At 39.6% G+C, this 288,358-nt stretch overlaps 1 protein-coding gene and 1 non-coding gene across 2 annotated transcripts; both read right to left on the bottom strand.

The window, feature by feature from the left end:
* Nucleotides 1–7,337: 7,337 nt before the first annotated feature.
* On the bottom strand, nt 7,338–7,548 carry LOC126014952 (small nucleolar RNA U3). Its single transcript, XR_007497878.1, has one exon. It is a non-coding gene; the product is annotated as a small nucleolar RNA U3 (small nucleolar RNA).
* A 34,642-nt stretch (nt 7,549–42,190) lies between these two features.
* Nucleotides 42,191–168,206, bottom strand: ST8SIA6 (ST8 alpha-N-acetyl-neuraminide alpha-2,8-sialyltransferase 6). The gene is made up of 8 exons (XM_049777802.1): nt 168,071–168,206; nt 167,417–167,515; nt 96,016–96,105; nt 77,025–77,111; nt 54,587–54,731; nt 49,350–49,462; nt 45,726–45,818; nt 42,191–43,726 (listed from the first exon to the last, which is right to left on the bottom strand). The coding sequence occupies exons 1-8, from the start codon at nt 168,169–168,171 to the stop codon at nt 43,258–43,260; spliced, it is 1,197 nt and encodes a 398-aa protein (XP_049633759.1). The 5' UTR covers nt 168,172–168,206; the 3' UTR covers nt 42,191–43,257.
* Nucleotides 168,207–288,358: the final 120,152 nt, after the last annotated feature.

Raw genomic sequence — 288,358 nt, forward strand, 5'->3', positions numbered from 1 at the left:
ATGAGGTACATCTAATAAAAACTTTAAAGTTTATGGAGGACATAAATGAAAACAGAATAAACCAAAGGCACATATCTGAAGATGTAAAAGGGACCTGAGCAATATATATTGCACAGCGGGAAGGATGCTTGCCTTGCATGTGACCAATCTCATACGATCCCTTAAACCCCAAAATGACAACTAATTCTCTGAGCACAGACCCAAGAGTAACCCCTGAACATGCCAGTTTGCCCCACTAATAAAAAATAAAGTTAAAAAATGTAAAAAATGTAGCTTATCAAATAATAAATTTGTAAGTGTAATTTTCATAGAAATATGCTTCTTTCTACTTTTTTTTTTCTTTTTTCTTTTTGCTTTTGAACCACTCCCTGTGGTGATCAGGGCTGACTACTGGCTCTGTGCTCAGAGACCACTCCTACTGGGGCTCAAGGGATCATATGGAATGCTGGGGATGGAATCTGGGTTCACCATCTGTTATATTATTGCTCCAGTCTAGAATATACCATTTTTATTGAGAAATTTAGGTAAGTGGTTTGAAGTTGTTTTTTTGTTTTTTTGTTTTTGTTTTTTTTTGGTTTTTGGTTTTTGGGCCACACCCGGCATTGCTCAGGGGTTACTCCTGGCTGTCTGCTCAGAAATAGCTCCTGGCAGGCACAGGGGATCATATGGGACACCGGGATTTGAACCAACCACCTTTGGTCCTAGATCGGCTGCTTGCAAGACAAACGCCGCTGTGCTATCTCTCCGGGCCCAAGTGGTTTGAAGTTTATGTGAAAAAACAAGTGTATGAAACTAATCAAATGTATTTCATTTTGTTTTTTGTTTGTTTGTTTTTTATCATACCTGGTAGTGCTTTAGTGCTTATTCCTGTCTCTGATCTCAGGAATCACTCCTGGCGCTGCCCAAGGGTCATTATGGAGTGTCAACTATTGAACTTAGTGGGCTGTGTGCAAGGCAAGTGAATTGCTCTCTTTACTATCTCTCTGGTCCCTAATTATTGGATTACTGATTCTACTTTAATAAATATTCATAATTCACCCTAGGCTGTGATCTGGTTATAAGATTAATGGATTTCCCCTACTTGGTATTCCTCCTCCACCTTGGGGTATGACTTGGTTCTTGTGAGTAAAAGCATGGGTTTAAAGAAGAAGCTGCTCATTTTTTGGTCTTCCTCCACTTTCCTTCTTAGGAGCCGAAAGCTTGTGTGGTGGGATTCCTGGCCTGAGTGTTGGAATTCCTGAGCCCATTCTTGTACCCTTTCACTGTGTGGATTATTTCCTGTGTTGACAATTGCTTCCAGAGCTGTGACTCACCAGATCCTAGTTTTGGAGTCTGGGGTTTTGATCATACCTAGTCAAAAATATTTTGAGGGACTGGAGTGGTGGCGCAAGTGGTAGGGCATTTGCCTTGAACACGCTAACCTAAGAGTTCGATCCCCTGGCTTTTCATATGGTCCCCCAAGCCAGGAGCGATTTCTGAGCGCATAGCCAGGAGTAACCCCTGAGCATCTTCACTGGATTTGGCCCAAAAAGCAAAAAAAAAAAAAAAAAAAAGAAAAGAAAAAAAAAATGAAAAAGACATGGAGGTGGGAGCTGAGACACATGGTTGGTATCTGTTTATTTCTGTTCTGTGCTCAGGAGTGACCCCTGGTGGTGTTCAGGAATGACCCCTTAGTGGTGCTCAGGAGACGATATTTAGTGTCAAGAAAGAAATAAGATTGGCTGTATAGTAAGGCAAGTGCTTCAACCCTTTACGATCTCTCTGGACCAAAAGGCATTCTTCTCAGATGTATTTTCACTGATTAGATAACTGTACCAGTGATGCAAAAAAATATCCCAGATATGCATCTCACTAAATTGTCTTTATAGGAATTTGCTATGACATCACAATTTTCTAGATTAATAGTGCTGCCCAAACTATCTATCTTTAATATTGACCACGTGTCAATTCTGGATCTGTTGAGAATCAGTGTCCTTTCTCGGAGCAGTGGAGAATAAATAAACCTGAGGGAGCACTTTCTAGATTCTTTTGACTAAAGACTGAGTTTGTGTAGGCTATTGAGAAGTGGAGAGAAAATGACCTTTTCCTATCTCTATAATACCAGCTCTGGTTTTCATATTTATGCTAGCACTAGCTTGTACCACTTCTGGTTTCCTCTCTCTTGAGGAACTGAATTGCTATCAAGAAAACAGAACCGGGCCCGGAGAGATAGCACAGCGGTGTTTGCCTTGCAAGCAGCCGATCCAGGACCAAAGGTGGTTGGTTCGAATCCTGGTGTCCCATATGGTCCCCCGTGCCTGCCAGGAGCTATTTCTGAGCAGACAGCCAGGAGTAACCCCTAAGCACTGCCGGGTGTGACCCAAAAACCAAAAAAAAAAAAAAAAAGAAAACAGAACCACAAATGATTGCGATTATTCTGTCTATTCCTCTCCTTCTGACTCAGTTTGCTCAGCATAACAATTTCTATATACATTCATGTATATGCAGAGACAATAGAGATTACGACCAAGAAGACAAGTCCATGGTAGGAAGCTTGCCACAAATAGTGGGGGAGTTAAGGCAGAGAAGGCAGTGAAGGCAGAGAAAGGATCAATATGACAAATATATTTGGAAATGATCAGTTTGGACAAGAACTGGGTACTGAAAGGAGATAAAGTAATATGCATGATACCCTTTCAGTAACAGTATTGTAAACTACAGTGCATAAAATAAAAAAAATAAGAGGGTGGGGGGAAATGTCTGTTCCAGAGGCAGGCAGGGGAAAAAACAGGGAGGGAAACTGGGGACATTGGTGGTGGAAAATGTGCACTGGTGAAGGGTGTTGGACATATATGACTGAAATTTAATCATAAATAACTTTGTAACTGTGGGAAAAAGTAACAATTATGAACAACCTGTAATCATGGCATTTAAATAAAATAATTAAAAATAAAAATAAACAGACACATAAAATTCCTAGGAGACAATGTATATGACTCTTTCAGGCTATGCTCTCCCAGATACAGACTCTGAGGCCAGAATTGAAGTGCAAAAGACATATTTGGGGTAGTGGAAAAGTGTGGCAGAGAAGTCAAAGTTGAATATGTAAGTAAATCACTACTGTTGGAAAATGGTGCTTAATATAACTGGGAACTCTGGTAAACGATAAGGGCATCCAAAATGGTGTCGACCTTTCAATAGATGAGAGAGCCCCATCTGGCAAAGAAGAGGACCTGACCCGGAAGTACTATTTTCCAGGGGCAGATAATCCTGGAACCAAAGAAAAACCTTCTTTCAAAGAAATGTATGTTTTGACAGCCAGAAGCTCACAGGGCATTTGCAGGAAAAGTTGAGTGAGGAGAAGAAGTAGGACACCAATATTTTTGGAAATAGTTATTACACACAGAATATGCTCAATTTCTGAGCAGTTAGGAAATTGCTCATAAAATACCAATGACTATCACCTGTGACTTTGGTGATTATAAAGAAGCTACTAGAAAATGCTTTCTAAAACTTTGTACTACACTATGAAATATTAAGATCTTTAAAAGGGCAACATATCCATTAAGATTATTGGCAATTCAAGCTGGAGATACATTATTTACTTACATCTTTTTATTTTGGGGGGCCACACCCAGAGGTGCTCATGGGTTACTTCTGGCTCTGCATTCAGAAATCACTCCTGCCTTCGGAGACCATATGGGATACCGGATCGAAACCATGTCCGTCCTGGGTCAGCTGCGTGCAAGGTAAAAGCCCTACCTCTGTGCTACCACTCAGGTCCCTGGAGATACATTATTACAAGGGTAAGAGGCTTGCTTTGCATCTGGCTGGTACTAGTTTATTCTCTTCCACCCCACAGGGTCACCTGAGCACTGCTAGGGGGTTACTGTTGAGTACAGAGCCAGGAATAGCCCCTGAGCTCTGCTGCATGTTGCTCAAATATTCACCCCCAGCACCACGGAAAATTATTTGTCAGAAATTTCAATTGGAAACAATCTAGTAGGATCTACACTCAGAGAATAATTATGCAATATTCTATTCAGAATGGTTTTTATGCAATATTATAATGGCTTTAAAAAAGTCAATAGGAAAACGATGATGAAAGAAATACTAATGCCACTATGTCATATACATTATATAATTGTTTAAATAGTTTTTGATTTGATTTTTCTCACTGTATTATTGAGAAAATGAAGATAATAGAGTATGTCATGATTTTCCACCTTAGTCAAATTAGTCATTATATCTGCATATTTGTTTGTGTTTATACAAAATCAAATGGACAGGAAGTGACACAGCAGCTTGTCACACTAGTTACCTCGTCTGTGGGAGAGAAAGGGCAATTTTGGTATTTAGAAGAGAAAAAGGGTCACAGGAGCTGTCTATGATCGCAATAATGTGAATGACACTTATATAGTGTTTTGTGTGTGTGTGTATGTGTGTGTGTGTGTGTTTGTATCAGGAGAGATAGGAAAAAAACCTTCAACAAAATGCTGTGGGTTGATCAATAAAATATTTTTTAAGTCTCTCTTCATATAGTTTTATTACTGATATGAACTGGCATACATTAAATAATTAAAGACTTTATGAAATAAAAATAGATAAGCATCTATGTATCTCTCCAAGACCATGCAGTAATTTGACTTCTTTCGCTAAGCCAGACATTTTCTACCAATACTAATTCTAGGACATGTTTATTAGATGGAGCTGAATGAAAGTCCCCCAGGGTCCTAGATATGTAAAAAAAACATTGAAATAATAAAGTCAAATGACCTGATCGTTTGCATAGCAATCTTCAGTCTTCCCTGTTTTTCAGAATAGGGCACTACAAAACATATTTCTTGATCTTATTAAATCGCAATTTCCCCTCCATTGTTCTTTATGGGAAAGTTAGGGGTGCACTCAGAAATCCTAGCATCCCCTTGCTCCTTTGGAGGGAATTCTGAGAGGCAAGAGAAACAGACTGATGAGTTCAACATGACAGAGATAAATCCCAGCCTGGCAATCGACCATTTTCCAGATTGAGATTCGTGTAACATTTTTCTTTCCTTTGTCATTTGGCTGCCCCTAGTGATTTCTGTAACTTCCCAACTCTGCCACTGCTTTTTCTGTGGTCCAAGGAGGGAAGTGCGAAAGTGGATAACAGTGACTTTTGCTAGAATAGTTGATGGGAAGGAGACCATGTGGATCTAAATCTCACTGATGAATTTTGCTCCAAGTGATGTGGTAATAAAGGAAGTGACAGAACAGTCTTTTGTGAGTGACATGAATTTTCATTACTGGACACCACCTCTGCGTGATTTTTTTTCAATGTACCCAACTCATCAGTTTTACTCCTGGCTCCCTCCTAAAGAGGCCCAGGCCAAAGGGTCCCCTCTTTCCATTGTCTTTTCTAATTTCGATGAATAAACCAATGCATCCATCTTTACTGAGTCATCAAGTACTTCAGCTTCAAATATCAGTCCAGAGAAGCAGATATTAAGAGTGAACTAGACATTCAGGAGATTCATCAGGAGACTGATCAGGGCTGACTGCAGTACATGAGAAGGAGAGGAGGTAGCAGGAAGAAGAGAAATGTTAGGAGGACTTTTGGTCATGGAGCATCTCTGAGAAAGCTGCAAAACGGTCTGTGAGGAGTTCTAGAGTCTGTCTATTAGCCCTGTGCTGAACATCAAGGAGAAATAGCTTAGCTCTCTCATTCCAGTCCTGTTAGAAATGGAGGTTTTATGGCCTTGGTAGATCTTGAAGCTGAATAGAACACACTACAATGCACCCCAGAGATCTTCCAGAAGGGAGACCTATGGGAAGATCCAAACATTTATCTTTGCTCTTTCTCACCAGTCTTTGGGGAAAGGCACCAATCCACTGTGCTCAGGGCTTATTCCTAGGTCAGAGTTCACCTCTAGTGGTGCTCAGGGGACCACCTGCAGTACCAAGGATTGAAACTGGGTCAGCTGCTTGCAAAGCAAGTGCCCTATCCACTGTCCTTTCTCTCTGGCCCCTTCTACTTCCAGTTTTTATTAGTACAATCTATTTTTGTGCACCATTTCCCTAACTAGTATATTAGAAGCTTGAGCCTCAGATCTACCCAGATTTAGTCTTGAAGTATTGGAGATTGTGCAAAGCTGTGAAATGTTTGCAGGGACCTAGAGACTCATAATACAAAAGAAGCCCTGGATAATTTATTTCTGCAGTCATAATCATTTCTTTAAGACACAGAGCCTCCTGGTGAAGCCAAGTTTCCCTTGGCGGGTGCAATCATTCTGCTGATTGCCCTTGGCATCTTTTGAGTGTATTGTCCTGACAGCTCTCTCTTATTTACTGGGGAATTAAGTTTTCTACTGCTTCCTAAATACTTTGCCTTCTTTGACAGTGCCACAAGGCAAAGCTAGTGTTGGAATCGGTTGCAGCAGTGGGTACTGACTCTCATAATGCAGTGTTCCATCCATCCCTGGGCAGGAATGCCAGCACTTTGACACACTCTCTCCAAACTCAACAGGAGCTTGCCAGCAGTTTAAGTTGGAGGCATAGTTAGTATAGACTGTAAAAGGCACTAAATAACTTTCTAATCGACAGCAATCAAATGCAACAATTCCTTTCATGTACTTGTTATGTGCATAGAATAAATGGGCAAATGTGGGTTGCAGAGGATGCAGAGATGAGATGGTTTTTCATCTCAACAATTGTCTTTGTTTGTTTTGGGGCTACACCTGGTGGTGCTCATGAGTTGGTCCTGGTGGCCTTGGGGATACCAGGATCAAACTTGGGTAGGCTGTATGCAAGGCAAGGGCCCTACTCATAGGACTATTGCTCCGGTTCCCTTCTCAATGATTCTTCAGAAAAGTAGCAGGGCAGTACTTTTGGGACATGAACTTTGTTCTTTCTTTCGTTCAGAATTTAAATTTCCTTAAAATATCCTATTGAAGTGACACTTATTTATAACATTGTATAGCATAGTTCTATAGTATCATAGCTTGATGTTATGCTATATTATAATAGACATCCAAGGGGCCAGTGAGGTGGCGCTAGAGGTAAGGTGTCTGTCTTGCAAGCGCTAGCTAAGGAAGGACCACAGTTCAATCCCCCGGGGTCCCGTATGGTCCCCCCAAGCCAGGGGCAATTTCTGAGCATTTAGCCAGGAGTAACCCCTGAGCATCAAACGGGTGTGGCCCAAAACAAACAAAAATAATGGACATCCAAAATCTAGTTCCCATTCCCCATAATATAGCTGCCACCTTTTGCCCATTTTGGTGTTCCAGGGATCAAATTCAAGGTTTTACTCATGTTAAGCATGAGCTCTCTCCTGGGATAATATCCCTATTCAACTGTATCTTTTTTTTTTTTTGTTTATCGAAACCACTCAAACTGCATCCTCTCCCTCTACCCCTTCCAAAGGAAGGGAAGAACTATCATCAATGGCAAAAGGCAGCCGCAGAAGCGACACCTAGCGACACCTTCACGCTCAGGAGAGGACGCTCTGACTCCTCATGGCTCCGGGTGCTCTACACGATCAGAGAAACTTCTCTAGTAACATACTATAGAAATGATCCCTGAAAGTATAGTCTTTCAGCTGTATCTTTTTGACTCACTCTTTTTTCCGCCTTCCATTTGAGTACTATTCTGTAGTCAAAATCCAAGTGTTCACTTCTGTTTTGCACTTATAGCTACATTATATCTATAAAAATCATTTATATTTCACAAGAGTGAAAAATATAGTAATTGTCTTTCTCGGACTTATTTTATATACCATTAGTATTAACATAGTGGAGCACTAGTAGTCCTATTAGTAATATTACTATTTACTAAGTAGTGTGGACTTTAAGTACATTCATACTGTCAATAATAGCAGAATCTGGGATGGAAAGAGAATCAAAGGGTAGGGTGTGTGCCTTGCATGTGGCTGTCTGTGCTTGATCCCTGACATTCCATTTCCTGAGCAATACCAGGAGTAATCCCTGAGTATAGAGCCCGGAGTAATCTCTGAATACCACCAGGTATGGCCCTAACATTAAAACACACAGACAAAAATTGGCAGAATATTGCATTTCTGATAGCTTAGTATTCCCTTGTCTATAGAGACCTCGTCTAACCATTCTTACCTCTTCCTTTATTGGCACTTCTAAATCTTCACTATGGAAAATAATGCTGCAATGATTATAGGATGCAGGTATCCTGTTCTTTTACTTGTGCGTCAAGAGCCACTTGTTTACCCTGAAAACTGCATGGAAAGAAAGAGAAGATATGATGATTACTTTTTATTTTTTATAATGCAACATAAAATCTCTCTCAGGCTAGAAGCAGTATTACTATTTGGCCAGGGCTAGAATCAGTTAAATCACAGACTGTGGCTTGCATGCATTCAAACTTACATTTATGTTAGACTAAAAGAATGACTTCCTCCGAGTTACTCTAATTCTAAATGGTAGGAGTGCCAAAGGCTTAATGTCAACCCTGAAAAGGGAGGGGTAGAGAACTTTTCAGTGTTATTTAACGTTTAAATAAATTTGTTCTTTTTTCCTTCCATTTCCCTTTTTTGGTTGGCAGCGTCTAAGTACCTCATGATGCTTGGCTGCAGTGCTCAAGCATTTGGTTGGGGTGCTTGCTCTCTGGGGGTTGCACACTTGGTTTCAGGGTTCATAGGCTTGATTGAGCTCCATTCAAAATCTCACATTTCACTGACCCAAATTGGGGGGTGGGGACGGGACCACAAATTTCTCCACACCTGTATATGTGACTCTCCCCATTTCCCCGTTCAAATTCTAGGCAGGCTTGAAATGTGTTGTTATGTTTTGGGGGGTTTTGTTTTTAGCACCTGGCAGTGCTAAAGAGTTACTCATGGATCTGTGCTCAGAAATTACTCTTGGCAGGCTCATATAGGATGCTGGGGATCAAACCCAGGTCAGCTGCATGCAAAGCAAATGCTTTACTTGCTATGCTATTGCTCTGGCCCCGGTTTAAATATTTTTAATGATTGGAGTCGGTGAGATAGCATAGAGGTAGGGCATTTGCCTTGCATGCAGAAGGAGAGTGGGCCGAATTGTGGCATCCCATGTGGTCCTGCCAAGAGCGATTGATGAGCTTAGAGACAGGAGTAACCCCTGAGCATTGCCGGGTGTGACCTGGCAACAAAACAAAACAAAGAAAAAAACCACAAAAATATTTTTAATGTGTATACAGTAAGAATTTCAGGAACTCAGCCTGGTAAATAATAAAATCTTTATAATCCAAAAATCTAGTAAGTGATAGAAAACTCTCCTCTATGAAATTTTACCTGCCCCCACCCCTAAATGTAAAGTTTCCCCTACCTTGAGGTCTGGAGAATTTCATTTTTCTGATGGAACTTAAAGGAGGATTAGGGCTTGAGCCAACCCAAGCATGAAACCTTTGGAATACTGAAACTGTTGATTACTGATTCCCTGTCCCAACCCCATGGGCCAATTTTGTATGCATGCTTTTAATGTCCACGAGTTCCAGGAAGATGAGCTTCCAAGGAGCAGAACACATTTTGAAGCTTGTTGGCAATGGTTTGTGTACAACATAAAAGACCTTTATTGGAGGTAGAACCAATTATGCATGGCCATCATGCATGGTCTGCCTTCTCCTGGACATCTCTGTGTCTCTATATACCCACACCTCTTCCCTCACTCGAGCTTCTCTCCAATTGCCACTTGAGCCCTGCAATTCCATTAATCCTTCATTTCTGTTGAAGAGCAAACCTGATTTAGCCACAATATATGTTATTAAAGATAGTGCTGATTATGAAACTTCAGCTTCTGGATAACTCTTGTTGGCTAAAAAAAAATCCTTTAAGAATATATGACTGTGCTCCCTTTCCTCATCTTTCAAATATTTGTTTTGCACCTTGTGAATGAAGTCAAATAACATATTGAAGCGAATCTCTCGATAGCAAGATTGAGCTGAAGACCTATGTGGCCTGAAATATTATCATTTCACCTCCTGTTCCTGGGTCTGATTGAAATAAGCTTTGGAGATTGCAGCGCAGTCCCTAGAGGGCCCTACAGGCTAGTAAATCCAGATCACAAAGCCATTGTATGTATGAATTCGTGCTGATTTTATGGGACAGCCTGTTTCCATTTAGACAGGTTCAAGCACCATAAGCGCAGAATTACTTTTCTCCTTCTTGTAAGATTAAAAGTGGAACCATTTTGGAACAGAATACCATCCCCTGATATTCTCCTGATGATTTTCATTTTTATTCCAGCACCATAAGATCTTGGTTTCCCATGACAGTCGCCACTTGTCTCTCCCTTCTCTGCCTTATGGAACAGACATATCACCAGCAAGTGAAAAGCTGAAGGAAAGGTTCAAAACCCTCCAAAAATGTTTCAAAACCTTTTGAGAAGGGTTTAAAAACCAGACTACAGCACCAACCCACACCAGCCTCCAGATAAGAAGTATCGGCTGTCATCTCGCGAGAAAAGTTATCAACTCAGCAACTCTCACATTCCCACATGCTGATGCGTTAAATACTTTATGAGCATATGGATTTACTAGGTGAATAAATTAATAAAAAGGGCTTTTAGGTTTTATTTCTTTAATGTGCAGTAGAGTCAGAAAAAATTCTAAAGACAACTAGTTCATTAAGGTACAATGTGATGGAATTTCAGGAGTTTAGCGTCACCCTCCTATCTCCAGATGGTACATGCCACCCCAGGACCCAAAATAAACAGTCAAACCCTCAACCATAGCCTCCTCCCCAATCCTCTTCCCATTAGAATTTAGCACATGTCTCCATATTTCTAGGGGTTAGTTTTATTTTGTGTGCTTTGTTTCAATGATATCTATTCCTCATCTGAATGATTCTATCTGGCCATCATCTTTCTCTTCCTTATTTATTTTGCTTAATATCACCTCAATATCTATCTTGTCAGAACAGGCATGATCTCATCCCTTTTAATAGCTGACTAGTAGTTCCTTGGCTATGCATATAGATCTTGGGTAGATGGATTCTATACTATTGTAATGTGGGTGCTTTTCTATAAAGAGAGATAGATGCACAAATGCCTTTCATATTAGTCTTTTTGCCTTTCACATTAGTCTTTTTTTCACTCCAGAAGATAAATGCCTAGTCATTGCATCACTGGACACTTGGACCTTCCTTATTTCTCTTTTGAGGGAATTTCATACTGTTCTTCATAGAGGCTGCACTGATTTATATTCCCCCAGTTGAGCACCAAGTTTCCTTTTTCTCTCAATCCCTCAGCACTTTTTTTTTTACAGTTACCTATGCTTCTCATCAGCTACCCATGGCCCATCTTTCTGTTTTGTATAGTTTGGGTGTAATACAAATATCTAAATAGTCCTTGTCAGAATAATAGCTCCCTGCCTGTGTTAGGTGATGTCATTTGGTCCTGTAGAAGTAGGTATGTGTATGCATATACTGATGGCCTTCTAAAATACATGTGTGTAATTCTTTTTTTTTTTTTTTTTTTTTTTTTTTTTTTTTTTTTTTTTTTTGGTTTTTGGGCCACACCCTGTGACGCTCAGGGGTTACTCCTGGCTATGCGCTCAGAAGTTGCTCCTGGCTTCTTGGGGGACCATATGGGACGTCGGGGGATCGAACCGCGGTCCGTCCTAGGTTAGCGCAGGCAAGGCAGGCACCTTACCTCCAGCGCCACCGCCCGGCCCCGTAATTCTTTTTTTTTATTTAAACAACTTTATTACATACATGTTTGTGTTTGGGATTCAGTCCTAAAGAATACCACCCATCACCAGTGCAACATTTCCATCACCAATGTCCCCACCTAACCCCCACCTGTACTCTAGACAAGCTTTCTATTTCCCTCGAACATTCTCCTAATTAGGATAGTTCAAAACGTAGTTATTTCTCTAACTAAACTCATTCCTGTTTGTGGTGAGCTTCATGAGGTAAGCTGTAACTTCCAGCTCTTTTCTCTTTTGTGTCTGAAAGTTATTATTGCAAGAATGTCTTTTATTTTTCTTAAAACCCATAGATGAGTGAGACCATTCTGCATCTCTCTCTCTCTCTCTGACCTATGTCACTCAGTATAATAGATTCCATGTACATCCATGTATAGGAAAATTTCATGACTTCATCTCTCCTGACAGCTGCATAATATTCCATTGTGTATATGTACCACAGTTTTTTTAGCCATTAGTCTGTTGAAGGGTATCTTGGCTGTTTCCAGAGTCTTGCTATGGTAAATAGTGCTTCAATGAATATAGGTGTAAGGAAGGGATTTTTGTATTGTATTTTTGTGTTCCTAGGGTATATTCCTAGGAGTGGTATAGCTGAGTCGTATGGGAGCTCCATTTCCAGTTTTTGGAGGAATCTCCATATTGCTTTCCATAAAGGTTGAACTAGACGGCATTCCCACCAGCAGTGGATAAGAGTTCCTTTCTCTCCACATCCCTGCCAACACTGCTTGTTCTCATTCTTTGTGGAGCCTCACCACTTGTGGCCTATCATTTTTCATATAGACCATTCTTTAAGCTCAATGTAGTTTTGATGTGATGTGCATAACCCTACTAATAAATGATGATGAGTGTTTTGTCCTATGTTTGTAGACCACTTGTGTGTCTTATTAGAGAAGTGTCTCTTCAGGCCTTTTTTCTATTTAAAAAAAATTAGTCACCATGAATTACAAAGTTATTCATAGTTGAGTTTCACATATACAATGTTTTAATACCCATTCCTTAACCGGTGTTCGTTTCCCTTCACCAGTGCTCTCAGTTTCCCTCCTGCTCCCCAGCCTGCCTCTGTGGTATGCACTTCTTCTTTTTCCTTCTAGGTACTGTGTTTTGCAATCCATTCACTGAAAGGATATCACGTATATCACTTGACCTCTTTTCTGCACCCAGTCCTCATCCAGAGGGACCCCTTTTCTCTATTATTATTGAAGTGATCCCTTCTCTGAACTATCTTCACTCCCCAGCAGTGGGAAGATTCTTCCTAAGGACCTGGTATTCTGCTCTTTTGTTTCTATTGCCTTTGGCTTTATTTCTTCCCTTACTATGCTTTATATCCTGCATATGTATGAGATCATTCTGTCTGTCCCTCTCCCTCTGACTCATTTCACTCAGCATGATACTTTCTAGATCCATTCATATAGCAGCAAATTCCATGACTTCATCTTTTCTTATAGTCTAATAGAGTTTCATTGTGTATTTATCCAGTCATTTGTTATTTTTTGGTAAAAACTTTGATAATTATTATAACTATGATGATGACAACCATGAGTTTTTATTAAGATTTATATGTATCAATTTAATTTGATATTTCTTTCTGTATTGTTGTGGTGTTTCAATTACCCTTTTTACATCCTCTCTCAAACTGAGGTTGAAAGCCTCTAGAAGGACTCCGCCCATTTTCAGCGTATTTGACTTCTTTTTTTTTCTTATTTTGTACCCCAATCTATTGCTTTTCTTTCTTTCAAACAAAACCACATACCTCGATTTATCTAGCTCCGCTTCTTAAATAGAGGTGGGAACAAGGGAGGGTACCAGGACCAAACAGATATATGATCACTAATAGTAAGCTAGACAAAGAGGGGACCACCAACTCTAGCAGCCCAGGGGGGTGATGGTGGGGTATATGGGTTGCAGGAAGGGAATTGGGATGGGGGGAGGACATAGTTGGTGATGGGTATTCCCCTGATTCAATGTTAATATGTACCTAAAATACTATTGTGAAAGATATGTAAGCCATTATGATAAAAAATTTGTGTTTTAATCGGAAATGTTCTTTGACTTACATATATTATTATATTATATTAATTATATGCAATGTTATGTTACTATATTATGTTATGTTAGTTCACCTCAATATGTTCATCAATTTTGTCTCTTGAATAAATTCTTACAATACAAAAAAAGATTTATATGTATCAGAGAGATAGCACGGAGGTAAGGTGTTTGCCTTGCATGCAGAAGGACGGTGGTTCAAATCCCGGCATCCTATATGGTCCCCCGAGCCTAACAGGAGTGATTTCTGAGCATAGAGCCAGGAGTAACCCCTGAGCGCAGCTGGGTATGACCCAAAAACCAAAATAAAAAAAAATAAATAAAAAAAGAAAGATTTATATGCATCAGACTCAGGGAGTGGGAGCAGAAACAGTGATTGGAAGAAATGAAAGGTAAGCTGAACAACCACACTGAATGCTGTGGCCTTTGGAGTCACTCAGATGTAAACTGAAATCCTATTGATTCTCCATGTGGTAGTTTAGCTAAACAATTAACCTTTCAACATCTCATTGCTTAATTACCTTTGCCATGTCCTTATATTTAGAATGGTAGTTATAGTAATATATATTTCTGAAGGGACCTCCTCTACTGTGGTAGGTGGTTGACCAAGTGAGGGAATGAAAGGTAGAATCTGATGGGAAGAGCTTGGCCTGGTTTTGAGCCCCAAGGGGGGTATGAAGAGTCAACCTCTGGAGTGTCTAGAAAAAGGGGTTTGAGCAAAGCAAATGAGGAGAATCTATGGCGCAATGTTTCTACTACGCACATGTCACTGGCCAGATTTACTGGAATTATATTTAATTAACCTATGAATTAATTTTTTTTTTTTTTTTTTTTTTTGGTTTTTGGGTCACACCCGGCGGTGCTCAGGGATTACTCCTGGCTGTCTGCTCAGAAATAGCTCCTGGCAGGCACGGGGGACCATATGGGACACCGGGATTCGAACCAACCACCTTTGGTCCTGGATCGGCTGCTTGCAAGGCAAACGCCATTGTGCTATCTCTCCGGGCCCACCTATGAATTAATTTACTGTCATTATTTGGTAAAACTGCAGTGCCTGTGAAGAGAAAAATGTATATTTCAGAGGCATCCCTTTTCATAAACATTAGATTCTGATCCTATCACATTTTTTTTTTGCAGGAGAGTTCTATTTATTTCTTTAATTTAAAATAAAGCAATGCACAATTTGGTACATCATTAAAAAATAAAATATCAAAATAGGCATCATTCTAGGAATACATTTAATCATCTACATAGTTCATACTAGGTTCAACTTTAGAGTCGGTTTAAAATCCCACATTCTTATCAATTAGCTAAACATGTTAAGTAAATATGGAATTGAAAATATTTTGTCAACATATATATAAAATAAATATGCAATTGAAGATTATTTCCAGGAGATTATTTGATAGCTGGCTCTTACTTCAAATAAGTCAGTGGAGATCCCAGAAATCATTAGTCTGTATATTAGCAAATAAAAAAAAAAGACATTAAAAACTATAGACAGCAAGTCCCCATTGAAAAAAACAAGAGATGACTTGGCCTAAGTGCAAAATACACTAAACAAAGCAAAGAAGATTGCACTGGTTTTAATCTAAAAACTATGCCACTTATTTATATAACCCCTCTGTTTCATATCCATCATTCTTGAATACAAATTTGAGAACAATTCTTCTTGTTCTACATTATAATTAAATCATACAGGTAATTCATGACATATAAAAGACTTTTTTCAAAATCAAAAGTTAAGAAAAATGCTACGAATCTAAAATTCTAGAAATATATTACTTAAGAAGTTCATAAAACTTATAGGATAATCAAAAGTTTTAATGATATATTTGATCTAAATTTTAAATAAAATCTTCCCTTTAAAAACTGCAATGAATTTTAGAAAGTTTTATTGTAAATGGACAGAGATTTCAGGAAATTTAAGCTTTAGTATGAGGTTTTTCAATGTTTTTCAGCAAACTAAAAGAATTTTAAATTTAAAAGATGCATTTATATAACAGTCCTTTCCATATATAAAGTTCCTTTCTCCTTTACTTTCCAATAAAATTTTCTGCCTTCTAAAAATGCATTGCCTATCAATTATTTTTGAGATGCTTTCTGCCTGTGAACTGGACTTGTATTTTTCCTAATACTTATCTCTGAATTTCTGAGATTTTCTCCCAGATATTCACACTTAAATTAATGAGGAACTACAGCTGCCTTTCTTGAAACCAGGCAAACTGGACATAGGCATTTGATCCAAACTTTAGGGAGACCACAGAAGTGTTTGTGCATAAACAAAGTAAAGATGGAATGTTTCTAAATACCCAAAGGATACCAGAGACAGTGCAGTCCAGGAACAGTCTGCTATTAGATGGTACTTAGAACCTGACATCTAGAATTCTCCTTGGCTACCCTCAGAACTCCGAAATTTGGGTTTGCTTCCATCTTGGATCTTTGTTAAATCATCTCAAGCACTGTATTTCCAACCCCAGGTGGACAGGCTGAAGGTTTGTTATCCTTAATAAACAAAGCCAATCAGGATAAATTCATGGAGTTTGCTTCTCAGTTCATGGCCTCTCTGAACGCCAATTTACTAGTTATTAAACTAGTAAATACTCACCAGTGCTGTAGGCGGCTTCTGTCCTACAGCCATCAGTGAGATTTCGGTGAATCCACTTTAGGGAGAGTGGGTTGCACGAACGGCAAAATATGAATCATAAAATAAATGAAACCACACAGAGAATGTGGTTCAACACGTTTCTGGCAGGAGGGTGACAAGTTTAATTTTTTGAGCAGGGGAATTTATAGGGGTAAAATTAGCCACAGGTGAAGAGTAATTGTAATCACAAAGCCTAATATAACAATAACAATACCTAAGCTATGGGTGTGACTAAAAATTCTAATTTACAAGAGAGAAGGTCACAATTTCTTGCAAGCTTACTTTAAATGCAAAAATCAGGATTAGGAGGAAGTAGGAAATATCTAGAAACTTGGTCTTGCTAGGTCTATTGTTTTAGAGATTAAATGAAGGGAGGTACTAAATCCCCAAGAATGAGCTTCCCTATTTCTAAAGGAGGATTAGTAGTTAAAATCGGTTTTCAGGTTACGCCCTTGATTACCAGAAACTGCAGTTGCAAAGAGAAAAATTGTCTTTGCTTTTAGTGCTGACTATATCTAGAAAAGGGGGGTACTCAAATAAATTTTGGTGCTGGAATTTCTGAGCCAAATTATTTGATAGAGACCATTATTTCGCCTGATATAGACAAAGGAGAGATAGTCAAATACTGACTGAAAATGTAATGCCAGGCCTCTCTTTGGAAATTCCACAACCATCCACGCAGGGGAAAAAGGTGTCCACAGCGGGCCTTTTGAGGAACCCCATGGGAGTTAAATTAGTTCTACCCACAAGGAAAATCTGAGGATACATCTGGTAGGCTGAGCCCCCCTAAAAGCTTAGGTATGCCCTGGCACACCAGAACTGGGAAGGTCCAGTGATATCCAGGTGGACTTTTATATATAAAAGGGATAGGTGAAAAGGAAAGAGGAAGTTGGCGAACTACCTTTTGGGGGGTGAAGTCAGAATGGAGGCTGTTATTCAAAAATATATTTATGTATCAACTTTTCTATGTAAGGGCACCTTCCCCTCTGCCCAAGGGAAAGAGCCAGTTTATTTTATTTATTTTTTGTTTTTTTTTTTGGGGGGGGGGTCACACCTGGCAGTGCTCAGGGGTTACTCCTGGCTTTATGCTCAGAAATCACTCCTGGCAGACTCGGGGGACCATATGGGATGCCAGGATTTGAACCACCGTTCTTCTGCGTCTAAGGCAAACATCTTACCACTGTGCTATCTCTCCGGCCCCTTTATTTTATTTTCAATAGAGAAGACAACTCCAGTCTGAATGTCATTGTTTACTGCACCCAATTCCCTGATAACTTCATTAGCTGGCTCTTTCTTGATTATTTCCAATATTCTCTGTATCAGCTTTATAGAGGAAAGCAATAAAAAACATAGTGAAGTTACTCAGATTTGCAGGCATTCTCCAAACATTTAGAAGGTATATATGTTTAATAATAGAGTCCTCCTTACTCATAGTTTAGAAAAAATTAACAGGTCAGAAGGATGACTCACTGGAATGAGTTATATTTTTCTGGGGGTGTCTCAGATTTGTCCTCTATCACCACATGCACCTGTGAACATTGATGGTGTTCAAAGAAAACGAGCAAGATGATCTCCCAACTGCATTTGCTAAATGGTAGACACTTATCTCATTGTTCTTTGAATTAAATGGAAATACAATTATAACACAAATCTCAGCTATTTTAATATATATATATATATATATATATTCAGTATAGTGAAAAACAGAAAATGGTGAGTGAATGCAATTGTTATAATTATGTTAAGGCATTCTCCTAGTAACCCTAACATGAAATTTCTAGAAGATTAGTTAGCAGATCATAGATTTCTTATTTTGGGAGATAATGTGTGGCATGTTATTATATGTCAATGTGCATACATTATGTAGTATATATGTATGTGTAGAGGAAGATTAGTCATCTAGTAAATTCAGATTACTAATGTAATCAGGACATTTGAATATCATCTAATGAAGAGTACATTAAATTTTATTACTTGTTTATTCTATTTATGCAGTCACTAAATAAACTAGAATTTACATTTATAGATGATAAAAGTTTTAATGAAACTAAAGGAGTTAACATAGTATGTAACACTCAAAAATCAAGGTGTTTGGAGATGATTTTTGGTTTCCTTACTCACTTCTGAAGTCTCAGTCCAGGACTTGCCCCATAATTCCAGTCAACAAAGGTATAGGCTCCCTCTAGTCCCTTATATCTCTGTCTCAAACCAGCTAATTCTTGCTTGAGCTCAGCTATTTTTGGTAAAATTTTGTTAAATGTAAGTGATAGCAGCTAAGTAACATTCCTTATGATATGATGTCCAAATTCTTGAAGAACGATAGCAGGGCCCTATTGAGAAGGTTGCTTTCCTCCATAGGCTTTGTTCTCTAATCTCTATCCCTTAACTGAAGTTTCTGGCTTGAGTTTCCCTCTTTTGGGAATAGACATGTTCTATATGTGGAGAAAACGTATATCTAAAAGAGCTGATTTGTAGATACTGTCAGTGGATCATGCAAAGTGTTTCCTCTTCTTGTACATAAATGGTGTTTTTCACCTTTTTGTAAGGCATGGAAACTATGCCAATGACCTTCAAGGAGAAGGGTTGGGTTCCATATTTAAATCAGACTATTAAAAAACATTCTAATCTATCTTCCATTTTTGTTCACTTTTGGTTGTTTGTTTCTGGGCTACATCTGGTAATGCTCAGGGCTTACTCCTGGCTCTCCACTCAGTAATTATTCCTGATGGTACTTGGGGTACCATATGAGATGCTGGGAATTGATACCAGGTTGGTTGTGTGAGAGGTAAACACCTCACTCGTTGTACTAGCTCTCTTTTATTCACATTCTAGTGTTAAGTACAAATGTGTTGAAGAGTCACAAAATGAAGACAAATTGGAATTTTAGCATTGCTGTTTAGAGGTTAGCTTCTTAGAAATTAGAAATATCTAACATTGGGACTAGAGTGATAGCACAGTGGGTCGGGCATTTACCTTGCATCCTGTGGATCCAGGTTCAATCCCCATCACCCATTATGGTTTCCCAAATCTTTCAGGAGTAATTTCTGAGTGGAGCGTCAGGAATAACCCCAGAGAAACTCCGGGTGTGGCCCCCATAAAAAGAAAAGAAAATGGAAAAAGAAATACCTAGCATTGTCATTAAAAAATTAGAAATAAAGAAAAGGAAAAAAAGCACAAAACAATCATTTTTCTACATATTTATTTATCGATTGATTGATTTTTTTTGACATCTTTATTTTGGTGTAGAGATTGAAGTTGATGTCTCCAATACTATTTTATTTTATCTTATCTTTCTCTTTCTTTTTGCACTCAAGCATGATTTGATTTCAGAACCGAGACTATTGTGTGGTGCTTGTCTTTATTGCTGTAGTGCTCACTGGTTATTTAATTTGATATTTCTTTCTGTATTGCTGTGGTGTTTCAATTACCTTTTTCACATCCTCTCTCAAACTGAGGTTGGAAGCCTCTGACTCAGGCAGTGGTCCTCAAACTATGTCCCGTGGGCCACATATTGTATTTATTCCCATTTTGTTTCTTCACTTCTAAATAAGATATATGCAGTGTGCATAGAAATTTGTTCATCATTTTTGTTTTTACTATAATCTGGCCCTCCAACAGTCTGAAGGACAGTGAACTGGCCCCCTGTTTAAAAAGTTTGAGGACCCCTGCGAGGGACACCGCCCATTTTCAGCGTATTTGACTTCTTTTTTTCCTCTTATTTTGTACCCCAATCTATTGCTTTTCTTTCCTTCAAACAAAACCACATACCTCGATTTATCTAGCTCTGCCTCTTAAATAGAGGGGAAAACAAGGGAGGGTTCCACGACCAAACAGATATATGATCACTAATAGTAAGCCAGACAAAGAGGGGTCCACCTACTCTAGCAGCCCGGGGGGTGATGGTGGGATATATGGGTTGTAGAAAGGGAACTGGGATGGGGGGAGGACATATTTGGTGATGGGTATTCCCCTGATTCAATGTTAATATGTACCTAAAATACTACTGTGAAAGATATGTAAACCATTATGAAAAATAATTGCTTTTTAATCAGAAACTTTCTTTACTTACATGTATTATTATATTATATTAATTTATTATATGTTATGTTACTATAATATGTTATGTTAATTTACCTCATTATGTTAATCAATTTTGTCTCTTGAATAAATTCTTTTTTTTTTTTTTTTTTTTTTTTTAGTTTTTGGGTCACACCCGGCAGCGCTCAGGGGTTCCTCCTGGCTGTCTGCTCAGAAATAGCCCCTGGCAGGCACGGGGGACCATATGGGACACCGGGATTCGAACCAACCACCTTTGGTCCTCGATTGGCTGCTTGCAAGGCAAACGCCGCTGCGCTATCTCTCCGGGCCCCTGAATAAATTCTTATAATAAAAAAATTAGAAATAAACACCAATATTGTTTGAGCCATTACAATTTTGATCCTTGCTGACTAAGCTCAAAAGCCTTCTCCTAGATTATGTATTTAATATTTCCAATTCATTTTAACTTTTGATACAATTTTCTGATAAAAGTAATAGTACTGTTTATCAGAATTTTTCCAAAATGCAGTGCAAGAAAGTAGTGCACTTTACCTAGCAATACTCTTCGATGGAAAACAGATGGTGAACTAAATCAAATACTTTTTATTAAATTTACATCAATAAAAGCACAAGAATAGGTTCAGCCTACCTTTATTATTAAGAAACATAAATATTAGAATATCAATAATAGGTACAAAGTTTTAGAAAATGACCAATAAAGAATGAAGTGCAACTTTATATATCTTTAAAGAATATTTAAGCACAGAGTTACTGAAATATACTACCAGTATCATGAATTTAGCTTCTTTCAAATATTAATCACCATTTAAAAAAAGTCATTTGAATTTATTTTTAAAGCCAGTCACCATGAATTAAGTTTGAAAAATAACAAGTATAGATTTCTAATACCTATGGGAAGCTGTTCTTATAGAGTCCATTACACTGTTACAAAAATAATACAGGAGAACTCCATGGTGCCTACTTAAAATTCCTCTACTCGGAAATAAAAAATAAAAGGCAATCATTTCTACACCATGCAAGAAAAATCTACAGACACTTGGCAGTGTTCTCTTTCTTGGCTAACTGCAATGTGAATGTAATAATAGAGAAGTCTCTTTAAATAGATCAGACTAGTTTGATTTCATTAAAAACCTCATTTGCGCACTATTAGCTTCTAGGATATTCTCACTGATGCATCTATGGTCCAAAATCTTTTTTCTTTCTCTTAAAAATATTTTATTGCTATTGAAGTAACATGATTACAATAGTGTTAATGGAGTTCATGCTTTTAACGTACAAAGTTATTTCATCTCGAACCACCAACAAACTACCAATGACCCTTCATCACTGTCCTTTTCTTAGAAAACATTTTATTTTAGACACTGATCTAAAATACTGCTAATAATGGGTTTTTCTTTCACAATGTTCCAATATTACACCCTGGCCCCTTTCTTAAACCACACTCTCACCTCTACACTCCACACTCCTCCCCTGCCATGGTGAGCTTGATTCTGTAAACCAATGCTCAGGTTTTGTTGGTTTTGATAACCTGTTATTCCCTTTCTATGTTTCTTTTATCCCACCTAGGAAAAAGGTCACTGTATAGCTGTCCCTTTCCTGACTAATTTCACTCAGAATAACATCCTCATTTGGAAGAAATCAGCATCTCTTTTGGTTTCGTCTTTTTGGTTTCATCTCTTTTCTTTATTTTGGAATAAACAAAATGCTCAGGGGTTACTGGCAGTGCTGAGTTACTCAGAGCTTTGAACTCAGGAATTATGCCTGGCAAAGCTTGGGGGACCATATGGGATATGGGATGCTAAGAATCAAACCTGGGTTGGGCACATGCAAGGCAAGCACCTTTTCTATTGTACTGTCTCTTCATCCCCAAACTCATCTTTTCTTATAGTGGAGTGATGTCCCATTGTGTATATGCACACAATTCTCTGTTATTTAACACTTGGGTCTTTTCCAAATTTGGGCCATATTTGTCCAGTTGTCACTAGACACTGCCTACTCTCTTGTTCTGTGGACTACCTGGCAGTGCCTGGGAGATGGTATAGTGCCACTGATCAAATCCAAGGCCCTGCGTATGTCAGAAATAGGAACCAGAACTTTTTTAAAACATATTTTTTATTTAAGTAACATGATTATAGTTGGGTTACAGTCACAAACAAAACACCCCCCTTCACCAGTGTAACATCCCTTCCTCTTAATGCCCCCTCCCCTTTCCCATCCGCTGTCTGTATTCGAGACAGGCATTCTATTACAGTTATTTGTTTTTAAGTTCAGTAAATTGTTTTTGTTTTTCTTAAAGAATAAAAGTTAAAAAAATAGTAAAGGTGTGACAGTGGCAATTGCTGTTGTTTGCATAGGCCCAGAAAAATATGAAAAAACTGGAAAAATTTTTTGACCTGATTACAAGAAGGCCCCACTCCCAAAGTTTATTGGCATAAGACCGTCTCTGGGCTCCAGGCATACCAGTCTGTCCAACCCGAGTCATTCTCCATGGTACCGACGAAACTTCTTCACACTTTAACTATTGTTGGTATCAGGTTCTTATATTTAAAGATTCTGGATTCTATGCATTTCTTTCATCAAAGTCAGGCTGATTGGAGCATCCTCTAGTTTCAGCACACCATTAGATGCGGAGCAATCTGCCCTGCAAATAGGCTGTTGCTGTTTCGTCTGGGTGTTGAGAACATTCTTTGGAGTAAGTCAATGCCAGAGCAGTGGTAGGTCTTCCCTGGTAGAGGTTTGGATTCTGGTAATGTTATAGACAATTGTGGTTGTTTCCATAGATGGTATCCATTGTTCAGGTGTGTGTGGGCGATGCCCATTCTTCTGAGGCCTAAGCCAAATCATTATGCCAATGTTCAGGATATAAGGCCTAACTGAATTACCAAATTTGTGTTCCCATCTCTATTAGATAAGAACTTGTTTGCAAATGTATTATTTTCCTATTTTAATGTGCTTATGCAAAAGAGAAAAAATGCCACGAGATATTGTTGGTGCATCTGAGGGCCGACAAATAAAGTCCAACATTCCCTGTAACTTGGGAACCAGAACTTTTTAATACCCCAACCCTCCTTTGTTTAATTTATTTTTCTACCACAGGAGAGATCTCTGATTTTTTTGCTTAATACTTTCCCCTCTATCTCCTTCCAAGTTGTACCAAAAGACAAGAGAGTGTTTTTTCTTATAGTTGGGCAGTAACCCATGTATGGTTATTTAGCACAGTCTTTTATTCATTCATTTGTCATTGGGAATTGAGATGTTTCCAGATTTTAGTTATTGTGAATGATGTTGAAATGAATGTAAATTGCATTCATATATCTTTTGGGGATTAGATAGGTTGCTAGGGCCATACCTGATGTTCTCGGAATTTACTCCTGGGTTTGTGTTCAAGAGTGAATTCTGGAAGTATGTAGGAGATCATATGTGGCATGAGGGACAGAAGTAGGGCTGGTCATATTCAAGGCAAGTGTCTATCTAGCCCCCGAAATTCTATTTTCAATTTTTTCTTCCTGGGGTGCCACAGATTAGACTCAAGGCCTCACACTGCTGAGCTTTTGTGTTTCACATTTCTGAATGCTATTTGAAAGTCAGGTAATAAGAACTAGGCTGCATATGTTGATTCTGCACATATTTTGCACTGTGCATGGCTCTGTGAATCTTCCCTACCTGTGGGCAGGTACTGCTAAATCTAGCTGAACAATTCCAGGGGGAGCTGTTCCTATATTGGTTTGGGTAAATGGGGCCTTATGGAGCCATGTGAGCATAGCTTCCAAAGCCCTAAGAGGTGATTTTGACTTGTTTTCATTTTAGAGATAGGGAAACAGGGTCAGAAAGGGAGAAGAGAGTTTAAGAAGCAGGACAAACTATCTGAACAGGAGGAACCAAATCAGTTTACTCTGAAAAGGCCAATAACACTCATATTGATAATAAGTATTAGTTAATAAGTAATTGAAAATAAAAAAGCTAATTTGTAAAGAGTCTATATACCCTCCCTATTTCTTAAAGTCATTGAACTTTAAGCTCATAACAGCCTGTCCTCACCAACCAGCAAGCAAACTGAGGTACTAGCCTCCTTTTGGGATTCAATGGCTCTTCTGGCATTTTACTCTAGTCAATCACTGATTTCTATTGAGATTCTTTAACATGCAGGCCCTTTCTCAGGATTAATCTGAGTTCCTTAAGGGCAAGCTTTCCACTCCTTTATGTCGAGCTATTGGCACCTAACAGACATTTTATTAATATTTTGAGAATGAAGGAAAGGCATATTGGTTTTCTTATAAAAATTTCTGACATTGCTTTTCAATTCATCTCTGGGCAGGACCCAAAGCTCAATACATTTCGAAAGCTAGGCTGATAGAAAGGCCAGGGAGGAACATGCTGTTCTGAGTGGTCCCCCAACAATGCTTAAAGGGCTGAGGCCACTCTTGGCAACACTCAGAGGAACCCTGAGGGTCAGGCAGGTGCTTTGATCTAGCAGAATTGGGAGCTGCCAAAGACACAGCCATCGGCATTGGAGGTATGGCTTGTGGTTAGGTGTTAAGTTCATGGCGTGGCAAATCCCAAGCATGTATTCCAGTTCCAAGTTCTTCTGAGAACATATAATTTAACTATCAAAGACATCTCTCTTGAAGGGCTCATCTTTGCCATGAAGTTCTCAGATTGAGCTACAGGTGGCTATTTGGCAAAAAATCAATATTTTATCCCAAGACAGTGTTAACAGGTGGGGAATAAAAACAGACCTCATCTATAGTTTTATTTAGTTTCAATCATTCATTCATTCTCTCAAGTTGGAACTAGTTTGAGCTCTTAGATTGTTCATGGTTTGGGGGCCAAGCAATGCTTAGAAATTACTCTTGGCTAGGTGCTCAGGAATTAACTCTTTTGATGGTTCTCAGAGGGACATATGAAGTGTCAAATATTGAACCCAGTTTGGCCATGTGCAAGGCAAGCACCCTACATGCTATACTATTGCTCTTGCCCGAGTTTTTTTTTTTTTTTTTTTTTGGTTTTTGGGTCACACCTGGCAGTGCTCAGGGGTTACTTACTCCTGGCTCTACACTCAGAAATCGCTCCTGGCAGGCACTGAGGACCATATGGGATACTGGGATTCGAACCAACGACCTTCTGCATGCAAATGCTTTACCTCCATGCTATCTCTCCGGCCCCTGCTCTTGCCCAAGTTTTTACAGTTTGATGTTGAAGGCAAAACCAAAATTACATATAGTTTTTAGTCATTTCCTTCCAGTAGTTTTAAAGGAAACTTGAAAAAAATAAGCTATATTTAAAATTATTCCAAGTGCTATTTTGCTTCTAAAATCTCCTTTGGGGAAGTGTTTCTGTAGTGATGGTGGTGAAGGCTCTTCTTCTGGACAAAATACTTTCTACTGGTTTGTCGATTTGGGGAAGTGAAGAAAGAAACAGAGAAATGAGGTTAGTGACCCCCAGACCATGTTCTGACTCTTCTGACAACTTCAGACTGCTAAGCAAAGGAAGGGAGAGTAGTGCCTATAAATCCAGTGGGTCTGAGAGTGTGGAGATATTGGCAACTTACAAAACGTGGCAGCTTTGAACGTGGAGACTGTAAATATAGTGGAAATCAAATTAGCATCATACAGTCTCAGGGATCTGTCTTCTATGAACAGGCTGAAGACAGAAAGATGCTGTGTTAGCATCCAAAATGTCAGTCTCTGATTGGCCAAAGATAATAAACCTATCAGAGGTGGCAAGAGTGGGCCATCATCTCCCCAAATGTCACAAGTTACATCCCTGTGCATGATCTGACCAAGGAGAAATTTACCTGAAGAAGAGTGAGTGAAGCAAGGAGTGAAGCAAGGAGGGGACTGGGGTTTAGGTCTAGCTTTGGGGTCTCATCAGGCAATGGCATCCATTTTGAGTAATGGCAAAGGGTTAGTAGAGGGGACTCTCAGCCACACAGCCTGATGATGTCATCAAGATTTGAATTCCATAGTTCCAACATTGTGAAGAAGTAAGGACATTATTCTGTATTCAGAATTCCCTGTTCTGGGAAATACTTAAAGTGGGGTTCAGCAGTGATCTGCAGAGAAGCAAGTGAAAACAGGAAATCATCAACTTCTCCACCTTTAGTCACATCTCTTGGAAAGCCTATTACCCAAGGAGATATGTCTCATCTTCAGACACAGAGAGTCAGGTTTCTGAGGTGAGATTTTATTTGATTTGATTCTTTGCAGTCCATTTATTGAAAGATATTATGGAAGGATCATTTCTTGTCTCCACCTGCTTCTCAAATTCTGAATTTTCATCCTGAGGTCATGAAAGGTGTTATAATAGTATTAATATCCAAAAACAATAGAGTCAAGGGCCAGAGGGACTACTTCATGGTAGGAAGCTTTCCACAGAGAGCACAGGGAGTGTAGTTTGTCAGAGAAGGGACTTCTATGACAATGAGAGCTGGAAATGATCACTCTACACAAGACCTAGATGCTGAGAGGAGACAAAGTGATGTAATTTCCTGTCAGTGGCAATATTGTAAACTACAATATCTAAAAGGAAAATAAAAAAGAAAATGTCTGCCGCAGAGGTAGGCAGGAGGGAGGGCAGGGGGTGGATGGAGAGAAACTGGGGACATTGATAGTGGGAAATGTATACTGGTGAACAGTATGGGAAACTCATCATGAATAACTTTGTGATTGAGTTTCTCACTTAAAGGATTTATGTATCAAAAAAAAAATAAAACAAAACATCAAAGGAAAATGACCCAGAATTTTGGTCAGAAGTTTCACACTGTATTTATTGACAACCCAACATCACACTAGCTGAGTATAGAACGGCCAAGACCAAAAAAATCCCACACTTTTTTTCAGGAAAACAAACAACGCATGGACTCAAAGTTTAAATATATAAATAACAGTCACATTCTTTATCTGCATTGCAGAAATCACCTTGCTTATTGCCTAATGAGAAAATTTGCTCCCAGAAACTCATTACAAATTAAATTGTGCTTGTGTAAGGGAATGACCTCACCGAAGCATCAAGTTGATGAAGGCTCAAGGGTCATGATAGCCCGGAAATCAATAGCTGATTATACAGGAAGTGATCAATAGAGACTTACTATACAAAAAAAGGAATATTAATAAAAAATATTAAAATTCCCCAACTCATCCAGTAATTCAGTGATTCTCAAGCTTTTATGATCATGACCCTGTCAGCAGTTAGTCATTTAGTCTCCATGCTATGTTCCCCAATTATTGTAATTTTCTACCTGTTAGAACTCTCAAAACATCAGAGGGTCCCACAAAAAGACCATATAGTCATATGGCCACCATATGGTGAGAAAGCTGATGTAAAGCAAATTACTTGTAATTTTTGAAATCTCAACATTTTCATTGAGAATACTGATACCAGTCTCCAAAAATTCAGTGAAATAGTCATTCAGAAAAGTTACTGGCAAGTAAGCAGGGGTTATTGTTTACTTATATTTGACTGCAATTTTTTTTGTGTTGGTCACTTTGGTTTTTTTTGGGGGGAGGGGTCACACTCATAGCTCTGCGCTCAGAAGTCGCTTGTGGTAGGCTCGGGGACCATATGGATGTGGGGATTCAAACCGGGGTCTGTCCTGTGTTGGCTGCGTGCAAGAAGAACTTATTAAACTTTCTGACAATGACTTAATGACCTCCTTGTGAGTTACAGTAGTTTACACAAATTTTATTATTGCAATACTACTTTCTTTCTTTTGTTTTTAATTATTTTGTTAAATAATTTTAGTTATTTTTCCTGGAAACAAATGTATTATGCTCAACTATGTCAACTATGTGCTACATATTCTTTAAAAAGTAATTTATATTAAAAGAAAAAAGAAATGGACATTTTTGCAGGTTTTTTTTTTTTTTTGCATAAAACAGACCAAAAAGGAAAAAGAAAATATTAAGGAAAGAAATGTTTCTTTCAGTACTCCTAGTTGCAGTAAAAATGTTATGATTATTTTTGACATTTATAGTCAAGGAAGTAACTTGCTTTTGTCACTCTGTCACAAGGGTGGGGAAAATAAATCAACAGAGAAAATAAGTATCAACACCTCCCTAGGAATAAACTGACACCAATGTTAGAATTAGACCAGTGCTGTTTTTCACACTTTGTATCATTTTTTTCTAGCCCTCATGAGATCTATAATTACTCTATCAAAATCAATGTCTAATTTTAATTCTACTAGAAATATTTGGACAAGACGATAATGAAAATGCAAAGATTGTTGAAATGGTAAACCATTTCACCATTAAACACTGACTGTATTAATCTATGAAGATCTCTGTGGGGCAGGAATCTCTTTCTTCGTATTCACATGGATTCCACAGATCGTGTCTTGGCTGAGGAGAAGAAAAGAGAGTAAATTTATTCATACTCTCCACAGAGAGCTGGTATTCAAGTGGGCCAGAGAGATACAGAAATTCTCTTCCCAGTCTTCTAATCATGTACTTTTGCAAGAGAGCTGCACATCGGGAAAACCGAATCCATTCATTGTGAGTCCAACAAGTACTTGTCAGGGACCAGAAAGCTAGTACAAGGTTAGCAAGGCACTTGGTTGACTCCAATTTGACGATTCCCTGAGCACAGCTAGGAGTAAGCAAAGAGGCAGAAGTAAGTCCTAAGCAGTACTGTGAGTCTCCTCCAAACAAACAAAACCTGAAAAGTACTTGTAAGGTAATTCCCTCTCCAACGTGAACTGGAATCACTGTGATAGCTCTAAGAGGTTTAAAGGGCACATCTCTGGCGAAGAGCTTGCACGAGTCAAACTTGAAATTCTGAAAAGCTACAAGGTAGAGAAACCTTCTGAATCCTGCTGATAAAATGCTAATATCCAAGAACTTGGCTTGCCATTATGCTCGGACACATTTGTGAATAAAAGTGGATAAACAATGCCACTCCAATTCAGCCAACTAGGACATGATTTTAGTGACAATTTGCATAAACTGTTTGCACAATTTGCATAAACTGTTGGTTTCATGATAGGAAATGGGAGTGTTTTCTTTAGGGATGTTTCTTTAGGGGATCAGCCATTTCATTCCACGGGGACTGGAACTACTACTATGTTGCTGTTAATATACAGGGAACTGCATCATGTTTGGAATAATATGAGAAAATGCCAAATTGAGCTTTTTCCTCTGGGAAGGCATCAGTATTGCATATTTTAGACAAAACTGTAAAAATATTACCATGTAAACCCAATGATGAGTCAGCTTGGAAACTATCCTATATGATAAAAATTCTTACTAGCGATTTCTTAGATTTTACACATGAGCAAACATTTTATTTTATATATATACATATATATTTTTATATATATACATATATATATTTGTGCTAAGGCATTCTCACAAGTAAATCAAACAAGAGTTTCAAGTCCTACATATTGTATTTTGATGAAAACAGAAGTGTCCAAAATGAAAACTTTAAAGGTGTCATTTATATAAGGTGCTTCTGAAGGGAATGCATTTAAAGTCTAATAGTGGATTTTGTGGAAAAATTTAAACTGTGCTCTAGCATATTTTGGTAGGATGGCAGAATAAACTTGAGGCCTGGAAAAATGGACCAAGGAGTCTGGAATCAGAACTACTTGGTATCAAACTGTTGTCCAATCATTTAGTAAACTCAGTAGATACAGAGAAAACTTGTAGCAAAAATGGTTAGATGCCCATTCTACATCTTTTTTTTTCTTTTCTTCTCCCCAACAGAAACCTAAATTTGTTTAGGAACACATTCTTTGTTCCACATTCTCCCACAGCCATGTATCTTAGGAAAAAGATAATTATATTTTTTTCATAGAATCCATAGTATCTCTGTAGTATCATGGTATCCATGGTATTGCATGACATCTCTTTGTCAATGATTGGTTCAGAAATGTACAGATGGCCCATTTGAATCAATGGTTAAAAAATTGGAATATTTGATGACATAGTTCAAGAAACTGTCCCCACTCTTCTCCCTTCCTTGCCCTCCTCTCCTCCATCTCCTCTCTTCTTTCCTCCCTGTCATCTCCTTCATCGCCTCCTCTCCTCTCCTTTTCTCTGCCCCCTTTTCTTATCTCTCCCCTCTTTTCTCCTCTCTTTTCCCTTCCATTTCTTTCTGCTCTTCTTCCCTCTCCTCCCATCTCCACCTCTCTACTTGGACAGATGTCCAGATAGATCTATGCTGCTTTTGCTTGACCAATCTTTTGACTAATCTTAGAATGAATTCCACACACCAAAATTAGTTGGAAAAGACCCCTCCCTGCAGGCAAATGAAGCTAAGGCCAAAGTTCTCAAGTCATTTTGTTTCTGGACTTTGGTACTGTAGGTCAAGAATGGTGAACAGCTTAAATCAGTTGGATAGACCATCTGGATATTTACAGCTGATAACACACTTGCCTTGGTTTATCATTTACACAAATCAGACTGATTGCTACATTGCAATCAAGCAAGAGCTCATGACAAGACATCTAAGGGAATTCTCAGCATTTAGCATAATTCAAGCTTTCAAAAATGATACCAGGATAAAGGGGCCAATGGCCTGGCTCACAGAATATGTGCTGGGAACTTGGTTAACAATGAACTTTGACAAATCTTTAACAATTTTCATTTCTGATTGTTCACATTTCCATATCAGATAAGACTGATAATATTAGTCTCCAAAGAACACACTGTAATAGCTGAGGTAAGAATTTTTAATCTCCTTGAGGTTCTTAAAAGACTAGGAATAGAATAATAACACATATTTTATTGCATCTCTCACACACATATACATAACATAAAGCAAAAAATCAGACTCAGAAATGAATTTGTCTCATTGAATGATCATTTCAAAAACAGTTCAAGAGAATACAGCATATTGTAAACTTCCAAAATCAATTAACTTTAAGAATAGTGTATTAAAAACTTAAAGTATAAATTTAAGTCATAACTCCTTAATTGAGAGAAGCTAAAATTGGAAATTTGTAAAAGGAACTTATCAAAAGTAAAAATTAAAACCTCAGTTATTAAAACTCCAATTATTCAGTGGTACTAGAACAAAAGGAAACTCTCAGGCCAATAAAACTGAAGGCACAGAAGCAAAACCTCCAAGGAGTATGGATAGTTAAATTTACAACAAATAACTTAAGTACATTAAGAGAAAGAAAAAAAAATTCTTGGTGCTGGGTCACTCAATAACTTTAGAGATGGGGAAGGAAGGAAGGAGGAAGGAAAGAAGGAAATAAGAAAGGGAAGGTAGGTGAGGAAGAAGGAAAAAAGGGAGGGAGGGAAAGGAAAAAAGAAAATTAGAGAAAGCAAGCCAGAAAAAATAAACGAAATTAAAAACTTGAACTTCTATCCCATATTATATACAATAGTTCATTCAAAATAAATTAAAGGTCTCGATATTAGACCTAAAGCCATAAAATACATCAAAAATATAGGCAGAATTCTCCATGATTTAATTTCAGAGTCAACCGATTCAACTCAATAAATAGATAACAAAAGCAAAACAAGAAAGCACATCAAAACAAAAAGCTTCTGCTGTATAAAATAAATATAATTAGTTAAAATGAAAAGACATCCAACTACATGGAAAAATATATCTAGCAAAGGGCTAAAATATATAAAGCAAGATAAAGGTAAGTTAAAACAAGTTATATGGGCCTGGAGAGATAGCACAGCGGCGTTTGCCTTGCAAGCAGCTAATCCAGGACCAAAGGTGGTTGGTTCGAATCCCGGTGTCCCATATGGTTCCCCATGCCTGCCAGAAGCTATTTCTGAGCAGACAGCCAGGAGTGACCCCTGAGCACTGCCAGGTGTGGCCCAAAACCAAAAAAAAAAAAAAGTTATATATAGCATTCACAAAATTCAACTGCAACACCACCACCACCAACAACAACAACAGCAAAACATCAAAAAGCAAGGAGAGAAGCTGAACAAATATTTCCTCAAAGGAAGTGAAGATATTCTCCATGTTTTGTATGAATTAATATTATTAAAATGTTTGTATTACCAAAGTCAATATACAAATTCAATACCTACTAAAATTCCAGTGACTTTTTTTCACAAAAATAAAAAATAATAAAGTATTTCGTGTGGAAGTTCTTTTTTAATTAATAAAATTTAAACTGAATCACCATGAGATATATAAAGCTGTCCATGATTGAGTTTCATTCATACCATGTTCCAAAACCTGTTTCTTAACCAATGCACATTTCTTATCACCAATTTTGCCAGTTTTTCTCCCTCTTCTCACCCCATCTCTTTTTCCCATACTTTTCCTTTTTCTGTCTCTCTCTGTTTCTTTATCTCTCTGTCTCTATATTTGTCTCACTCTTTTCATTTTTTGTGGCCAAAAGACACATTAAAAACTAAAATAACATCTATCATGACAATGTTAATGAGTGAGAGAAGTAGAATGCCTGCCTCGAATACAGGCCTGGGGTAGGGGAGGTGGGAGAAGGGGGGCATTGGTGGTGGAAGTGTTGCACTGGTGAAAGGGGTGTTCTTTTTATGACTGAAACCCAACTACAAACATGTTTGTAATCATGGGGATCTTGCCTTGCATGCAGCCAGCTTGAGTTTGTTCTCTAGCATCCCCTTTGAGCTCAAGGCCCTGAACACTACTGAATGTGACTCAAAGACAAATATTAATAAATAAAATATAGAAAAAAATGTTATTTAAAATAAAAGCTCCAGTGCTGGGTATGGGGAGAAAGGGACTTTTATTCACTCTTAATGGTAGCATAGACTGATTCAGCTTTTATAAGAAAGTGATTTGAGCATTTTCATAAAACTGGTAATTGATTTCCCAAATAAACCAGTAATAGCACTCCTGGGAATATACCTTAGGAATCCAAAAACACCATGTGGAAACTTCATCTGCACTCCTATGTTCATTACAGCACTATTATCAATAGCAGAATCTGGAAACAGTCCAAGTTTTGAAGAACAAGTGAAACTATGGTATATCTACACAATGGAATGCTATGCAGTTGTTAGGAAAAATGAAATTAAGAAAATAGCTTGATTGCATCCATATCATAGATAGATGTGAAGAGTACTGTTTTGAGGAAAACCAATCATAAGTTTATCCATATGTGTAAATCTAAAAGATGGTGATGTGTCAAAGCAATTTTAGGAACAAAACAATATAAAAAAGTGACCTAATTGACAATTAGACACTGTGCTCAACATCAGAAAACTCATATTTAATTCACATCGAAAGAATATTTTCTGAATCATAAAAATAAGATCTCAAAAATGTTATTGCTTTTAGGCCACACCTGATGATTGTACTCAAGGCTTACTCCTGGCTCAGGGATCAATCCTGGTGAATCTTGGAGGACCATATAGGGTGTAAGAACTAAGCCCCAGAGCAAGAACCTTATTTTCTGTATTATCTCTCCAGTTTTATCAACAAATTAAAAAATTTAGGGGAACTTGGGCCACACCTGGTTATGCTCAGGCTGACTCCTGGATCTGTGATGAGAGATCAGGTTGGTGTTCATGGACCCTATGTGGTGCCCAGGATTGAACTAGGGTCAGCTATGAGCAAGGCAAGCAATTAATCCCAGTAATATTTCTCTGAATGAATTTTAGTGAATTCCAAAGCATACAAATCATGTTTCTGATAACACTGAATTAATTTTAAAAAGTCTATAAAACATAATTTAAATAATTTAATGTAGCTGGAAACTACATTATGCACTTCTTTCTAAATAACCACTGGAACAAGGAAGACATTATAAGGCAACTAGGAAGTTCTTTGAATGAATATAAAAACATGCCAGATAAAAATTTGTAGGCAGCAACTAGCCTGTTAGAAGAAATGTTATAGCAATAAATTCCTAGGTTAAAATAAAGAGATCTCAAATCAATTACCCAAGCAACTTGAAAAATGTAAGCAAAATTAAATAAAAGGAAAAAGAAAATAATGAAAATCAGAAAAATATTGAAGAGATTCAAAAGCTTAGTTTTTTTTTTAGATGACTAATAAAATTGATAAACCTCTAGTCAGACAGCTGAGGGAAAAAGAGAAAACATAAATCATCACTGTAAGACAGGAGACAGAGGCCATCAATGCACAAAGGATGAGGGAGTTTTATGAGAAACTATGACAATAAATTCTACAACTTTGATAAAGAGGATAAATTCTCTGAAAGACACAAACTACCAATCTTACTCAAAAAGAAAGAAAGAACCGGGAGGTTTCCTTACCTGTTATAGAAAAGTTATTGAGCCTTTTCTTTATCTTTCCCACAAGGAAAATTGTAGAGTCAGATAGTTTCACTTGCAAATTTTACAAAACTTACAAAGAAGAAATAATATTAGTTTTAGACCAATTCCTCAGAACAGCCATGGACAAGACTTTGTAAAAGAAGAAGACGTCTCACATTATAAGCTCTGGCCTTAAAAAGTTACATTAGTTAAGATGACATGGTATTGGCATAAAGATAAGAAACAAAGCTAGGGGCCCAGAGAGATAGCACAGCGGCGTTTGCCTTGCAAGCAGCCGATCCAGGACCAAAGGTGGTTGGTTCGAATCCTGATGTCCCATATGGTCCCCCGTGCCTGCCAGGAGCTATTTCTGAGCAGACAGCCAGGAGTCACCCCTGAGCACCACCGGGTGTGGCCCAAAAACCAAAAAAAAAAAAAAAAAAAAGAAACAAAGCTAGGAGAGCATCCAGGACACACACAAAAATAAACTGAAATCTAAATTCATTAATTTTAGCCGAGGTATCTGAGAAATGCTATAGGGAAATATCTTTAATAACTTTTATTTCTACCATTTCTACATGTGAATTACAAATTTTGACCCTAACCTTACATTATAAACAGACTTAAAATAATTAAAAATGACTAATAGAAATACATTTTATAAAACAAACTATATAATATATATATATTTATAAACTCTTTTAGAAGAAAACATAAAAAATATTCAGACCTTGGATAAGGTAAAAAAGAATTTAAGTTTAATACAAAAAGCATAATCTCATAAACAAATGTCAATAAGTCAACCTAACAAAATTAAAAAAAAATGCTCCTTGGAGCTGGAGTGATAGTACCATGAGTAGGGCATTTGCCTTGCATGCTGCTGACCCAGGTTTGATCCCATATGGTCCCTAGAGCCCCCCAGGAGTGATTCCTGAGTGTAAAGCCAGATTAATTCCTGTTCACTGCAGGGTTTTTCTCCCAGACCCCAACAAAACATAAAAGAATCCTTGCTACTCAGAAGACAATATTAGGAAATAAAATAGTTGCAAAAAAAAAATAAAATAAATAAAATAGTTGCACAAAACAGTTGCAAAACATTATCTGATAGAAGATTTGAGTCTAGAAAAATGATGTCTTATAACTCAATCACAAAAATGGTTAAAAAGTTTTAATATACTCTTTACCAAAAGATATATAGAAGGTAGATAAATGCATAAATGTATATAACTAATAAAAATGGAAATTAAAAAAAAAAGACTTATCCTAAATTTGATCAAGGCTGATAGCAACCACAATTGGTATATAATACAGACATGAAATTAAAATACTACTTTGCTTTGGAAAAATTTGGTCATTTCAGGGAGCAGGCATGCCTGTAGTGCTCAGGGGCTACTCCTGGCTCTGCACTCAAGAATTACTTCTGGGAACCAGAGTGGTAGCACAGTGGATGGGGTGTTTGTTTAGCACATGACCTTCCTAGTTTTGATTCCTGGCATCTCTTATGTTCCCTTGAGCCTTCCAGAACTGATTTTTGAGTGCAGAGCCAGGAGCAACCCTTGGGTGTGATTCAAAAAACAAACAAACAAAAATTATTTCTGGCAGTTCTTGGGGACTATATAGAATAATGGGGATTAAACATGGGTCAGCTACATACAAGGCAAATATCATACCCACTGTACTAGCTCTTACATCTACCATGTCACACAGCCATTTCAATTCTAGATATTTGCCCCAAGGTCATGTAAATATATATTCAAAGTCTTCTATTTAAGTGTTCATAATATTGGAGACAAGGCTGAGCAACATCGCAGTGGTTTTTATATGCTTGCTTTGCAATGGCTGACCCAGGTTTAATTCCTAGAACCCCAAAACATAACCAGACCATCGCCAGAGTGATCCCTTTAAGCAGAACCTGGAGTAAACTCTGAGCACCATCGGATGTGGCTCTCAAACAAAAACAAACCAAAAAGCTGAAGACAAGTATAGCTCAACAGGTGAACACATGATGCAACGTTTATCCAACATAATATGAGAGAAAATAAGGGACTAAACTATTGACATACTGGCACGCAATGCTAATAGTATGCTGCATTAAAAAGAGTAAAGGTGGGGGTCGGGAAGGTGGCACTAGAGGTGTTTGCCTTGCAAGCGCTAGCGTAGGAAGGACCGCGGTTCGATCCCCCGGTGTCCCATATGGTCCCCCAAGCCAGGGGTAATTTCTGAGTGCATAGCCAGGAGTAACCCCTGAGCGTCAAACGGGTGTGCCCCCCCCAAAAAAAAGAGTAAAGGTGAACATTATTTATGAAGATGAATTTGTACACATGACATTAGAGTTAGATTTGAGCCTGGTTCAAAGTTGGCTTTACTCTGACATGTTACATATGTTACCAAATAGAGTCACAGCTTTTGCATTTGTTTGCTCTGTGATGAACAGAATATTGTATCAGATTAACTATATATGTGTCAAAGATTTCCTGTATTGAGCCTGGTAACAAATATAACATACTCAACTTAGTACTTGGTACTGTTTATTTCCTTAGAAGCATTTTTTTCTGTTCATTTACACTGACTCTCCATCTCCCATGAAATACCTTTCCTTTTAGCACTAATATTTTTCTACCAGGGATGCTTGTCCTTTCCCTCTTGACACAAAACAGAAAATTTGCTCCCCTGTTGTTTTAAAATTTTTACTCTTTTTTAACTAAGATGTGATATTCATTCTGTCCTGATTTTTTTTTGTCTTCAATTGAATTCATCGAGCTATTGGTTCATGACATACTCAGTAGCCATTGTGTCTGCCAGTAGCTTTTTCATGATTATTTATTAATTTTCTCCTTTTATTTCTCTATCTTCTCTTATGTGGGTAATTTTCTAATGTTGGATATTTCTTTGTCTGTACACATCTGTGCATATATATACACATATATACTTGTATATCCCTTCATGTATTTAAATGATAGTACGCTACAGCTCTTATGTTTTCCTTTCAACTGCATTTTTTAAAATTTTTTATTTTTAATTATGAGAACAATGATGCAAAGAGGACAAGGTAAAGTTACAGTGAAAGAACAATCGCCCATAAACAGAGTTCTCAGAAGAAATCCCCTTGCTGACGCCTAAATATTGAACTTACAGTCAAAAAAACATTAAGAAAAATAAGGCAGAACCCATGTATAATTACTTTGTCCACAAGTCCCCAGATTGTAGTACATTATAACATTTCTTAGCAGTACACAAAGCAACCTAAAGCCATGAGATTTATGTGATTCCTTAACTTTGAAGGCATAGTATCAACTGCATTTTATGGACCTATTCTATATGTTCTATAGGTATCCACTAATTTGCTTCAAACAATAGTTTTCCATATTGTGTGCTCATGAAGGTTAATTTATTGACTGACTCTTTAGAGATGATTAGCATGTGATCGATCTCTTGATAACACAAAAAGCAGCAAAATAAATATCTTAATAGGTCTCTTTCTGTAGATTTATATAAAATATTCTCTAGGGCATATATTCAGGTGAGACTATAATTCATTTTACTAACTCAGCACTAACAGACTGCTGTCTAAAATGGAGTCAGCCCCGTCTTCCATTAGCTGTTAGAATCAATAACCATATTAATGTTTTTCAATAGGCAACTAATTTTAATTTTCATCTTCGACACTGATAAGTTTAACTATCACTTCCTATTCCCATCGGTTACTGAACTGTGCCCTTTGCAAAAGACATTCTTACCTTAGGCTCATTTTATATGGAGCTTCCAGTTTTTCTTTTGATTTTCAGTTCCTAGGAAATGTCATTAATTTTACTTAGCCAAGAGCCATTCCACCTGTCACGAGCCTATTAACTTCATTTAAGATGTTAGTCATTGGCTGGAAACTCTTCATTTTAGTATACTGCAGCTATCATTTCTCAGATCAATTATAAATATTTTGAGTCATGTTTCATAAGTACAGTTTCACATCTCTATTTTTCTCTATTACTTTTATAATTTACTTTTTCATCCAATTTTATTCTATCTGGAGTTTAACTTTTTATACAGTGAGATAAAGGAAGTTCTTTCCATATTATAAGCAAGCGTTCCAATAATAGTTTCTCTTTACTCTGCAATGGAAGTGATGCCTTGTTATCTGCTATCACTCACATTTCTTGATAAGGGGAGGTAGGCAAAATGGGTACTCTAGCCCATCTATCTTCGGCAGATTCATGGTGATTATGGATGAGAGAGACAGCCTCTGGAAGTCACATGCAAAAAAAAAAATCTAAATTCACCTTGCATTTCTAAATGGATTTTTCTGGATCAAGCAAAGAGAAAGTTGTAATAGACCCAGTGCTTCAAATAACTTATTTGAATACTGCAATGGATTCAGTGTTTAAGAGTATACCAATTCTTTTTTTTTGAGAAAAAAATATCTTGAATAAAATAATGATAGTGCCTCATAACTACACTTCCCAATAATTATTTAGAATGGGAAACGTTCACCAAATTTCCCAAAGCTTCCTGAATTTCTTGGAATGATTTAGAATCCTTGACATGATATATTACTTAACTGGTAAATTTTTTGTATTCACGGGAAAAAAAATCTAGCCCCCAAAGCTCTGATTTATGGCTTAATTTAGTATGCTATCCATAGGAAGTCCTTAAAAATTGTCCTTGGCTAGTTACCTATCCTTGGCTGAAAGCTCACAGATTTACTGGGTTGCAATTTACATGCAGAAGGAAATCTTCGTGAAAGTCATAGACCATTTGCCTTTGCCTTTTGTTAGGAGAAAAAAACATTGGAGTCTTCCAGGGCTGCAATACTGTGTGAAACTTAACTCTGCACTGTCCACAGAGCCCTTACTGGGCACTATGATTTATATGGGTGATTATTTCTCTCCTATCCTTGGAACAGGATGGAAAATATTCAGGATGGAAAATGGTATTTTGTTATTTGGCTATAATACTAAACGCAACAAGGAAAAGAGAATCAAGCAAGCCAGTATTTCTCTTAGAAACTGGTGCTATGTAGTACTATGAACTGAGTATTTTAACTAAAGATTTCATGCTGTGTATTAAAGGATCAGAACTCAGATGGGATATTTCCAATGCCCACCAACATACCTTGACGTTTAAGAGCAGAAACCCAAATCCAGCCCATCTGACCATGAAGCTCTTTACCTTCAGAGATTTCAGGGAAACTAGCAGGGTCAGACTTGGGAGTGAGAAATCTACAAATCTACAAGATGAAGTTCATAGTTTTTCTTAGTGTTTTAATATTGGTGAAGAACTTGTAGTGATCCCTATTAGAGGAAGAGAAGATCTGTGATTGAGTTTAAAAATCACATATCTTCTGTAGTAGAATGCTCATACTCTACTCTGTTTTAGAAAGGTCTGAGAAATTCTGTTTGGGAAGGAAAGATGTTATTGACACAGCACAGTGGAACATGTGAAAAGTCCCACTCTAGTGGGAGGGGAGGAAATGCTAGGATCTGAGGGAGGCACAATGCCATTTCCTCCTCAAATTCTACAACACACAAACATCATGAAGAGTGCAGGGATTCAGAAAGACAGAACAGGGGCCAAAGCCTTGCCCATATACACATTGGGCTGGTGCTTCAAACACTGCCAGAAGTGACCCTTGAGAACTGCTTGGTGTAGAACAAAACAAAACCAAAAAATTTGCAGGCTGTTGTGAAACCATCTTAGTGGTACCATGAGTCACTAGGGGTCAGTTTGGGAAGGAGCGACAAAGAGCTCAAGAATTCTTTGGAGCAGACTTGTGTCTTGAGGATTTTGCTAGGATTACTGTAAAAATACCAACTTGCTTTTCAGATAGCGACACAAACATTAAGCATGGATGAAGCTTCCACTGTGTTCCTGTGGGAACGTCTACAATTTTCTCCACAATGTTTCTCTGCTGAACTTGACTGGAACATGATAAACCTCAGGCTAACAGCTCTCTGGTCCTCAGATGATCCTGGATGTTTCTGTGTTCCCTAGTGGTGACACTGAAGATTCTGTCTACATAGTGCAGAGTATACATTTTAAATCAGAATACAAATTATATGGAAAAAAAACACACAAGCTCTAATAAAATCATTTTATTCAAATAAATTATAGTCTCCAGATTGTACAGGTAAAAGTTTATTTCTATATGTTCTATCGCTTTCACTTATCAGTGACATATTTCCAATATCATTAAAAAAGGTATTTACCCCTACTTGCCAGAAAACATTTTACCCACTATAAAATACAAGTGCTCTGATTTCGTTTTAGTAATAAGCCATTGCTAGTAACAAGATAGACATCATCAATATGGGTAGCAGAAATTTTACAAAATGATCAAATCCATTAAAAGCAGTAGAAAACAGCTAGTTAACATGACCCCAAAATATAGATAATAAATGAGTTGGACTTAATGTCGCTAAAGGCATGTTCCTTTAGGAACATATTTATTTATATATCAACTCCTAATCAGTTTATGGAGTTAAGAAGTTTCATTTGCTATAAAAGGAACAATCAAATATTAACTAAGAATAGCACCACAAATGTCAATTACAATCAAATCAAAGATGTACTTTATCAAAATAAGCATTTTACAGCAGAGTTCTTAACAAGTGAACACATACTGAAATAATCATCTGGCTAATAATCAGAAGAAACTTATAATTAATTCAGCATTTTGCCCAGTCTGCTTCACGACTATTTGATCTTCTTGGGATGATACAAAGATAAGCTGAAAAGTATGCACGTAATTATTTAAGTCAAATGACTTTGTTCAAATGACCTGTCTTTTTTTTTTTTTTGGTTTTTGGGCCACACCCGGTGACGCTCAGGGGTTACTCCTGGCTATGTGCTCAGAAGTTGCTCCTGGCTTGGGGGACCATATGGGACACCGGGGGATCGAACTGCGGTCCGTCCAAGGCTAGCGCAGGCAAGGCAGGCACCTTACCTTTAGCGCCACCGCCCGGCCCCTAAATGACCTGTCTTGACCATTGTTGTAGTGTCCGAGTGTAAGGGAATGGCTTCAAATACCAGTATTTAATAGTTTACTTAGACTTTAGTTCTAAGGTATTTAAATTACAGCTCTTCTCATTTAAATATACACCTTTTCTTACGAGAATTGATTGTGTGCTTTAATCAACTAAGTCAATTATACAAATGTGGGCCCAAGACCCCCTCTCCCACCTGCCTTCTATACCCTGTCTTCATGTGGCAGTTCACTGGGGTATAAAGAACATAGTTTACTCTCAAACATCCTGTTAGTGAAAAATGGGAAACAAGAGGACACTATTTGCCTCGTCATATTATTAGCAAAATCTAGAAGCATTTTCACACGGTAAAACTTAACCATTTTCTAGCCTTCGTTTAGAAATCACTTTTTGCATGAACTATATTCCATCAAGAATAGGATTAATTATGGAGCCTCGATTCTTCATCACTTTTGGGCTGGAGTGATAGCACAACAGGTGGGGCGTTTCCTTGCACATGGCTGACCCAAATTGAATCCCTAATTGCTTGTCCTCTGAGACTATCAGGAGTAATTCCTGACTTCAGAGCCAGGAGTAATCTCTGAGCACTACCAAGATGGCCCCCAAACAGACAAACCAAAATTCTTCATCACATTATTCATAACATTTGCAATGGCACTCAACATATCATATTTTATAAATCTTTCCTTCTGTGTACCAACTCATTTTTACCTCTCTTTCTGGGTCTGGCATGAAGTAAGTGCTCAATCATATTTTTCAAATAAATTCCAAAGAGTGAGCCCCCAAACAAATGAAACTTAGGTATTAAAAATATTCATGTCCTTGAGGTAAATACTCACTGGGAGAGAAAAGACCTAATGAGGCAGGAAGTTAACATAAACTCTACAGAGTGGTTTTAAAATATAGATAAAAGAAGAAAAGAATTGGCCCAAAATCCAAATATTATAGGAGCTAATATCACAAATAAACATAATCAGAAGTGGACATGTTACCATATACAATTATTTCATTATTTAAAATCAAGGAGTTCTTAAATGAAGTACATAATTTTTAATTTGCATTTTTTTAAGAAAGGAAGGGAGAGAATGATATTACTGATTACAGGCCTGCCAGAGAAAAAGCCCTAGTGAATATTGATAATTCAACTCTTTTCTGGAGAAAGGGTCTCCAAGATATATACCTACTCTTATCAGTCTGAAGAGAGGTGGGACTAAATGTGAATAATATCAAAACAGATCAGAGCAATAGCACAATGTGTAGGGCATTTTTACCTGGTACACGGTCTACCTAGGTTCAAACTCCAGCATCCCCTCTTGTCCCCTGAGTCTGCCAGGAGTGATTTCTGAGCACAGAGCCAGGAATAACTCCTGAGTGCTGCTGAGTGTGGCCCCCGAACAAAAATAAATCAAAACAAATTTTGAGTCCCTACCTCAAGCCATACATTTCATCAAGCTTTTCCATAGAAACCCTCATTTTACTCACGTTAGTGAGTGAGGTGTCACAGTCCCTATTTTAGAGGTAATTAAACTTACAGTCAGAATAATTGAGTATGTGACTCAAGCTACAGATTCAGTGTAGAGACTTGATCAAGTCGAGTTTTGGGGATCTCCAGAATGGCCCATGTTTACAAACAGTGTTAGTCACCAATGACATGGCATTACAAGTATTCCCATCTAAAACACTTTGCTTAGGCAACTTCACATTTGTTAAGTTGTAACTTGAGGATTCCTTTCAGGTGAAGCTGGAGAATCTGGTTATATTCTTTGGGCATCTCGTGGACGCCTCGTTTAGGTAGTTTGTTGTCATAGTAGTGATGGCTAACAACATTGTCTTCTAAAGTCTTAGAGAAAGGCCAAAATCCATATAGTTTTACATTCTCACACAGTTCTAAGGCCACACTGGTGATCATTAAACCAGTAGACAGGCGATATTCCATCAGACCTTTAGTTCTCCAGAAAAGGGCAAGATTTTTCAGGTATTTGGGATGGAAGAAAACCACCTTTGATTTGGCCTTGAACGATTTCACAGTTTCATACACTCTAAAAGAAGAGCCGGTGTTAGCCCTGAAGGAGAAGGCTGGCAGAAGAAGAAATGCATCTCCATAGCTGGCAATGTCCTTCAGAAATAATTCTCTCTTTTCCTTTAAGTTCCCATATCTGTAAAATTAAAAAAAAATTGTAATAATAACAAGCATGATGAAAGTTGCAGTTTGAGTGGTAGCACGTGTCTGAATTTAGCACTGACAACATAGTTAATAGAGACAATGAGCTTATCAGTTAAAAATCTCCAAGTGAACTCATGTAAATTAAGGGTTGAATCTTCACTTATCTTTCTTGGTATCTTCAAGTTTTCATTTCTATCTTTTCTCCAAGATAATAGCCCAAGATAGCCAAGATAAGAACTGGACAAATGTTTCTATTATTTTATCTTCCAACTTGGTCATTTTTTCCTAAGGTTGCTTTTCTAGGTCATCTGTGCAAGGCTTTTTTTGGGGCCCACACCTGGTGACGCTCAGGGGTTACTCCTAGCTCTGTACTCTGTCCTGGATTGGGGCCGGTGAGGTGGCGCTAGAGGTAAGGTGTCTGCCTTGCAAGCGCTAGCCAAGGAAGGACTGCGGTTTGATCCCCCGGCGTCCCATATGGTCCCCCCAAGCCAGGGGCAATTTCTGAGTGCTTAGCCAGGAGTAACCCCTGAGCATCAAACGGGTGTGGCCCGAAAAACCAAAAAAAAAAAAAAAAAAAGGAAAAGAAATCACTCCAGGCTTGGGGGAACCATCTGGGATGCTGGTGGATCAAACCATGATCCATCCTAGGTCAGCCACTCGCAAGGCAAATGCTCCCGCTCCAAGGTTGCTTTTGTTTGTTTGTTTGTATTGTTTGTATATCTGGGGACCATATGGGATACCGGGATTCAAACCACTGACCTTCTGTATGCAAGGCAAACGCCTTACCTCCATGCTATCTTTCCGGCTCCCAAGGTTGCTTTTTGATGATAAAATACTTACACATTTGTAAAAAAATGTTTTCTTAATAGGAAACTCTTAAAGTACTCATACTTTATATATATAAATATATAAACTTTTATATATATATAAACTTATATATATTTGTGGGGCTGAGAGGTGCAGAGGGCTCCACAGTCATACTGAGAGCCTCTAGGAGTGGTGCTGGAGATCATGAAATTCAGGAATTAATCTAGGAGTATCATAAACACAAAAAAATATACCACCCCTTTGACTTATCCCCCTGGCCAATGAGCTGAAAGATATGCCTTGATTTGTTTGCATTTGTAAATTTCTTTTGGAAAACAAAATATCTTTAAATACATATCTGTAAATAAATAATATCTGTTAATATATACATAAATTTCTTTCATGTATTATAATAACTCTATATATCAATTCAAATAATGACTCAATAAAAAACTTCTTACAAGTATAATGATGTATATATAGAAAATAAGCTTTAAGTGAGAAATATTATCCATTCTTGCAAAATACAGGAGAACTATTGAAGGGGCATATTCCATTAGTGGTAATTATTAGTTACTTGATGAAAACTATGGAGTCAAACTATGAAATTTTTCTTTTCCAACCAAAATTTTGTTTTAGTTACAGCATGAAAAGGAAAAGTAGAAATTGCTTTTAATAATAAACTATGCAAGATGAAAATGTAGTTTTTCCAGGTTCTCTTAAGGCTTATTCTCTCAAGCTTTCAAACAGACTAAAAATGTACTTCTAAGAAAAAAGAGCAATGTTAAGATTGCGAAAAATATTTAAAAAATTAACTTCACTAGTATTAAAACTAATGAAGAACAATTAATATAGAACATTCTATGTCTAACAAAGCTTGATTATGAACAACTTTGTAAATCCTGGGCCTTAATGTAAAAAACAATGTAAGAACTAAATAGTTCTAAATGGATGAGCAGCTCTTAGCTTATGGCCTTAGGAATATACCTGATGATACCAGTAATGCATATCAGCCTTAAAATAGTCAAAAATGTCTAATGCAGTCTTACCTATTTCCTTAAAGTCAATTCTACTTGCAAGTCAAGTCTCAGCAACCAGAATGATGTTCAGGTTGAGAAACTTGTTAAGTGAGACTGGGGAGGGAAGTAATGTTCTAAGTGGCTGTATAATTTTGAGGTACTTACTTTAGCTTTATGATACTGGGATTGATGGTCACCAGATTAGTTTTACTGCCAACATCTTTACTAACATTCCCTGTGATGGGAGGGAGATTACACCTGAAAATTGGAAGAGAAAATCTTTTCAAAATAAATATTGTTAAAGAATAAGTTTATACATATACCTATAATCATAGGTTATCAAAAGGATCTCATTACTGCCCATAACAAATCTACTTCCTAGAACATTCTCCTATTTTTATTTTTGTTGTTGTTTTGTTTTGCTTTGGAGCCACAAAACATTTTTTGTTGTTGTTTTGTTTTGTTTTAGTGATGTTCATGGATTACTCCTGTCTATGCACTCAGAAATCGCTCCTGGCTTGGGGGACCATATGCGATGCTGGGGATCAAATCGAGGTCTGTCCTGAGTCAGCCACGTGCAAGGCAAATGCCCTACCACTGTGCTATCACTTCGGCCCCCATTCTCCCATTCTTTTGAAGAATCAAAGATTATTTCCGAAACGTTACCATAAGAAACACTTCGAGGGAAATATTGGGTGTTGATACAGAAAGTCATTCATGGGGCCAGAGAGATATCATGGAGGTAAGGCATTTGCCTTTCATGCAGAAGGATGGTGGTTCGAATACTGGCATCCCATATGGTTCCCCAGCCTGCCAGGGGCGATTTCTGAGCATAGAGCCAGGAGTAACCCCTGAGCGCTGTCGGGTGTGACCCAAAAACAAAAAACAAAAAACAAAAGTCATTCATAAGCTATTTTTATTCCTACACTCTTATAATCTTTGGGGGAAAAAACATTTGACTTGTAGAATAAAAATAAAAATATTCCAAGAGTTGGGTGAGGCCACCCCAGACACCATGTTTATAACCCCTCAGGCTGATGGGTCTGCTGAAGTAGGGTAGTGATGGAGAAATAATACAACATACAGTCAGAAAAGATATTCATTGGAGTCAGCTCACTTTATTCCTCCTGGCATTCCTCTGCCATAGTCAGTCTCTGCCATGTGCTGCCTGTCTCATGTGCTTTCTTTCTCGAGCTGAAGTAAGCACTTTTTCTTTATTACCCAGAACTCCACCCACAAGGGTGGGGGAATGTCCTGTAATCCAGGTAGGCTTTTACATACTGTTTCCTAAACTATGCACATGTATAGCCCAAATAACCAAAGCTTAGTCAAGAAATTAATGTTTATGGCATCAACCCTATCTAACCTTCATTGAAACCTAAGTTGGGAAGGATAAAATCAAAAGGGTTTCCAGTGTCAGAAAAATACCTGCATCAGCAAATGTGGAGTCTAGAAACATATGCATTTACATTTATATTATAAATGAAGTAGCTGTTCGAATCTTTTTTTTTTTTTTCAGAATAAGTTTGTTCTAGTTCCTATATCTGCCCCAAGGAACACTGGATGTAGGCATAAAACTCACCACAGATGTTCTGAGAATTTTAAGTCCATAAAAAGTCGATTAGAAGAAGAACTATTTATCATCATTATGGCCTTTTTGGACTGAGTACTTTAACAAAATGGCTAAATCATTCAGGTATTGAGCATTTTAAATAAATTATGAGGAACACATCCAGTAATTGTTGGACTGCAGACCTGTCCTTCTGTTATTACCTTCAGCATACAATTTAAGACAAAATTTAAGAGCGCTGTGCTACTCATTCAAAATTGTGATTCTTTTTTATTTGCCATAAAGGGCAGGCTTAAATCGATAAGGATCAAAGGACCTTCTCTGATGGATTAAATTAGTGCCCCTAAAATCGAAAGAAACGGATTTCAACTGGCTTTGTCCAAAAGGTGCATTTCAATGGAAATCCATCCTCAAAAGAGTAAGTCACCTTTCCAGCACATTGTCAAAGCTGAAGCTCTGCACCTTGTTTTGTTAGTAAAGTATACAGAGAAACAACTTTGATTTCGATTTTTTTTATCCAGCTAGCTTGTAATGGAGACTATTTTAAAAGACCAGAATTTAGAAATTGCATTTCGCTCTCTTTCTCTCAATCTTCCTCCTTCCTTCCTCTTCCTTCCTTCTTCCTTCCCTTCTTCCTTCCTCCTTCCTTCTTCCCTTCTTCCTCCCTTTCTCCTTCCCTCCTTCCTTCCTTCTTCCTTCCCTTCTACCCTCCCTCCCTTCTTCCTCTCTTTCTTCCTTCTTTCTCTCTTTCTTTCTTTCTTTCTTTCTTTCTTTCTTTCTTTCTTTCTTTCTTTCTTTCTTTCTTTCTTTCTTTCTTTCTTTCTTTCTTTCTTTCTTTCTTTCTTTCTTTCTTTCTTTCTCTTTCTTTCTTTCTCTTTCTTTCTTTCTTTCTTTCTTTCTTTCTTTCTTTCTTTCTTTCTTTCTTTCTTTCTTTATTTCTTTCTTTCTTTCTTTCTTTCTTTCTTTCTTTCTTTCTTTCTTTCTTCCTTCCTTTCCTTTCCTTCCTTTCCTTTCCTTCCTTTCCTTCCTTTCCTTCCTTTCCTTCCTTTCCTTCCTTTCCTTCCTTTCCTTCCTTTCCTTCCTTTCCTTCCTTCCCTTCCTTCCCTTCCTTCCCTTCCTTCCCTTCCTTCCCTTCCTTCCCTTCCCTCCCTTCCCTCCCTTCCCTCCCTTCCCTCCCTTCCCTCCCTTCCCTCCCTTCCCTCCCTTCCCTCCCTTCCCTCCCTTCCCTCCCTCCCTTCCTTCCTTCCTTCCTTCCTTCCTTCCTTCCTTCCTTCCTTCCTTCCTTCCTTCCTTCCTTCCTCTTTATTTCCCTCCCTCCCTCCCTCCCTCCCTCCCTCCCTCCCTTCGTTCCTTCCTTCCTTCAGAACTAAATAAAGTGTTGGTGCATGTCCTAACTTAACATTTTTCTAAGTTTGAACTGACCACTAATAGTGCTAGAATAGCCTAAAAAAGAAAAACAAAAAAGGTGGAAGAGGAGGGATCCAAAAAGGCTGTGACAAGTCCTGTAGAGCTGACCCATTTCCACCACTATTTCATGCCGAGTGTCTGAATAGAAAGTGACCACAACACAGTTTTGGAGCCTCTGCTATAGTGTCAGAATTCTGAGAAAATTGTGGTCCAAGTTAACATTGCTGGATCATCTAGTGAGATTGTTTGCAGATTTAAACAACATAGTTCCAAGGTCAACACTGACAACATTATACATTCTTTTTGAAACATCCATGCAGGGCTAGGGATGTCACTGAGGAAGAGAGCACAAGCTTGCACTAATAAAGACATTGATTTTGATCCTTAGCACCACCCAAATAAACAAAAAAAAATATCCAACTGATCGCTGGTTTAAAAAGAAATAAGTTTGGGGCTGGAGTAATAATACAGTGTATAGGGCATTTGCCTTGTGCATGGTTGATGAGAGTTCAATCCCCAGAATTTCACATGGCCCACTGGGCCTACCAGGAGTGTTTCCTGAGCATACAATCAGCAGTTACCCCTGAGCACTGCTGGGTGTGACTCCAAAACAAACAAAAATAAATCAAATAAATAAAAAGAAATGAGTTTGGACCAAGGATGTAACTCAGAGATAGAGAGCATTTTCCTTACATGTGTGAGGTCTTGAGTTTACTCCCCATACCACACCTACACACACACACACACACACACACACACACACACACACACACACACACACACACACATGCAATCAGCTGGACTGTTCTTACCGAAACACGAAGTCAGACTTATCAATTTCAGCTCCACAGAGAGACTGATTAAGAATGCCTGCATTTCCAACCACCGCACACTGTTTGTAAGGGGAATCAATGAAAGGCTGTGACTATCAGAAAAAAAATAAAGGGGTAAATTACCATTAAAAAAATAAAAACGTTACTGTTAAAATCACAATGGTCATCAGCTTAATGCAGGCAACTTAGTGATTTTATGAGCAAAGGAAAGAAAAGGAAGCAGAAATATCAGCACCATTGCCAGCGGATCCCCACCGAAGACCTGTAATAAAAATTCCCAGAAACTGCTTCATTGCTCTAGAGTGAAAGACACAATCTATCCTATGCCATGTAAAATAATAACACAAAATATAACCTGGATATAACATGGAACAGAATGTATTTATGTCACACAATGAAATAAATAAAATGAAGACAGGCAAAGTCCTAGCCATGCCTTTCCAACAAACAAGCACATTTTCAGAAAAAGAGAAAAAATAAAGCAATTAGGAAGTAACATTAAATCCTTTATTCTTGGGCATAAAATTAATAGCTAATTTAGCACAAGTTTCTCCTGGCTCGTAAACAGTCCGCCTTCCAGGCACAGTGGTGGGAAGAGATTTATACCTACCATCTCCGCAAATGACTAGCCAGAGGGCTTCAAGGAGGCCCATAGACTCCACTGATATTTTTGAAATAAATTTCTAAGGTCTGTGTCTCTTATTTTCCCCCAAACTTACCTCCCCATAAAATGTTGGGGCTGGGCAACTGATGTGGATTAGTGAAAGAAGTTGCTGCATATAATCCAGGTGGAGGAAAAGTTGGTAAGAACAATTTTTATCAGAATCTTGCAAAAAAAGGGGTCATTGGGTCTTTACTGCAAAGGATCAAAGACCCCGGGATTTCTTGTGTCCTGGTTTATAAACCCTTTCTTGGATGTGGAAACCCTTAACTCTAGGAAACCATCTTTGTGATTTGGACCTGGGAAAGTGACTTAGGCCTGGGAATGGGATTTAGGTTTGGGTTTTGCACTGAAAAGTCCTCAATTTGCTGAGTTGATGCAAGTTAGCATTGAGGTTTGCCTGTGAGCACCAAAACAGATTGAGCCACCGAAGGGGGAACCTGCAGGGCTTTGTCTCCCCACTGTGTTTTTTGTCTCCTACTGGGTCACCTTCTGGTGCCCACTTTCTGCTTTTGCCCTGGGAATACAAAATCTGCTGAACAATGATTTTCCGTGAATGCATCCCCCAAATCTTAGAATGAAGCTAGTTAGTACTCCTACAAAAATGCACCTTTCGATTGAAACCCTTTTGGCTGGAAATTTTGGTTGCCTTTATGGAAAGCGCTATGGAGGCTCCTCCAAAAACTGGAAATTGAGCTCCCATATGATCCAGCTATACCACTCCTAGGGATATACCCTAGGAACATAAAAATACAATACAAAAATCCCTTCCTCACACCTATATTCGTTGCAGTACTATTTACAATAGCCTGACTCTGGAAACAGCCAAGATGCCCTTCAACAGATGAATGGCTAAAGAAACTGTGGTACATATACACAATGGGATATTATGCAGCCGTCAGGAGAGATGAAGTCATGACATTTTCCTATACATGGATGTACATGGAATCTATTATGCTGAGTGAAATAAGTCAGAGGGAGAGAGAAAAATGCAGAATAATCTCACTCATCTATGGATTTTAAGAAAAATAAAAGACATTTTTTGCAGTAATTCTCAGAGACAAAAGAGAGGAGGGCTGGAAGGTCCAGCTCACTACATGAAGCTCACCACAAAGAGTGATGAGTGTTGTTAGAGAAATAGCTACATTGAGAACTATCACAACAATGTGAATGAACGAGGGAAGTAGAAGCCTGTCTAGAGTACAGGCGGGGTGAGGTGGGGAGGAGGGAGATCTGTGACATTGGTGATAGGAATGTTGCACTGGTGAAGGGTGGTGTTCTTTGCATGACTGAAACCCAACTACAATCATATTTGTAATCAAACTGTTTAAATAAAAAAATATAAAAAGAACATAAACCTCATGTTTTATCATTAAAATGACTAAAAAAATAGAAAGCAAGTTATTATTTTTTCTTTCTTTCTCAGGAGGAATAGAGAGGCTTAAGGAAGCTGCTGGGGCACTGGCTCAGACACCACCACAGGGTTCTTCATTTTCTTCATTTATCCCTAAATTTTAGGTATAGATTATCAAGGACTGAGAGTGTTCACTGCTCTTGGTCTATTTCATCTTTCACTGCAGACCTAACACCTGCCCTCCATGAAGTGACTTTCTATGACTGGTAGCCTGATGGCCCTTACTGGTCAAATCCCTTTCTGGACAGGGTAAGAAACCTCCTTTGCACAAGCTAGTAGGAGCTAATTGGGGGGAATATTCAGAATTGAAGAACTAGTTGTCAAGCCATTAGTCTATTAAATTGGCCACAGTGGCAGGTGAAAATTACGCCATAGAAATTAGCACAGAGAACTTTGCTGCAAAACTTCTACATTTATCTCTAAAAATCACCCTGGGCTGACTAAGTGAGATGAACTGGTCTAAATTCACAGCTTTCCCACACATATTATCCTCAAAAGCATGCAGCTGGAACAGAGACTGGTGTATAAGTAATAGTGAATGCATGCAGATGTAGGTTCGAAGCCAGGCTAGTTGCTCCAAAGTCCTGCTTTTAGTCTGTAAGGCAGCTTCTCAATTTCCATGAAGAAAACACTCACACTCACACCTTATTTCTCTATCTGACACCTGGAAAAAAAATCACTCACTCCTGAATGACCAGTTCCCAGCTCCCTCAGGCTCTCTTGAGTCACTGACTTTCTAGCTCCAGATGTCTCCGAACAGTGCTTAGTCAACAGTGCCGCATTCTCTTCTGCATTTTACAGATAGGCTAGAAGGCTAGTAATGTTCTTTCTTATTGCATAGAAAAATTACTGGGAGAGACCAAGCTCCAATTACATGCTCAGAAGAATGAATTCTTTCCCCTCTGGTTTCTTATCAACTAGGGGAAACCTCCATAAACTCCGGGCTCTCAGGCTCAAGAAGAGTGGAATTAATGACAGATTTCCAGGTTTCCTAACATTAAGGCTAAGGAAATAAAAACTCATATATGCCTGGTCATTGATCTCTCAGTTGAAAGCTGACTTGGTGATTTTCCTTTGCAAGTAACTTGGCAAAATTTTTGGAGCAAGTGACTTACCAATATTTAAGCAAAAGCATCTATTAGATTCTGGTTACATGCTTTAACGATCTGGGAAGTGACTACAGAGGCTTAAGACAGAAAGAACTGTTATAAATGCAAGCAAGACCAAGCTAGGAGAGAGGACCCCTCTAGCAGATACAATCATGGGAAGCAAATGCCAAAGCTACACAGAAAAGTTATTTCCTGTCTTGGCCACGGTGACTATATTGACTTGAGAATTTCTTCCCCTTGTCTGCTGAAATCAATACAAATTTATCTTCTCTTTATCACATACAGAATTAAGAAGCCTCAGGCCTTCTTTCCTGGGTGCCAATTATCAGGCACAATGTCCACTGCTTCTCTGTTCTGGTCAATCTTAAGCAAAGAAAACACTAGCAACTAACAATTGCATGGGTGCAAGAGTAAGCAATGTATAACTTTCCAAGGCCTTATCTGCAGGGAACATCAATATTTCTTCGTAATTATAGTTTCAATTATTGGTTATTTCAGGGCGGCAGGGGGTAATTTTTTAGAATGCCTGATGAGTTGTTTTTTTGGCCTTTTTTCCTTCAAGAAAATCTGCAATGTTTTGCCACTAACATTTTGTTTATTTCTCCTTTATTTCCAACATATTATTTCTACTTTGAATTATAATACAAAAAACAAACTGGAACAACTTACATTACCAGTCATAAATTATTTGAAAGGAGCCAAAGGTCTAAAGAAAAGGAATTAATTGTAGAAATCAAATTTTCTGAAGCATAAATAAAGGGATCTCAGTTTTGACAAGAGTGTATGACCTAATTGCTGTTATTCAAATCATGAGGAGATCTTTGAGAGTGTGGGTTTGTGTGTTTTCATGACAAAACTTCCCCCTAAATTGAGAGACTTATTTAAGGGATGAGATTTTCCTTGTAATAATACTATATTATTAATCTTTTTTTTTCATTTAATAGTATATAATGAATGCCGACAGGTCCTGGAGAATGTGCTTGAAGTTTGGAATACAACAGATAACAAAACAGACCAAAATCTTTCTCTCAGGATTTTCTACTTTGCTAGGAATTCTCAACTATTTACTTCCCAAAGATTAAAAGATTAAACCTACATTTCTTTTCTTTTTTTTTCTTTTTGGGCCACACCTGGTGATGCTTAGGGGTACTCCTGGCTATGTGCTCAGAAATTGCTGCTGGCTTGGAAGACCATATAGAACGCCAGAATATCCAACCGCAGTCAAATATCCAACCTACATTTCTATACATAAACCTATATTTATATACATAAACTTATATTTCATGGCGAGGAAATTGATTTGTGAGACAAAATAAAAATTATAAGATTGTTCTTCCAGGTGATATATTGTTTTAGGGAGCTAACTTTGGGTTCTTGTTGATAACATGTAAGATGATCAACAGATGTAAGACTAGTCAATAGAAGTCATCAGTGTTGTATTCAGATCTTTACTTTATAATTCTGTGAGTAGTCTTTTCAATTGAATTCTCAGCAGCAGAGCAACAGGTGTCCAACAAAAGCAGCATTAACATTCAAAATTTCCCCCCATACTATAGCCTAAACTCATGCAGCCTGAACTCCCCCATTATCTAATTGGTTATGCCTTATTTAAATGTGTATTTGTGAAACTGACCAATCAGGTGACATCTACTCTATGCAAATAAGTATTTTTATGATGACCAAATGGATATATAAATAAAGAACAAGTCAAAGGACTTCTATATTTGATTCTTCCCTCCTCATTTCCTCCATATTATTATGATCCTTGTTTACTGTTCATGCAGCCTAAGCACCTCATCTTTTTAAAGAAGAGTCATAAAGAATAAAAGACTGAGAAAGCTTCTTATTGAAGAAAAAATAACACCCTCTAGAACTGCCCTGCATTCAAGTTGCTTTTTGAAAATGGTCCATGATATGTGTCTTATTGCATCATAACAAGTAGGGGCATTTTAATCAATCCCTCCTTATACTGCAAGTAGGAGAAAATTCACATGCATGATCATGCAATAAATCATCACAAATCTTTACTCACCTTTGGAAACATGTCAAAAATACTCCGTTTAATAAGGAATTCAAATTTACTTTCCACCTCAAAACTCATATTGGTGCCAACTGGAGTATTACTCTGAGAGACAATGAAGTTTTGAACAGCATCACAACAGGAAGCAAGTTTTTCTCTGAAAAAGTCAAATAATCACAGTGAGCCAAGGACTAAGTTTATATAGTGAAATCCAGAAAACTCTATGGAAAATGCAAAAGAGAATTTTGCCCTATTGACTTTCAGAAAGACAATAAATAGTTCACCAAAGTAACATTTTCTTTTCTTTTCTTTTCTTTTTTGGGGGGGGGGGTCCACACTCGGCAGTGCTCAGGGGTTACTTTTGACTTTATGCTGAGAAATTGCTCTTGGCAGGCTCAGGAGGCCATATGGAATGCCGAGATTTGAACCACCGTCCTTCTGCATGCAAGGCAAACACCCTACCTCCATACTATCTCTCCGGCTCCCAAATAACATTTTCATTATGTTCTATGATAATTGGTATAGGATATGACATACCTGAATTAGTAGGATACAATGGTAAAAGAATGTTAGCAGAGTAAACTCAGGGTAGAGCCCTCTTCTTCATTAAAAATATTTTATCAGTTTAACATTATCACTAGTTTGGAATCTGAGAACCTAAATTCAAATTGATGAAATCCTTTTACTAATGATATGTCTCAAAAGAGGAAAGTATCAGAATAATTACAACTACTTCATAATATAAAGTGCAGAAAAAGTAATAACTGTGCTATAAACATCACAAGAAGTCGGTAACTAATTATATTGAGGTAAGTCTCATAAAAAAATGAATCATTCCACAGTGTTTTTTTAAGTTTTATTGAGGTATAATTTCCCCCAAATTGCTTAAAGTTCTAATAACCCATGTTTTAAAATGCATTTACATTACAAGCTAATCACAAGCATCAAAGAGCTGTCTCTGGGCTTTTTTGCTTTCAAAATTATGATTTTTGGGGAAAATTATTATAAAAATTATAAGCCTACAAGAGAAAATGGAAGGAACTGAACAATAAGCACATGAATTACTATCAACTAGATTTGACAATGAGCTTTTAAATTATTTTTGCATTATTTAGCCACCAATCCATTTTTGTTCTTGTAGTTATTGCCATTCAAATAAACTGCGGGAAAGATCTGAACAGACACTTCTTTAAAAAAGGCACAAATGCCATAGACACATGTGAAATACTTAACATCACTATTAGCGGGGAAATGCACATCTATAACACAATGACTTCTCATTTCACACTGATGGAAATGGTCTCAGTTAAGAAGCCTGGAAACAATGAATGTCCCATCAGTGAGGATGAAGGGAGAAATACACACTTTTGTATCTGAGTGTACATCAGGATAACCTTGACAGAAAATAATACGGAAAACAGAAAATTTCATATGATCCAGTTATCTTACTTCTAGGTATTTAACTTAAAAATATGAAAACACTAATTTGAAAGAATATTTGTGCTCATGTATTCATAGCATTGTTGTTTATAAGAACCAAAAACATGGAGCCAAACTAAATGCCATCAACAAATGATGATATAAAATAGCTTTGATAAAGTTGTGATGTATATACTTAATAAAATTTAAGAATGAGGCACCATGAAGATGATTCTGTGTCATCTGGGGTACAAAAGATGAAACTTGTGATGATTATACTAAGGATGTTAATTTAGAAGTGAGTGCTAAATACCTGATAACTCACTCATATGAGGAATAGAAATAATTAGAGCAAACAAACTGGTGACATCAATAGCAACAATAAAAACATATCCAAGACACAAAGAAAACAGATGGTGACCACAGGGAAAAGGAGTGGAGATGAGAAGAAGGGGTGAGAGGGTCATTTGGGGGAAGAAGAGGACCAGCACTCTGGAGATAACAGGGATGGCATCATACACAGTCAGGAGTGAGGATAGCTTCCTGAAATTCTCATCATAATTAAGATGAAAAAAGATATAAAAATATACACTTTGTGAGAAGATGGATAATAAAGGGATTAAAGCTTACATGTTGCCAACCCCAGTTTGATCCTTGACACCACATATGCTCCCTGAAAATTGCCAGGAGCCATCATTTTTTTTCTTTTTTAGGGTCTTATATAGTGATGCTCAGAACTACTAGCTCTGCACTCAGAAACTACTCCTGGCATGCTCAGGAAACCATATAAAATGCCAGGGATCAAACCTAGGTGGGATATGAGTAAGCCCGCAGGGGTCTCAGACTCGCGGCCTCCGGGCCGCAAATGGCCCTCCGTACGACATTTTGTGGCCCTGCCCTAGACGAATCTTTATTTGTTTTGTTTTGTTTTAGTTGTTTGGGTCACACCCCCCAATGTTCAAGTCTTACTACTGACTTTGCACTCAAGGATCACCCCAACTTTGCCTCCTGCAGCCCCCAGGTAAATTGAATTTGAGACCCCTGTAAGGCAAAAGCCCCACATCCTATTCTATATAGCTCTGGCCCTAGCCAGGAATCAACAGTGAGGGCTCATGGCCAATGGCTCAAACCTGTATGTATATAGATATATAAAAAGAGAAGTAAAAATATACATATGTACATCCATAGATACATATACATGGTAGCAAAATACTTCTAGATCTGTCAGCAAGGCTATTTTCAGACTAGATAAGCATAAGAATTGGAGCCTGGGGAAAAACATTGACTTCAGGGGTGCAGGTGGTCTCATAGTACCTGGAGTACTGGTTTGGAACAAGGAGGAGCAGTATGAAGCAGCCAAGCCAGGATAAATGTCCCATGCTATCTGACATTGGGGCTTCCATGCTCAGGTCTCTGGACTCAAATCAGGTCTCAGGTCATTACTGATGCAACTGTTGGTCTTTGGAATGGAACAAAAATGTCTCCCCACTTTCATTCTCAGGTTTGGGCCAGAAATTCCCTGGATTTCAGGATCTTTAGTGTACACAGCAGAGCACAGGATTGCCAGTTTCTTCTGTAGCCCAGGTCAGTCCCTTCAATAAGCTTTATTCTCTACACTGCTGCCCCTTCTATCACTTCTGTGTCTAGAAAACCCTGATTCATACAGGTTGTAGGACTGAGGCATAGTGGAAATGCTATCATGAAGAGCTGAAAATTGGGGAGTGGCACTGGTATTGGGTCACACATCAACACTAGAAGAAATTTAGACTGTATTCTAGGAAAAGCCCCTGTGGCTGTGAAGGGAATGTAAAAGCAATTCTGGCATGATCTTTGAAAGCAATGAGGAGCACTGCAGTGAGCACTTCAACCACCTGGGAGCTCACCTCAATAATCAAGCGTGAAATATTGGCAGGTCACTGATGGAAAAAACTATTCTCAGGAGGTCTCAGGAGAGATGCAGGGAAAATAAAGGCCACCCTTTCCTGGAAAAGGCAATGAGTTTGGTTGTACTGAGTGTAAGTTCCAGTGCCTGGTCACAGGTAGAACTCTAAAGCAATATGCTTTCATTCTGTGCTGAGGAGGTTTCTAAGTGAAATGCTGAGGAAGCAGCTGAGCTGAGTTCCTCCTGAGTACTAATAGCAAAATGCAAGATGAAAAAAAAAAATCGACCTGGGGACTGAATTATTCATCAGAAGGGAAGCAGATTGGAAAGACTCGGAAATTTTCCGCTTGTCCATATTGCAAAGTGAGTGCAGAAGCTCAGCAGAAGATAGAACAAGTGTGGCCTGCTGTGTGTATGTGTGTGTGTGTGTGTGTGTTTGTATGATAAATAAATCAGTGTCATTGTGAAACCAGTGTCTAAAGCAGCCACCAGCAGGAAAATAACCAGTTGAAACTAACAAGGAAAGAGATAGGGATGGATACAGAAGACTGTTGGGCATCTGGGACCCTGCACAGGTACAATTTTCCATCACAGCAAGAAGAGTGACATAAAAGGCAATTTAAGAGCATGAGAGTAGCTGCTTCCATGACAAGGGGAATCTGCTACTAAAGGCACTTATAGTCTCTTCTCAAAACCTTGTATGTAGGGCTAGTAGGTAGAAACTTAGGCAGTGGAGTGAGCCCTGGCCAGCAGAGCTCTCAGGGCAGGACCCCACCCCAGTGGGTTTGAAGGGCAGATCATTGCTCCAGAGAATTATCATGCACCTGAAGATCTTGTGATTTCTGATTTTCATGGGACCTGCCACTCTTTTCTTCTTTCTCACAATTTCTCCCATCGAAATGAGATTGTCTGTCGCATATCTGTCCCAGCACTGTACTTGGGAAGCACATAACATATTTGTTCCTGCCAATTTGCAGGCTGAGGAGGAATCTTACTAAAAAAACAACAACAACCCAAAACACAATAAAATAAAACCTTATTGTGCTGAAGAGATAGGCCTTACAAGACACCAACCTCAATTTGATCTCCAGCACTGCAGAAGGCCCCAGAACACCACTAGTGGTCATTCCTGAGCACAGTCAGGAAAAGCTCCTGAATGCTGCCAGGTATAGGACAAAACTAAGGAAAACATGAATAAAAAATTTAAATCACAAGTCTTTCTTATCTGATCAAATGGATACTTACTTTGGACTTAACAGTTTACTGGAGACAATTTTTGGACTTGATAATTTAGTGGAAGAGGAAATCAAGACTTTGGTGGTTGTGGGTACTGAAGGAATAATTTTTGTTTTTGTTTTTGTTTTTGGGCCATACCTGGTGATGCTCAGGCGTTACTCCTGGCTATGTGCTCATAAATTACTACTAACTTGGGGACCATATGGGGTGCCAGGGATAGAACTGAGGTCTGTCCTGGGTTAGCCGCATGCAAGGCAAATGCTCTACCACTGCACCACCACTCTGGCCCTGAAGAATGCATTTTGCATGTAAAATAGGTATGAATCTGGGAGGCAAGGTGAGGACTATCATTTATGAAATATGCATATCTGTTGTAATCTGAAACTCCCCACCCTCATGAACGGTATAAAGGGATGGGGCCTTTGTAAGGCCTTTGGAATACAGATGAGATCACGAGGGTGGAGACATGAACTGTATTAGTGCCATTCTTGGATCAAAGAGGACCCATTTTTCTCTGTTTAATCTACCATGTCGTCTGGGAAAAGCATTTACCTGAACTCCATCTTTCTAACACTCTCACTTTACACTTTTAGCCTCCCAAATGGCAAGAAGTACCACAGTTCACTGCCTAACTGGGGCCAATTTTGTGACAAAAAAAGTTTGTGTGTGTACAAATAGGTACATCCATTTTATGGGGCTATCTTTGTGAGCTGGTCTTACTTAAAAAAAAAAGGCAATGACAATGTACAGTGGCAGAGATTATAATTATGTACCACTCAGTCTATGTTAACTCAAAATGGCAATGCCGCAAGGAAGCAGGCTGTAGCGATGCATAAATGGTTTCACACCACACAATGGGATGCATCCCACCAGATTTGCTTATGTTCATAAACCTTAACAGTACCTGATTCCACTTTCCAGAACCTCTTCCTGTTGTGACATCATACCAATTTCCAAGACAACCCAGGAGGAGGTAACTAACATTCTTCCCTCTTAGACGGAAGAGGTTCTGAGACATGACCAAAAAAACATCCAGGTTGGTAAGAACGTGAACTTGTGCTTTTTTCCATTCAAGTCTTTGCCTTTCAGTCTATGTAGTGGTTGAGGATGGTGTTCTTATGTGGAGTCTTTTCACTGGGGTGCTTCCCACTATGACACGCCACTAGTATGAAACATGCCCAGACACCACTGAAGGAAATCAGATGATTTACTCAAATGATCTCAACTGAATACGTAATGTAGACGTCTATAGCTTATTTACAGATAAGATGTTCATGGCGTCCTGAGGTCCATGTGGTTTGGCCAATATGCACAGAAGAGAGACCCTGGTTAGAGCTTGGTCTCACCACTGTACTGCCAGACTCCAGCAGCAGCCTCTACAATCAGGAAAGAAGAGTCTCAGCGGTGCTCCAAAATTCAACAGGGCACCTGCAATTGCCTGGGTGCTTAACTCACAAGAAGTAGGTGAGTCCCAGGAGCATCCAGCCAGAGATTTGCTACCTGGGTCATTAGAGATAGAATTGGAAAATGGGTAAAATCATCAAAAGGCTCTGGACAGATGGACTTGGGCGAGAGGCATTTCTGTTAAAATAGTGAAAATTCTTCTCTGACACTGCAAGTGCAGGACATTTTCCTCGCTATTTATTTATCTTTGAGTCTCAGGTCAAGATTATTCTGCAGTTCTAAATGGATGCTTCCTGACTTTCCACGAAATGTTAATAATACCTCCAGGCTTACCATGTGCAAGGCACAAGAGGACCTGCTGAATATTAACGACCTTCCTACCCAGGCAAAGCTTCTGGGCAGCTCTGCTATTTAGCAAATGCTTGATGAGTCTCTGAAGCAGGGGTTGGTGGGGTCTGTGCTTGGAGAAGTTAGTGTGAGACAGAGATTACAGATGCCTTCGAAGGATCAATAAAGAATTCCCTAGGACTGAGGGTCCATTTGCTGCTGAGATCCTAATAAGGGGCTGAAGAAAAAGAATCACCCAATATCCAACTGCCAAAATCATAGGCTTTAGCAGACAGCCTAATCATTTCTAAAACAGACAAGTTGTTTCCTTCACCAAGCCCCCCCACAATGTGACGATGCCAAGCAAACACTTAACTGCCACAGCCTCTGTCCAATAGAAGCAGAAACCTTGTACCTTATCTCTGTCCCTAATCTATGCTCTAACTCGTTGCTAACCTAGTAATAGCGTCAAACACTGAGTGCTTTTTTTCCCTGTGCCTAAATATTTGACTAGTAGCATCTGTTTTAGGTAAGCCTTGCAAGAACTCTTCAGTACAAGGACCATGGATACATATCTTATAGTGCAGGCAGCGGAGATTAAGCAGCAGGGTAGACTCTTGCTCAATCATTTATTCTTTCTGTCAGATTTATTTAGCACCCAGGTCGGTAGTAATGCTGCAAGAAGGACTGTCTATGGAAGATGGATGAAATAAGGTATGTATGCTTCATAGTATATATGACTTGGTTGGGAAGATTATAAATAGATTTAGAAGGACAAGAATCAAAATAGCTACAAACAAATTGCATTGGCAGACTGATTACTGGGAACTATTGGCACCAGAAATCAGAAAATGCAGGAGAAGCTCTCTCTAAATTCCTTTTTATCTACCTACACAGAGAATCCAAAAGGAACTCAACAGGCTTCAGTGCTCCAATGGGCAATTTCATCAACCAGGAAAGAAGGACTTTAATCACAGGAGCAAGACAGCAGTTGATTCCAAGCCCAGACAGCCACAATTCAGTGCCAACTCTCACCCCTCCATCTCTTCTTCCCGGGCCACTCATCTGGCCTAAAATCCCTTCAACCTAACAGGTTTCTGAGCATCCCCTTCCCTATTAAAATAAGGTTAACATATAGATCCTAAGTCACTCATCTCTCCCTTTGTCTTTCATGTACACAGGAGGACACACGTATTAATAAACCTGTGTTTGTTTTTCTCTTGAAAACTGTCAGGCAAGCACTCAGAGGAATAGAGGGAGATGTTTCTCTTCCCCTATAGATGACCAGACAGTGTAAATGGTAAAGCTATGACTCAAACCATCACTCTAAAGGCCACTCACTCTCAGCCAGGTCTTACAAAGTACCATGGATTTCCTGCACCCAGCTCATGCTCAGGAGATTATGGTGAGTAAAATGTCTGACTACCCAACAGATTTTTCTAGTTTTCTCAGGTTCATCATTGGAAGCACAAAATGAAGAGAGAGACTGTGCTATGAACTCAAAGAGCCCTTTCTACCCCATGGGTTTTAACTGTAATCTCATGCAGAAAGCCCCATGTTTGGCCCCTGCATCCAGACACTATGCCTGAGTGACTGTTAAAGTGCGTGCGTGTGTGTGTGTGTGTGTGTGTGTGTGTGTGTGTGAGTGTATGTTTTATGGAGAGGAAGAATAGCCCCAACTCTCTTTTCAACCCAGTCCCATGCTCTGATCATATAGTTACATCTGTCTTTACAAACTTTAGTCCAACTCAATTGCAAATTACATAGGTGTGAAAAACACAAGTTCTAAAAATACAAAATCGACTCTGTTAGCATTTCTATATTCTACTTTATACATATATTTTCAGATGTTCTATTATATATATTTTATAGAGAATATATTATACTTTCAGGCTCCCCCACAAAACCTTCTGGTTCTTTAGTTACTATTCTTCTATACAAGAGTATAAACAAGTTATTCATACCAAACCTTTGTTAACAAAGACTATTCTTTTGCTTAGTACAATATTTTATAGAAGAAAAGAGGGAAATAAGAAATGTATTATTAAAAAATATTTTGGCAGACATTGTCTGGCAACATTCTTAAGATCCTGACTTAACATGCTGAACTCAATGATAACAGTCTTATTATGATGCTGAGGGTTCAAACGGAGGTAAAGCTGCACCAACATTTTCCTCTATGAAGCCCTCAAAGGAGAATGTTCTAGCTTCCTCTGTGTTTATGTCATGTCCTGTCACACAAAGTCTCATTACTGCATGATCTTTAACATACTCAACGAAGTGCTAATGGTTTACTTTAGGAAAGGTGTTGTATGTCTACTGCCAAGGGATCCTTCCATGGATGGCTGAGAGTCTGTTTTACATAGATGAGAGAGCAGGTAGGAAGCCAGCTCTGCTGTCAGTCAGCTAATGACCCTGATTTACAAGCATGAATGTAGGCCCCAAGAGCACCTAGAAAGCTACAAGGTGGAAACTGGAGTGATAGCACAGCCTTGCAGGGAGTGTGCAAAAGGGGTTCAATCTACAATATCTCGTTTGGTCCTGGAGCACTACCAGGAGTAATTCCTGAGGGCAGAGCCAGGAGTAACTCCTGAGAACCACTGAAAGTGGCTACCAAAGCAAACAAATTTAAATACCCAGAAAGCTACAAGGAACCTTCCCCCAGTCACCAGACACTCTTCTAAGACATGTTTGGTGCTCACTGTGGAATTCAGTGACTTCTGCTTCTTTGCTTTGGCTCCAAAGTCAATATGTGTCATAACTTGGCCCCTGGTAAGTGGGTGCTCAGTTTCTGCTCTGCCTCTAAACTCTTCATTTCTGCTTCCAGGCATTACTCAAACTGTAGGAATTATCTTGTTTTGTGGGCCAGAGTGATAACACAGCATGCAGCATACCTGGATTTGATTCCTGTTCTCCCATATGGTTCCTGGAGCTTACCAGGAGGGATTCCTGCATGCAAAGCTAGAAGTAACCCCTGAGTAATGCCAGGTGTGACACAAAAAATCCCAACCAAAAAAAAAAAAAGAATTATCTGGTTCTACCCTGAGATTGCCAAGCCCTAATTTTGCCCTGGTTGGAGAAGAATCATCCTGTGGATCTTATGTTTGCTCCATGATCAGACACTGACTATCAGGTCACACAAAATCCCTGGCAGACCTCAGCGGATGCTGATCAGCCATTCACCTATCTACCTCAAAAGGGAAGGCCACAGCCCAGACTGTGACACCCTCACTAGTAGTCTTTTACTCTTTTAATGCACAAGAAAACTATCTATAAAACTACCTATAAAAACTACTTATAAAGTAAAACTACATAGTTTTTGCTCTGCGTGATCTATTTTCCAACATTAAAGTATCAAAGAAAGTCCAAAGAGAACCAGCTGCGTAGACAGCAAAGGACCTTTCTCAAAACATGCTGCCATGACACTGCCATGCACCACAGAGTCAAAGTCAGGACTGAGGAAAGTTGACTTCTTTAGTAGAGAATGGGCATGAAAACATTTTCTTCTCACTGATGGATTTGCTCTGTTTATTCCAGAGACCACATATTTAAACTGCTTTAGAAAAATACTAATTGCAAGCTAGGAAAATAATAAGCAAGGAACAAAATGAACACTAATAGAGAAGGAGTCTTAAGACTTTAGTACAGAAGAGATTGTGTCATGCATTTTCCACACTGAAGATTTATCACAGCTCACAGAGGATGATGCCATCTCCATCTTTTCAAGAAAGAAACTTTCTGGGCACTGGGAAGATGGTACAGTTGATAGGATGCTTGCTTTGCAGGTAGTTGACCTGGATTCAATTCCAAGTATCACAGATGGTTCCCCCAAAACCTAATAGAAGTTATCTCTGAGTACAAAGCCAGGAGTAAGGCCTAAGCTTAATTATAAGCATAAAACAATAACAAATTAAAAGAGGACTCAGTATTAAGCAAGCATGAGGTTGTAAGTTGGATTCCCCCAGGACATCTTCATCCATCAAGAATGGTCCATGCAACTCTGCAGTTACAGTTCTGCTGTCAACAATGTGACTGAGTATAGAATATTGAGCTATAGCCAGGGATGTTCAAGCACCATATCTGGAGTGTGTCATCCCCCCCAAAGATCTCCATCCAGGAATGTGACCACTAAACACCAAAATCAGAATGTGTGTGGAGTGCCATAATTATGAAAGCAATTGAAAGTGGTGAGTACAACTTCAGCTTTGGCAACAAAATCAATGGTAAGAAGGGAAGGGTGAATGAAAAATAATGCTATAAGCAACCAGTTGCCCAAATGCCTTCTGGTAAATATGACTCAATCACTCTTGAGGACTGTTAAGATGTACGTCAAAGCTATGGAGAACAAAGACCATTAATAAGACACAAGGAACCAAACTGAAGGGACCCAGGTTTGAGCTCAGGAACATGACTGCTCTCTTCAGCACCAATTTCCTATTTACAAAGACCTGACCCCTTCATTTCTAACATCATTGAGAACAATTCTTGGTACCTCCCAATGAAAATATTTTCCTATTGCTATTGTTATTTTGTACTTGATCAAAAACAGGGAGTTTATCAGATGAACTATGTCCAGAGCAAATCAAAAACACAAAGTGGAAATTCATAGCTGGAATCAGAGCTCAAAAAGGAGGATCTTACTTCATTTGGCAACAATGACTTGGTCAGTTTGCACAGAAGAGACTTCACCCCAAAGTAACAGCACTGTTTAAACTGTTTCTTGCACAAGGAAAGCACATGGTACTGATACAGTCTACCCACACCGAGGAAGAGCATGAAGACCTAAGAGAGAAGGGTAGGGAGCAGTGAAGTCAAAGCAGATAGTGACTGGGTATCTGAATGCAATCTGGAGAACAATGGACCTCCAGATAGGATAGAACTTGAGTGACAGAGATGAGTTGGAATCACCATGGATCATAGCCCAATTTCCACTAAAAACAAATGCATCATGGAATGGTGAATGGACAAGAGAAAGATCAGCATGGCACCAGATTCCCAGAGCCAAGGGCACTGCCATGGTGAAATAGTGATGAAGCAAACACCATCAGGATAGTGATGGAGTCCAAAGCAGTCAGCCATGGTCTGGGGGCAGCTAGCCAGCATAGACTTAAATCTTCTAGATAGCCATTAAAAACACAAACATAACTGAGAAGGAAAAAGAAGCTGATAGACATAGAAAACAAGTACGAAAAATCCTTAAAAAATATATGGGATGGATTTTAATTTCAAAGAACCCAGAGAATAAAGGTAGACCTTCCAGGAAGAGTAAGGTTGGGTCACCATTGACCAAAGGTACCATTTACAGACAATTTATGTACCTCTAAGGATACAAAGAAATGAGAATCCTACCTTTTGCTAGTGGGATATAAAATAGTACAACCACAGCACTTTGGAAACAGTTTGGGGTTCCTTAAAATATTTAACCAAAAATTGCCATGTTACCCATTAAGCAATTCTACAGTGTGGAGGGTTTGGTTTAACAGCTCTGTAAGTATAGAACAATGATTTTAATATGTCTGTAAATTATGACACCACAATAAAAAGGCATGTCATATAATAGAGTATATAATAATATAACTATGTTATTAATATATAATGGCATAACATTGTTAAACCTAGTTATCATATCCAGTCCGTACAAGAAAAATTGAAATGTGCTCATTGACAAATGACAAATGATCATAGTAGTGTGATGAAAAAGAGACGCAAATCAAATATGCACCTGCTAATATACTAAATATGGCATAATTTGGCATAATAGAATATACTAAATCCATTATACTAAATACAGTCTATTTGTACCATGGGAAAGTATTCCACAATGAAAAGAAATGATATGCTAAAATGGATCTCCATATAATTATGTGTGTATGATGATGGGGGAAGGGGAGAAAGAGGAAGGGCAGCTGGTGATGGGAATGTTGCACTGGTGAAAGGGGTGTTCTTTATATGACTAAAACCCAACCATAATCATGTTTGTAATCAAGGTATGTAAATAAAGATATTAAAGAAAGGCATAAAACTGTGCCTTCAATGTGGATTCAGACAGATGTGGATGCCAAGAAGAATAAGTTCTTTTTCTCTTTCTCACTTCTTTTCTTTCTATCTCCAACACAGGGGTGTTTACCGGCTAATTATAATTCCAACCTGTCGAGGACTATGCAGTGACTCTCTCTCAAGTGACTTGGGAAAAGAGCAGTATTTGAGGTAAGTACAGAAGAAAAACACTGCAGAAGTGTAAGTAGAGACCAATTTGGGGGTTGAGAGAAGGAACACTTAAACTCACAGTATGAGATAGAAGAAAGTTCCTGAAAGTAACTTATAAGAGCAAAGAAGTCCTGGTGACAGATACCAACGGGGAAGACTGAGGATCTGGAAGTTAAAGGCACTACTGGGAGAAAACATGAAAGTGTCCCAAGAGAGAAATCCTAGAAGGAATTTGGTTTCTGGAGAAACTACAAGTCATCCAAGGTAGGTGACAAAGCACAGTGGGAAGATTGAATAAAACAATTTTGTTTCATTGTTGGGCATGATTCTAAGAGCGTCAGAGACTGTACAAATGAATGACCCAGAATTATAGGGTAACTTGGGCCAAGTAAGAAAGCTTTCTTGAGTGAAACCTCCCCAGAAGAGAAAGTGACAAAAATGAACCCCAGGTGAGAGAAAACACTGTCAACAGAGCTGAAGAAAAAAAGAGACAGAGAAGTTACTGCGCAGAATGGCTGATGCTTTTACCTGCACAATGGATTAGAGCAGGGGTCTCAAACTCAATTTACCTGGGGGCTGCAGGAGGCAAAGTCGGGGTGAGGCAGGGCCGCATAAGGGATTTCGCTTACTGAATATTCGCAATAAAAAATCGCATTAGTAAGAAAAAAAATCGCAAAAAAATCGCATTAAACATTTGCATACTCGAAATGGAACTGCTCAGGGTATGCGAATGTTTAATGTGATATTTTTCTTACTAATGCGATTTTATTGCGATTATTCGGTAAGCGAATAATCGCGAATACTGCGGTATTTGAAGGCCAGCCGTGGGCCACAAAATGTTGTACGGAGGGCCGCAAACTACCCGCGAGCCGCGAGTTTGAGACCCCTGGATTAGAGGGAAAGAGTTGATCCAATCAAGGAACACGAGGAAAAAAGGAATCCAAGTGCATATGGAATATGGATATTTTTATAAAGAATATGAGACATCTTAAGGAAAGCCAACAGAACTGTCTGGAGACAGGTAGAAGAATATCTTTAGGTTGCCATTTACTCATCAGTAATATGGGGGTTATAACCCCCAATTTTCTGTGCAGATTCAATGAGATCATTTCGATGTGCAGAATGACATGATTGGATGGCAGTGGACATCACCTATTAATAAAAAAGAGGAGTTTGAAAGGCAGATTGGCATCAGAGGTTTGCTTCTGCTCCTCCAAAATCAAGGTATGAATTACTCACATCTTAACATAAACTCATTCATCAAATGTCACTGATGTCCCATACAGAGAAACTGAATTTTAGACAAAAGATTAGGCAAAAAAAGTGTTTGGGACCTATAAATCCAATGAGGCGCAGTGTCCCCAGAGCCCCAAGAAATTGTATTGGGAAACAGAAAGCCAAATGTCGCTTAAATAATTTATACAAAAAGGCGTTGAGAAGAAAGTCCTGGCACAAAGTCTATGTTCAATACTTTGGGAAGCTATGAAATATGTATGAGATAAAAAATGAGTGAGAGAATGCTTCATATACTTTGCAATTTTTTCTGGGATCCATTTAGCTCTACCTCCAATCATCTAAAGTTCGACTTCATAACCTGATAGCCTTAGAAAAGATACAGAAAAGGGCCAGAGAGATAGTACAATGGTTTGGGTTGTTGTCCTGGCATGCAGTCTACTATGGTTTGATTCCCAGTAGCCTATCTTGCCCACTAAGAATGATCCCTGAGGAGAGTCAGGAATAAGCCCTGAGCATAGTTAGGTATGACTCCTCCTAAACCATCAAAAGAGTCACAAGATCCCTTATTTAGGATGAAATTAACTGAAGTTTCAGTCCAAGAGAGAGCATAAAATGTGACCAAATGGGCAAAGAACTCTGAAAAGTAATTCTTTCTTATTAGTGCATGCATGCAATGATATTGTTATGCTTGTGAAAGATCAACTCAGAGATTTGAGTAGAACAGATAAATTAAGCCAAGAGAGTCAAAGTGAAGAGCAGGTGCTTGAGTGAAATGAAAACTCAGAACTGAAAAAGAAATGTTAAAATCATGAAGGAGAAGCTATATACCAGGCTTTGCATCAAGGCTGAAACAAAAATAAGGTACCAATGAAAACATCACCAAGTAATAAGAAGGAAGAATTTGAAAGGCAGGTTGGCATCAGAGATGTATCTGACATGGAGGCAAGAAACAAGTTAGTTAATACTAAGTACCACTTGGGAGTTAAGTTTTGAAATGAAATTTAGATCCCTGAATCTCATATCTGTTGGATGCATTTTTCTGGCAAACTTTATCCTAAAATGAATAAAGGAGGAACAAGTCCAAATATACACACATGAACCAGTTCCAATGATTAAATATGGCAAAAGTAATGACATGGTTTGGTTTTTTGTTGCTTCTCCAAATGCACAGGAGTGCTTAATGCCAAGACAAATAGAAAACTATATGACAGGATATTAATAGTGAAAAATTGTCTCAAGGCAGAGGGAACAGGAAAAAAGATAGCATATTTTTTCTTGACCCCAAACACCTTGCAAAAAGTGCAGACATCTTTTTAAAATTAAGAAAAAAAAGTAGGTCTTACTTTGAGCATCAGGATATCAATGCAGATGAATTAAAAAAAAAAACAGCAAATATTTAAAGGGTCTGAAAGGATGGTGAACCAGGCTGCAAGAAATAAAGATGGTTAAGCATAATCAAATGCAACCCTCAGCAGAGATGGCATCTGCTTCCCTCCAAGCAATCTGGGCTCTAAAACAAAATGCGTGGGACACAATATTGTTAAGCAAACATTGACCACAAGAAGGGAAAATATGTAAGCTCATGAGATGCTAACTCAAAGCAAACCCTAGCTATTGCTGGAGAAGAAATAATTCTTTTTTTGGGTGGGGCACACCTAGTGACGTTCAGGGGTTACTCTTGGCTATGTGCTCAGAAATCGCTCCTGGCTTGGGGGACCATATGAGATGCTGAGGGGGGCGGGATCGAACTGCAATCCGTCCTAGGTCAGCCGCATACAAGGCAAACGTCTTATTGCTGCACCACTGCTCCGGCCTCACGGAGGAGAAATAATTTTGAGGATAGTTGCAAGTGTGGTTGGTTAAACTAAGTTTTGTTTCTCGGTCTCTGCCTTCTCAAAAATATATTAATTAACCTGTGCATTTAATTGTAAAATTTCTATGTCTCACAAAGGTAAACTATTAAATGGCACTGTTTCAATCAGGTAAATGTCATGCTGTAAATAAATTAACCTATAAGATATGGTCTAAACACTTAATTTATTCACCATTGTATTTCCCCTAAGATGTTCAAATAAAAATGAATGTAACGCAGGGAATGTTATTTCATAAATAGAAATGAGTCCGGGAATACATGTTGACATCCATGCTTGTATCTCTAGCACCAGAAAGACAAACAAGCTTTTAAAGGAATTCTAATCTAATGAAACCTAAGGGGATCATTTCAGATTTAATAAAATTGCTGCCTGGTACCAGTTATCCATAACAAAGCAATCAGGCACAAATACCTGTTTACAAGTAATTTGAAAAATGTCTGCTTTGCCTGAGTTTTCAAGTGCCCATTTACATAATAGCTGCTTTCTGTCACCTAGTTCTAAGTAAATAAATGATTGATAAGAGTCATCCTGGATTCAAGTTCAGATATATGTAACAGAAAGACTGCTAAAGAAAGCAGATGGTATTAAAAGGGAGGCCCCCAGAAAAAGAAAGAAAATACATAGGATGTATTTCTGGGAGTAGAGGGAAGTAGATTAAAATTAAAATGGAAATGAAGCTGTCAGTAGTCTACCTATTAATTTCTGTAATTGATCATACAGAAGAATACAGTTGTTTGAAGTCAAAAAGTGACTTCAGAAAGTTACCACAGTAATTACCATGAAGTTATCTAGGGAATTGGAGACTAATTACTGAAGCTCAAAGAACTTCTGCTGGGATAAATCATCTCACCATAGGTCCCAGAGCATCACAGAGGAGCTTGAATAGTTGAAGTAGATGAATAGGAAAGAGGAAGAGTTGGTATTTCATATTATATTTAAGAATCTTAATTTTTAAAATCAAATATTTGAGCATTCAAGCATGATTGCCTGTTTGTTTCGAAACATGAGAGAGGGAGTGAGAGAGAGAGAAAGAGAGAGAGAGAGAGAGAGAGAGAGAGAGAGAGAGAGAATGTGAAGTACATTTGTTTCTTAACCTGAAATCCAGATAGATTTTTTCCACAAATTATTCTATAGGTATCTGTTTGTCCTTGACAGGGAAAGCTTAAGGGAAGAGTCAACTCCAATTTAAAAATCAGAAGGTTGACAGTTCAACATGCTAAAATTCAGTATATAATAAAATTAGATGCTAGGGAAAAAAAGAAGCAGGTAGGAGAATTTCAATTCTTATTTAAATCATTCTTGAACTCAGTTCAAGTCGGGTCACAGATATGCTGATTCATAAATGAAACTCACAGCATCTAAGATGGGTAAGTTTGACCAAGGGCCACAAATAAACACACCTCCAGAGAAATGAAACAAGCCATTAAAAAATCTCAACAAACAACCTTGGGTCCAAAAAAGATCTTTCCAAATATTTCTACAAAGTCCTAAACTTGAGAATGAGGTGAAAGTTTTCCTAAGAAACCTACAATCTCAAGAACTTCATGGAACCACTAACGTGGACTTGATGCTTTTAGGTATCAGTTCAGTCTACCAGTTGTCATAAAGTGCATGTAGAAGGGAGAGAGAGCATTGTGAATAAGGGAGAGTAGAGAAAAGGTGCCAGAAATCAGGCTTTTAGAGGACCATAACTCTTAACATGCTAGCTTTAAAGCACAGTCACCTTTTTCAGAAGGCCATTTTCTCTTAACAGTTATATTGATCCCATATGGAGGAAACATCTTTTAAAATCTGACTGTCCAATGTCAACTCAAACACAGCCTGTCCAATATGGATTTATTGCCTCAAAGGTAACGTCCCTTTGAAATCTTTCTCTGTGGCAGCGGCACTCCTAATCCCAGTGCACACAATTTCACATTGGTCTTTGACTCTATTTTAGTTCTTCTACAATAAGACAAGAGGGAATCAATAAGCAACCAAGTTCTACCAATCCCGCAAATCATCTATACTATGGCTACTTCCCACCCACGGGATGGGCACTAGATAAACACATAGTTAAGATCCTTCCTTGATATTTTTATAGCCACCACTGATAGTTGAAATCTCCATTCTGCAGTCACCTTCTACACATGGCCCCTGACAGCTCAACTCCCTCTTGGAAAGACTCTAATTCCAATACTATCTTGCTGATCCAGTATGGGCCCTAAAATAACAAATGCATCAATCAATATCCTTGCAAGAGTTATCTTTATTGGGGTCCTGGTATAAATAGATATCTGAACCCTACTCAGATCATCAGGGCCCAATGCATCATAAGGTCAACCCCATCATTCCCCCTCAAGTTCCCCATTCATTTCCAGTACCTGCTAGTACAAGTTCATTATTGCCTCAACAAAGGGAATTCTGAAGCAGGTCCTGCAACTTACTCCTGTTTATTCCTGGTTCATCCTTCTGGTCACTTTCTTTTCCCTCTTTCTCAAGTCTTTCTTCTTACCAAAAAAAAAAAAACAAAAAAAAACACCCCACAAAAACAAACAAACAAACAAACAAACAAATAAAAAAAAACCCTCCAGGGCCCGGAGAGATAGCACAGCGAAGTTTGCCCTGCAAGCAGCCAATCCAGGACCAAAGGTGGTTGGTTCGAATCCCAGTGTCCCATATGGTCCCCCGTGCCTTCCAGGAGCTATTTCTGAGCAGACAGCCAGGAGTAACCCCTGAGCATCGCCGGGTGTGGCTCAAAAAACAAAAACAAACCCCTCCAAAATAAAAACACCAAACAATATAAAAAGGTAAATCCTACAATGATGCAGTGAGGTATATACATTTGTATAAATCATTCATTTTGACACTAAATCATAAGTATTTAACATCTTATTTTTGGGAGGTGGGGTCCCCTCTAAGCTGACAAGCTGAGGTCAGTAATAAGCTTTGCATTTTCTTTGTCTGTTTTCTTGTATTTACGGAAGTTACTTTACCAGACCAAAGAGATCTGTGTGATTTGACATAGGAAATCCCAAATATTTATTCATAAGTAAAATTCCTATTTTCTGCTAACAAGTAGTAGTTTTACTTAAGAAAAATAACAGAGGCTGGAGTAATAATACAATGGTGGGTAGGGCATTTGCCTTGCATGTGGCTAACCCAGTTTTGATCATTGGCACCCCCCATATTGCTCCCAGAGATTGCCAGGAGTGATTCCTGAGTGCAGAGCCAGGAGTAACCCCTGAGGACTGCCAGATGTGACCCCCCCCCAAAAAAAAACAACAAAAGAACAAGACAAAATAAAAAATATAACAATTAAAAATAAAAATAAGAATAACTTAAAAAAAGTCATCTCATTTTTGGATCATATGACCAGAAAAGTCATAGAATTTTGAAACAGACCCTAGGTATCAGTGGTTGGAAGATTTGTCAGTTCAGATATAAATAGCTAGATTTAAACATTTTCATTTGCTTGTGCTTTTGAAATTCAGTGTAACTTCTAATTTCTGGAAAAAAATAATTTGTCTTTTTAAGATTCATGTTACTTTTTGTGAATTTGGCATAAAATGCTACACATAAATGGAAACTGCTCCACCATCTAAAACAGTTGGAGATGTTTCTCTTATAGCAAAATTATAAATAATCCAGAAAGTCCCCAGATATGGCCATCTATATTAGTAAAAATTTATGAATGTGGTACTGTTTAAAATGGCTTAATTGTACTTCTGTTGAGAGTTTAGACATTTTAATTTACAAATATGCCCATAAAAAGAACACTGCAATATAATACATATTCATGTAATAAGTAAATGTCACAGAGACTGTTCTCTCGAAATGACAACAAATAGTAAGTGTCATGGTCTCAGATGTTTATTTAAATTGGCCCTGAAGTAATAGACAGACCATTGGGTAATCATCACAGTAACTGACTCTCTTTTTTAATATCAAGAAGATACTAAGGGACGGCTCTTTGGTCTGCATATGTCTCATCTATACAGCTCTGATCTATCATCATTTGCCGCACCGACACACTCATGTAGTTTTTACATTCGAAAAGACTTGGGGGTTTTAAAAGGAAAACAAAACCAAAAACCCTTCCAGAGAATTCTTTTTGCATGGAGCCACTGTATGAAAAGTTGCAAAGGACATGCAGCATTCAAAATGATGTGAGTTTCTCCCCCAAGAGACTGGTTTTCTGATTTGAACACACATCTAGGCTGAGGGCAGAGCTCAAATCAACTGAGGCTGAAGGCTAGAAATTATTCAAATTTGGGCTCCAGTCTAACAGAGAACTAACTAGTCTGTTCTGAATATTGCTGGAATTCTCAGCTTCTTCGCAGATTCTCAGTTGTCTGTTTTGCTATTCCAAAATTCCCTGGGAAGAAGTAGCATCCAAGGCAGGCATATCTCTCCAATCTTTCCTTTCCCTCTGGGTCTTAATCCCTGTAAATTCTCCTGCTTGGGATATAGCAGTGAACTCAAATGGGTACTTAGTAGACTTTGCTTTGACTATATTATTCTCCAGGGCTTAGTCTACAATGATATCAACCTGATAACCAGAAGGAGAAAGTGCCATTCTCCTTACTATGTTTACTGATGCCCTACCCACTGAGCCTTGCCAGCAAATGACCTTGAACTGATCCTCAGAACTCCCCAGCTCAATCTCTGCCTCCCTCATTCTCTTTGGCCTATTCTGCACATCAAAAGAGGTTTCTCAAAATCAGGCTCTTCTCCTTTCACTAACCCCATAATTAGCAATGACTCCAATTCCCCCAAGAAATTTTCTACAGAAGGATCACTGACATCTAGTTTCAAATCTAAATCTCAATCTTCTCAGACTAGTATAGCAATTTACCATAGTCTTGATGGCTTATTAATAAAAGATGGGTCATCTCCACAGCTCTGGGGGCCGAAAAAGCTAAGGCCAAAGTACCAAACAATTTGGTGTCTGGTGAGGACTCCCACTGGTGAAGGCAGCCTTTTCCAGAGTCTCAGAGGGTAGATAGCATCGAATTTCATCTGGATTCAAGCTGGCCTTCGAGTTCTTTTATTATGAGGTCATGTGTGCCAATTGTGATGTTTTTACCCTGATCAGCTAATCACCCCCAGTGCTCTGTTCCCAAAGACCATCACAGGGTTTGGGGAAACATAGTTGTTGCATCCATGGAAGACTGTACAGCATTCGATATCCTGGAAAGGAAGCAGTGAAATGGGACTCTCCTTTCCCATGCCTAACCATGAAATACCCATTAAGAAAAGGGACTAAGTATTCTATGGAAGGTTCAGATCTCCTTGGACCTGCCTATGGATGAACAATACTTGCTCATAGCTACAATCCATAAGGATGGGACTTTCACATCCAATTGGGAAAGACCAGAATTCCTCTCCCACTAGCAGGAGAATCAAAGGTAACTGCTTTACTGATCACAAGGCTTGCTAACAGAAGACATTTTCACAAAGCCACAGTCCTATGTAAACAAGAAGAGCTGCATTCACACCATGAAGAGAGCAAAAAAGATACTTCCTAGAGACATCTCTTTAATAAGGGGTGTGTGTGTGTGTGTGTGTGTGTGTGTGTGTGTGTGTGTGTGTGTGTGTGTGTGTGTGTAATGCTGGGATAAAAGTCAGTTTTACATATACAAGTCATGTGCTCTATCACTGGGCTTCATTTTGGGCCATGATTCCTCAAGTAAATTTTTAGAAAGTCATCAGCAAAGTAAATTTTTAGAAAGTCATCAGCAAAGAAGGCTGGAGAGACAGCAGAGATGGTCAGATGTTTGCTTTGCATGTGGTTTTCCAAATTTGAATCTCTTGCACAACATATGGTTCCCTGAACATCTTCACTTAGAGTCACTCCTGAACTAGAGATGGCCTCTGGATACCACTAATGGATGCCCCACCATCAGCTAAATATACAGACATACATATGAATCCCAAGATCAAAACATTTCGGATTGTCATACAGAATAAGAGACTTTGGCTCAGATCAAAGGCTCTGCAGAATAGAAAGCAAAATAGCAAAACATGGCCAAGAACATCAGAGCAGTGGAGAGGAGAGGGCCATAGAGAGAACTGGAAGATGGGGTGCAGATCTGGTGGTAGAAAGGGTATACATGACCATGAATCCCACAACCACTGCCTACCACTTTTATACAATTCTTTTCTTTTTCTTTTTCTTTTTTTTTTTTTATTTAGGGACTACACTCAGTAGTCCTCAGAAATTACTCCTGACTCTGTGCTCAGGAATCATTCCTGGCCAGCTAGAGATACCAAATGGGATGCTGAAATTAAACCTGGGTTGGCTGTGTACAAGGCAAACCCCTACCCACTGTATTACTGCTCCATCCCCCACACAATTATTTTCTGTTTGCACAGAAGACTGTTCTCTCACCAACAACTGATTACCAGCTTGGCAGATCAACTACCCCTCCCAGTGTTATCTGGAGCACTCACTGCTCCCAAAGCTGCTGGCTTTAGAATGCAGAGAGAAGCAGAAGAGACTATGCAGCAAGGAACACAATTTCTGAGCTGAAGTCGTGGCAGTCCTTAGTGATTCTTTTTTTCTTCTCTATTCTCTAAATACCCCGGAGACTACATTTTACTTACCAAACAATAAATAACTGTCACATACAAAGGGTAGAAAGAAGCAATAGCCTCTGAATTATAATTTAAAAAAATACTAATAAAAGCTTTCTTTCTGAATGTAGAATTTCTGCAATTAATTCCAGGAGCATATTTCTCTTGAGAGAGTCTGTGAATTATATCATACTGACTCTCTGCTAGTCGGTCTACATTTTTTTAACAACCTATAGTTTATTTTCCCCACAAAGCAAATGTGTGAAAACATTTTACAACCCATTTTATTAATGAAGAACATTTTTACCTAAAATTTTCATATTCTTCTTCTTGCCATTTCCATGGACAGCTCTGTATGTTTGAAATGATCTGGAGATAGTCCTTCTCGGAATACCTGGAAGTTCAATGTTAAGGAAATTAGAAAAAAGCAAAATTACATCTCTGGTTAAACAAGTAAACATTTCTGGGATATGTTTATATATTATATAATATAGATTATATACTTATAATATTATTATAATGATTATATCATTATATAATTATATCATTATATACTTCCATCTTTCTATACCTTCAGACCAATACAGTCCATAGACTAGTGGTTGAAGAGCACTGCTCTTTTTTTTTTCTTATATTAGATCTGGTTTTTGAATATAGAATTCTTATTTGATTATTTAAGGAAGGGCACTATGTGGAAACCGTTCAAGAAGAAATTGCTAAGGTGCAAGAAATGTCTGTCACTTTAATACCCATGAGAAGTAGAGATCAGGGGTCACTTTCAATAGGGCTTAGAAGACCATGTATGATTCTGAGAAATGAACCCAGAACTTGGCTTTCAGGACAGAATCCTATCTGCTGGAAGAGCACTGTTCTAAGTGATATGCTTTCATCCAACAATTTTAGCCCTTGAAATCTTTTTAAAATCAGTTAACATAAAATTAATAAGTATAATAACCATTTCAAAACTCCCAGGAACAAGTTGAAAAGAATTTTTATAAAGATTTAAATATATAGACCCTTGTTTGATCCTGAGACTCCCATGAGCCTGTTCAGGTGTGGCCCCTGAGCATAGTAGTTAGTCCTAGCACTGTTAGGTGTAGCCCAAAACAAAAAATTTAGGGAAATAATGGTATGTATCACAGTCAGTTACTACAAATAGAATATAACAGCAAACCAACTCACATTTATATCTTAAATGCCATTTTTTCTTGATTTTTGTTTGTGTTTCTTGGCCACACCTGGTGGAGCTCAGAGGTTACTCCTGGCTCTGCACTCAGAAATCACTCCTGGCAGGCTTGAGGGACCATATGGGATGCTGGGGATCAAACCTGGATCTATCACATGCAAGATAAACACCCTACCTGCTATGCTATCACTCTGGCCCTTCTTGATTTTAACTCATTGACAAGTATATACATAGCTCATGGATGTTAACCATAAGCATAGTTTATCAAGCATTTTTTAACAAACTCTAAGATAGACTTACATCTAGTTGATGAGATGTGAATCCTCCCAAATAACCACCTTCCTCCCAAATAATTGCCTTATATTTTAATTATGTACACTCTAATTCATTTAGAAACAAAGCTGGGGCTGGACGTAGGGCTCTATGCCTCCTCTGTATAAAGTCCTGTACTTGAGCCCCAATATTCAAACACTAGAGACCAAACTACACGGAGATAACTCAGTAGTATAAAAATCTATAGCTCAAGTCATGGAGCTTGTTAAGATAATCTCTCACTCTCTCCTTCCATTCCCTGAATTCCATCATTATATATTAATTCCATTCATTATGCAGTACCCTTTCATCTTTCAGATTATCCTACACGATGCACATTTCTCTTTTTAGTAGAAGTCTCTTTTAATTTTCTTTTCATTAGTATCTAGGTCATTAGTCACAACCTGGAGAGGGTGTATGGGAAAGGGATAGGGCAGGGAACAATCTCGGGAGGAAAAAATTCACCCCCCACACACACATTTAAAAAAAAAGAAATTCTTCTAATGTAATCTCTGAACATGGGCATTTCTTACAGACTGGGAAATAAAGAAGTCCTTATTTATCTAGCTTTTAGGTTTCTCCCTTTTCAAGTTTCTGTCAGATTAATAAAAAAAAATATTTTATTTTTGTTCTCATTGGTCCAGTTAAGAAAGGCTGAAAACCTTGAAAGACTGCTAAATACTCAAGAAGCAAGACAAAGAGCTAAGATCAGAGTGATTAAACAAACATGACTTCTTTATAATTAGAGTTGCAATTGGCGTTTTTAGTCATCAAGTCAAAGTGCATGATGCAAAGTATAGCAAATGGAAAATTACTGTCATATCGCAGAGTTAAATTGGTTCGTTTAAACTTCTATTCAAATATTATTTATTAAAAGAAATGGAACTTGGATTTCTCATGATGTATAATAAGGCTATGAGATTAAGGAACTTGAAAACAAAGCAACAAAACAAGTAAAACTGTCACAAAGGGAAAAAATAGATTAGCTACGAACTTAACAGAAATCATTCAGCTGTGAGACAACATTAAGTGACCTAATATATGTAGAATTATAGTCCAAATAAGGGCAGAGACCAAAACTTTTTGAACTGATTGTGGTATACATATTTTCAAATTTAATGAAATATATGAACATAGACATCTAAGAGGCTCTCTATTAATAAAAATCCCTGAAAACCTCAGTAAGACACCTACAATGACCTCAACAAATGTTAGAACAAATTTTAAATTAGAAAAAAAGGCCTATCATGTACATTAAAACAAAAAATAAGACTTACAGCAGCCTTGGGAAAAATGCAATTTTTAGTATGTAGGGAAACAATCGCCTTAAACGATTGACTAGAAATAAAGGCAGCACTTTCCATGGTAAAGTGGGAAGAGCTCTTGCCTTTATTTATTTATTTATTTATTTATTTATTTATTTATTTATTTTGGTTTTTGGGCCACATCAAGTGACAATCAGGGGTTACTCCTGACTATGCGCTCAGAAATCACTCCTGGCTTAGGGGACCCATATGGGATGCTGGGGATCGAACTCAGGTCCGTCCTGTGTCAGCTGTGTGCAAGGCAAATGCCTTACCACTGTGCTATTGCTCTGGCCCCCAAGCACTTGCGTTTTATGCTGCTGACCCAAGTCCTGCCAGGAGTGATCCCTGTGCACAGACCCAGGAGTAAGTCTTGAGCAACTGCTGATTTTACAAACAAAATACAGACCAGTGACATGCCTGCCAAGGGGACAAGCAGAAGGAAGGTCACATTGGTGATGAAACTGGTATTGGAGTATTGTATGTCTGAAACGACTCTATGAATAACAACGTTGTAAATCACAGTGTCTCCATATGAGTAAATAAAAATAAAATAAATTATAGACTAGGATTTAAAGGTAAACTATCAACCTAGAATTTGATCACTAATACTTTCCAAACCTAGGGTAAAGTAAGAACTTTTCAGAGAGAGCTGAAAACATTCCTAAACAAAACAAAACAAAACAAAACAAAACAAAACAAAAAGCAGCAGTACAAAGAATACGAAGGGAAGTCCTTTAGGCAAAAGATAAATGAAAACAGATTGAAAACTGTATCAACACAAACTAATAAAAGGCGATAGGATTGGTAATATGCATGTGATTGGTAATACATAATGTAAATGTAGGAAAGACTTTCTTAATTTTCTACATTTATTAAATAGCTGAGAGCTAAGGCAAATATAAGACAATGCATTTAAGAGTTTCATGCAGATATAGGAAGAAATGAATGACAACTACAGGGCAAAAAAGAAAAGCTGGAAAGTAGAAAGGAGATTAGAGTGGTATAAATCACTTGAAAGCAGGCTATGATAAGAAGAAGATGCATACTGCTGGCTTAAGGCTGTAAAAAATAAACCAGAAAAAAAGCAATAAAAATGTAATAATAAATTTACTCAATACAAAAGAAAGCATAAAAAGAAGAAAAGGGAACAAAGTCAGGCAAATAGAAAACAAAGAATAAGGAGGCAGATTGAAACCAACCATATAGTTACACAAAATTTAAATGATCTAAAACATCACATGAAAAGGTGGAAAATGTCAAATTGGATTTGTGAAAAGCAGGAACAAATCCTTCATTGTTTATGAGAAATCCATTTATAAAAAATAAATAAAAAGATGAGAAAAAATGTAACACAGAAAAGCTATTGAAAACAAAACCAGAGTGATTACTTTTATATCAGACCAGGGAAAATTCCTGAGCAAAGAACAGTACAATGGAAAAATAAGGCAAGAACAAAAATTGATAACATAGGAAATAATCAAAAGTGGAAAAAGAATGAAATTGATAAATGTCATCATGCTGAAAGAGAGAAGATACTAGTGACAAATATTATTACAAAGAGTAAAGACCAACAATCCTATAAATATTAAAAATATGAGAACTTTATGCCAAACACCAGTGTTCTTTTTCTATATTTATTCTTTTTTTAAGATTGCTTTGAGCTTTCCTACATCAATATTTTTACTCTTCTTAACTCTAAACAAATGCCATTAGAATATTTGTACAGATTTCATTTCATCTATAGGCTGCTCTTGGTAGGACAGTAATTGGGAAATATTAATTCTTCCAATGATAGAATATTCCATGATAGAATACTTTTCCACCTATTCATGTATTCTTCACTTCAATCAATGTCTTACAGTTTGCAGTGTACAAAACTTTTAAACCTACAAAACTTTCAAACCTTCTTGCCTAAGTTTATATCTAGCTACTTTTATCTTTTTATGAAATAGTAAATGGTATTTCCCATCCCTCAATTAGGTGCATAGAAATTTATTGGTGTATATAAATGTAAGTAAGATTTATAGGTTTATTCCATTTGATACACCTTTACTGTATATGTAATTCATGCCAATAATTTTTGTGAAATCTCTAGAGTTCTCTCTATATAATATGTTATCTACAAATGGTAATAGTTTCCTTTTTTCTCTTCCAAGTAGATTGCCTTTTATTTCCTTTTCTTACTCAACTGTTCTGGCAAGGACTTACAATATTGTATTAAAAAAAAGTGACAAACATGGGCATCTTAGTTTTGTTCCTGTAAAGACATTTTCAGCTTTCAGTGGTAATTGAGTACAGTATTAGCTGTGTAGGTTTGTCATATATCATCTTTATTGTATTGTATTGGGATATTTTATATACCACAATATATATTTCTCTATATACATTTTGCTGAGCTTTTATTATGAGTGTTGAATTTTATTAAATGTTCTTCCTGTATTTATCACTACGATCATCTACATAAATACCACTACCTTACAATTTAATATATTGTTAATTTTGCCAATATTTTGTTGAGTGTTTTTAAATACACTGTTAACTTAGTTTGCTAATATTTTATTGAGTGTGTGTTTTTTTAATATTTGAGTCATACCCAGCAGTACTCAGGGCTTACTCCTGGTTCCGTACTCAGAATCATTCCTAGTGGTTCTAGGATGATTATACAGGATGATGATGGGGATCAAACTCAGGTTGGCCATACACAAGACTAGTCCCTAACCACTGTACTATCTTTCTGGCTCCACTGTTGAATACTTTTTACATGTATACTCATCATTAGGATTATCCATCTGCAACTCTCTTGGTTTATAACATCTTTGTCTTGTTCGAATACCAGAGTAAACAGATTTCATTAAATAAGTTTAAAAGAATCTTCTTCTTCTTCTTCTTCTTCTTCTTCTTCTTCTTCTTCTTCTTCTTCTTCTTCTTCTTCTTCTTCTTCTTCTTCTTCTTCTTCTTCTTCTTTTCTTCTTCTTCTTTTCTTCTTCTTCTTCTTCTTCTTCTTCTTCTTCTTCTTCTTCTTCTTCTTCTTCTTCTTCTTCTTCTTCTTCTTCTTCTTCTTCTTCCTCCTCCTCCTCCTCCTCCTCCTTCTTCTTAACCTTAGTGGTGGTGCTCTAAAATACTTACTTGCAGTGTGCCAGAGACTGAACATTTTGCCATGGAACCAGGGATCCCAGGAAGAGCTAAAGGGAAAATGCTCAGTGCAATTTAGGGGTGATCAGGGATTAAATCCACATTCTCATGCTTGCAAGGCCGCTTCCTTGCTACTGAGTTATCTGTAGGCTCCTAGGTTCTTATTTCAATAATTTTCTAAAGTCCATCAGTGAAATTGTAGGGTTCTGGAATTTACTCACATTCCAATGAGTATGTGAGTACCTACAGTAAGTATAAGCACTGCAAATGAAGGTGCAACCTCCCCTCCCCAAGAGAAAACCACAACTGAAGATGAATACCACAACCAGAAGTATGACCCCATGCATCTTTCTTCTTGCCAGGAGCAATGCAAGCAAGTTCACAAGCAGAAACTAGTGTGTATGACTTTTGGTCATAACAACCACATCAACAAAGGGCAAGGAAGAGTGGAAATTTGGTTCGAATGATTGACATACTACACCCAGTAAATTGTACCTTGTTTCAAAGGAGCCTAAAATTACAAGATGACAACCAAGATGTTAACAATTTTCCTAGTTAGCTATATAAAACGATTTTACAGTCACTAATATTTCACATTATAGCATATTTATCTCCTGAACCTAATGACTTCTGATCAATCAGAAGACAGATTTCTAACTTCATTTCCTGAAGTTTTTGCATCAACAAATCTTTTTTCTTTATCTTCAGTCTGAAAATAAGCACCATCCTCAAACAGTAAGGCTAAGGAATATGAAAGAGAGTTAGGGCTGAGGTGATATCACAATGGGGAGAGTATTTGTTTGCTCTGCTTTGGTTGACCTGGGTTCGATCCCTGGCATCCTCTATGGTCCCCCAAACCTGCCAGGAGTAATTTCTGAACACAGAGCCAGGAGTAAACCCTGAGTGCCTCTGAGTGTGGCCCTAAAACAAAACAAAAAAATAATTAAAAAAAGAAAAAGAGTTCATTGTTTCTTACTATATGGTTGCACAAATAAATCAGCAACCAGATTTTTAGGAAAATCATAACGTATAATATGGAAACAGAGTGAAAAAAGCATTATAGAAATAAAAAGCACATTTATGCTTTAAGTGTTTGTGCTAACTTCTTAGTGCATCTTGATAACATTTTCCTTTTGGGTAAAATTCTCTATGTCACACGATATTTTGAGGAAATTTCTACCTCCTCCCACATTTTAAAAGACAGCAATACCTTTGATGTTACCCCCATTTTTATGGATGACAAAACTAACAGTTCCAAGAAGATAAACAATTTGTTTAATATTGTTTTGTAAATGGATGAGCTAAGAATTAAACTCATGTCTTTTGATTCACAGTTGGGCTCTCTTTCAATATATCATTCTGCATCTCATCTATTCTCATAATGAAACTGAAAATTAATCTCATCAGAAGCATTTTCTGGACCCAGACATGCCATAAATCATGCTAAATAATAAAGCAAGTTATTTTCAAAAGAATAAATAATGTCCATTTAAATCATTATTAATAATGCTCAAAATGAGATACAAATTATAACTAACATACTAAATAAATACATTATCATTCAAAATGCATTCCTAGAAACTTCCCTTTGGAGAGAAAGTTACATGTTATGACTAGTTTTACCTCAGTTAATTGTAAATGGGAATTTTATTTACCTTTTTTTAAAATTGATTGGGGTTTTGTGATTTATACTTCTGTTAATGGTGGTTGCCTGTGTACATAATTTCCATACCACGCCTATCAACAGTGTACCTACCTCCTAAATGAAACTTTTAAAAAACTGCTATTTAAGGTCTGGAGAGATAGCATGCAGAAGGATCCCATATGGTTCCTTGAGCTTGCCAGCAGTGATTTCTGAGAATAGAGCCAGGAGTAACCCCTGAGTGCTGCCAGGTGTGACCAAAAAAAAAAAAAAAACCCACAAACAAGAAAACAAAAAACCCCTGCTTTTTATGGTTAATTAATCATTAAATATTTATTTGCCATGTATTACATATCTATGTTACCTTAAAGATAGATATTCACACATTAATCCTATGTAAGCTTCTGAGATACTGACTCGTTTTTCTCTCATCTCTCTTCTAAGTTGAAAGCCAACGTTTTCTTTTTTTTTTTTTTTTTTTTTTTTTGGGTCACACCCGGCAGTGCTCAGGGGTTACTCCTGGCTGTCTGCTCAGAAATAGCTCCTGGCAGGCACAGGGGACCATATGGGACACCGGGATTCGAACCAACCACCTTAGGTCCTGGATTGGCTGCTTGCAAGGCAAACACCGCTGTGCTATCTCTCCGGGCCCGAAAGCCAATGTTTTCTATCCATTCAAACAAGTAATGGTAACTCAACAATATGTTTCTAAGTGATGCTCTTTGTAGAACATTCTTTTGCAGTTTGTGTCAAGAAAATATTAAAGGACTCGGGTCTATATGAAAATCAAGTCTGCAACTGAAAATAGCCCTGTAAAATTTTAATTACAATTATTATTTTAATTCAACACCAGGTTTACAAAATTGCTCATAATACAAAAGTTGTTTCTGGAAGCTAATGCTCCAGCACCAATCCCACCACCAATGTAACATTCCCTCCGCCACTGCCCCCAGATTCCTACAACCCTCCCAAGTCTGTCCTCTTGGCAGACACAAGTAATTTAACTTTATATTGCTTGTTATAAATAAATAATAATGGAATTATAGGGGGTAAAAACTTCAGAAAAAGAAAATTTGTGAACCTGTTATATCTCCCAGTGAAGGCATTAAGTCATTGTCTGAGGTTTTACTAGCTATTTGTTATAAATTGAGAATCTTGCGTTATTTGTTGTTTGTAAGCTTAGATGGCTTCTGTGCTACATTCACATCTAATTTGGTGTGTTCCTACTGAGGTGTCAGTATTGAGGAATTTAAATATGTGGATCTAGGAATTCCCAAATCTGTAGAGCTGGGCCAATGAGCTGACATGGCAGTACCGATGGTACACATCTTCTAGAAGTAGAGAAGTAGAGAGGTAGAAGGAGGCTGCTCAGCCCCACTCTGAGAGGACCCTAAACTGGCATACTTAGAGTTGTTATCTGCTTGGTGTCTGCAGAATGGTGAAATTGGGGGCTGGAGAGATACCACAATGGTATGCTAGCACTTGAGACGCCTTACCTCTAGCACCACTGCTTTGGCCTACCATGGCTATATTTTTAAAAATACAGAGATTCATTTAAGAAAATAATGCATTCAGTGGTAGACAAATTGAAGAAATGGACTGAAAGAATTCAAAGGACTCTAAGAAGGGATATAGGCACTTTGGTGAGGGGTGTGGTATTGTAACACTGGACCCCCTGAAATACAAACATTTACACTCTTTAAAACTAATGTTATCTAATTAAGAGATCTTTCTTTTTTAATTCCAATACAATTATCCCTAAGCCAAAACCACAAAAAGGGACCCAGGTAAATAAATACCAATTCTTGTCACTTTCCACTTTTCATTCTCCTACCAATGATCTTCATGAGCTGATCCTACCCACAAGTCAAAGCAGAAGGGAGTCCAGTCTTACTCTTCCAACCATGTCCTCCCTTGAAGATGTATCTTTCCTGTCTCTAAGTCTCCTTGTTGAATTACTTGTTCTTTTAAGCATGTATTCTTTCTTGAACACATCTTCCTTTCCTGCCTCTTACTCCCTTCATTCAATAAAAACTCTTCACACACACAAAGCAAAAATAGAGGCTAACTAGTATAGCCCATAAAAGCCATCCCTTATGCAGCAAACAAAAACCAATAGCATAAAGCATATCTGAAAGGTAGAAAGGGATATAGAGCACAAATGGAAATTTGTTCAGGATGGCACTTATCAGAGTTATTTTGACTAACTGTATTTACTTCACTGCACTTGCTAGACATAATGTCCAAATCAAACCACTTCAAAGTAAAATATATAATTTTAACGATCTTCTTCAAACACATCTGCAATATGCAAGAACCTCACGCTGACAGAAAGAATAAACAAAGCAGAAAGAGGCTGTTTTTTAATTTTTTTCATATGTTCTTTGGAAAAAGATTTCTGAAAATAAAAACATGATGACTTGCTTTTCATGCTTTTAGAATGAATTTTCCAAATTGATAAGAGAATATAGAGCAATAAAAATAACAACTTAGTGATCTAATACAATCATTTTAATAAATAACATACTCAATATCACAAGCAACCTGAGAGAGCATACAAAAGTATCACTTTATCTCTTGTAGACTGTGTTATATGTCTAGAATCAGATAATAGTAAAGGAAGTGACATTGGCAGTGTACTTGGTAAGATCTTGTAAGCCACACATGAGTAGCTGTATTTGTCTTTGCAGTGATTCTGATTCATACAGATTTGATATCTTCCATTCCAGCATCCTTGCAACACTCCATATCTGTTATATTCCTAATAGCACTTACTCTTTAGTCTTCTGAAATTGAAGAAATACTTTCTGGACATCTTCTCTGTGTGAGGGGGAACCCTTAAGTATGACCAAATGTACCTCACTTTGTCTCCATCCCCAAAATTCATGGTTTCATAAACTTAATATTATATTTCATGAACTTTATATTACAGGGGGAAAATGACAACCAAAATTAGGGGCTCAGTTGTATATATCAAATTCATATGTTGAAGCACCAAACCTCCAGGAAGTCGGCATGTGACTTTTTTTGAAGAAAAGATCATTAAGAAGAGAGTTAGAGGCCATTTAGGTGACCTTAGTCCAATAAAAATGATGTTCACAAAAGGAAAAGAAACTAGAATTGACAAGGGCTAGAGAAATAGTATAGTGAGCAGGAGGCTTTCCTTGCATGAAACTGACACACCTTATGATCCTCGCACCCCCATACGGTTCCCTGATTCCCATCACAGAGTCCAGAAGCAAGCCCCTGAGCACCACCAGTTGTGGCCCCCCAAAAAAAACAAAAAAGGAAATTAGTATATACAGAGAAATTTCAGGGAGAAAAGTGCACACAGAGAAAAGATACCGCAATAGGCAGCTATCTGCAAGCTATCTTTTTCCTTTTAAGAAGAAAGGAAGGCCTGGGGAGAAAACAAGCTTGCTAACAAATCTTTGATCTTGCTTAGCAAATTTTCAGAATGATAAGGAAATTAAGTTTTGTTTCTTAAGCCACACAGAGTGGGAATTTTACAAAGCAGTAGTTGCAAACCAACACACCAGATAAAACAAATTAACAGCATGCTCAAATACTGTGTTTAGTACTGGGAATAAAACTAAAGTGGTGGGGGGGGGTGGAGAGATAGCATGGAGGTAAGGCGTTTGCCTTTCACGCAGAAGGTCGATGGTTCAAATCCCGGCATCCCATATGGTCCCCCGAGCCTGCCAGGAGCGATTTCTGAGCGTAGAGCCAGGAGTAACCCCTGAGCGCTGCTGGGTGTGACCCAAAAACCAAAAAAGAAAAATAAATAAATAAAACAAACAAAAACAAAACAAAACAAAAACTAAAATGGGGGTGAGAGAGTAAGAAAACGGATAAAGTGTTTACCTTGCATGCAACCAAACCTGGTTTCAACCTTGCACCACATATGGTCCCACAAGCACCATTAGAAGAGATTCATGAGTGCAGAGTTGGAAGTAAGTCCTAAGCTTGGTGTGGTAGTAGGAGTAAATTGAATCTGAAAAGATAGAAATAGCTGGCAATATAAAAAGAAAGGCCAGTACTCTCCCACTGGGAAGTAATAATTGAGTAAAGAGATGAAGATGATGATTAAATAAGTCCCTCACATGTGGGGGGAAGAGAACGCTGTAATCTAGTGCCGTGAGAGAAGACTTAGGTACATGGGGCTAAATGTCTGGGGATAGGGTGGGAATGTCTGATTTTTTTTTCCAAAGAAGTTATTTTTGGGCTGGGGAGATAGCACAGTTGAGGGTGGTTCGAATTCCAGCATCCCATATGGTCCCTCGTGCCTGCCAGGAGCAAGTTTTGAGCACAGAGTTATGAGTAACCCCTGAGTACTGCTGGGTGTGACCGAAAACCAAAAAATAAAATAAAGAATTTTCAGAAGAGCAGTAATCACCCCCCACAAAACAAACAAACAAACAAACAAACGAAACAGCAGGAAAACAAATCAATCTGGGAACTGTTGCTTTAAGCAAAGCAAATGACAAGTGCAGGGGCCAGATGTAGAGAACCATATAAAGGATGTTTATGAAGCAAGAAGATGGTCAGCATGAAGAGATTCACCCACGAGTCACTCGTGGAAATGAGGTGAGAAAGGTAAAGGAAATGTGAAGACAGACGCATCAGGAATGGGAAGATACACATTTGGGCTATATCAGACTAGAGATGATATTTAAGTCTATGAGACCCAATGTCCCTGTGGAGTGAATGAAAAGAAATGAAAGCTAAAAACTGGAAAACATAGTCGGACACTAGCTTAAAGCATGAGCTACCAGGCAGTAGAAATGCTTGCTTTTTTTTATTTATTCAAGACTTTGAGAAGATAATCCCCAGGGAGTATGATATGCAGCTTCCAGTTGAGAATTGACAATTCCTGGGCCTCGCGTAGTGCTGAGCATAGGGATAGTGCTGTGTGCACTTCTGGAATTGAAATTTAATATGCTGCTGGAACATTAAAATACCCATAGGTATCAGGCATTAATTTAGAATTGCTAGTAGCTGGATTCTTAATATCTGAACTAATAACAATTATGCATCAGCCCTGATCTTACCAAAGACACACCGATGCCCCTCAAGGGTCAATTTGGGTAACTGTCAAGCAAGATAATATGCTCTATGCATATATATTTATTTATGTATCTTACAAAAGCTTGAGGAAAGGGAAATGTACACTATTTTGGAGATAGATTGCTTTGAAGTAGCTTCACATTATAAAGCAATATGCTTTTCTCATCTTCCATTTGTGACATGTAATTCTGTTCTCATTAGAGAAGGGAAAAGGGAACAGTCAGAATTTTGCCCAAATCCTCTCTCTGCCATTCCCAACTATCTTGACATTCTGCAAACCATTTAAATCCTATGAGTTCATCATGATCACGTATATAATTAGAATAGCAAAGCCTACTGTAAAGAATTAGGACAAGGACCTACATACTTGGCTGTTTTTACTACTACTGAAAATTGGGTAAAAGAAGCTACTCTTATGATAAAAATGCAAGTTACTGTTATGATAAAAATGTAAGCTGTTGTTATGATAAAACTGTAATGTAAAGGATTGTAAATTTTGTGCTCAATTTTCTGCGGTTAGGTACTAACTGATCCCAAATGCAGTGATCTAAAACAACCCAAAACAGTCATTCCCACACAGTACCTATGGGCCAGGATCTTAGGATCAGCTTCACTATGTAATTTTTTGTTTGTTTATTTTGGGCTACAGCCAGCTGCACTCAGGGATTACTCCTGGCAGGTTTGGGGAACCATATAAGATACTGGAGATCAAACCTGGGACAGCCATGTGCAAGCCAAATGCTAGCCACTGTGCTATATTGCTCCAGCCTCCTCTTCTCTCATCAGGACACACAGTGATGAGGATGTTTGGGCCAAAAGATCTGCTTCCACTGTGGCCCACTCACATGACCAGAAAGCTGGTAGTGGTTCCTGGGTATAGACCTCATTTACTAACTATGTGGAAAATCTACATTTCCTTATGACAAGGTAACTGGCTTCCCCCAGAACACACACTCCAAGAGAGAGCAAGGTAGACCTTACCCACTCAGACATCTAGCCTGACCTGACCTTGGTAGTCACAGTTCATGACTTTTGCCATTGATTTGGAAGTTATGGTTCATTGTTTCTGCAATATGGAGCATATGGCATAGGGCATCCTCTTCAGTGACAGGAGGAGAAAGCATGTAAATTCTAGGAGAAGAGAATCTTGGGTGCCATATTGGAGGCTGGTTGCCCTAAATGGTAAATAAACTGGACTTTTTCTATAATTTGTTTTATCTGGAGATGTTGAACCAAAGGAACAGATTTGCTTTCTTGTTATTACTTCTGAAATTGGGGACAATTACAATGATCTAACATAAGTGTGATTATTTTTTTTCTCATCTTAGGAAAGCTTTCTTTCAAATGACTAGTAATTTGAGGGGATGTGAGGAAGACTTCTAATGGAAAGAAGACACAATAATCACCCTTTTAGTGTAATTAGAGAGCTAGTGATTTCATTTTCTTGAGAAAAAAATTTGATTTTATTTCCACTGAAAGATACTTGACATTGAAGAAAGCTCCATAATGGAAAAAAATGAGACCAAGTAATTCTTACCAATATTAATTAAGAAAGGCAGATTAGAAAAATAAAAATAAACACTTTTTATTTTCCACCCCTTATCCCCTACTTGATTGAAAGGTCATTCTATTTTCTAAATCTTTAAACTGAAAGAGTTAATTTTTTTTTTAATTTCTGGGGTTGGAGCCACACCTTGTAGTTCTCAGGGCTTACTCTTGGCTCTGTGCTCAGAGATCATCCCCTATGTGGGATGCTGAGAAATCAAACTTTAATTTACTACATGCAAAGTGATCTCCCGACTTGTTCTACTATCACTCCATCCCCAGAAGTTATATAATTTTTTATAAAAATAAAAGTCACACATGCTCAAAACACCCCCCATAAGATATATTTGAGAATTAGAAATTATAGATTATTTTTAATGCTTCTAATTATAAGATGGCTATTTCTTATGTATTCTTGGAGATGTACAAGGATAATTAAACATATTTGCCGTAACTTTGGTTTTAGATACTTCCATCGTAACCTCAACCTTAGCTTGTCAGCCTCACTTTATATTTCCTACTGGGGGTCATAGAGTTAGTACAGAGATCAAAACCCTTGTCTCAGATTCAGCTGACCCCAATTTGAATCTCTGGCACCACACAGGGTTCTGAAATACCTACCACTGGGCATACTCCTGAGCACCGAAGCGCAATAGTTGTAGACGTGGCCACCAAGAGTGACCCCAAAACGAAAAGGATGTATCATATTGATATGAACTTGTTAATATCTCTTTTGTGACCTATTTAGCACTCAAGGAAAAAAAACTTGCTGGATTTTAAAGTGCTTAAAACTGCCCATAAAAGGAAGCTAATGGACCAAGGTGAGGGGGTTGAAGAACCCATAAAAGTACCATTGACTTAGCATTGAAGGGAAATTAGTCATATGTCATTTTAAATCAGGCAAATCTTGTATATAGCCCAAAGTAGCTTTCCTTGATAGACAAGTTAAAACTTCAGAATATTTTCTTTCTTTGCAGGCTATCAAGTGATATGCTCACATTAGAGTTATTTTCTTTTTTTCTGAGCTGCCATAATTTACATCTCTTCTTTTCAATGGCAATTCAGGTCATGCTGCACTCTCCAAGAAAACAAAAAATAAAAAAGCACACTTAGGATGAGTTTTCAATCTACTTTGCCATTCATTCTGTGAAAAGGAGCTCCTTCTAATAGGCATTTTTATACTGCTCTCATAAGGGCAGCTTCCAGAAACTTTCAGTGATTTTGGTCATTTTAAAAGGCACCACATGTAAATAGTCATCAAACACATGATCACCAAGGAGTTTGTGGATCAAAGCTTACGCAAGGCAGTGCTCCAATCATCAATCAATACACACACACACACACACACACACACACACACACACACACACACACACCAATACTAAGAAAAAACCAAGCGTTTGAATGCAAGTGAATCTTCATGCCTAATAATTGTGTAGAAAAAAGGCAGTATCTTATATTTTGTTCCTGAATTTTCCAAACCTCTCCTTTCACTAGAGATACTATTCTGTTGCTATTTAAAAAAATATTTTAGGTCTACACCAGGCCAGGTCCATAGACTGTTTTCTCAAAAGAGATATAAACTAAGCCATGAAAGACCATGGGTATGCAGGCCATGCAGCAGAAAGCTGGCTATTTTGGAAAGAGAGGGAAGGTCAAGCTCCTACCTTGTGGAAGCCACACCTGCTGTATCCATCACTCAGAATCTCTATTTTGCCCACGGCTTTGCCTCAGCACCCTTTTACAGTTCTCTTTGGGGACACCAATGTACCCAAACTAATTTGGTCTTATATTACCAGAGCTTTTTAGATTGAATATGGACACCCTTCCTCATATCTTCCTTCTTTAAGAAAGACAGGCAAGTACAAAAGCTGTAGTATCAGTAATAGTGCTTTGCATTTCTGGACATCTTCATTTGTTGATGCTGTCATCTCTATAGGAACTCACCAATTTAACAGAATGGACAATTATATATAGGGTTATATATAGGGAAGTTACTAATTCTTCTGCCATTGTATTAATGACTTAATTGGAGATACAATAATTTTCTTGACTGTGCTTACTATGGCACTTCTTTTTTCTTTAGAAGATTATTTTCTTCTTTTCCTTTTTTCTTTCAAGTCATTTTTTAAAATAACTTTGCTCTCACTTATCTGGAAACAAATGTATTATGGTCAACTATGTCAACTATGTGATGAATTTTCTTCAAATAAAGTTAAAGAGAAAAGTTACATTTAAAACTTTTTTTAAAAAGTTAAAGCAGGCCAGAGAGATGACATTGAGATTAAAGTGCCTGCCTTATATGTGGCTGATCCCTATTTGATTTCCAGCAACAAATATGGTCCCCTGAGACCAGAACCAGGAATAATCCCTGAACACTGCCAAATATGGCACCCAAGCTCAAAATTGATAATACATAAAAGCAAAATATTTTTTTCTACCTCTAAGAAAAAACCTTTGGGGAACTTATGATAAATGGGATTATCTGAATGGCATGTATTACATTATTTATATAAATTCTTTTATTGATCACTTTTGGTGGGTGCTTTTCTTCATAAAAGACAGTATGGCTGCCAGAAGTTTCCTAAACAGGGACCATATTCTTCAGTACCATCCACAAGCCAATTTTACTTGGTTCTTATACAAAACCAGGCACATCATCCCAATCATTTGGGTGGCTGGTTTTAACCATTGAGCAATGAATAGAAGTGAAATGTCTCTTCCAAATAATATGTTTTCCCTCTGGAGTATCTTCTCTTTCTCTTGAAAGGTTGGGCTAACCTGCTGAAGATGACTTCAATGAACAATGGAAGGAGCCAGCATGCTGAGTCAATATGCAAAGGAGAGTGGCTGAATCAAGAAGGAATTAGTCTATGATGAAATTTGTATTAAAATAATAAAATTCTGTGTTAAGCTTCTAAGGGAACTTTTGTTGGAATGATTCATTTGCCTTGATTAATTGATGGACATCAAGAAAAAGTGTGTGTACATATTCTTGGGATGGAGCATGTGGAATGATCATAGGCAGTACCAGAAAGTTTGGAGTGTGAGGGCAAACATGATTAAGTCCTGGGTCTAATTTCCCTTCTCAAGTATCTCCTTGTGGGGCTTAGAGGACCATATGGGTTGCTGAGGATCAAGACTCAGTTCATTTGTCTTAGAAAAACTCAGTTCATGAGGATACAAGGATGGACAACTTGGAAATCCATACAATCATTGTTTTCCTGTCATTATAAGCAGAATGGACTAAAAGTAGCCAATCACACTGAGAAATAAGCCAATGAGCAACTGTGACATAGTTAGCTACCAGCACTTGAAGTACAGTAAAATATTGTCTTGGGTGGGAAAAAATAGACTAGCAAAACCTTGAGAAAAGTTTAGGGGAAAATGACAAGGCAGGAAAAAACAGAAAAATATATTTTCAAAGCAAAATAGGGATTCAAAGAAATGGAAAATTGTTTTTTTGCAAAAGGAATTGGAAAGTACAGATACATAATACATATTTTTAAGATCTATATGTAAGGGATAGTAAATGCTTTGAAGGTCCAAAATAAATTAATTTTCTCAACAAATATTTCCTGAGCAGCTACTGTGTCCTGAGTATCACAGGTACCCAGCACAGAGGTGGGTGTATGAACCCTTTGGAACTCGTAATGACATGGAATAAAAAATGTAACACACAGTCTTGCTTCTCTCTGTAGGGCAACTGCTCATTTTCCTTTATTCAAAAAATGTAGCAAGACCAAGCTGAAGATAAAAAAAAAAAAAACCAACAACTTAATTTTCTTCCCCTCTAATTCCACCTTCCTAAAAAAAATCTATGGAAGCCATCTGAAAGGGACAAATTGGCTGAAGAAAGAGAAAATTCTATGTCTTTAACAGAGCATGACAAACACAGAGCTAAATAATTACTTCCAAGGAAATGAAATGGCTCGTTATCAAACACACTCAATGGCTCTTCCGATTGTGCCTGTCTCTGAGATGGCAACGGTCACAGAGCACCTGATTTCTGACAATAAGCAATACGACTGTCAAAGATTGGTCTCCTGTGTGCAAAATAACACTCCCGTCACAATGGGCAATTCATGCCTGCTCTCTCCAGACCTTGGCTAAACAGAACACCAGTACTGGCTAATTACACTAGCCAGCTGAAAATTATGTGTGGAACGCAAAGGCATTCCCCTAAAGAACAGCCAAGGAAAGGTCTTAAAACCAAAAGCACCAGGGGAAAGGGAGAACAAATGCACAGGCATTTATTTGCCATCAGCGCTCTCAGGACAGCCAGTTTAGTGAATGCAACATAAAAGAGGGGTAAAAAAATCTCTGCTTTGCAATGAACAATTTTCATGATTAGAGAATCCTCCCATCTCTCATCTCTGATGCTTGGATGCACAGCACAAAAGCACCCTAGAGGTGAGGAATTTGTTACTCTGGGGAATAATACTAATTGGACGCAGAGACAGAGCTGATGACATTCAACTTTCACATGCTGATATTCATATCAGACCAGGAGGACACCTGCTTGGCCCAGGGATGAGACCTTCCATCTGTTTGGTATCTGATGAGTATGGCGTGGGCTGGGTTAAGAATTGCATGGAATGCAAGTCCCTTGAGAGATGTTTCAGAAGGATGTTAATATAACACCCTAGCCAACCAAAGAGAGGTTCCTGCATGATCAAACAGTGGTGCAGGGCCATCTCAGATACACACATTACTTTAAGTCCATCCCAAGGTTCTTAAACTCGTCCTGCAAGAAGAGAAGCATTTCAAATGTTCATTATAGGGCTCCCTAGAGGTGAGCTCCTTGGAGGGAAGAAGATTCACTCAATTGGGCTATCTCAGCAAAGCTTCAAGACTCTGAGGACAAGAGAAAAGGCACCTGAGAGGAAGGGGGAAGGAGGTGATACAATGGGACAGAGAAATAGCCCCCACTAACAGGTACCCCATCCCACCCTACTGAACCCCACCAGAGCTGGTCCAAGCTCCTAGTTAAGTATAAAAGTATGTCTGCAGGGTTAGCATCCACATAAATTCCAAACACCGTGCAACACTCTGAAAATCCAAGATTCATTTTTAGGTGCCATGAAATAGGAAGAGTAGAACTTACGTTTTTGTCTTGTTGGAGAAACTCCTGAAGTCATGCTGTAGATTTTTGCATTTTTCCATCAGCTGGAGCGACTTTTCATTCAGATAGGAGCTGGTGGGTCATAGAGATGGAAAGACAAGATAGTCTGAAAATGAGGGCTTATGAGATATGGCTAACAAAAAACAGATTTAATTGATACAGTGGCCTGTACTGAGCATGTTTGTTCCTTCCCTTATTGAATTTCTCCATGGAAAAGGAAATTGATATTTTCACCTTTGACAGGTCTAAATTAAAAGAAAAAAGTTTTCACTGTAAAGTCAAACAGAAAAGGACTCTTTTATGAATGATTTGGTATTTTTCTATTTTTAGACTTGGCTCTGCCAGGAACCAGTTATGGAAGAACTTGTATTTAGAAATAGACTTTTTCAAAAAGCTGTTGTCTCTGGTAGAAAACAAGCAGACATAGGATATCAAGAATTAGATCCCAAAAGAATAGCAAGTATTTGGAGTCTTGAATTATAATAATGGTAATAGGTTATGGTAACTCTATTAGTTTTGCATAATAATATTATCAAAATTACTTAGATTCTTATAACAGCAATGTTAGAAGGACATGTGCTGTTCTTTCAAGAACTTAAAAAAATCTAAATTTGGAAGAAAGTCAAAAACCTGGTTTAACACATAGGACATTGGAGTGGGGCTGTTTAAAGACCTTTCACACACAAATACACACACACACACACACACACACACACACACACACAAATACACATCGACAGCCAGATATGTCTCTGAGATGAGTGGATGAACAGTTCTTGGGAAAGAGGGAAATAGAAAGAGAGAAAGAGGGTGAAAGTGGGGAAGAGAGGAGGAGAAAGTATAAAAATGAGAGAGTGAGAGACAGAGACAGAGACACAAAGAGAACCATACAGAGGAGTAGGAGCCTGGGCTGACAGACTACATACTCAAACATGCCACCCATCACTTTCCTTCAACTTACAGAATAAGTAGCTACCTTCAACTTGCTATTAATGCCTTTATTTAATCAACCCAGTGGTCCTTCCTGGGAATCTAAGATGGAGCCAGGAAGCCTACAAGCCCAGAATGCTCAGGACACAGAGGAGGAGAAAAGATAACATGGCAGGTCCAGGTGGTAGAATAAAGCAAAACTCTAAGTCAGAACTGCCACCACCTCCATCCACCAGCACCACCAAGACTAGCCCCTACAACCACAGAAAATGGCATGGCCCCTTTCCTCATGGATTGTACCATGTACTTGAGTTACCAAACAACTTGGTAAGAACTTGAGTTACCCAACTTGGGAAGAACTTGAGTTACCAAACAAATAAGCGTTTCCATAGAGAGAGAATTCAGAGCTCTCTGGGTGCCTTAACGAAGAATAACAGAGAGTTTGGGGGAAGTGCTTCAAGTCAGTTACTGAGGTGGCAAGTCTAAGGACAGCCCAGAGGAACTAGATGAGTGAAGAAAAGTTGGAAGAACATTAAGGAGCTGCATGGGAAAAAATTTCAAAATGTTTGAAAAAAGGCAGATGGCTCAAAGGGCTCTGACACTGCAAATAGGAGCTTCTGGCATAAGAAGTGGGAATCAGAACTTGAGGTGGGCTTGATAATGGTTTACATTCATCCTGATAAGAGGGGATGTGGGGGTGGAATGAGCCCTGAGGTTTCTTTTGAGATGTTCACTAGGAAAGGAAATGAAATGAAATGAGGGAAGGTTGAGCTACAGAAAATGCAGACATACTAGATGGAGGATTTTGCAAGGTTCTTAAAGAGAGATGAAGGGACTTTGCTTCCTAGCCAGGACAGACAGCATTGGCAAAGAGAATGCATGCATCACCCTATGAAATGGTTCCTATGATGAACATTGGTTTTCCTGCTGAGATCTCATGACCTGTCTGGAGGATTTTGTAGGGAGTCAGATGCCACATCACAGAGGGCCCTAGGCTGCTCCCATGGCAAGGTAGCTCCATCATTCTAAGACCTTGCTGGTGTCACTGCTTCCTTGACAGTGGTTGGAGCAGTAAAAGACCAGCTGTCAAAGTTGCTAAGCTGAAAGAGAAGCTGTTTCCTGACCTCTCACTGAATAGGGGCCACCACTTCAGCTGACTAGTACATCAGGGACATTTTGGGTGCAGAGGGATGCATTTAGATAAACCAAACAGGATGCAGGGGCTGGCCCCAGAAGTCCCTTAGCTAACCATTGAGATGAAAGAAGAGTGCATGGCTTAGATAATACATAGGACACTTGTCTTGCATAAATCCAATCTGGGTTTGATCCTGGCATCTCAGATGGTCCTGAATCCTCCAGAAGTAATTTATTTCTTTTTCCATTTTTTTGGGGGGGCCACACCCTGCGGCACTCAGGGGTTACTCCTGACTCTGCGCTCAGAAATCACCCCTGATTAGGAAAACCATATGAGATGCTAGGGATTGAACTTGTGTCCATCCTGGGTCAGTCACATGCAAGGAAAATACCCTACCACTGTGCTACCACTCTGGTTCCCCAGAAGTAATTTCTGAGTGCAGAGCCAGGAATAACCCCAGAGCACTGCTGGGTATGCCCCCCTAAAATAAAAGAACAAAAAAGGAAGAGTTTCAGGATATGGTGAATAAAATTAGCCAGTTACATAGCCTAGTTGGTTGTCTACTTAAGCTCCTTAGCCAATTTGCAAAATAAAAACAAAATAAGAGGATAAAAGCTTCTTGTCCTTGGAACATGTTCAAATCTGTAGCAAAGCAGAGAGAAACCCAAGAGATGCAACTCCAATCACTGAGAACAGAGAAGATGCAGCTTGAAGGGGACCAAGTTGCATCTGAAGCTTCATCTATAATAGAAGCTGAACAAAATAAATTCATTCACTGTTTGTTTTTCAGGAATGGACTGAAAAATCTCATTTGCAGGTGGGGACACACATAAAATAGCAACATCAAGAGTCTGTTTCCATCCTTGCTTGGCAGAAGAAGCGAGCACTAGCAGATCTGCCCAGGATCCAAATACTCAAACCCCAGCTGAACTAATCACCTCAAATGTGTCTTTCAGCATCAAGGGAAGCCAGTAGGTGACTATTGAATTCCAGAGGAAAGAGTTACAGGCTATTGTGATCGTCCACTGGAAGTGAAGGACAGAAGAAGGGCAAGTTATGAATAATTCCGACATTCAATTCCTTCTCCAGAATTCCTCAGAAATGCTTTTGCAAGCATCCAAACTGCTGAGAATTCCCTGCAAAAACATCTCTTCCTCCTCTCTCACCTCACTTTCTTCATCACTCTCTCTTTCCCTCTGTGCTTCCAGATTGCATTCTGGACTTTTTAGAGCTTGGCTGGTTTCTCACTTTGCTGTATTTCATTCCAGCAGCTCCCACTAATGAAGCAAATGACCAAGATGATGTTGCTTTGAATAATGATGGCTTGGCAATATCAGAACCTCAGAGGGTGACAAGCAAGCACCAAGTACATTCTGTGTCCTTAGATCGAAGTGTCTTTGTGTATAAAAAGTCAAAACCATTTGCCCAGCTAAAATTGTAGTAGCACTGGGGGCTGGAGGGAGTAAGGAGAGCAAAGATAATGTATTGAAGCCATTAAGATAATTGGGTTTGAGGGGTTCCCTCTTACTGGGGTGCTCTCTGCTTGGAGCCTTCAAGTAAAGACTTGAAGGCATTCTTTACTTCATCTTTGTTCAATAAAATTGTTGCACAGATTCTGTAAATATTAATGTATTCCCCTCCCATTTATGTGTAGAAATTTAACCCCTAAGTTCTTTTTTATCTTTTTTTTTTTGGGTGGGGGGAACCACACCAGGTAGTTTCTTGACTTAGGTCACACTTGGTTCTGTGCTCAGGAATCATATCTAGTGGTGAAGGGATTTGAACAAAGGTCAAGGCTGTGGCTGCATGTGAGACATGTATCCCTAATACAGAGAGATTAGTCTGTCCACACCTGTTTGTTATTTTTGTTACTTGAGCATGTTTCTGGTTTCCCGCCATTGGGATTCAGTCATAAGAATTCCCAAAATTCTATTCAGTGCTCTTGTCTTCTTACTGTGTCTTTTTTAATTAAATATTTGTTAACTTAAAACATTGTGGTTTATAGTTATTCATAGTTGAGTTTTAGACATATAATATTTCTGCACCATCAATGTCACCCTTCTCACCAATGTTCCCAGAGAATAGCCCGTGCCCATCCCCAGCCTGCCATCATAACAGGCACCTTTATAAATTTGGTTGTTAAAATTTGAGTTTCATGATTTTATTGTTTTGACCCTGTAGCTTGGATATTTAGTCTGTCCTTCCAGGAGTAGCCCTGAGCACCATTGGGCTTGGCCCAAAGACAAAAAAATAAATGTGATTAAAGTCTAACAAAATATCCAGAGTACTTAGTAGACACTGATAAGGAGCCTCTAACAACTAGAGATAATGTCACCTGAGCATGAGTTGTCATTAATGTAATCAGAGCTCTGGATGAACAGAACAACACAAAGGACAATATTCCTGCAGGCAACAAATAAAGTGACTATCAGTTAACAGCAATCTGCCCTGGAAGCATCAGTGTGACCCTAAAGTGGCCAAGCTGACTCTAGCTGTGTCAGATCACTGTTCTCAGGAATCTCTGAAGCTTGTACCATGGGTCACAGTACATGGAGGCCTTGGAACTAAAAGTTGAAGTCAGAGGTCAGACTTTTCTGAGAGGTAAACACATGCATGCTGAATCTTGAGAATGAACAGTGGCCATTTTCACAATCATCCTCATTTCCAAATTGCAGAAACCTGTGTTTTGGCAAATGTACTTTAACTTGTGGCCCCAGGGATCCCACTTTACAAATGGAACCTTTTCCATGGACTCTTTTCTCCATACACCCTAGAGCCCACTCCTGTTGCAAATATTTCTGCAAATAACTTCGGCTAACTTTGTTTTCCCTTCATTTTGATCTAACTCTGAAGAGCTTTGTTCTTGACAAAGATGAATGATCCAGCTCTCTCAATCAGTTACCCTAATGTATTCTTGGCCCCCCTACTGTTGTTAATAGCTTTCCAAAAAAAAAAGGAAAACCATAACTCTCACACAGATAGGAAATGAACACAGGTTAAGAATCTAATTTTATGCATCATGAGGGAAGCAGTTCAAAGATGCAATCCAAAGCATAGAGACGTGTATTGATAGGGAACTTACTATCAGATGAGGATGATGAAGGTGTTCAGACTTCCTCCACACCTCAGTTTGTTCCAAGGGCAATTGGAAGGCCTAGTTCAGGTGTGCATCTTTTGGGACAGACAGATGACTCTGATTTGCATGAAAATTAAACCGAGTGGTGTCCCATGAGATAAGAATGATGTGCAAAATATATTAAAACTTGAACATCAGGGGCTGAGGAGCTATTACTGGGGGTAAAATGTTTGCCTTACACAGATACCAGGGTCATGACCCTGGTTCAAATCTCTGGTACGATCACCTGAAAACCACCAGGATTTACTCCTGAGACAGGAATGGCCCCTAAACAATACTGGGTATGACTCAAACACCTCATTTGGCCCAGCACCCCCAAAATAAAAAGAAAATATTTGAATTCCAATTGGACAATCAGAAAAGGAAGTCTTGAGAGAAAATCAAGAGCGTGTTGGGGACAAGAAAAGAAAACAAAGTGATCGAACAGGGCTATTAATTGGTAATTTTTCAGTGTGAGACAGTGGGGGACTAAAGCTAGCCCCAAATGTGGCACAAAGCAGAATTTTTTCTCCAATCTGTTTCCAACTCTTCCTCTTTTTAATTCTACCCAGTCAAGATTGCTATGACCTTTCTCTCATGTGCTTTGCATTTGAAAATCTTGTACAAACTTTAAAACCATTTCTTGATGCAAAATTCTGGATGAGGCCTCTTGATTCAGTGTGAAGATCCTCAGAATAGCTGATATTGGCTGGGAGTTTTATATACTTGACCTCAATACACAGAAATGTAATCTGTAAGTTAAATATGATCACTGGAAAGCACCATACAAGGTAAGTTCTGTGTTCACTTTAAAAGAGAAAAATAAGACTCCATATACACTAATTCCACTTGTGAGAATTGGAATGGGGCTTTGAACCCAGATTCTTTATTTAGGGGGTTATTGGGGGAACTGAGCTACACTTTGTGGTGCTCAGGGCTTAGTCCTGGTTCATGATCCCACAAGGGATTATTCCTGATGGAGCTCAGGAGAGCATATGCAGTATTAGAGATAGAACCAGGCTGTCCATGTACAGGGCAAAAGCACTTTTTCAGCTTCCCTCCCTCTTTAGTCCGCTAATTACATATTCCAACCAATATCAGAACCCATTTCTGTTTTCAGGGCACTCCATCCTTCAGAGAGTGCCCTTCCTGGCCCTACAGCCCTCATTAGCTCAGTTTCCCAAATTGAGTCCATTGACACAAGATTCTTTCTTCATCTAAATTCTAGCCATCCTTCTCTGAAGTTGGTTCAATGAGGTATCACCCTTGGGAAGGCCTGGAAGAGCCTGATGCAGCCTGACTGTAATATAGTTATCTATAGGCATATACATGGGTCTCATCTAGTGGAGAAGTGACAATCTTCATTCCCAAAGTAAAAGACGAGTTTGGTCTTCCTGAGTGTCTTCATGCCCTATTCCTTATCTATAAATGTATCAGTCCTATGAACTGTAATTCTAGACATGTATTCTTCCTAAAAAGTGGACTAAAGATCTTTGTTAAAGCATCATTGTCATATCCAAAGAAGAAGGGTTTCACTTGGCTATTAAAATGATCCTTATTTTGAAACTAAGGGCCAGGAGTGTAACCAAATGGGAGTGAGGCCTTGGGTGTGGTCCCCACGAGAGCACTGATTGAGTTGGTTGAATGTCAAATCAGGAGCCGGTGCCTCATTTGTTTCCATAGTGAAATGCCTGCTAAGTAGGATCCCTGTGATGCTGTATTGTCGAGAACAGTCCCCCTTAGCACCTGTCTGACACACACTTCTGCTGCTCTTTGGTCTTCAGAATTGCCCAGCCACCAACATCAAGTGAGCCAAATACTCCGCTTGCTGCCTCTCAATTCCTAAAATTGGCCCAGGCTTTCCTTTTTGGGGATGGCCCAAAGCACTTGATCTACATCTTGTTCCCTTCTCATGATTAGATCAGAGCATTTTCAAGTCTACTCAATCAGTCCCTTCTCAGAATTAAGTCCATATCACTTCCTCCCAAAACCCACTACTGAAACTGGCTAATCTATAAAACGCAGGAACACCTAATCAACACAACCCAGAGTCATACAAGACTAAAACTTGTGCTAAGTGGGAGGGCTCTCTTCAAATGCCTCTCTTGCATTAGTCTGATCCATGGACTCTTTAATAAATTATCTGAACTCTAGCCTAAATCAATTTTGTGCATCTAAAAAATTCTTTTACCCAGCCTGACCACTGGGACCCAGTTTATATATCTATATCTATATATTTATTTATTTCTGAATATTTTTAATAAGGAAGTATTACCATTCTAAACTCAAACACATTCAATTCTTAGTATAGTACATCAAAGGTATATCTTGTTCTTTACAGTAAGTTCTCTGAAAACATTATAACATAATTACAGGATATACACAAAATTAAATATATCAGCATGATGCAACTATTCAGTAGTGCATACAGTGCATTATTTATAAGAAACCACAAGGACACAATTCTTATAAATTAACATGGATTATTGTTCCCAGGTTTGTGCTATTTATACCTGTTAGTGATAGTGACCATCAACTTTTTTAAGGTTTGGAGTCAAAGGAGCACTGTAAAAACAATGTTAGTGTGGTAATTATCGTTTGCATGGTCCCACCAAAGTATTGGGGTCATGGAAAGGAAAAACTTTGGCCTAAGTAGAAGGAGACCCTACCCCTGAAGTTTCCTGACAGAAGACCATTTCTAGGCTCCAAGCAAACCAGTTTGTCCAATCCCAGTCATTGTCTGCAGTGCCCATACAGTTATATCTTTCACAGTCTCTGTTGTTGATCTCACGCCTCTGCATTAAAGGTCCTGGAATCTGTACATCCCACATTGAAGTCAGGATGGTATGGAGCGGTGTCTAATTTCATCTCACAATTAATGAGCAATGCAGAAAGCCCTGTCTAGTACACAGTCGTTGTTGTTTAAATCTTCTCTGTGTTAAGGGAAGACTCTTTTGAGTAAATCGATGTCAGAGCAGCAGTAGGGTCTTCCCCGGTAGAGGATTGCTTCCAGGTGATGTCATAAACAATGTTGAATATTTCATAGATGGCTTCCCTGGTTCAGGAGTGACTGGAAAATGCCCAAACCTCTGAGGCCTGTGCCAGGTCATCATGTCAATGTTCAGGGTTTGTAAGGTTTCATTGCACCACAAGATTAGTGTGTTCCTGTCTCTATTAGATAAGAACTTATTTGTATGTATAGTATTTTCCATTTTAATGTGCCCATGCAAACAAGGAATAATGCTACATGGCGTTATCAGCACATAAGGGGGCCGCAAGAACAAGTCCAACAATCCCTGTGACCTGGTTCAAACATACACATTAAACTGAGGGACTCTTTCACCAAAATTTCTTATTGAACAGTTCCCAGCAAGATTGGTGCCTATGGGGATGCTCGAACAAGTCCAATAATCTAATTGACTTGTTCTTATATTATATATACGTTAAATGGAGGGACACTTCTAAAAACTTCCTTATTTAACAATGAGCCAGGTCTTTAAGACAATGTTCAGGGTGTAAGGTCCTACTGCATTACAAGATTTGTGTGTTCCCATTTGTATAAGATAAGAACATGTTTGAATATAATTTCCCAAAGGAAATTGCAAAGGAAGAACAGTATCACATGGCAAAATTATGCCTATGGGGATATTAGAACAAGTCCAACAATCGAATTGACTTAGTTCTTATATAAACTTTAAATGGAGGGACACTTCTACTAACTTCCTTATTTAACAAATAACAAAGGGATAAAAAGTGGGAAAAATAAACAATCTAACTTAAGACAGTGGACTCAATAGTCACCGTATGTGGGAACTAATCAGAAACCTAGTATGGTAGCAAACACAGTTACACAGTGAAGAAAGGAAGAGGCCAAGAAGCCGCTGAGAGTGAACAAGTAGAAAAAGAGTACTGGCCTCTTCCCAGCCTGAGAGTCCATCCTCTCATTTTTATTTTGAATATATATGGTGCCCCCACGCAAAGTGGTCTCCTCCCAGACTGAGAGTCCATCCTCCCATTTTTATTTTGAATCTATATGGTACTCCATTTTTAAAATGGAGACCAATGAGAAAAAAAATACCAGTGAATGTCAAGGCATACATCGGCCCACCCTCCACCCCATGCGTCCTCCCCACTTAGTGTAGGGAGACAGAGGCAGAAAGACTGAGGACCACGATAGAGTCCACCTAGGCCGGCAACCAGGGAATACCTGGAATAAAGGGAAGATAGCTAGGGAGAATGCCATCCGGCATGGGGTGTCCCCTAACCCCAATACCTGGGAAGAGCTGGCCTCTAGGATCAAGGCACCGGAAGCCAGCTATCTGCCCGGCCCCTCCCTTTGCTCCTCCTCTCTAGAGTAGGGAAGGGGGGAAGCCTGGGGACACCTAATAGAGTCCACCTGGAGGGTCCTGGTTTTTTTTTTTTCTTATCAAAGGTTGTAATTGTATTCATTTTCTTTTTTTTTTTTAATTTTTTTTTATTTAAACACCTTGATTACATACATGATTGTGTTTGGGTTTCAGTCATAAAAGGAACACCACCCATCACCAGTGCAACATTCCCATCACCCAAGTCCCAAATCTCCCTCCTCCCCCCCCAACCCCCGCCTGTACCCTAAACAGGCTCTACATTTCCCTCATACATTCTCAATATTAGGACAGTTCAAAATGTAGTTATTTCTCTAACTAAACTCATCACTCTTTGTGGTGAGCTTCCTGAGGTGAGCTGGAACTTCCAGCTCTTTTCTCTTTTGTGTCTGAAAATTATTATTACAAGGGTGTCTTTCATTTTTCTTAAAACCCATAGATGAGTGAGACCATTCTGCGTTTTTCTCTCTCTCTCTGACTTATTTCACTCAGCATAATAGATTCCATGTACATCCATGTATAGGAAAATTTCATGACTTCATCTCTCCTGACAGCTGCATAATATTCCATTGTGTATATGTACCACAGTTTCTTTAGCCATTCGTCTGTTGAAGGGCATCTTGGTTGTTTCCAGAGTCTTGCTATGGTAAATAGAGCTGCAATGAATATAGGTGTAAGGAAGGGGTTTTTGTATTGTATTTTTGTGTTCCTAGGGTATATTCCTAGGAGTGGTATAGCTGGATCGTATGGGAGCTCGATTTCCAGTTTTTGGAGGAATCTCCATATCGCTTTCCATAAAGGTTGAACTAGACAGCATTCCCACCAGCAGTGGATAAGAGTTCCTTTCTCTCCACATCCCCGCCAACACTGTTTATTCTCATTCTTTGTGATGTGTGCCATTCTCTGGGGTGTGAGGTGGTATCTCATCGTTGTTTTGATTTGCATCTCCCTGATGATTAGTGATGTGGAACATTTTTTCATGTGTCTTTTGGCCATGCGTATTTCTTCTTTGTCAAAGTGTCTGTTCATTTCTTCTCCCCATTTTTTGATGGGGTTAGATGTTTTTTTCTTGTAAAGTTCTGTCAGTGCCTTGTATATTTTGGAGATTAGCCCCTTATCTGATGGGTATTGGGTGAATAGTTTCTCCCACTCAGTGGGTGGCTCTTGTATCCTGGGCACTATTTCCTTTGAGGTGCAGAAGCTTCTCAGCTTAATATATTCCCATCTGTTAATCTCTGCTTTCACTTGCTTGGAGAGTGCAGTTTCCTCCTTGAAGATGCCTGTAATGTCCTGCTCATGGATTGGCAGGATTAACATCATCAAAATGTCAATACTCCCCAAGGCATTATACAGATTTAATGCCATCCCTCTAAAGATACCCATGACATTCTTCAAAGAAGTGGATCAGACACTTTTGAAATTCATTTGGAACAATAAACACCCTCGAATAGCTAAAGCAATCATTGGGAAAAAGAATATGGGAGGAATTACTTTTCCCAACTTTAAACTGTACTACAAAGCAACAATTATCAAAACAGCATGGTATTGGAATAAGGATAGGTCCTCAGATCAGTGGAATAGGCTTGAATACTCAGAAAATGTTCCCCAGAGATACAACCATCTAATTTTTGATAAAGGAGCAGGAAATCCTAAATGGAGCAGGGAAAGCCTCTTCAACAAGTGGTGTTGGCACAATTGGATAGCCACTTGCAAAAAATTAAACTTAGACCCCCAGCTAACATCATGTACAAAGGTAAAATCCAAATGGATTAAAGACCTCGATATCAGCCCCAAAACCATAAGATATATAGAACAGCACAGAGGGTCCTGGTTTTTAACTTCTTTCCTTCAAGGACCTCCAGGCCTACCCTATCTCAACAACAACTTTTTAGTTTTGTTTTGTTTTGGAGTCTGTGGTGCTCAGGTGTTCACTTCCTGGCTCTGCACTCAGAAATCACTCCTGGCAGGCAGGGGGATCATATGGAATGCCTGGGATTGAACCTGGGTCAGTCACATGCAAAGCAAATGCCTTACCTGCTATACTATTGCTCTGGCCCCCCAAATGAAGTTTGTAATACTTAGAGAAGCCTAAAAACACCTGTGAATGGAAGAAACCAAATATCCCGATCAAGACGAGAAACATGGGTGGCAAAATAATGATAATTCAAGTCTTACCTCTGAGACACCTAGATGCATGATCCCCCAAGACAGTTATTTCACCCCTGGTTTCCTGCTTGCTAGGCTGGAGGAAGGGAAGGGCTCTGCAAGGCTTAGCACAGCCCTCTCTTTGGGGTGGTTTCTGCCTGCAGAAGCTAATCCCCCAAAGCCACCTGGGCCAGGGATTAAAATGCGGCTTTGCTGGTTCAGAGATCCTGGTGGGGGGATCATGAAAAACCTTAATGAAGATTTATTTATGATTTGCACTATTCATCATTTGATAGATAGACCAATATGATAAGCCTGAATTCCCAGGGTCTTGCAGAAGGGTGTCAGGAGAACAAAGGGGGCATGTCTGGAAAAATTGTAGCTGTCTTTGTATAGATAGAGTAAGACTTGGATTTTCCTGTTCTGGAAGCATTAACATTAGTGAGAATAGTGTCGAAAGCATTTAAGATATTAGGAATGTTCTATTAAAGCCAAGTTACCAGATCACCAAAAAGAGCATGCTGGTTTGTGTGAGGCTGGTGGTGGTTTGGCCTTAGGAAGACTCTCAAGGAAGTAACATAAAGAAAGAGGGACTTAAGGCGACTTACAGGATTGACCCATCGCGTTCTCCCAAAGATGCTGCACAGATGAGATAGCAGCTGCCAAAGTCCAGTGCACTGGGGTTCTGCCCAGCCTGGCAAACACAGATACCCCTGGGCATGCTTCCACAAGTCCGATGACAGTTGAAGAATTCAGCCTCTTCTGAGAAAAGGCCAAGGGACAAGACTTTTAGAAACAGCTCAGAAATGTCAGCTAAAACCTGTGTTCTAGGGTACAGATGAACTAATCAGCCCCAAACAGAAATCTCTTCTTCCCAACATAAGTTTCTCTACACATAATGTCTACACATTATTTTTGAATCATTCATTATTGAGACTCTAATGTAAAATATGGTTAATGTGTCCATCTGTCCAACACCGCACCCAGCACCATGGTATCCACTTCTCTCCACCAAAATCCAAAGGCCATTTCCTTACAACAGCTTTTTCAAAAGTTCTGTGGAACAGCTCTTCAGTTTTTCTACCTTTGGTCATTTGTTGTTCCTCCACTGTGCATTTTTGAATCTCACAGAGGAGAGCTCTATCCTTCTTAAGACTGTCTTCAGTGGCTAGAGCATTAGCACATCACAGAGGGCACTTGCCTTGAAGACAGTCTTTGTCAGCCCACTTGATGTCCCAAGCTTACTAGGAGTAATTTCTTAGCTCAGAGCCAAGGGGCAATCCCTGAGTATGGCTGGGTGTCCCCCCTCCAAAAAACACCCCAAAAAACAAAGAATCTTATATAGAGAATTGTATGAGATCTTTTAAAAACAAAGCAAAGTGAGCCAGCAAAGGTTCATAGGGTAGACTGATCATCACAGCAAGAGGAAAACTGAGACACTGTGTGTTAATGCCAACATCAACATGAAGAAGTTGCCTGGTCAATGGGAGACCGAGGTAGGTCCAATACTATAGAAAAATAAGTAAAATCTCAGGCCTCAACACATTTCAGCCATGAGCAGAGTCCCTACTTTCTGGCACAGCATTCAAAGGAGGTAGATGCTTCTCTAATTCGCATGAACAGTACAGGTCCCTTGTGGAATTAAAGCTCCTATTGTCAGAATAAAAATTCAGTGACCCTTCAAAATTCAGAACTCTTATCCAAACATGGGAGGGCCTCTCAAAAATGGAAAAGAATGGCAAAAAGAATGTGTCACCATAAAAAGAGCTGATGGCATGTTTCCCTTGCTGTCAATTTTTTTAAACATTAAATGAGACAGAATGTTACAGAATTAGAATCATTTTCAAGCTCTGAAAAGCACTTATGGACACAGAATCCCTGTGAATGAGATGTCCCCAGCCCATCTTGCGAAAGAAAATTATGGTAAACTTTTTCAAAAAGCATTCCCCCAAAGTTGCCCAGGAGTTCCTATTAGATAGTTCTATTGTTAACATTATATCCATTAAAAACATGAACAGAATTTTAGCACCAGATTAGCTCTATAGACTAACTCTTATCAAAAGAGATGTAAACCAAGCCATAAAAAATTGGGGGTACATCAACTATGCAGCAGAAAGCTGGCACTCTCAGGAGGAGAGGGCAGAGCAGGCCCCCACCTTACTGAAGCCAGGCCCAATGCAACCATCACCCAGACTCACCACTGCCTTGGCCCTGTTCCACCACTCCTCTAAAACTCTCTGCAGAGACACTAATTCTGAACAAAGTTCAGGTATGCCGGTATTTGAGCTGATATCATCAGAACTTTTTGGAATGAATGTGGGCACCTTCCACCTCCCCACCTTCTCATATTTCTGGGAGACCTGAAGAACACACCCCACAAAACTCTGGGGTTGGAGCAATAGCACAGTGGTAGGATGCTTGCCTTGCACATGGCTGACCCAGGATGGACCTGGGTTCTGTCCCTGGCATTCCAGATGGTCTCCCAGGCAGGAGTGATTTATGAGTGCATAGCCAGGAGCAACGTGCATAGCCTTAGCATCACCGGGTGTGGCCCAAAACCAAAAAGAAAAAAAAAAAGAAAAAAGAAAAAAGGCCTATCACAATCAGTAATAGTGCTTTGAATTCCTGGACAAATTATTTGTTTGATGTTGTCATCCCTATGGGAATACACCAATTTAGGTGCCAATGTATAGCTGAAATCACTTCATGTTTGGAAACAAATAAAATAACAGAATGATCAGCTAGCCATAAGAGCTTACTAAACTTTCTGCCAATGTCTTAATCACCTTATTGGAGATACAATAATTTTAACAAATTTGCTTGTCACTATACTTTTTTTTTTAAAATTTTCTTTCTTTCCTTCCTTTTTATTTATTTTTATTTTTTTCTTTAATAAGTTTGCTCTCACTTTGCTCTCACTGGAAACAAATGTCTGATGGTCAACTACATCAACTATATGATGATGCATGTTCTTTAAATAAAGTAAAAAATGTGAACAGGTTAGAATTCAAGCGAATGGACTGAGCACATGCTTTGCTTTCAGGAAGCCAGTGTTTACTCCCAAGCACCACATGGTCCTCCAAGCACAGTGAAAGTGACTCTCAACACAGAGCCAGAAATAACTTCTGAGCACCAGTAGGGGTGATCCCTAAACAACTGAAAACAAAATAAGAAAAACAAGAAAATGTGAACAAATGAATAAATGACAACCAGACTCAGGTACTATAAGACTGAATTCAGATAAAAAATAGCCAGAGCAATAAGACAGTGGGTAGGATGCTTGTTTAGGACAGAAAATAGTACAACAGGGAGGGCGCTTGCCTTGTATGTGGCTGACACAAGTTTGATCCCATGGTAGCCTATCTGGTCCCCAAGCACCATCAGGAGTAATTCCTGAGCACAGAGCTGGGATAACCCCTGAGCATTGCTGCATATGGCCCCCAAACAGAAACAAACAAAATATATTAAAAAACAACCTGTCTGAAAAGTAAAATAAAAGTCTAGAGGACAAAAAAAATATCACCAAGAGGAAGAATTAGGACTTGAAGGGTCTTCTCTTTGGGTTCCTGTTATTTATAAGGTTTAATTAATCAGAAGAACTGAGTCTCTGTTCCTGCCGATTAGTTGAGGTTTTACAATACTTAAGACGACGTCTAAATGTCCCCATTAATAAGGAATGAATGTGTTAAGAGAACTCTGGCCATCCAGATTTACTGCATGGAGGTAAATTGTAATTAGGAGGAGTAGCCAGCCAGTCCTCAGAGTCCTATCTATCGCAAAATGGGACGATATGATTACAGATAAAAGTCAACAAGGAAACAGTACCGAGTAACAATCCTTGAAGGATGGAACATGGGGTAAGTGGAAAACCCTGCACAATCAGGCCTCATTATAGACAACTCGGCCTTGCTAAACCCAGGCCAAGAGACTCAAATCTTGATTAACTCACATTAATCTCCCCAAAAGAGTCTCCTATTCACATGTTCCAGCTGACAACATGCCCTGCTGTGATTTCACTTAAAACCTCATATCATCTGCTTCCTGCGAAATCAGAGCTCTTTTGTCTGGCTATGGACTGGGGTGGGGCTGTTTACTTAGGGTGGTGCAAATCTTCCCCGTGAACTTGGCAGGGCCTGAACATCAGGCCCATTTGTCACCAGATATTTTGCTCACAGCATCTTAGATCCTCTTTTCCAGCACCTTCCAGCTAACAGCATCCTTTCTTGTTCCTTACTTCATCCCCAGTCCTATTTCCTGCTCACCTGGAAAAGAAGTCTATGGGCATGGCTATGGTTCTTACTGAGTTGCTTTGTTTTGTTTGGGGAATACACCCAGTCATGCTCAGGAATTACTCCTGGCTCTGCTCTCAGAAATCAGTCCTGATGGGGCCATAGCAGTGGCGCAAGTGGTAAGGCCTTGCCCGCACTAGCCTAGGAAGGACCACGGTTCCATCTCTGGGCCTACATGGTACCCCAAGCCAGTGGCAATTTCTGAGCACATAGCCAGAAGTAACCCCTGAGCATCACTGGGTGTGGCCCCCAAACAAACAAACAAACAAACAAAGAAATTAGTCCTGGCAGGCTTGGGGATCATATAGGATGCTGGAGATCAAACCTGGGTCAGCCTTATGCAAGGCCAATGTCCTGGACCTGCTGTGCTATCACCCCAGACCCATGCTACTGAGTTTTTAATGCACTCCCAATCTTTCATGATACTATTTGTATTTGCATCAAATGCTTCTAGCATGCATTTATCCCCGTTATCATGCTGAGCCCTGATACTTTAACAAACAAACAAAAACAAACAAACAAACAAAAATTAGCTTGAAGTAGTCCTGGAATAAAAGCATGTGACTATTGCAGCCATTCTTGTCTCTCTCACTTTTCCTCATGCAAGCTTTTCTGCCTACCCAATGCTTAACTCCTGGCCCCACTCCAAGACCTTGGCTTTCCCCACTTTTCACCTTGTAGCTCGCCTTTGGGCTTGATTTAAATAGCTACAACCACTCTCCCATAACCACATCTAATTCCCATTGCCAGGCCAAAAAGCCTGGCCTCCAGTCAACCCCACTGGCCTCCAGAAAGCCTCTCCACAGATCACCAACTAGTCCATCTCCAGGCCATTCAGATTACGATTCAGAGAAATCGGCAACCCAATCAAAGGGTCTCTGGTAGACATGCTGACGATGAAAGAAACTCAAAATTTGGGGCAAGAAAGGGCTCCTGGTGCTAAATGCAAACCTTCATTTCTGCAGGAAGTATCTATCAGGTAAGGGCTATGGAGGGGTTGACATGGTCATGTCTATAAATGATGACAGAGTAAGTACTGATTTGTTTAGAATCTTTGTATGCAAGTACGTATGCATGCATGTATGTATGTTAAAATGGTCTGTATATCAATATGATAGCATAGACGTGCCTGCCATTTTGGGTCCGAACTTGTTAGATCTTGCCTTCCAGGAATTTTATCTGTAAGGCACTGATAGGAACGAGCCTGTGCCCAATCTAAGTGTCTTTAACTTAAAGAGAATCGAGGAGATGTTGAGATAAATGGATACAGGGCCAGTTCTTTGTTATCCAACATACCTTTATATTCAATTTTACCAAAATGTGAATGATTTTTTAAATCAAGAAATATAATATTCAGAATGATTATTTTTATTACAGTGGTGGGTTTTTTCCTTAGGCAATGAATGCTTCCATCTAATTCAACTGCTTATCTTTTTTTGTTCCCAACCCTGCTAGTTCTTTCCCAGTAATAACACATATACATTTTTTGCTCAACTTTTAAAATCTCTTTATTAGGTACAATTGAATGTAATTTGGAATTTACAAGTCTTATCACATCCTCATTCTGCCTGAATAACTCTGCATAGGAAAAGTATAGGCTGCATATATTTAGAGTTTCCATAACTTCATGCTTAAAATTCCTAAAATATAAAAGGATGATGGTTCAGGGCTAGAGCAATAGTATAGTGGTTAAGGAGGTTGCCTTGCATATGGCTGACCTAGCTTCAATCCTCCAGCACCACATATGGTCCCCCAAGTCCACAAGGAATGATACTTGAGCATGGAACAAAGAGTAAAGCCTGAGCACAGCTGGGTGTCTCCCTACACAAATGAAAAGATAATTCTTTGGCTTCTTTTTTTATAATTGTCTGGCCTCTGGAAAAAAATTGAAAGCCTTTATTTATCCAGTATCTTTTCTAGAGTTTTCTAACTTAGGGGTTGTGGGGCATACAAACACTGAGTTTTTAACTCAGGGAGTTGATGCAAAGCAGAATCAATGATTTTTGGATGCAGTTATTCAACCATTTAAAAATCCTTTTTGTGGTATAAGAATCATTTACACAGAATTTTGTTCATGGGTGTCATGGTCATAGTGGAAAACCTTGAATATAAATATACGATACTTGTTCCACATGTACATATGTCTAACAAGCATCATCTGTAGCAGGTGTATATTTCTATGAGACCTATACACAAATATATGTATATATATCAGGTACCATATTTCTTATATTTTATACATTAACTTAAGTTAACCAGGCTGATAACTCTCTTCCTCTCTCTATAGTTCTGTATGCATTATCATTCGTTCCTTGAAATACTCCTGTAAAACATTTTTATCTCTGGTATCAAGTAATGAATATACTTATATTATGTTGTTAATATGGCTGCTAACACCTTCTATTTATTCTACTGATCCTAACATTCTATCTGCAAGAATTCCTTAAGTCCATCCCCTCCTATATGTACAATTCTGTCTTTACTTTTCTCCTTCCCCTACCCATGCCCTCAGCCTTCAAAAATGCTTGTTTTCTCACCTCTAACCTCTGTTGCTCTGGTCTGACCTATTGGGAGGCCTGTATATCCTCAACACCCTACATGTGGGCGTCCCCCCCCTACCCCACAACTAGAAACAGCAGTAGAATGTCACTCACTGCTGGCTGGTTTCCCTTTGAAGTTAGTTCTACCCGTTTCAAATAGGCATTTAATGATCTCTGGCAACCCAGCTCTGTTTCCCTGATAAATTGCAGACTGCTCTTTCAAGCTCATCCCTGCCTTGCTCTTCTCTGCTCCCATCTCCCACCCTTCACCTCCATGCCCACTTCAGCTGATGAGTTTCTCAGATACTTTCCTGGAAAAAATGTTGCCTGCTGAGACTATGCCTGCCTAGTCCTTCGCTTGGCTTCTGTGCCTCCATTAACCTACTAGGACCAGAAAATAAAAAAGGTGGCTCTAACTACAGACCTTCATTTTCTCACCATGCTGGAGACGAGAAGGCAAAGATCAAAGGCCACTGTGACTTGTTTCTGAAGACATGGCTCTCCTGGGATGGGAAAAAGTACTCTTCTTACTCTGTCCTCATATGGCTTTGCTCTGAGTGTGCGTGAATGAACTCTCCTTTGCCTTTTTATAAGGATGTCAGTCTCACCTACTGCCCCTCTGATCTTAATTCTTTATTTTCAAATATGGTCTCCTTGACAGGGCATCGGCATATAAATTCTGGTGAGAGGCAAATTGTTCCATAATATTGCACATCTTCCTTGGCTTATCAAGAGATGCCTAGGCTTTCAGTGAATCATGATATTCTCCAACACTGCATCACAATCCTCCAAGATTAAACCACAGGATCCTCCAAGACCGAATCACAATATTCCCCAACACTGAAACATAGGATCCTCCAATACTGAATCACAATATCTTACAACAGTGAGTCAATGTAATCTCCAATACTGAATCACAATATGCTGCAACACTGAATTACGGAATCCCCCAACACTGAATCATAATGTCCTCTGGCATTGAATCGCAGTGTCCTCCAACACTGAATCACAGTATTGTTGAACACTGAATCACAATATCCTCCAATATTGAATCATGGTATTGTCTAACAGTGATTCATGGTGTCCTCCGACTCTAAATCCCAGTACTCTCCAAAATATCTGAAGTGCCCTGCAACCCTCCTAAGCACACCTCTGAGGGTGCGCATCTCTATTGCATAACCTGTAACTCTCTCCTTCACCAACATTATTCCAAGCATGCAACATCCTCCTCCATTGAGGCAGAGCAATAATACAGAGGGCAGGGCGCTTTCCTTGCATTTGGCTGACCAAGGCTTGATTACAGGCACTCCCCCATGGTCCCTAGATTCCACTAGATTAAATTACTCTTGCTTCTGTGATACCTGAGCAGAGTCAGGAGTAAGCTAGGTGTGGCTCAAAATTTAACACACTCCTACCCTGGGTTTTTCTCATCTCCTAACACATTTTTTGTTTGTTTTTGTTTTCCTTTGGGGGGCACCCCCCTGTGACATTCAGGGATTACTCCTGGCTATGTGCTCAGAAATTGCCCCTGGCTTGGGGGACCATATGGGATGCTGGGGGATTGAACCATGGTCCGTCCTACATCAGACACGTGCAAGGAAAACACTTTACCACTGCACCACTGCTCCGACCCCACCTAACACATCTTTCACTCCCCACTACTACCTCTCTCATCCCTATATCTGCTCATCAGAATACTCAAGTCTGCTCAGACTGCTTCTTTGAGCTCCACAACACGCCACCATTCCCACCATCCTCAGATCTGGAGTCAATGGTGCTTTATTCTCTACTCTCAGCAACATGAACCCACTGAGCTCTCACTCCCATGCATGGTCCCTAGACTCTGGCTTCTGCTGATGTTCAGGCTTCTGTCAACCCTTTGTATCTCAGAAGGCCCTAGAATGTGCTCTTGGCTCCTCTCTTCCATTCCAGTTATTTCCAGGCCTAAGTGATCTCTCCCATCTTTCTGGCTATGAAGACCCCAATTCTTCTGTGTGATTCTTACTTTTGATGTGTGCTCTCACTAAGCACCCATCTGACAGCTCCACTTGGATAGCACCTCATCTGGCCAACAAAGGTATCAGACCCAAACCCTGCTCATTGTCTACCCAGCCCAAGTTTTCCATGTCAGTGGATGGTGAGGGTGGGCTGAGGTCAGTAATTCTTCCTCCTGACACTCTTCCCACTACCCTCCTCTCTCCCACCCAGTCTGCTGGTCCTCCAGTCACAAGGTTACTCTCTGCACTGCCTCTCTGCCCAGCCTCTCTGCTTTTCTTTTATGTGGCCTGAACACATAGAGCTCCTAACTACGCTTTTGAATTCCTTTGTTCATCTATTCATTCCATTCCAAGAAATTGTTGACAAACCTGAGTCCCAGCCCATCTTTTCCTTCCTTAAGGCCACAGAGTAGAATGGGGAGCAGGTATTTTGGGGGAGATTTCAACTACACTCAGATGAAATCACCTGGAGAATCCTCACTGAGGCTTGGGTCCTTTTTTCTAGCTCTGTCTCACTATGACTGCCCCCTGATCTCTTAATGTGCCAGTTCGGGGATTTGGATTATTGTCCCTCTGAAATTATAGTTTTATGATCTTTCACATCCAAAGTCTCACAAAAAACTTCTCAAAGTGACTTTCCTCCTGGCTCCTCCCCCCCAATGGTCTTCTACTTGCCCCCAGAGAACCCTAAAAGCACAGCTCCAGAAAGTCCCATACTGTATCTCCAGCACCATGCTCACAATGGCACCCCAAGAAAAAGCACCAAAAGAATAACATTGATCATAGACTGTCTCCCTCCACCAGGCTGCCAAGAGATGCCCATAATTGGCTTCCTGCCTGTCCCCCATCTGTCCCCACCTCATCCATCTTCCAAGAGAGTCTCTCAGCCAGCCTGGTCCCCGACTCTTCGTCCATCAGACTCAGACACTTGACAGAATTAGAAGAGAAGACAGAACTTAAAAGCTTAGGAAGGATAGGCTTGGAGAAATTGGTTGTCAGTAAAAAATATATATATAATAATAAAAAACACAGATGCACAGGTGGGAAGAAAGGTGGAGCAAGGAAGCCCTGGTAAAAGAGAAAAATCCAGAGGTTTTAAGTGGGAGCAAAATTTATTTATTTATTTTTTTGGTTTTTGGGCCACACTCGTTTGACGCTCAGGGGTTACTCCTGGCTATGCACTCAGAAATTGCCCCTGGCTTGAGGGAATCATATGGGATGCCGGGGGATCGAACTATGATCAGTCCTACGCTAGCACTTGCAAGGCAGACACCTTACCTCTAGCGCCACCATCCTGGCCCCTGGGAGCAACATTTCTTTCTATATTTCTTTCTATATTTGTCACATTGGAATTTCTAGCTGAGGCTTAAATGAGATCAAAACAGCATGGTAAAGTGACAGAATTGAGCCCTTTAATTATGTATTTTAAGAAAGTGGGAAAAGAAGGTATCACATGAGTTTGGCATATTCTCTGCATTCTTTTTATTTATTTATTTATTTATTTATTTATTTATTTTTGCTTTTTGGGCCACACTTTGTGACTTTCAGGGGTTAATCCTGGATATGCACTCAGAAATTGCTCCTAGCTTATGGGACTATATGGGATGCTGGGGGATTGAACCAAGGTCTATCCTAGATCAGCTGCGTGCAAGGCAAATGCCCTATTGCTATACTATCATTTCAGCCCCATTCACTGAGTCCTCTTGAAGAGAAAGCCCCAATTTTCCATGACAGAAATTCCATCTGTTCCCATTAACCTAAAACACATACCTCATCCCCAAGGGCCTGGCTCATACTTAAACAGTCCCTAAATGGACCATAGAATCCTGCCCCACCAAGGAGAATAAGATCATGAACATGTACCTAAAGCCTATCTCCAAATAGAATTCAAGCCAGCCAAGACCACTCTGGAACCTTATATTCTCTAGAAAGAAGATCCACAGAGGGTCTTTAAAAGGGCCCAGGCAAAGCCCCTTACATAGAACTTAGTCCTATTCTAAGTTCCTCCTTCTTTACTTTCCCAATAACTTTACTCCATTCTTTTGTTTTTTATTTTTGTTTGTTTTTTTTGGGTTCACCCGGCAGATCTCATGGGTTACTCCTGGCTCAATGCTCAGAAATCACTCCTGGCAAGTTCGGGGGGGCCATATGGGATGCCAGGATTCGAACCACCATCCTTCTGCATGCAAGGCGAACGCTATACCTCCATGCTATCTCTCCGGCCCCACTTACTCCATTCTAACTTTGAGTTTGAGCATCATGACTTCTCAATATTTTTACTTAAAAATATTGAAGAACCTGGGAGCTGTGAATGACCACAGAGACCCACAGTCTCTGTTCCTTATCACCCTTAAGGACCATCCTGGGGTAAAACCATGAGGGCCCATGATTTTAATAAAGTTTTAGGCATAGAAAGAAATAAAAGTTCTGGGTCAGAGGGAACCATACAGAGATTTACACACTTGCCTTCCACACGGCCAAACTTGACTCAATTCTCTGCACTGCATATGGTACCCAGAACCCTGTCAGGGCTTTTGCCTGTGGAGCCTGATTGGAAATCCTCTCTGCCTTATTCCTAAAAACTAAACAGTGAGTGGAGCAGGGTATGCTGTCCTGGGGGTTCCTGAAAAATTGGCACGAGTGGGCATCACTCACTCAAAAACTTGGCTCTAAGGGTCCCATCAGGAGAACCATGTTTCCCTCCAGGGATGAGGAAGCTCAAGGCAAGACCCTCAGATGTGCCCTTTACCTGTTTATACTCACAGGCTCTATGAGCCAAGGGGTTCTAGGAGATCATTCTTCCTCAGAGAGCAAAGAACAGTCAAAGCAGTCAGGATCAAGCGCTCAATGAGCTGTACATAGCTAGTGTGGGGGCAGCTAGGTGAGACCCTGGACACTGCAAAGGCCCCTCAGCATAACCCCAGTGGCAGGAGAGAGCCTGAGCACTGAGTATGGAGTAGCTCCTGAGCACCACCAGGTGTCACAGAAGCACAAAGATAAACAAACATGGCAAAGGTAGTTCTGATGACCTCTCCCTGTTCGGAACAACACCCCAAAATGCTCCTCTAGCTCTAAACCCATTAGGAATCCAAACACAGTCCATATTCAGAGTCTCTCACCTTTCTCATTTGCACTGAGGGGATCTGTGTTCTCTTTCTCCAAGGCTTTCCCACTTTCTGCCAGGTGAGTCTTACACAGATAAATGCTTTCTGAGTAAGAATGGTTTTTTTTTTCTTTAGTGGCTATTTAAAAAAGTTAAATGAGGGGCTGAGGTGATAGAATAGCAGATAAGACATTTGACTTCCATGCAGCCAACCCTAGTTGGAACCCCAGAAGCTCGTAGAATCCCCCATTGCACTGCCAGGGAGTAATTTCTGAGCATAGGGTCAGGAGTAACCACCTGAGCATTGCCAGGCATGGCCCCCAAACAAACACACACACACACACACACACACACACACACACAAACCCCCATGCCCTCTTACACTTAAACTATTGTGTTTAAGTATCAACTCAAACTATAAAGTTTCTGCCAGTCTTAGTAAGAGTGTCTGGGATTTAATGGGGAGCAGGGATTGGAATAAGTTGCTTAGGAGTTACTCCTGGGGCTCAAGAATTAGGGCTCAGTCCACTGAGTCAGCCTCCATCCAGCCTTAACAGTGAGTACATTTCTCTAGGATGGTGAAGTCATGCAATACTTGGGATCTGTGCTCAGGCCCTAGGCTAGCTCAGCAGCTGGGGAAGGCCTGTTGCAGCCCATGTGGGGAGATATTAGATCTCAGATAAGAAGAAGATGCCACAGTGCATCCTGGGTTTTTCCTGCAGAACTGGGCATACACCCTGCCTACTACTTCTCTGCCACTGACTCACAGGGACCTTGCACTTCCTAGATGGCACCATCCCTTCTGGCCCACCAAGGCTCTTCACTCTACTGCTCACAGGGACTTCCGGCTCCCCAAGGCAGTTGCACTCAAGTCCAATGTCTCTTGCTGCGCAGTCCTGCTTCCTTCTTTCTGTGCAGCAAGAGCTGTTCCCTGGGATATGTCCTAATCAACTGCCCCCACAAACCCTGTATTCAAATTGGTATACACAAACATGAAAGAAACTGTGTCTTTAAGTTGTTCATTTAACTCTACTGAATGAAAAGATCAAATGCTGCATCCCAAGGTAGACAAACTTGTCACAGGAAGTCTGTTGGTCTATGAGTTCCATAGTAAATGGGACACAAGTGGAGAAATAGATAGAGGGGCTGTAAATGTATCCTGTCTACAGTACTAGTATTCTGGATCTATTATGGGCTCTACACTATTTTATTACTGTCATGCTATAGAATCGATAACTTTTGGGGCTTGCATCTCAAACCCACACTTTCCCTTGAACATGTATGTATCTTGCTGTCTCTACATTTCTTTGCTTGTTTAATTTCACTTTAAAGAAACTTGTGTTCTCTCTTGGGTACCTGTTTCCTCCACTTCTCTCTCTTCTCACATCTTTCTAAGCAAGTTTTGTTCGATAAACATGACCTTACTTCAGTTCAAAAAAATTCCATCTTTATGCATATTGAGAATTTCTATCTTAAATTAAAGAGCTCTGAACAATACTAAATCCCTTATTTCACTATTCTTGGATTGGAAACTACACTCACTGTCACTAGAGTTTACTCCTGAATTTGTGGCTCAGGATTTTCTCTTGATTCTATGCTCAGGATCATTCCTGATCATTCTCAGGAATGTGTTATCTTAAACATTAGGGTAGGCTGCTGCACAAATGCCCTACATATTGTCAATCTATCTGGCAACTCATTTCACTTTTATGAAGAAAACAACTATCTTTAAGCCAATAGAAATAGTGCTAAATCATGTCACCAGAGGAGAAATTTGTTATTTAAGAACAAAACAAAAAAAAATGTAAACGTATTGGGAAGGAATTCAAAATTAGGGGACAGAATGTGGCCTCAGAAGGAGGCCCGGAGGTGGGTCCCAGCAGAGCTAGATGTATACCCCACACCATATTAACAAAAGAGAGAGAAAAACAATCAATTTGAAAAAGGAGACAATTCTTTAAAAAATGTCTGTGGAATATCATTTTTAATCTCCATGATATTGAATTTTCTGCTCTGAGTTATCTTTTTTCCCTAAAGAAAGTCCCACCAGTGATCAAGGGTGTTTTATGGGACCAAATTTAGCAAGTCGGAGACAATTACTGTGAATCAGAAAGACAAAATGTGTACATCACTGTGGTGTACCCTAAGACCCACCCATTTCTGGGAGGGGTCTGAACCGGATAGTAGGTGTAACTTTACCTGCAAGCCCCTCCCATTCCTGGGAGGGGTTTGGAAAAAGGTAGATAAGGCTGGGACCAAGGGAATTCGGCGCTTTTTGGCTCTTTGCCCCTTTTGCCGTTTCTCTCTTGGCCCGGCTTGGCTTCCTGGCTTTTGGATCTTTGGGCCGCATGGAGCCCAAAGGGAAAATGGCTAACAGGACATAAGATGCAGGGCTAGCAAAATATAGCTGAATGCTTAAAAGGTTAACATAGGCCACACACCTGTGGTGGCTAGGGCATAAATAAAGATGATTCTTCCTGAAGCCTGCGTGTGAGTGAGTCTTGATTACGCCGACTACCTGGGCCTGAAACTTGCCAGCTGGATGGGGGATGAAGCCACGTGGCTGGGGCCTAAGCACAAAGGCCTCCATCCACCGCCATCCAGCCCCATCATTAATTAATTAATTCAACAAATGGCGCCCGAACAGGGACCTGAACCCTGGACCCTCAGAACTGTAAGTGAAATATTTCATTGGAAATTTCCTATGCTGACCATCAAATGGTTTCTGTGGTTAGTCATGTGGATTTTACCACCCTTAGTCTTACGCATTGGTGCTCTAGTATACAAGTGGATCATTCCATTTTGTTTAAAACTAATTGGTTTTGATCTAAGGACAATCACTGCAGTTGGATGGTTGTGGTCTATATTTCAAATGAAAAGTGTAGTGTCTCTAGCCATCATAGTTTGTGGAATTTCTGTGTTGACTAACGTTATTATTATGAGCATAGTTATTTGCTGTTATTTCTATTTAGGAAATAGAAAGTGTAGAAATGGTGAGGCTAAAACCAGTATAGATAATAAGGAAATTTATCTGACGAAAACTCAGACCAAGGTGCAGGCTGACGAATCCAGCCCCACCATCAACAATATAGAAATTTTTGCTGGAAGAAAAACAACTCAGAATGTTAAGCCTGATTCTAGTGAATTGCTTGACAGTAGTGACTCAGATAATGATCTACCTCCAGTGCTAACTCCACGAAGTATGCCTCCTTCTAGTCACAAAATTGAATCGCAGAGCAGAGCAGATTCAAAAAATGAACCACATGCTCAGTCTCAGAGCTCTATTCAGAGTAATTTTGCTAATCAGGCCTTATCCCCTATAGACGGGGTAAATGTTTCTAACTATGTACCCTATCAGATGGAAGAATTAGATCGGTTTAAAAGATCATGTAAAGAAAATGGGCCAAAATCGCCATACAGTGTGGAGTTATTAAGACTTTGGAGTCATAACTCATCTTGGACTTTGTATGATTTTAAAAGAATCGCTGAAATATGCCTGTCGTCTAAACAGCGAACTGAATGGGAAATGTACTATTCAGAAGGCGTAAAAGCTAAATTATATAGTCCGGATGGTATGAAAAAGCAAGTGGCAGGTGTTACTCTATCGTATGAATTATTGATGGCAGAAAATCAATTTGCAAATATTCAGACACAAGCAGCTTTACCTAAGGAAATCTTAAATTTAATCAGGGAGATTGCATTGTCAGCATGGGAAAAAATTGATTCTAACAGCATTGGTAGAGGAAACTTTTTAAAAATTACCCAAGGCCCTTATGAGTCATTTGCAGAGTTTGTAGGTAAGATTAAAGATGCTCTGAAGTTACAGGTGGAAGATGAGGAGATTAGAAACTTCCTAGTAAAATCTGTGGCCTATCATAATGCAAATTCAGCCTGTAGATTAGTATTGAATACATTAAATGAAAAGTCAGATCTGAATGATTACCTTTATGCCTGCCGGAATGTCTATGTGGAACCCCAACCCCCACCCCACTCAGACTCAGTACAAACCTTCCCAGTTACCAAGGGAACAATGTCTTACTCCCCTCGGGGACAGAACACTTTCCGGAAACCAGGTCTTTGCCCAAAATGCAAAAGGGGTCGCCACTGGGCGAAAGATTGCAGATCCAGAAACCTCATTAATAATAACCTAAGTAGAGGTTTCAACACAGTCCCCAGGAGGCAAATCGCCTGCTACCATTGTGGAAAACAGGGACATATCAAAAGAAATTGTCGTCTCCTTATAAATTCAGCTCCCCAAGAACACACATACAAGATGCAGGGAAACGCCCACAGGGCCTCCCCCCAGGCCCTTCCAAATCAGGGGCAAAGTTCACAGACAATAATCCTTCCAAGCCCAGCCCAAGAAAATTCATCACGATAAGGGAATTAATCCACTCTACTTCAGGGAGTGCCGGATTAGACATATTATGCCCAGAGGACATTACAATTTACCCAGGAGCATGCCCTTACATGTTAGAAACTGGCATTGTAGGCCCGCCACCCCCAGATACCATGGGTTTGATTCTTGGCAGAAGTTCCCTCAACATAAAGGGTATATCAGTAATCACTGGTGTCATTGACTCAGATTCCATGGGAGAAATCATTGTAGTTATTACTGTACCAGTTACATGGACCTTTAAAAAAGGAGAAGCGATTGCCCAGATAGTAATAGTGCCTTATGTCAAATTTGGGACTTCAGATAAGACTAGAATTGGAGGTTTTGGAAGCACAGATCCGGGTGCTGCTCAAAACCCAATCGTGGCTCTGGTTACTAAATGTAAAGATGAACACCCAATGATCAAACTTCACTTGGAAGGCAAACCCTTTGATGGAATGATAGATACGGGTGCTCAGGTTACCGTAATTTCTGATAAAGAATGGCCAGAAAATTGGCCTCTTCAGGAAATCCCGTATTCCCTAGAAGGAATAGGAGGCCTGAGTTCCTGTCTGTTGAGTACGAGGACTATACTATTTTACGGCCCAGAAAATCAAAAAGCAATAATCAGACCTCACGTGGGCCCATTTTCACCATCCCTGTGGGGCCGTGACCTACACAAACAGTGGAAAGCAGAATTCCACATCCCATTAGCTCCAGAAGAGTCCGAACCTTCTTTTGATTTAAAAACCCAAAATTTTTAGTGGGGGCCACTACCGTAAAAACACCAGCACCAATAAAAATAAAATGGAAATCTGATGAACCAATTTGGACAGGTCAGTGGCCCCTTAAAACTGATAAATTAAAGGTGCTGACAGAATTAGTGGAGGAACAGCTAAGTTTAGGACATATTGAACCATCTTTTTCTCAATGGAATTCACCTATATTCACTATAAAAAAGAAATCCGGTAAATGGAGACTTTTGATGGATCTTAGAGCTATAAATTTATCCATGATACCTATGGGCAAATTGCAGACTGGTTTACCATCACCTGTAGTTATTCCAAAGGAATGGCCACTAATTATAATTGATTTGAAAGACTGCTTCTACCATATTCCTATCCACCCAGATGATAAAAAACGTTTTGCATTCTCAGTTCCTTCTCTCAATAATACCCATCCCTGCAGACGTTTCCAATGGACTGTTCTCCCCCAAGGCATGCTGAATTCCCCAACCATGTGTCAGTTTTTTGTAGATAAGGTTTTGAGCCCTGCTCGTGAAAAATTTCCTCAAGCCATGATATTTCATTATACAGATGATATCTTGCTCACAATGAACAACGAAACAGATTTACAGGAATTATACTCTTATGTTACTGACTGTTTACAAACATCAGGACTGAAAATAGCTTTAGAAAAAATACAGATAATGCCACCGTATCAATATTTGGGTTTTATTTTGGACCGGACGTCTATACGTCCACAAAAATTTTCTATCAAAAAAGAAAACCTCAGAACGCTTAATGATTTTCAGAGACTTTTAGGTGACGTAAATTGGCTCCGCCCTGCACTAGGAATCCCAAATGCAGAGTTATCTAATCTGTTTAAAACGTTGGAGGGTGATCCTGCTTTAGATAGCCCGAGAAATTTAACAACAGCTGCCAAAAATGAATTGGACATCTTCTTGAGCAGATTACAAAAATCGTTTCTCTCAAGATTCATCCCAGGAGAAAAGGTATTACTGTTAATCTTCCCTACTATAGAAACCCCCACAGGGGCCTTGATGCAACAGTCAGGACCTTTGGAATGGGTGTATTTACATAACAAACAACCTCGCTCAGTTGTCCCCTACTTACAACTGATTTCAGAGATTATTATCAAGGCAAGACTCAGATCTATATCTTTACTAGGTTTTGATCCAGATATAATAGTTTTGCCAGTACCAAAAAAGGAAATTGAGTCAATATTGCCAATTAATGAATCTCTACAAAGGGCCCTCTCAGATTTCACAGGAGAAATATCCTCCCATTATCCAGCAGGAAAAATTTGGGACTTTTTAAAGAAAACTCAGTTTGTTATTTCTTCAATTGTTCGGGATTCCCCTATTCCCAATGCCAAGGTTTTTTACATTGATGGATCCCAAAATGGAAAAGGAGGAATAACTGGAGACAACATTAATATGACCATAGATACCAAATATAAATCTGCACAGAAAGTTGAATTAGCAACGTTAATTTACCTATTAGAAAATGTATCTGAAGCCATGAATATAGTTTCTGATTCTTTGTATGTGGTAAATTTATGTCATGTGATAGCCACTGCATCCCTTAATGCTAATAACCCGATCATACAGGACTTACTTAAACAATTACAGCAGCTTCTTCAAAAACGAACTGAGCCCATCTTCATCACACATATTAGAGCCCACTCAGGTCTTCCAGGACCTATGGCTCAAGGAAATAAAACTGCTGACTTGCTAGCAATGCCTATATTTAAATCACCTGTAGAGGAACATTCAGCCCTACACACAAATGCTCGCCGTTTACATGTGAATTACCAAATTCCATGGAGGCAAGCTAGAGAAATCGTAGAAAACTGCAACGTATGTGCACCGTTAACAAAAAAGACTCACATAGCAGGAGCAAACCCAAGAGGCTTACAGTCTAACGAACTTTGGCAAATGGATATAACTCAAACAGATTTATTTCCAAGGAAACCTTATCTTCATGTTGTGGTGGACACTTATTCTCGGTTTATGTGGGCAATTCCCATGTCTTCTCAAAAATCTAAGGCTGCTTGTAGTTTTCTTTTACAATGTTTCTCTGTGATGGGTATTCCATATTCTATAAAAACTGATAATGGGCCAGCCTATGTTAGCAAAACTTTTGAATTTTTTTGTAAGGAATGGCAGATAAGACATCTCAGAGGAATTCCTTACAATTGTAGGGGACAGGCCATTGTAGAAAGGACTCACAGAACCTTAAAAACTCAATTACAAAAAAATAGAAAAAGAGGTTTACCACCAACGGATTTGCTGTCTTTGACTCTTATCACACTAAATTACTTTAACTTACCCCAAGGGGAAAGCTACACTGCAGCGGAAAGACATTTTAAAGAAGATATTCAGAGACAAGAAACAACCCATAAACCTATTTGGATCAAGGAGGATAAAAAATGGATAGCTGGCTATCTTCTCCTAAGAGGAAGGGGTTATGCCTATGTTTCTATAAATGATGACCCTCCCAAGAAATTTTGGGTTCCATTACGTCTTGTTAGAAATCGGGCTAGCACAAATGATCAGGTTCAGACTACAAACTCCCCTTCAGAGAAAAAACAGAATACTTCAGACACTAACAGCAGTAATATTACTAAGGTCTCTGGGGCAGGGAACGATTTAGCTGTCACACACCATACAATGAGTGAGACTGATGGTAGTGATAAACCCTTACACTCCGAGATGCAAAAGGAAAGACAGGAACCTGTCTTAACTGGGCTCCAAAATATAGGAAACTCTTGCTACATGAACTCAATATTGCAATGCTTGTATAATATTTCAGACTTAACTCAGTATTTTTATAAAGATCATTATAAAAAGGATATTAACAAGAAAAATCCGATGGGGCATGAAGGTAAATTAGCCGAAGAATTTGGTCGGCTCATCAAAACCATGGGAAATGGATTTCATAGATATATTAACCCTGAAAGCTTCAAAGTAACAATTGGTTTACTTAATGACCAGTTTGCTGGACACAATCAGCAGGATCCTCACGAACTACTGATGTTCCTAATAGAGGGATTACATCAGGACTTGCTTACTGTAAATCTAATGACAGACAAAACTACACATCTCATGGGAAATGAAAATTATGAACAATTTAGTCCAGAACACCAAAAGGCTCATAAATCTATTATTTATGATCTCTTTCAAGGACAATTCAAATCTATACTCCAGTGTCTCACTTGCCACCAAAAGTCTGAGGTTTATGAGACATTTGTTCATTTGTCTTTGGCTGTTACATCTACAGATAAATGTACATTACAGGAATGCCTCTCTGAATTTTTTAAAGAAGAAGAATTAAGAAATGACAACAAAGTTCTGTGCAACAGTTGCAAAAATAGAAGGGATTTTTCAAAGAAAACGTACTTATGGAAACTGCCACCAGTACTTATAATACACTTGAAACGTTTTGCTTTTGATGGCAAACAAATAAAAAAATTGCATACTTACGTAGATTTTCCTTTAGAAGACCTCAATTTAGAGGAATTCACTTCAGAGAATAAAAGCAAGATTAAGAAATACAACTTATCATCGGTGTCAAACCATTATGGTAAAGTTCACTATGGACACTGTACTTCATACTGTAAAATTGCTGCAAAACAACACTGGATCAATTTTGATGACAAGAAGATCAAAAAAGTCCCTAATACATTGGTGAAATCCACAGCAGCATACATCCTGTTTTATACTTCTTAGAGATCTACAATGAACACCAGATAATCATTTTACTTCCTTATCAGTTGCTATTAATGCTCTAGGATTCTTTCCACAGGCATGATCAATGAATATAGATTGAAAATCATGAATCCCCAATGTGTTTCCTTGTAGGATGGATTTATGTCTTAATTTCATTATTGCTCTAGGTCTCAGTTAATCATGAAATTTTACAAATTAATTTAGTCAAGGTTCACCTGAAAGAGAAATTTCTCATCATATTAATGTTGTTTTTCTTTCTAGGTATACTCATTTAACGACTTTCACTCTTTTTATTTTAACATTATTGCTTTATTTCCCTCAATTTAGGTTTTAAGACGCTTACATAATGATAATTTTAGGTGGACTTTCTTCACAGTGCTTCTTGCCTATGATTGATTATCATAAAGTTACTGTTATACAATAACTTTGTATATATACTGATATACACGTATAGTAGAGTTGTCCATGTTTGTATTATGCATGAAATTCTCTTTCAGATCTGCTAGGCAAAACCATAAAAAAAAAATTTTTTTTTGTGAATTTGAAATGATTTATCTAAACAATTGCCGGCTATTACATTTTAAGGAGCTTTTAATTGATTCAGCTGAATTCTCTTTTCTTTTGCTCTATTTTGGATCCTTTCCAAAAAATATTTTTTAGTATGAGTGAGTGTTATGGCCATATTTTTTGTGAAGTCTGTGTATGTATGTCTTGTTTAGTGTCTGTCTGTTCTGCATATTTTGTATATAGTTTCCTTTTTCCTAACTTTATCTTCCCCAAATTAGTCTTCCTTATCCTTCCTTCTCTCTTCCTAGTCCTTAACATTTTAATTTTCAGGATTTCACATGTGCAACCCATCTCCTTCACCCACAACTACAAGCTTCCTGATCTCGGCGGGAAGAAGAAATCCATGACTGTTGGAGTTTTACACCATATATGCTGCAAACTTGTTGGAAATGAAGCCACCTGGGATTTGTGTCACAATGTAACACCAGAGAAAAGATCCATGGACAAGACCCACAGTCTCTGGATCCCAGTTAAACTGTGCTATCTGAATTTCTGGTTTTCCATCCACATACAAAATGCTATTGTTGACCGTTTCTACAATGGCTACCCCAAGATTGCACCGATCCCAAAGGAAATACAGAAGCCCAACCAACTTATGATGTAATGATGTAACGCTTGGGGATGCCCCAACACATGGATGACTGTACTGGCCTTCCTTCTTCATTCAGCTTGATGTTATCTCCTGTTCAAGGCTTCAACCGGCTTTTCCAGACCCATCAAGTGTCTTCTGCCGGTCTTTTTGGAGTTCCAGACCCCTCATATTTACAGATTGGTATTGAACTCTGTAGAAATTACATCTATTGTTTTTCCTATAACTGTAATCCTTTGAAGTTATGTTTGGTACTACGCTTCTTTTGACTATCGTAATTAATGTTTTTCTATTTTAGTTTTTAATATTAGGAATCGATGTTGTATTACATTAAGGTTTTGCTTTCTTGACTTTAGGTTTGTGAGTTATATATTATTGTCTATAATTTCCCAAATGATATTTTTGTCTGTTCTCAGGGTTTTTTGCGTGGGCGCATCATAGGCAAAATACTAGGTTTATAGAAGGTTCCATCCATTTTGGATGGGCCCTCAAGTTGTTTATTTACACAGGGAGGGTCTCTGCCTTAAACATTTTGTTTTGGTTTGTGACTTAAGCTCCCATCTATAAATAGTCGACATCAATTTCAGACATCTTATGGACTTCAGACCGGATTAAGAACTTGGACTAAGTTCAGATACCTATTGATCATCATTGCAGTGGCTCCCCACTGTGCAGAGGGTGTATGTGCCACTTCTTCCGAAATAAAGGCCTAGTTCAATGCCCTCAAAGATGGGCTTTCTGGTCTACCTGAACTTGAATGAAAATGGAGCTGGAGAGATAGCATGGAGGCGAGGCGTTGGCCTTTCATGCAGAAGGTCATTGGTTCAAATGCCGGTATCTGCCAGGAGCGATTTCTGAACGTGGAGTCAGGAGTAACTCCTGAGCACTGCCAGGTGTGACCCAAAAACGACCACCACCACCACCTACAACAACAACAAATAAAGAAAAGGTGCTTCTTCTTGCCTGCTACACAACCTTTCTGGTGTCTCTTCGAAAGATCTATGTACGTCTTAGATTTATCTTCTCAGGAGCTTGTAGTTGATTCCTTGATACATGTTTCTGGTTTTAGACACCCTGTGCTTAGGTTAGAAGTTTTTCTTTACATTTTCCTGTGATGCGCTTATGCAAACAGCCGCTCTTTTATTATTGACTAATTTTTCTTTTAATAATTGTAGACAATATTGTTTGTTTACTAAAAACAAAAGGGGGAATTATTGTGTATGTAAATATTTTGGGGGATTACTATGTTGCTCACCCTAATCTGATTAGGTGATTGTGCCCTACCCTAGGGTGTGACCTGGCATTCTGCCCCCACCCTAGGGTAGGACCTGATTCTGCTTCCACCATTGGTTGGTATCTGATCCCACCATTGGGTGGGACCTGACTCTGGACTATAAGAGCAAGGGTCTGTGGAAGGCGAGAGGCTTTTTGCTGGCTGGAACTGAATCGGAGTCTTTGGACTTCAGTTTTGTCCATCCGAATAAAGCAAATATTTCCACGAGCCTGATTGTCTGCGAGCTGTTTACCCGCCGTTTCACCTCAGAACCGTGGGCTAGACAGGGTGGCAGACACGTGCTCCGAGCTGGAAGAAAAGGGCCTCATTCTCCATCCCTCCATCAGTCAACCTCTTCAGGGGCTGTCCTGCTACGAACTTTGACCTGAATCCTGGACCCAACAAAACAGCAAAAATGGTGAGATTTCTGCTCTTTTGTTTCATTTTGGCTCTTTTCGGGTGCACTGAGCCCAAAACACTGGGCCACGTGGAGCCATGTTCAAATATGGCCGTAACCCCTTCTAGGAAAACAAGGGCAATTAAAACAAAAGAGGTGGAAGCTTGCATCACCTCCAGCCCAGGCCCAGAACTAAAACTTTGTTACAAAAACCAAAAACCTGGGCCTCTTCAAAAACTTATTAAAAGTCTAAATTGGAAACGAAGGAGAAAAAAGACTGTATTTAAAGTGGACTGATTTTCTAAAAATGACCTTTGGCTTAAATTTGGATTTCAACTTTGGAAATTTCGAACTGAACTTTTAGTTTAAATCACTTGGAACTCTGAACATCCAAAGTGCTCCCAGAGGGGAAAAAAGGCAGCGGTGAAGCCCCTGCGGCAAAAAGCTCCAAGCGGCAAGCTCCAAGCAGCTCGGCTCGGCTGGAATCTCGGCTGGAATCGGCTTGGCTGGGCTCAGTTTGGCCCGAAAAAGCGAAAAACCTGGAATCCTCGCTCCAAATCACAAACCGGCAGCGGAGCCTGGAACTACGGAAGAAAGCCACGTGGTAAGATCAGCGTGGGACAAAACATCTGAACTTTAAAAGTTTACAGAAGCCACGTGGTGAGATCAGCGTGGAACAAACCAGCATCTAAAATCTAAAAATTTACAAAAGCCACATGGTGAAATCAACATGGTGAGATCAGCGTGGGACAAATTAATCATTTAAACTGTGATTTTAGGTGTAGAAACTAAGCAAATAGTCATATATTTCACTCATAGTTGGTAATGGGATAAGTTTTAGCTAGTTAGTGGTTAAAAAATAAAAATAAAGGAAGGTAAAACAGCTTAGCCCAACTAAAACATCTAATTTCTAACCACCTGCATCTTTGTCTTAAGTCATTTTCTTTATAATTTAAATGTGTTTTGTTGTCTTTCAGAGTTAATATTTTCAATTGCAAAATGTTTTACTGTGTATTTTAATGTACTTAGCCTGTTTTTAAAATGTATGTTATGCATGTATGCTAAAGTACTTGTGTATAGAAAAGTTATAGGAACAAATAGTTCCCCCAATATAGTTTAAAAGTATAGGAACATGTAAGTTCCGAAATAGTGCTTGGTAAAAAAGCATTAATAGAATTTTAGGTTACAGGTGTAAAGTATATTTTGCAAATGATATGTTTTTGAAAAGGGCTGGTATATTAATTTTCACTTTATTACGTTGGCGCATGAAAATATTTAAAAAAGGGGGAAATGTGGTGTACCCTAAGACCCACCCATTTCTGGGAGGGGTCTGAACCGGATAGTAGGTGTAACTTTACCTGCAAGCCCCTCCCATTCCTGGGAGGGGTTTGGAAAAAGGTAGATAAGGCTGGGACCAAGGGAATTCGGCGCTTTTTGGCTCTTTGCCCCTTTTGCCGTTTCTCTCTTGGCCCGGCTTGGCTTCCTGGCTTTTGGATCTTTGGGCCGCATGGAGCCCAAAGGGAAAATGGCTAACAGGACATAAGATGCAGGGCTAGCAAAATATAGCTGAATGCTTAAAAGGTTAACATAGGCCACACACCTGTGGTGGCTAGGGCATAAATAAAGATGATTCTTCCTGAAGCCTGCGTGTGAGTGAGTCTTGATTACGCCGACTACCTGGGCCTGAAACTTGCCAGCTGGATGGGGGATGAAGCCACGTGGCTGGGGCCTAAGCACAAAGGCCTCCATCCACCGCCATCCAGCCCCATCATTAATTAATTAATTCAACACATCACTCTTGTCTTCCCACAATATACCCATTTCCTCTTTACCAAATCATAGCCAACTGCCACTTCCTTCATTAGCAGCACTAATGTACTACAACGTGGCAAACGGAGCCTTAAATACAATCATTTTGTACCTCCTTGGCTGCCTCCTGGGGCTGACTGATGAAAATGCAGCAATGCTATTACAAGTCATGACACATTGATCATATAATGCACATGGTAAAGTTAATACACTTGCTTAGGTCAAGCATGTGTTAACAGTCATACACATGTATATTAAATACTGGTTTTATACACAATTAACTACAAAAATGATGATACACAATTTACTAAACACACAAAGTTAATATATAATTAAATACATAAAGGCATTAACTGCTCCAAGGTGATACACAATTAAACACACATTCAAATTAGTGAATTAATTAAATGCACGATTAAATTGTTTATGTTAAATACCAAAGGTAATACACGTGTGTATTAAAGGTAATATACATACTAAACAGTGAAACAGACTTTAATATATATATATATATATATATATATATATATATGTATGTATGTATGTGTGTATATATTATTGACTCTTAGGGCAAATCTTTATCTTATAATTTTAAGGCAAAACTGTTATCTGTCTTTATAGTCAGTGATATATCTAAAAGGGGGCAACATCCATTGGTGCTCAGGAATTACTCCTGGAAAACTCAAGGATCACATGGGATACCGGGGACTGAACCCAGGTGGGTCATGGACAAGAAAAATGCCCTCCCCACTGGACTATTGCTCTAATCCCACTCAATGATAATTTTAAATTACTTAAAACACCTGAGTTTCTGATGTCAATACACCAAGAAGTTCATTTTTCCTCCCCCTAAATTCAACAAGAAATGCTCATGAGTCGACACCTGCTGAGAGACAGTGGAAGGAAGGATCACAAACACAGACATGGCACCAAAGATAGACTAAACTGGCTGAGGGACATCAGTGACTTCTCTGACCAGAGCCATCTGGAACACAATGAGAGAATCTTTCAACACAAGAGAAAAGTTAACGCGCGCAGGCACCTTTTCTAAACAGAAGGACTGTCGCTGTTTCCTAAATGACAACAACAACAAATGTGCCTAATGTCTTCTGCAGCCAAAATCACCAGCAAGTAGAGAGAAATATTGGAACTGAACCAAAAGCAGCCGCCTCCGACCCAGAGCCAGCCAGAGAAAACAACTTGCTCTTTCCAACTGCTTCTTCTTCTCAGTCCTAATCCTCTCCTCCCGGGGAAGAGTTGGCTGACTACAGAGTTGGACGCTGCTTCTAGAATTATTTTTCTTTCCTAGAACTTCACACAGCTGCATTTCTGCCATAAATCAGTAAGCTTCTTCCCACAATGAGCCTATTCCACAGGAACCCCAAGCAGGTGCCCAGGATGGGGGCGGGGGTGCATGATCCCTTACGGAAGCTGCAAAGAGCCTTTCCAAGCAAACAAACCATCACCTCAACACATGAGCAGCTTCCTCCACTGGTGGCCTTGTTCTCCAGCCTCTCTGCTATCCCCAACCCCCGCAGGAGAATACAATAGCAAAAGCACCCCCAGAACAATGTGACAGCTACAAGAAAGGACACAGCCCTCCTCCGTCTTTGTTCTGCAAGCACTGAAATAGATCATTTGTTCAAGTGCATTCGGGTACCTGGGACTGGTACCAATATTCATAAGCAAAAATCTTGAGGGGAATCATTGTTGTAAGAGTTTTTATCAAAGCACTGTGGTTTACCAAGTTAGTGATAGTGGAGTTTTGGATGACAGTGTCTCACCACCAGGGGCAACTTCCTTCCATTGTGTCCCCAATTTCCTCCACTCCTTAGCCTGTCATTGTGACAGGTTCATTTTTCAGTTTGTCTGTTGTCACATGGCTCAGTGTTGCTGCTTAGCTTATGTCTTTGCACTTGTCTTTTTGATCTCTGCAGTGCCCCATGCAGGTTCTGTGTCTACCTGTAAGTTGTTACAGCAAACACCACGTCTCAGTCCTGCATGTAGCTCCATGTAGATAGGGGCTCAGGTGAAAACTGCCATTAACCTGAAGGCTTTGCTGTCCCAGTTTGTCCTTAGGGTCAAGCATAGAAAAAAAAAAGTCAAGATTTCCCTAGATGGGACATTCTGGCAGGTCTCCATGAGCCTCCTTTGCTTATTCAGCTATTTAAGTATCTCCATTTTTCACCGGCAGCTTGGAGCCATCAGCCAGGCTGTCTTCTGTTTCCCTTTCAAAAAGAAAGACTATTGCATCACTCAAGTTGTCATAGTTGTTTGGGGAATCAAGTCGTGGCTTTCAACTTTATCTCACCTGTAGACTAGCACCATGGTTAGGATCCGACGGTCTAAAGAATGCCCCCACCCCACCACAAATTACTTGAAATTCGAACTTGTAGGAACCAAGGCAAGAGAGATAGCATAGTGGGTAGGGTGCGTGCCTTGCATATCTGACTTGAGTTTGATCCTTGGAACCCCATATGGATCCCTGAGCAGGGTGGCCAGGAGTAAGCCCTGCGACTTCTGGATGTGGCCCTCCACCCCACTCTCCAAAATTGAAAGCATAGTCTATGAATGTTTTCTTAAGTATGAAGTTTTTTTTTTTTAATGTATGAAGTTTTGGGAGTTTGATTTGCCTTTTTTTTTCTGATGCTGGCATTGAACTCAGAATGTTCTACCATTAATATGACATTTCTGGCCCCTAAGAGTATCTGATAAGGCAAAATAGTTTTCTGAGCTCAAAAACATGGCCAGCAGAGCCTGAAACATAGGGCGAGGGGCCCAGACTCATAGCATAGTGGGTGAGGTATTTGTCTTGTATGCGACCACCCTGGTCGATCCCCGGCACCACATATAGTTCCCTGGCATTTCCAGGAATGATCCTTGAGTGCAGAACCAGGAGTAAGCCCTGAGCATCACTGTGTATGGCCCCAACACAAAAGAAAAAAAGAAAAGAAAAATGGGGTAAGGTTGAGGAAGTACAAGTATGGTCAATGAACATCAGAGACCCCTTCGGTCCCCAAACTCACTGGCCAGATACAGAAGGATTCACCCCCCCTTGCAGTCAAGTTTCCTGGGCCTGAAAAGGGGATTATCCTTTGATCACCTGGTCTAGGACACAGCAATATGTGTGTCAAAGGGATGAGCCCTTCGAGCATTGGGCTGCTGAGAGCAGGAACAGGTGGCAGGTTCATATCTGAACTCCTGAGCCCCTGAAGAAGTGGTTCTGAGAATTCCCACCTCTTTCAAGCTCCTTTCCACACTTGTGGCTGTTCTGACTGCAGGTTCAGGGCCCAGAGCTGACCCTGGGTGATGAGTGGTCTGTAGCAAGGAGCCATAGCAGGGCCAGAGTATGCCATAGCCCAAAGGACCCACAAGCCTGACACTGAATGTTGGCTGCTCTCAGAACACCAACTGCCCTGGCTTGGCTGCACTGTACTTTAAGAACAGGATGAGATTTTCTTCATCAAACCCAAGAAGGGAGGCTGAAGAGGGCAGTGGAGTGTGTATCCGGTCACACACTGTCCTGATCGGCACTTTCTCCCCCAGAGACAGATGAATTCGAGGTGCAAAGAAGGCGATACACGGATAGGACTTGGGCCCCTCTTTCTGGGCAACAATGGAGCCCTGTCTACTGCTAAGGGGGTGATTTTTCATTCTTCAGCTTTTTGACCCCAGCCATTCTGTTGCCGCCTTTGCAAACAGCCTGGTTTCTTGCCTTGTGGAGAACCACACATTCATATAAAGAGGTCTACTTGACTCACCTTCTCTCTCTGCTGCTGATGGAGGCAGCTGCATGTGACAAACAGGTGCCAGAGTGGGGAAGTGCAGAGACATTCTCTGACACCTGATGCTCTTAGCAGGGACCTGTCAAGCTATACTAAGCTATACTAACTGGTTTCTAGAACCAGTTTTACCCCTTAGCTTAAACTACCATCTCTGTTTACCCCACTACTCTCGCTGTTCTTAGCACTCTGCACCACTTTGATGTAGATTTCCTTAGAAGTGGGGAACTTCGTCTCAGGTCTTCTGTGGGACCCCCTCCTTTTCCTCTGAACCTGGGTCCCCCAGAATATTAGCTCTGGGGCATGGGACCAGAGGCTTTCTGGGTGGCTGACTGTGGACTGACAGCTCCAAAGGTTATGGACAGAGTGAAAGATTCCATGGGCCAGTGAGGATGAGGCTCTAATATAAGGCTCAAACTCACTGCATAAGTGTTTTCTTTCCACACCACAGAGCTCCCTTAGGAAAATCCCAGTGGTAGCTTGCTCCTTGCTCAATAGCAGAAGACCCAGCAGGCACTCAGGGTGCCTCCTGATGGTCCTACCATCCCCAGGGGACCATCTAATGACCCTCACCTGGGGACTCCCAGAACCCCCTTGGGGCTTTACACCCTAGAAATAAAGGTGCATTCTGAGTAGATGGAATACAGCGAATAAGGAGACATCAAAGGAGCTGAGATCTTGTTAGGTAAGAAAGCACAAAGTGAGATGAAACCAGCGAGAAGAGGGTGCTGGAATGGGGTTCATGTGGAAATGGCTCACTCAGTTTCCAACATTGAAGAATCTTGCTCAGGGAGCAAGTAAGTACCACATAGACGCCAGAATGGAGCTGTGTCTTCTCTAGTCAATGGGTGCATGGCTCGAGGGTGGGTGCTTATTTTCTATACCTGGGGTACCCTAAGGCCATAGGTGAAGGACTTGGACATGACCAACAAGCACCCAGTGTAGTTTGGAGTTTGATGGGAGACGATCATGAATGTGCAGTTTTTCAGCTGATCCAATAATGCGCCCCAGATGGCCGTCACAGTTAGAAGTCTGCTTAATGGCCCAAGGAAACAGCTGTGAGCCACAGAGCTCAGGGCACCTCCTTCAATATTTCTGGTCCTTTCAGAGAACTCCAGAAACTGATGAACATTCTACAGTTGGAAAAGCTAATAACAGCCTCTGTCTTTCTTCAGTGAGACAACTCCTCTCTGAATTAACTTTTTTTTTTTTAAAAAAAGCAACAACAAGGGAGGGGTGGAGGAGAGAGATAGAGAGAGTGAGGAGAGAGAGAGAGAGACCTGCTTTAACCTCACCACAAAGAGTGATGAGTTTAGTTAGAGAAATAACTACATTTTGAACTGTCCTAATATTGAGAATGTATGAGGGAAATGGAGAGCCTGTTTAGAGTACAGGCAGGGGTTGGGTAGGGAGGAGGGAGATTTGGGACATTGGTGATGGGAACGTTGCACTGGTGATGGGTGGTGTTCCTTACATGACTGAAACCCAAACACAATCATGTATGTAATCAAGGTGTTCAAATAAAAAAAAAGATACAGATTCCATATAAAATAAAATAAATAATTAAATTTTATACAAAAAATAATAATTGCAAGATGATACTGATGCAGGAGAATAGAGAACATAGGGCATAACTGAATTACTCTAAGGTTGAAGTTTAAGACATAGCCGCATTGCTTTAGTATTTTACTATAAATAAATAAAGAAATTCAACTTTAAGCAGCTTTTACACCCATTTCACTAATTAAAGCAAAAACATCTTAAAGGCTTTAGGTTAAAAAATGACTACCAGGGCCTGAAAGATAGCATGGAGGTAAGGTATTTGCCTTTTATGCAGAAGGTCGGTGGTTTGAATCCCGGCATCCCATATGGTTCCCTGTGCCTGCCAGGGGCGATTTCTGAGCATAGAACCAGGAGTAACCCCTGAGTGCTGCCTAGTGTGACCCAAAAACAAAAACAAAAAAATTACTTCCAAGAATTCTTGTGAGATTTTGTATCTAAGTTGGCTAGATCTTCACATAATTGACCCAAATGTATGCAAGCTTTAAATGCATCACTATCTGCTACAGATATGAGCAGATAAAAAAAGTTATTATGGAATTTGCCCTAGAGAAAAATACTCTATGAGATGAAAAAGTAGGATTATGGGTGTGTTTGTTGTTTCATCTCTTCATCCACCCATCCACCCACCCACCCACCCACCCACCCATCCATCCATCCATCCATCCATCCATCCATCCATCCATCCATCCATCCATCCATCCATCCATCAATCCACCGGCATTGAATGTCTACCCTATTCCAGGTGTTCTAAGTTCTGAGTTGCATTTCAAAGCCTGCCTGCAAAGAGCATACAGTCATCAGGTGTGCTCCCAAAACAAAAATGAGAAGAAAGTCAGAAACCCCTTGCATGGGCCCCACCAGGGTTCAATCCCCAGCACTTTATATGGTCCCCCTAACAATGCCAGGAAAATTCCTGAGCATCACCAGCTATGGCCCAAAAAACATGAAAAGAGGAAAGAAGGCAGGGAGGGAGGGAAAAGGTAACAAACTACTTTGATCTGTTTCTGGATGCCCAAAACTTTGAAGACAGTAACTTGGCTTTCAATACTTGCAGAGAGGGAACTACTGATAATTGCTGAATGAGTGAGTGAATGCCTGCACAATTCAATACATCAGCAATCTGACTGGTGTTGTGTATGTAAATATTTTGGGGGATTACTATGTTGCTCACCCTAATCTGATTAGGTGATTGTGCCCTACCCTAGGGTGTGACCTGGCATTCTGCCCCCACCCTAGGGTAGGACCTGATTCTGCTTCCACCATTGGTTGGTATCTGATCCCACCATTGGGTGGGACCTGACTCTGGACTATAAGAGCAAGGGTCTGTGGAAGGCGAGAGGCTTTTGCTGGCTGGAACTGAATCGGAGTCTTTGGACTTCAGTTTTGTCCATCCGAATAAAGCAAATATTTCCACGACTGTTTACCCGCCGTTTCACCTCAGAACCGTGGGCTAGACAGGGTGGCAGACACGTGCTACGAGCTGGAAGAAAAGGGCCTCATTCTCCATCCCTCCATCAGTCAACCTCTTCAGGGGCTGTCCTGCTACAACTGGTTCCTGATGTTCTGACAAATGTTCCAGATGTTCTAGATGTCCCAACAAAAACACTGAGAGCTATAAAACAGCAGAGTTATCACTTCAGAGTTTCAAATGGAAATTCCCAACAAGAATTCTATTCTCAGATCGACTCAAGTGAAAAGGAGAAGACAGGCAGAAAACATGTTCAGATACACAGTTAGTGTTGGACTTTTTGGGTCTGTTTCCCAAAGCTAATGGGAGGGTCTGTCTACCAAAATGAGGGTGCATACAGAGAAAAAGGATTTCAGAATCAGCAAATGGGTGCCTGAAATTATGAAAATAAAACAAAAGACATATCCAGGATTTTATCAGGCTGGGTAAGAAACCGGTTCTGATGGTAGCAAGACAGTGACTTTTAGAAAAAGAAATTCAGCTGACAGATGATCCGATGCTTACATTGTATTGAGTGTGATTTTTTTACAGCCCATTGAAGGGTGTGCAATAAAATTTTTTACTGCAATTCACAAAACTAAGCAAATAAACCTTGTGCAGGGAAAAAAAAACAAATAAAAGCCTCATTCAGCAAAAATTTGGACAAGCACGTCTGTTTCTAAGTGTCTCTAAGCTCAGGAGTCACCAACACAACCTACAGTAGGTGATTGGTTTAATCAAGTGAGGTACATTCAACAGTGAATGTGATTCTATGTTAGACAGAAATTAGTTCTCATACCATGGACAGACATGGAGGAAACACAAATGCATTTGACTAAGAGCCTCCGATTCTGACCTCCTGCACTCAGGCAAACTATAGAGACAGGAGCAATTGGCTGGCCTTCCCGGGGCTAGGAAAGAGGGAAGGATGAACAGGTAGAGGACAGAGGAGGCTCAGGGCTATAAAAGTCCTCTGTAAAACTTAGTCATGACAAGCCCACGGCTCTATTCCTATGTTCATACCTACAGGGTTCCCAGTGTCTAGCATGATCTCTCGAGCCATAGTATATTCTGGGTGACACTGAGATATTAGTGCAGGTTCAATGATTGTAACAAATATACCCCTTAGGTAGGGGTTGTAGATAGTGGAAAGACTGTGTCTGTGTGTGTATGATCTCACAGACTCTTCTGGGTCATTCAGAGCAAGGTTCACATTCTGCCTGTCCCCCAATACAAATGCTTAATTCACCATGTGGTGGTACTTGAGGAGGTGGGAAGCTTGGGAAGTATATGCGAGGGGTTAGATATAGTCATGTAGGTGAAGCCCACAAAATAGGATCAGCTGGGTGGAGAGGCACCTCAAGACACTTCCATCACTAAGACATCAAAGATCTTTTTTTTTTCCTATGTTCTAGTTCAAGACTTCTAATTCTTATCCTATTTCAAGATTCAAACATTTCCTATTTCTTTTTTTAAAATCTGACCACCTGTATCTCAGAGATTAAACCTAGGCTCATGCTTCTATTCTAAAGATTTTTTTTCTGGAGGGACCCACACTTGGTAGTGTTCAAGGATCACTGCCAGTGGGGTTTAAGGGGAACCATGGAACCCCATCAGCTGCATGCAAAACAAGCATGTTTGTCACTCTATTAGCTCTGGCTTTTGGGATCTCTGGATGGCTTCTCCATTCTTATTAATTCATTCACTAGAGAGAAGGCCCATGCACTGTCATGTGCCCATCCTAGACACACAGAAACAGATACTGGGTTTGTGGTGCCAACAAGGCCCTGCTCCATCTCTAGTATCCTTGGGAACAGGGATGAGAGCATTGGAGTGCTGTCCCTTACAGCTAGAAGAACTAGGATAGCTGACCTGATCCATGGAGTCCAGTGTTCCCATCACAAAGCTTATCACATCACATACCCCTCCTGAAAGCCATGCTGTGAATTCCAGGGGTCTGGGAGACATATTCAGGAGTGACCCTCTTTGTTTCCCTGTACCTCCTGATTAGGTGATCGAATAGTCTCCCCATTGAAGATTTAGACATTATCACAGAATGTCAAAGTCCCTGACACATCTTATTCCTATCTGTCTGTCAGTGGATGTTTCCAATGTGCACCCCTTATGCTTACCACTGGCCCACTCAGGGAACAGCAAGACAACTCTCCTCTCTGCCCCCAACCTGCCCTGACAGACGTCACCCAGAATGGTTCTCCTTCTCCAGGCTAAGGACTCTTTGGGACTCAGTGGCTACCCCCTCTTCCCAGGGCCAGGTCACATATCAGAACTCTGGAGCAGGTAGAGAGAGAAGGGTGGTGATGAGAGGATTAATGGACTGTGGAGAAAAACATCACCAGGACTGAAGGAGGGCAGGTCCACTCCAACCCAAATCCAATTAGGTTCCACCAGTTTCAGCCCCCAGCCAACATTAGTCTGCAGATGAGAGCACAGGTCCCTTGCAGCAGGAGTATCCATGGGATGGATGGATGGATGGAGCCATTAATAACTACTGCCCATCCGCCTGAATCAGTGGGGTTGGGAGGAAGATTTTCAGAAGCAGAGAAAATAACCTCTTGCAGTGAGTTGAGACAAAGTCCTTTGGCTATGTTTCTTTTCATTTGAGAAATTGCTTTGACTAAAATTCCTCTGTTTGTGTGTGTGTGTGTGTGTGTGTGTGTGTGTATCTGTGTTTACCTTGAACCTTGCTCAACGGATAGTGTGTTCTCTCAGGCAAGGCCTACAGGATGAGAATAAAGATGAATATGAATAAACACATGCATTCATGTGTTCACACACACCAGAATGCATACTGGTATGCAAACATGCATGTTAGCACACCCTCCAGCTGGAGGTTGGAGAAAGGGAAGTTAGGTGAAATAAAAGTTACTTCTGTCTAGCAAAAATGAAGCCTAGTGCCATCAGTAGGGTCTAGGGGGACCAGTGGAACCCAGTCAGCTGCATGCAAGACAAGCATCTTCACTGCTATATTAACTCTTCTTTCTCCTAGTGTGAGACTATGTTATGGGTGGAATCTCCACCCAAAGACATCTGAAGCTGGGATTTTACTATGTGACTTGCAGAGGCCATGGGATCCAGGGAACAGGGTTAAGGAGAATCTAAAAGCTCATGTTTGCAGTCATGTCTACCCTTGGTGCCCACAAAAGGCAAAGTTAGTAGATCTTTCTTCACACCCTGGGATTCCAGTTAGCACAAGGAGATTATATCAAATCAACTACTGAGACCGGCATCTTTTATTGAGAAGGCTCCAAAATATCATAGGATGGTACATTCTCTAAGGTCAATCTTCCTAGTTACTTATCTAGTTCATGAAATTTATCTCCACAATTGGCATTGACTTTTAGGTGTCCCATCATGTAGGTGAAACCCACAGAATTTATGCAGATGCGACCTTCATAGGCTTGGTCTCATATACCCAGCCATGACTTTCCAGTGGCAATATTCACTGCATGAAGAAATATGGATATCTATGGTACAAAACATTCAACTGGGGCTCAAGACTTGAGGCAACTGCAGTTGAGCCACAACACCTCAAAGGTCCAAAATGCTGATACCTTAGTGAAATTGGGATTGGGGGCATTACTTGGTCTTTGGAAGGTCATTCCATACTATATCTAATAATCTAGCTCTCATCACTCTCAAACAAGTCCAATATCTGGTTACCTAGTTGGTTGCTAAAAGCAGCATAGTGGCTTCTCTACATATTTCATTAAAAATAGTGATCTGCTCTACTTCAATGGACTCCTGAAGCCATTCACCCAACAATGTCACTAGCACCATCTGGTGATCCTATTAACTGTAAAAGCCACACTCATGGACTCCAGTGCTTTCTGGAATCTTATGCCCAAGTCTGTGAACCCAAAAAAGCCTATCCCTTGTCCAGATATACCAGCTATTTGAAAGGTCCCATGAATTTAGCATAAAGAAAAACTACTTAGAGAAAATAGTACCACCAACAAGAGGAAGATGAAATCCACCCAAAAAGCATCTCCTTTCCATCCCATTGCCAAGATAGTGCTGATAAAAAATGGGACCCGAGGGCTAGTAGTTGTCAGTCCATGTGTATACAGACACTTGAAAGGGGTCTAAAAGCCCCACCTTTTAGTCTAATTAACTAACATGAAACATATTTACATTCATGACTATGAGTCATCTACACTGAAACATATCACTTCTCAGCCCTAACACATCATAATTAGTCTTCCATGTCTCAGACTACGCTAAAAGGCCAATAGAAGAGGATCATTTTATTGCCACAACCAAGTTGTTCACATTTATTTTGTAAACTCTATCATGATGGACCTTGAATCTTTAAACCACGCCACTGACTTGTATCCAAACTTTGATCTTCTAGAAATGCAACTTTCATTTCTGCCCTTACATCATAGCGAATGAGGATCATATCAAGGAACCAAATGACCTTCCACAAACTAACAAACTGATGTTACAGTACTGTTGCTCCAATTTGCCATCATTAATCATTATACCCCACCATGATCAATACCTATAAAGGTAGACTTGGAGCTATCCATCTCTGTATGCTACTGACACCACCACTGATGTTAAATTTTATCAAAACAGTGTTAGTTTGTTTTGTGTCTCCACATATGACCCACCTGAATCAGAATCCAGGATTCTATACATCAAAGGAAAGACACTTTCTAGGCTTGTTGTCCTTGCCAATTTGGTAAATTTTAAAGGTGGGCAAATTGGAGGTGCCACTTCATAAGAAATGGAAGTCTTGGTGTCTTCTTTCAAACTGAATCTCATCACAATCTTTGGTAGAACAAACATCCATTTAAGTATTTTTCATTTCATAACAGAGATCCAATACTCCCAAGAACTGTATGGTCCTTCACAAGGAAAGCCAAATGTGAAATCAGTTGCCAATGCCAATGTTCTTAAAAAGAATTCTAGCTCTGATTCCACCCATTGTGATGATGTGAATGAAAAATTACAAGATTTATGAGGGCAGTGTCCATCCCTCTCTGTGAAGCTAAAGTCAAGGAGACCAAAGCCAATATGCACAATAGTGAAGCTGCAACTGGGTAAGTGAGGTGGAAGGAAAGCAGCTCATTTCCAAGGGTATTAAATTTTTTATCAAACTTCTCCAAAAAATCCACAAGCCAGAGGGAATGGAGTTACATATTAGAAATACTGAAAGGTCAAGCTGCCAGTCAAGAATACTATATCCTCTAGACTCTCTGATGGGAGGGAGAAATACAAGTCTTCTCAGACAACAAAAATCAAAGAAGTTGCCAAAAGCTCCCTTATGAGGAATTCTTAAAAGAACTATCTGTAGGGTCAGTTCAAGGGGTGTGTGCCTTGCATGTAATAAGATTTAAATTTGGTCTCTGGCACCCTTTGCCCTAAGTATCAAAGAGAATATTCCCTGAGCATTGCCTTGGAATCACAGCACAAAGAAATAGAAAATAAAAAAAGAGAAGAAAAGCTCTCCAACCTAAGTTTTAAACATCATGTCCACAAAAAAAGTTAACGAGCAGATAGAACCATAAAATAATACAAAATGGCAGATCAAGTGCTAGCCTAGGATGGACTGTGGTTCAATCCCCCAGCATCCCATATAGTCCCCCCCCCCCCAGCCAGGAGTGACTTCTGAGTGCATAGCCAGGAGTAACCCCTGGGCACCAACGGGTGAGGCCTCAAAACAAAACAAACAACAACAACAACAAGTCCATGGGGCCAGAAAGAGCTAGTATATTATAGTATAGTATAGTATAGTATAGTATAGTATAGTATAGTATAATATAATATAGTATAGTATACTAGTGTGCTTACCCTGCACATGACCAACCTGGGTTCGATTCTCAGCATCCCAGATGGTCAGTACTCAAGTGCACCAGGAGTAATCCCTGAATGCAAAGCCAGGAGTAAGCTCTGAGCATTGGTGTGTGTGGCCCCAAAACAAATACACTATGTGTTGCATATAGGACAGTCTTAAAACAAATAGGTAGAGCTGATTCTCCAAGCCAATGAACAATTTTAAAGGCATAATCTGATATATCTGATAAAAAATAAGCTTCCAACCAAAAATTACAGCAAGAGAAAAAGATGGGCATACTATAATGACAACCAGATTCACATAACAGGAAGATGGAACACTTATTTAAAAAAATATAGATGCATATAATGTAGCAGCATAAACTTAGAAAACAAATACAAAACTTACATCCAGGAAAGTATTGATAACAACACAGTAGTAGGGAACTTCAACAACCAACTTCATAAATGAGTATATATAATCCAACATAAAATAAGCAAGAAAATGATCATTTTCCATAGAAAATTCAATGAGCTGGACTTAATAAACTCATGTAGGGCATTCCACCCTTCAGAAAATATATAAATTATTTTTTCAGTGTCCATAAAACATTCTCAAGACATTAGGAAATAAAACCAGCCTCATTAAAATATTATCCAGATGGGGCCGGAGAAATAGCATGGAGGTAAGGCATTTGCCTTGCGTGCAGAAGGTTAGTTGTTCGAATCCCGGCATCCCATATGGTCCCCCAAGCCTGCCAGGAGTGATTTCTGAGAGTAGAGCCAAAGAGGAACCCCTGAGCACTGCTGGGTGTGACCCAAAAACAAACACAGACAAACAAACAAACAAAAAAACTGGAACTTTTGGGGCCGGAGAGATAGCACAGAGGTAAGGCGTTTGCCTTTCATAAAGAAGGATGGTGGTTCAAATCCTAGCATCCCATATGGTCCCCCGAGCCTGCCAGGGGTAATTTCTGAGTGTGGAGCCAGGAGTAAACCCTGAGCACTGCTGGGTGTGACCCCCCCAAAAAAAAGAAAAAATAATATTATCCAGCATTTGTTTTATTTTGTTTTGGGGTCACAGCCAGTGGTACTCAGGAGCTACTCCTGGTTTGCACTCTGAAATCACTCTTTGTGGGATTGGGAGACCATATGGGATGCTAGGGATAGAACCAGATTGGCTGCATGTAAAGCAAATGTCATAGACCTAATCACAATCATATATGTAATCAAGATGTTTAAATAAAGAAAAAAAGTTTCAAATAAAAAAAAGCATTTTATAAATGTGATCAAATATATACAATTTTAGGTGTGTTGGATTAAAAAAAGCAAATGTCATAGCTGCTGTACTCTCTCCAGCCCCTTATCGAGAATGTTTTTAATCATAATGGTATAAAACTAGAAACAAGTCAAAAGAAGTAGCTGGGGGAAAATCCCACAAATTTGTGGAGAATAAACATGTAACCTAACTATTAATATATTTTATATTTATAATATGTATTTAATGTATATAATATGTATATAAAAGTGCATATATAATAATATAAATATTAAATAAATAGCCAGAAGATGAATTAAAACAAAGACACAACTTAACACAAACATTGGGATAGAGCAAAAGAAGTAAGACAAAAGAGTAAGAAGAAAGTTACTTTGCAATTACTGAATTGTAGCAAACATATATCTAGGAAGAATAATAGATTCAAAGGACATATATAAATATTTATAAAATCTCATTCAAGAAACTAGAAAATAAAAAATTTTAAATCGGATCATGGAAGGAGATAATAAACAAAAGAGTAGTTTTAACCCATGGGGCTAAGAATGTGGCTCAAGTACATTGTATGGATGAGGCCCTGGGTTTGTTTTCCAGCACCGTAGCCTCCTTCCCACACACATCCACACAGTACTGCTTCTATCTATGTCCTTATCATAGACAGAAACAAGAAACATTCAAAGGAACAACAAGGAAAGAAAAACAAGATCTAGTTCTTCCAAAATATTAGCAAAATAGGAGTCAGATTAATAGTACAACGGGTAGAGTATTTGCCTTGCACATGGCTCACCTAGGTTCAATCTCTGGAATCCTGGAATCTCCCACCTACCAGGAGTGAGTCCTGAGTAACTCAGGAGTAACCCCTGAGTACCACTAGGTGTGGCAAAAAAAATTTAAAATATTAGCAAAACAACAAAACTGAGTCACAGTTAACTGTGGAATTTCCCGTCACTGATTCTGGTGTTTTCTGAAATATCTTGAGTAAATCTTTGCTTTCTGATCTTTTGATCCAATTTAGGAATCTCTTAGAGAGAAACAAAGTAAGTCCAAGTCACTACAGAAACTATAGAAATACAAAGGATAATATGTAGTATTAATGGAAGCAAATTGGACAATTTGGAAAAATATTGACAAACTTATAGAAATATATATTATACCAAGATTGAATCATGGAGAAATAGAAAACTTAAATAAAGAAATAAAGAAAACCTGAATAAAGAAGGATGCAACAGAAGGCAAAAGCCTTCCTCCAAACAAAATCCTACAACCAAAAAGTTTTGCTAGAGGATTTTATAAATTTTCACAAAAAGATGCCTATTATTCCCAAATGAATCTCCCCAAAAGTTAAGAATGAGGAGAAATAGTAAATATCATTGTTAAAATGAGGAGAAATAGTAAATATAGTAAGTAGTAAATATTTCTGATTCCAAAAACAGAAAAGGATATCACACAAAAACTATAGACCAATTTTTCTGATGAACAAGCAAAGAGCCTCAACAAAATATTTGCAGAACAAATTTAATGATACATTAAAAGGATCATATGCCATAATTAAATGGGATTTATTTCATGGTATAAGGATGGTTCAATATTTGCAAATTAAGCAATAAATTACATTAATGAAAGATAACAATCATATGATTATCTCAATAGATAATGAGAAAATATTCTGACAATATTCAACACCCTTTTAGGATTTAAAAATAAAACTTTAATTAAATGGAAGCAAAAGGAATGTATCTGAAAAAAAATGAAAAGTGCATATGACAAATTCTCAACCACCATAATCTACAATGGGATAAAATTGAAGTCTTCTCCCCTAAGACTAGAAAAGAAAACAGGGACCACTTCTCACCACTGCTATTTAAAATAGTATTTGAAGTCTTAGTAAGAGCTTAAAAAGTAAATTAAAAGGAATCCAGATTTGAAAAGAATCAAAACTATTGTTATTTTCAGATGGCATGATAATATATAAATATAATACTGGGATATATACACATATATAGAAAATCCCAAATATTCATGTATATTTTTAAAAAGGTATTAGAAATAATATATGAGATTGGAACAATAATACAATAGGTAGGTTACTAGTCTTGCATGCAGTTGATCTAGGTTCTATCCCCAGCACCACATATGTTGCTGTAATCTCCAAGAGTGATCTCTGAGCAGAATGAGCCAGGAATAATCTCCACAAAACTAAAATATCAACAATAAAATAGTAAATTATTAAATTCATAGAGTATACATTAATACCCTAAATTCTTACATTTCCTATACATAAATAATTATATAGCAGAAAGGAATCTGAACAAAAATTCCATTTACTATTGAATCACAAATAACTGGTTAGCTTCCTTTGGGAGCAAAATAAACCAAAGAAATGAAATATCTGTACACTGAAGCTATATGACATTGTTGAAAGAAATAGAGACAAAAAGAGATGAAGAGATAGTCTTTGTTCATGGGTTAAAAGAATTAGCATTGTTAGAATGGCTAACCTAAAAAAAAATATAGATTTGATGCAACCCTTATTTAAATTCCAATATTATTCACCAACAGAAAAAGGAGAAAATGTTTGGAACAATGAAAGACCCAAATAGTAATCTTCCAAGGCAAAGAAAAAAAGAACAAAAATGGATGTATTAGTTCTCTGACTTTAAAACATACTATAAAGAATAGTAATTAAAACAGCATGGTATCTGAATAGTAACAGGTACACAGATCAATATGACAGAATCAAGAGCTTAGAAATAAAACCACACTTGCATGAACAACTAATTGGCAATAAAACTGCCTATAATGGAGCAAGAAAAGTCTCCTCAATAAATGGTGCTGAGAAAACTATAGACATTTACAGAAAGAATGAATGTAGATCATCTTGAACAACATAAACAACAATTAATTTAAATTGGACTATAGACTTTGACTTGAAACCATAAAATACCTAGAGAAAAATTTAAGTGATACCTTCCTTGAAAATAGCTATGGAAGAGTGTTTGGGGACTAAAGTCCAGTGGCAAGGAAAATAAAAACAAAACAAATGGAACTATATCTACTCAAAATGCTGTCACAGTGAAGAAAGCTTGCATCAAACTAGGAAGACACCCATAACTGAAGGTAGAAGGAATTTATACATCACAAATATAACAAGGACTTAAATTCTAAAATAGACAAAGAATTCATAACACACATATATGAATAGCCTGATTTTAAAAGGGCAGAAGACAAATAGACACCTTAGTCATTAAGGGGACCCCAAACTAAGGCCTGCAAGCCAAGGCCATTTTCTGGCCCAGAAGGTGTTTTTGCCACCACCACCTGTGCTGATTAGCAGCTGGCTAGTTCGGGGTTACAACACACATGTGTGGGATATATGCCACACACTCCAACTCCTCTCCTTCTCTCTGTTTCTCAACTCATCCTCTTAGTCTTGGTCAGGGGATCCTAAATCTATGGCCCACCAAAAAGCAGGCCCATAGTTATTATTGAAATACTGTTAAGTTTGTTAATTTAATTCTACTTGTTCTTTATTTTAAATATTGTATTTGTTCCCCTTTTTTAATTTTTTAATTAAAATTTTGATTTTGATTTTATTTTTTAATTAAAATTTTGAATTTGATTTTATTTCAAAATAAGGTATGTGCAGTGTACATAAGAATTTCTTCACAGTTATTTTTTAAACTATAGTCAGGCCCTCCAATGGTCTGAGGGACAGTGAACTGCCCCTCCCCATTTAAAAAGTTTAAAAAGTTTGAAGACCCTGCCTTAGTGTTCAGCAAGACCATCAGACATCACTGGGAGGGACCTTTTATTCCCACGCATGACTGGGAATAGTCCCCCCCAAAAATAGTAGTCACCAGCTTATTCTACAAATAAAGTGTTGATACACACAGTATCAAGAATATGGTTCTTTCCCCTTGAAATTAGATAGAGCATCAAACCATAGCTGAACATGGCTTCAATGGGGCAGGGAGACAATATGGCTTTTACACATGAAGTCCTGTTTTTTTTCCCATGGCACCATGTACCCTCAGTGCCACCTCCAGAACCATCAGGTATAGAACCCGTATGGCATCCAGCACTGCTAAGGTAGGTTGCCCCAGAATAAAAGAGCCAAGGTTAAAGATAGATGCCAAATGCAAAGCCTGGAGACCAGACATTATAACCCATGGAATAAGAAAATAATGAGTTACGAGCTCAAAAACTAATTCACAGACTATAGACAAAGACAGCATATGAGGGTAGCACTTAGGCTCTGACTGAGATCCCAGTAACCAGGGAGAGATTTTAATCCTTTTTTAAAATTAGTGATCTTGACAACATGCAATGTTAGTTTGGGGAATGCTACAGTTAAAAAATTATATGTTATATGTCATCCTGCTGCTTGTGACAACAGACAAGCACTTTCAGGGGATTATGCTAAGTGAAATAAGCCAGAGAAAGACAAATACCATGTGATTTTTTTTTTTTTTACCCATATGTGGGAGATAAGAAAAAGAACAAACTAAGGAGCAAAAACAAGTCCTTAGATTCTGACAATATAATACTATAAAGAATGGGGGGAATAGGGTGAGTAAGTGAGTACAGAGGATCAACTCTATGGGAAAACAAAACTTTGGTGTCAATCATAAAGAAGTGTATGCATCAGTCAGATTATAATTAAAAATTTAAAATTAAATACCTAAAATTAAAATTAAAATCCACATCACATTATGAGCCAAGGCTATTCAATTGGGAAAAAGAGGTTTGAGAATTCTACTATTTTCATACTAATCCATGACTAACAAATTGATGAAAAGTAATCTAGAATCATTTCAAAAGCACAGGTTGTGCCCTATAAAGTTATTCTGAGAAGTAATTATGCCCATGGTAGTCATGTTCCCAAGAATTACTGATTTACTAACTGATTACCTACAGATGTACTAACGAATCTTAGTACCTCGTGTTTCAACAATGGCAAAAGGCTTTTTAGGTCTGAAAGAACAGACAAGGTGGATGGAACAGCTTATAATAAGTGAACAACTTAGGTGTGTGCACGTGAATGTTCTATAAAAATAATTATCCAAATAACAAAAGCAGCTTTGAAAGGAACCCCCAGGGGCCAGAGAGATAGCACAGCAGGTAGGGTCCTTGCCTTACTCAGGATTTGAGCAGAGTTCAATCCCTGGCATCACGTATCGTACCCCAAGCCTGGCAGGAATGATCCCTGCACAGAACCAGGAGTAAAAGTAAAAGTAAAAGCACAACAAAAGTAGACACCAGGGGCCAGAGAGATAGCATGGAGGTAAGGCGTTTGCCTTGCATGCAGAAGGTGGTTTGAATCCTGGCATCCCATATGGTCCCCTGAGCCTGCCAGCAGCGATTTTTGAGCATAGAGCCAGGGGTAACCCCTGAGCACTGCCAGGTGTGACCCAAAAACAAAAACAAAAAAACAAGCAAAAAACAAAACAAAACAAAAGTAGACATCAATTCACTGGAGCATTTCTGAGTTCCTTGGTATCTCTGCATTTCTAAGCTCCAAAGGAGAGGCACTGTGGGCGTAAAAACCACAGACCCACTCAAACCTGGTGCTCAAAACATTTAAAATAAAGGAATGATAGCCCTGGAATAAAGAGACCTTTCTCCCTTTTACTTCTCTCTATACCCTAGGCCTGTGCTCAAGGTCTCTGCCACCACTTACCTCACTGCACATACTCTCCCCATAACTTCTCTCTTTCCCCCATTTAAATCTTCATTCCTCCCACCAGATCATTTGCTCTTATTTCAAATTTCTCCTATCGCCAGTAAGTGCTAAGTAAAGGTCTCAGGGCCCCTGTGAATTCACATACAAGGCTAGACAATACTCCGGCAACCAGAACTGAGGTCGGGCATAACCCACTTCTGACTTGTAAGACAAGTGTCCCCACATGTCAGAAAAAGACCTTCTACCCATTTTCCTGGAAAAAGATGAATAGAGTTAAAAAAAATTCCAGCTCCCACACCCTCTGAGAGGGAAAGGGACCACAGGGATCCCATTTCCATGGAAACACTTGTTTTTCTTCCATCCTTGGCCACCGAAGCCTGGACAACAGCTGGACATGTCACCTGCAAGCTCTTTCTGGATTTTCAGGACAAACTATAGCCCCACTTTTGAAATCCTGATTCTGACAAGAGTTCCCTAAGATTTCAAGAGAGCAGAAAAGCCAAAGATATGGGTGACTAACAACAGGGGACTGGAAAATGCCAGTGTAGGAAGCTCCCAAGAAATCTATTTGATGATGAGGCAAATGGGAGACATGTAGAAGCTAAAGAAGAAAGGGGAACCCTCATTATCCTGAAGTTCAGAGTCTAATTATAATCAAGTTGCGAAGCAGAGGACAGGAGGCAAGATGGAAAAGTCTTGTTTCAAGTTAGTTCTGAAAGCAGATGCAGGGCAATTTAAAGCAAGCCAGGGTTTTCAAACCAAGGCACAGACAGTATCTATCATTACTTTTCAGAGCAAAGACAAAAGGCAAAAGCCAACAAGCAGATGTCATTGGTAAAATGTAATTTGACCAACCCCGTTGCAGAGGATGGGTGGAGAGGAAGGAGGAAGACAGAGGAAAACTCAGACAGAGAAAAACCCAATTACTTTCAACCCTGGTGTCTTTGCCCAAGATCTTGAAGCTCTGAGTTTTAAATCCTGGCCTAGCACAGACTACTGAAACCAGCACCCAATCAAAAGTCATTACAACTCCCAGGGAAGATGGGTTTTCTGGCTAGGGGGCAAAGAGTGGGTCATACCCAGCAGTGCTCAATTCTTACTCCAGGCTCTATGCTCAAGGGTCATTTGTGGTAGGACTCAGCAGACTCTTTTAGGTGCCAGATATTGAACCCAGCCATGTGCAAGGCAAGCACCTTCTCCACTGTATAATCACTTTGGCTCCCCCGCTTATATTCTCACTTGAACACACATATGGCCACAAAAAAAAATGGAAGCCATATCTTTGGATGCAAAAGATACCTGCTCCAAACATTGCTCCCATTCCGGGTGCAAATGCCATTCCCAAGGAGGTATGTGGCCGATGCAAGGGGACAAATGAACAGTCGCTGATATCAAGTCTCCTGACACAGAGCAGGTCCCAGGGCCCAAGACAGAGTGAGAGCAGGAATGGGAACTCCCTTCCTGCTCAAATTCTAGACCCTTAGCACAGACCTGAACAGTAAGTGGTTGCCTGTTCAGGAAGGAAATGTTTGCTGTGCTGACCGGAACTTCTTGGGGGCCCTATTCTAATGGCCCCCAGATATCCTCTTTCTAACTACCTGGAAACCGTTTCTCTTGCATATTTCAACATAATGCAATAGAACACAGGAACATGAAGAAATTATCTCCAGGATCCCAGGATGTAAAGTATAGGAGAAAACATTGGTGAGCCCCATAACAGAGCCAAACAGATGTTTGCCACACACTATAGTTTAAGGGCCAGGTAAATCATGGGAACTATTATAAAAAATAAAAATAGAGGACTGGAAAGATGGATTACAGGTGGAGCTGAGGCTTTGCATACAGGAAATGCAATTTGGTCCCCAGGATCATATGGTTCCCTGAGTACTAGCCTAGAACTGACCCCCAAGCAGAGCCAAGACTAGTCTCTGAGCACTAGTGAAGAAAACTAGTGAAGAAAACATCAAAATAAAGTAGATTCACTGTTTCAAAAGCAGCATCACTAAGATTTGGCCCTCCAGAAAAACAATTTCAGTAACATGGAGGACAAATGTGAAATGCCATTACAGGGGCCGGGCGGTGGCGCTGGAGGTAAGGTGCCTGCCTTACCAGCGCTAGCCTAGGAGACGGACCGCGGTTCGATCCCCCGGTGTCCCATATGGTCCCCCAAGCCAGGAGCGACTTCTGAGCGCATAGCCAGGAGTAACCCCTGAGCGTTATCGGGTGTGGCCCCAAAAAAAAAAAAAAAAAAACCAAAAAGAAATGCCATTACAGAGGGCAGAGAAAAAAGACAGAAAAAAAAAAAAACACATAGGAAAGAGAGAGTGTGTCCATTGACAGAGGTTGACAGTGACCCAGTTCATAAAACCCAACCAGGATTGGTGGCACACATCAAATAATCAGAGAGAATATGAAATGTTTTAATTTAAATATAACCAGGCTGGGGATTAAAAGGGCTTACCGACAAAATTAATCAAAGAGGTCACTGAATAGACAGATCACAGCGAATTTTTAAGATTCTAAGCACAAAGGAAAAAAAAAATCCCTGTCAGAATCTAGTAAGACAAATAATCCAACAGAATAATTTTAAAGAAGGGAAGTTTATATTGTCTTTACTTCTCCTTTATGGCCCCTACTGCCAAAAAAATAAAGAAACAGTATTTAATGAAAGAAACAAAAAAGATCATCAACAATCTCAAATTGTGATATGATTCATTCATTATGTTGATGAAAAAAAATCGTTGTATCTTGAATATTTTACATTTTAGAAACACTGAGATCTGTTCTAAATCAAGAAAGCAATGAAGGGAAAAAAACCTAAAGAACTGGAGATCACTTACAACAATAAATATCAGTCACTGCACTTAATCCAAATCATATTTTTCCATGTATAAGCAGAGCTCAATTCAAATGAAAGCAAAAGCATTCTCAAAGAAGCACAAAATAATAACTTAATTCAAAAGCCTTTTTGCTACATGTCAAATTAGTTTCTACATGGACTAAAGACTTATATAGCTTTAAATTGAGAGATGTTTAATTTATCTCGGAAATTTATCAATTCAAAAGTAGAATTAAAAGTGAAAGTATATATATATATATATATATAAGTGAATGAATAACAAAAGATTAAAAACCACAAATGAAATAGGCACAGGCAATATAAAATATTAAGAAATATTAAGAAGTCGGCTTAAATTTGGGTAAAGGTCATGCTTAAATATTTATAACACTTTTGTAAATTAATAAAGAAAACAGAAAAACAGACATAAATATATATATAAGAAGTCAGTTTAGAAAAGAAAAAATGCAGGTGGTTATCAAATACTTTAAAAATAAAACACAGGGGCCAGAGCTATAGCGCAGCAAGGAGAGCATTTGCCTTGCATGTGGCAGAGCTGCATTCGGTCCCTAGCACCCTATATGGTTTCCTGAGCAATGCCACGAGTTGTTTCTGAGTTCAGATTCAGGAGTAACCCGAGTACCCAGAAGCAAAACAAACAAACAAACAAAAAAAACACATTAGTAACCAAAGATATACGAAATTATAAATAAATTGAAAAATTATGTTTAAAGGGTGAGGCTAGAAAAAATGAAGTTTTAATACAGAGAAATCCTAGTCTGTGCCAACCATCACTTTCAGGGATCTCAAACTCAATATACCTGGGAGCCGCAGGAGGCAAGGTCGGGGTGATCCTTGAGTGCAAAGTCAGTAGTAAGCCTTGAACATTGGGGAGTGTGACCCAAACAACTAAAAAAAAAAAAAAAAAAGATTCCTCTAGGGCAGGGCCACAACATGTTGTATGGAGGGCCGTTTGCGGCCTGCAGGCAATGAGTTTGAGACCCCCGAAGATAATAGTAAAATGAGAATCCTTTGGAGAAAGTGACATTGTTAACAAATACTACCAACAATTTATAATTTTGTATGTTCCAGAATATAGCCCCCCTAATTTCTGGAAGTTTCTCTGAAAAATCAAGTATATGTGCAGGGCTACAAAGCTGTTCACAGTAGAGTATAAATCAAAATCAGAAATAATAAATAACCCAAGCTTACCGAAGGAACAAATAAATAAGATAGGGTCCATTCATGTATTCAAAAATCAGATCTAAACCCTATGCCACACATAAGTGCTGGTACATAAACACTAAGTAAAATGTGCCTGATAGTCTCAATGAGTTTGTGTGAACTATACAACTAAAGAATGTGACTTTGGGGGCCAGTGAGGTGGTGCTAGAAGTAAGATGTCTGCCTTGCAAGCACTAGCCAAGGAAGGACTGTGGTGGTTCGATCTCCTGGCGTCCCATATGGTCCCCCCAAGCCAGGGGCAATTTCTGAGCGCTTAGCCAGGAGTAACCCCTGAGCATCAAATGGGTGTGGCCCAAAAAAAAATAAAACAAACAAAAATTGGTTAAAAAGAATGTGACTTTGACAGAGTGTCTTGGCTGTATGTGAACAATGTCCTCAAGCATGGGTTACACCTGATCTTCACAACACAGAAAAATGAGGGAGAAGAAGGAAGAATAAATTGAAGAACAAACTTTAATCATGCCCTGGTAGAATAATAATGACATTGAGAATCAGATATTGAGTGGAGAGACAAATTATCCAGCTAAAGCATATGCTGTGCATGCAAGAACCGAGGATTCCATGCACAACACTACATTGTCCCTGAACACTGTTAAGAGTGATCCCCACTGTTTAGTGAGTGAGGAGTTGCCCCAAAGCACTATTTAGAAGTGGGTCCTAAATTCAAAAGAAAAATCCAGATGTTTGTTTGGTTTTTTGCTTTAGGGGGGGTTGGGCCACACCCAATTACGCTCAGGGGTTACTCCTGGCTATGTGCTCAGAAATCACTCCTGGCTTTGGGGGACCATATGAGATGTCAGAAATCTAATGTATGTCCATCCTTGGTCAGCCTCATGCAAGACAAACACCCTACTGCTGTGCTATTGCTCTGCCCCCTCAAAAATTCAGATGTTAATACAAGAAAAGTTACCAACCCCATCAAAATCAGCAAAGCAAAATTTTTAGATATGTGGATGCAAATGATATAGAAATAAACACGAGGTTATCTTTTAGATATTGGAATAATGGAAAACTTTTTCCTTTTCAGTGTGACCAAACTAGAAATAGACCAACACATCTCTGCAACATTAGTGCCTTCAATACGTGAGGGAGTGATGGCATTATAGAGTTTATTTTCTTCCACAGAGCTCACACAGGAACAAGTTGGGAAAAGAAAGATTATGAGGAAGAAGTGAATAAGCAAAGAAGAGTATGTAAGATCCCCACAGCTGATGGATCCATCTAATTGGGACCAATGAACCAGGTCATTCACAGGAGAGTTCCCGTAATACAGAAATTCCCAGCTCCCGAGTTATCACCTCGAGTGTTGAGTCCAGAATTGTCTCAGTAACTGCAGCCCTGGCCAAGAAAGATCCAGTGAAAGGATCAGCAGCACCTAGTTACAAAGATTTGCTCTGGCAATCTGGTCAACCTCACATTACTCAATCTCTCCTTTATAATAATACTTGAAATTTGGAAACATATATTAGGACAGAATTTTATTAGATTTCTTTTAGAATAAAAACTGAAATTAGTATTATTTCAGAAATACATCCAATGAATACTTTTTTAAAAAATCTGGAAAACTTTAATTATCCTATATTATGGATTAATTTTTCACTGTGTAACTATTATCAATAATTAGGTTATTAACAACTAAATTTTTATTTTGAAAAAATATAACAGAGGGTGAAAAATTATAACAAGGCAACGTGTTTGCCTTGCATGTAACTAACCCAGGTTTAATTCCAGGCATCCCATATGGCCCCCTGAGCCTCCAAGGAATAATTTATCAGTATAGAGTCAGGAGTAACCCTTGAGTGCCAGTGAGTGTGACAAAAAAAAAAAATAATCAGGATATTATGCTCTCAAATGTAAGGAACAAGTCCAAAGTGCCATTTAGAGGAAAATTCATAGCAGTAAATTTTGTCACTAAATATGGAAAGTAAATAAATCAAGCATTCAATATAAGGCACTAACTTTGAGAAATCTAATATTTTAACAAATTAAAGGAACAAAAGCATATAATATAGGACTAAAAAACAGATCCAAGAACTTGTTTGGAAAAACAAGCAAATTAATGATAGCCTGTGAAAAGCAAAGGAGGAGTCCTTTCATGAGATCATATTTTGAAAACTATCAATCTGTTTTCCTCTTTCCTCTCCCTTTCACTGAATGAATTTTCTGTACTCATACTGATGCAGTCTTTGGGGAAAATATGGCAGCAAAAACTTCTTACTGAAAATACATGAAGATAAAGGACGAGGTTGCACCCCCCTACATGCAGCAAGTGGAGTGAGTGACAGCCCCAGATCTCCTCCATTTTTTCTCAACTTCCTTCCTTAACCATCATCTTCTGAAGGTACAACCTGCCTCCTTCCCATTTCTTTGTTTTCTGGTTTCTACAATTTTTCACCAAGACTCAGATTTGTGTCAGGAAAGAAGAAAATGAGAGCTGGAAAAGCCGGCATATTTCTAGCCTAGAACAAGAGGAGGAAAGAAGAGCGATACAGAATAAAGAAAGCTGTGGCTTGCAGAGAGAGAACAGTAGGGATATCCACAAGGAGAGAGGTGACTGGGAGCTGGACCCCAACTCAAACTGGGCTGCTGGATATTCTCCAATTTGGAAATTCCCTTAGAGCAGGTCACAGTCCTTTGAGGAGTGCAAAAAGACAAAGTTCTCAAATGAGTTAAATGAACCAAACAGGGGTCTTTGTGTGTTTCAGGAAATGCAGCTGAGAAAACCAGAACAGCAAATGCTGGACAATACCCAAAGGTGATCTTTAACAGGTCCAGAGAGCACCTGGAAGCTCAGGTGAGGCCAAGAGCTAGAACTGGAAACTGACCCAGCCAGTTACAACTTCTGAGGCCGCTATATCCATATCACATATCCCTAAGACATCAGTCAGCTAGTAGAAATGGTCATCACAGGGGCAATCAGATGCCAAAGCATAGCAGGTGATGAACCCCCAACTCCAATGTTTTTTGGGTAGAAAGGGGTTAGGCTACAATGAGTAATCACCAGTTCTTCCTGGCTCTATGAGTGAGGAGACATTCCTGGCAGTGCTCAGGGACTACAGATCATAGCTGTGACCAGAGTCACAGCTACATGCAGGGGAAGGTCGTAGCTCCATACTCCGAGCCCCAACTCTGATCTATACCTACCATACTCTTAGCTCCTGTGTCATCTTCAAGTAAGAAGAAAGGGTGAAAGTTGGGGCAGGAGCATGGGGAGGGCATTTGAAAACTTTCATGCAATTGATGCAGGTTAGAACCCTGGCATCCCATATGGTCCCCTGAGCCTGCCAAGAATAATTTTTGAGTGCAGAGCCAGGATTAAGCTCTGAGCACTGCTGGGTGTGGCCCAATCCACCACTCCCAAAGAATAGAAGACATTGAAAGTGGCCTTAAGATGGAGTGTTTATTCTCTCTCTCTCTCTCTCTTTCTCTCTCTCTCTCTCTCTCTCTCTCTCTCTCTCTCTCTCTCTCTCTCTCTCTCTCTCTCTCTCTCTCTCTCTCTCTCTCTCTCTCACACACACACACACACACAGTGGCACCTCTGGGATTTTGGATTCACAAGGCCTAAGTCTGATTCCTGGCTCCACAATGAATCCCCTGAGCCTGTTTCTTCAGCTATAAAATAAAACTAATAATCATTTTGATAAGTTCATTCAGGCCCATGAGAAGGACTCAGTATACCAACTGTCCTCTCTGTTCCTAGCTAGCTCCAGGACCCTGATCCACATTTCCCAACCCCTGGAGCCACATGAAAGTGACATAAATGCAGGGGAGTGAGGAGCCTTGGTGGGAGAATAGTAAATCAGCCAGTAAGATTTTGAGAACAGGCTGGGGTGGGGTGGTCTCAGAAAGGAAACGAGATCAGAACAAGTCACAGGGAGATAAAAGATGAGGAACAGTTTGGGAGGTCCGAGTTCATGGAGGAAGTTCAGGCTAACAATAGAAAAATTAAAAAAAAAAAAACACCGTTTCTTACCCAAGCTGCAAGGATTCAAATTGCAGTCCTGCTACAGGTACAATTAACAGCATGTATGATAAAAGGGATATTGAAAAATCAAAAGACAGGCTATTAAAAATTTTAGTTGGGGGGGTGTGATGGAAAGGTGCCTGGAAACCCATACACCACAAAAAATCCCAAAAGACAATGGGAAAGCTTATAATTCTAACATAAGTATAAGACCTGTATTACACCACCTCTTTACCTGCTTTTCCCCAAAAGTATCACTTTGTTCCTTTAAATACTGTGTTAATTCATTTTTTTAAATACATATGTGAGCACATATATTTTTATTCCTATTTTTAACTTTTTTGGGTGTGTGACCTGTTTCTGTTTTCTTCCCTGTCCACCCCCAAATGCACCGACAATATAATGTAGCACCATTTCTTCCTGCAAAGGTACACTAAAAATAGGGGAAATCTTACATATACAAAAAGAGCTCTTATCTACTAGGGATAGGAACTCATACTTGTTTACAATACAGGGATATCTCCCACCTTGAAAATATGTCACGCAGACCCAACTTAGACCTCAGGTGATTAGACACCATCCGTCTAGCCTTGAACCCTGGATCCCAGACATAGAAATGACACCATTCTTCACAACAGCTACAGGAAACAAATCCCATCCGGGACAGCCTTAATACTGATGGGTCACCTTCTTTTTCTCCTTCATCTCTCAAACCGATAATGAGAGCCTCTAGAAGGATTCCGTCCATTTTCGGCATATTAGACTTTTACACCAGTTTATTACTTTTCTCTTCTTCAAACAAAACCACATAACTTGAACTAGCTAGTTCTGCCTCCCAGTTAGAGGGGGAAATAAGGGAGGTACCAAGACCAAACAGGTGCAAGACTACTAAGTAGTAAGCTAGGTACAGAGGGGACCACATATTCTAGCAGCCTTGGGAATGAGGGAGGAGGATATGGGAGGTAGGACGAAAACAGAGGTGCAGGGAGGACAAATCGGTGATGGGAATTCCCCCTGATTTTATGTAAATATGTACCTAAAATATTATTGTCAACAATATGTAAGTCACTATGATAAAAATAAAAATTATATTTAAAAAAACTGCAATACAATAGATCACATTCACAAGAACAACAATAACAACAGTTGAGTGCTAAATGTTGTGCTCTATGTTAGAAGCCAAAGTTTGGTTTAGGAATTAACTGTAAACTTAGTCTTGCTGTGAACCTAAGTGTAGCCATGACAGGCTGTGAATTAAAATAGAAAGACTAGGCCCAGAGAACAGCTAGTTCCTGGAACCAACCCTAGAGATAAATGCCAGGAATTGCACCCATAAACAGCAGCTGACAGATAGCCAGATGTCAACCGCACCCTAGGTCTGCAGCAATGGACAGATAGCCAGATGTGGGGGGCTGCAACCTTCCCGGCTGTCTGATGCTACATTTGAACCAATCCTAGCCCAACCAATAATTTTAAGGATCAACTACCCAGAGACGGAAATTCCCTAGACTGAGACATGGGGCCCTTTAAATCGCTGTGTAAGCCTTTCTGGGGCTCCTCATTCCTTTGGAGATGTTGGACCCCAACATGTTGGAATAACCTACCTTGCATTTACATTACTGCCTGTCTCCCTGATGGTTTTTATGGGTGGCAGATCCTGAGTTCCAGACTTTAACACAACAACAACAAAAAGGTCACAGAGCTGATGCAGCAAGTAGGGCATTTACCTTGCACAGTTAAGATTTGATCCTCTGCACTCCCATTTGGCTTCCTTAATTCTGCCAAGAGTGATCTCTAAACACAGAGCTAGGCATCCACCCTGGGCACTGCTGGGTGTTGCTAAACCAACATAATAAAATAAAATGGACCACATTCAGAAAAAAAATAGTAAATGGCCTATTATATTAACTCAAGAAATATGGCATGTAACAAAAGTAAGGCAAGAGAAAGGGGAAAATTCAGGGCGGAAGCAATAGTACAGTGGGTAGAGTGTTTGTCTTGCACGCAGACAAACGGGGTTCAATCCCCAGTATCTCATGTTACCCCCCTCTTCCAACCTGAGCCTGCCTGGAGTGATTCCTGAGCACTGCCAGGTGCAGGCCAAAAACAAGGCAAAAAAAAAAAAAAAAAAAGAAAGAAAGAAAGAAAAGAAAAGAAAAATATTTATTGTAGTAGTTCAAAAAGGCTCTAGAACAAGAATGTTTAACTAGGATACTAATTTCAACCTTCCCAAGGAGTTTTGAGTCCCAGGATTTGGAAAATGATGGAAAGCTGAGAAGTTCCCCAGGCCCCATTCCCTGGAAAGCTAACCTACCTGTAGCATGAAACTTAGAAAATGGAACAGTGGATCTGACCTTCCTCCATGAGCCACGCCTGCAACAGGATAGAGTAACAATACGAGAGTAACAAGGTAGCAACACTAACTGGACTTTTTCATGGCCCCCAAAGTGGTCAGAAACCATGCTGACTTTTGTATTCTAGGCACAATTTCCTTTGAGGTGCAGAAGTTTCTCAGTTTAATATAGTCTCATCAGTTTATCTCTGCTTCCACTTTTTAGAGAATACTGTTTCCTCCTTGAAGATGCCTTTAGTTTCAATGTCATGGAGTGCATTACCTACCTGTTATTCTATATACCTTATGGTTTGGGGCCTGATATCAAGGTCTTTAATCCATTTGGATTTGATCTTTGTGCATGGTGTTAGATGGAGGTCAGAGTTCGCTTTTTTTTTCAAGTGGCTGACCAGTTGTGCCAACACCACTTGTTGAAGTGGCTTTCCTTGCTCCATTTTTCATTTCTTGCCCCTTTACCAAACATTAATTGATTGTTTATCTGGGGCACAATCTCTGAATACTCAAGTCTGTTCCACTGACTTGAGGTTCTAGGATACAAAGGCCACCCACAGAATGGGAGAAACTATTCACCCAATACCCATCAGATATGGGGCTAATATAATATAGGAAAAAAAACATCTAATCCCATCAAAAAATGGGGAGAGAAAATGAACAGACAATTCCTCAAAGAAGAAATACAAATTGCCAAAAGGCACATGAAGAAGTTCTCCATATCACTAATCATCAGGGAGATGCAAATCAAAAAAATAATGAGGTGCCAACTCACACCACAGAAACTGGCACACATCACAAAGAACAAGAACAAACCGTGCTGGTGGGGTTGTGGAGAGAAAGGAACTCTTATTCACTGCTGGTGGGAATGCTGTCTAGTTCAGCCTTTATGTAAAACAATATGGAGATTTCTCAAAAGACTGGATATTGAGTTCCCATTGATCCAGCTATACTACTCCTAGGGATAGACCCTAGATGCCCAAAAACACAATATAAAAATGCCTTCCTCACACCTATATTCATTGAAGTGCTATTTACAATAGCCAGACTCTGAAAACAAGATGCCCTTTAACAGATGAAAGGCTAAAGAAACTGTGGTACATATACACAATGGAATATTATGCAGCCATAGGAGAGATAGTCATAAAATATTTCTATACATGGAAGTACATGGAGTCTATTATGCCAAGTAAAAGAAGTCAAAGGGAGAGAGATAGACACAGTATAGTTTTGCTCATCTATGGGTTTTAAGAAAAATAAAAAACATTATTGTAATAATAACCAGTGACGACAGAGATGAGGGCTGGAAGGACTGTCCCACTATATGAAGCTTATTTAATAGAGTGGTGAGTTTAGTTAGAGAGATGACTATACTATCATGACGATGTTAATGAGTGAGAGAAGTAGAATGCCTGTCTCAAATACAGGAGGTGGAGAAGGAGAGTAATAGGGACACATTGGTTGTGGGAAGGTAACACGGGTGAAGGGAGTGTTCTTTTTATGACTGAAACCCAGCTACAATCATTTTTATAATCATGGTGCTTAAATAAAGAAATAAATTAAAAAAGAAAAGAACATGTTGATCCTCTCTTTTAGATCAACAAAACAAAGTACTTAGAGATGATTTCAGAAAAACACTTTTTATTTTTCTCTCTAGTTTCTGTGCACCTCCATTATGTTGTGGAATTCAAGGGTAGCTCTTGCACTTCTGGGGAGCCTCCCGCTCTCCCAGCTGCAACCATGATAATGCAAGGGCCACAGAGGGAGCTGGAGTTATGCTATCCTGATGAAGGTAATTCAAGAACTAAGAATATCCTAAAGGATCTCCAGAGCAAAGGGGAGTCACAGACAGAAGAAAGGGATACTCAAGCTACAGAGAGAGAAGTATCCAAGTCACAGAGAAAGAAGGAAAGAGAATTCAAGCCACAGACAGAATATTCAAGCCTGCAGCAACAGCATAGCTGAAGGGTGAAGGAGAACAAATTTTTGCCAGAAACTGATACGGCCCTTCTAGGAAGCAATGGACCTTACGCATTCATAGTCTACAATGTGCAAACTCTAACCTAACATCTAACTTCTAGCACTCTAGTCTGGAATTTTAAATGAAGACATGAAAGGAGGTACCAGATAGAATGATTAATAACAAACAAGACAGAAGCAAGACGGAATCTAATCTAGATGTCTAAAAATGGAAAGAGATGAGGGCATGTTCATACAGTGAGTGATGCAACCAGCAGGAGCAATGTTGAAAAACTGGAGAGACAGCAGAGGTGTGAAGATGCATGCGTTACACACAACTGACCCTGGAAAGATCTCTGTGCCATGTTTGGTGCCCTAGCACCTATAGGATTGGCCCCTAAGCACAGACCCAAGAATAAGCCTTGTGCACTACTGGGCATGACCCAATTGCCCCCTCCCAAAAGAGCAATAATACTGGTGGGGAACTTCTTTAACATTTCACTCATATCCAATTTTTTAAATAGCATAACTTGAAGTTTCTCAGTTTAGAAAACAATATCCATCAGACTTGTAGCACTGCTTCCCTTTTACATACAACACTAGAGTAAGTTACAATGAAACTCATTAATAAACAAATAAGAAAAATAAAAACTTTTTTTTTGAAAGCAGGACCCCAGAGGCCAATAGCTTAAATTTTAGGAAGTTAAAGTTGAAAATAGATATTTAAAAAAAAACTATATAGTTGAAAAAAACTACAATAGTTGAACACTTGGGATTTTGATAGTTATGCATCTCACTACCACTGACGATGCTTAAGACCCTAAGAACAGCTGATATATCTCTTCTAGTTAACTTCTTTATTTCTCTTCACCAACCCTTCCCTTCCTGCTAAATAACTTCAGTGTTAGGATTCCATGGCCAAGGGTTTGGAATTATCCAAGGCTGTCTACTGTCTACTCCCTTAGTTTGTTTTTCTCTATATCACAGATGAGTTGGATCATTTCGGTATTTTGCCCCTTTCCTTCTGACTCATCACATTTAGCACAATGCCTCCCATTCTGAGATGCAGCAAAATGGCCAGGTTTCATCTTTTCTTGCAGCTCCATAGTATTCTGTTGTTTACATTCTCATAACTTTCCCTCATTCATCTCCTGGGGGTCAGTTGGGCTGTTCCCATATGCAAAGGGTTCCATGTCAAGGCAATGAACATGTTCATCTTATCTTGTCAAATTTGTGAGTATGTGATGAGGAACTGTAAATGCCAAGAAATAGTGGAATACGAAACCTCTAGTCCTGTTTTGTTTTTATCTTTGAGAAATCTCTGTTCTGTTTTTCATACTGAACCAGACAACTTTCCCATCGAAAGTAACCATTTCTTTCACCACATAATAGTGGTAAAATTGTGAAAACGTGCGCGTGTGTGTATATAGATATAGATCATTTTGGGGGGAGGAGGATGACAAGCAATAAGCATATCAAGGATACATATATTTAAGTGCACAAATACATACTCAGACATTATAGAAATTCTGGAGCTCTGAAGGGTGGGATTATGCACTTTTATTTTTTTAATAGGAGCTGCAAATTATCTGCCTTCTACTTTAAGCATTATATTATATTTAGAATGGGGGAGGCAATGAGATTTATAGCAAATATCTTGGTAAGTGAAAAGGCAAAACCTGAAAGTCAAAACCATTCTCAGCGGTCTGGGGCAGATAGAATCGCCTTCTCGCTGTTCTATTCTGTACTTGAAAGCAAAACAACTCAAACGCAAAGCTGGCCCCAGAGCCAGAGACAGGGACAGCCAGAGGCGGCTTCTCTCGGTTCTGCTTCAAGCCCAGGAGACACAGAAGAACTGGGCATAGAATCCCTAGCACGGCGCGGCTGTCCCAGACTCTGGGACCCGCATGTGGCCGGTGCTGATAAAGAAGCGAGGGGCGCTTGCCCACTTGTGCCCACTCACGGGGGGCTCTTTGGGTCCCTAGCTCATGCACATACCAATGCGCTCCATCCAGGCTTTGAAGCTTTAAAGGGGAGACTTGGAGAGTGATGGACACTTGCGCGTCCGTGCCTTCTCACACAAAGACACATAGACAGAGACACACACGGACACACAGAGACACGCGTGCAAGGGAGAGAATGAGAAGCGAAGCGCAAGAGTCTCTCTCTCTCTCTCTCTCTCTCTCTCTCTCTCTCTCTCTCTCTCTCTCTCTCTCTCTCTCTCTCTCTCTCTCTCTCTCTCTCTCTCTCCCCCCCCCCCCCATATCTCTCTCCATATCTCGCTGTCCCCCAAGGTCCCAGCCAGCTGTAGACCTGCAGACACCGAAAAATGACAGAGGCGCCCCCACCACCCCGCCACACCACTACCCGCATGTACCTGTTCGTGGGGTGTGGCAGCGGGGTCGCGGGGCTCCTGGCGGTCCTCTGCGTGGCGTGGATGCCGAGGGGGGCCTCCCGGCTCTGCTCCACAGACATCCTGCATGCACAGCCGAGGAAGGAAGAAAACTTCAGTTGGCAGCGCGCCCGGCCCCCACGCTCGGCGGCTACGCGGCTCCAGCTTCGCATCTCAGCGGGGCCGGGACCTCACCGCGCGCCCGGACAGCTCCCACACCCCCTAGGTTTCCAGAAGCTTGTGGGGTGCAAGGGTGGGCGAAGGGGAGTCTCCCCTCCTTGGTGGAGGGAGAGTCCTGGGGGTTGTGTCGGGGAGACCTCCCGCGAGTGTCTCTTGCTCTGCGGCTCACGCGTCCCGAGCTAGCAAGCACCGGGGAGCCTCGCTCTCCATCCCCGCACGCTCCCCGCGCCCCGAGTCTCCCCCCCCACACACACACCCCCGACATCTCCGGGGACGCCCCCAGACCCTCCCACCTTCCCGGAGCCTTCCAGCCTTCCAGCCTCAGCGGCCCGGCAGGGGCTCGTCCTGGAGAAAAGTCGGTGCGCCAAGTGCCGCGGGCGGGTGGCCCGGGGACGCACGCGGGGCCGGCCGGGGCTCGCGGGGCGCAGGGCGCAGGGCGCAGGGCGCGGGGCGGCTCACCTGGCACGGGCGGGCGCGTCGGCGGAGCCCCAAAACAGCCGCAGCAGCAGCAGCAGCCCGAAGCAGGCGAGCAGCGCGGGCAGCGAGCCCCCCGGCCGCATCCTGAGCCCCCAGCGCGGGGCGCAGCGCGCGCAGCCCCGGCTCACGGCTCCCGCCGCCGCCGCCACGTACACCTTCAGGGTGGCCCGCTCGGAGCGGCCCTCGCGATCCACCGCGAGCCGGCGCGGGGCTCGAGGAGGCGATCGCGGGGTCCCCCGCCCCCCGGTGCCCGCACCCGGGTTCAGCTCAGCTCCGCAACCCGCCCGCCGCTCGCGCGCGCCGCTGCCACCCGCCGGCGGGGACCCCGAGAGCCGCCGCCTCCGCTCCCCGAGGCGCTTGCGGACTCTGGGCGCTGCTGTGGCCGCTTGCCGCTGTCGCCGCCGCTGATGCCGCCGCCGCCGCCACGCGGGGTCACCTGACGGTTGGGGCCCCCGAGCACCACTCGGTGCTGATTGGACTCCAACTTTTTCGCTCCCGCAACCCCACACGGGGCCCACCCGGGCGGCGGCGGCGTTGCCGTGGAAGGCAGGACGCGCTTCCAAGAAACTTTGCAAAGTCTGTGCTAACGGTTGCCCGATGGCCTGTGTCCCCCGCACGAAGGAAGGCGAAGGGGGTCGGTCTTCTTTCGTGGGTGCCCGAGCCCCTTCCACCCTCGCGGATTCCCCTGGGGGACCAGAGACTTAAGAGGCGGGGAGAGGGAGGGCGCGCGCGCCAGGCCACCCTACCAACCACCTCTGCTGGCCAAACCCTGGAGGCCCTGTCGATTGGGGTGGGGTTGGGGGAAATCAATCTCACGGAATGAATTTATTACTCAGCCGTGTGTGTGTGTGTGTGTGTGTGTGTGTGTGTGTGTGTGTGTGTGTGTGTGTGTGTGTGTGTTGGGTATACTGGTGCCAGGATTCACTGAGTTGGCAGAGTCCGGGAATGGTTCCCTCGATCTACCAGGTCATGGTCCGAATTAGTTGCTCAGTTCTCAGGAATTCACTGATCGCAAGAGAGAAGTTTTTTGAGCCGGTGATCAGAGGCTGTCTCCCTGCTTCTTTGGGAGTTAGTTGGTCTCTGCTTTTATGTGTCCCACAAACTACCCAAACCACCACTTGCCTATGCGCCCCCTATTTAGAATGTGCCCCTGTATCTGGGCCCTTCGTCCCTATAAACATAAACCATAAACTATGCACCCGATAGTGGCTGGACAGAGGTTTAAATGTTTCCAAGAGCAGCCTGGACTCCACATCTTGAGAGAAATGGCCTTTAAGCCTTCAAAAGTTTTGCTCAATCATATTTTCATTCCAAGTGACCACAACATGCTTCTTTAAAAAAAAAAAAAAAAAAAGAAAAAGAAAAAGAGGTCTCACCTTAAAAGGCCAGTGGTGAGGGCCATGGAGCTGGAATTATGCGCACAAGAAACCACTGTTAACACTTTTCGTGAACCACAGAATCTCAACCAATAACATTTAAAAATAATAAAAGAGTGAAAATAAATAAGAGCTGGTGTTAGAGGGAGGAGCTGGGAGGGTTGTGCCAGTGGGCCCGACAACTCAATAAAGCTGTCGTCAGTGACAATGAAAAAATAAACAGTTTATCAAGAAAAGAATGGCAACATCTAGTTCCCTTTCTTTGCTCATTCTATGTCTACTCTGAATTTATTTGGTTGGTTTTTTTTTTTAATTTTTTTAAGGGGGCACACCTGGCAGTTCTCAGGGGTTATTTACTTCTGGCTCTGCGCTTACCGTATTTTCCGGCGTATAAGACGACCCCCTAATTTTATAGTTAAAACATAGGTTGAGGCCTATATTTGCTGTATAAGACAGAATGTTCCTGTGCTGCAACTGTATCTTCCACAGTGAGCCAATCACAACAAGCAAAGGTCCGAAGGTTATACTGTAATAGACATCCTCTCTGACTCTGGCCAATCTGAGCAGGCTTTTTACAGTGTAGATTCGGGTACAGAAGACTGTATAATTTGCATGCATAAAAAGCCTGCTTGGATTGGCTGAGTTAGAGAGGCGGTCCGAGCAGCCTGGCAGTGATTGGTGCAGGATCGAGTTGGAAAATTCGTTTTGTGGCAATATTCAGACAATTTTCGTTTAGCAGCTTATTGAAACGTTTTTCAGGATATACTCGGCGTATAAGACAACCCCCAATTTTATGTTGACCTTTATTTTTTGTTTCAAAAGTCATCTTATATGCCAGAAAATACGGTAGATATTATTCCTGGCAGTATCAGGGGATCATATGGGATATGCCAAGGATCAAACCTGGGTCAGCCACATGCAAGGCAAGCATAGTACCTGCTATACTATCACCCTGGCCTTACTCTAAATTTTTAAATGTTGAGTTGAAAGCAAACCAGAACCACACAAAGTTGGTTGGTTGGTTAAGAAATGGTTGGACTATGAATAAAATACCTTGGAATAATGTTATCATTAAGGGGAACGAAAGAGAAAAACTAGCAAAGTCATGTGACCAGCAATCCGATTCCCTTCCATAGTTCAGAATGCTGAAAAAAATATGAGCACACTAATAATAAAGAAAATCTTGCTACTTTTCCCGAAGCCTGACATTTTACCTGGAGTTTGGTGCTTATCTGAGTGGGGCCTCGTGATATAATAATATTCTATTGCAAGAGAGCTAAAAGAATCAGGCAATCTAGTTTTGTGTGTTTCCAAGTGTAAGCACCCCATTAGGGAAGTAGAATATGGCACAATTATCAGAAAGTTGTCTGGATTGAGGAGATAGTCTGGCTGGTATTTCTCTGGGAGTCGAATAGTGCCGACAACTCACACAGATGATGGCTTGCAGGAAAAGAAAGGGGGCATTATTGTTTCAGGCAGGAAGCTGCAATTTCACCCAATTTACTAAAGTTTAATATTTCAGTACAGTGGGGCTCAATGCAACAGCAGTGGTGTCAGCCTTGCTCTGAATTCCCTTAACACCGTGGTTGCAAACCAAGTTACTTTTTATCAAGCCAATGGTGATCAGCAGGGGACTCACAAAAGCCCATTTTAATTGGAAAACCAAGTGTAAATTTGCACTGGGAATTCTGAACTCAGTGTTAAAAATTGACGGTAGAAAACATACCATCAGTTTTGTAATTGAAGACTTGGGTGGGCAAAGCAGGAATTCTCTGACTTTGCATTGAGAGATAAACATAATAAACCTGAGAAAAACCTGTTTCTTTACATGTTTACCCTGTGCAGGACTAATTCAAGATTTGGGTGCACTGAGTAACCTTAGTGTTAGCCACTTTCTCACTACCCCAGAGATCCAGACCATATAAAGTGAGGATATGGTTGGGGTGAGGGTGGGCTCAGAATAGAAGCAGAACTCAGATTTAATTAACCTTTGTTATTCTTTTGTCATCATTCCTTCTGTCCTGACTTTCAAATATAATGTTTTATTTAAAAATGAATGGGAGACAAAGAGATAGTATAGGAGTTAAGGTGCTTACATTATAGTTTAATTTAGTTGAATCTGGCACACAGATTGTCCCTTGAGCATCACTAGGAGGTGCACCTGAGCACAGAATCAGGAGTAGCCCCTGAGTACCCCTGGGTGTGGCCCTAATACTCTCATAACATGCCATACCATACCATGTTATGCCATGCTATACCATGCCATACCATAACATATTATACCATACCATACCATACCCATGCCATGCCATGCCATGCCATACCATACCATACCATACCATACCATACCATACCATACCATACCATACCATACCATACCATACCATACCATACCATACCATACCATACCATAATGTTATTATTCAGCATTTTGAGATATTAAAAAATGAGCAAGTATTTGAAAATCTTCCTGAAGGCTAGTTCTTTTTTCATTTTAGGTATAAGCTGTCAAAAACACTTCCAGAGAAACTGGTCTAGGGATTGATGAAGAATGTTAAATTTCTCTGTAATAGGGACCTCATTGTGAAGGTAAGTGTGTCCCACCTATAGGGACAAAACCAAATGAATCCTAGTACAACATATTAAAAAAAAAAACACCACACTGCAAGGGTGACAATAGGGAAACAATACAAACCTCCACAATGCTTAGAGCAGGGGTGGCGAACACGTGGCTCCCGGCCAAAATGAATGCAGCTCTTGGCCTCTTATCATTATTTTGTATACTGTGGCACTTTGCCAAGTTTGGATTTTGTTCTGCTGCTTCTGAGGAGGAACTTCTGAGGAGAGATCTCCGAGCGCAGAGTCCTTCCCCCAGACTGCGTCCTCCCGTTTTCCCATCCCTCGGAAACAACTGCACAGGCCAGCGAGTGGGGGGACCCGTGTGTCATATGTTGTGTCACATCTTGCCATTAGTTCTTAGTATGGAGGACGCAGCACATCCTCACCATCACTGCAGGATTTTTACCCTCACTCAAAATGGCAAAATGCAATATGTGTTGAATATATTACTATAAAAATTATATGCTTTTGTGTGAGTGTTTTTCTGTTTTGTCTGCGTGGTGTGGCTCTCTCTCTCTCACAGTTTAAAATTTTGGCTCTTTGTGTCGAACTTGTTTGCCACCCCTGGCTTAGAGAATGAAAATGATAGCTCTGAAGACCCAAGTACCGACCACCTATATAGCTTCTCAAATAAGGACTTTAAACAAAAAATATGGAGGATGTTCAAATAACTAAAAGACAGTATGGAACAAAATACACAAACCACAACTAAGATTCAAGAAGATAAGGGCCTGAGTAATAGCACAGCAGTAGGGATTTTGCCTTGTATGTTTCTGATCTAGGACAGATCCAGATTCAATACCTGGCATACCAAATAAGAACAATTCAAACTGAAATATCAGGGCTAAAAAAACTTGTAGAGCAGGGGTCTCAAACTCATGGCCCGCGGACCATTTGCGGCCCTCCGTACAATGTTTTGTGGCCCACAGCGGGCCTTTAAACATCACAGTATTCGCGATTATTCGCTTACCGAATAATCGCAATAAAAATCACATTAGTAAGAAAAAAAATCCCATTAAACATTCGCATACCCCGAGCAGTTCTGTTCCGGGTATGCAATTGTTTAATGCGATTTTTTGCTATTTTTTCCTTACTAATGCGATTTTTTATTGCGAATATTCGGTAAGCAAAATCCCTTATGCAGCCCTGCCTCACCCCGACTTTGCCTCCTGAGGCCCCCAGGTAAATTGAGTTTGAGACTCCTGTTGTAGACAAAATGAAAACCTCACTGGAAGAACACATCATCAGAGTAACAACTGCTGAGGATAGAATCAGTGAGTAGAAAGATGAGCTGCATAAGAATGCTATATAACAGAAGATGTTGGAATAGAGCCTTAAAATAAATGATCAGATAATAAAAATGATGTTCAAAGAATGATAACATGGAAACAGAATAAACTTCAGGATAAACTTAGAACAGATAACATAAGAATCGTTGACATCCCAGAGGCCCAGGAAGAAAATCCCCATGAAAAATCAACAGTCAAGCACATCATTGCAGAGAAGTTCCCAGAGTTAAAAGAGAGCAATGCAAACACATTCTGAATGCCTGAAGAGTACCTGCTAAAAGAAATCCAAAGTAAAGCCCCCCAAGGTCATCATAGTCACAATGATGAAAACCACAGATAAGGATAGAATACGGAAGGCAGCAAGATCAAAAAGGGAAATTGCATACAAAGAAGCATTCTTAAGATTTACAGCAGATTTATTACAAACAACCCTTAGGGCCCAAAGTCATTGGTAGGATATAATGACAAAACTTAATGAAATGAATGCTTTATCAATAATACTTCAACCATCCAGACTTTCATTCTGGTTTGTAGGAAATATATACAGCTTCATGAATAAACAATATCTCAGAAACTTTACAGACTCAAACTCAATCTTAAAAGAAGAACTGAAGGATCTACTTTAAGGCAAGGTAGATCAAACAACCATACCATACTCCTATAAAAAAGATGACACTTAACCCCATGATAATCATCTTTCTCAAAGTCAATAGACTAAATGCACCAATTGAGAGACAGAGTGGCAAAATGATCAAACAATTGAATCCAACATTTTGCTGCCTGTAAGAAACTCATCTGAATAGTCAGAGCAAACACAGACTCATGGGAACATTGCAATGGTGGTGGGTGGTGTTCTTTACATGACTGAAACCCAAACACAATTATGTATATAATCAAGGTGTTTAAATAAAATATAAAAAAAAGTCAAAGGTTGCGGCTTTCTGGGGACCCCGGCCAGCAGGGTGAAGGGAATGAATGCCGCAACTTATTCGTGGGTTCACTGAAGCCGACCCGATCCGAAATATCTATGGGAAAAATCTGTAGAGGTTAGAAAGAAGGCCTAAGTCTTTTATCTGATCAAAGGCAATTTATTAAGCAGGCAAGCGCTTATATATAATTTTTACACAAGGGGAAGTATGTCTCAAAAACTATTGGTCATTTCAAACCATCTCTTATCCAATTATATTCCAAGCATAGGCACATAACCAAAAATGAATAAAGGTACTAAACATTAAACTTATAGGGCATACAAGCATTGGTCAATTCAAACAAGCTTTTCACCAATTATATGCTTACTACAGGTATTTGGCCAAAAAGGGAAAAAGGATAGAGTGTGCCTTGTTAAGCACAGCCCATAGGAGGTGGGAAAGGGTAAAGGGGGAGGCATGACTCAATGACTGATCCTAGCAATCTTTAGCTCAACCGGAATCAGAGACATATAAGGAAATATTATCTTGTCCCTGGCCTCATGGCCCTGTGGTTAGTACAAGGGGTTATGTTGTTGCAAGATTTCCTATTTGCTCATGGGCTAGGAACCTGCCAACAGTCACGTATGCAGCTCAGTGGAACTATCCACAGAGATAGAGGCTAAGGTTGATAGCATCCATTTTGTGCAGGCTACAGCAGTCTCCCACATCTCCCCCTTCTCTGTATAATAAAATGAAAGTTTGGGTGAAGGGCCTGTCTTAGGTTGCGCTAATGGGCTTCCAGTTCTGGACGTGACTGAGTTTCCAAATTATTTGAAGTCACGTTTGCCCCCAGACACTGGCATTAGGCTATCCCCGTCGTAGGCACCTCCACAGCCTGGAGCAGAGTGAGCAACATTGCTCAGCCAGCTGTTGAAACTCTGCAAAACTTAGGGGTTGAAACCCTTGCTCACCGGCAGATTGAGTGTGCATAGGGTCCTGAGTGGAGAGTTGCTGGTAGTGCACTTGCACGGAGCGTTTGGTGGCTTCATCAACCTGATTCTTAACAAAATTCGTGAGGTGGCGGAATGCCCATGGGCCAAAGGAAATCAGCAGCATAAAACCAATAAAGGGTCCTAAGAGGCTGGGTAACAGGGTGGATAACCAGGGAGAGGTTGAAAACCAATTCTGATACCAAGATTCATCCTTTTCTCTCTGTTTCTGTCTATGCTCGAGGCTTTCCTCAATTCTTTTAATACTGTCATCTACCAAGCCTAGTTTATCTTTGAAAAAGCAACATTCTTCTTTCAAGGTATCACAAATTCCCCCCTCCCTCAAAAAGGCAAGGTCCAATTCACAGTGGTTCTGTAGGACAATTTCAGCCAAAGAGGCAACAGTTTCCTTAAGATGTGTAAGTCCTTGCTTAAGTTCTCTAATGTCCGCATCTACAGCATGCTGAAGCTGGTAGAAGGACTCAGATGAGCGGACCATGGAGTAGATACCAGTACCAGCGCCGGCAGCACCAAGTCCGAGCAGCACAGCAATGGTCACAGCAGAAACAGGTTTCCGTTTATGGCTTAGCAAGGAGGAGTCAGTGGTGAAGAGGGGAAGATCTTCCATTGGGTGAACAGAGAGGCGAGGCAACAGCAAAACCAGCACGCAGTAGTCTTTGTGGGCAAGAAAAATTTTAGGAACCAAGACAGGGGTCAAACCTGTAGAGCAAGCAAAATAGGTACCATTGGGGGACAAAACATAGGAGTTGTTATGATTAACAACATAGGTTTTATTACAAACATCAATCAATTGAAGGGGAGGGAGCATTTGGGGTCCCAGAATGCAAAGGCCAACACCTACAACTTGACCCAGAGTTATGCCTTGGCCAGGGTCAAGGTCCCATGCAATGGAGGGCTGATTCTGTAGAGGGACAGGAGCACCAAAAACAGCCACTCCTTCATAAAATGGAGGCTAGGAGGAATAGCAAATCCAACATTGTTCATATGCAGGGTCAGTAATGGTGGAGGCGGAGGCATTAATCATATCAAGAATAAGCTGTGAGGAGGAAACTGGACCAGAGGGGAGAGTAGGCTGAAAAAAGGTGATAGGTGTAAGAAAATAGTTGGGGGAAGGCGTGTGGGTAAGATAGGGTGACCTTGGTTTACAGGCAGAAGACACAGCAATATATATTACACAAGTTATTTTTGAATATCACGGGAATGCTTTCTGACTTCTGTGAGACTTCAGCATTCAAAAATTTTATAATTAACAATTGCCAATTTTTTTAAAAAACTTTTAAACTGAACCTAAATGATTTTTCTTAAACTTCTTAGTTATTATCTTAAAGCTAGATGCTTCTTTTTCTAGCCACATATCCATATTCTTATGGCCTTAACTTACACATAGCAGAAAAGCTGGATGATTGCAAAGTCCAGAAATTCTCCAGGGAAAAGTTATCCCCGATGGCCATTGAGAAATCTGGGGTTTACCATCCTCTACACTTTACGCTATGATGTCAGAAGGACAAAGCTAGCTTAACACATGATTTTTAGCAGGATGTTACAGTCTTTTAGATGACCAGACTGAACCAAGGTGAAAAAAAAATTAATTGAAATTTCAAAAATGGATAAGGCTTTAAAAATTGTACTTATCATGAAATGTAGAAATAACAAATAAATAGACAAAACAAAACAACACTAAACACAACATTGTGGCCACTTTCATTCATCACAACACACACATAAACAGACAAAAGGATCGATCCAAAACTTTTTTTTTTTTTTTGTAGAAAAACTTTTAGTTGTTAGAAGTACTTAATGTAGCTGGAGTGGAACTTTGCTGAAAATAAATTTTAAGGTTTAGATTTAGCATAAAACATTTTTAAAATAATACTAATTTGAAGTATAAAACATTAAATAAAATGGTTAATGAGCACTGTAAAAAGAGTTTGCACTTTGAAGTATGATATCATTTGCTGTAAATAAAAAGGTTTTCTTTAAATTGTTTTCACAGTAGAACAGTAAGACAGCTGCAATAAAGTGTTAAAATTTTTATGATTAAACACAATAGCATGAACTATGATTATTAAAGGTATGAAAAACTGACTTTCTGAATACACTTAAAAGGATAGTTGTTTTAATGCAAAGGTAAAGAACCATTGCTTTAGCACAAAATTAAAACTAAGGGTATTATGAAGCACACGTGGGTGTTAATTGTGCAATAATATTAACTATATTATTTAAAAAGGCTAATCACATTATTTTCCACATAATTTTTTTAAATACCTTAAAAATTAAAATAAATTTTCTAATAGAAATATAAAAGAATTAAATTATAATACTTGTGTGTTCGTTTAAATTTTAAAACACCAAAAGGTTTTTCTTTTACTGATAATTTGTTATTACAAGTGACAGAATTATGACCTTGCTCTAAAATTTCTGAGAGGCATGAAAAAAGGGAGTGTATTGCTGTTATCTCCCTGTTGCTTTTTCTCCCTACAGAATTTTTTAACCCTTACAGACCTGAATTTGAAAGGTTTTCTAATTTCTGATGTTTTAATAATTACAACACCCAATGCACAAAACTTAATTACACAAATGCTTTTAGAAAAAGCACACTTATGCTGCATAATTTAATTCACAAACTTCACAATTATTTGAGGCCTCTTATGAGACACAACAAAATTCTGACAATTTTTACTATATATTTTACATGAACAGTTTCTGAATCCTTTTAACTCTACCAACTGTGGTCTTTATCTTAGAAAAACATTTTAGGGCTGCATTCCTATCCTAAGGGATGGGGGGTGGTTCCGCCCTGCTCGCTGATTGCTGAAGTGGCAGCCTGGCCAGGAGGGTGGGGGAAAGCAGCAACAGTTTGTTGCATGTGGGGAGCTGCTGGAACACCTGCTCTGGGGAGCGACTTCCAGGCATGGAGGGCAGCAAGAGCCGTGTTGGCAAGCTGGGACCTGGAAAGTGTGTGCTGTGCCTTTAAGGTATGAAAAGGGGCGAGGCCAGCTATAGAAGCGTAGAGATCAGACAGGGTCCGGACCTCCCCCCCGCCCCCCCGTCAGGACAATTGGGGGAGGGAGCAGGATCCTGGCCATCCTCACCATGATCTATGGAGGCCCGGTCGGTGGCTGCAGCCGGTGTCCGCTTCCCTAACAGCAAGGGCCTGAGTGCGAGTCCAGGGTCTGGTGGGTGTGTGAATGGGGGCAAACGGGGCAGGCGCAGGCTCATTGAAAAAGGGGAACAAATATCTGGGAGAGGAATGACCAGCCCGAAGTTGGGCGATCTGGTGTTCAAGGTGAAGGATTTTCTTAAGATCATGAATTTGGTGTTGAAGAGGGCTGGAGGGGGCGGGGATAGAGGAAGCTGAGAGAGGAGCAGGCAGGTTGTAGGGAGGGGGCACCTGAGTAAGGGGAGGGTCCTTATGGTGGTAATCGGCAGCTTCCCTATCCAGGTTTGCAGCATCAGTGGGGTCCAAGGTGTTATCCTTGGGGGGGGGCAGAGGCCACCACACGCAGAGATAGAGGGTGGTAACAAGGGAATGAGTACGCTCAACTAGAGAAGGAGGGGAGGGTGGTGATGTCTAAGTAGCAGAATCAGTGAGAGGAGGAGGATCAGGCAGAGGCAAGGCGGGCAAGATCAGCAAAGGAACTGGCTTGGGAGTGAGAGCGGGAGGCAGACCTTGTGGACAAAAAGTAAGAACTGCAACAGATGTTTCTTTCTAACGTCAATATTACAACTGTTAAGTTGTTTTTGGATATCAGAGATGAATATAGCTTCTACACTTAATGAGTTCCCCATCCTGTCCAGGGGAAGAAATGGGACGGCGGCTATGCCTTAGCTAAGATTTGACTACCCCAACCCTGCACCACCCTGATGGGGCTTTACCTGGTGTCTGACGGGCGGGCTCCGGATTCGTCGCTCATTGCCGTCCGATCGGTAGTCGGTAACCTCAGGAACCTACGTTGGGCGCCAGTCTGCAGCTTTCTGGGGACCCCGGCCAGCAGGGTGAAGGGGATGAATGCCGCAACTTATTCGTGGGTTCACTGAAGCCGACCCGATCTGAAATATCTATGGGAAAAATCTGTAGAGGTTAGAAAGAAGGCCTAAGTCTTTTATCTGATCAAAGGCAATTTATTAAGCAGGCAAGCGCTTATATATAATTTTTACACAAGGGGAAGTATGTCTCAAAAACTATTGGTCATTTCAAACCATCTCTTATCCAATTATATTCCAAGCATAGGCACATAACCAAAAATGAATAAAGGTACTAAACATTAAACTTATAGGGCATACAAGCATTGGTCAATTCAAACAAGCTTTTCACCAATTATATGCTTACTACAGGTATTTGGCCAAAAAGGGAAAAAGGATAGAGTGTGCCTTGTTAAGCACAGCCCATAGGAGGTGGGAAAGGGTAAAGGGGGAGGCATGACTCAATGACTGATCCTAGCAATCTTTAGCTCAACCGGAATCAGAGACATATAAGGAAATACTATCTTGTCCCTGGCCTCATGGCCCTGTGGTTAGTACAAGGGGCTATGTTGTTGCAAGATTTCCTATTTGCTCATGGGCTAGGAACCTGCCAACAGTCACGTATGCAGCTCAGTGGAACTATCCACAGAGATAGAGGCTAAGGTTGATAGCATCCATTTTGTGCAGGCTACAGCAGTCTCCCACAAAAGGTTATAGAATAATCATTTAAGCAAACAACTTTTTAAAAAGCTGGGTTGGCCATACTAATATCAGAAGACACAGACTTTAGGCTTAAAAAAGTATAAAAGACAGAGATAGGCATTTCTTACTAGTCAAGGGATGTGTAAATCAAGAAGAAATCACACTTCTAAATATATATGCACCCAATCATGGGCCAGCAAAATACTTAAAACAACTTCTGATTGGGGCCGGAGAGATAGCACAGTGGTAGGGCATTTACCTTGCATGCAGCTGACCCAGGATGGACCTTGGTTTGATCCCCCAGGCATCCCAATTGGTCCCCCAAGCCTGCCAGAAGCGATTTCTGAGTGCAAAGCCAGGAGTAACTCCTGAGAACCACAAAGTATGACCCAACAAAAACAAGAAAAACAAAAACAAAGACAAAATACTTCCAATTAACTTGAAGAAAGGCATCAATAGCAACATAATAATAGTGGGAGACTTCAAGATCACCTTGTTACCCCCTTTAACCCCTTTAACATGGTTAAAACATAACAAAGATGTATTGACTCTGAAGGAATAAATAGAAGAGAGTAGCTTATTATATATACACTATATAGTATATATACATATACATGTGTGTATATACTATACATATACATAGAGAGAGAGCTCTTCATCTCCAGAAAACTATATACACATTCTTCTTCAATACACATAGGACATTATCCAAGATAGAATACATGCTGACCATAAAACATACCTCCACAAAATATAGAAATTGTTTTTACTATCTTCTCAGGCCATAATGCAGTGAAAATAGAGGTGAATTGCAAGCAGACATGGAGAAATAACTTTAGAAACTAGAAATCATACAGCTCACTACTGAATAAACAATGGTTCAGAGACTATATCAAAGAGGAAATCAAAAGATTCATGGAAACAAATGAGAATGAAGACATGCATAATCAGAATCTGTGGGGCACAGCAAAAGCAGTATTAAGAGAGAAATGTATAGCTTTACAAGCATTCAGCAGAAAGGAAGAAAAGGTCTATATAAATAATGTAATGTCACAACTTAAGAAATTGGAAAAAGAACAACTAAATGAGCCAAAAGTAGGAAGCAAAAGGAAATAATAAAACACAGAGCAGAAATTAATTAATCTAAAAGATCAATGAAATTAAGAGTTGGTACTTTGCAAAATAAACAAGATCAATAAGCCATTAGCAAAACTCACAAAGACAGGAAGAGATGAAAACTTAATGAACAGAAACAAAAATGAAAAGGGAGATGTCACTACAGATACTGCAGAAATTCAAAAGGTAAACAAATTATTTTGAGAATCTTTATGCAACAAAACAAGAGAACCTGGAAGAAATGGATACATTTTTGGATGCCTAAAATCTCTCACTCAAAGTTGAACCAAGATAAAATCTGAAATTTATGAACAGACCCATCATGATTGAGGAAATTGAAAGAGTAATTAAAAGGTTTCCCAAAACAAAACCTTAAACCTATATCAATTCACTAGTGAATTCTTTCAAACCTTTAAAGAAGATAGATCTACTGCCAATCCTCTTCAAGATCTTCCAGAAAAATAAAAAAATCAGAAACACTATTAAATAGTTTCTATGAAACTAACATCACCATGATACCAGAAGTAGACAGACACCACAAAGAAAAAGAGAGAGAGAGAGAGAGAGAGATATCCTTGTTGAACATGGATGCAAAGATTCTCAACAAAATACTAGCAAATGGAATTCAACAACTCATCAATTAGAATTCATTCCAGGAATGCAAGGATGGTTTAACATATACATGTCAATCAATACAATAACTTATCAATAAAAAATCATATGAAGATATCAATAAATGCTTACAAGCATTTGACAAGATCCAGTACCTATTCAATATTTAAAAAAACTATCAACAAGATGGGAATGGAAGGAATTATATTCAATATTGTTAAAACAATATTGTCAAAACCATTTATTATCAACCCATTGCAAACATTCTACTCAACAGGAAAAAACTAAAAACCTTTTTACAAAAATCTGGTACAAGGCAATATTGCTCCCTCTTGCTGTTTATATTCAATAAAGTATTTGAAGTACTTACCATAAGAATTAGGCAAGAAAAATACATTAAGTGCATCTACATATGTAAGGAAGAAATAAAACTCTTGCTCTTTGAAGATGACATGATACTGTACCTAGAAAATCCTAAAGATTCCTCAAAAAACTTCTAGAAAAATATACTTTATAGTTAAGTTGCAGACTATAAAGTTAACACACAAAAATCCATGACTTTTCTATACAAAAAATAATGGAAAAAAGATATTAAGATAAACAACTCCATTCACAATGCACCTCAGAAAATCAAGTACCTTGAAGTCAACTTAACTAAAGAGGTGAAAGAGATATATAAAGAAAACTACAAAACACTACTTCAAGAAATAAAAGATGACACAAGTAAATAAAAACAGATACACTGCTCGTGAATTTTGAGAATTAATATCATTAAAATGAAAATACTTCCCAAAGCATTGCACAAATATAATGAAATATCTTTAAAGATACATATGACATTTTTCAAAGAAGTGGTTCAAAAACTCCTGAAACTTATTTGGAACAATAAATACCCAAGAAAAACTAATGTAATCCTTAGGGAAAAATGATGGGAAACATCATTTTCCCCAACTTTAAATTGTACTACAAATTAATAGATATTAAAACAGCATGAAACTGGAATAAATACAGACCCTCACATCAATGGAATAGACTTGAGTATTCAGAAAATAACCTCCATGCAAAAATACTAGTGAACTCAGACCTCTTTCTAACCCTATATACAAAGGTCAGATCAAAATATATTAAAGACCTTGATATCAGACCTAAAACTATAAGTATATAGAAGAAAATGTAGGCAAAACACTCCATGACATTGAAACTAAAGAAATCTTCAAGGAGAAAACATCACGGTCCAAGCAAGTGGAAGCAGAGATAAACAAATGGGACTACATTAAGCTGAGAAGCTTCTTTACATCAAAGGAAACAGTGCCTAGGATATAAAAACTACCCACAGAATAGTAGAAATGATTCATCCAATACAAACCAGATAAGGGGTTAATGTCTAGATATGCAATGTCTAGGTTAATATCTAGATATATAGAACTTAACAAGATTCAAAACATCCCTGGCAGGTATCATAAAAACAGTCTCTCTTCTCTCAAAGATGAGTAAGCAGGAAAAAATAGAAAAGTCCTGCAGTTACAAGATAGAAGAAGAGGAATATAACAAGTACTAAGAGAACTGAAGCTTATAAATTCAAAACAAGACATTCCTGAAAATAGAAGAAAATATAAGCAATACTTTATTCTCCTCAGGTAATTAAATATAATATAAGCACTTTATAAGAAAACCTAAGGAATGACTGGAGTGTGTGTATAACAAGTTGAGTTTTGCAGTTGAAAGACAGGTTCAACCTCTGGGCCCTAACCATCTGAATTACTGGGATCAATTCTGGAGCACAGAGCTAAATGTAGCCCCAAACACTGTTGGGTGTGTCCCAAAAATGGAAAAAGAGGAGGAATAACAGGACCTGAAACTAGCAGTAGCAAGGCAAACAGGAAAAATGAACTAAAACTAATGGGGTGTGGAGAGGGTGGAGAGAATTTAGAAGACTAAAACTAAGATTAGAAGGTTAAGAAACCATCTATTTCTTTCCTATAATTATTGGTGTATAAAAAGGCCATTGATTTCTGTGTGTTAATTTTGTAGCCTGTCACCTTGCTATATGAATATATTGTTTCTAGAAGCTTTTTGGTAGAGTCTTCAGGGTTTTCTAAGTAGAGTATTATGTCATCTGCAAACAGTGAGAGCTTGACTTATTCCTTTCCTATCTGGATTCCCTTGATATCTTTTTCTTGCCTTATTGCTATAGCAAGTACTTCCAGTACTATGTTGAAGAGGAGTGGTGAGAGCGGACAGCCCTGTCTTGTACCAGAATTTAGAGGAAAGGCTTTTAGTTTTTCTCTATTGAAGATAATATTTGCCATTGGCTTGTGGTAGATGGCTTTAACTAGATTGAGAAAGGTTTCTTTCATTCCCATTTTGCTGAGAGTTTTGATGAAGAATGGGTGTTGGACCTTATCAAATGTTTTCTCTGTGTCTATTGATATGATCATGTGATTTTTATTTTTTTTGTTACTGATGTTTTGTATTATGTTGATAGATTTATGAATATTAAACCATCCTTGCATTCCTGGGATGAAATCTACTTGGTCATAGTGTATGATCTTCTTGATGATGCATTGGATCCTATTTGCCAGGATTTTGTTGAAGATCTTTGCATCTGCATTCATCAGGGATATTGGTCTGTAATTTTCTCTTTTGGCAGCATCTCTGTCTGGTTTTGGTATCAAGGTGATGTTGGTTTCATAAAAGCTGTCTGGGAGTGTTCCCATTTTTTCAATTTCATGGAAGAGCCTGGCTAGGATTGGTAGTAGCTCTTCTTGAAAGGTTTGAAAAAATTCATTAGTAAATCCATCTGGGCCTGGCTTTTCTTTTTAGCCAGACGTTTGATTACAGTTTCAATTTCCTCCTTAGTGATTGGGGTGTTTAGATATGCTACATCCTCCTTACTTAACCGTGGAAGGTTGTAAGTGTCCAAGAATTGATCCATTTCTTCTACTTTCTCATGTTTAGTAGCATTAAGTTTCTCAAAGTAGTCTCTGATTACCCTTTGGATCTCTGCAATATCTGTCGTGATCTCCCCCTTTTCATTTCTAATACGGGTTATCAGGTTTCTCTCTCTCTTTCTTTGTGAATTTTGCCAATGGTCTATCAATCTTGTTTATTTTTTTTAAACAACCAACTTCTGAATGCAATCCCATTCACATTAGTGCCACACAAACTCAAATATCTTGGCGTCAACTTGATCAAAGACATGAAGGACCTATACAAAGAAAACTATAAAGCCCTGCTCCAAGAAATAAGAAAGGACACATGAAAATGGAAACACATACACTGCTGTTGGATTGGCAGGATTAACATCATTAAAATGGCACTACTCCCCAAAACATTATACAGATTCAATGTGATCCCTCAAAAGACACCCATGACATTCTTCAAAGAAGTGGATCAAACACTTATGAAGTTCATTTGGAACAATAAATACCCTCGAATAGCTAAAGCACTCCTAGGGAAAAGGAATATGGGAGGCATTACTTTTCCCAACTTTAAACTGTTTTACAAAGCAATAGTTATCAAAACAGCATGGTTTTGGAATAAAGACAGACTCTCAGATCAGTGGAATAGGCTTGAGTTTTCAGAGAATGTTCCCCAGACATACAAGCACCTAATTTTTGATAAAGGAGCAAGAAATCCTAAGTGGAGCAGGGAAAACCTCTTCAACAAATGAGGCTGGCAGAACTGGTTAGCCACTTGCAAAAAAGTGAACATAGACCCCCAGTTAACATCATGTATGAAAGTAAAATCCAAATAGATTAAAGACTTGATATCAGACCTGATACCATAAGGTATATAGAACAACACGTAGGTAAAACACTCCAGACATTGAGACTAAAGGCATCTTCAAGGAGGAAACTGCAATTTCCAAACAAGTGGAAGCAGAGATCAACAGATGGAAATACATTAAGCTGAGAAGCTTCTGCACCTCAAAAGAAATGGTGCCCAGGATACAAGAGCCAACCACCGTGTGGGAGAAACTATTCACCCAATACCCATCAGATAAGGAGCTAATATCCAAAATATACAGGGCACTGACAGAACTTTACAAGAAAAAGATCTAATCCTGTCAAAAAATGGGGAGAAGAAATGAACAGACACTTTGATAAAAAATAAAAACAAATGGCCAAGAGGCACATGAAAAAATGCTGCTCATCACTAATCATCAGGGAGATGCAAATCAAAACAATGATGAGATACTATCTCACACCACAGAGATTGGCATACATTACAAAGAATGAGAACAATCAGTGCTGGCGGGGATGTGGAGAGAAAGGAACTCTTATCCACTGCTGGTAGGAATGCCGTCTAGTCCAACCTCTATGGAAAGCGATATGGAGATTTCTCCGAACTCTGAAAATTGAGCTTCCAATCGACCCAGCTATTCCACTCCTAAAGATATGCCCTAAGAACAGAAGAATACAATACAAACCCCCCCTCATCACACCTATATTTATTGCAGCACTATTCACAATAGCCAGGCTCTGAAAACAACCAAGATGCCCTTCAACAGACAAATGGCTAAAGAAACTGTGGTACATATACACAATGGAATATTATGCAGCCGTCAGGAGAGATGAAGTCATGAAATTTTCCTCTACATGGATGTACATGGAATCTATCATGCTGAGTGAAATAAGTCAGAGGGAGAGAGAGAGAGAGATGCAGAATAGTCTCACTAATCTAGGGTTTTAAGAAAAATAAAAGTCATTTTTGCAACAATCCCTAGAGACAATGAGAGGAGGGCTGGAACTTCCAGCTCACTTCATGAAGCTCACCACAAAGAGTGGTGAGTGCAGTTATAGAAATAACTACACAGAGAACTACCATAGACATGTGAATGAATGAGGGAACTGGAAAGCCTGTCTGGAGTACAGGTGGGGGTGGGGTGGAATGGAGGGAGATTTGGGACATTGGTGGTGGGAATGTTGCACTGGTGAAAGGGGGTGTTCTTTACATGACTGAAACCTAATCACAATCATATTCGTAATCAAGATGCTTAAATAGGGGCCAGCAAGGTGGCGCTAGAGGTAAGGTGTCTGCCTTGCAAGTGCTAGCTAAGGAAAGATCGCAACCACGGTTCGATCCCCCAGCATTCCATATGGTCCCCCTAAGCCAGGGGCAATTTCTGAGTGCTTAGCCAGGAGTAACCCCTGAGCATCAAATGGGTGTAGCCGAAAAACCAAAAAAAAAAAAAAAAAAAGATGCTTAAATAAAGATATTATAAATAAAAAAATGATTAAGAAACCAAATGTAGACAGCAAATATCAGAAGCACTTAGGCTCTTGACCTGATGAAAATTTTAGAAACCAGGAAATAAAGGGACACAAATATCTGAGAGATATTACAGAAGATAAGGTACTTGCTTTACAGGAAGTTGACCCAGCTTTAATTCCTTTGGCACCCCATCTAATCTCCTGAGTCCAGCCAGCAGTGATCACAAAGCCAAGAATAAGCCTTGAACACTGCAGGTGTGACCGACAAATAAATAAACAATGAGTTTTAAAAGCATACAGAGAGAAGAAACAAGTAATCATCAATCTTTTTTCAGAATTTACTCAGTCACATTAAACTCAAAATAAAACTAAGGAGTGGGCTGGAAAAAAAAAGAACAAAACTATATAGTGTTGGGTGGGGGGACAAAATATGTGACATGAACTGAAAAATTTTATATCCAGCTAAGGTAGTTTTCCTAAATGAAAGAATATATATATTTTTTACATCTGAGGCTTTCTAATAGTTAAGAACCAGAATATATGATACTAAAATAAGTGTTCTGGGAAAATGATTAATTTAAACCATAATCCAAATAGAAAACCTATAACCAAAATGGAAAAATCATGATAAGTATTTGTGATCACAAGTAATCAGTTGAGAAACAGATAATTATAGAAAGGGGTGTGATAAACTAGAAACATTGCACAGGGGTCAACCTGCATGCTTTTCATGCAGTTTAACTTGGTTCAATCCCTGGCACCACCTGGTTTCTGAGTGCAGATAAATGAAGTCCTGCAGGCCCTGAGCACAGATGATATTGCAGATGATACCAACATGACAGAGACTGAGCAGCATCACATGCTCAGACCCTCATGTTGCCCTGACTCCTACAATGGCTGAGAATCACCTCAAGAGACCTTGGTGTAAGGCACCACATGCTGTATCCCATCCTAGGAAAAACGGCTCTGGAACAGGGGTTTCCTCACGAAATAATCCAAACCAGGCTGAGAGGGTGAATTACTCGTTGTTGGGTAGTTTTCTGCCTCACTGAGAAAGAAAGAGAGAGCTATCTGCCAGAACTGCATTCTTCATTACAGAGATCACCTCCGAGTCGGGGAGTAAGGACAAAAAACTTATCCTATGCCAATCCCACCCAGGTGTGCTTGAGACATGTAAAACAAGATAAGTTGGAAAAAAAAATCTCTGTTTTTGGTGAAGCCATGTTGTAAACAAACAAATGTAAAGAAACCAGGCATGATCTTTGTTTTAGGTGAAATAAAATTATAAAATGTGAACCAACACTTGGCTCTCTTGTGCACAACTTGGGATGACAAATGCCAGATGTTATCACTGATCTGTGGTATATAGAATTACTGTCTCTTGATCACAGAAACAAAATACTAGGAAAAAAGGGAAATAGTTTGGGAGAAGCAAGAAGAGTAAATGCAGCTTCAAGGGTAAGGGGGACTAGAGGTAGTCTGTAGTGGAGAGAAAGGATTCCTGTATATTGACCTAATGCTAATTAAATTTTTTAAAATTTATATTTAAGATTTAAATTAGTAAATGGTAGGAGGGAACTTGTGGTCATTGGTACAGGGATTGAAGTTGGGAATATTAAATGCTCCAAACTCTATTGTAAACAACTTTGTAAATCACATTGCTTAAATAAAAACTTAAAAAATAAAGTGAAATAATTATGCTATTGCATTTGTTGAATGGAAAGTATTGAAAAGTTTGCATTTTATATAGGATACTTTAAATAAAGATAAGTATTAAGAAGCTGGTATAGAGGCTGGGGTAATAGAGCAGAGGTTAGGCATTTTCCTTGCTTGCGACTGATACAGGATGTATCACTGGTGTCCCATATGGTCCCCCAAGTCAGGAGTAATTTCTGAGCACATAGCCAGAGCAACCTCTGAACATCACTGGTCACTGGATGTGGGCCAAAAAACAAACAAACAAACAAACAAAACATAAAAAAAGAAGCTGGTATAAAGAGAAGGTTGGACAGAGTATTAAAATAGTCTAAGGTGGGGCCGGAGAAATAGCACTGCGGTAAGGTGTTTGCCTTAGACTCAGAAGAATGATGGTTCAAATCCCGGCATCCCATATGGTCCCTGAGCCAGCCAGGAGTGATTTCTGAGCATAGAGCCAGAAGTAACCCCTGAGCGCTGCCGGGTGTGACCCAAAAACCAAAAAATAAATAGTCTAAGGTGTTTTACTAGACACCCTAGGTTGATAACCATTGTTAGTATTTTTAATGCAGAAGAAATTATGCTTTAATTCATATTTATAATTAAATTATTATATTTGAAACTATCATTTCTAGGAGACTCTTCAGTCTAATATTAATAATGATAACATAGACATATGTTGACACTTGATAATATTTATATATTTATTAAAATGATATATAGCTTTGACATGTAGTTTTACTTTACATAATATACTTACATGGCTCATCTTTTAAGGAAATTCCTTTGGAAAGCATCTGAAAATCCTGTTTTTACTGCAGGGAACAAAAAATAACAAATGAAAATATGGCAAAGGAACCAAACCAATATTTCTTTAATAGTATAGAACATGCTATCACTTTTATTAAGTACTCGGGAGACTCAAAATTTTTTCATAAGGTAAAAAGATGAAATAAATAATAATAATAAATAAATAATGGGAAACTTTAGATTCCTTGATCTATATTATGGAGAGTTTTAAGTCCATGATTAATAGTTCCCAAGCTTAAAAAAAGAAACGGAATGGGTACAGATAAATTACCAGATTTTATCATTTCTAAGATCCTTCTGTCTCCAGAATGGTATTGTTTCTTGTGTATACAAATAAAACTTTATTTCAACTAAAATAATAAAATAAAAGAGTGAGAAGAAGAGAATAGTATTGACTTTTGTAAGATTAAATGAACATGGTCACACAGAAATTCTTTGCATCCTCAATAGCAACTATAGGAGCCATAAGACAAGGGCCTGAAGTCAGCAAACTGGAGGCAAAAATATTCCCAATCTAAAATTTTACACCCGGAAAGAAAGTAGCAGCCACCTAATTTTCCTTCAGTCTGAAAATGATAAACATTTTGTCACTTACTTGTTCTTCAATTAAGATGAATGAGCAGACTAGAAATCTCCAAAACCACATAAAAAGAACCATTTAGTACTAAATCAGTGGGAAAAAAACAGAACCATAGAAATGTGAAAAGATCACTGGTGGGGGTGAAGGAGATAGGGAAGGGGCTAGGGCACAAGGTTTGCATGCAATGAAGCCCTGTTTCATATCAAGGTTTACATGCAATGGAGCCCTGTTTCATATCCAGTATTGCAAGGTCCCCAGAATATCACCAAGTATAGCACTGGAGGCCATAATGAGCAATACTGGATGACCCTGGTGGTTCCTGACACCAGAGGGTCTGTGCATTTAACTGTCCCACCTAGTTGTCTCTGAACACTACTTGGGGTTCAACAGAAAATACTGAGTTGTCAGAGTTTAAATTATAGCATAAGTGGACAGAGTGGAGGATTTTTTAGGGCACAGAAATTGCTCTTACATCCCATAATAATGTATATGTCCTTGTGCATTTATTCAAACCAAAAGAATTAATAACCCCAAGAATAAGCTCTGCAATTAACCCTAAAATTCAAGTGTTAATGACTGACACAGTAAACTCTTGACTGAAAGAAATGAATAGCTTTGGGGGTAGATACTGGTATAGGGGAGCCTAATGCATGTGAAAGGGGCAGAGGGAGGTGGCAGATATATTTCTTCACAATTTGACTGTGAACCTGAATCTGGTCTTTAAATTGTTGTTTAAAAATAGAGTCGTAAAAATATAATCCCCACCAGCATTTACTCTCATATTACAAGGATGCTGCAACATGAGAAAATCCTCCTTTCTTTATCCTATTTTATTTGATCAACACAGGGAAGCCACAAATTCCCTAGAATTGTGAAAATAGATCGTTAATAAAACCTTGTCTCTGAGTAACAGGAGGACCAGACTACAGTAGGAAGCTTGTCACAATGAGCGTGGGATTGCAGCTAGGGCAGAAAAGGGACCTATGACACTATGATAATAATAGTTAGAAATATTCACTCTGGACAAGAATCAGGTACTGAAAGGAGATAAAGTGATATGTATGATACCTCTTTAGTAACCAAAGTGCAAATTATAGTGTCTAAAAGGACAAAAGGAAAAAAGAAAGAGAGAGAAGAAAAGTGTCTGCCACAGGGACAGGCAGCTGAAGGGCAGGGGGAAGGTGGGAGGGAGACTAGAGGCATTTGTGGTAGGAAATGTGCACTGGTAAAAAGTGTTGGACATTGTATGACTAAAAATAAAGCATAAACAACTTTGTAACTATGTATCCCCCAAGAATTCAATAAAAAAGTTATATAGATAGATCCTGGAGGCCAGCTCTTCCCAGGTATGGGGCTAGGGGACACCTCATGCTGGAGGCGTTCTCCCTTACTTGGGGGGTGCTGGGAAGCTTGGCAGGCCCCCAGTTCCCCTATTTTCCCCCTGGACTCTAGGCCTTTCCTGGGTGCCAGCTCAGGTGGCCTAAAGTGGGTTCCAGGTGGACTCTTTTAGGGGTCCTTAGGCTTCCCCTCCATTACTCTAGGGGGAGGAGCATGGGGAGGGGCTGGGCAGATATCTGGCTTCCAGTTCCGTGATCCTGGAGGCCAAGTCTTCCCAGGTATGGGGTTAGGGGACACCTCATGCCAGAGGCATACTCCTAGCTTGGGGGGTGCTGGGAGGCTTGGCAGGCCTCCAGCCATTCCCCTATTTCTACCCTTTCTCCAGGTTTTCCCTAGTTGCCGGCCCAGGTTGACTCTATAGTGGTCCTCAGGCTTTCCCCCTTTCTCTCCCTACACTAAGAGGGCGACACATGGGGATGAGGGCATGCCGATGCAGCACTGGTGTATGTCGGGACATTCACTGGTAATTTTTTTTTCTCATTGGTCTCTATTTCAAAAACTGCGCAGGGGCTATATATATTCAAACTAAAAATGAGAGGTTGGACTCTCAAGCTGGGAAAAGGCAAGTACTCTTTTCCTACTTGTTTACTCTCAGTGGCCTCTTGACCTCTTCCTTCTTTCATTTTGCAACTGTTTGCTGCCATACCAGGTTTCCGATTAGTTCCCACTTAAATGCATTTCCCTATATTGAACTGCAGGGAGTCATTTTGCAGACTCCAAAAGGCTAAATCACAGACCAAAGTAGTGTCCAGGATTCAGCACCCTCCTCTCGACTATTTCTAATGACATAAAAGGGGCATGCATATCTCCTTTGAATATTGTAGATATATTCCTTCAACCACTATAACTATTATTGAATATCCCCTTAAACGGTGACAATTGTATCCACTCTCTTAAGGTAGATTGTTAATTTTCCCCACTTTTTATCTTTTTTTCTCTTTGTGAACTGTTCAATAAGGAATTTTGGTGAAAGAGTTCCTCAGTTTAATGCGTATGTTTGAACCAGGTCACGGGGATTGTTGGACTTATTCTTGTGGCCCCCTTATGCGCTGATAACGCCATGTGGCATTATTCCTTGTTTGCATAGGCACATTAAAATGGAAAATCCTATACATACAAATAAGTTCTTATCTAATAGATATGGGAACACACAAATCTTGTGGTGCAATGGGACCTTACACCCTGAACATTGACATGATGACATGGCACGAACCTCAGAGATTTGGGCATTCTCCATTCACCCCTGAACCAGGGAAGCCATCTATGAAACATCCAAAGTTGTCTATAACATCACCTGGAAGCAATCCTCTACCAGGGAAGACCCTACTGCTGCTCTCACATCGATTTACTCAAAAGAGTCTTCCCTTAACACAGAGAAGATTTAAACAACAACAACGACCTGCATACTGGACAGGACTTTCTGCATTGCCCTTTAATTGTGAGTTGAAATTATATGACTCTCTGCACCATCCTGACTTCAATGTAGGATATACAGATTCCAGGATCTTCAATACAGAAACATGATACCAACAACAGAGACTGTGTGAAAAATAAAACTGTATTGGCACTACAGACAATGACTGGATTGGACAAACTAGTTTGCCTGGAACCTAGAATTGGTCTTTTGTCATGAAAATTTAGGGGTAGGGTCTCCTTGTATTTAGGCCAAAGTTTTCCTTTCCATGACCCCCATACTTTGGTGGGCCTATGCAAACGATAATTGCCACTCTAACACCGTTTTTACTGTGATCCTTTGACTCTAAACCTTAAAAAAACACTTAAACTTTTGAGATTGACTTGAACTAATATGCAAGTGCATGGAAATGCAAAAAACTACTATGTCTTCAAGTTTAAGGAGTTACATAAATTTTATGGCTTTAGATTGCTTTGTGCATTTCTAGGAAAATTTATAATGTACTGCAATCTGGGGTCTTGAGGGACAAAGTAATTTTACATGGGTTCTGTTTTATTGTTCTTTGATTGTAAGTTTAAAATTGGGGTGTCAGCAGGGGGATTTCTTCTGAGAACTTTGTTTTTGGGTGATTATCCTTCCACTGTAACTTTACCTTGTCCTCTTTCTTTGCATCATTGTTCACATAATTAAAAAGGTCCACTGTAAGACAAGACAGACCTAAAGACACACCAAACTTCTACACAAAGATGGCTCAATATTCCCTGACAATTATCTCTCTCAACATCAATGGGCCAAATGCACCAGTTAAAGACACAGTGGCAAAATGGATCCAAAAGCTGAACCCAGCATTCTTCTGCTTACAAGAAGCACATCTGAATAGTCAGAACACAGACTCAAAATCAAAGTTGCAAGCACACACCAGGAAGAAAGAAGGGGCCTACATAAATAGCTTAATGACACAGCTTATGAAATTAGAAGATGATCAACAAAATGAACCCAAAATAAGTAGGCAGAAAGAAATAACAAAGCTTAGAGCAGTCATTCATGAAGTGGAAACCCAAAAAACAATAAAGTGAAAGAATGAGGGAAGTAGAAAGCCTTTTTAGAGACAGGTGGGGGTGGTGTGGGGAACAGGGCGATTTGGAACATTGGTGATTGGAATGTTGCACTGAAGAAAAGGGTTGTTCTTTATATGACTGATACTCAACTACAATCATATTTGTAATTAAAGTATTTAAATAAATAAAAAAAATGAAACTCCAAAAAGGAAAATGATCTGACATAAACATCAAGCCTAATGACAACAGAATTGATACCCTATCTACAACAAGCTATGCACAGAGGGGAACAGTTTTCACTATCACTTCTGGGGACAAAGGGGAGATATGGGACACATGCTGGGAAAAGTAGTGGAGGGAGGACAGCCCTCATGGTGGGAAAGGCTCTGATTCATTGTCACTATGTACCTCAAATACTACTGGGAAATATTTGTTATTCACTCATTGATCACAATTAAAATTATTATAAAAATACTGAAAATAAATTATATAGATAAATCATTTAAAATAATTAAAAAAATTTTAAAATAAAGAATGCAGTCACATTTGCTCTCTTTAAGCATGCTTCATAAAACTGGGGTTGGCATTAATAAATAATAATATAATAAAATAAAAATAAAGTAATAAATAATAATTAAAATAATAATAAATAATAAATGAATGAATAATAATAACTAATAAAATAATAAAAACCCAAATATCAAATTAAAAGGCAGCTATCAAATAAAAATATCCGCAAGTGGTGAGACCGCCCCAGATGCCAGGTCTCTAACCCCTTAGGTGATGGATCTGATGAAGCCGGGTAGTGATGGAGAAATAATACACCAAGCACACAGGAAAAAGTTCATCAGAGTCAGCCTGCTTTTTTCTTCATGGTCTCTCTCTGCCATGTGCTCTCTCTCTTTTATCCAGAACCAAATCCACCAGGGTGGGGGGGCAGGTCCTATAATTCAGGTGTGATTATACATATCAAAAGAAGTTTAGGGAGATAGGAGGTTGGGGGAATATCTTTGTTTGGGGTTTTAACTTCTTTCACCTTACATTTCAACCTTTCTGTTTTAAACAAAACCAAAAAAAAAAAAATGAGAAAAGTTATAAAACTTTTGTTCTACTTTTCTCTGACCGAGGCTAGAACCTCAGATCAGAACTCCAAGCATCAAAGTTTAAATTGTATTCATTATTCTCAAAACATTCAGCCATTTTCATATCTTATAGATAGCACAAAATGTTTTTCCATAGTCTTCTTTGAACATAATAAACATTATAATCTTTCTGCAGATACTCTTAATTTGGATTTTTTTTAAAACATTCTTACACCAAGCACTGTAATAGGAGTCTATAGTATCCAAGTTCCTTTTCCATCAACTTCTGTGAACAGAGATTAGAACATTTTTGCAGACACAATTTGAGAATAAGTTGCTACATAATATATACAATCAAACATCATAGCAATTTGGAAACATTCACTAGGATAGCTGAGAACTTTTAAAACTCTAACATTTCCCCAGAATTGTGCAAACTATGATTAAACCACGAAAGTTAGATGCAACATTTCTGTTTGCAGTGGGCTTTAGAACAAAACAAAAAAACTATGCAGATAAAACACAGTTTAACCAGCGATATAGTGACTGATGCCAATAGGGTCAAGAGATTAACCTACAAGAAAGTTAAAAAATTTTTTTTGAGATAGAACAGGTGGTTTTGAAAACAGCTTCTCCTTAGTTGAGCTTCAGCTGGTCTTGGATTCTTCATTTCCACCTTCTCCTGTGTTTGGCTGCTGAGGTTGTCTGGGAGAGAAAGGTCTTGTCTGCCAGCTGCTGGTCCTCCTCCAATGGAACTTTGTTTTTTGTTTCTACCCTATAATAAGCTGCTTTAGGTTGGGTGCAAGGTTCTCGTACAAAGCAACTGTGGTAGAATAAAGGTCATGAGCCTCAGCCTCTTGGAGGCTGCTCAGAGTCTTCAGCTCTCTCTCTCTCTCTCTCTCTCTCTCTCTCTCTCTCTCTCTCTCTCTCTCTCTCTCTCTCTCTCTCTCTCTCTCTCTCTCTCTCTCTCTCTCTCTCTCTCTCTCTCTCTCTCCTCCACTGCCTGCTTTTGTCCTTCATAAGGGGTCCTCTGCCATGTTCAGAACAGGCGCCATGTGCACCTATGTTTCAGTGACAGGCTCTGCACTCTCAGTCTAGTTTAGGAAGGCCATGATTAGCCACCAGAGGATCAAGATACCATCATAGGGGGTCTTCTCTGGTCTCTGGGTCTTGTTCAAGCGCCATTTGTAAAATAAAAAAATCACAGGTAGTGAGACTGCCCCAGATGCCGCATTCCTAATCCCACTTAGATGGATGGGTCTGTTGAATCAGGGTAGCTATGGAGAAATAATACACCAAGCACATTGGAGCCAGCTTGCTTATTTTTTTTTTTTACGGCCTTTCTCAGCCATGTGTCCTCTCTACATTCTCCAGAACCAAATCCACCAGAGTGTGGGAAGTCCTGTAATTCAGGAGGGCTTTTACATATTAAAAGAAGTTTAGGGAAATAGGAAGTTGGGGAACACCTTTGTTTAGGGTTTTAGCTAGGTTCACCTTACATTGGAGAACAGTAAAACACAAATTTTGGAACTTTTATTTTGTTTAAAACAGAAAGGATGAGCTTCTTATCATGAGCCGATCCTTCTAGCCCTAATCTTTATCTCTGGGCATTATGACAATAATATCTTTTATTTTTCTTAAAACCCATAGATGAGTGAGACTATTCTCTATCTCTCTCTTTCCCTCTGACTTATTTCACTCAGTTTCTATATCCATCCATGCATAGGAAAATTTTATGACTTCATCTCTCCTAATGGCTGCATAATATTCCAGTCTGTATATGTACCACAGTTCGTTCACCATATAGAGTGGTGAGTGCAGTTAGAGAAATAACTACACTAATAACTAGCATGACAATGTTAAGAAGTGAGATAAGTAGAATGCCTGTCTTGAACACAGGCAGGGGGTGGGGAAGGATGGTGATGGGGGCATTGGTGGTGGAAATGTTGCACTGATGAAGAGGGGTATTCTTTTTATGACTAAAACTCAACTACAAACCTGCTGGTAATCATGGTGCTTAAATAAAGATATGATTCAAAAATAAATAAAACAGAAAGGGTGGACATATAAGATAATACAGAGCTATCAACCCCAAACAAAAGTGTTTCTCCAAATTTCTATTTCCCTAAATCTCTTCCTTTGATAAGTAAAAAGCCCACCTGGATTATAGGTCCTTTCCCCAACCTGGTGGATTTCATTTTGGATAATAAAGAGAGAACAGTTTTGGCTTTGGGGTTGAGAGGCACCGAGAGAACACATGGCAGAGATTGTCCATGAGGCAAATAGAAGACTGACTCCAATGAATCTTTTGACTGCTTGGTGTATTATTTCTCTGCCACTACCCTGCTTCATCATACTTGTCCACACAGGGGTCCTCAAACTTTTTAAATAGGGGGCCAGTTCACTGTCCCTCAGACCATTGGAGGGTCTGACTATAGTAAAAACAAAACTTATGAATGAATTCTTATGCACACTGCATATTATCTTATTTTGCAATGAAGAAACAGAACAGATACAAATACAATATGTGGCCCACGGGCCATAGTTTGAGGACCACTGATTGAAACATGGTGCCTGGGGTCAGAGTGATAGCACAGTGGTAGGGCATTTGCCTTGCATGTGGCTGACCCAGGATGGACCTGGATTGACCTCCTGTGTCCCATATGGTCCCTCAAGCCAAGTGATTTCTGAGCACATAGCCAGGAGTAACCCCCAAGCACCACCAGCTATGACCCAAAACCAAACAAACAAGTAAAAGAAACATGGTGCCTGAGGCAGTCTCACCACTCATGGATTTTAATATTTTACAGGCAATCTCATGCTTAAATTAACTGTTGGACTTGAAACTATTTCTATGACAAATGAGCCAAGCATTTAACAAGTACCTGTTGAATGAAGTGTGTCTTTTCTCCTCCACAGATTCTCATAATATCAGCAAGCCACTCAGCATGCTAAAAACAACTTTCCAAATTGCCAGCCCCAGGGACCTGAGTGATAGCACAACAGGTAGTGTGTTTCCCTTGCACATGGCCAACCTGAGTTCTGTCCCAGTATCCCAATGGTCCCTGAATCTTCCAGGAGTAATTTCCGAGTATAGGGCCAGGAGTAACTGCTGAGTACTGCTGGGGTTAAAATAAAGCATACACACACACACACACACACACACACACACACACAGTCAACCCTTTATAAAAAGCAAATATGTTCAACTTTGTTATCTAGAGCTGATAGATGTGTATAAACTTCTGCCAGTGTGGTCTATTCTAATAGTTATCATTTTGAAGCAGAATTGAAAATATTCCTATTTCACTAAAATTTGAGAATAGAAACGTAAATCTTAAGTCAAAGTTTGTAGTTAGGTGTTTCTTCATCTTTTTCTAAAAGTGGCCCCCTTACAATTTTTGTTCTTTTCTATGTACCCCAATTTTCATGCTATGGACCTCTATTTATGCAACTTTCTCTATGACCTTCTTGAAATACCTTGGGGGGGGGGCGATTGACTTTATGGTCCCCAGTTGATAGACTCTGCTCTATATGTCCAGATCTATCCTCTCCTAAATGCCATGACAGTGTGAGACTTAGAAGAAAGATTTTAGCTGTTTGCACAAATGATACAGCTGTTTCCTGGCTCTTCAGAGCCCTTAGCTATATCTGTTTTCAGACATTATCTCTAGAACAATGAAGGAAAAACACTTAATTCAAAGTTTCTTTTAAGTTAGAATGTAGTATTGAACCCCAACCCTCATACAGGTGAGGCACATGCTTTGCCATTGATGCTTCCCTGGCTTAGAAATATTTTAAAATCAGGGGTGGCATTTGCCTTGCATGTAGCTGACCTAGGATGGACCATGGTTTGATACCCCGCATCCCATATGGTCCCCCAAGCCAGGAGAGATTTCTGAGCTCATATCCAGAAGTAACCCCTAAGTGACATCGGGCATGCACCCCCACACAAAAAGAAATATTTTTGAATCAGTCAGACGCCTCAGGTCATTACTTTTCTGCTCCTGTAAGGCCCTTTGCCCTTCCACTCTGATTTGGGTGTAAGATATGCCTGTGTAACAAGAAGACAACCAAATTCTGTCACTGGGCCTTTACACTTGCAATATTGTTCCTCTGCCAGAAAACCTCTTGCTCCAGATATTTTCATTACTCTTTCTTTAATCCAATAAAATGGGTTATACCTAATGGGACTTGGGTGATAATCCTGGTGAGTTATTTGGGGATTTGCTCCTGGTAGTACTCGGGGGACCATGCAGTGTCAGGATGAAATTCAGGCCTCTGACATACAAGACATGTGCTTCAGCCTTTGAACTATCTATCTCCTGACCCCCAAATAAAATCTTATTAAAACAAAACCTGCCTCCAAGAGAGAAGCAGAGCTTTTATTTTGTCATGTGTTTTTGGCCACACACAGTGGTGTTCAGGGTTTATTCCTGGCTCTGTGCTCAGGAGTTACTCCTGGAAGCTAAAAGATGCTGGGGATTGAATCCAGATTTGCTGTGTGCAAGACAAATCCCTTATATGCTGAACAAGTTCTCTTGTCCCAAGAATGAGAACTAGAACATTCCTCTTCTGGCTTTGTTTCTCATAACACTTATATCAGAACACTATTTACTCACATATTTATGGTCTCTCTCATTTATAATGGAAGGTTCTTGAATGAACAGACTGGTACCTCTGCCCTATTCCTACTTTCCTGGTTCCTAGAACATAAAGAAATATGAAATAAATATTTGTTGAACTCTTATAAATTCTAAAGTATAATATAAAACTGGCATTTTTCTAACCTATGTATACTAAGCAGTGCTGAAAATGTCAGTGGTCTTCAAAATGTCTGGGCACACTAATGATATAATCATACATATAAGGAGAAGTTTTAGTCACTAGACAATGCAAAATAAAGGATGCTGAAAAGCCAGAAAAATGTACCAGCCAAAGACAAGAGAACTCCACAAGGTTCTCCTAGGAAAATATTTCTTCCCATTGAAAATTGTAATTGCAAATATTTCTATGAAAAAGATGGCATGTGTTAGTTTGGTTTTAATTTTTTTTGTTTGTTTGTGGGCCACACCCGGTGACGCTCATTGTTTACTCCTGGCTATGCACTCAGAAATCACTCCTGGCTTGAGGGACCATATGAGATGCTGGGGGATAGAACCGCAGTTCATCCGAGGCTAGCGCTTGCAAGGCAGACACCCTAGAGCATAGAGCAGGGGTCTCAAACTCAATTTACCTGGGGGCTGCAGGAGGCAAAATCGGGGTGAAGCAGGGCTGCATAAGGGATTTCGATTACCGAATATTCACAATAAAAAATGGCAAAAAATCGCATTAAACATTTGCATACCACGAACGGAACTACTCGGGGTATGCGAATGTTTAATGGGATTTTTTTCCTTACTAATCCGATTTTTATTGCGATTATTCGGTAAGCGAATAATCGCAAATACTGTGATATTTGAAGGCCCACGGGCCACAAAATGTTGTACGGAGGGCCGCAAACGGCCCACGGGCTGTGAGTTTGAGACCCCTGCCCTAGAGCTTGTGCCACCACAGATTCAAATTTTTATCAATGACTCTCCAATCTTCCTGTTCTAGTACTCAGGGCAATTTGTTGTAAGTAAAGAAGCATAAGGATTATATCAAAACTGGTCTGGTGTATATTCTGGTGCCAATCAAGGATTATGACTCTACATGAGGTAGTTGATTTCTCTAAGAGTGGAGCAAAATAGACTTACGACTCTATTCCCTCTCCCGGATTATAAAAGTGGGAAACACCATTAGCCAGCAAGTTTTCCAAAACAGAAACTGTCATTCTATATATTTTGCTTTTCTTTGCCTATTTGTACATTCACCTGATCAATAAACCATTTCAATTCTACACCACTGAAATTTCTTAAATTCATTCATTGCCCTTCATCCACACCGCCATCTGCTCAGATCTGTGGCTTAGATCATTAAACCACTTTATTCGTGTCAGTTGCTGTTGCCTCTTATCTGGGTGTCTTTTCTCACAGGAGTAACCCCACCAGCATCAATACCATTTCTTCTCACTCCTAACTGCAGAAGGAACAATTGCTCTCAAATAAACATGAGAGTAAGAATCAGACATTTGTCTTTTTTTCTTGGATGCCTGACATTCCACCTTCTTTCGTCTTTTGTTTTGGGAGAAGTCCACAGTTTGCTAATTGAATGGGAATAGGGGAAAACCCTTAGCCATTATCGAAGTCCCTGGGACTCATATTCTTTCTTCAAAACATCTGGACCTGCATTGTGAGCCCATGATCCAGATTTAACCCATGACACATTCACCCCTCAAACTGCCTATTGAGTTAGTGGCATGAAGCTTTGGTTGATAAGGAATTGACAAAAAAATGCAGGTGCAGATGGAAATTATTTAATCTAGGGGTGTGGCCTCCCTGAGAACTCTGCTGTTCTGGTTATGGTGTGTGTCTGCCAACAGGATAAATGACAGAATCCCAGCAGAATTATCTTTGTTGCTTGGCCTGCTTGGTTCATTCTCATTTTCTCATCTTAGGTCTCTCTTTTCAGAACAGATCAGTCAACACCTTTCCTCTCAAATCCTGCCCCTGTCAATCACAAACATTGACAACTAAGATTACTAACTGGCATATCATCATCATCAAATGTCCCCCAACACTACCAGCCCCCACTATTTTGTGTGTTTTATGTTAACATCCACAATCCTTAGCACTGCTTTGGGAAATACACTACTTTATGTCTTTAGATTCTTTTCTTCTTATTTTTGTTTTGTTTTTTTGGAGTCACAATTGGCAGTGCTTAGAGGTTACTCCTGGTTGTTCATTTAGAAATTACTCCCTACAGGCTTTAGGGACCATATGGGATGTCAGGGATCAAACCTAGGTCAACTGCATGCAAGACAAATGCTCTATTCACTGTGCTCTTGCTCCAACCCCCTCTTCTTTCCAAGAAATGTTTACCTGCATATTGTTGACCCAGCTTGGCATCTTTTTATTTGCTCTGGACATGTCCTGATTCTTTTTTTTTTTTTTTTTTTTTTTTTTTTTTTTTTTTTTTTTTTTGGTTTTTGGGCCACACCTGGTGACGCTCAGGGGTTACTCCTGGCTATGCGCTCAGAAGTTGCTCCTGGCTAGGGGGACCATATGGGACGCCGGGGGATCGAACCGCGGTCCGTCCTAGGCTAGCGCAGGTAAGGCAGGCACCTTACCTTTAGCGCCACCGCCCGGCCCCAAAGGAATGAGAAATCTGGGCTTACTCTCTTTTTTTTTTTTTGGGCCACACCCGGTTGACGCTCAGGTGTTACTCCTGGCTATGTGCTCAGAAATCGCCCCTGGCTTGGGGGGGACCATATGGGACGCCGGGGGATTGAACCACGGTCCTTCCTTGGCTAGCGCTTGCAAGGCAGACACCTTACCTCCAGCGCCACCTACCCGGCTAAAAGGATTTTTGTTTTGTTTTGTTTTGGTTTTGGTTTTTGGGTCACACCCGGCAACGCTCAGGAGTTATTCCTGGCTCAACGCTCAGAAATCGCCCCCCCCCCCCCCGTAGGCTCGGGAGATCATATGGGATGCCGGGATTTGAACCACCATCCTTCCGCATGCAAGGCAAACGCCTTACCGCTGTGCTATCTCTCGCCCCCCCATGTCCTGATTCTTTTGCCTAAGTACTGTTTTGTATACAAGCTTCCTTCCTTAGTCTGGAATCTCTTCAACTAGCAAGATATATATATATCCAGAATCAACACTACAAGTACCTCCTAGAAAGTATGTTAGAAAGTACCTCCTTGATGAAAGGACCCTTGGGCATCTACTGGAGTCAGATAGGGCAGGGTCCGGATTGATCATGGATGTGCTTTTTTCATAAGAGCTATGAGCAGTTTTGATGGACTAACCAAGGCTATCTATCTACCAGTGAAGCCTGGACATCTGCATTTTTAACTCTCCTCTCTGTCCTCTTGTGGTATATTTTATCTAGACAGATTAACTGTGGCCTAGCTGCTTTTATAGAAAAAAATTGTTTCTTTATAAAGGGTATTAAGGAAAGAAAATTTGGGGAAGGGTTACTATGTATTTATGGATATAAAAACAAAAATGAGGACAGAGGAGAGTGTTATAATTAATATAGATAATGCTGGATATTGTAGGGTTTTGGTTTTGGATGTTTTTAGTTTTTGTTTTGTTTTGGGGGGCCTCATCTGGCTCTGCTCAGGGCTTACTCCTGAGTTCTCAGAGAACCATATATGGTTCAAGCATTGAACCAGGGTTAGCTTCATGCAAAGCAAGTACCCTATCTGCTGTACATCGATCTTCCCCAGTGCATGTTAGAGGACTGGATGTGTAGGGCTAGAAGATAGGAGAATATATGAAGAAAGAAGAAATGATAGCCTCTATATGTTTTACCACTATTATTTACACATGCAAAGTTACCTCAATGCTTTTAGTGACCAGGAGAAGCAAGATAATTCTGAGAAACAAAGACATGAATTTTTGATAACTCGTTGTTCTATCAGTCCACTTAAACTTTATAAGCCTCAGTTTCCTTATTTGTTCAATAAAACTAAAATAACCTTTCTTTATATGAGATGCCATAAAAAGATCCAGAAATATGTGGATAGTATAGTCCAAAGTCTTTATAGCAAGCCAGGCTTATTCATTATTTTTTAACCTTATGTATATAATGTGGAGACAGGGCATACCATTGGATAATCTGTAGAATATGATTTACTTTCCATCATATATTTTTTGTCTTTTTGAATTAACTATCAAGTACATGTTTTAACTAATCTCATTACTAACTTCATAAAATACCTATTTCACAAAGTTGTTGCAAAGAAAATCTATAACATAATAGATTATAATAATCTCTGTAAAAGGGGATTACCTTCCCTTTTGTAAGATTTATACAAGACATTAGTTCCCCTGGATTAGCATATGGAAGCTAGAGATCTCTTACAAACCCCTCAGCCAGGAAAGAGAGAGAAAGAGGGAGAGAGAGAGAAAGCTGGGTTTGGGATCAGGTAAGGGCAGATTGAGGGCTAGGTAAAACAAAAGGAGACAGCTTAAAGCTGCCAAAGGTCTGACAAAATCAGGGAGAAAGCCATATTCAGAGGGTAGATACAGTATAATTCATTTGTTCCTTCAACTATCTCTTCCAACTGCTACCAAACTCTTCCTGCTACTCCCACTGTCAACAAACTCTTCCTGTTCCTTCAATTGCCAACAAATTCTCCAACTGTCTCTTCTAACTGACGACATGGATATAAAACCTGGTTTTATGGACTCAGCAGCAAGTCATGATTAAGGTCTTATTCAAAGTTGGCGATGTCTTATTTAAAAGGCGGATCCCCTTTATGGCTGGCTGATGCTGGACTGAAGGACTGGACGCCAGTGTGGCCAAGGGGTTTGTAAGAGGCCCCTGGGATTCTCTAATAAATAAGACTGTGATATTTGTCAGAGTCTCACCTGTAAGGTCCCATAGACATCAGCAATGAGGGCCTATCTCCAACAGTTCAGATCTGACTCTGGCCCATGTGGGTACTCTCACCTGAGTGCTTTAGTATAATGAATGTAGAAATCTGCATCAATAGCTGGATAGACAGATAGACAACTTAAACCTATATTATAATTTAGAATATTGCTATCAAATATAATGTTTTGTACTTCTGTCTATAGTCATTGGTTTACTTTATTTTATTCTATTTTATTTTTTGGTTTTTGGGTCACATCCGGCAGTGCTCAGGGGTTACTCCTAGCTCTATGCTCAGAAATCGCTCCTGGCGAGCTTGGGGGACCATACGGGATGCCGGGATTTGAACCACCATCCTTCTGTATGCAAGGCAAACACCTTACCTCCAAGCTATCTCTCTGGCCCCCTGGTTTACTTTTTAATAAGTACCAAAACAAATGTTAAATATAAAGAAAAATAGCCTTTAGTAAAATGATAAGTTCCCAGATCTTAGCAATAGTACAGTGGGTAGAGCATGTGCTTTGCATGTGGCCAACCTGGGCATGATCCCCAACACTCCATATAGATCCCTGAGCCTATCAGGACTTATTTCTGAGCATAGAGTCATGAGTAACCCTTGAACACTGCTGGGTGTGGCCCCCAAAACAAAATAAAAATTATAATATCCATACCAGAAGCTCTAGGGTCCTGGACCACTCCTAGGGGTGATTAGGGAGGAAGGAAAACCATAGGGTGTCAGAAATAAAACCAATGCCTCATATTTGCAAGGCATGTGCTCTAACACCCAAGTCCTAGCCCCATTCTTGAGCAATTGACTTTGACTCATTTCAGTTTGGTATATTACATCTATGTAAGATGAAGGTGGTCCAGAATTAATAGTTCTCAAGATTGGAAGAAAGTTTCCAATACTCTTCTTTTTTCATATTGGAAAATGGTTATCTCAAAAGAGCCAGTGGAGCATGGCTGCTCTGCTCTGCTCCGAGGCTGCACACTCCTCTGAGTCAGCACAGTACATATTTCTATGTACTAAAACCATGACAATGGGGGCCGGAGAGATAGCATGGAGGTAAGGCGTTTGCCTTTCATGCAGAAGGTCATCGGTTCGAATCCCGGCGTCCCATATGGTCCCCCGTGCCTGCCGGGAGCAATTTCTGAGCATGGAGCCAGGAGTGGCCCCTGAGCACTGCCGGGTGTGACCCCAAAAAAAAAAACCACAAAAAAAAACCCATGACAATGGGGAAACAACACAGGCTTCCACCATACTAAGAGAATGAATATGGTAGCTCCTATGCCTAAAAAGTACCAGCCATCTATTTAACCTCTCAGGTCTGTACATTGAGAAGAAATATGGAGGATATTTACAGAACTCAAAAACGAACTGAACATGCCACAAATTAGAATGAAGAGGATCTGAGGGTAGAAATAAGAAAACTTCAAATTGGGTCGAGCGGTGGTGCAAGCAGTAGGGTTGCCTTGCACACACTAACCTAGGATGTACTGCAGTTCGATCCCCAGCACCCCATATGGTGCCCCCAAGCCATGAGTGATTTCTGAGTGCATATCCAGGAGTAACCCCTGAGCATCACTGGGTGTGGCCCATAAAGAAAAAAAAAAAGAAAACTTCAAACTGAGGGCGGAATAATAGTATAACAGTAGAGCATTTGCCTTCCATGTGGCTGACCTGGGTTCGATCTCCAGAGTCCCATATGGTTCCCCTAGCTAGGAGCAATTTCTGAGCTAGATAGAGATGGAATACTAAAAGCTGCAAGATCCAAAAGGGGTGTTACATTCACAGGAGCATTCTAATATTTACTGCAGATTTTTTACAAGAAACCCTCAAGGCCTGAAGCAGTAGTGGGATATAGTGACAAAACTCAAGGAAATTAATGCATCACCCAGCCAGGTTTACATTCATGTTTGAAGGAAGTATACACAGCTTGAAGAATAAAAAAAAAGAAAAGAGCTTAGAAACTTTATAGATTCAAAACCAGCCTTAAAAGATGAACTGGAAGATCTACTTTAAAATAAGATAGTTCTCAAGATGCACCTAACTTATACTAAAAGATGACACTAAATCCCATGACATTCATCTCTCTCAAAGTCAACGGACTAAATGGACCAGTTCGAGTGGGGGTCAGAGAGATAGCACAGTGGTAGGGCGTTAGCCTTTCATGTGGCAGATCCAGGATGGACTTCGGTCAAATCCCCAGTGTCCCATAAGGTCCTCCAAGGCAGGAGCAATCGATTTCTGAGCACATAGTCAGGAGTAACCCTGATTATTACCGGGTGTGGCCCAAAAACCAAAAGGGAGAACAGGTTATGGGGAATGGATCAAAAAGTTGAATTCGGGGCTAGAGCAGTGGTACAATGGTAAGGCGTCTGCCTTGCCCATTCTAGCCTAGGACAGCCACAGTTTGATTCCCTGGTATCCCATATGGTCCCCCAAGCCATGAGTTACTTCTGAGTGTAGATCCAGGAGTAACCAACCCCTGAGCATCACCAGGTGTGGCCCAAACACAGAGAAAAAAATGTTGAATCCAACATTTTTCTGTCTTCAAGAAACACATTTAAATAGTCATAGCAAACACTAACTCAAAATGAAAGGTTGTAAGACAGTCATTCAAGCAAACAACTCTGTTAAAAAGGTCGGAGTGGCTATACTAATTTCAGATGACTCAGACTTTAGACTTAAAAATGTTATAAGTGGGGAGTTTAGCAGTATGGGGTTCTGCAGGCCCCCCACCATGCCAGAGGCCTTCTTAACCAGGTCTGGGGGGATGCGGGACTTGGGTAACCCCAGCACCCCTCTACCGCCTTGCTCCAGATCTCCAGGGCTTCCCCAGGCCACGTGCCTGGGCAAGCCGGTGAGTTGGGCCCCTTGGTGGAGCTTGAAGGTACCCTAGGTTTTCCCCCATTATCCATTCAGCTCCTTAGGGAGGGTCTGGGTGGGGCTCTGAACTTCTGGCCTCTCAACTTCTTGAAGGATCTCTCTCCTTCCTGGGAGTGGGGAGTCTAGCAGTATGGGGTTTGGCAGGCCCCCGCCATGCTGGAGGCCTTCTTAACCAGGCCTGGGGGGGTGCGAGACTTGGGTAACCCCAGCACCCCTCTACCGCCTTGCTCCAGATCTCCAGGGCTTCCCTGGGCCATGTGCCTGGGCAAGTCGGTGAGTTGGGCCCCTTGGTGGAGCTTGAAGTTACCCTAGGCTTTCCCCCATTATCCATTCAGCTCCTTAGGGAGGGTCTGGGTGGGGCCCTGAACTTCTGGCCTCCCAGCTTCTTGAAGTCACTGGTAATCTCTTTCCAGTCTATATTTTCAAAATCGATAGGGGGCAGTAGCCCCCGCGCGCACAAGAAATATTAATAGTACTCACTATCATTGAATTATGTTTTTCTGTAGGCAGAATGTCCATTTTGTACTCTGCCCTTTTGCATACCCCTTCAAAAGATCATATATCTCTTTAACTTTCTTAACTTCTATCATCATTACTCCTCATTTACCCTTTCTAACTTAAGTCCTAAGTCACAGACCAAAGTGGTGCCCTGGAGTTAACACCCACTCAACTATTTTAAGAGGCATAAAAAGGACACTAATGTGTTTTCAACATTTTATGGGTGTTTTCTTTGACGGCTATAACTTTTGCTGAATATTTTCTTATACAGTGACGATCACCCCCCCCCCCATTTTTTTATCTTCTCTTTGTGAAATGCTCAATATGGAATTTGGTGTGAAAGAATCTCTCAGTTTAATGCTTATGTTTGAACCAAGTCATGGGTATTGTTGGAAATATTCTTACGCCCCCATATACTCTGATAGCACCACATGGCTTTATTTCTTGTTTGCTTAGGCACACTAAAATGGGAAAATACTATACATACCAATAAGTTCTTATCTAATAGAGATGGGAACACACAAATCTTGTAGTGCAATGGGACCTTACACCCTGAACATTGACATAAAGACCTGGCACAGGTCTCAGAAGAATGGGCATTCTGATCTAGAAAAGACATCTACAAAACATCCAAGGTTGTATATAACATCACCTGGAGGCATTCCTCTACCAGGGAAGACCCTACAGCTGCTCTGACATCAATCTACTCAAAAGAGACTTCCCTTAACACTGAGAAGACTTAACAAGAACAATGACCTGCTTACTGTACAGGGCTTGCTGTATTGCCCCTTAATTGTGAGGTTTGTCTATAACATCACCTGGAAGCAATCCTCTACCACAGAAGACCCTACCACTGCTCAGACATTGACCTGCTTAAAAGAGACTTCCCTTAACACTGAGAAGACTTAACAACAACGACCTGCTTACAGGACAGGGCTTCCTGCATTGCCCTTTAATGGTGAGGTGAAATGAGAAGACGCTCCACATCATGACTTCAATGTAGGATATGCAGATTCCAGGATATTTAATACAGAAACATGATACCAACAACAGAGACTGTGTGAAAATTGTGTTGGCACTATGGACAATATCTTGGATTGGACGATAACTTGCCTGAGCCTAGAGTTGGTCTTATGCCAGAAAACTTCAGGGGTAGGATCTCTTTGTATTTAGGCCAAGGTTATTCCTTTCCATTACCCTCATATTTTGGTGGGCCTATGCAAACAACAATTGCCACTCTAACACCATTTTTACTGTGCTCCTTTGACTCAAATCCTTAAAAAAAAACACTTAAAATTTGAGGTTAACTTAAGCTAATATGCATGTACATGGAAATGTAAAAAATACTATGCCTCTAATGTTTAAGGAGTTACATAAGTTTTATGGCTTTAGATTGCCTTGTATGCTGTTAAGAAATATTATAATGTGTTACAATCTGGGGACTTGAGGGACAAAGTAATTGTACATGGATTCTGTTTTATTTATCTTAACGTTCTTTGGCTGAAAGTTCAAAGTTAAGATATCAGCAAGAGGACTTCTTCTGAGAATTATGTTATGGGTGATTGTCCTTCCACTGTAACTTTACCTTGTCCTCTTTCTTTGCATCTTTTGTTCTCATAATTCAAAATAAAAAAATTAAAAAAATAATAGAAAAAATGTTATAAGTGACAGAGATGGCAATTTTTTAATAATTAAGGTATATGTATAACAGGAAAAAAATCACACTCTTAAACATACATACCCAATGAGGAACTAGCAAAATATTTAAAGAACTGCTGACAAATTTGAAGGAAGATATCAATTACAATGAAATAATAGTGGTAGACTTCAACACTGCTTTGTCACCACTTGATACGTGAGCCAGGTTAAAACCTAACAAGAATATACTAGCACTGAAAGGAACAATGAAAGAAACTGGCCCAGTAGACATATATAGGGCTTTCCACCCCCCAGAAAACTGGATATACAGATACAATGCACATGGTCATTCCCCTAAATAGACCCCATGTTAGCCCATAAAATATACTTTCATAAAATAAAGATGATATAAATTGTACATACTACCTTCTCAGATCATAAGGTACTGAAATTAGAAATGGATAACCCTCAGACACATAGGAAACATTTTAACACCTGGAAATGAAACAGCTCACTACTGAACAACCAATGGATCAGAGACAAACTCAAAGAGTAAATCAAAAGATTCCTGGAAACAAACAAGACGAAGACCAAATTACCAGTATTCGTAGGACACAATTAAAACAGTAAGTACTAAGAGGAAAATGTATAGCTTTGCAAGCGCACATCAGGAAAGAAGAGGAGCCTACGTAAATAATTTAAAGGAAAATCTTATAAAATTGGAATGTGATCCTGAGGGAACAAAACTTCCAGAAACACAAAGAAAGACTTCATCATAAGGCCCACTCCTGAACCTGTGCAGAGACTGAGATCTCTAGATACAGAGGTCTGATTTTATCACCCAGGACAGAACAGAAGTCTTCCAAACATCACGAAAGCACCACCGGGAGAGTAAATAAACCTGAATGGAGTTAATATAGTTAATATAGTTAATATAGTTAATATAGTTAATCCCATGACAATATACTCCAAGGGTGGAGAAATCCCATATCTCTTAGGCCAAGTGAATTCCTTTTCGAATGACCCCAATATTTACTGTGCCAGTGCAGGAGGGAAAAAAGAACAAAAAGCACAAAACATTATTTATTTTTTATATATATTTTAACTTCATTTATTATTATTATTATTATTATTATTTACCTATCTACTTTTTGTCGATTTCTTTGTTTTGGTGTGGTTATTGAAGTTGTTGTCCCCATTTATATTTTTTTTTCCTCTTCTTTTCTTTCTTTATGTGCTCTGCCATGTTTCTTATCTCAAGACCATGTGCTTTTTTTTTTTTTTGTGGTGATTATCATTATTGTTGGAGTCCTCACTGGATATTTGACACTTCTTATTGTACTGTTGTGGTGTTTCACCTTCTTTTTCGCCTTCATCTCTCAAACCAATGATGAGAGCCTCTAGATTGAGGATTCCGCCCATTTTCAGCGGATTAGACTTTTACCCCAGTTTATTTTCTTTAAACAAAACCACATAACTTGAACTATTTAGTTTTGCCTCTGAGTTAGAGGGGGAAATAAGGAAGACACCAAGACCAAACAGGTGCAAGACTACTAAGTATTAAGCTAGGTACAGAGGGGACCACATATTCTAGCAGTCCCAGGGGTGAGGGAGGAGGATATGGGAGGTAGGACAAAAATGGAGGTGTATGGAGGACAAATCAGTGATGGGAATCCCACCTGATTATATGTAAATTTGTACCTAAAAGATTATTGTCAACAATACGTAAGCCACTATGATCAAAATAAAAATTATATTAAAAAATTGAAATGTGATCAACAAAATGAACCAAACATAGGAAGACAAAAGGAAATCATAAATCTAGAGCAGAAATCAATAGATAGGAAATCCAAAGTATCTATCTAAAAGATCAATGAAAACCAGAGTTGGTTCTTTGAAAAAGAAATAAACAAGACTAATAAACCATTAGCAAAACTCACAAAGAAGGAAAAGAGAAAAACTTAATGAACAGAATTAGAAATGAAGAGGGAATGCCTGGACCCCACACCTCACAAGGAAATCTCAAAAGACAACGGGGAAGCCTATACTTTCATCATAAGTATAGTCCTATATAACACTACCTCTTATCCTGTTTCTCCTCAAATGTAAAGTGATCTCCTGTATCACTTTTTCCCTTTTTCTTTGTATTTTTTTCTTTTCTTTTTTATTCTTGTTAGTTTCTTATGTTTGTTTTGTTTTGTTTTTGTTTTGTTATTTGATTTGATTTGTTTTTGCTTCTTTTGGGTCACTCCTGTTGGCACTCGGAGGGTGCTCCTGGCTCAATGCTTGGAGAATGTCCCTGGTGGGCACGGGGGACCATATGGAATGCCGGGTTCTGAGCCACCATTCTTCTACAGGAAGGACAGACGCCTGGTCTCCATGCTCTCTCCTGGCCCCACTTTATCTCTTTAATTACATATTTTATTTAATCTTTTTTTTAAAGAAACATTTTTTCCTTTAGATATGTGTGAGCATATATGTTCTTAGTTTCTATTGGGAGTCTGTTTTCTTTTCTCTCCACACCCCAAATCCACCAGCAATATAATGTAGCACCACTTCCTCCTGCAAAGACATATTAAACAAAGGGGAAATTGTACATATAAAAACAAGCTCTTATCTACTAGGGATAAGAACTCATACTTGTTTACAACACAGAGACATCTCCCACCCTGAATGTATGCCATGTGGAAACAACTTAGGTTCTAGGGAACTAGACACTGACCGTCCAGCTCATGAATCCCATGACTCATGACTCATGACTCATGAATCCCAGACATAGAAACAACAGAGTTCTCCACAACAGCTCCAGGAACAAAATCACCTCCAGGGCATTTACAATGCTGCTCTGACACCAACATGTGCCAGTTCTAAATTGATAACCTAACAATGAGGAAATGGGAACAACTTGATCTAAGAGCAAGTTGTCCTTCCTCATCAGCTATTGATAAGACAAAATCAGATAACATGTCACCCTTTGATCTGTGCAAAAGCCAAGATTGCTATATACAGATGACTGGTTGTTGCAACCAAAACTGGACAGTAAGCATCCAGGGACCACCACCACCAACAACAACAACAGCAACAAAAAGCTCTATCCTAGCTTTTGGTCTACGATCTGTTCAACAAACAAGATCTCAAATTCCAGAGGTCTGACTGAGACAACTGAAAACTGAATGGGTCTTCCGGAAACATAACAAAAGACGTTATCCCAGGCTCCATCCTAGGAGCAACATAATGACCAGGACCACCAACTACAGAAGATGGATTAAAACGACACTAAAGAAGCATAACTGCTAGAACCACAAAGAAAGACTTCATAAGCTCCATTCCTTGAGCTGCACAGTCACCAAGATCTCTAGATACAGAGGTCTGATTTTACCATCTAAGACAAGGCAGAAGTCTTCCATACACCACGAAAGCAACAAGGGGAGAGTAAATGATCATGCAAGGAGTCTATAGTTAATCCCATGACAGTATACTTCAGGGGTGGAGAAACCCTATATCTCCTAGGCCAAGGATACCCAATAGTCACCCAATAGTTACTGTGCCTATTATATACCCAAAGTTACTGTGCCTATGCAGGGGGGAAAAGAAAAGGAAAAAAAAGCACAAAACAATCATTTTTCCACATATTTATTTATCAATTGATAGATTTTTTGACGTCTTTATTTTGGTGTAGAGATTGAAGTTGATGTCTCCAATATTATTCATTTTATTTTATCTTATCTTTCTCTTTCTTTTTGCACTCGAGCATGATTTAATTTCAGAACCGAAACTATTGTGTGGTGCTTGTCTTTATTGATGTAGTGCTCACTGGTTAATTAATTTGATATTTCTTTCTGTATTGTTGTGGTGTTTCAATTACCTTTTTCACATCCTCTCTCAAACTGAGATTGGAAGCCTCTAGAGGGACTCTGCCCATTTTCAGAATAGTTGACTTCTTTTTTTCTCTTATTTTGTACTCCAATCTCTTGCTTTTCTTTCCTTCAAACAAAACTACATACCTTGATTTATTTAGCTCTGCCTCTTAAAATAGAGGGGGAAACAAGGAAGGGTTCCAGGACCAAACAGATATATGATCACTAATAGTAAGCCAGACAAAGAGGGGTCCACCTACTCTAGCAGCACCTGGGGGAGATGGTGGGGTATATGGGTTGTTGAAAGGGAACTGGGATAGGGGGAGGACATATTTGGTGATGGGTATTCCCCTGATTCAATGTTAATATGTACCTAAAATACTACTGTGAAAGATATGTAAGCCATTATGAAAAAAAATTTTTGTGTGTTTTAATCAGAAACTTTCTTTGACTTACATGTTTATTATATTAATTATATGTTATGTTACGTTATGTTATGTTACTATATTATGTTATGTTAGTTTACCTCATTATGTTAATCAATTTTGTCTCTTGAATAAATTCTTACAATAAAAAAAGAAAAGAAATGAAGAGGGGAGAATACTATAGATACTAAAGAAATCAAAGGGTATTCAGAGATTACTCTGAGAAACTTTATGCTACAAAACAAAAAAATTGATGAAATGGATAAATTCTTGGACGCTTATAACCTTCCAAGGTTGAACCAAGATGATCTAGCATATTTGAACAGAACCATCACTATTGAGAAAATAAAAATAGTAATCAAAAATCTTCCCAAAAACAAAAGCACAGGCTTAGATTGATTCACTAACAAACACTAACAAATTATTTCAAATCTTCCAGGAGGAACTACTGTCTGCATTTCTCAATTTCCAGGAAATTGAAGAAATAGAAACACTCCCAAATAGTTTTTATAAAGCTAATATCACCCTGATACCAAAAGTAGGCAGAGATCACACACACACACACACACACACACACACACACACACAGAGAAACTACAGACAAATATCTCTGATAAACACAGATACAAAGATCCTCAAAAAAATTCTAGCAAGATTAGACTAGAATTTAAAGCACATCTATAGTACTGGTGATGATTTACTATAGTAGAGAGAGGCCATTTTTTTCTCACTAAGAAGACACCTTAGAATTATTATGAAGTGACATTTTGCTTATTATCAGTCTTTAGAAATGTATTGATAAAGACTATATTAGAGATCAGTGGCTCTCTGTATGTAAAAGAGCATCTTAGATCCTTGATTAATATAGGAGTGGGGAGTTGTATTACAAACAATTTTGCACCCATGGTGTATAAAGTAATTTAAAAATTATTTACAAAATATATATTTTTAAAAAATTAAAAAAATAATTCTAGCAAATAGGATCCAATGCCTCATCAAGAAAGTTATACAAATCCTGCCCAAGTAGGATTCATTCCGGAGATGCAAGGATGGTTCAACATATGCAATCAATCAACACAATACACCATATCAACAAAAGGAAAATTAAAAACCACATGATCATATCAATAGATGCATAGAAAGCATATGATAAGGTCCAACACCCATTCATAATAAAAACAACTCTCAGCAAGATGGAAATGAAGGGACTTTGCTCAATATACTCAAGGCCATTTACCGCAAGCTCATGGCAAGTATTATACTCAATAGAGAAAAACTGAAAGCCTTTCCCCTTTGATCAAGGCTAGGATGCCTCCTCTCACCACTACTCTTCAACATAGTATTGAAAGAATTTTCCATAGCAATTAGGTAAGAAAAATATATCAAAGGGGCATACAGATAGGAAAGGAAGAAGTCAAGCTCTCACTGTTTGCAGATAACATGACTCTAAACATAAAAAATCCTAAGAAACAATAGATTCATATAGCAACATTTCAGGCTACAAAATTAATGCACAAAATTAAATGGCCTTCTTCCACACAAATAATGATAGAGAAGAAATAGACATTTAACAGTCAACCCCATTCACGGATTGTTGGACTTGTTCTTATGGCCCCCATATGCGCCAATAATGCCACGTGGCATTGTTCCTTTTTTGCATAGGCACATTAAAATGGGAAAATGCTATAAATACAAATAAGATTCTATCTAATAGAGATTGAAACACACAAATCTTGTAGTGCAAAGGGACCTTACACCATGAACATTGACATAACGACCTGGCACAGTCCTCAGAAGAAAGGGCATTTTCCATTCACCCCTGAACCAGGGAAGCCATCCACGAAACATCCAGCTTTGTCTATAATATCACCTGGAAGCAATCCTCTACCACAGAAGACCCTACCACTGCTCAGACATCGACCTGCTCAAAAGAGACTTCCCTTAACACTGAGAAGACTTAACAACAACGACCTGCTTACAAAACAGGGCTCTCTGCATTGCCCTTTAATGGTGAGGTGAAACAAGAGGACGCTCCACATCCTGACTTCAATGTAGGATATGCAGATTCCAGGATATTTAATACAGAAACATGATACCAACAACAGAGACTGTGTGAATAGTGTGTTGGCACTACGGACAATGTCTTGGATTGGACGATCTAGCTTGCCTGGAGCCTAGAGTTGGTCTTATGCCAGAAAACTTCAGAGGTTGGGTCTCTTTGTATTTAGGCCAAGGTTATTCCTTTCCATTACCCTCATATTTTGGTGGGCCTATGCAAACAACAATTGCCACTCTAACACCGTTTTTACTGTGCTTCTTTGACTCTAATCCTTAAAAAAAAAACCACTTAAAATTTGAGGTTAACTTAAGCTAATATGTATGTGCATGGAAATGTAAAAAAAATACTATGCCTCCTAATGTTTAAGGAGTTACATAAGTTTTATGGCTTTAGATTGCCTTGTGTGCTGTTAAGAAATATTATAATGTGTTACAACCTGGGGACTTGCGGGACAAAGTAATTGTACATGGATTCTGTTTTATTTATCTTAATGTTCTTTGGCTGAAAGCTCAAAGTTAAGATATCAGCAAGGGAACTTCTTCTGAGAATTATGTTATGGGTGATTGTCCTTCCACTGTAACTTTACCATGTCCTCTTTCTTTGTTCTCATAATTAAAAATAAAAAAAATTTAAAAAAGGCTCTCTCAAAAAAAAAAATTCCATGGCCAAAAAAAAAAAAAATCAACTCTATTCACAATAACACCACGGAACTAAAAAATACCTTGGAGTCAACTTAACTAAAGAAATGAAAAACCTATACAAAGAAAACTATAAAATATTGCTTCAAGAAATAAAAGAGGACACAAGGAAATGGAGACATATACCTTGTTCATGGACTGAGAGAAATAATATTAAAATGGCAATACTCCTCAAAGCATTATACAGATTTAAAGCAATCCCTCTAAGGATATCCATGACATTCTTCAAAGAAATGGATAAAATACTCCTAAAATTAATTTGTAACAATAAACATCCAAAAATAGCTAAAACAATTCTTAGGGAAAAAAATGGAAGGCATCATTTTCCCCAACTTAAAATTGTACTACAAAGCAATAGTTATTCAAACAGCATGGAACTGGAATACAGACTCTCATATCAATGGAATAGACTTAAGTATTCAGAGAATGATCCCCAGATGTACAGTCAATTAGTATTTGACAAAGCGGCAAGAAATGCAAAATGGAGCAAGGAAAGCTTCTTTAACAAAGTGGTGCTGGGACGATTGTTCAGGCACATGCAAAAAAAAAGTGAACTCAGATATCTATCTAGCACCATGCACAAAAGTCAAATCAAAATGGATTAAAGACCTTGATAGCAGACCTAAAACTAAAAGGTATGTAGAAGAAAATATAGGCAAAACACTCCATGACATTGAAACTAAAGGAATCTTTAAGGAGGAAGCACCACTGTCCAAACAATTTGAAACAGAGATAAACAAATGGTATTACATCAAATTGAAAAGCTTCCATACTTCAAAGGAAACAACAACTAGGGTAAAAAGGTCACCCACAAATGGGAGAAACTATTCACCCAATACCCATCAGAAAAGGGGCTAAAATCACATACAAGGTACTGACAGAACTTAACAAGGAAAAAACACCTAACCCCATCAAAAAGTGTAAGAAGAAATGAGCATACATTTTCTCAAAGAAGAAATACAGTTAGCCAAAAAGCACATAAAAATGTTCCATATCTCCAATAATCAGGGAGATGAAAACCTAAACAATAATGAGATATCTCATGCCACAGAGACTGGCATACATCACAAAGAGCTAGAACAATCGCTGTCCATGTGGATGTGAGTAGAAAGAAACTCTCATTCACTGCTGGTGGAAATGCTTTCTAGTCCAGTCATTCTGGAAAACTGTTTAAATGTTCCTTAAAAACTGAACATTGAGCTCCCATATGATCAAGCATTACTACTATTAGGACTACAAAAATACAATACAATAATGCCCTGTTCATAGCAAAAGTTTTTATAATCGCCAAAATCTGGAAACAACCCAGATTCCTAACAACAGATGAGTGACTAAAGAAACTGTGGTGCATCTATACAGTGGAATACTATAGAGTTGTTAGAAAAAAATGAAGTCATGATATTTGCCTATACATGAATGGATATGGAGACAATAGTGTTGAGTGAAATGTCAGAAGGAGAGAGATAAACACAGGGGATAGTTTCACTCATCTGTGGGATTTAATAAAAATAAAAAAATAGTATATTAATAATACCAAAAGACAATAGACATGAGGGCTTGAAGTACCAGCTCATGAATGACGCTTACCACAAAGAGTGGTAAGTGTAGTTAGAGAAATAACTACACTAACAAATACCATGGCAATGATAGAGAAAGAAATTTAATGCCTGTCTTGAATATAGGCAGGGGATGGAGGAGGAGGGAAATGGGGGACATTGGTGGTGGGAAAGTTGCAATGGTTAATGGGGGTGTGTGAACATTTTATAGCTAAAACCCAATTACAAACATATTTGTAACCATGGTGCTTAAATAAAGAAAATTATTATTTAAAAAATAAACTACAGTAAAATAAAAAATTAAGAAAGAAAGAAATGGTTATATCTAACTCATTAACCACCACCTGCTTAAGATTAGCTCATTATTTTCCACACTTAGCTCCCATACGCTTTTTCACCAGCCCCGTCTCTAAATCAATATCATGTTCGTCCATCTGTTCATTCTTCCACTATAAAAGAGGAAAGAAACACTGAACATGGATTTTTTAAAAAGCAAAGAATCAATTAACCTGAATAATCAGTAAAACAAGGAAGCTGTGTGATTTACCCTCTGGGTTAGATATGCATTAAAATTAACATACACAATTATATAACTTATTCTGTTACTCCAAAGTAACAGAAAAGTTACAGACGCCCATAAACCTATCAAGTATTTATGTTGTTCTTCTAAATACATGTTTTATTCACCATAAAGATAAAATATTTACTTTTTTAACTAAATATGGTAAATTATTTAATGCCAGCATGATTTACCATTTCTTTCTACAGGTAAATTTGGTTTCTTGGATCACGTGCAATGCTTAATAAAAATCCCCAAATCCCAAAAAAACAGAATTCAGGGATATCAAACCCTTGTATTAGATACTTAATTGATCCAAAAGGTAAATGTGAAAATCTGGATTTTTATATGGACAATCAAAGATAATCATTTGGGAATTCACCATAGATTAACTAGAAGACAGCACAGAAATAAAATATTATTCTTTTTGCTTCTTACTAGAGTAAGAGATGAAAACTTGAGATTCAGAGACATGTCTGATCTCAAGTCCTGTGAATACTACTGGAAATTCTATATTTCAGTCAAAACCATCCTGATCATTAAGAATTCTTGATGAGGGCTGGAGATAATTCAGTAGGCAGGACTTACTGATCACTACCATTTGTAATCCCTGAGTGGAGAGACAGGATTGAGTCTTGAGCATCACCAAATGTGGCTCAAAACAAAAGAAAAGAAAAAGAAGATTCTTGATGAGTAAACAGTTTCATTCAGATCCCTTATAATTTAAGTCATTATTTTTTCTTATTCTCTATGAACTGACAATGATAGTTTCCATTGGTAATTCTACACTTATTGAGTGTTTTACCTCTGGGTTACCTTTATTTAAGAGAAGAGTATGTTACTTTCTTACATTCATTGAACCACTTAGCCCATTGCTGGATCTTTGCACTATCCCATCTCACTATCTGCATGTACTATAAAACCAACATTCAAATTCTCTGAAAGTCAATATTTTGTGTCTAGGATAATGTTACCTTTGGGGTAGTATGAACCCTTTTTCCTTTTTTATTGATCTTCTCCAAAAAAAAATCCCTAGAATTACTTTTTGCATATATGAATGAGTCCCATTTCCCACCAGTGTTCAAAAGCCTCTTAGTCTGAGATTGATTATTCAGGTTAGAGAAATGATTTCCTTATATTCACTGTAGTTTGGTTAAGGATCTTACATTTAGAGATTTTTGTGTCCTATTTCATGACCTTTTAAATTTTTATTAGCCCTTATTCAATGATATTTAATATCTTATGACTCTGTAATAATGAAGATATCAATTTAGCCAAACCAATCTATATTAGTAGACTCAAGCCAAGCGATGCCACTGACATCAAGCTTCTCTCAAACAACATTGCATTGCTTTTCCCCATTATACTTGTAATTGTTCCTCTTCAGTCCATGTTTTTGAGTTATGTGTAAATTCCAAAAAGCACTTAAGATAAAAATGGTTGGGAGTTACTCAAATCTTTTAAAGCAATATTCTGTTGGGGGTCTGGATTTTACAGCAGATCTAGAATTTCCTTCCCTGCCTTATCAGCCTAATTACCTTCTGTATTCCAGCAGTGAAGATCTAGGCAGGAGGGAGGTGAAATCATTTTATCCTGGACCCAAGGAAAGTTATTAGCCATTATAGACCCAGGAAGCTCTCTGTAGATGTTCATCAAATGTTATTCCATGTGCCCTGATATAGGAAGCTCCTTTCTGGGCTCCTCCTGAGAACAGCGGCATTTGACTACAACCTGACCACATTCCACGTCTGAATCACTGGTGTTATCTGAATTAAGTTTCCATAGGTTCTAGAAAATAGCTGCACTGCTTACAAAAATATTAGTAGTGAGGCTTACATTTAAAATTCTTTTAAAAAAATAAGAATTCTACTTGGAGGTGTTTTTAAGTAGGTACAATGATAGAAATTTATCAATGAGACAGGAACTGTGATATCATAGGAGATCCGTACCTCCTAAAAGTGTTTAGGTATTTAATTAAAATGAATTCCAGCTATAAAATTAAATTTTAATACTAAAGATGACAAAATCTTAAATTATAGATGGAGGATTGAGTTGCTAATTTAGGAACAGAACTTTTTATAGAATCCACCATCAAGTTAAAGTAGAGGTGAAAGGAAAGATAGAGTTCAACATTGTTAAGAAAATGTCCTCTGCTGTGAAATCATCACAGAATTGGCACCCTAAGGAAGAAAAAATGCCCAAAGTCTTTTTTTTAATCTCATCGAATAACTTTTAATAAAGCATGTTCTTGGAGCTTAGACCTTTTAAATACAGATATTAGAATAACATGCAATTTGAGATCACCCATAAAATAATTCTCATATAAATTTTTAGGAATGACCAATAACTTTAAGTGATTTGTATAATTCTAGTGACTTAAATAAGAATTTGCCTGTTGCTTTTATTAATAATTGTTCTTATGAAAGAGACAGAAAACTAAGTTTTTTTATGTTTAAGTTCAAGCTCCTTGAAGCCAGGAGGAGAGCCTGTCCAGTTTCATCTCAGAACAATCACAACACTTAACACATTACAGTAACTATTTCCCAAATGAATGAATGAATGGATGAATGGCAAAAGACAGGTCCAATCCAAATGAAGAAATCACTTGCAAAACAGGCATTATTATATCTTGTAGGTACAAATCAGTTCCAGACTACCTTGTGTTTCTATACAATGTTTGCCTGTCCTTGATTTGACGCTGATAGATCTGAGGAATTCACTAGAACAGCAAAAACACACAGCAAAATATCTTATTCTGGGAAATCAGATCAACACATCATTTTTACTGAAGGGAGGAAGTGTATTCTATTTTAAGAATAGTGGCCCTAGCTTCAGCTGGCTTTTTTCAGGAACAGGAAAGCCAGATAGCACCACATAGCATATCATAAAGTTCTGTTTGATAAAGAGCTAGAGTTAGAAGACCAGGGTCCCCCACAGCATCTTCACCCACTCGTGTTTTGGCACTGAGCGTGGAAACAGGAGAATTATCTTATGCGCAGGGAGGTCAGAGTGATGACTTCTTTTGTCTGTTTGTTTGGGGGCTACACCTGGCAGTATTCATGAGTTACTCTTGGCTCTGTTCTCAGAAATCGCTCTTGGCAGGCTTGGGGGACCATATATGATAGCAGGGATCGAACTCCTGGGTCAGTTGCCTGCAAGTCAAATGCCCTACCACTGTGCTATTTCTGCGACCCCAGACTGATACCTTCTTAACGTCAAAGATATTCTTCCTAGAAGTTCTGGAGGAGGGAGGGTGTGTGTGTTTGGTAACCCGGTCAATCTTATTGGCCAGTTTCAATATCTCCAACGTGAGGGTAGCCAATCAAATGGAAATGGCCACTTATGCTAATAGGTAAAATGAAAACACTTGGAAGGGGCACAGGTCAGGCAACTTCCTCTTTGACCCCTCATCTGGGAGAAAGCAGAAATGTAGTGGTTCTCATTTATGTGGCCTGAAAATAAAAGAAATTCAAAGCGACAGAGGAACCCACCCTAGGAATAGAAGTCAGGGCATCTAACAGACCAAGAGGACAGTCAAGGGCAGAGGACATTGCAGAGAATTGTGTGACCAGACAAGTGATGTTGTATACTGGAAGTATCATAAAGCAGACAGGACAAGAAGCTGTTGTTGCACACAGTTAAGAGACAGCCTTTGGTACTGGGGATGGACTATTAACTATACAATAAAGACATCTTAACAAGTAGTGCAAGTTTTATGTGCTAATTTTCATACAATGTTCAGAGACCTACTCAGGAGCTAACCAATTTCAAGGTAATGACAATATCTCCCTTAACTGAAAAACAAACCAGGTCAGCCACAATCAAGTTAAAATCTCTTATCCATGTGAATATAAATTGTCATATGACTCTGCTTCAGGGAGTGGAGAAAATCATTGAAAATGGTTTGCCTTTCCCATTTATCCTTCAAGCCTCACGGATATATATATATATATATATATTAGCTCTATTAGCTAATTGGATGACTTCTGATTTTGACCTCCAGCTTTATCCTCCCTAAGCAGTAGAGAACTCCTATGTCTGGAAACCTGGAAATAGCTGGCAGGATGTTCGACCATTTCCTGTGCTTGCTCCCCTCCACCCCCAAATCTTTTTCATGGCCTCTCTCTTTCCTCTTAGAACATTGTCAAAACACTGTCCACCATTTCACTCCATTTCCCAGGTTCATCTCTCAGTTCTCCTCTCCCACCTCTTGTTCCATATCTTGAATTTCTCCAACCCCCCACCCCCTCCTCTCTTTTCATTTTCCAAGGTTGTGACCTTTCTCTCTGACTGATCCCTTCACCTCACTTCCTCTTCAAGTCTACCTGCCACCACCAAAATAGTGTACTTCCTCTTGTTTGTCCTGTATGAATCACATCATACTTCTGTTCCAAAATAATCTTCATGATCTGTGTCTTCTCAATTGATCTGAAACTCGATGATTGACATCTGAACTGTATTCTCAGGTTACCACCAGTATCACACGCAGGCTTCTACATGGTGATTTCCTCATTCCCTCTCTGTGGTTTCCAACCATCAGGGTGAGTAGAAAGATTGCAAAACTCCTGGTATACTGAAGTGTCTGATCTACCACTTGTCTGATTACTGGTCTATTGCAAAAGTCCAATGCTGTCAAGGCTGAAGGGCTGTGGGCTGCGGGCTACAGAGGCCCAAGGCTGTCAGGGCCCAATGATGCAAGACTCACAGGGACCCATAGAGTCTGGCTGTCAGGTGGTACCTGAGAGAGAGAGAGAGAGAGAGAGAGAGAGAGAGAGAGAAGAAGAAGAAGAAGAAGAAGAAGAAGAAGAAGAAGAAGAAGAAGAAGAAGAAGAAGAAGAAGAAGAAGAAGAAGAAGAAGAAGAAGAAGTAGAAACCAAGTATACTTTTTATTCCTTCAGGAATCTGAGGCCTGCCACTGCCATGGGAAGGGGGTGTGTGAGGGTGTGGGGATGGTTGGCTGTGGTAGGGGGGTTCAGAAAGAAGGAATGAGAGATTGATGGAAATTCATGAGCCAGAAGTGACAGGGGAGGCCTTAGTATAAAAAAGAAAGAGAAATAATAGATACAAAGCAGACAGCATCTCTCTAATGCTTTATCTCTGCCCCTCACACACACAGCAAGTGCTGTTTTGGTCACTATTCTCCCCCACCAACCCCGTGCAACTGTACAAGTTTTTTCTTTTATACCTGAAATGACAGCGGGCATGCCCAAAAGACATGTCTAGTGAATGTTTCCGGGTTTAATTGCCATTCAGTGGGATTACCCAAGGGATGTGTCCAAGTCCAACTGCCATAGATCAAAAATAAGGGTATAAAAGAAAAAAAACTTGGATCTTTGCGAGGGGGGGCCAGAATAATGACCAGAGCAGCACCTGCTGGTCCAGTCCATAGGGGGCCAGAGATAAAGCATTGGAGAGATGCTGCCTGCTTTGTATCTATTTCCTTTTCTTTCTTTTTTTGTACCAAGGCCTCTCCCAACTACCTCTGGCTGGTGAATTTTCATATCTCTCTCTCTCTCTCCTTCTCTCTCTAAACCCCACCCTAATGGCAGCGACAGACCTCAGACGCCAGGAAAAATATAAAGGAACTTGATTTCTCTTTCCTCTCTTTGCTCTCTGTGCTGGGTGATGTCCTGTTGGTGTCCCTAGTTGGGCTCTTGGCCCCACCTAGCAGCTAGGCCCCATGGGCCCCTGTGAGCCTTGTGGCCTGCAGCCCTGAGAGCCTTTGGCTATTGCAAAAGGCTCCCTTAACAGGTCAAGTAAACTCTGTATTCTACAAGGATTTCAGAAAAAAGAAAAAATATAAGTAAGTAGAAAAATAAAATGTTGAAAAGAAAGAGAAATTGAATGAATAAAAAAGAGAGAAATGGAGAGCCTGTTTAGAGTACAGGCGGGGTCGGGTGAGGAGGAGGGAGACTTGGGACATTGGTGATGGGAGTGTTGCTCTGGTGATGGGTGGTGTTCTTTACATGACTGAAACCCAAACACACTCATGTATGTAATCAAGGTGTTTAAATAAAATTAAAAAAAGAGAGAGAGAAATAGGGGCCGGAGAGATAGCATGGAGGTAAGGCATTTGCCTTGCATGCAGAAGGTTGGTGGTTCGAATCCAGGCATCCCCTATGGTCCCCTATGCCTGCCAGGGGCGATTTCTAAGCGTAAAGCCAGGAGTAATTCCTGAGCGTTGCCGGGTGTGACCCAGAAACCACCCCCAAAGAGAGAGAGAGAGAGAAATGTAAGAGAGAAAATGTGGGGCTGGAGAGATAGTGCAGCAGTAGGGTGTTTGCCTTGCATGCAGTTGACCCAGGACAGATGGTGGTTCGAATCCAGGCATCCCATATGGTCCTGTGTGCCAGCCAGGAGCAATTTCTGAGTGTAGAGCCAGGAGTAACCCCTAAGCTTTGTCGGGTGTGACCCAAAAACAAAAATAAAAAAGAGAGAGAAAATGATTAAAAAGGATAGAGAAATTGAGAAAAGATAAAATAGACTTATTATATAAATAAAAATAATTTAGACAGAAACAAGGAGAAAATAAGTAAAAACAGTTTTATTACATAAAAAAATAATGAGTTAGACCAAGAGAAAAATGACAAACAAAAGAAAAGAGCAATGGAAATTTTTTATAGAGGGGAAAAAAACGACTTAGAAATAGAAAAATAGATTTTCAGGGCGGGACTTCAGAACATAAAAACCGGCCGGCAGACTGCTGCAGAAGCTGGATTCCCTGCTTGGGACATCAGGCGGGGAAAAGACACGAATCTAAGCTCGCCCAGAGGGGCTCAACTGTGAGTGCGAACTGTAAATGTCTCTCTACTGTCCTCTTGTGTGAAACTCTTGGGAGTGGGGCAAAAGAGCTCCAGAAATTTGCTCTCCCGGAGGCCATTTCCAGGGCGGGACTTCAGAACATAAAAACTGGCCGGCAGACTGCTGCAGAAGCCAGATTTCCTGCTTGGGACATCAGGCGGGGAAAAGACACGAATCTAAGCTCGCCCAGAGGGGCTCAACTGTGAGTGCGAACTGTAAATGTCTCTCTAATGTCCTCTTCTGTGAAACTCTTGGGAGTGGGGCAAAAGAGCCTCCGCTTCGCTACGCGGCCATGCGCTCCTTCTAAGAAAAGAACACCATCGCAACAATAAGAAAAAATCACACTAAGAACTGTGCTATATCAGAAAAGCAAGCATTTCTCTCTGGACTATCTTCTCTGTTGCATGCTCGGGCCTAAGATTTGATCCAGTGTGAGGCTTCATCCACAGAGGACTCCCCTCCCTTAGAGGAAAGTCAGCCAATCCAGAAAGGGCAGAGCCAGAGGAGTGTGCACCCTACATCATATACACAATGAATACCACCACAACACGTAGAAAAACCCACAATACAAGTGTGACAATGGGGAAACAACGCAGGCCAGCATCAGACATAGAGAATGAAGATGACAATTCTGAGGACCAGATAATGACCGACCAAATAATCAACCTCTCAGATAAGGACTTTAGACTAGCAATATGGAACATGTTCAAAGAACTCAAACAAACCATGGACAGAGTTGAACAGAACACTAATAAGAACCAAGAAAATATGAAGACAGAAATCACAAAACTCCAAACTGAAATAACATGTCAACTAACAGGCCTGAAAAAGTCAGTAAACGAAGTGAATGACAAAATGGATAAGCTCTGGGACAGGGTATCAGAAGCTGAGAATAGACTTGGTGCTGTGGAAGATGAGATACATAACAATTCCATACAGCAGGAGAGATTGGACAAAAAACTTAAAGCAAATGAGCAGACAACGGAAAAATTAGTCAAAGAATGGGAACAGATGAAAATAGAAGTCTATGATAAGATCAACAGAAACAACTTAAGAATCATTGGAATCCCAGAGACCCAGGAAGAAAATTCCCAGGAAGAATCAATGGTCAAGAACATCATTAAAGAGAAACTTCCAGAGCTAAAGAATATAGGTGATCAAATCCTGCATGCTCGAAGAGTACCAACCAAAAGAAACCCCAGAAAAACCACCCCAAGACACATCCTAGTCACAATGACAAATCCCACAGATAGAGACAGAATTCTGAAAACAGCAAGATCAAAAGGGGAAATTACATTCAAGCAAGCATCCTTGAGATTTACAGCAGACCTGTCACAAGAAACACTCAATGCCAGAAAGCAGTGGTGGGATATTGTGACAAGACTGAATGAAATGAATGCTTCACCCAGAATACTATACCCAGCAAAACTCACTTTCCGGTTTGACGGAAGAATACATGGTTTCACTGACAAAAAGCAGCTCAGAAACTTTACAGACACAAAACCAGTCTTAAGAGAAAAACTGAAAGACCTAATTTAAGACAAGACTAACCAAAAGACACAAAATTTCGATATAAAGATGGCATTAAATCCCAGGACAATTCTTTCTCTCAACGTCAATGGACTAAATGCACCAGTTAAGAGACACAGAGTGGCTAAATGGATCAAAAAACTCAATCCAACCTTCTGCTGCCTACAAGAAACACACCTGAATAGTCAGAACAAACATAGACTCAAAATAAAAGGCTGGAGAAAAATCATCCAAGCAAACAACACCCATAAAAAAGCTGGAGTGGCCATATTAATATCAGATAATGCAAACTTTATACTCAGGAAGGTTGTAAGGGACAAAGATGGACATTTTATATTAATCAAGGGGTATGTAGAGCAGGAAGAATTCACTCTCCTAAACATATATGCACCGAATGAGGGGCCAGCAAAATATTTAATACAACTGTTGACAAATCTGAAAAATAATATCAATAACAACACAATAATTGTGGGGGACCTTAACACGGCTTTGTCAACACTGGATAGGTCAACCAGACTGAAACCCAACAAGAATATACTAGACCTGAGGAGAGAAATGGAAGAAAGAGGCCTAGTGGATATATATAGGACACTCCACCCCCAGAAACCTGGATACACATTCTTCTCCAATGTACATGGGACATTCTCCAGGATAGACTACATGCTAGCACATAAAACATATCTCCATAATATCAAGAGGATAGAAATTTTGCAGACTACCTTTGCTGACCACAAGGCTCTGAAATTATTTGTGAATTCCAAAGGGACTCAGAAGAAAAACATTAACACCTGGAAGTTAAACAGCCTCATACTCAATAATCAGTGGGTCCGAGATGAAATCAAGGAGGAAATCAAAAGGTTCCTGGAAACAAATGACAATAAAGACACAAACTATCAGAACTTATGGGACACAGCAAAAGCAGTACTGAGAGGAAAATTTATTGCTTTGCAAGCACACATCAGGAAGGAAGAAGGAGCTTACCTGAGTAGCTTAATGACACAGCTAATAGAACTAGAAAGTGCTCAACAAAAGGACCCAAAAATAGGAAGACAGAAGGAAATAACAAAGCTGAGAGCAGAAATCAATGAAGTGGAAACCCAAAAAACAATCCGAAAGATCAACGAAAGCAGAAGTTGGTTCTTTGAAAAAATAAACAAGATTGATAGACCACTGGCAAACCTAACAAAGAAAGAGAGAGAGAGAGAAACTTGATAACTCGTACTAGGAATGAAAAAGGAGAGATCACTACTGATATGACAGAGATTCAAAGGGTAATCAGAAACTACTTTGAGAAACTCTACGCCACTAAAAATGAGAACCTGGAAGAAATGGATAAATTCTTGGACTCTTATAATCTTCCACGGTTGAAGGAAGAGGATGTAGCGTATCTAAACACCCCCATCACCATTGATGAAATCAAAACGGTAATCAAAGGTCTGCCGAAAAACAAAAGCCCAGGCCCAGATGGATTCACTAATGAATTCTTTCAAACTTTCCAAGAGGAACTACTACCAATACTGGCAAGACTCTTTCATGAAATTAAACAAACGGAAACACTTCCAAATAGCTTTTATGAAGCCAACATCACCTTGATACCTAAACCAGACAGAGATGCTACAAAAAAAGAAAATTACAGACCAATATCGCTGATGAATGCCGACGCAAAGATCTTCAACAAAATCCTGGCAAATAGGATTCAATGCCTCATTAAGAAGATCATCCACTACGATCAAGTAGGTTTCATCCCAGGAATGCAAGGATGGTTTAACATCCGTAAATCCATCAACATCATACACAACATCAATAACAAGAAAAATAAAAACCACATGATCATATCAATAGATGCAGAGAAAGCATTTGATAAGGTCCAACACCCATTCTTGATCAAAACTCTCAGCAAGATGGGAATGGAAGGAACCTTTCTCAATCTAGTTGAAGCCATCTACCACAAGCCAATGGCAAATATTATCCTCAACGGAGAAAAACTAAAAACCTTCCCTCTAAATTCTGGTACAAGACAAGGCTGTCCTCTCTCACCACTCCTATTCAACATAGCACTGGAAGTACTTGCTATAGCGATTAGGCAAGAAAAAGATATCAAGGGAATTCAGATAGGAAAGGAAGACGTCAAGCTCTCACTGTTTGCAGACGACATGATACTCTACTTAGAAAACCCTAAAGACTCCACCAAAAAGCTTCTAGAAACAATAGACTCATATAGCAAGGTGGCAGGCTACAAAATTAACACACAAAAATCAATGGCCTTTCTATACACCAATAGTAATAAGGAAGAAATGGACATTAAGAAAACAATCCCATTCACAATAGTGCCACACAAACTCAAATATCTCGGAATCAACTTGACTAAAAATGTGAAGGACCTATACAAAGAAAACTATAAAACTCTGCTCCAATAAATAAGAGAGGACACGCGGAAATGGAAACGCATACCCTGCTCGTGGATTGGCAGGATTAACATCATCAAAATGTCAATACTCCCCAAGGCATTATACAGATTTAATGCTATCCCTCTAAAGATACCCATGACATTCTTCAAAGAAGTGGATCAGGCAATTTTGAAATTCATTTGGAACAATAAACACCCTCGAATAGCTAAAGCAATCATTGGGAAAAAGAATATGGGAGGAATTACTTTCCCCAACTTTAAACTGTACTACAAAGCAATAGTTATCAAAACAGCATGGTATTGGAATAAGGACAGGCCCTCAGATCAGTGGAATAGACTTGAATACTCAGAAAATGTTCCCCAGACATACAATCAACTAATTTTCGATAAAGGAGCAGGAAACCCTAAATGGAGCAGGGAAAGCCTCTTCAACAAGTGGTGTTGGCACAATTGGATATCCGCTTGCAAAAAATTGAACGTAGACCCCCAGCTATCATCATGTACGAAGGTAAAATCCAAATGGATTAAAGACCTCGATATCAGCCCCAAAACCATAAGATATATAGAACAGCACATAGGCAAGACACTCCAGGACATTACAGGCATCTTCAAGGAGGAAACTGCACTCTCCAAGCAAGTGAAAGCAGAGATTAACAGATGGGAATATATTAAGCTGAGAAGCTTCTGCACCTCAAAGGAAATAGTGCCCAGGATACAAGAGCCACCCACTGAATGGGAGAAACTATTCACCTAATACCCATCAGATAAGGGGCTAATCTCCAAAATATACAAGGCACTGACAGAACTTTACAAGGAAAAAACATCTAATCCCATCAAAAAATGGGGAGAAGAAATGAACAGACACTTTGACAAAGAAGAAATACAAATGGCCAAAAGACACATGAAAAAGTGCTCCACATCACTAATCATCAGGGAGATGCAAATCAAAACAACGATGAGATACCACCTCACACCCCAGAGAATGGCACACATCACAAAGAATGAGAATAAACAGTGTTGGCGGGGATGTGGAGAGAAAGGAACTCTTATCCACTGCTGGTGGGAATGCCGTCTAGTTCAACCTTTATGGAAAGCGATATGGAGATTTCTCCAAAAACTTGAAATCGAGCTCCCATATGATCCAGCTATACCACTCCTAGGAATATACCCTAGGAACACAAAAATACAGTACAAAAACCCCTTCCTTACACCTATATTCATTGCAGCACTATTTACCATAGCAAGACTCTGGAAACAACCAAGATGCCCTTCAACAGATGAATGGCTAAAGAAACTGTGGTACATATACACAATGGAATATTATGCAGCTGTCAGGAGAGATGAAGTCATGAAATTTTCCTATACATGGATGTATACGGAATCTATTATGCTGAGTGAAATAAGTCAGAGAGAGAGAGAAAAACGCAGAATGGTCTCACTCATCTATGGGTTTTAAGAAAAATGAAAGACATTCTTGCAATAATAATTTCCAGACACAAAAGTGAAAAGAGCTGGATGTTCCAGCTCACCATAGGAAGCTCACCACAAAGAGTGATGAGTTTAGTTAGAGAAATAACTACATTTTGAACTTTCCTTATAAAGATAATGTATGAGGGAAATGGAGAGCCTGTTTAGAGTACAGGCGGGGGTCGGGTGGGTAGGAGGGAGACTTGGACATTGGTGATGGGAATGTTGCACTGGTGATGGGTGGTGTTCTTTACATGACTGAAACCCAAAAACAATCATGTATGTAATCAAGGTGTTTAAATAAATAAAATGTTTAAAAAAAAATAGAGAAATAGACAAAGTAAAAATTTAAATAGAGAAAATTTGCTCCTTATATATAAATAGGGAGAGAAAAAACTCTGATAACCCCACAACTCTCCCATATCAGCAGGAAGCAGCTGGAAAGATTTTGTTGCCCCTTTACCCTAAAGAATTGGAGTTTTTCTTTCTCAGGCTAGGTATAGGTAGGCTAGGTATAAGTTTGATAAAAAAAAATTACAAAGTTAATGTTTTGATCCTTAAACGTTTATTTCATTTCTTCCCTACAACTGTCTCTCAGATTTGGAGCTTCTAAATGAACTGTCAAGAAGGAAAATGCAGCTGACAACCATCATTGCTTTTGCAGACCATAGCCTAAATGAACTTAGCCAACTGCTGAGGAGAAATCTACATATAATTTTTTAATTATAAAACATAAAAGGAGAAACTTTTTGATGTATGACAGTTCAACTTGGGCATGCCCCTGAAATGCCCCTTAGTAACGCCCCCTGTTATGCTGCATACAAATGGAAAAAAATTGGACTGTTGCGGTGTTGTCTAGTATAGTGACCAGAGCAGCACTTGCTGGTGTCCAGGGTGGGAGGTGGGCAGAGATAAAGGATCAGAGAGATGCTGCCTGCATTGTGTCTATTCCTTTCTCTTTTTTTTTTTTTTTTTTTTTTGTGCCATAGCCTCCCCCAGCCATCACTGGCAGGTGAATTCCCATCAATCTCTCCCCTTTTTTCAGAAACCCATGGAGAAGTATACTTGGTTTTCCACTTCTCCCCCCACCATCTCTCAGTCCCAGGTGGGCAATCGTAACATGTTGATGTCCCTTGGTGGGCACAAGGCCTCACTCAGCAGCCGGGCCCCATGGGCCCCTGTAAACCTTGCAGTACCAGGCCTTGGCATCCTTGGGTCTCTGCAGCTTGCAGCCCTGTAGCCCTGACAGCCTTAGGCCTTTGCAGTCTATTTATCTGACACACAGATGAGAAGAGTTGTAGATGAGCTGTTCTTTCTGATCTCAGACCTCATCAAATCATGCCTCAGCATCCCAATGAGGTAGAAAATGTCCTCATTGGGTTGTGTAAAGATGGAAGAGTTAGGCATCAGGAAGTGTCATGCACTTAAGAAGTTTTTTATAGGTGTTTCTCCTCGGAGTCATCATCTACCAAATGGGACTGCTCACTATTTATTTCCCAGGTCTGGTCTTACTTTTCTCTCTTCTCATCCTTTATTCAAAGTGTTCCCTCTGCTTTAATATGACCTTTTTTCCACCTCAAATCTACTCATTTTTCTAAATCTACCTCAAATACCAACATTCCCCTGAAAACTTCCACTGAGAAGATTTTTCTTTTTCTGAAAATGAGCTAATGCATCTATTCCACCAGTCTGTATTTATAATAAATGAAAATCTAGATTTGGGTGTCTTAAGTCTCTCTCTGAGATTCTCTCTCACAAAGCCATGATGTTCTTAAATCGACCTTTGTATTGAAGTCATACTCCAAATATCTTTATGATCTTATTTTACTTGCTGGCAAAGGACTTTGAATCTGAAATCATTTTCAATCGCAGAAGCACAAAGCAAAGATAAATAAATAAATACTCAGCTACAGGAGAAAGAATTTAGCCCTTCTTTAAAAGCATAACATTTCCCAATTTTAGAGGGAATTTTCAGGGAAAGATTTCAAATGCTTTGAAGTATAAATACTAAGCGTTTCTGAAGCATCCACAGAAAAACACGGAGCATAGAACTAGCTTTGCACCACTGACCATCATTTCAAGAGGCTTTTAAGTTGGGGTGATGCTTTTTCCCCTCCCAATTCTCCTGCATCTTATGATGCATTGCCACAGCGTCAAGGTTGGCCTCTCCTGGACAGAAGTTGCACAAGGGAAATCAGGCCAGGTGCAGCCAATTAATTGTGCAGTCAACCCCTCCCCAGCGAATGAGCCTGAGCATTCCATTCTCGAGACTTCTTTTTCTCACATGAGGGAGCTTCATTCTTCATCATCAGAAAAAGCAATCCCAGGTGGTATGTATGAGTCTGGAATCTTTTTTCCTTCCCTGTGGAAAAGCAAACAGAAGGAAGAAGAGATTAGGCTTTTTCATCTCCCCAATCTTTCCCTGGCAAAAACCTCATTACTGTCAGATCACCTGTATTATCCTCCCCCTACACCACCCCAGTATCCACCTGTTTATTCTCAGTGATCACTTCCACTTCCCACCCAACATCATTGAGATGGTCTTTGCCTTATCTCTATGGCCAAGATCCCTTGAAGAGCCAATTTATTCTAGTGTTTCCATAGGATCAACCAAAGATATGCCTTCCCTCTCTGTAACCAGAGTGTGCCAGACTCTCCTCCCATCCTTGGAGACCTTTTATTTTTTTTTAATTTTGGGTCTTTGGATCACACCCAGAAATGCTCAGGAGTTACTTCTGTCTCTGCACTCAGAAATTACTCAGGCTCAGGATACTATAGGGGATCTGGGGATCAAACCCAAGTCAACTGGATGCAAGGAAAATGCCCTACCCACTGTGCTACCACTCTAGTCCCATAGAGACCCTTTCTTTACCCATGCCCATTCTTCCACCTCCCCTTTCTAGTAGCTTTGCTAAATATTCTCTTTCCTATGTCTATCGTAATAAAACATTCCTTTCAATTATGTATGCAGTTCTCCCAGCTTTTTATACGTGGGATAGAGATGCATCCTATGTCCATATGACCTTGACCTATCTGGGACATAGCCCACTGACAGCTCTGCTATTAACAGCTGCTGTGTCTCATCTACTGTTCAATAGAGAATGCTGGATTGCAGGATCTGTTTTCTATCCTGGTGACACACATCGAGTTCACCTCTGACTCCCACTGAAAATATGCTGTGATGAAGATCCACCTACAGAGTCCTTGCAGACCTGTGTGTACATTCTTTTGGAAGAGAATTCTGTATTTGAAGATTAGATACCCAGTTAGATTAGATCATGCAATATGCTCTCCAACTGTGTCCACTCATCTTCTTCACCAACTATGTTTGAGTGTGCCCAGGATTCTGCCACACAAATGAGTGTAAGGTGTAAGATTCAAGAGTGTGTTTCTGATGATTTGGTGCTGTCTAGGAGGTTTCCCTTTTGTAAATGGTTATTCATGTTCTTAGCCTGTCTTGATATTGGAGTTTCTACCTTCTTCTGGCTAATCCACAGGAGGAAGAAAATAATAGAGCATGGAAAATTAGAGAGTGAGTTGGAGAGGACAGTCTGATGGAGGGGTGTGGAATATTGTGTTAAACTCAATCACCAACAGTACTGTAAATCACGGTGGCTCAAATATCAAATTTTAAATAAAAATAATATATGCATCAAACCATGGTTAACAGTATTATAAATCATAGCATTTCAATAAAGATATTAAAAATAAAATATCCAGGGCTGAAGTGATAGTACAGTGAGTAGGGCATTTGCCCAATGCATGGCTGACCTGTGTTTGATTCCTGGTATCCCATATGGTCCCCTGACCCAACCAGGAGTTATTTCTGAGCATAATAGAGCCAGGAGTAAGACTTAGGGCCACCGGGTATGGCCCCTTAACAAAAAATACTAAAAAATATAATAATAATAATAATAATAATAATAATAATAAAATAGGCTTGCCTACTTTTTCTAGCCTGTGTTCTCTCTGGAACATGGAACTTTCTCTCTCTTTGCTTTTTCCACTCCAGTGAAGACCATATTCTCTCCTGAATATGTGTTCCTCTCTCCTACATCTTTCTAAGTAAATTTCCTTCAATATAAACCTTGTTGATTCAATAAGGAGTTATTGGATCTCATGTTGAGTGAAGTCAGTCAACAGGAAACTCATAGAGAATGATCTCTCTCATGGGTGGGACTAAAGATACACAGAAAGAGAGCAACAAAAGTCCAAAAGTAACACAATGAGAGAATTGAACCATACAACTGAATTAGTGGTGGCAGGGGAAGAGAACAGGGTTGAGAAGATCAAAGAAAGGGGTATTGTGGACTGTGGAGGATGGAGGTGGATATACTGGTGATGGTTGTGCTATTAGAATTATGTGCATAAGAAATTGGGGCCGGAGAGATAAAACAGCAGTATTTGCCTTGCAAGCAGCCGACCCAGGACCTAAGGTGGTTGGTTCGAATCCCAGCATCTCATATGGTCCCCCATGCCTGCAGGAGTTATTTCTGAGCAGATAGCCAAGAGTAACCCCTGAGTGCTGCCGGGTGTGCCCCCCCCCAAAAAAAGACATAAGAAATTATTATTAGGGCTTGAGCTATTATAGCATAGCAAGGAGGATGTTTGTCTTGCATGTGACCACTGGATTCAATGCCCTGCACCCCATATGGTCCCCAGAGTCTACCAAGAGTAACCCCTGAGTGTTTCTGGGTGTGTCCCCTAAAAAACATAAAAATTAATAGTATTGAAAACCATAGAACAGCAATCAATAACATTTTAAAACTGTTTTTTGCTTCACTGGTTTATATATTATATAATATCTAATAAAAGTGTAGTTTTAAGAATTAAATAAGGTGGCCCCTCCCCCTGTCGCATCTGTGAGGTTCCAGAGGTGGCGCTAGGTGGGAGACTGTCCTTTGCCTCCGCCCCTCCCCCTGTCGCGTCTGGGAGGTTCCAGAGGCAGCACTAGCGCCCCCAGCTGGGACGGGCTAGGAACCATAGACGAGAGGGTTTTTTGACAGAGGCCTGAAAGTGGCGGAGCTCCACTGACTTCCAGGTAGGGGAGGGCAAGGAGAGGGCAAAGAAGCCAGGCTCAACAGCGCCCCCCACCACTGTGGCTCAGAGCGGTACTGCACTGGCTGGCAGCAAGAGCAGGGAACACTAACCAGGCTTCCACTAGAGGGCACACTAGAGGCCAAACTTCAGCCAGCCCACCCAACAGCCCACTTGGAGCTGCAATCCAGAGAAGGGACCCAGCCCCACATCTCAGGGAGCAAAAGCAGGCCAAAATCAGAAGACACTGCTCCCCAAGCCACAACAATAAATACATAAAACCATGGGTAAACTGAGGAGGAACCTAACAGCTGGAGATACAGAGAGAACTCCTACTAAGTTCCCAAGTCCACCAAAACACACAGATCCAAGAGATGAAGATTTAAAAGCAGCCATGAGAAAGGAAATGCAAGCCCTGGTACAGGAAATGAGAGAATCACTAGCCACCGAGTACAAGAAATCCATGGAGGAACAAATTAGCCAAATTAAAGAAGATCTGATACAGAATATGAGAGACTCCATACAAAAGCAATTGAAGGAATTAACAGATACTGTAAAAAGCCAGACAAACAGAATCACAGAGATGGAGAAGCACATAGTAGTACTTGAAGGAAAACTGCAAATCAAAAATGACCAGGAAACCAACAAGAAATTAAGAGGCAAGGCACTGGAAGGAAAAGTCCAGTACTTAATGAACAAAGACAAAATAAATAACTTAAGGATTGTAGGTATACCAGAAGGGGAGGAAACAGGGAAAGGGGAAGAACAAGTAGTTAGGGAAATAATAGCAGAAAACTTCCCCACTCGTTGGAAAGAGGACTCTATGCAAATCCAGGAAGTGAAAAGAGTCCCTAATAAAATAGACCCTAATAAACCAACACCAAGACATATTATAATCCAAATGGCAAAGAAAAAAGAGAAATATGAACTCCTTAAAGCAATAAGGGAAAAAAAGAACCTCAATTACAAAGGAAGGGACATAAGAATCAAACCAGATCTCCCATTTGAAACAATTCAAGCAAGAAGACAGTGGAATGAAATATTTAAACGATTGAATGAAAGAAATTTCCAGCCTCGGGTACAATACCCAGCAAAACTGTCATTCATATGGGATGGTAGCCTAAAGACATTCTCAAACAAAAATGAGCTTGCAGTATTTGTGCAAACAAAACCAATTCTAAACGACCTACTCACAAATGAACTACACAATCCAACTCCCGGATTGTAACAACAACCGCCCTACACAACACAACTGCACAACAGCCCTCTCTGTCAATAATCTTCCTAAATGTTAATGGACTAAACTCTCCCATTAAACGACACATAGTAGAGAACTGGATTAAAAAACATAAACCGGCCTTCTGCTGCCTGCAAGAAACACACCTACAAGTACAGGACAGGCATAGGCTTAGAATAAAAGGATGGAAATCAATCTTTCAAGCCAATGGAAAACAAAAAAGAGCAGGGACAGCCATTCTTATATTAGACCAAATTCCATTCAACCTTGAGAAAGTGATCAGAGACAAAGAGGGTCACTACATACTAATCAGGGGAACAATAGATCAATATTTATGCACCTTATGTAGAGTCAGCAAAATATGTGAGGCAGCTGCTCACTAACTTGAAGAAACACATGAAGGGAAATGTGATAATAGTAGGAGATTTTAATACTCCACTATTACCACTGGACAGATCCAGTAGACAAAAAAAATAGCAAAGAAATAAGAGCCCTAAATAAAAAATTAGAAGACCTAGGGCTAATAGACCTATATAGGGCCCTCTACCCCCAGGAAACAGAATATACATGCTTCTCAAGCCCTCATGGAACCTTCTCCAGAATAGACCATGTCTTAAGATATAAATCAAACCTATATAAGATCTATATAAGACCACAAATGTAAGGATTATTAGAAGCACCCTATCAGATCACTATGCAACAGAGGTCAAAATTAATTGCAAGAAGAAGCAATGGAGGGGCCGGGCGGTGGCGCTAGAGGTAAGGTGCCTTGCCTTGCCTGCGCTAGCCTTGGACGGACCGTAGTTCGATTCCCTGGTGTCCCATATGGTCCCCCAAGCCAGGAGCGACTTCTGAGCGCATAGCCAGGAGTAACCCCTGAGCATCACTGGGTGTGGCCCAAACCCCCCCCCCAAAAAAAAGAAGAAGCAATTGAGAAAAAACTAATACTTGGAGATTAAACAACACACTGCTCAAAAACAGCTGGATCAAAGAGCAAACCAAGGAAGAAATAAAACGATTCCTTGAGACAAACGATAATGAAGAGACAACTTGTCAAAATTTGTGGGACACAGCAAAAGCAGTAATTAGAGGGAAACTCATATCAATACAGGCCTATGTCAAGAAAGAGGAAAATGACAAAATCAACAGTTTAAAGGATCATCTCAAGGAATTGGAACAACAGCAGCAAAGAAATCCAACCACAACCAGAAGGCAAGAAATAGTAAAAACCAGAGCAGAAATAAACAACATAGAAACTAAAAAAAAAAAAAACACAAAATATCAATGAGTCCAAGAGTTGGTTTTTCGAAAAAATAAACAAGATAGACAAACCACTGGCAAAAGTCACCAAAAAAAAAAAAAAAAAGAGGGAAAGCAACCAAATCAGTAAGATCACAAATGAAAGGGGAGAGATTACAACAGAACCCCAAGAAATACAACATATCATGAGATCATATTATGAACAACTATACTCAGTTAGGCTAGAGAACCCAATAGAAGTCGACAGATTTCTGGAAAATTACCATCTCCCGAGACTGGAAAAGAAAGACCTAGAAAGCCTAAACAGACCAATCACTTCAGAGGAAATTGATGATGTAATTAAGAAACTCCATGGGGCCGGGCGGTGGTGCTAAAGGTAAGGTGCCTGCCTTACCTGCCCTACCCTAGGACGGACCACGGTTCGATCCCCCGGCGTCCCATATGGTCCCCCAAGCCAGGAGCGACTTCTGAGCGCATAGCCAGGAGTAACCCCTGAGCGTCACCGGGTGTGGCCCAAAAAACAAAAAAAAAAAAAAAAAAAAAAAAAAAAAAGAAACTCCTTAAGAACAAAAGTCCAGGCCCAGATGGATTTACAGGTGAATTCTATCAAACATTCTGAGAAGACTTACTGCCACTTTTCCACAGGCTCTTCCAAACCATTGAAAAAACAGAAATTCTTCCCAACTCTTTTTATGAGGCTAATATCACACTCATTCCCAAAGATGGCAAAGACACCACCAAGAAAGAAAACTACAGACCAATCTCTCTAATGAACATAGATGCAAAGATACTCTCTTGCATTAAATAATTAAGGATGGGGCTGGATGGCGGTGGATTTCTCTCTGTGCCATCCCAGGCCACGTGGCTCAGCAACCCCCATGATTCGGCAGGTTTCAGGTTAGGCGAACGGCGGAATCAGACTCACAAGCAGGCAGACCTCAGGAAGCATTATCTTTATTCAGGCCCTGACCACCACAGGTGTGTGGCCTATCTCATAACCTTTTAAGCATTTAGCCATTCCAAACTTGCCCTGCGTCTTATTTCAGCCATTTCCCTCAGAGAGCCCAGCAGGGCCAAAAGGCCAAGACCCTTAATCCCCTGGCTTCCGGGTTTATCTACCTATTCCAAGACCCCTCCCAGGAATGGGCCGGGTCTTGGAAGTAAAGTCACACCTATTATCCGGTTACCAAGACCCCTCCCAGAAATGGGTGGGTCTCAGATAGGTATCCTACACTAACCCACTGGTCTGAGGCTCTGTTTTTGTTTCAGTACCATGCTATTTTGATCACTATGGCTTTATAGTATAGTTTCAGATTAGGTAAAGAAATGCCACCCAACTTCTTGTTTTTCAGTATCTGTTTGGCTATCCTGGGTCTTTTGTGGTTCCAGATAAATTTTATGATTGATTGTTCTAAGTCTTGAAAGAATGATGCATGGATTTGGATGGGGATTGCATTAAATTTATATAGAAATTTGGGTAGGATCGTCATTTTGATTATGTTGATTCTACCTACCCATGAGCATGGGATGTTCTTCCATATCCTTAGATCCTCTTCAATTTCTTTCTGAAGTGTTTTGAAATTTCCCTGGTATAAATCCTTCACTTCCCTTGTAAGGTTGATTCCTAGGTACTTGATATTTTTTGAAACTATTTTAAATGGAATTGTATATATATATATATTTTGTTTGTTTTGTTTGTTTGTTTTTTGGGCCACACCCGGTAACGCTCAGGGGTTACTCCTGGCTATGTGCTCAGAAGTTGCTCCTGGTTTGGGGGACCATATGGGACACCGGAGGATCGAACCGCGGTCCATCCAAGGCTAGCGCAGGCAAGGCAGGCACTTTACCTTTAGCGCCACCGCCCGGCCCCGGAATTGTATTTTTAATCTCTGTCTCTTCAGCTTCGTTATTTGTATAGAGAAATGGTACTGTCTTTTGTGTATTGACTTTGTAACCAGCCACTTTGCTGTAATGGTTAATTGTTTCTAGGAGTTTTACTGTGGACTCTTTAGGTTTTTTCATGTATATCATCATATCATCTGCAAAAAGAGATAGTTTGAGTTCCTCTTTCTCAATTTGGATCCCTTTGATTTCCTTCTCTTGTCTGATTGCGATTGCAAGGACTTCTAAGATTATATTGAATAAGAGTGGAGAGAGTGAACAGCCTTGCCTAGTTCCTGACCTTAGAGGAAATGATTTTAGTTATTCGCCATTAAGGATAATGTTAGCTGTGGGCTTTTCATAGATAGCTGTAACTATCTTGAAGAAGGTTCTTTCTACCCTATTTTGCTAAGTGTCTTCAACATAAAAGGGTGTTGGATTTTGTCAAACGCCTTCTCTGCATCGATTGATATGATCATGTGGTTTTTTATTTTTTTGTTGTTGATGTGATGTATGATGTTGATTGATTTGCATATGTTGAACCAACCTTGCATTCCTAGGATAAAACCCACTTGGTCATGGTGTATGATCTTTTTGATGAAGTGCTGGATTCGGTTTGCTAAGATTTTGTTGAGTATTGTAGGATACCTATCTGAGACCCACCCATTTCTGGGAGGGGTCTTGGTAACCGGATAATAGGTGTGACTTTACTTCCAAGACCCGGCCCATTCCTGGGAGGGGTCTTGGAATAGGTAGATAAACCCGGAAGCCAGGGGATTAAGGGTCTTGGCCTTTTGGCCCTGCTGGGCTCTCTGAGGGAAATGGCTGAAATAAGACGCAGGGCAAGTTTGGAATGGCTAAATGCTTAAAAGGTTATGAGATAGGCCACACACCTGTGGTGGTCAGGGCCTGAATAAAGATAATGCTTCCTGAGGACTGCCTGCTTGTGAGTCTGATTCCGCCATTCGCCTAACCTGGAACCTGCTGGATCATGGGGGTTGCTGAGCCACGTGGCCTGGGATGGCACAGAGAGAAATCCACCACCATCCAGCCCCATCGTTAATTATTTAACACTACAGGTTAGAACAGAATTTCCAGACATAAATCCCCAGATATACAGTCAATTAATATTTGACAATAGAGCCCAGAACTTGAAATGGAACAAAGAAAGTCTCTTCAACAAATGGTGTTGGTACAACTGGAAAACCACCTGTAAGAAACTGAAAATTGACCCAGACCTCACTGCTTATACAAAAGTCAACTCAAAATGGATTAAAGACCTTGAAATTAGATCAGAATCTATAGTTTATTGAGGAAAAAATAGGCAGAACACTTGAAGACCTATATATTAAAAAAGTCTTCTAGGATGGAACACCAAGGCAAGGATTTTAGCATCAAACATAAACAAATGGAATTACATCAAACTAAGAAGCTTCTGCATGGCGAAGGAAACCCAACTCAAGACAAGAAGAAAGCTAACTGAATGGGAAAAAATTTTCGAACTCAACACATCAGATAAGGGGCTGATAACCAGAATATACAAAGCACTCAGAAAGCTGAGTCCCCCAAAACCAAATAAAGCCATAGAAAAATGGGGAGATGAAATGAATAGACACTTCTTCGAGGAAGACCAAAAGATGGCCAACAAACACATGAAAACATGCTCACCTTCACACATCATTAGGGAAATCCAAATCAAGACAACAGTGAGGTACCACCTTACACCAGTGAGGATGGCCCACATCAAAAATAATGGGAACAATCTGTGTTGGTGGGATGTGGTATAAAAGGCACTCTCATCCACTGCTGGTGGGAATGCCCCTTAGTCCAACACATATGGAGAACAGTCTGGAGAGTGCTCAAGGAGCTCAGAATTGAGCTCCCATTTAACCTAGCAATTGCTCTCCTAGGTATCTACCCCCAAGTCGGAGGGACATTCATCCCAAAGTATGTGTGCACCCCACTATTTATCGCAGCACTCAGTATAATAGACAAGTCTTGGAACCAACCTCGATGTCCAACAACAGATGAGTGGATTATTAAGATATGGTATCTATACACAATGGAATACTACATGGTAGTCAGAAATGATACAATCACAGATTTTGCAGCAACGTGGATGGACCTAAAACATATTATGTTAAATGAAGCAAGCCAGAAGATGAAAGATAAACACAGAATGATAGCACTATTCTGAAGTACCTAGAATATACACCAGATATACACCCAATACCCCACGATTAAATAACAGGGTGTAACAGGATAGGAACTTCAAACACAGTAATAATCACCATATACTGGTGAGTATAGTCCAAAACAAAGGGGAGAGAAACAACACAAAGCCCGACTACACATTATATCATAAAGAAACGAGCAACAACAGAAACAGCAGCATAGAGAGAACAGGTAGGTAATTATCGTTTTACTACAAAGGCCATAATAATTTACTAAGTATCATATACAGGATTACAGGTAAAGATTACGACGGGAACTTACTGAGTCCAATGAAAACATTTCAAAACATTATATTTGAAAGCCTTATCCTTACCACTATTAAAATATCCTCTCAGTTTTTCTGTCCATAGAGGTTCCTGGATACAAAGTGTGAACATCCTATGGTGGTACCTCGGTGCTCAGTCACACGAGGCACCATACTCTGCTTGAAGCATGAAAATGGCCAGATAAAACTCTTTAACATACCCTTTATCTCTAGATTATGCCTTCTTTTAGGACCTGAAACACAGGACCAGCCAAATCACTGAAGCAACAACCGAGACTTATGGATTTTTACCACAGGGCCCAAGCATCAAACCCTTTCAACCAAACTAACATACCTTGCTCTTATAGCCTCTTTTCTCATTACTTCATGTTTTTGTTGCTTTTGGTGTTTGATGGTTGGTTTTCTTTGTTTTGTCTTGTTTTTCCTATTCTCTCTTCTTGTCTCCCTCTTCTTCCACCTTCTCGTCCTCACTATCATCAACTCAATCTATGTCAAATAAAAACCACATGGTTACCTCCTCTATAGGAAAGGAATGCGGACATATATGGTGCTGTGGACAAAACTGAAAAGGGTAAACACCTATATATATAGACCTCACTAACAAAATGGTCAGTACTCGAGACACGAAACCTATACATACCCAAAAGCTGGTCTATTAAATGTTTCCTTTCCTTACAAGTACTATACTTAGTACTCAGCGCACCTCTTGCATTCCACACCTCTCTACGTTAATATACACCTAAGCTAACTTCTATATGTTTATGTGTGCAGGAGCACACAGAGACAGGAATTCTCCTTAAGGGACAAACCTAAACCACAAACAACTCATACCTATACCCAATGTAACCCCTCCCATATACTATCCCCTCTCCCTCCTCCAGAAATCCGATTATCCCTTCACCCCTCAATCCCACCCCCAATAGCCCCACCAAACTCCAACTATTTACCCTCAGCTCTTAATCTACTAGGCACCAAGAAAGACCTCCTACCACAATGAGCCAGTACCCACTACCCAAGTGAAGAGAAACCCACTCAAGCTCTCACCTCGTTCCTGGCAAAAAGATAAAACCAACACCCTGACAGACTCATGCAGTGTGGCCCTCCTAATCACCTCTCCCTAAAGTGGACTGTGGCTTGATACCAGAACTAGCTCCAAAGGATCACCACTGCAAGAACTCTACTCAAGACCTCCCTGCCTCCACCCCACACCTCACAAGGAAATCTCAAAAGACAAGGGGGAACCCTATTCTTTCATCATAAGTATAGACCTATATAACACTACCTCTTATCCTGTTTCTCCCCAAATGTAAAGTGATCTCCTGTATCACTTTCTCCCCCTTTACTCTGTTTTTTTTCTTTTCTTTTTTATTCTTGTTAGATTCTTTTGTTTGTTTTGCCTTGTTTTAGTTTTTTTATTGGATTTAATTGGTCTTTACTTCTTTTGGGTCACTCCTGGCAGCTCTTGGAGGGTGCTCCTGGCTCTATGCTTGGAGAACGTCCCTGGAGGGCATGGGGGACCATTTGGGATGCCAGGTTCTGAGCCACTGCCCTTCTGCAGAAAGGACAGATGCCTGTTCTCCATGCTATCTCTCCTGGCCCCACTTTATCCCTTTAATTACATCTTTTATTTAATCTTGTTTTTTTTTTAAAGAAACTTTTTTCCTTTAGATATGTGTGAGGATATATATTCTTAGTTTTTGTCGGGAGTCTGGTTTCTTTTTTTTCCACCCCCCAAATCCACCAGCAATATAATGTAGCACCACTTCCTCCTGCAAAGACATATTAAACAAAGGGGAAATTGTACTTATAAAAACAAGCTCTTATCTACTAGGGATAAGAACTCATACTTGTTTACTACACAGGGACATCTCCCACTCTGAATGTATGTCATGTGGAAACAACTTAGGCTCCAGGGAATTAGACACTGACCATTCAGCCTTAACTCCTGGATCCCAGACATAGATACGACAGAGTTCTCTGCAACAGCTCAAGGAACCAAATTCCCTCCAGGGCATTTACAATGCTGCTCTGACACCAACATGAGCCAGTCCTAAATTGATAACCTGACAAGGAGGAAATGGGAACAACTTGATCTAAGAGCAAGTTGTCCTTCCTCATCAGCTATTGATAAGACAAAATCAGAAAACAGGTCACCCTTTGATATGTGCAAAAGCCAAGATCGCTATATACTAGTTGTTGCAACCAAGACTGGACAGTACACATCCAGGGATCAACAACAACAACAACAACAACAACAACAGCAGCAGCAGCAGCAGCAACAAAAAGCTCTAGCCTAGCTTTTGGTATACGATCTGTTCAACGAACAAGAGCTCCAATTCCAGAAGTTTGACTGAGACAACCGCAACTGAATGGGTCTTCCAGAAACATAACGAAAGACTTTATTCCAGGCTCCAGTCTAGGAGCAACATAACGACCAAGAACACCAACTACAAAAGATGGATTAAAACGACACTGAAGAAACATAACTGCTAGAACCACAAAGAAAGACTTCATAAACTCCATTCCCTGAGCTGCACAGCCACCAAGATCTCTAGAAACAGAGGTCTGATTTTACCATCCAAGACAAAGCAGAAGTCTTCCACACACCACGAAAGCAGCAAGGGGAGAGTAAATGATCATGCAAGGAGTCTAGAGTTAATCCCATGACAGTATACTTCAGGGGTGGAGAAACCCTGTATCTCCTAGGTCAAGGGAATTCCCTCTACAATATCCCCAATGGTTACTGTGCCTATGCAAGGGGATAAAAAAAAAGGAGAAAAAACACACAAAACAATCATTTTCCCACATGTTTATTTATCGATTGATCGATTTTTGACGTCTTTATTTTGGTGTGGAGATTACGGTTGATGTCTCCAATATTATTTTATTTTATTTTGTCTTGTCTTTCTCTTTCTTTTTGCACTCGAACATGATTTGATTTCAGAACCGAGACTATTGTTTGGTGCCTATCTTTATTGCGGTAGTGCTCACTGGTTATTTAATTCGATAATTTTTTCTGTATTGTTGTGGTATTTCAATGACCATTTTCACATCCTCTCTCAAACTGAGGTTGGAAGCCTCTAAAGGGACTCAGCCCATTTTCAGCATATTTGACTTTTGACTTCTTTTTTGTTTTCCTCTTATTTTGTACCCCATTCTATTATTTTCTTGCCTTCAAACAAAACCACATACCTCAATTTTTCTAGCTCTGCCTCTTAAATAGAAGGGGAAACAAGGGAGGGATCCAGGACCAAACAGATATGTGATCACTAATAGTAAGCCAGACAAAGAGGGATCCACCTACTCTAGCAGCCCGGGGGGTGATGGTGGGGTATATGGGTTGTAGAAAGGGAACTGGAATGAGGGAGGACATAGTTGGTGATGGATTTTCCCCTGACTCAATATTAATATGTACCTAAAATAGTATTGTGAAAGATATGTAAGCCATTATGGAAAAAAATATGTTTTTAATCAGAAACTTTCTTTGACTTACATGTATTATTATTATATCAATTATATTATATGCTATGTTATGTCACTATATTATGTTATGTTAGTTTACCTCATTATGTTAATCAACTTTGTCTCTTGAATAAATTCTTACAATAAAAAAAGAAAAAAAAAGAATTAAATAAGGAAAAGGAAAAAGAATCTTAGAGCCAGTAAAGCCAAATCATGTCCATTGAGTCCTTTATCACCCTCTTCATAGCCAAAGATGCTCTAAGTTTCTCTAGTCATCAGTGAAGTGAAAGTTAGACCCCAAATGGAGTAACATTCTGGAATTTTCTCAGGAGTCTCCTAATCAGGCCTTACCATCATCAGAACTCAATCAGTTCTGACAGTGAGTGCCATTCCGGTAAGAAGAGACACTAAATCAAGCTTCCTTTTTGGTCTCCTGTCAGGAGAGCTCAGAAGTGTATTGTTCACTAAGTACCATTGAAAAAAAAAGCCTGTCCCTGTGAGCTCTATTTTTTCTCCTAAAATATAAATACATGGAGCATTATTTAAAGAGAGTCATAAGGATTTGGGGAAGGTGGTCGTTGAAGCTGCGTATTTAGAAAGATTTGATGGGACTGGGGGTTGGGATGAAACATGGGGACACTGATGAAGGAAAGTTGACGCTGGCGGCAGAACTGGCTCTGCAAATTATTATATCTGAAACTCAACTGTGAATAAATATAGAAAGCAGGTGACTGAATACAAATTCAAAAAAATCTTGTGCTAGGGGCTGGAGCATTTGCTTTGCACACAGAGAATTCAGGATGGACAGTGGTCCGAATCCTGGCATCCCGTATGGACCCCCGAACCAGCCAGGAGCGATTTCTGAGAGCAGAACCAGGAGTAACCCCTGAATGCTGCCGTGTGTGACCCAAAACAAACAAACAAACAAATCTTGAGCTGAACTAATAGCACAGCTGGTAGGGTATTTGCCTTGTGTGTAGCTGACCTGAGTTTGATCTCCAATATCCCTCCCGTAAGGTTTTCCGAGCCTTCCAGGAGTGATTCCTGAGTGCAGAGCCAGAAGTAAGTCCTGAGCACCGCTGGGTGTGGTTCCAAAACAACAAAATTTCAAAATCAAAATGGATTTACTTCTGTGAAACTAGTATGTCAACAACAATGTTAATTGAAGACTTTGGGTATACAAGGTTACTTCTCTTTCACCCTCACAGTGCCCCCACTCTTCACTATGGTAATTTTTTTTTTTTTGGTTTTTGGGTCACACCTGGCAGTGCTCAGGGGTTATTCCTGGCTCCAGGCTCAGAAATTGCTCCTGGCAGGCACAGGGGACCATATGGGGCGCCGGGATTCGAACCGATGACCTCCTGCATGAAAGGCAAACGCCTTACCTCCATGCTATCTCTCCCGCCCCTCCACTATGGTAATTTGAGGCTAACTGGAAACAGGTGAAAGTACAGAAGGAGCCTGTCAGAGTTTCTCTGAATGCTGCAGAGTTCAGTGTCTTTGTATCAGCAAGTCTTTGATCGAACCCAAATACCATTTAGAAATCACAGCCTCTGGGCATTGTCTTAGTGCAAAACCCAAAAGATTCTGTCCTGGGACTTCAATTAGCTTGAAAGTTGTCAGGTACGGAAGTAAGGGTTCTAAAATCTTGTCAGTGAACTGTGATGGGACTGAGTTTGCTCCACTTTTTCTTAGAGGGAAAAATAAAGATGTCTGGTTGTTTAAAGTCAGCGTTAGAAAATCTTGTGCTTGTACATAAAAGGATAATTCAAAAGAGAAAATATGGAAAATATCAATAAAAATAATATTCTTTTCCCCCTAGGCATAAAAAGTCTTTATTTTCTTTATTTTTTTTATAAAATTTTAATTGAATTACTGTGAGATACACACTTACAAAGTTGTTCATGATTGAGTTTCAGTCATATTATGTCCAACACCCATTCCTTCCCCAAGGCACAATTCTTTTTTTTTTTTTTTTTTTGGTCTTTAGATCACACCTGACAACGCTCAGGGGTTACTTTTGGCTCTATGCTCAGAAATCTCTCCTGTCAGGCTCAGGGGACCATATGGGATACCAAGATTTGAACCATCGACCTTCTGCATGCAAGGCAAACGCCTTACCTTCATGCTATCTCTCTGGCCCCCAAAGGCACAATTTTTGCCATCAATCTCCCTGATTTCCCTCCTGCCCTTTCTTCTGCCCTCTCTCCTATCTCTCTCTCTCTCTCTCTCTCTCTCTCTCTCTCTCTCTCTCTCTCTCTCTCTCTCTCACCTTCTTTCCTTTTAGGCTTGCTATATTGTTACTGAAGGGGCATCCTGCATAGAGAATGATATTCTTGGCCATCAAGTAGAATTGATCCAGAAATGATAGTCTCACACACTACCTTTATGATCTGCTTCTCAGACTTCATCTTCTCTATTGTTTCATCCACCCCTTGAGACAGCTCAGCCCTTTAATATTAATTAAATGTGAATGTTAACATGTAGAAAGATTTATCACTTCCTTGGCCTGACAACTGTGCCGTGGTTGAAACGCAGCAGAAACGATGAATGACCAACTGACTACACATGAATTACGACCCACTTCTCCAAATTGGCCAGAACGTTTTAAAAGTATTTTGGGGAGCTTGCCAAAGAAACCTTCTGCAGCCCTCTCCTCACTCCTCTTCCCTTCTCACCACTGCCCCAGTCATCAAAATACAATGTATAAGCCACTGAGGTTTATACGGGCAGAGTATACTAGAGGGGATAGGGGAGTGTAAATGAAGACTCAGAGATCAAATACAGAAGACAAATCTGTGAAGGATTCCCCTGTTTGAATCACAGCCCTTGGCGGCAAATAGAAAAAGTTGGCATAAAATTGATCTGTACAGACTCAAGATGGGTCAGAGACAAAAATCCCAACTCTTTATATAGACCATATTTTGGGACTAGAAGAAAAACACTCAGATGCTTGAGGCAACAGCTGGAGAGAACCTCAAAGAGGGAGAAGGGGAGAGAATGGAAGAAGAGGAAGAGGGAGAGAAATGTTTAATGTTTAAGGGGCTACTGTGAGGCTGTTCCAGAAGGCAAGGAGATGCATCTTTTCCCCAGTAAGAAAATAGTCTACACACCTGGATAATGGGGGTAAAGAACATTTTCCCATCATTACTTCCATCTAGAATTCATGAAAACTGGCCCCGGATGCTAGAGCAGTAACATCTGCAGACAGACCTAGATCATTACAGCTGGCTTATCCTTCTGCCTCCGGCTCTCATGTGGCACAGTGGAGTATTTTATTGATTCTGACGTTTTAAAAAATCTGGATATCTGCTTCTTTGGGGGTATTTTTGCATTGGTTTCACTCTTTCTCCACATTGTACTAAAATAGTCAGTCATGGTCTCCGGAGCAATAAACCAATTGCATGGAGAATACATAAATGTTATAAAATGATCTGCTAAATATAAGGCATGCAACTAGAAGCTATATACTACCTATTTGTATGTATATAGATGTGTTTTATATATAGTAGAAAAAGCTTTCATATAAGGGATTACTTAACTCTGCCAGAAACTCAGCAGGTTGCAAGCAGGAGACACAAAAAGCTGCTCTCAAGGTCTGGAAGCAGGAGGGTTGATGGTGCCATTTCCAAATTAGACCTGAAAGGCTAAGAAGTAGGTGCCCTGCTAGCAAAAGAAAATTGATGTCCTAGCTAAAGCATTCAGGCAGAGGGTGCTTCTTCCCTCTCTCCATTTTTTGGTTAGTTTCTGGTTTTCAATGGATTGGCTGCTGTGCACCTGTGTGTGAAGGTCAGCTGCCTGCTGAGGATCATCCCAGTCCAAAGCTAATCTCTTCCAGATGTGCTCAGAGACATCCTAGAATTCCCACTTCCTCAGATATCTGAGCATCTGGGGTCCAAACAAGTTAAAACATAAAACAAACCATCACAAATTTCACTGATCTTGATGATCACAAAAAGTTTTGCACAGAGAAGAGAATAACTCTAGACCACAGATTGAGTTCTCCAATGTACATGGCTCTTATAACAACCCCAAAATTTAAAGACATACTGAATTTATACAGTTCCCAGGGCTGGATTATAAGCAAGACCTTCATCCCCCACATCAATTCTCTGACATCAGGCTATTAAGGCACTAAGTATTAAAAAAAATGTTTAGAAAACACTGGTAAACTCGGGCCCGGAGAGATAGCACAGTGGTGTTTGCCTTGCAAGCAGCCAATCCAGGACCAAAGGTGGTTGGTTCGAATCCCGGTGTCCCATATGGTCCTCCGTGCCTGCCAGGAGCTATTTCTGAGCAGACAGCCAGGAGCAACCCCTGAGCAACGCTGGGTGTGACCCAAGAAAACCAAAAAAAAAAAAAAGAAATCACTGGTAAACTCTAGCAAGAGAAATTCAGCTAGACAATGGTGAGGAGGTCCAGTATATGTGAAACACCTACAATTTTAGGCAGCTTATAAAATAAACAAGTCCGGTGATGTGGTGTATAGCTTGGTGACTATATTGTAGTAAATGATTGGGATTATGTATTTGAAAGTTAAAAAAAAACTAAAAGGTTCTCTTCAAAAGGAAATTTAATCATGTAATCATATATAGCTACACTATATATACATATATCTCAGATCATTACTTTATACATCTAGAACTGAAACTGATATGATACTCTGTGTTGATCATATCTCAAAAATTGTTAGTCAAATGTGGTAAAATTAGCAGAGGACAGACGCTTTGAAAGTAATATGAAAATTTCTGGAATTTAGCAGAGCAAGTAGACTTAAGAGGAACAGAGAGTCAGTTTTCTCTATTCAGTGCTATCAGATGCTTATACATTACATGTAAAAAAATTCTCAAGTTCAATCCCTAGCACCTCATAGTCTCCCAAGCACTTTCGGGACCAACTCTCAATCACACAGCTCTGGGTAAAAAGGAGAGAAGATGGAGGAGCAGTAGGAGAAGGAGGAATATTGTTCATGGACTCTGTGCTTCAACTAAGATCATTTAAAGTAGTGAGGGCAAAGAAGAGAGCTCAAGGGCTAGAGTGTATAGCCCTGAGTACTGCCAGTTAGAGCCCTGGTGCCCCCTCTACCCAATACTGCCAGAAAGAGCCACTTCTAAAAATTAAAATAAAAGAATGTCAACTTAGAAATAGAGTCATATCCATGATACCTAGGTTCTAGTTTGGGTGATTGAGTTATCAATGTCATTTTCTTTTTTCTTTTTTCTTTTTACACCCCACTTTTATTTTGTTTCTCGATGTCATTTTCTGTAGAAACTAAGTTAGTTAGCTCTAGTCTAGATGGTTATGTATATGGAATGAATGACTGAAATCACTTTCTGTGATATACTGACATCTATAACCTAAATAAAATCAAACCCTTTTTAGACAATGCAAGTTACACACAAATCAATTACAAATCAGTTTGTTTTATTCTATGCGATAAGAAATTATAAATTGAAATTGTTTTGAGTAGGGCCCGGAGAGATAGCACAGCGGCGTCTGCCTTGCAAGCAGCCGATCCAGGACCAAAAGGTGGTTGGTTCGAATCCCGGTGTCCCATATGGTCCCCCGTGCCTGCCAGGAGCTATTTCTGAGCAGACAGCCAGGAGTAACCCCTGAGCACCACCGGATATGACCCAAAAACTAAAAAAAAATTTGTTTTGAGTAGAAAATCATCGTATAAGATTTTGTCAATTGCATATAAGATAGTAATAGCAAAACAATAGGCGGATTTCAAAAATAAAGTTCATTTTCTTTTTTTTTTTCCAGTCTGTATTTCTTGACTTCTTATTCATATATTCCACAAACTTGAATGTATCAGAGGCTTATCATAGGGAAAAGGTCACCATTCTCAGTAGTTATTTTGAAAGGGTTTGGAATGACTCATTCTGTGCTGTTATAAACATGGACAAAACAACATTTTCTCTCAAGGTTCCTCTCTATTTTTCAAATACTGTCCAATGATTTTTCTTATATTTTCCATCAGTATCTTGCTTATTACCTGATGTGTGTAAGGGAAGGAGCAAGGAAGGACAAAGCTTATTACCAAGAAAAACAAAATCTCACTCAGGTTTTACGTTTTCCAAAGTAGCTACAGCTCCACATGTCTCCACAATGACTCCGTGGCAGAAAAACAACCAGGCACAGAAGCAATAATACAGCTTTTCAATTTCCAAATCACCCACCTATCAAACTACAAAGAATGATTGAGGGGCCAGAGCTATAGCAGAACGGTAAGGCACTTGCCTTGCACGCAGCCAACCCACGATAGACTCCGGTTCAATCCCCAGCATCCAATATGATCCCCGATCCACAAGCGATTTCAGAGCACAGAGCCAGGAGTAACCCCTGAGTGCCACCAGGTGTGACCCCCCCAAAAAAAATTGGGTGGGGCAGAATGACAGCAAAGTGGGTAAAGCATTTTTCTTGCACATGGCTGACCCAGGTTCCACCCCCCCAGCATCCCATATGGTTCCCTGAAACTGCCAGTAGTGATTCCGGAGTGCAGAGCCAGGAGTAACCCCTGAGCACCACTGGGGGTATCCAAAACGATACAAAATAGAAAGAATGAGAAAACAGGGGGGAAAACATCCACGAACAGAACAGTATTTTTGGTTTGGTTTTGAACCACACTTTCAGACTCAGGAATTACTCCTGGAAAGGTTCTGGGAACCATATGCATTAAGGGGTATTGAACTTGAGTTAGCCAAATGCAAAGTAAGTGCCTTACCCGGGTGCGGAGCATCTCACAAGCAGGTGGAAGCATTCGCTGCAACAGGACAAAAGCAGAGATGACTTCAGAAGAAGGAGCAAGACAGAGTTCCGGATGAAACTGCCAGTAAGGACCAGACTCAAGAAACTCCACACTGGGGAGAGGCAGAGTGGTTGTCTTGGAAACTCTCCAACCTTGATGAATTGAAGAAGAGGCTTTTGCCTTTACAAAAGCTAATATTCACAGTCAAGTTAGAGAGCTTGCACTATTTCTGCACTCAAATCCTTAACAGCACTTTCATCAAGTAGATGATGGGACAAATCCCCAGACAGAATCCACTGGGCACTGGCTATAAATGGAACAGATGGGGCCACTAAAGGCAAAGGAAGAAGAAGCAGGTTTCAGTGTGAGGGAGACAAAGGCAGCCTTGCTCAAAAGGGTGCAAAGGGACAGCTCCACACAGCATGGCACCAGGAAAGAGTTCATGGTGCCTGAGAGCATTGAAATTAGCAAATGGATACTGCCCTTCCCCCCTCCAAGAGCCCCCAAACCCACATGCGAACAACAACCCACATTCAAACAACCATGGTTGAATCCTCATATGATGCTATTTTAAGGGAAAAGATACGAGAGAGAGAGAGAGAGAGAGAGAGAGAGAGAGAGAGAGAAAGCAATAAAATCATGATCATACAGATATGACCATAAGAAAATGAAGAATATTCATCATTTCGGGCTGCAAATATGGATTTTTAAATTTTTTAATAAAATAAACTTTTATTTTGGAATAGTCTTTTATTAACAAAAATGTGAAGATAATACAAATTTCTCATATACATACATCCCCTGATCTTCATTATCAACATCTTGTCTTAGTTGGAAAAGTAATTAACCAATGTGGATATTTTTTATTTTTAATATCTTTATTTAAACACCTTGATTACAAATATGATTGCAGTTGGGTTTCAGTCATATAAAGGACACCCCCTATTAAACCACCATGAGATGCTTTGTTACAAAGGTGTTCATAATTGAATTTCAGTCATACAATGTCCAACACCCTTCACCAGGACACATTTCAAGCCACCAATGTCCTCAGTTTTACTTCCACCCTCCCCATCCTCTCTCCTGCCTGTCTCTATGACAAACCTGTTTCTTCTCTCTCTCTTCTTTTCTCTTCCTTTTTTTTCCTTTTAGACACCATGGTTAGCAACTGAAGGGGCATCATGCCTATCACTTTACCTTCTTTCAGCACCCAGTTCTTGTCCAGAGTGATCGTTTCCAACTCTCATTGTCCTAGTGGTCCCTTCTCTGTCCTAAATGCATTCCCCTGTTATTTGTGTCAAGCTCCCTACTGTGGAAAATAATATTAATTTTCCCAAAGAACAAAGAATTTGAGAGGAAAATGAAACCCTGTAAGAAGCTAGGAAGAGGGGCCGGGCGGTGGCGCTGGAGGTAAAGGTGCCTGCCTTGCCTGCGCTAGCCTAGGATGGACCGCGGTTCGATCCCCCGGCGTCCCATATGGTCCCCCAAGAAGCCAGGAGCAACTTCTGAGCGCATAGCCAGGAGTAACCCCTGAGCGTCACAGGGTGTGGCCAAAAAACAAAAAAAAAAAAAAAAAAAAAAGAAGCTAGGAAGACTAAATCAGGATATGAATGGGCCAAAAATACATATAGTTTGCATAGTGAGGTGGGAAATTTTAGGATAAAAGTATAAGAAAAAAATATGTCATAAATGAAGGCCGAAGTAGGAAGTGCTTCAGAACATGCCAAGGCTCTAAGAGGGAAAGTGTGGAGGAAAAAGAGGACTAAGTCGGTAGGTAGGGTGCTTGTTTTGCACATGGTTGATCCATCCCTAGCACCATATATGATCCATTGATTCCTACCAGGAGCAATTCCTGAACACAGAGTCAGAAGTTAGCATTGAGCACTGCTGGGTGTAACCCCAGAACTCTTTCCCCTTAAAAATACCAACAACAACCAAAAACAAAAGACAATACAGAAAATAGACATAGAAGTATGAGGAAGAAGTAAAATAAAGGTTAAAAAGGAAAAGATTGGAGAGAAAGCAATAAATTATTGCTAAAACACATGTGGTGGGGCTGGAGAGATAGCATGGAGGTAGAGCATTTGCCTTGCATGCAGAAGGATGGTTGTTCAAATCCCAGCATCCCATATGGTCCCCCGAGCCTGCCAGGAGCGAATTCTGAGTAGAGCCAGGAGTAACCCCTGAGCATTGCCGGGTGTGACCCGAAAAACAAAAACAAAAACAAACAAAACTAAACAAAACAAAAACCCACATGTGGTAGGAGTCCCATAGAAGAAAACCACAGTCAGGGAACTGAGAACAGAAACTCACTCAAGAAATTTTTCTATGGGTCAGGACAATAGCACAGTGGGTAGGGCTCAAGTTTGATCCCAGTTTTGATCCTTGTCATCCCAAATGATCCCCTGAGCCTGCCAGGAGTGATTTCTGAGTGCAGATCCAGAAGTAACCCCTAAGTGCCACTGGTTATTGCAAGAAAGAGAAAGAAAGAAAGAAAAGAAAGAAAGAAAGAAAGAAAGAAAGAAAGAAAGAAAGAAGAAAGAAAAGAAAGAAAGAAAGAAGAAAAAGAAAGAAAGAAAGAAAGAAGAAAGAAAGAAAGAAAAGAAAGAAAGAAAGAAAGAAAGAAAGAAAGAAAGAAGAAAGGAAGAAAGGAAGGAAGAGAAGGAAGGAGGAAGAAGAAGGAAGGAAGAAAGAAAGAAAGAAAGAAGAAAGAAAGAAAGAAAGAAAGAAGAAAAGAAAGAAAGAAAGAAAGAAAGAAAGAAAGAAAGAAAGAAAGAAAGAAAGAAGAAAGAAAGAAAGAAGAAAGAAAGAAAGAAAGAAAGAAAGAAAGAAAGAAAGGAAAAAAGAAAGAAGAAAAGGAAGAAAAAAAAAGAAAAGAGAAAGAAAGAGAAAGAAAGAAAGAAAAAGAAAGAAAGAAAGAAAGAAAGAAAGAAAGAAGAAAAAAGAAAGAAAGAAAGAAAGAAAGAGAAGAAAGAAAGAAAGAAAGAAAGAAGAAAGAAAGAAAGAAAGAAAGAAAGAAAGAAAAGAAAGAAAGAAAAGAAAGAAAGAAAGAAAGAAGAAAGAAAGAAAGAAGAAAGAAAGAAGAAAGAAAGAAAGAAAGAAAGAGAAGAAGAAGAAAGAAAGAAAGAAAGAAAAAGAAAGAAAGAAAGAAAGAAAGAAAGAAAGAAAGAAAGAGAGAAAGAAAGAGAAAGAAAAAGAAAGAAGAAAGAAAGAAAGAAAGAAAGAAAGAAGAAAGAAAGAAAGAAAGAGAAAGAAAGAAAGAAAGAAAGAAAGAAAGAAAGAAAGAAAGAGAGAAAGACAGAAAGACAGAAAAAGAGATAAAGAAAGAAGAAAGAAAAGAAAAAAGCAAAAAGAAAGGAAAGAGAGAAAGAAAGAAGAAAGAAAAGGCAAGAAAAGCAAGAAAGTAAAGCAAGAAAGGCAAGCAAGAAAGAAAAGAAAAGGCAAGAAAAACAAGCAAGAAAGAAAGAAAGGGAAGAAAAGAAAGAAAGAAAAAAAAAGGAAGGAAGGAAGGAAAAGAAAGTAAAAAAGCAAACAAACAAAAAAGCAAGAAAGAAAGAAAGAAAGAAAGAAAGAAAGAAAGAAAGAAAGAAGAGAAAGAAAGAAAGAAAGAATAGAAAGAAAGAAAGAAAGGAAAGAAAGAATGAAAGAAAGAAAGAAAGAAAGAAAGAAAGAAAGAAAGAAAGAAAGAAAGAAAGAAAAGAAAGAAAAGAAAGAAATAAAGAATGAATGAAAAAAAAGAAAGGGGCCAGTGAGGTGGGCTAGAGGTAAAGGTGTCTGCCTTGCAAGCGCTAGCCAACGAAGGACCGTGGTTCGATCCCCCGGCGTCCCATATGGTCCCCCCAAGCCAGGGGCAATTTCTGAGCGCTTAGCCAGGAGTAACCCCTGAGCATCAAATGGGTGTGGCCCGAAAAACCAAAAAAAAAAAAAAAGAATCCATGAGACAAGGTGTTTATTGCGACATACCACAGACTTGGAAAAGCAACGTAAAAGTCCCCAACTGAGACATATTTTATTAAATCTAGACAAAGGTAAGAGAAGAAAAAAAAAACTTTAAATTTGAAAGCAAATTTTTTTCCTTTGGGAGAAGAAAAGTATAAGGACAAATGGTGCAACAGCAACCTTTCCTGCCATAGGATGATGGACTAACAACAATTTAAAAGACAAGAGGTATTATTCTCGACAAGACATTGATTGCAGCAGTCATACATCAATGACCCTGAAATTTCAAGAACTCGGGGAGCTTTATTCTTGGGCACCCTTCCTGAGAAATCCACTAGAAAAAAGATTTAGATCAACTAAATTGCCTGAAGCAGATTTGGTGTAAATAATAAGTGCTGAGTGTAGATTTATACTTACAAAGCAACACACAGAGAACAGCATTAAGTGGTAAAATATTAACTGAGTAAAATATAATTGTAGGGTCCCAGTACAATTCTAAGTAATTATAATAAGATGGAGGGATTGGCAGGAGAAGGGGGCGTGTCATGTGCGATTTTCAGTTAACCTGTAGTTCAAAGCCATGGCTCCAGTTGGCCATATTACTTCTGCCCTGCTGTGCTGGTGATACCTGGTCCGCATCAGCAGTGCCTGGAGGCTTTCAGAGATGCATTTGGAGATGCTCATGTACCAGGAAGTGTCAGGAAGCACACCCAAGGGGAAGACATGCCAGGCATGCTTTTCTGCACTCTCTGTTATCATTTTTGCTGAAAAGACAGGAAGGAGATCAGTTATTCTCTGGGTGGTATTGATCCCTTTCTGGGTTGTAGTTCTCAGGACTTAACACTGTTGTTGACAAAGCTATTATGTTTGCCTGTGGGAATCGTCACTCTTCATTGTACGTTGTTGAGGCAGAGCTAGTATGACTGCCCATGAGAAGTGTCACTCTCCAGCTGTGCAAGCATTTTTCAGAATTGCACACACCTGCCACAGTGCTAGTCCAGTCTCAGTGGCAGTGCTCACACATGTGGCTGTGGTATTGCCAACCCTGTACATTCTGGAGTGGCACCAGGCATTCCAACCAGCAGAGCACAGGGAGCATGCTCAGAGTATGTAGATGGTTCATATGCTAGTCTCAAGTTTGCCTAAAGGTGCTCAGAGGTTACTCTTGTCTCTGGTGCTCAGGATTCATTCCTGGTAGTGCTAAAAGGGCCAGATGCGGTACCTGGGAAATGACCAGGGTTGCAGCATGTACGGAGAAAGTCCTAAACCCCTGTACTATTTCCCCTAAAGTTCTGTTAAATCAAAGCAGCATGAAATGAACAACCTAAACAAAATTCATCAAGCTGGCATCATAAACCTAGATAGATCAAGTATTTGAAGTAACTAAAACACACCAGTCCACAGATGCATCCTTTTCAATTTATCCTAAAAATGAAAAAAATAACCTTAATAACCTTTATGGAGGACAGGCACACTTGTAGCACACAGGGGTTATTCCTGACTTTGCACTCCAAAATCATTTCTGGCATACTCAGAAGTTTATATGGAATGCTTTAAGTTGCTATTGGTCCTACCCACTGTGCTATCGGCTCTGGCCCTAAAAATAATTTTTATTATAGCATCAACTTACAAAGTGGCTTATAATACAGTTGTTTCAGGCATATAATATGCTAACACCAATCCTACCACCAGTGTGACCTTCCCTCCATCAATAAATCTAAACTGTTTTTAACAAACATTTTTGTTTGTTTAGATTAATGCATTCTGTATGTTCTATAACTATGTTTATTATACAGGAAAATAAAATGAATACTTGTGTGTTCTTTAGATTTTCAGGCACTAAAATCTTAAAAATCAAATAATTAAAACACTGATTCTAAAATGTGTATTGGAAATGTAAATGTAAACAAATAAAAACAATTAAAGATATATCCACATATGTAACCAGTTCTTTCCATTAATAAAAGTTTTATAGCTACAACTAGAGTAGCAAATACTACCCTAAGTTTCCTGGCTATAGTTTACACATACTATTTTGCACTAAGAAATTAGGGAATTTGCGGGGTCATCAACAAGAGCCAGCTCTAACATGATATCCTGACAATGAGGAAAATGTGAACAACTTGACCTTAGAGCAGATTAGCTTACCTTAACAGCTAACGACAAGACAAAACCAGAAGACTTGTCACCCTTTGGTAGGTCCAAAAGCCAAGATCGCGATTTACAGATGACTGGCTGCTAGAACCATGACCAGACTGTATACATCTTGGGTCCAATAAAAAAGCCCTAGTTTAGGGTTTGAACTTTGACCTGCACAATAAACATGATCCCCAGTTTCAAAGGTCTGGCAGAGACAATTATAATGGAATGGGGCTTCTGGAAGCACAAAGAAAGATGCTATCCTAGGTGCCATCCTAGGTTCAGCGCAAAGACCAAGATCACCAACCACAGAAGATGGATTAAAATGACGCTGAGGGAACATAACTTCTAGAACCAACAAAGGACTGACTTCATCATAAGTCCCACCGTAGGATCTGTGCAGATACTGAGGACCCCTAGACACAGAGGTCTGATTGTATCACCCAGGACAGAGCAGAAGTCTTCCACACCACCCACAAAAGCACCACTGGAGAGTAAATGATCCTGATCAGAGACTATAGTTGATTCCCATGACAATATACTCCAAGGACGGAGAAACCCATATTTGTTAGGCCCAAGTGAATTCCTTTTCGAATGACCCCAATATTTTACTGTGCCAGGGCAGGAGGGAAAAAACAAAAATACAAAAAGCACAAAACCTTGGTTATTTTTTTATATATTATTTTTTTATCTTCACTTATTATTATTATTATTATTATTATTATTATTATTATTAACCTATCTATTTTTGGGTCGATTTCTCTGTTTGGGTGTGATTTATTGTTGTCCCCAGTTACTAACTTATTTTTTTCTCTTCTTTCTTTTCTTTCTTTATGTGCTATGCCATGTTTCTTATTTCAAGACCATGGCGGGTTTTTTTGTTTTGTTTTGTTTTGTTTTGTTTGTTTTTCTTTGTTTTGTTGTTGTTTTTTTGTTTGCTTGGTTTTTTGTTTTTTTTTTTTTTTTTTTTTTGTAGTTCTTATCGGTATAGCTGGAGTCCCCACTGGATATTTGACACTTCTTTTGGTACTGGTGGAGTGTCTCACCTTCTTTTTCTCCTTCATCTCTCAAATCGTTGATGAGAGCCCCTAGAAGGATTCCGCCCATTTTTGGTGGAATTTACCCCAGTTATTAACTTTTTTCTTTTTCAAACAAAACCACTGCATCTTGAACTAGCTAGTCCTGCCTCCAGTTAGAGGGGGAAATAAGGGAGACATCAAGACCAAACAGGTGCAAAGACTACTAAGTAGTAGGTCAGATACAGAGGGGAACACATATTCTAGCCGCCCTGGGGGTGAGGGAAGAGGAAATGGGAGGGAGGACAAAAATGGAAGTGTAGGTGAGAACAATTTGGTGATGGGAATCCCCTTGATTTTATGTAAATATGTGCCTAAAATAATATTGTCAACAATATGTAAGTCAATATGATCAAATAAAAATTATATTAAAAAAAAGAAATTAGGGAATTTGAAGTCCAGAGGAATAGCAAAACAGATAGGGTGTTTGCCTTGCATGTGGTTGGCCCAGATTTGATCCCCAGCATCCTAGAATGATTCTCTGAAACCTCCTAGGAGTGATTTCTATTTGTTTTTTGTTTTGTGTTTTTTGGGTTACACCCAGCAGTGCTCGAGTTACTCCTGACTCCTGCACTCAGAAGTGACTTCTGGAAGGTTCAGGAGACCCATATGGGATGCTTGATTCAAACTGTAGTCTGTCCTGGGTTGACCACGTGCAAGGCAAATGCCTTACAGCTAAGCTATCACTCCAAGCCCCCCTACTAGGATGATTTCTGAGTGCAAGGTCAGGAGTAGATCCTGAGCACTGCTAAATATGTCTTTCCCCAAACGTAGAAATTAGAAAAATCTTGAATAAGTGGCTAATTCCAATTCTACAAAGGCAAGAAATGTACAAGATAAGCCAAAAAAAATCTTGTAATACCAAAATGAGCCAAAAAGAACATGCCAAAAGTTCTCAAGAATAAAACTAAAGTCTCTGATCAAAGATGAGACAATTGAACCACTGTATAAGAGTAACTGCAAGAAAGAAAACATGTCAGCTATGTTTAAACCCATTAATAATGATACCTTTAACATTTTTTCTTTTATATATATACATAAATCTTTATTTAAGCACCATCATTACAAGAATGTTTGTAGTTGGGTTTCAGAATACCCCCTTCATCAGTGCAACATTCCCCATCACCAATGCTCCCCCCTTCCCTCCCTCGCCCCTGCCTATGTTTTTGTTTTTTGTTTTTTTTTTTTGGTTACATTTGGAAGATGTTAATAACTCCAACCTTATTTTATTTTATTTATTTATTTATTTTTGGTTTTTGGGCCACCACCCACGTTTGACGCCTCAGCGGGTTACTCCTGGCTATGTGCTCAGAAATCGCCCCCTGGCTTGGGGGGGGACCATTATGGACGCCGGGGGATCAAACCGCGGTCCCTTCTTGGATAGCGCTTGCAAGGCAGACACATCTACCTCCAGCGCCACCTACCCGGCCCCATCAACCTTATTTTAAAAGCTAATAAAATAAAGTAAATAGTTATCTTGACTTAAATATTTAGGGTGTTCCCTTAGGACAGTAAATTTGGAGATATAATAAATTGGTTTTGTGGTGGGCCCACACCAGATGATGATCAGGGTATATTGATGGTTCTTTGCTTAGAAATAACTCCTGGCAGGTCAGGGGATCATATGGGATGCCGGGGATTGAATCCAGTTTGGCTGCATACAGGCAAATGCCCTCCTTGCCTGTGCTAATCACTCTGCTCTAGCCCCAAGCAAATAAAGTTTCAAAAAGATTTTGCTAATAAATGAGTGTCACTATCTCTGCCAAACTTAATAATTATAGTGGTGTTGTTCAAAACAGTACGTATTAGTGATATTGAGCTCAGAAAGAGCCAACCAACATTACACGCGTCCCTTCTATAGAAATAAAAGCACTTACGAAGTACTGCTATCAGAAACTTAAACCTGGGGTCAAGTTACAGTGTGTAGGACTTTGTACCCAGCCAATCCCAGGTTTAATCCCAGGTTCAAATCACACACCACATGGTCTCATGAACCCCCAACAGGAGTTATCCTAAGCAAAGAGCCATGAGAAAAGCTCTGAACATTGGCAGTAGTGGTCCAGAAACCCAAAATAACACACCCTACCCAAAAAATTCATTTGAATCTGATTGGATACAGAGATGGCTCAAAGGGATCTGGATCACATGCTTTGCTTGCAGGAAGCTCAGGTTCCATCCTTTCACTGCTTGTACCCCCACTGAGCACTACCAGGAGCAACTCACAAGCACAAGTCCTTAGAGTGGCTCCCTGAGCACTATAGGGTGTGACCAACAATAACAGTATTTTGAGAACAAATCAATAAGAACAAACATGTCATGTTTTTTTCTTTTTATTTTTGAATTCTGACTTTACCATTACCAGTGCATTTTATATTAACTTCCCAGGTTACCAAGTCATTTGAAAATGAGCTCTAGGTTAAAAAAAGATCCAATATACTCTGTCTGGGATACTGTTCCCTTGATGTTGCCATATATCATTTTTTTCAATGAACTTCCACAAACACTAGGTGCATAGTGATTACTTCCTACTCACTAGGCATGTGAGAAAATGGATTCTCACCCAACATGAAAAATTCCATCCATCAATGCTCTTCATGGTGGCTTCACATTTGAAATTATCCCTTTGCTTTATAGATGAGCTCCTTTTGCATTTTTCATTTAGAATTATTCCTCTGCATTGCAAGTTCACCTACATATTATTTATGAAAACTTCTATTGACTTTGTGATGGTCTTTTGTGTTTTTTCCTCCCATCATTCCAGTTCATTTTAACATGACTATGCCCCGGCAGGGAAGAAGCCAAAACTGAACTTTGCATATTTAAATAGGCAAAAATATTCTGGACTGACACAAAGTCTCCAATATGCTGCAAATTAATATCAACTAGCCTTGAGCCTTTTCTCTAATATCTGCATCTTGCTCTTAGCTTCTCATCTCATGTCGTTAATTGGTCCCAAATCTTATGTTAGATATTTCAGTGTTCCTGTCAGCTATTTTTTCCCCTGAAACCCAAATAATATATCATTTTATTTTTACAGTGCATGATTAAGTTAGAGACTCACTGAGGTTTTAATTAATGGATGTTAATTAAAGTATTCAGCTTCAAAATCCATTATTTTGGACAGGAAATAAACTTAATTCCCAATGAGATAGTAGAAAGAATAATGGACTCGGGTGTCTGAGGTCCACTGTGCCACCTGGCATTGACCCACTCAATTCATTTCTCTGCAGTTCAATTTTCTTCATCAATCTCTATGGAAGGAATATTTAGGCACCTCCTAAATGGCCAGCCTTGAACTGAAGCTAGAAATATAGCTGCATGGGCAATATTGCAATTGAACGATGTTTAAGCGTTATTCCAGTAGAGGAGTGTTGGAGCAGAAACCAGGATTTCAATGATGCTGACGAAAGGAAGTGGCACATGATGAAGAGGTATGATTTAGCCTGGATGAGGGAGATAAGAAAAGAGAGAGAGGCACCTGCAAAATGAATGGAATGAACAAAAAGACCCTTGGGATCATTCTAACTCCTGATGCATACATCATTGTTTATAAGTAAATTGTAGAGCTTTGGCTTTGCCATTTGTTATTGCCAAGATGCTATGCAATTCTCATCCTTGCTTATCCTCAATGTCTTCCTCTATCCAACTGCAAGTAGACCTACCTCAAGATTGTTCTGTGCTTAAGTTAAAGACCCAGGGGTGAAGTGAATATTCAAGAGAGCAATGATTTTAGCTTCTACTTTGTCCTTCATGAAGCAGCAGCTCCTGCCCCTTTTATCTCAATTCTAATTTTCCAAGTGATTTATAGAATTCATGACAGTTTCTATTATTCCTCTTTCACAAATGAGTAAACCTGAAATGCTTGAATGGAAGAAGTTGGTCTCCCTAACTTCCTCTTCCAGTATCCTTATCTCAGCACACAACCCTCCCCTGCTGATTTCCCTTTTCCCACTGAAGACAGGTGGCATCTTCCACAGACTGGCAACCGGGACAGATTTGTTTCTCCAGGAGCTTAAGAATGTAGGTTCTCCTGATTTTTTCTTACACCGCCAACAGCTCAATCCTGTACCAAAGCTATTCCTCTCATGCTCAACCTTCTTTTTGGAGTGTTTGGATTATAAATGTCTGGGTGTGTTAGAGTAAAGACCAGAAGGCATGTTTCATCATTTTTATGTGCCTGTAGTCTCTGCTTTGTCGTCTTTCCATTACTTCGGATTTGTGAGCTCAAGCTTTCTTTAACAGCCATTTCTCAAGAAACCAGTAAAGCTCACACTGGAAATCACCTCCATGGATGGCATAAAAGCCACCCTACCTTGAAAATTCAGGTCTTTTTAGGTTACTTTCATCTTTGGATTGCAGATAACCACGAAACACCTAGAGATTGCCACAACTGTTTGCAGTGAGAGGTGAGGAAAGAAAGAATAAAGATACATGGGACAGCTTAGCACAATTTTACACAAATTTTAGACCCTGACAGTGACCTCTCTAATGGATACTATGATTAAATGGTCATTCCTTATGTGACCCACTGCCCGGTTGGGTGTGACCCTACAAATATTCCAAATTGATTATCTTTCAAGGTTCTTAGTTAAACCCGCAAAGAGAAACTGAATATTTTCCTCCCAGAAGCAATTAAAAAGAACATTCATGTCCTAGATTTCATAAGGCTGTTAAGGAAATATTTTTCCTGCAATTCAGTGATAATTTACTCAGTGGTTCAGTGTGTATCATAGCTGAAGATGTTTCCTAGTGACTAGAGTGTGTTGTCAAGGGTGACGAGTGCATTTTGCTGGTGTCTCTTTCTTCTGTGTCTATATATTGAACTTTCCATCCCATTCATATCTTGCCCAGAACTCACCCACAACCCCTCTGGTCCCCAAACCTCACAACCATCAGCACTGCCCTTAGGTTAGGGGTAATTTTGTCAATTACCCTGTCAAAGCCCTTACTAGACTTCACACTTTCTCAGTCAAGCTTTTGTTCTCTCCCTGTAGTACCTACCATCACATGCTACATACAGTAGATAGGACTCCAGAAAAAGGCACATAATCCAATTCTTTTGTCTCATGTTCAAAGTACATGGCCTACCAGAAATATATTGCTTAGGAAAGGAAAGGCATTTCTTGGAAGTCCCATGAGTTTTAAAAACCATATTAACAATGATGTAATCGACTTCAACTTATAGATCACAAACTTCTAAGCTTTTAATACGGTCCATAAATTTCAGCATCGAATTGTTCCTGTGACAAAAGGAAAAGGTGAACGAAGTTTGGGTTGTCTGCTGATGATTTTAGTTGCTTTGATGATGGACAAAGTCTGTCTGTCAAGAGACTCTGAGGGATGTATAATTATTCCCCCTCAGTATGGGGCTGTCAAAGGTCTTATTTTAAGTATGTTTCCCTGAAAATTATCCCTGGCTATTTGCCTTGAATAACTATATTTCAAAAAGATCTTTACCTAAGAAAGAAAAGATGAAAGCAAAAAGAAATGAATATTGATATGTTTCTGGTAACAATTCACAGATTAAGCTCAATATCATGTTTGGTTTGTAGAAATTAGCACGTTTCCTTGGACTTTGAGATGATTTCTACAGTACAGTTGAGTATGCAGCTAGGATATCATCATTACCAGAGTGCTTAAGTCACTGGTCTTTTAGTTTCTTAAACATTATACATTAAATATGCAAATAATGGAAAATTTACATAAAACATCTTACTAAGATGTTTTGGTTTGTTTCAGGAACACCCCCAGAAATATTTAGGGACAATTCTTGGCAGTTTTGGGGGGAGATTCAAGTGATAAGTGATGGCCAGGGATCAAACTCAAGCCTCTAGTATACAAAGCCCTTTGGGTCATCTCCACAGCCTACTGAAATGTTTTCAAACTATTATTAAACACATGATATCCATGTCCTTTTTGTGAGATACAGAATGAGAGTAAGACTATTCCTTGTCTCTTTTGATGCTCACTGTCCCCCTACATAAGGCTTATTTATACTCTGATTTATTTATACTGACTTATTCTCTCTGTTCCTGACTTTCTACTTCAACTACCTCATTATCCTTAGGAGATTTGAGTATCTTTCTTTCCACTGTTCTCAGGAAAGAATTTCTCATTAAATTACTAACATAACTTGGTTTATATATGATAACTGCCTTTCAATTCATGACTACCAGTTACCCTGATTTCCCTTAAGAAAAGACATTATGACTAGAGATGGATATAGTGTGTAAGGCACTTGCCTTGCAAGTGGTCAACCCCTATTTAATCCTCTACACCACTTGTGGTCCCCTGAGCATGCTATGAGCCCTAACCACAGAGCCAGGAATAGTCCATGAGTACCAATGGGTGTTTTCCAAGCCCCCCAAAGAAAAATAAGTTACATCATTTTTGCCTACTGGATAAATTTGACTTTCATAACAGTTTACATGTGTCATTTTGCTTTAATTTCCTGAACTCTCAGAGTCAAACTTAAAGACCAACACAGTAAACATAAAGGAACCTGAATCTTCAACTATTCCTTCAGGTTTTCTAGCTCATCTTATCTTAATAAAGTACATATTTTCTCTTGACCTTGGCCTCCTTTGTGATTTTCATATTTTATATTACTTTTAAGCCACCTCAAAATCTGTATAGACCATATCAATAATTACTCCAGTTTACAGAACACAGTACAGACCACCAGAGTATTTTAAAGAGACATGGCTTAGCGAAAAGATCGATGACTCTTTAGAAAATTATATCTGCCTGATAATTACCGTGTCTAATAATTATTCTCATGATTTGCCTTCAGTCGCACCACATTCTAATCCATCAGTCATCTTGAAATTAATCACAGATCATATTACTTTCCTGCTCAGCTCCCTTTGATGGAAAATTAAAGCTCAGGTCTCTAAATTCTACTTAAAGTCCTTCACAAGATAAGATAGCATTTTACTCTCTAGCCTTTTCTCCTGCTCCAATCCCAAATACAAGCAAATTCGTACAATTTCTGGATAAGTCCTGCTCTTATTTCTCTTTGCTCTCAAGCTTTTCCCTCGATTCTTTCCAAAGCATAGATAATAACTCAGAGTTTTCATATTTTTATCTAATCAAATATGCTTCCCAGGCTGAGTTAATTCTAAAACATAAACTGGTTAGGGCCCGGAGAGATAGCACAGCGGTGTTTGCCTTGCAAGCAGCCGATCCAGGACCAAAGGTGGTTGGTTCGAATCCCGGTGTCCCATATGGTCCCCCGTGCCAGCCAGGAGCTATTTCTGAGCAGACAGCCAGGAGTAACCCCTGAGCACCACCGGGTGTGGCCCAAAAATCAAATAAATAAATAAATAATAATTATCTTTGTGAACATGTTGCTTCACAACAACCAAAATGTTTCTTACCTTTTTATTAAAAATCTCTTTTTTAGGGCCAGAGCAATAGTACAATTGAATGATAGTAGAGCACTTCCTTGCACATGGCTGATGTGTGTTTGATCCCCGACACTCCATATGGTCCTCTAAGCTCTATCAGGAGTGATTCCTAAGCATAGACATAGGAGTAAGCACTGAGTACTTTGGATATATCCCCCAAATGAAAATAAACTTATTTGGGGGTTATACTCACCAGTGTTCAGGTCTTACATCTTGCTCTGTTTTTACTCAAAGGAATATGTGTAGTGCCGAGGAACAAATCTGGGTCAATTTCATGCAAAGAAAGTGCCTTACCTGCTATACTATCTCTTTGGCCCCAATATTAGATGATGTTTCTGCATTATTTTTAAGTGTTTTATAATTAAAATTTTTAAATCTTTTTAATGAATTGCCATGAATGACAAAGTTACAAAGGTATTCATCATTCAGCTTCAGAATAATAGTATCTTTCAGGCCCAAATTCTCCTTTGTAATTAGTGTTTATTCTCTACTGTACTTGAGAGCAAACCTCATGAAAAGGTTTGCTTTGGAGTCAACTGAATTTAGTTTCAGCAGTTTACCTAAGTTCATCTGCAGTTGAAATTTTGTTTTGTTTTGTTTTGTTTGTTTTGGGGACACACATGGTGTTCCTGGGGGCTACTTTAGACTTTGCACTTTACAATTACACATAATGCAGCTTGGAGGACCAAATCCGGGTTGGCCACATGCCAGAGCAAGCATCCTACCAGTCCCTGTAGTTAAAATTTTAATCCATTCTCTGAAATAAATCTTTTGACTACTGTCAAGAGATGGACTCTCAGTAAGTAAAACTTTTCTTAACATTGTCAATAAATCCTAACAAGCTTTAGGTAAAAAAGAAAGCTTATCAAATTTTAATGAAATTATATTGACAGAAACATGCCAGTTTGTACTAATAACAAAAATAGTACATGTTTTTGTTTATTTTTTAAATGGAGACCTTAGGAGCAACTACAATTGAGTAGGATGAGGTATTTTGTCCATTTTAAATAGGAGTCAATGTTTTTGGGAAAAAATAAGTAGGGTAAAACTGTCAACCCAGATTCAATCCCCAGTATCTCATATGGTATATTATATCTCATATCTCCCCAGAGCCTGCTAGGAGTAATTTCTGAGTGCAGAGTCAGGAGTAACCCCTGAGTGCTGCTAAGTGTGGCCTAAAAACAAACAAACAAACAAAAAAACAAAAAAGAACTACAGAAGTAGAACAGAGTTCTAATCAAAGACCTGATAGTTCATGTCTGACTTGATTTTAGAATTGTCATCTCTCAGTGGCTGTGCTTTGCCTTTCACTTCTACTCTACCAAATCTGAGTGTATTAGCCATATAACACCTACCCAACCTTTGAGTGTTAGTTAGGAATGAGATTCTGGGGAGATTTCTACAGTTTTATGTCTTTAATATGTCTTTAAGCAAAGAAGAGCCATTGTAGGGGCCAGAGAGATAGCATGAAGGTAGGGCATTTGCCTTTCATGCAGAAGGTCATTGGTTTTAATCCTGGCATCCCATATGGTCCCCTAAGCCTGCCAGGAGCAATTTCTGAGCATAGAGCCAGGAGTAACCCCTGAGCGCTGCCGGGTGTGACCCCAAAACCAAAAAAAAAAAAAGAGCCATTGTAAAGAAAATGTATCCCAGGATAGGCTGGAGTGGTAGCACAGCCAGTATAGCATTTGCCTTATACACAGCCAACCCGGGTTTGATCCCTGGCATTCTATATGGTCCCCGAGCCTGCCAGGAATAACTTCTGAGTTCAGAGCCAGGAGTAACCCCTGAGTGCTGCCAGGTGTGGCCCCAAAACACACACACTCAATAAAATAAAAGAAAATGTATCCCATGATATTTATGTCCTACACATGGTCTTAGTATAAAGGCCTGGAGTCAAAGCCCCAAGACAGTATACACATCACTTTTATGTCCTCTTAAAAGGAAGGAAATGTGTCTCCCATAGTTATTCTATAGCTATTTGAAAGCATGTCTACTGAAGCTTTGACACTTCTTCAAGAGCTGGGAAGATATAAACCATGTCCTATGCCCTAGAGAACCACTGGAATTGAGGACTGGAAATGGGGGGATTTTTGCCATTGACCTGTTCCCTGCAAACCTAAGACTTCATGAATTATAGGTAAACTATTTACTTTAAGTACTATCTACATTTCTGTGTGCTGGGTAGGGAGAAGTGCTGTGGCCTTACATGCAAGGTAAGTGCTATACCACTAGGCCATACTCTCTTGTCATTCTGTTGCTATTCTTTACCAGAAGCTGTGTACAGAATAAAATGGTCATTTTTAAATTGCTGCAGTAGAGGCTGTTTGCTGTATAAACACAATAATCAGGTTAGAGAACACTGTGATGGTAGAAGGGGCAAGAAGCTGGGAGTGGGCCATTGGGAAAAATCAACATCCAGTGAATGGGATTTATCAAGGATTATCTCTTCTACTTATCTGGCTTTGCTCCAATTATTCAGCTGAGTACTCAGGTATATGCCTCAATTGTCCTCTATGACTTGAGTGCTTAGAAATGTTAAGGGGAAAAAATTTTAGAAGATGTGCTTTCTGAGAAATTATAGGCTCATTTTCCTTAACCCAGAGGGATCAACCCTTCCTGCTTTTCAAAGAAACAGCATTCTTCCAGTGGCAGTCTATCAACTTCTAAGTTTCACCAGGTGAGAAATCATATTGTACAACTAACATAATCCCTGCTTCTCGGCTGAGTCTGAGGTCACAAAAGTGTAGTATTTGGAGTCCCTGAACAGTGAAAATGAGGGATTCTGAGTAGTGAAGGCAGCAGGTGTGGGTATTGCCAGGACCACTGTCTGTACCACTCTCTGTTGTCCTTTGTGGCAAGCTGAGCTCCGATTCACCTAACCTCTGTCCCCCAGTCTCACCAGTCTGGTCTTGTGTCTGTCATCTTTGTTCCACTGCTGTTCCTACAGCCTCAAGGTGTCAGATTAGCCATCACAGGGAATTTGTGTACTAAAAGCATATTTTTCTTTAATAATTGATTAAGCACGGTGATTACAGAAATGTTCATAGTTCCAAAAGCATTTTAAACATTTTTTCTGGAGACAAAACTCCTTGCCGAGGCGTCAGAGAATTAGTTCCATTGCTGTTATGGATTAATACCCTTTGCATTTGATAGACCCTGGTAAAATCTCAAGCTTCCAGGAATAGCCTCTGAGCACTTGTTGGTGTGACATCCAAACCCTGGAGCCAGGAAATATCACCATGGCTCAGGTTTGGGTACCAGCACCCATGATTTTCCCTTCAACCAACACCACCAGATACTGCTCTAGAGACCTTTGAGCACTTCAGATGTGACCCTGGAGGCCCCATCATGACATGACAGGAGTGGTATGGGGATCCCCAGTTCTGCAAGTCCAGAGCAGAGTCATATTATTGAGTCTTTGTATTGAACTGCAGGCCCAGGGATCTGGACTAGCTTCTGGGTGCTCCTGGACCTCCTGATACCACATAGGATGCTCTCCACTCACTCTTAAAACGCCAGCCCAGAAGGGAAAAATATAGAACTGACATTAAGGATCTACCCAGAGTCTTAAAAACACATTGGAGTGATAGCACAGTGAGGAGGGCATTTGCCTTGCACGTGGCTGACCCAGGTTAAGTCCCCAGTCTCCCAAATGGTCCCTGAGCTTGCCAGGAGTGATTCCTGAGCTCAGAGCCAGGAGTAACCCTTGAGCACCACTAGATGTGGCCCAGAAACCAAAAAAGAAAAAAAAATAGCACATTGGATTCAAACAACCTCTTTTTTCCTGCCTCCTGGCTTTCCAGGTCTATCCTGCTCCTGAACCTGGGGTGTCTCATCAGCCAGAATATGAGACCCAAATACAGTACCTTTTGAGAAGGCCATAAAGCCTCTTTTTTTAAGGAGCTACTAGTGGGAACTCTTGAGGTCACACCTGTGGTTTGAGGTCACTCCTGATGTTGCTCTGGAGACCAAAAATGAGCAGGAGATCAAACTAGGGTAGGCTAAGTGAAAGGTAAATGCCTTAACATCTCTCTAAGTCTGAGCTATAACCTTTTGCATCTGTGTTCTGTATCTGACACACTGACTTCTCAGTGGTCAAGCTAGTGGTGTATCGAGAATCTCTTCTCCTTGGACTAAGGTACTTCTTGTTTCTCTAACCAAATGCTTAGAAAATTCCTGCCTGCTTAATGATAGTGGAATTGCTGGTGATTTTGCTAGTTAGAATAAACTCCCCTCATCACAAGCAAAGGTCCCCAAATAATTTATGCTAAGTGTTCTTGGCCATCAAGTCTGGCCATACTTCCAGAACATTCCATCCCAAAGAATAACTGGTAACCCCCCTCTCCCCAATAATAGCTTTTCAGGCTCCACCACAGGCTCCCCTGAATGCTATAGTTCAACTTTCAGTAAGATTTTTACAGAACCTGCTCACCCAGCAGGTGAAAGCAGTTTTATTCTAGTTAGCCAAGTCTTGTAGACTAAAGTGGAGAGAAATGAAAAAGAAAAAAAAATCATAGTTTTGTTTCAGAGTTACAACGTGACAAATTAAATATGCAAATCCCTTTGCTCCTTGAACACATCCTTGGGGAAGCAGAGATTTCAAAATATCTGTAAAATGAGGTGAAAGGACAGAGCTTTCAGTCATCTGAGTAATGATTTCCCTGCTGAGGAAAGGGCAAACAGTAAATAATTTCATTTCATTTCATACTAAAGATATAGAAAATGTGCCTTTTTAATTAATCTCTAAAACACTGTCCAAAAATTCTCTTGGCTCTAAGGTGATTCTTTTAATAGTACCCTCCAAAAAATAACTCCCCTCAAAGGAGAATTTTTAAAAAGAGGGAGAAAAAAAAATCACTTCATCCCTGGATTGATCTTCAGCTTGTTTGCAATTCAAATAGTCTGGAGAGGGGGGAGTTGGTTATCTATCATTCAGGTCCTTAGTTTTTTCCCCATTGGGAGAAACTCTGGGAGATAATGAGACAAGAATGTTTGATGGGTCTCCCCCAGGACAAAGACAAGAGGCTACCACAAGTGGCAACTCCAAAGCCAAAACTGTAAGTTCCTTAGATTTCTCATTCATTAAAATTCTAGAGGGAAAAAAAAAAAAAGAAAATTTTGCAAATAGTCAATCCTTACTTCCTCTGGGAAAATGACAGGAAGCATATTTTATGACAAGAAAACTTGGATAAATGGAGGCTGGTTTCCAAGTACTATAAGAGAATTTCTTGGAGGGATTTGCCAGTATTTGTTTTTAAATAATTTACTAGGCTTTGAAGCACAGAAGGTGCTACTGAAATTAGCAGGGATGTACCAATAAAGCCCCTCTCATAAAGATAAGTCTGCACCCACTAGCCCTCCTGGCCTTGTGGTATAAGTGGGAAAGAGGTCTATTCCGTAGGAAGAACTGACATTGGTCAATTGAAGACTCAATGAAAATGGGAAGAAAATCTCTGGCCAATGTTTTGGTTAAGCGAGAAACAAGGTACTGGCCATCATGAAATTGATTGGGTGTTGAAGATTTTTTTTAATACAGAAAAAAAGTCAATTCTTCCTCTCCCTACACTTGCATGCCACTCTTCCATGGCAAAACTAACAATAATTGCTCTCTCACACACTTTCCTTCTCTCTCTTAAATGTAGGCTGGCCCACCAGTTCCCTTCACCTACAGAAAGTGAAGAATAGTGTAGAACATCACTGAAATTTGAAGTTTTCAAATGGGAATGGGAGATAGTGCAGAGGGTTGGTGCTTACCTTGCATATGACTAATGACTAACCCAGGTTTGATCCTCAGCATCTCAAATGATTCCTCAAGTACCACCAAGAGTGATCCTTGAGCAGAGCCAAAAGGAACCTCTGAACACTGCCAGGTGTGACTCCAAAGCAAACTAAAAAAAAACCAAAAAGCTCCGTAGCTTCCTTTTTCACCTTATTAGAAACCAGTCAGCATGTATAAAAGCTTGAGATTGACTGTAAACATGATGTTAAACTAGATAGAGAAATACCCAGGCTGCCCCCCCAGGATATGCAGTCATTAGTTAAGAGACAAGATGAGTAAATAAGTCCTAACTATTGGGGCCAGAGCGATTGTACAGTGGGGAGGGTGCTAGCCTTGCATGTGGTCAAACCATGTTTGATTCCCAGAATCCTATAAGATCCTCTGAGCCAACCTGGAGTGTAGAGACAGGAAGGGAAGGAAAGAGGTTGGTTGGTGATTAGTTGGTTGGTGAATTGGTTGGCTGATTAGTTGGTTGGTTGGTTGGTTCTAGGTTGAGTCTAGGTCAGCACCAAAAAGGATTCCAAGAAGCAGAGTGACACACAGCACAGTTGAACAAACGTAGACACGGAGTTACTCGCACCAACACTCAGCAGGACAGATCACACTGACTGATTCCATAAGACTGGAGAATACCATCAAGCAAGATATCACTGTTTCAAGAGAGTTTTTGAGTGAGAGCTCTAAAGGGAGGTGACCCAGATTCTCTGTCCACAGTGATAACCAAGACATAGTTCATAACATACTAATGTTATGAGTAGTGAGTAAGCCAGATGTACAGACACTGTCCATACAAGACAGCAGGTTTCTGGAAGGTGGCAATATAGAAGTGAGACTCTAAGGAGCCATAAATGCTTGTTAGTTCTGACATATTGAGGCAAGCGCCAGACAAACTACGAGATTTTGTTTCGGTTGCTGTTTTGGAGGGAGATGGGAAGGGGGTGGGGAGGGAGATGGGAAGGGGGTGGGGATTGGTAGTATGCCTAGGGCTTATTTTAGGCTTTGTACTCAGATCATACACAGTGCCAGGCATCAAATTGGTCAGCAGTTTGCAAGGCTTAACCCCTCTACTTTCTCTTGATCTACTTTCCTGAACACTTTTAAGTATGGGCTCTGGAGTAGGACCCCCCCACACACAAAGTAGAGTGATACACAACACAGACACAGTTGCTTCCCAGGATGTCCGTGTCAGCCTGCAGGAAAAACAAAATGCAATGCCAGAGACTCTAATGCATCTTTAGATTTTGCAGGGGACAATATTTGAGAGAAACCAGTTAACTGAGAGGGACAAGAAACACAGAGAGGAGAAATTGATCTAGAGAAGTGAAGGCAAACAAGTTAGTGAGGAAGTTACTAGATCTGGAGGCGAGGGGATCATCTGGTGATAGATATACCTTAGGGAGAGACAGAATAAGCCGGCAGGCATCTGGAGAAAGTATGTTCTTCTCTTTGTATTCACCAGATGGCTCATCTGTTGATGTAAATGTGTATGTGAGATGCACTTGAGGAAGCATGGCTAGAGTGCTAGATAACAGAAAATGTTTTCATTCTAGCCCAGGAAATGTGTTTCTTGGAAAAAAGCAAAATAGCAAAATACAGGTATTAAGGCTTACAGTTAAATCCACAGACACAGACCGAGATCTCTGCCAAGTCAGGAACTAGATCAGTCATAACCTCATTTCAGAAATGAAGAGAATTCCCTAACAGGAGACAATATTCAGTGGAATGTGCCAGAATCTTTGCAATCCCAAAGCCAAGTTTTCTCGTGTCTGCGTGTCACAACATGCTAGAGGCATCCAAATGACAAGCTAATTAATGCAGCCATGTTCCCCAGACACTGTTCGGATAATAAAAATTGTGCTTCTTGGGGATATAAATGTTATTCATAAGTGAAATAGAAATAATAATAGAGAAACCTATTTATAAACATCAAATGAATTATTTTCCTGACAAAAGTCTTCAGTGATGTAATAAATTATATATATATATATTAGGCAAATTTAAAAATATTTTTTCTTGGGCCACACCAGTGGTGCTCAGGCATTAGTCCTGGCTCTGTGCTCAGAAATCACTCCTTACAGGCTCTGAGGACTGTATGAAATGCTGGGGATCGAACGGGGTCCATCCAGGGCCAGCTGCTTGTAAGAAAAACACTTTTGCACTGTGCTATCATTCTGGCCCAATATTAGGCAACTTTCACTTTTTAAATTCATATAAAGTAAAAGAACAAATTTAATTTCGAACTTTCAACTCTAAATTTTTGCATCTAAATGTAGATCCAGAAACCAAGTCCTGGTCAAGTTACAGCGAAAGAAAAATGAGGTATCAGTAAAGCAACTGAGAAGATCAGAGCATACCCAAGAGGAAGAGAAGGGAGAACTTTAATACACAAAAAAACACCTGCTATTTCCCTCTTAGGTCTTCTTAGGCAAAGGATGTCTGCAAAAGCAGTGTTGATTGGTGGAATCTTTGTTAGACTATGATTGGTGGAATTTCAGTCTAGTTTGGCCCTGCTAAATTTCTTCCTCTTAGGGAGATAGGCCTGGGTCCTTTGACAGCTTCCCTACTCTAGTTTTAAAACCAGTCTGGGTTGACTCCAGTTTAGATTTGCTTTTTTATTTCATTATAAGAGATAAGTTTCTTAAAGGACAAACTTACATGCTTATATGCAAACTATTATTAAGGTATTGATGCTTAGCTATTAGCTTATTAAATTGCTCATGATTTTCAGATATTTCCACAGCAGAATTATCAAAAGCTAATGCTTCTTTCCCTCGAATACATCCTTAAAGGTAATTTTTGTCTATTTGCGTGCACTGGTGAATGAATTCATTATATAGTAATGCTCCCTTAGAGAAAAGATTTAAGTACATGTTATAATTGAATTGGAATAAAGGAAGTAATGAGACTACTTTATTTCTTCTTAATTTGTTCAGACTTCATTCTTTTTGTTTCTAGAGTATTCTACTAAGACTTTTGCATTCTAAAGAATGAAAATCTAAGAAACAGTGGAACATTGAGACTTGAGCTTGAGACTCTCGACTCTTGAATATTCAATAACTATGTTTATTTGGCAACCCCGATTCTGAAACTACAATTTTAAAAGCAGCAAAACAATCTTTGAATGAAGAAAATACTAAAGAGGAGAAACGGCTTTTGTTAACACAATTACCAAATGGAGTATAGATTCAAAGTTTTCAAAGATAGGGTGCAGGGGTAGGGCTAGGGCTAGGGCCCTTCAGTGAAGTAATATTTGGGCACTGTGGTATGGGAGCATCTGGCCAGAAAGTTTATGCTCATATAATCAAATGATAAGCAACAAAGAAATAATAGGAGTCAGGGACTAGCTCAAAGAGCTGGAAGACATAACTTACACTGTAGTTCATTTTTCTAGCAATAACTAGCACTGCAGGGGAAGGTCCAAACAACCAATACTGTTGAGGAGGCCTAAATGAATAAATTCATAGTTTGTGTCCTTCCATGTGTAAGAAAGAAGTACTTCTCCCCACAAATTGCCTCTTCCAGGATGGCCTGAGTTCTTCCTTTTTTGTTGGAACAGATATTGGGCTGGTAGGGTTGGGGCCACACTCAGCAGTATTCCGGGACTACTCTTGTCTCTGTACTCAGGTCCCTCCTGGTAGTGCTTGGGGTCATTTGCTGAGCCAAGGATCCAATATGGGCAAGGCCAGTGCCTTAACACCTGACTACTTTTCTTACCCCTCTGATATACTCTTCCTGCCAAGTTCTTCCATCTTTCCTTCCCTTTACTCTTTCCCTTTCTTCTGTACTTTTCCTTCCTTTCATCCCACACTCCCTACTTTCCTCTCTCTTTTCTCCATTTCATTCTCTATTTTTTTCTTCCTTTTTTCACCCTTTTAACCCCCTTCTTCCCTTTCCCTCTCTTTAACTTCTTATCTTCCTTTTTATTTTCCTCTTTTCATTCCTCTTTATTCCTTCCTTCTTCCTTTCTTTATTGCTTCCTTCTTTCCTTTCACAGAATTCACAACTACATAACACTCTAATCCTTTCTTTACCTGTTCCTACTCCCTTCTCCATCGTCATTCAAATGTCCCACACACCTAATCATATTTGAGAACGCACTTTTATAATGAGGAAGATCAGACATCTTTATTTTCCCAAACAAGACAATCTCAGCTTATACTAATTATCAAACATATTTATAAACAGTTCCGTGTATGTTCTTGAAGACTTCATATTTGGGGACAGAAGGGTAATGCTGCAAATTAGGCACTTGCCTTGCATGTGGCCAATCCAAGTTCAATCTCCTGTACCCCATATAGTCCTCTGAACCTTGCAATGAGTAATTTCTGAGAGCAGAGTCAGGGATGGTCCCCAAACCAAAAAATAATAATAACAACAAACAAAAAGGATATTTACTGTAGACTAACTTCTACAGTTATCCTTATCATAATATATATAAAAAACTTGTCATAAAAATTTTCTTAGTGTGTTTTATGGACAAAAACTCTGCAAAGATGCTTTAGGAAAAGAATTCCCTGACCAAATTAGCTTGGAGATAATTGCAGGTTCACAAGTAACCCATGTGTTCAAATCTTAGGAGGATCCTAGAGTTGAGACACCTGTTTACATTGAATTCATTTGACATTTTCCATGCTTTAACTGAAGCAGACATCATTTTAAATCTTGTATCCATAACACCAGTGAGTCAACCATTGCCCAGATGGAAATCTCTCTGCTCACAGCTCCTCTTGGAAGCAGTTCCAAACGTGAAGAGGGTCTGAGTGCAGTTGGTGGTTGGTTCCCAAGCACTGCTCCATGCAGGAAGCTATTTGGCCAGGGCTTGTTCTGGCTATTGCTGTCCTGATGAGTGCTGTTCCCTGTCCACCACTCGAATTCACAAAGGCACTTTGGACCACAGTCGGGTGAAGTCATTTGGCTGGAAATGGTGCTTGAAATGACTTCTAATTTTACTCATAAAAATTTTTAATCATAACCCTTCTATTTTAGCAGCCAGTTGGGAAATTGTGTTAGCAAATCACTTGATCCTGCCGCTGAGGTGAATTCAAAGAGCCCCTCCATCTGGCTTGTTCAGCTCCTGGCTCGGCCAAAAACCATACCATAAACCCACTTTCTCAATCTGGAAGACAGATACTGACTGTTTCTGTGGCTAATGCACATTCAATTCCCTTCATCCTTTAGTTAACCCTCTTGTATCATGTCCATGTAGGGTCTGGAATGTGCTTTCTGGGAACCATAGGAACTTCGACTCGCAGCACTGAGTAGGAGGTACAGACAGGCCTAGGATGGCATCATGCAGTTTAGAAAAAAGTACTCCTTCATAAAGTAAAGTCTTTAAAGAACTCAGTTGGTACTTGGTGAAAATAGAGGCTCCATGGATAAAGTACCTGGCCTATATATAGCTCAGTGTATTTCACTTTTTTCACTTTAGCACCCCAAGTAATTCAAATACTTTTATTAGAAAAGGCCAAGAAAGAAATTGGAATGAAACACAATGGGTAGGGTATTTTGCCTTGTATGCAACCAACCCCAGGCTCAATATCTGACATCCCATATGGTCTCCAAGCCTATAAAGAGTAACCCCTGAGCACCATCAGGTATGGCCCCCAAACCAACAACAACAACAACAACAACCAAAAAGGTCAATAAAGTAGATATCTATAACTTTGTTCCTCTTTATATATATTTTCCTCCTGAATGGTATTTTCAAACTATATAATAAAAGAGCTAAGGACATTGTAAATTATTAACTGCATGGGTTCATCCTCCCTGAGCCTTACTCCTAATTCAGCGGGGACAAGACCAGGCCTGAGGATCAGCCTTTTCATGTGCCCATTGGACTTTTTCTGATAAGAGGCTCCACCAGTTTGAGAAATGCCAATGGAGAATCTGTAAATATTCCGTGACAGCTGTTCTTTAAAATGATAAGATACAGATATTATGATAGGTAATCAAAGAAGCTCTCAGAGGGTACATAAAGCTATGAGTGGATTTCAACTTTCTTCTGCACAGTCTACTCTTCATGACTTTGACTTCTTTCAAAATCAGAAATCAACATTTTAAAAAAAGTATGGTGGTAGGGTTTTTGCCTCAGACCTGGGTTCAATACCTAACAACCCAGTTGGTTCTCTGCACACCACCAGAAGTAATTCCTGAGCTCAAAGCCAGGAGTAACTCCTGAGCACTAGCAGTAGGGCCCAAGAACAAAAAAATAAAGTGTAAATAAGAATTAGTGTGTGCTATCTTGTTTTGAGTTTAGCAGTTGTGCCATTCATATTAAAAAGAAAATATTGAAAAGGGAAAAAGCATTAAAAAAATTAAAGGTGATTATAGCCCTAGTGACAAAGATCTTTTTCTTTTCTGTCCTTTTAGAAACTCATATTTTTTGGTAGGAAGGACATTAACTTTTTTTTTCAGCAAAATAAGGATGTTTTCTAGCCAAAGAGTTATCTTTTCTTCTTGAACCATTTCATAAAGTACCTGACAGTTTGACAGAAATAATACCAAGTCCCCATCACAATTCCTCAAATACTGAAAATAAACCAAGGCAAAAAAAATCTGTGCCCACTGTGAAATTGTGTTTATTTATGTGAGTCTCCAGCCTCCTTATTTTGTTCCCTTCTCTTCCTAGCACTGTTTACATCCAACCATGCTACCCTATATTTCTGAGCCTCGTCTATTCCTGCTTTTAAATCCCCAACTCCAATCCAAAAGGACATAGCAATATGTATTATTTCATTTTTATCTGGAAATGATTCAAACTCAAGGATTAACTCTCTTGGGGTGCTTTTCATATAGACACTCTCCTGCTGACTTCACTTCCTGTGCTTTCTGGAGCAGAAATAATGAAAGACCCTGAATGTCACCCAACCCCATACCAATTTTCCCACCACCTGCCCACTATTATTAGCCTTAAGATCACAGGTTTAATTTGTCATGGGGACTTGTCTTAAACCTCAATTAATCAAAATAGACTATCTTCCTCCAAATCCCAGATCCCAACCTTAGAACTGGCACAGTTCCCTACCCCAGCATTAGGAATCAAACTCCCCCTGGGGGAGACCTTAATACTGCTCTGGCAAAACTTGCTTTAGGGTGGATTCATGTGACACCCTAATGATGAGGAAATAGAAATAACCTGATCTAAGGGCGTGTTGCCCTACCTCACCACCGAATGGTGAGAGAAAATCAGAAGACACTTCGTCCTATGATCTGTGCAAAACTCAAGATCTCTATTTACGGAAGGCTGACTATGACAACCACGACTGAGCAGAACTTTTCCTGGGACCATAATGAAAGATTTTATCCTAGGCTTCATCCTAGGATCTGTGCAAAAACCAAGATCTCTAATTACAGATGACTGACTTTGACAACTGTGACTGAGCAGAACTTTTCCTGGCACCCTAAAGAAAGGCCTTAGGGTTTGACAACTAACATGCCTGGAGCCTGTAGTTGGTCTCTTGACAGTATGCTTCAAGGGTGAAGACACCCTGTATCGCTTAGACCAATAGAATTTCCTTTCTAATTTCCCCATTTTCTGCATCTATGCAAAACAAACAAACAACAAAACACACTAAAACAAACAAACTTGCCACATCTGCCCCCCTTTTACTTTTTTTCTTCTTTTAATTTTATTTATAGCTTCTAGATAGGGGCTCCTACTCCTTTTACAAAACTGTAGAACACGAATCATCTTTTTCTGCCTCATATTTCTGTCTTTCTACAAATTGAAAAAAGAAAAAACAATGGATGGGACCCAGGATCCAAGCAGTCTCAGTAGCATTGAGTGGAAATCAAAAATGGTCAGACCTGAATACCCAAACCAAAGTCAATGACAATAGAATCAAAAGATCCAAACTGTAACAAGCTATATACAAAAATGGGCCTGTTACACTAGCAGGCCAGTGAGCTAAGGATAGAGGTATGGGATGCATTCTGGGAACTATGGTGGAAAGAGATCAACTCTGGAGGTGGAAATGGCCCTAATTTATGTCATTATGTTCCTGCAATACAACTGTGAAAGCTTGTAATTCACATTGATTTCCTTAAAATTTAAAAAGAAAAGAAAAAATTAATACATAGAGACAATAGAGATGAGGGTTAGAAAGACTAGCCCATGATATGAAGCTGGTGGTAAGAGCAGGTAGAGAAATAACTACACTAACAACTAGCATAACAATAATAAAGAGAGAAATAGAATGTCTGTCTCAAAGACAAGTGAAGTGGAGGGGAATGGGGGCATTGGTAGTGGGAAAGTTGCACTGGTGAAGGGGAGTATGCATATTATGGCTGAAACCCAACTATGAACATGTTTGTAACCATGGCGCTTAAATTTTTAAATAAAAGATCACAGGTTTCTCTGAGTACTCAAGCCTATTCCACTGATCTGAGGGTCTGTCTTTATTCCAATACCATGCTGTTTTTATAACTATTGCTTTGTAATACAGCTTAAAATTGGGGAAAGTAATGCCTCCCATATTCCTTTTCCCAAGGAGTGCTTTAGCTATTCAAGGTTGTTTATTGTTCCAAATAAATTTCAGAAGTGTTTGATCCACTTCTTTGAAGAATATATGGGTATCTTTAGAGGAATCGTGTTAAATCTGTACAATGCTTTTGGAAGTATTGCCATTTTAATGATGTTAATCCTGCCAATCCATGTTTCCATTTCCACGTGTCCTCTCATTTCTTGGAGCAGTGTTTTATAGTTTTCTTTGTATAGATCCTTCACATCTTTAGTCAGGTTGACTCCAAGATATTTGAGGCTTTAGTACTCAGAGAATGTTCCTCAGATATATAACCACCAGTTTTTGATAAAGGAGCAAGAAAGCCTAAATGGAGCAAGGAAAGCCTATTCAACAAGTGGTATTGGCACAACTGGTTAGCCACTTGCAAAAAAGTAAACTCAGATCCCCAGCTAACACCATGTACAAAGGTAAAATCCAAATGGATTAAAGGCCTTGATATCAGATCTAAAACTATAAGGTATATAGAACAACATGTAGGTGAAGCACTCCAGGACATTGAGACTAAAGGCATCTTTAAGGAGGAGACAGAACTCTCCAAACAAGTGGAAGCAAAGATAAATAGATGGGACTATATTAAGCTGAGAAGCTTCTGCATCTCAAAGGAGATAGTGCCCAGAATACAAAGGCCACCCTTTGTATTGATTGGGAGAAATTATTCACCCAGATAAAGGACTAATATCCAAAATTTACAAGGTACTGACAGAACTATACAAGAAAAAAAAAACTAACCCCATCAAAAAATGGGGAGAAGAAATGAACAGACATTTTGAAAAAAAAAAAAAAAGGCAAATGGCCAAAAGGTACATGAAAAGATGCTCAACATCACTAATCGTCAGGGAGATGCAAATCAAAACTACTATGAGGTACCACCTCACGCCACTGAGATTGGCACACATCACAAAAATGGAAAACAAACAGTGCTGGCGGGGATATGGAGAGAAAGGAACTCTTTTTCACTGCTGGTGGGAATGCCGTCTAGTACAACCTTTATGGAAAGCGATATGGAGATTCCTTCACAAACTGGAAATTGAGCTTTCATATGATCCAGCTATACCACTCCTAGAAATATACCCAGGAACACAAAAATACAATACAAAAATCCCTTCCTTACACCTATATTCATTGCAGTGCTATTTACAATAGCCAGACTCTGGAAACAACCAAGATGCCCTTCAACAGATGAATGGCTAAAGAAACTGTGGTACATATACACAATGGAATACTATGCAGCCGTCAGGAGAGATAAAGTCATGAATTTTTCCTATACATGAATATACATGGAATCTATTATGTTGATGAAGTAACTCAGAGGGAGAAAGATGCAGAATGGTTTCACTCATCTATGGGTTTTAAGAAAAATGAAAGACATTTTTAACAGTATCTCAGAGACAAGAGAGATGAGGGCTTGTAGGTGCAGCTCATGACATGAAGCTCATCACATAGAGTGATGAGTGCAGTTGGAGAGATGACTACACTGAAAACTATCATAACAATGTGAATGAAGGAGGGAAGTAGAAAGCCTGTCTCGAGTACAAGTGTGGGGGGTGGGAAGGAGGGAGATCTGGGAAAATGGTGGTGGGAATGTTGCACTGGTGAAGGGGGGTGTTCTTTGCATGACTGTAATCATACAACTATAATCATATTTATAATCACAGTGTTTAAATAAAGATAATTATAAAAAAAGATCACGGGTTTAATTTCATTTTACACTTTGTCTCTTGTATAATTCATAAGCAGCTCCAAATATTCCAGTCATATCCTCTACCAATCCTATAGTCTTTTATGTCCCTCTCCTACTCTTCTTTTTCCCCCCCAAGTGCTTTCCACTTTACTCTTTGGAACTTTATCTATCAGTGAAATCATCCATGCCTGTCTCTTTATAAATAGTCAGTTCTACTGTAGAGCAACCTATATGTTTCTGAAAATCACTGTGCTATTAAGATCACCTGTTATAATATAAATAGGACAGGAGAGACAGTTTAACCAGCTGTGAGCATGCTTTATAAATAAGAATCCAGGGTTTGATCCTGTTGTACCTCATGGTCCCAGGGGTGCTGATTCTGAGCATTGCCTCAGGAATAGTCACCAGGTGCTGTAGGATGTGAAAGAAACAAACAAAAAAAAGATAATTATCTTGAATGGTCAGTAAAGACTATTGAGTCTAAAGTTTAATGAGAAAGTATATTTTAAAAAGAAACAGACCTTAAGGCCGGAGTGGTGACACAAGCGGTAAGGCGTCTGCCTTGCATGTGCTAGCCTAGGACGGACCATGCATGGTTCAACCCCCTGGAGTCCCATATGGTTCCCCAAGCCAGGAGCGATTTTTGAGCACATAACCAGGAGTAACCCCTGAGCATCACCAGGTGTGGCCCCGGAAGGAAGGAAGGAAGGAAGGAAGGAAGGAAGGAAGGAAGGAAGGAAGGAAGGAAGGAAGGAAGGAAGGAAGGAAGGAAGGAAGGAAGGAAGGAAGGAAGGAAGGAAGGAAGGAAGGAAGGAAGGAAGGAAGAAGAAAGAAAGAAAGAAAGAAAGAAAGAAAGAAAGAAAGAAAGAAAGAAAGAAAGAAAGAAAGAAAGAAAGAAAGAAAGAAAGAAAGAAAGAAAGAAAGAAAGAGAAAGAAAGAAAGAAAGAAAGAAAGAAAGAAAGAAAGAAAGAAAGAAAGAAAGAAAGAAAGAAAGAAAGAAAGAAAGAAAGAAAGAAAGAAAGAAAGAAAGAAAGAAAGAAAGAAAGAAAGAAAGAAGGAAGGAAGGAAGGAAGGAAGGAAGGAAGGAAGAAAGAAAGAAAGAAAGAAAGAAAGAAAGAAAGAAAGAAAGAAAGAAAGAAAGAAAGAAAGAAAGAAAGAAAGAAAGAAAGAAAGAAAGAAAGAAAGAAAGAAAGAGGAAGGAAGGGAGGAATGGAAGGAAGGAAGGAAGGAAGGAAGAAAAAAGAAAAGAAAGAAAAGAAAGAAAGAAAGAAAGAAAGAAAGAAAGAAAGAAAGAAAGAAAGAAAGAAAGAAAGAAAGAAAGAAAGAAAGAAAGAAAGAAGAAAGAAAGAAAGAAAGAAAGAAGAAAGAAAGGAAGGAAGAAAGAAACAGAAAGAAAGAAAGAAGAAAGAAAGAAAGAAAGAAAGAAAGAAAGAAAGAAAGAAAGAAAGAAAGAAAGAAAGAAAGAAAGAAAGAAAGAAAGAAAGAAGAATATTGCACATTATATTCAAAGTCCTAAAAACCATGAGAGATTAAAGCCATAGATAGAAAAATATGTTGTGTGATTGGGGGGCGGGGGAGATTGTCACATCTGGTGGTGTTCAGGGCTTACTCTTGACTGTGCTCAGGGATTACTGCAGTGTCTGGGGAACCATAAGTAATGCCTAAGGTTGAACCAGGCCTGAGTCTGTGCGAGGCAAGTCCTTTACTGCTGAACTAAATAGGAAAAATAAGTTTTCAAGCAATCATATAAAAAAGTACTCAATGAGTCACTGCATTTAACAGTGAAAACTAGAAGAAACAATGAAAACCAGAAGTCAAGGAAATGACCCCTCTTTTGTGTGTAAAGAAAACATTGTCAATATGGATTTCTATACTCAGTAAAAATATTGCTCAAGGCTGTAGGCAAAGGAAACACATTTCAAGCCCACAAAACCTTGAGAGACAACCTCTTGCACTGAAAGAAACAGTAAAGAAAATCTAAGCTTTGGGTAAAGAGAAATGTCTCCGAATAAAACTTCAGTAGGAATGAAGAGCATCAGAAAATTTGTAAGTAAAGATAGAAATTTATTTTTACACATTTAAAATGTTTTCATTTGTTTGGATGTGGAGCTTTTGCAGTTCCAGAGCGTGAAAACCAGACTGTAACTAAAACATCCAAGGCAAACTATTGAGCCAGATCCTCAACCCATGTTAAATTATAATCAATGTGTTAATTTATTTTCTTTAAAACAAACTTAGCTATAGGATATAATGAGATTTATGGCCAGAAAAAGTCAAGTCTATGTAACAATTCTGCAGGAGTCAGGAGAATAAATTACATTTTAGTTCTTGAAAAGGTTCTTACATTCTCCAGTGAGTGATATTCCAGCAGGACTTTAGTAAGTTCAATTTACAAAGTTTGTGTTTTATAGCCCTCAATGCAACCATCACCACTAAAAATAATTCAGTGTTATAGCTAAAAAGCCAACAGAGGATATAAAATGTAATACTAGAAACTCCTTGGTCAATCCAAAAGAAGACTATAAAAAAAAGGACAAATGGAGCAAATAGGGCAGAAGAAGATTACATTAGCAGTCAAATGAAATGTAAATTGACTAAATGTTCCAATGAAAATAAGAAAGAGTCAAACTAGATAAAACAGCAATGCTCAGAAAGGACTGGGATTAACATCGACAATATTGTAGAAAGATAAATATTTGTTATAAAACGATTTGTAATAAAGATTTATAAATCAGTGCCTTATTGCAGGTAAGATACCATTTAAATATGAAATAGGTTAACTGAAGGTTGAAGCAATGCCTTAGCTATACTAATATTAAATACAGTGTGTCTTTTTAAAAATCAGATAAAATTGATTTCCCCACAGAGAAAAGAGTGGTTCTTTCATAGTGATAAATGGCTGTCTACATCAGGAAGAGAAAATAATCCTAATCTATGTGTACATCACAACATAAAACAGATGAGAGGCAAGTTTTAAATGGAAGCATGGATGAACATAATTTTGTATTTTAATCTTTTGTTCCAGTAGCTGATAGAACAAACAGATTAAAAAAGTAAAGCAAGTAAGCATCTGGGAGATTTGAATGACTATTAATTAAATCAAGTGAGACAGTATCACACTACATTTGAGATGTCAACAGTATCAAATAGCACACAACATTGGGCCACACACTGGGATCAGTTCACAGGTGTAGAAAGACTGAAAACTGCTAATCTTCTACCTCAGATATGACTCTCTTACCTTATACTTCTTTATAAAGGAAGTCCTAGGTATACTTCAGAAAGATTGAAATCATCTGGTGTATGCTTTCTGATCTCAAGAAAATTAAACCAAAGCTCAATAACAACAATAATAATGATTAATAATAAAATTAACTACTCCCCCTTGCAGACCATTTCAATGGTGCAGAATCTTCATTTTTCCTTTTGGGGGCTCCCAACACTTGGGTTGGGGCAGATAGTTTTAAATTACTTTATTTAAACACCATGGCTACATGGTTGTTCATAATACAGTTGGATTGTTTTTATGGTTTTGGTTTTAATTTTTCACAATTCAAAAGTTGTTTGTGATTGAGTTTTAGCCATATATTGTCCAACACCCTTCACCAGTGCACATTTCCCACAGTTTCTTTCCCGCCCTCCCTCAGGGGCAGGCATATCTGTCTCTCTCTCTGTCTCTCTGTCTCTCTCTGTCTCTCTGTCTCTCTGTCTGTCTCTCTGTCTCTCTGTCTGTCTGTCTCTGTCTGTCTGTCTGTCTGTCTCTCAATATATATACATATATATACATATATATATATATTCCTCCCTTCCTCCCTCCCTCCTTCCCTTTTTGTTTTAGATACTGATTTGCAATCTTGTTACTGTAGGGGTATCATGCATATCACTTTCCTTCCTTTCAGCACCATTATTCTCCGGAGTGAACATTTCCAACCATCATTGCCATAGTGGTCCCTTCTCTGCCCTAACTGTGCTCCCCTGGACTTGGTGGTAGTGCTTCTGTGTGTCTCTGAAATTGCAGGCATTGTGGTTACCATCATTGTCTTTACATGGGTTCACCAGGTGTCACCTGCATACAGTGATGGCTCATTTTTAGTTATGAACACCAGGGGTTGAGCACACTTGACTGTATGCTGGATATCTGACAATCTTTTGTGGCTTAGGAGGTCCCACAAAGCAAGGCTTCAGGGCTGCGTACAGGCAACACCAAAGATGAAACTCACTACCTCCTGCTTGCCAGGTAGATGCTCTAAACCACACCCCCCACAGGATCGACTGCCTAATAGATGATACCTGAAAGAAATGCTGAAACCACACTTATTTATTCCTTCTATTCTGTTTGATTTTTCAGGGTGGAGCTTCTGCCATTTAACCAAGTCCATTATGTCTTATTTAATTTGTTGGTTGGTTTGTTTAATTTTTGTTTTTTACACCTTGCTTATTCACTGGTAGGATGTAAATTCTGTGAGGATGGAGCTTTCTTAGTTTGTACCTGGTTCTCCATTATGAGATTATTAGCATATCACACGGGCAGTTCCAAAATATTTGTTGGAAAAATGAAAGATGTGTGGATTTGGTATTTCTTATATTTCTAAGCATAGACCAAAAAATTACTTCCCAATTAAAAAGGTGTCATGGGGTGCCAGCCCAGTGGTAGAAAGGGAGGCCCCTTTCCTTGCTCATCACATTGCAATGGGGGGGGGGTAAATATTTATGCAGTATCTCATCAGAGAGAGGGCTTTGGGAATAACAGCATGACCATTGTCCTCTATACTGTTTTTCCTCCTTGTCAATAGACTCTCAGACACAAAGCCATTTAGCAATATCATTCTTAGATGACCAAAAACAATCCTAGGTCATTTTCTACCACATCCTTCTGGGACAAACTTATTTTCA

Source organism: Suncus etruscus, chromosome 7 (assembly GCF_024139225.1).
Source record: "Suncus etruscus isolate mSunEtr1 chromosome 7, mSunEtr1.pri.cur, whole genome shotgun sequence".
Classification (NCBI taxonomy): domain Eukaryota; kingdom Metazoa; phylum Chordata; class Mammalia; order Eulipotyphla; family Soricidae; genus Suncus; species Suncus etruscus.

Excerpts from the sequence above, each read along its gene's own strand:
- ST8SIA6 (XM_049777802.1), bottom strand. The coding sequence starts at position 168,171 with ATGCGGCCGGGGGGCTCGCTGCCCGCGCTGCTCGCCTGCTTCGGGCTG. Across the intron at positions 167,516-168,070 it reads GACGCGCCCGCCCGTGCCAG|GATGTCTGTGGAGCAGAGCC; the intron begins GTGAGCCGCCCC and ends CTGTGCATGCAG. Across the intron at positions 96,106-167,416 it reads CTGCCACACCCCACGAACAG|CTCCTATCTGAATGAAAAGT; the intron begins GTACATGCGGGT and ends ATGACCCACCAG.